At 38.9% G+C, this 284,764-nt stretch overlaps 19 protein-coding genes across 33 annotated transcripts; 10 read left to right on the top strand and 9 right to left on the bottom strand.

Annotated features, from left to right (window-relative positions):
* The first annotated feature begins 557 nt into the window (after positions 1-557).
* On the top strand, positions 558-11,672 carry LOC147327774 (tetraspanin-5). Of its 2 annotated transcripts, XM_086295674.1 has the most exons (10): positions 558-990; positions 3,573-3,623; positions 5,539-5,685; positions 5,782-5,952; positions 6,028-6,153; positions 7,506-7,553; positions 8,191-8,307; positions 8,402-8,463; positions 10,029-10,081; positions 10,168-11,672. In XM_086295674.1, the coding sequence occupies exons 1-9, from the start codon at positions 907-909 to the stop codon at positions 10,039-10,041; spliced, it is 819 nt and encodes a 272-aa protein (XP_086151800.1). In that variant the 5' UTR covers positions 558-906; the 3' UTR covers positions 10,042-10,081; positions 10,168-11,672. The 2 variants fall into 2 exon arrangements, with proteins under 2 accessions (XP_086151800.1, XP_086151801.1); XM_086295675.1 differs by lacking the exons at positions 10,029-10,081; positions 10,168-11,672 and having other exon boundaries at positions 8,402-8,467.
* Positions 11,673-16,893: 5,221 nt separating this feature from the next.
* On the top strand, positions 16,894-44,355 carry mttp (microsomal triglyceride transfer protein). Its single transcript, XM_086295672.1, has 18 exons — positions 16,894-17,222; positions 18,458-18,645; positions 18,816-18,959; positions 34,476-34,583; positions 34,670-34,786; positions 34,884-35,023; positions 35,105-35,255; positions 35,897-36,054; positions 36,381-36,549; positions 36,741-36,848; positions 37,000-37,212; positions 37,296-37,507; positions 37,618-37,715; positions 37,867-37,988; positions 38,073-38,300; positions 39,428-39,552; positions 41,745-41,915; positions 42,000-44,355. Exons 1-18 carry the CDS (start codon positions 17,162-17,164, stop codon positions 42,145-42,147), a joined length of 2,661 nt encoding a protein of 886 aa, XP_086151798.1. The 5' UTR covers positions 16,894-17,161; the 3' UTR covers positions 42,148-44,355.
* A 7,770-nt stretch (positions 44,356-52,125) lies between these two features.
* On the bottom strand, positions 52,126-64,938 carry LOC147327772 (uncharacterized protein C4orf54 homolog). Its single transcript, XM_086295671.1, has 2 exons — positions 60,583-64,938; positions 52,126-56,282 (listed from the first exon to the last, which is right to left on the bottom strand). The coding sequence occupies exon 1, from the start codon at positions 64,894-64,896 to the stop codon at positions 60,610-60,612; it is 4,287 nt and encodes a 1,428-aa protein (XP_086151797.1). The 5' UTR covers positions 64,897-64,938; the 3' UTR covers positions 52,126-56,282; positions 60,583-60,609.
* A 9,574-nt stretch (positions 64,939-74,512) lies between these two features.
* Positions 74,513-82,342, top strand: LOC147327771 (leucine-rich repeat LGI family member 2-like). Its single transcript, XM_086295670.1, has 8 exons — positions 74,513-74,795; positions 74,965-75,036; positions 75,241-75,312; positions 75,521-75,592; positions 75,730-75,801; positions 76,063-76,232; positions 76,746-76,910; positions 77,755-82,342. The coding sequence occupies exons 1-8, from the start codon at positions 74,623-74,625 to the stop codon at positions 78,588-78,590; spliced, it is 1,632 nt and encodes a 543-aa protein (XP_086151796.1). The 5' UTR covers positions 74,513-74,622; the 3' UTR covers positions 78,591-82,342.
* Positions 82,343-83,388: 1,046 nt separating this feature from the next.
* Positions 83,389-93,129, top strand: LOC147327770 (coiled-coil domain-containing protein 149-like). 2 transcript variants are annotated; one of them, XM_086295667.1, is made up of 13 exons: positions 83,389-83,753; positions 84,947-85,108; positions 85,223-85,261; positions 86,391-86,498; positions 86,715-86,831; positions 87,954-88,126; positions 88,724-88,796; positions 88,897-88,981; positions 89,128-89,275; positions 89,742-89,818; positions 89,940-89,975; positions 90,141-90,215; positions 90,311-93,129. In XM_086295667.1, the coding sequence occupies exons 1-13, from the start codon at positions 83,703-83,705 to the stop codon at positions 90,847-90,849; spliced, it is 1,683 nt and encodes a 560-aa protein (XP_086151793.1). In that variant the 5' UTR covers positions 83,389-83,702; the 3' UTR covers positions 90,850-93,129. The 2 variants fall into 2 exon arrangements, with proteins under 2 accessions (XP_086151793.1, XP_086151794.1); XM_086295668.1 differs by lacking the exon at positions 89,940-89,975.
* Positions 92,450-94,601, bottom strand: LOC147327769 (extracellular superoxide dismutase [Cu-Zn]-like). Its single transcript, XM_086295669.1, has 2 exons — positions 94,469-94,601; positions 92,450-93,925 (listed from the first exon to the last, which is right to left on the bottom strand). The coding sequence occupies exons 1-2, from the start codon at positions 94,480-94,482 to the stop codon at positions 93,292-93,294; spliced, it is 648 nt and encodes a 215-aa protein (XP_086151795.1). The 5' UTR covers positions 94,483-94,601; the 3' UTR covers positions 92,450-93,291.
* A 1,795-nt stretch (positions 94,602-96,396) lies between these two features.
* LOC147327768 (ATP-dependent RNA helicase DHX15) lies at positions 96,397-111,955 on the top strand. Its single transcript, XM_086295664.1, has 14 exons — positions 96,397-96,608; positions 98,527-98,869; positions 100,441-100,634; positions 100,735-100,894; positions 101,792-102,010; positions 102,128-102,295; positions 102,860-102,946; positions 103,123-103,272; positions 103,966-104,074; positions 104,169-104,360; positions 109,787-109,909; positions 110,634-110,824; positions 111,195-111,364; positions 111,467-111,955. The coding sequence occupies exons 1-14, from the start codon at positions 96,544-96,546 to the stop codon at positions 111,582-111,584; spliced, it is 2,289 nt and encodes a 762-aa protein (XP_086151790.1). The 5' UTR covers positions 96,397-96,543; the 3' UTR covers positions 111,585-111,955.
* A 240-nt stretch (positions 111,956-112,195) lies between these two features.
* LOC147327767 (solute carrier family 22 member 7-like) lies at positions 112,196-117,609 on the bottom strand. Its single transcript, XM_086295666.1, has 9 exons — positions 117,067-117,609; positions 116,847-116,950; positions 116,618-116,772; positions 114,947-115,115; positions 113,877-114,000; positions 113,558-113,667; positions 113,245-113,459; positions 112,830-112,938; positions 112,196-112,722 (listed from the first exon to the last, which is right to left on the bottom strand). Exons 1-9 carry the CDS (start codon positions 117,445-117,447, stop codon positions 112,512-112,514), a joined length of 1,578 nt encoding a protein of 525 aa, XP_086151792.1. The 5' UTR covers positions 117,448-117,609; the 3' UTR covers positions 112,196-112,511.
* A 2,899-nt stretch (positions 117,610-120,508) lies between these two features.
* On the bottom strand, positions 120,509-128,721 carry LOC147327766 (solute carrier family 22 member 7-like). 2 transcript variants are annotated; one of them, XM_086297581.1, is made up of 10 exons: positions 128,291-128,721; positions 128,096-128,199; positions 124,276-124,430; positions 123,930-124,098; positions 123,695-123,818; positions 123,494-123,603; positions 122,033-122,247; positions 121,387-121,495; positions 121,077-121,298; positions 120,509-120,981 (listed from the first exon to the last, which is right to left on the bottom strand). In XM_086297581.1, the coding sequence occupies exons 1-10, from the start codon at positions 128,669-128,671 to the stop codon at positions 120,906-120,908; spliced, it is 1,665 nt and encodes a 554-aa protein (XP_086153707.1). In that variant the 5' UTR covers positions 128,672-128,721; the 3' UTR covers positions 120,509-120,905. The 2 variants fall into 2 exon arrangements, with proteins under 2 accessions (XP_086153707.1, XP_086153708.1); XM_086297582.1 differs by having other exon boundaries at positions 121,092-121,298.
* A 2,479-nt stretch (positions 128,722-131,200) lies between these two features.
* LOC147327765 (solute carrier family 22 member 7-like) lies at positions 131,201-136,389 on the bottom strand. The gene is made up of 10 exons (XM_086295663.1): positions 135,946-136,389; positions 135,598-135,701; positions 133,627-133,781; positions 133,307-133,475; positions 133,092-133,215; positions 132,863-132,972; positions 132,172-132,386; positions 131,880-131,988; positions 131,587-131,793; positions 131,201-131,373 (listed from the first exon to the last, which is right to left on the bottom strand). The coding sequence occupies exons 1-10, from the start codon at positions 136,324-136,326 to the stop codon at positions 131,343-131,345; spliced, it is 1,605 nt and encodes a 534-aa protein (XP_086151789.1). The 5' UTR covers positions 136,327-136,389; the 3' UTR covers positions 131,201-131,342.
* Positions 136,390-143,025: 6,636 nt separating this feature from the next.
* Positions 143,026-152,612, top strand: synpo2b (synaptopodin 2b). Its single transcript, XM_086295662.1, has 3 exons — positions 143,026-143,695; positions 144,546-146,626; positions 151,310-152,612. Exons 1-3 carry the CDS (start codon positions 143,026-143,028, stop codon positions 151,817-151,819), a joined length of 3,261 nt encoding a protein of 1,086 aa, XP_086151788.1. The 3' UTR covers positions 151,820-152,612.
* Positions 152,613-153,491: 879 nt separating this feature from the next.
* myoz2b (myozenin 2b) lies at positions 153,492-157,689 on the top strand. 2 transcript variants are annotated; one of them, XM_086295660.1, is made up of 6 exons: positions 153,492-153,649; positions 154,620-154,736; positions 155,609-155,775; positions 156,102-156,195; positions 156,872-157,034; positions 157,117-157,689. In XM_086295660.1, the coding sequence occupies exons 2-6, from the start codon at positions 154,655-154,657 to the stop codon at positions 157,340-157,342; spliced, it is 732 nt and encodes a 243-aa protein (XP_086151786.1). In that variant the 5' UTR covers positions 153,492-153,649; positions 154,620-154,654; the 3' UTR covers positions 157,343-157,689. The 2 variants fall into 2 exon arrangements, with proteins under 2 accessions (XP_086151786.1, XP_086151787.1); XM_086295661.1 differs by lacking the exon at positions 154,620-154,736 and having other exon boundaries at positions 153,495-153,649.
* A 3,356-nt stretch (positions 157,690-161,045) lies between these two features.
* On the top strand, positions 161,046-197,246 carry usp53b (ubiquitin specific peptidase 53b). 7 transcript variants are annotated; one of them, XM_086295656.1, is made up of 20 exons: positions 161,046-161,509; positions 162,471-162,660; positions 163,203-163,363; positions 163,472-163,564; positions 163,707-163,841; positions 164,156-164,269; positions 164,497-164,579; positions 167,742-167,847; positions 169,016-169,162; positions 169,463-169,612; positions 169,714-169,882; positions 177,178-177,300; positions 177,441-178,164; positions 180,409-180,470; positions 181,714-181,792; positions 182,562-183,382; positions 183,530-183,616; positions 195,018-195,170; positions 195,542-195,627; positions 196,231-197,246. In XM_086295656.1, exons 2-17 carry the CDS (start codon positions 162,567-162,569, stop codon positions 183,604-183,606), a joined length of 3,138 nt encoding a protein of 1,045 aa, XP_086151782.1. In that variant the 5' UTR covers positions 161,046-161,509; positions 162,471-162,566; the 3' UTR covers positions 183,607-183,616; positions 195,018-195,170; positions 195,542-195,627; positions 196,231-197,246. The 7 variants fall into 7 exon arrangements, with proteins under 7 accessions (XP_086151782.1, XP_086151779.1, XP_086151778.1 ...); XM_086295653.1 differs by having other exon boundaries at positions 182,562-183,403; XM_086295652.1 differs by lacking the exons at positions 195,018-195,170; positions 195,542-195,627; positions 196,231-197,246 and adding exons at positions 184,692-191,825; positions 192,474-194,374 and having other exon boundaries at positions 182,562-183,403.
* On the bottom strand, positions 188,426-189,600 carry fabp2 (fatty acid binding protein 2, intestinal). The gene is made up of 4 exons (XM_086295659.1): positions 189,452-189,600; positions 189,065-189,237; positions 188,732-188,839; positions 188,426-188,605 (listed from the first exon to the last, which is right to left on the bottom strand). The coding sequence occupies exons 1-4, from the start codon at positions 189,516-189,518 to the stop codon at positions 188,555-188,557; spliced, it is 399 nt and encodes a 132-aa protein (XP_086151785.1). The 5' UTR covers positions 189,519-189,600; the 3' UTR covers positions 188,426-188,554.
* Positions 197,247-199,673: 2,427 nt separating the features above from the next.
* Positions 199,674-218,601, bottom strand: gucy1b1 (guanylate cyclase 1 soluble subunit beta 1). Its single transcript, XM_086295650.1, has 13 exons — positions 218,467-218,601; positions 218,066-218,139; positions 215,523-215,623; positions 215,283-215,401; positions 211,764-211,961; positions 210,461-210,691; positions 210,181-210,297; positions 207,924-208,057; positions 206,011-206,208; positions 204,611-204,848; positions 203,811-203,951; positions 201,285-201,439; positions 199,674-201,091 (listed from the first exon to the last, which is right to left on the bottom strand). Exons 1-13 carry the CDS (start codon positions 218,467-218,469, stop codon positions 200,965-200,967), a joined length of 1,836 nt encoding a protein of 611 aa, XP_086151776.1. The 5' UTR covers positions 218,470-218,601; the 3' UTR covers positions 199,674-200,964.
* A 730-nt stretch (positions 218,602-219,331) lies between these two features.
* gucy1a1 (guanylate cyclase 1 soluble subunit alpha 1) lies at positions 219,332-229,731 on the bottom strand. Of its 2 annotated transcripts, XM_086295648.1 has the most exons (8): positions 229,292-229,731; positions 228,944-229,011; positions 228,083-228,171; positions 227,262-227,977; positions 225,488-225,973; positions 223,540-223,683; positions 221,784-221,938; positions 219,332-221,137 (listed from the first exon to the last, which is right to left on the bottom strand). In XM_086295648.1, the coding sequence occupies exons 1-8, from the start codon at positions 229,529-229,531 to the stop codon at positions 220,999-221,001; spliced, it is 2,037 nt and encodes a 678-aa protein (XP_086151774.1). In that variant the 5' UTR covers positions 229,532-229,731; the 3' UTR covers positions 219,332-220,998. The 2 variants fall into 2 exon arrangements, with proteins under 2 accessions (XP_086151774.1, XP_086151775.1); XM_086295649.1 differs by lacking the exons at positions 228,944-229,011; positions 229,292-229,731 and having other exon boundaries at positions 227,262-228,005; positions 228,083-228,908.
* A 10,018-nt stretch (positions 229,732-239,749) lies between these two features.
* Positions 239,750-245,555, top strand: ufsp2 (ufm1-specific peptidase 2). Of its 2 annotated transcripts, XM_086295645.1 has the most exons (12): positions 239,750-239,887; positions 240,087-240,168; positions 241,533-241,716; positions 242,508-242,574; positions 243,005-243,159; positions 243,259-243,451; positions 243,703-243,849; positions 243,945-244,109; positions 244,217-244,341; positions 244,423-244,499; positions 245,110-245,234; positions 245,330-245,555. In XM_086295645.1, the coding sequence occupies exons 1-12, from the start codon at positions 239,885-239,887 to the stop codon at positions 245,414-245,416; spliced, it is 1,410 nt and encodes a 469-aa protein (XP_086151771.1). In that variant the 5' UTR covers positions 239,750-239,884; the 3' UTR covers positions 245,417-245,555. The 2 variants fall into 2 exon arrangements, with proteins under 2 accessions (XP_086151771.1, XP_086151772.1); XM_086295646.1 differs by lacking the exon at positions 245,330-245,555 and having other exon boundaries at positions 244,427-244,499; positions 245,110-245,235.
* Positions 245,556-248,026: 2,471 nt separating this feature from the next.
* Positions 248,027-257,617, top strand: cfap97 (cilia and flagella associated protein 97). Of its 3 annotated transcripts, none has more exons than XM_086295643.1 (5): positions 248,027-248,220; positions 250,238-251,171; positions 252,234-252,514; positions 252,664-252,736; positions 256,218-256,343. In XM_086295643.1, the coding sequence occupies exons 2-4, from the start codon at positions 250,259-250,261 to the stop codon at positions 252,697-252,699; spliced, it is 1,230 nt and encodes a 409-aa protein (XP_086151769.1). In that variant the 5' UTR covers positions 248,027-248,220; positions 250,238-250,258; the 3' UTR covers positions 252,700-252,736; positions 256,218-256,343. The 3 variants fall into 3 exon arrangements, with proteins under 3 accessions (XP_086151769.1, XP_086151768.1, XP_086151767.1); XM_086295642.1 differs by lacking the exon at positions 252,664-252,736 and adding an exon at positions 257,102-257,617 and having other exon boundaries at positions 248,029-248,220; positions 256,218-256,380; XM_086295641.1 differs by lacking the exon at positions 252,664-252,736 and adding an exon at positions 257,099-257,616 and having other exon boundaries at positions 248,030-248,220; positions 256,218-256,380.
* Positions 257,618-257,955: 338 nt separating this feature from the next.
* On the bottom strand, positions 257,956-260,175 carry slc25a4 (solute carrier family 25 member 4). The gene is made up of 4 exons (XM_086295644.1): positions 259,967-260,175; positions 258,815-259,301; positions 258,590-258,730; positions 257,956-258,473 (listed from the first exon to the last, which is right to left on the bottom strand). The coding sequence occupies exons 1-4, from the start codon at positions 260,075-260,077 to the stop codon at positions 258,313-258,315; spliced, it is 900 nt and encodes a 299-aa protein (XP_086151770.1). The 5' UTR covers positions 260,078-260,175; the 3' UTR covers positions 257,956-258,312.
* Positions 260,176-284,764: the final 24,589 nt, after the last annotated feature.

The raw sequence follows: 284,764 nt of genomic DNA, 5'->3' as shown, positions 1-284,764 counted from the left end.
CTAAAGGAAACACATAATTTATATTTTCTGTAACTACACTTGTAATTATACTCTTTATACTTTCTATTTCAATTCTTTCTGATAAAAGCATAAAGTTCGCATTACAAAATGACCTGTAATCAAGTCTGGTGAAGCAACTCAATCCTGTTTCTGTCTCAAAAATATATTAATTTTAATATTTAACATCAACTAAGATGTCCATGTTTATTAGTCTTTAACTTATTGATTGATTTAATACCCAGCAGCCTCAAAAAACTGCATGAATGAATTATTATTTATTCCACTACAACTTGAATTACTATTTCAAGCCTTATACCCTTATTATTGCCTAATAGCCTGATGGCTGTGATGAAGTTTACTTATGTATTCCTGTCGTGTATCATACACGTATTTAGTTAATGGGTAATAAATTCCGCTATAAATGATTAATTACCTCGTAACCAGTACTATCTGCCACTGTAATGGGGCTAGAGACCCTCTCATGGAGGAAGTCCCGCCTTCTCAGATCACTAAAAGAAATCATTGGTTCCTAGACATGGCAATCAAATAACAGCCATGTCTAGATTACGGGTCAGATAGGAGACCGTCGGTTTTAATCTGGTTGACTTTCACTGTGGTTTATTTCAGCGTTACACCTCTGAGGATCTACGCAGGGTAAAAGCTGAGATCTGTAGAGGGACGCCGACGGACTGTGAACGCTCCCCGACGGCTTCATCTGCGACTTTTATCCGCACAAAATCAAGATGGTGTTAATAATTAGACGCTAGAAAGGGCGGCATGTGTTGAGCCCTTAAAAAAAATTATTAAAGGGTGTTTCCAGAGGATCCCGACTGCCAAACACAGAACAGCTGCAAATGTGATTCCTGCTCGTTGCAGAGGCGGCGAAGGAAAACAAAATCCATCCAGATGATGTCAGGAAAGCATTTCAAGGCTCACGAAGTGAGCTGCTGCATCAAGTATTTCATTTTCGGATTCAACATTATATTCTGGGTAAGTCCCCCGTCTGCGACTTCAGGCCTGCCATCGTCAGTTTAACACACTGACACGCTCTTTGTTCCCAATCAGCAGCTGTGAGGTGCATTTATGTGTGCGTATGTGTTTGTTGTTGTGTCTATGTTGTCCTGGGTTTCGATTCGCTTCCACTTTCTCTTTTGCTCCTGTGCACTTGCTCCCTGTCACCCATCAGCCGCTTTGTTTTCGTGTGTCCTCCATCAGAGTGAGAACAGCTCTCTCTCTCGGCATCATCGCGTGTTTACATGACCGTAGCCTTCAGCTGAGGCCTTTTTTTTCTTCTTTTTTCGTGGTGATGTTTAGGTTGAGAAAACAGCCGTCACCTTTTCTATGCATGAGTGAAACCGCAGGGGAAAAAAACAAACATTCCGTCTTTTAAACCCACAGTCACCGTGGGCCGCCACTTCCTGGCTTGAAACAATAACCCGCATGGGTGCTTTTTTCACAGGTTGTTGATGAGGGAAGGTGGGGTAGGCTTTACTAATGGTTAGTTAAGTTATTAACAGAGCGATGCTCTCGTAGAACCGCAGCGATTAATCGATTTAAACAGTGACTGTTTTGATCGATTCATTGTTTTATCTCATTTAAAGCAAAAACGCTGTCAGTGAGTCCAAGTGTTAATTGTTTGATATTGGCTGCCTCTCCAGTACTTGCATTAAAGTAAGTAGAATAATCAGTGGATTTAGAGGATTGGTCGCAGAAAACAATGCCTAACTTATAAGTGATGTATGAAATAGTGTGGCCTGGTTTGAATAAGAGACAGCAGGGACATTATGCTCATCATTGATTGTTCTGTCATATTTTTTTTAATCGTCCGTCAGTCAATAAACAGTTTGGCTGAAATAGCAGAATAAAACTTCACATAATGTAGTGATCCAAGACGCTCAAGAAAACGTTGAGAGTAATAATTTTGTTTTTGAGGGTGTATCGGCAGAGCTATGCAGCATTAACCTTTTTGGATAACAGGAGCTCCTTTGTAAAACATGCACAGGCCACTCAGAAGGGTCATACCTGCGTTTGAAACCAGGATTGTCTGGCCTTGAGGCCATAGTGCTAACCACTGAGCCTGGTGCTGCCTGAGACATTTGTTCATTATCATATTTGGTGCCAACAAATGAACTGCTTGCTCCACAGCATCATATACAGCATGTTCTTTGGATGGATTAAATATGGGCATATCTACTTTTGTCTACATACGAATACAAATACAGATACAGTAAATTGCAGCAGTCCTACTGATAGGCACCGTTGGCCATATAAGGCCTTTTTAACAGCAGGGATTTTGTCTTGTTATTGTGGGGAAAACACAGATGCTGACAACATCTCTGATGATATTAGTAACAGTTCAAGTGTCCTGGTAAGTCATTGCGGTGTGGGAGTGTGGGACTTTCGGCCAAAGCCCCTATCTTTTTTTATTCACTTATTTATATCAGTAATTTTGACTTGTGCTAACTGACATAAAAAAATTAAATAAAACAAAGAAGCTAAAAAATACACTAAATTCAGCACATGCTACTTAAGCCATGAATGGCATTGGTGTGCCCAGTGGTTCTTCACGTATCGGGGACTGATAGAGACAAAGGCCTTTGGGCTGTGGAAAAGCTCTCAGCCAACTGTACAGCAATCGGCCCCTTTGAGCTTTGTGTCATTCAGGTATCAGCTGCTTATGTCACAAACAACTGTTCCCCTGCCTTAACAGCTGTCTCACAAACAAATACTTGAGATGGTCTGTAAAGTTCATTATCTTTAATCTAAAAAAAGTCCTTAGTGCTTCTATCTGGTGAATAAATGTGTCTAATTCAACAAAAGACTTCAGTTAAAATCAGTTATTCAAAACCTATTATTTCTCATCTTTATTTTAGTGCTTGTTAAAGTCCTGGTAAGTTAGTGGGGTTTTAATTTTAATAGTGAAGGTGTTCTTGGATAAAAGCATATCCAACAACAATAATTGTTGTTGAAATCCTCACAAATTAAGTGGATTATAAAGTATACTGTTTTTCTCAAGTTTCTCTTGTCATGGTTTGTCAGTGAAGATGTATCACAGTAGACACTGAAGCATAAATATTTTTTACCGAGTTTGTCTCTATGCTTTTTTTTTTAAGTGCATTGTGGTGAGTAGGATGTAAAAAAGTTATTTCAAATAGAAAACCAAAACTCATTGCAAGTGAATGTGAAAGTAACAAAAGGCATGGAAATGTGACAATTAAATAAGGTGTTTATTAAAAACATATTAAAGTAATTAGCACAAGATTTAAAAAGTCTTGTAAACACAAACTACCATAAAATATTAAATCATAATACTGTCATAGTAATAATATTCCCGATTACTGCTTCTACACTGCGGCGTACAGTTATGTACAGTCAAGCTGTTTAAAGATGCTTTCTAATGTGGAAGCCTCCTGCTGATCCTGCAGACTGGGATGAGAAATATTTAGTAATGGACCACTGCCAGGAAAATCTCTCTGTAGTTTCTGTCAGTGTGCGTCTGTGTGATGACTACATGTAGCAGTCACAGCAAAATAATCCTGTTCTCTTGTTTCTCTCTTTTCTCCCTCTGTCAGTTCCTTGGAGTAGCGTTTCTTGCCATTGGTTTGTGGGCATGGAGTGAAAAGGTTAGTCGTATATTAATGTGTAATAACAAGTTGCAGGACTTATTTCTGTGAAGCTTTTTACTTACAGGTATCTGCAAATATTCCACAAACCGGCATATCGTTGTGGTTTATACTCGACTGCGTGCAAGGAATGGTCACCATGGCTTTACTGAATCAGAAAGGAATGCTGTGCTTTCCTGTGGGACTCATGAACAATGGGCTATGAATTGATCTGATGCATTTCACAGATTTGTTCATTGTGTACTGAGAGTGCAAAAAGCAGACAATCTACTGAGAGCACTTTTTCACCAAAGTACATTTGAAGATCTTGATTGTTATCTCATCCTACATACGTGACTACAACTAATATTATTTAATTATTTGTTAATTGCTAAATTATTATAATGGGTTGATTAACTTTAAGATTAATATAATGTCAAATGTATGGTGTAAAAAGTGTGGGTTAAATTAGACTGTTAGCTTTGGACAAAAACAAACAGCTAGCCAGGCTCTATCTAGAGGTAAGAAAATCTACATACAGCATCATGGGCTTGAATGTGTTCTTTTTCCAGCACAGAATTATTGTACAGTATGTACCTTTAATCTTCAGAAAAAAATAATGGCACAGGTTTAAATTTTATTTTGGATTTTCTCTAATCCACACAGGGTCGAAAGTATAAATGCAGGTTCAAATATATACATATTTATAATATCTGGTCAAATGTCCCTTAGTTGCACCTTGGTAGCCATCAACAAGCTTCTGCCATAATTCTGCCTGAATATTTGACCATTCACCTTGGCAGAATTGGTAAAGTTCCTGGCATGGACCTGGCTTTTAAGCTTAGTCCATAAATACCCAAAAGGGTTGAGGTCAGGCTTTGGGAAGGCCACTCCAGAAGCTTAATGTTAGCCTGCTTTATCTATCCCAAAACCACTTTTGACGTGTATTTGGATCATTGCCCTTTTGACTTGTCAAAAGCTGCAAATTTCAATTGAGCTTGAAAGTGTTGATTTTGGACCAGGGGCTTCTTTCTGTGGTGAAACACTCGCTTGACTGGAGACAGTGACGCTGGTGTTTCAGCAGTTTCCAGTCCATAGCAGGCTTGAACCTTAATTTTTGAACATCCTAACCAACTACCGTTCATCCGAGTGTGACGGCTTGAATCTTCTACCAGACTTTAGCTGGAACTGGTGGATGTGGTGACACATTCAAATAACTTATACTTACATAGAATTGTTTGAACTGATAGTCTTGAAATGTGAAGTTGTTTAGAAATGACTTCAAGAGATCTACCCAATTTGAATTCCTTAGATTTTTACGCTGTTGTATTGAAGAATTCAGTGAGTGCTGTCAAACAAATCATTTGTTGATAAAGTTGTGATCTAGTTGTGGTCAGTCATGATCACTACCAAGTTAATAGGCCTAGACTTTGCTATACAATCATTCTACCCTGGTAAAAGAGCAGTTCAAAGAAAACAATACCAACACTACCATGGCATTCATGCTAATGATAGGTGCATGTCAGCTTCTGACACAACTTTAATAGCATATCTATAGCTCACTGGTTTACATGCTAGAGCTTGTTTGTTTCGTCACTGCAGAAATTGAAAAATCAAATTAGGTTGGTTAGCTTTGTACAGATCCAGGAAGCTAATTGTAGCTAATATATGATAAGCTAAGTCAATTAAAACATATTTACATTTGCTCGCTCTGAGCAAGAGTAAATTAGCTTGTTCCCAAAAATCAAAAACAATTGACAATTTTATTATTAAATTCTTTTAAATAATTGCTTACATTGGTTTGGATTGTACTTTATGAAATTTGGGTGTTAAACATGCTTACAAAATGATTACTTTACCTGGGAAGAATGTTAGCAATGTGATGATATTTCAGTGGTTTTTCAGTTGAGTTTGACCTCACGTGCTTTGCTCCCAGGGTGTTCTGTCCAACATCTCATCCATCACTGACCTGGGGGGCTTTGACCCTGTCTGGCTCTTCCTTGTCGTGGGTGGTGTGATGTTCATTCTCGGGTTTGCTGGTTGCATTGGAGCGCTGCGGGAAAACTCTTTCCTGCTCAAGTTTGTATGTTTGTTAAAGGCTTTCTCAGAAATCTATAATTCTTTATATTTCTTGTTTTCATAACAGTTATTATATTCAGAAAATTCTCATGTCTTTCAGTTCTCCGTGTTCCTGGGCATCATTTTCTTTCTTGAGCTGACTGCTGGAGTCCTGGCCTTTGTCTTCAAAGACTGGATCAAGGACCAGCTCAATTTTTTCATTAATAACAACATTCGGGCCTACAGAGATGACATTGATCTGCAGAACCTGATCGACTTCACCCAGGAATATGTAAGCAACGTTTCTTTATTTGTGCCACCGATTTCTTTCTAGTATTTTTACCTTGTATTTTATATGTTATTGCAGTGGGAGTGTTGTGGAGCTTTTGGGGCTGATGACTGGAATTTGAACATCTACTTCAACTGTACTGATTCAAACCCGAGTCGTGAGAAATGTGGAGTGCCCTTTTCCTGCTGCACCAAAGATCCAGCGGTATGTCTCTCTATCACAAGATAACGTTGTGGCTGTTGGTGTTTTTGTGTCCTTTGTTAGAGTTTAAAATAATTTTTAACATGCTCAAACTACAAGACTTGAGGGGAAGTTTTGAAGGGCTTTCTTGTCACAGACAGCTTGTTATCTATGTTCTCCAGAAGAAGCAGTGACGCTATCAGCGACGATGGCTTGCATCCAACAGGACGCTCAGGACGCTGTGTTTAGTCGTGTCAGGCCCTGACTGCAAGTCAGAGTCTGAAAGCGGATGGGTGGGACTCTGGACCGAGGCATTTTTTGGCAGAAAAATACTCTTAACTGCTGCTTACTGTGCGCAGCAGTGACAGCATTTTTCTTCAGAAAAACAGACTCAGGAAGGGTTTTATTTGACAATCCAAGGACACGCTGTCCCACCAAGGTCATTCTCTATAGGGGAAAAAAAAGGAAACACTTGGATTTTAAAAAGTTGTTTTTCAAAGGCACCGTGTGCTCTTAATGTGTATACCATATCAAAAATTTTCATTTTTTTAATTTTAATTGTTTAGTTGGGTTGTGCAGCAGGTGTCTTTTGTGGTTATATTTCAGGTCAGGTCTTTATCAGCCAGTTTCAAGTCAGTTGAAAGTTGTTGTTTTTTTTGCTGCTAGCTTTCCATCAAAAAGTATTAATTTAAAATAAAAGGTGACATTTAAAATTAGGTTTGTTAGCGACCGTGGCTCAGGGGGTTGGGAATCGCATCTGTAACCAGAAGGTCGCCGGTTCGATCCCTGGGCTCTCTGTCCTGGTCGTTGTGTCCTTGGGCAAGACACTTTACCCTACTTGCCTACTGGTGTTGGCCAGAGGGGCCGATGGCGCAATATGGCAGCCTCGCTTCTGTCAGTCTGCCCCAGGGCAGCTGTAGCTACAACTGTAGCTGCCTCCACCAGTGTATGAATGAATTTTATTTTAATGATCTGCCCACTAAAGTTTTTATTTGTTGTTTTCAGAAGTCTAAGAGAACAAAATTTGACTTCTGGGAGTTAAATGTTACTGTAGCCCAAGTTTCTGCAGCTGTGGTCCCACACAGTCTTATAAAGGTTAACCTGACCAGAAAGGCAGATGCATCCTTGCACACAAAACGTTGGAGTCGTTTAATCTTCACAAGTAGAATATAATAGGCAAGCAAACATAAACAAATCCTTGGTTTATATGCAAAAATCTTCACAGTAACTGTATAACCATGGATTGGTGAGTTTTACTCATGATCATCTAGTTTTACAGTTTTTAATGTGTATGCATGTTTTATTGTTTTTCACTGTAAAGGCCAGTCTAGAATCTCTAGCTAATCTAAAAATGCATGTGTGTCTTCTCTTCGCAGGAGGACGTCATTAACACTCAGTGTGGATACGACATCCGAGCAAAACCGGTGAGCTACAAACGGAAACTTAAATTTATCACCGAGACTGAGACCCTGATGTAAAAAGTAAAAGGAATAGAAAAGAGTAGAAAGCATGAATTGTTCTGGCTTATTTTGCCTCAGGGAGGTTTATATGGCTATATGAGGTCGTCAGTTGCTCCACCCTGGACACAATATTCCTCTTTCAGTATGTTTCTCAACTCCTCACTCGTGAAAATACAGCAGCTGGCTCTCCATCAACACTTTGGGCCTTGTGGCATTACTCATGCAGCAGCAATGCAATGGGAATTGAAATCCCCTCCCCCACCTGTCATTAGCTTTGGCCTTACTGCACGGCCAGCGTAATGTAAGGAAAAAAGGCTCTGTTTGTTTTCTTGACTTTAAATGTGAGCCAGAGTGAAGCAGTTTTAACAAGAGTCAGAGGAAAACAGTGAGCCGAGTGTGTGTTAACGACTACGTAACACTGGATCAGAGGCATTTTGCTGTGGAGGGCTTTAGGGGAAACCGCAAAATGAAAAGGGGAATCATGTGCTATTAAAAATAACTGTGTTGTTAAGTGTCGTGGAGCAAAATAAAACCAAATATATTTCAGATGAACTTGACTATCACGCTGTAGTATTGGTTTGACTTGTAATTGTTTTGACAGGACTCTGACCAGAGGTCATTCATCTATATCAAAGGCTGCGTACCACAGTTTGAGAAGTGGCTTCAAGATAACCTGACAGTGGTGGCAGGCATATTTATTGGGATTGCATTACTGCAGGTGGGGATCAGTTTGTCCTAAACATCTGAGCTTTTGTCATTTTTTTCCATTACCTAACAATTTGTTTTCCTTTTTTTTTTTTTTTTTTTTTTAGATTTTTGGCATCTGTTTAGCGCAAAATCTCGTGAGCGACATCGAGGCTGTGAGAGAGAGTTGGTAGGTAGCAAGGGTCATCAGGGTGACGCGTCAAATTTTGTGTCTGAGTGCATAATTTTTGTAAATCAGTTCACGGCTTGTAGGGGTTTATTTTGTAATTTAACTTAACATAACTACATGAGTTAAATTTAGCGGCTCCATATTTAAGAGAGCATTAAAAACCTCTTCAGGCAGCCATAAAGACCTGATGGGCAGGGCTGCTTGTGTATTATGAAATATCCTTTTGACTATTATTACTTTTGTATGTAAACCTTCATAATAAAAGTCTCACGATTATGGTTGCAACACCCTGACATGGAAGAACATACAAATTATTGGACAGTTGCACAAAAGCTTTAATTATTTGAAAAGCTTTACAACTATTGGTATTTATAAATTTGGACTATATTAACACTTAAAAATTTAAAAAAAGCACAACAGAGTATTTTTCTTTAAACTACACTATAATTCTTTTGTTTAGTATCGTTTCAATTTTTCTTAGTCCTCTTTAAAATGACAGTTACACCTGACTATAATGATCATAGCGTATCTTTGCTTTTATGTGTCATGTTCAACATACGTAACTCAGTGGTGACGAAAATTTGTATCGGCAACGAAATTTTATTTAGTCACAACTAAATATGGAAAGATGAATCGCACAAAGTGCAGCAAGCCTGGCAAAAGCGTTCCGTCTCTGTTTTTACTAGATATTGTAATGCACCGAAAATGTTTTGGAACTAAAAAAAGGTTTAACAGAATAAACTCCTACTGTCATGAATTATTTTAATCTAAAATGATGCATTATGTGTGTCACGTCAATAACTTATAAGCATGATTTCATTGTTAAAAATTAGTTGGCGGCTGTAGAGTTGGCTTTGGGTGTATTATGGTTCAGAATGAAATAAACATGTAATATGATAATAAATGTAACAACGTTTTGAAAATACATTCCAGGTCCACAAATGAAGTCCTGAATTTGAAATTGCCTGAGTTTCCCTGTATTAACACCAGCAGGTTGATATCTTTGCTTCCAAGTGAGATAATTGTGTGAATTGTCACATACTGAGTTGCTTTGTGGTAACTTTGGTTATTCAGGGACTTTCTGCAAAGCACCACCGTCAGGCTAGAAAGGCGCCCTGATGAAAAAATTAAACGTTGTTGCAAACATCTTGAACTTAAAAACAAAAAGAATCACAAACAGCTTCATCGGTATTACATCATTAGTGTTAATGGCAAGTGTAATGTAAGGAAACAAGCTGCCCCAGTTATTCTAAAACTTAAAAAACATCCACCCAATTGGAAACTTGAAAATGTGCTGCAGCACACACAAACCTCTAAATACCACCATCACCCGCTGCTTTGCAAAGTCCTGCTTTGAAGGTTGACTATTTAGTCAGCGTTTTCCTGTCGCCATCTTGGTTATTTATTTCATTCTATATGGGATCATAATTCACAAAATAAGCATGTTGTATTAACTAACCCTCTGCTTCTCAGTGTTGCAAACAAAGCTTATTTTGCTTGTGCTTTTTATTGTCTTGGTTGTTTTATTGTTCCGATTCATAAATCTGCTTCCTGTTTTTGTGCAGTTTGTTTACCTAAGACCTCCAGAGAGTTTTCAAAGGCAAGAAAGATGTACAAGGTAAGCGCTTTGAGATCAATATAGCAGTATAAATTATCGATCTCCTCCGATGTTTTTTATTTTTTATTTTTATTTAATTTTTACAGGACTGCGGCTCGGATGCCAGCGTTGAAGGGAAGTACTTTAGTCACCTAAAATGTGCAGTATGAAGAGTCTCGCTCATATGTAAATAGTAAATTTAGAATTATTTTTAGAGTTACTGTATTTTAAATGAAGCACCCCCCCTCTGAAATATACTACTATACACACAAAAACAATGGAAAATAATATTTCAGTAAAAGCTACAGTTACAGTAAAGGCTGTGTTGAAGAAGCCAGGAAGATAATGTGTTTTGCCCAGATAACAAGCGGAGACGGCGTTTCTCTGAGGTAGTGCTTCATTTAGAATATGGTCTGTGGTTTTATATGTCTCACAGCTGCAGTTTTTTAACAGCTGCATGTAAAGGGTGTGTAAGAAGATAAAAGTGATTCTGGAAATGCACTGCATGCCTTTTGTCTCTTGATAGGACATCGGCTTCTAACTGTGTTAAGTATTTTAAAGTATTTGTAAAATAGTAATTTCGATTGAATCGGCTGGTTAGCACTTTGTTGAATGTTTGATGGAGTCTACTTAAGAGAACGAACTTTAGACGTGGACACTGTTACAGATTGCAGTTTGACTTATGGGGGATGTAGTCACCGTGTAGTTTCACGAAGAGACGTGATGGATGTGTTCAGCTTTGTAAACTTGCTTTTCTTGGAAAGAATGACAAAATAATGTAATACATGTACTGAGAGAAACCCAACGATGTGGCATCTAATCAAAACTCAGCCTTAAGCACTTTAATCTTCACAGAGGACAGAGGATAATGAAGTTCATTTCAGCTGTTCGGCTTTTTGTCATGACAGACTGTTATCTGGTCAAGCAGCAGCCACTGGAGGGGGAACTTTCCATAATATGCTTATGTAACATCCTGGTACTTCATAAGTGTCACCTTGAAAATGGGTTTGGGGACTTTTTTAGTGTAGTCACCTTCTTTGCACACAATCTTTTTGTCCATTAGTGTTCTGTCATACCTTCATTAATTTGCCTTTATTTTTAGTTGTGGCCAGTGTGTTGAAATCGTGAAAACCCTTATTTGTTAGATTTTTACTTTTTTTTTACTGCTTGTTGGCACTTAATTGAACATAGAAGTAAATTATTTAATTTACAAATGCACAGTACTTGAAAGTAGAGCGCGCAAGCTCTGTCATCAGCATTTATTAAAAATTCAGTGATATTAAACACACAAAGTTTTCTCTTAACAGAGTGAAAAAAGCCATTTAATGTAAAGGACATGTGAACCTGTGAACTTTTCCTCTGCAGCTGATGACAATATGATATTAATCAATGTGTTTCTGGTTTCTACCACATGTATAATCTTATACTGAGAAAATGTCAGAATGCCAAAATGGTGTCAGATATCTGTTTACCTGCCACTTAGTGCCATATTTGCGATTTCTACATACTCCCGATTATAACCACACTTTTCTTTCACGTGTACTCCTGATTCTTGTAAATAACTGGATTGTGATAAGATGTAGATACATCTGAATAAATGTTGTTCTTTGTATTATTTTGTCTATTTCTGTGTATACTTTGTCTGGATAATATGTTACACTGATACCGCACTTACCTCAGACTAAAATTAATGGTAGCGCTGCAGAGGAATTGTACTCCAGTGTGACTGGGTGAATGACAACTCACTACCTCCATCTTGTGTTTAAAACAATATATATGTTGGACCTTTTTTTCACTGTAACCCTCCAACTGGGTCCAGCTGTGGGTATCACATATTTTTAGGTTTAATTTGCGTACGGTTTTCATATACTGAAACTAAAGGCGTGGTACACTCAAGCAATAATAATAATATTATTAAAACATATGCTGGGGTCGACAACCCTGGGATTATGACCTCACTGAGGTCAAAATGTTAGCAGAGAAGTGAGCCTGTGATGGGTGGGAAAGAAAAAATAGGAAAAGCACTGCTGTGGCTTGTGTCAAGAAAATGACTCCCCAGTTACTTCATTAGTCAGACTTTGCTCGTACCAGGTTGGACCTTCAGCTCCTTTAATTCTTTGTGGCACAGAATCAGTAAGGTGCTCAGAGGTTTTAGTCCATATTAACATGATAGCATCACACAGTTGATGCAGATTTGTCAGCTGTATACATGATGTAAAGTTCCTGTCCCTCCACCTTCCAAAGGTACTCTTTCGGATTGAGCTCTGTTGACTATGAAGGCCGTTTGAGTACAGTGAACTCATTGTCATGTTCAGCAAACCAGTTTGAGATGACCTGAGCTTTGTGAAAATGTGTGTTATCTTGCTGGAAGAGCCACCAGAAGATGGGAACAATGTGGTCATAAAGAGATGGACATGGTCAGCAACAACACTCAGGTAGGCTGTGGGGTTTAAAATATATTTAGCTGATACTAAAAGGCCAAACGTGTGTCAAGAAATTCTGATCCAAATCTTTCAGTAGAAATCAAAACTGCTTTTTAACTCATCTGTTGTTCAATTTTGGTGAATCTGTGAATTGTAGCCTCAGTTTTCTGATGTTTGCTGACAGGAGTGGCACCTGGTGTGGTCTTCTGCTGCAGTAGCTGCTTCAAGATTTAAAAGGTTATGTGTTCAGAGATGTTCTTCTGCAGACCTTGGTTGCAACAAGGGGTTATTTGAGCTACTGTTACCTTCCTATCAGCTAAAAGCAGTTGGGTCATTCTCCTCCAACAAGGTATCTTCACGCAGAGAACTGCCGCTCATTTTCTTTGTTTCAGACCATTCTCTGTAAACCCCTAGAGATGGTTGTGTGGAGAAATTTCAGTATATCAACAGTTTCTGAAATACTGAGATCAGCCTGTCTGACACCATCAACCATGCCACGTTCAGAATCACTTAAATCACTTTTTTGTCCCCATTCTGATGATGTTGAAGCTTAAAAAATGCATCATAAAGTATTAAAGTGTTGCTGTAGCTTCAGCCTCGTTAGAATATTGATCTTTTTCACACAGCTTTGAAGTAGGTGAAGTCGAGCCAGAAATTTAACTTTTGGTTCCCCATTCTGATGCTCAGTTTGAACTTCGGCAGGTCATCTTGACCAATGTCAACGTGCCTAACGAGAAGCTGAAAAGGGCTGCCTAATAAGGTAGCTGGTGAGTATGACAACACAGCATGGCAAGTTTCAGGCTTTGCTGGAATTAAACAGTTAAGTATTCATCTTTTAAATGACCTTAAAGAAAATTTGAGTTCATGGTAGATGAGATCCTTTCAGTGTTTTAGCTCAGTCAGTTCAACATGTAGTTGATAATCCATTACGTCAACACATGGAGGTAACAACATACCATTTAAAATTCAATTTAAAGTTTGATTTTGGATGATATCTGAAAAATAAAGTTTAACTATGAGATATGGATTTTAAAAATAAAAGTTTTGGATCCTGTAACACTTGTTGGATGTAACTTGATTTAACTTTCATATAAAGTACACATACACTCCAATGTGGCTTAGCTGCTGCCATTGTTGTTCACTAGCCAGCAATCACCAGTACATTATGTGTTCTCAGTTGTGCTACTCAGTAATTATTTATGATTACATTTTAGCTATTACAAATGCTAAAATTAGGTGTGTATTCAGATATGATGTTAGCCTTCAGATGAGTTAGTGAGAGCAATGGTACATGTGTTAATTAGATTAGAGCCACACACACATACACTTATTTTCCTATCAACATATCGCAGATAACCAGCATGCAGTATCTGTTTTCTGAGTTATCAGGAACTGACCTTTGGCATACATTGGGTGTTATCTGCCTCAGTGTGAGTTTTGATCCTTTTCAGGCTGTAAAGAGAAAGAAAAGTTGACACGTGCCCACTAATCAGTTAATAGTAATCAGTTTTCCTCTCAAACGTGTCCACTCCTCTGTACTTTGATTATGAGTGCCAATCTAATGGCATTGTTTGGAATTTGTTTCTTGTTTTTTTAAATCCAGATTTCCAAGAAGCACACTGAGAAAGCAAATCTCCACCAAGGCAGCTCAGACACTGGGCAGTATTTACTTTTACTTGAATGTTGTTTGATATTTTAGCTAAATGTTATGTAGGAGTAGGTGATGGAAAAGAGGTACTGACTTGTAAATAACTGGACGTGAATAACTTATATAAAGATTATAGGGTGTTTATTTTGTGAAAGTTTGACCTTATTTAACCTTGAAGAAAAGGTCAGAGCTCCAGAGTAATGTGACATTTAGAATCCCCATATATCGTTCCTATAAGCCTGGAAATTATCACTATAAACAATGGCAGTAAGGAACGTAGCTTTAAATAACTCTGTATCGTATCATCATTTTGACCTTGAAGTAGAGGTCAGATGTCAAATGACATGACAATTTAAATCTTTATATGGTACTTTCTGTATATTGACAATACACACCACACTTGTAGCAATAATACTTTTTATGTTATAAGACTTTTTTTGTCAGTTTTCGACCAATAAATCGTTAATCTTGGTGGATGGAAACATGCTAAGGCTATAATTCTTCTTCTATGAATAACATAATCGTAACTCCTTTTTGCAGTGTGGGGACACCAGCATCTGCAATTTGTTTGCATGTGAAAGAAGTCACTGAATAATTAAAACTCATGTCTATGTCATAAAAATGCAGCAACTGACAGAAACTATAAACTCCACAACTATAAATGGAATGGCTGTTTGTTATTAACTCATTCACTGCCATTGACGTCTATAGCCGTCAATTGCAGTGAATGAGTCAATGGGTTTAACTCATTCACTGCCAATGGCTGGCAGTGAATGAGTTAATAAAAATATTTTGCATCAATCAGAGTTTGCATGTTCTCATTTTCTCTGTGTGGGTGTCCCTCTGGGTACGCTGCTCCCTACCACAGGGTAAAGACATGCTTGTTAGGTTTACTCGTGATTCCCATACATGTGATGGATGTATTTGAATCCACCAGTTTGCTGGGGCCTTTCTGAGTGGAGTTTATATGTTCTCCCCATCCTAAAACACACACAGGTTAGGTTAACTGGCAAGTCAAAATTCAGAGGTGTGAATATTAGCATGAAGGGTCTGTCAGTAGACTGGTGACCAGTACAAGGTTTTTCCCTTTCTCTTGCCCTGTAACTGCTGGGATAACCATCCCCACAACACTGAACTGGATAAGTTGAAGAAAATAGGTGGATTCTTATGGCAAGACATCATTTTTTTTCACTTGGAAAACAAGCCAATACATTTAAATAATATGTAGGTTTAAATTTTAACAATGAATATGTATGCAATATTAAGATATATTAAGACATTAGTAAAATCTGTGTCTCAAAGAGCCACCTTATTTGGTCTTGTTATTGTAATTTTTCTGCTTTATCTAAGGTACCTGTTCTGTACCTGTGTTTGTACTGTTACTTTTAGTCAGTATGCCACAGGCCATAACACACATCCTTCTCTCTTATCTGCAGATAATCTGTGACAGATGTTGAGTCCACCAGAAAAGCCTAACAGCTTTTTTGGCTGCTGACTATAGTTCACAGTATTTACTTTCCAGTTGTTGGAGTTTGTTATCAGTAAATTATGAAAAAAAGAGGTCGTTTTTAAATCTAATTTTATAGAAATCATACATCATACTGATCATCATCACCATCATCCCCACTGCTACACTGGAACTGCTGCATCCAGCGTTGATGCATCAGGATTCACTTGTTTACTTGAAAATAGCCATGAGATATTTTATTATTACTGGTTAAAAAAATACATTTTTGGGGTCATCTCAGTAAGGCTACTTCCAGCTGCTCCCTTATTCACAAGAGGTCACCACAGCAGGTAGCTCTGCATGATTTGATTTTATTTTTTATGAATAAAATAAATATGGGTCACTGTGCACCCAGCTCCTGCTGATGTGTGTCTCCAGAATTAAACCTGGAATCTTTGACTTGTGAGCAGATGTGTAAACCACTACCAATGGAGCCACGTGGTAAATGTTAAAACAATGGCATGGCTTGTTTCACAGCATGATTTTCTACAAGGACATTTTCCATACTTACATTATCTCTCCACAACCACACATCTGCCTAGCTACAGGGCTAGGACAACAAGGCTGTAAAATTAAAAGAAAAAAAAACCCTTTACAGTCACAAAGTGGCAGATGTGTTTTCATACATGACTAGAAACTATTTTTTTAAAATTCAACCGATATGTTTTTTTTGTGTGTGTTCAGGCTCTGCTAAGAAACAAACAGCCAAATAGACAGTAAATATCTAAACGGATCTCAGTTGAAACACAGTCTGGCCTACAGGAGCCATTCCAATTGGTAGGTCCTTAATCAACAGCGGCTTTCATTAAACAGACTGAGTTTTGCAGGAATTAATGCATCTGCACGAGGGAAACTACACATCTACAGTTTTATATATCGCGGTAATAACCCACACACTAAATATTCGGGCCCACGGTAGAAATTTGCGTTTTTACAGCCCACACTGAGATGCTGTAATCTGAGCTACGGGGCTGGTTTCTCCGACAGACTGCCCATTTCCTCCAAACCAAGACTCGACGACAAAGTCTCGACTGTTCACTGCAGATGAAATAAGGCGAAAGTTGTTTCTCTCTCTTAAACTCATTCATTCTGATATTTTCGCACTTTTATTTTTAAAGTAACTTTACTCTGCTGATCAGTCGAGGGGAATAACCTGGGGAGCTGAAATAAATCAGACGGCTTGTCTCACTTACTTGATGACTTGAGTCAATCAGATAACCCGGTCTCATTGATTAAGCCCTCGCGCAGACTCAGACGCTACACCGCCGCATTAAAAAGGGGACACATGGCTGCATATGTGGATAGCAGATGTTCCTGTCAAACCTGTGCTGCTGAGGTTAATGATTTGCTGGTTATCTCGTACTTAGTACTTGAGCGTGGAGTTTGGAGTCTGCCCTCCGCTCCGATAAAACAAAGCAGAAGAAGCTTGGAGCTGCTTTGCCTTTCCTTTTTTTGGCCCTGTGGTGCCACTTCATCCATTGACTGATTTTTAAATTCATCTGGCCGCAGAGAGAGGACGCACAATGCTGACTTTTGTTGTGTTCTTGATTTGTGCAGCCATATCTGTCTCAGCTTCTGCCAAAGGTGAGTTGATGAGTCTTTCTGAGGGGACTTTGGGGATGTTTAGAGGAAAGCTGTCAGTTATAGCGAAGCCTGATTGAGTTTATTTGGGACTAGAAGATTGATATCTTGATTTGTAGGTATTGGTCAAAACTCTGGCACTTTGCTGTTTTCTTGAGGCGTTTACAGAAAAGAAATGTTTGTTAGTTACTGATGGGCTTGTTGTTCCTTGCTTCTTGCTTCTGAGACACTGAAACTTTCAAAGGCACAAATGAATGAATGCTGGCAGGAAAACAACCATCACATTCAATGTCAGTGGAGTGGCTTCCCATATAGTGCTGTTTGATGAAATCACCAGCTTATAAGAGGTAAAGGAGACCTAACATAAAAGCACGTAATATGTGCCATTTGTAATGATGACTGGCTTCAGATCTCTCTGAAATATCCTTTGAGGTTTCCCAGGGAGCAAAAAGATCCACAAACTGATCAAATAGGCTTCAGGGTGCACAGTGACCCATGATGAAATCAAATACTGACACGTCAGTCTGTCTTCCCCTGTGGAGTAATCTCATAAAGGGTGTCACTAATAGAGCCCGGGAGAGAGTTTTATCTTCTCTCACTTGGAGCACACCCAGTTAAATGACCGCTGATTGAATCACAACAGCTCTACAAACGTACCCACTATGCAGTTTGTCCATTTATATCAGGGAATTTGTTGAAAAATATATGTTTTTAATATGAACAAGTTACTTTGATATAACTGGCAGTGTATGCGGCACCTCAGTTCATCTCAGCATTGCTCTGAAGTTAAATTAAAAGCTCTAAACTTTCAAATCTGCACATCACTTCCTCTAAGTGTTTTAATAATCAGTCTAAAAGCTATTTATTTGATGGCATTTAAAGTTTTCTACTAAGCAGAAACTTTTCAAATGAAATAAATGACCAAATTATGTCTTAGACTTTCTACAAACCTGAGCTGTTGTGTTATTGGTGTGATTTTCTGAGAAACACTATCAGCTTATCAGCAACTATTCCTCAAATGTAAGAATTTGGAGCCTCAATGATTTAACTACACACAACATTATTCTCTTAAAAATGACAAACACTTGCTTTTTGAAGTGGTGGATTACTATTTCACTCTCATGATAATAATAGTAATCATAATCATAATAATGATGCATTGTCTGAGCTAAAAGTCTTTTCATAGATGATTGTAACCCGATGTTTGTTCACAAGCTGTGCTTCCTGTGTTTCTTCAGGTGCTGCTGCTGGACCCCGGCTGAACAACAACCAGCTGTACAAATTCAGCTACACCACTGAGGTTCTGGTAGACAGAGCCAGGGGGTCAAAAGAGGGCAGTGCTGGCTACAAGTTCTCAAGTGATGTGAACGTTAATCTGGTTTGGAGAGATCAGAGCAACAAGGATGACCAGCTGATTCAACTGGCGGTATGTGGACCCGAATCTATGCTGAGAGAGGACATAATGAGATTATATCGTACATTAATTTAATGTTAACTCTAAATTCATTTGAATGAAACGTTTTACTCAAGCTAGCTTGTGATAGAAAAAGAAGAAAACAAGCTTTTTGTTATAATTAATCAATCTCTCTTTAACAGATCTCAAATTTGAGGATAGAGCCTGTGTCGCCCAGATCAGAGAAAAAGAACATCCTACATGGATCCACAACCGAAAGTATTTTGGGAAAAAATAAACTAGCAGCTCTAACAAAGCCTTTCTTGGTGCATCTAAAAAATGGAAAGGTAAGAAAACCACTGTTGTAGCTTCAAAGGAATCTCTGACCTAATGTAATTGTCAGCTTTTTTGGAATGACAGTCATTATTTTCTTCTTCTCTTTTAAATGGAAGGCATGCTGATATAGGTAGTGATAGAAAGTCAGTACTGTCCTTGCAGAACTCACAGCACTGTTGCTGTCATCAGAGAGTTAATGAGTGTACTTTCATTATACTGAAGTGATGATGCTGGCAGCGGAAATACCAGACAGATGTGTGCATGCATGTGCAAAGGTCAGCTGGTTCAAAGGGTCAATAAATGAATGAATGAATGATGGAGTCTGACTAAAAGAGGGACTTTGGGCTTAAAACTTTAATAATTATTTAATAATTATTTAATAATTAAATATAATAATTATTATATGGTCTGTTTCAAAGCTTTATACTTTAGACGAGCATGAAGCGTGATGAGACTGAACTTTCATGTTGGCAGCTTGTTAAAATAAATCTAATAAGACTTTGTAACCAGTTTTCATTCAATAATTGTCACATTTAACAATGTATTAAAAATGTATCCATCCATCCATCCATCCATCCATCCATCCATCTTCATCCGCTTTATCTGGGGCCGGGTCGCGGGGGCAGCAGCCTAAGCAAAGAGGCCCAGACCTCCCTCTCCCCAGCCACCTCCTCCAGCTTATCCGGGGGAATACCAAGGCGTTCCCAGGCCAGCCGAGAGATATAATCTCTCCAGCGTGTCCTGGGTCTGCCCCGGGGCCTCCTCCCGGTGGGACATGCCTGGAACACCTCACCCAGGAGGCGCCCAGGGGGCATCCTTGTCAGATACCCGAACCACCTCAGCTGGCTCCTTTCAATGTGGAGCAGCAGCGGCTCTACTCTGAGCCCCTCCCGGATGGCCGAACTTCTCACCCTATCTCTAAGGGAGAGGCCAGCCACCCTTCGGAGGAAGCTCATTTCTGCCGCTTGTATCCGCGATCTCGTTCTTTCGGTCACTACCCACAGCTCGTGGCCATAGGTGAGGGTAGGGACGTAGATCGACCGGTACATTGAGAGCTTCGCTTTTACACTCAGCTCCCTCTTCACCACGACGGACCGGTGCAGCGTCTGCATTACTGCAGCTGCAGCCCCAATCCGTCTGTCGTTCTCCGGCTCCCTTCTCCCATCACTCGCGAACAAGACCCCGAGATACTTGAACTCCTCCACTTGGGGCAGGAACTCATCCCCGACCCGGAGTGGGCACTCCACCCTTTTCCGGCTGAGAACCATGGCCTCAGATTTGGAAGTGCTGATCCTCATTCCCGCTGCTTCACACTCGGCTGCGAACTGTTCCAGTGCGAGCTGGAGGCCCTCACCCGATGAAGCCAACAGAACCACATCATCCGCGAAAAGCAGAGATGAGATTTTGAGGCCACCAAAGTGAAAGCCCTCCGCCACTTGGCTGCGCCTAGAAATCCTGTCCATAAAAATTATGAACAGAACCGGAGACAAAGGGCAGCCCTGGCGGAGCCCATCACCCACCGGGAACGAGTCCGACTTATTGCCGGCAATGCGAACCAAGCTCTTGCAACGGTTGTATAGGGATCGAATGGCCCGTAGCAATGGGCCAGACACCCCATACTCCCGCAACACCTCCCACAGGACACCCCGAGGGACACGGTCGAATGCCTTCTCCAAGTCCACAAAACACATGTAGACTGGTTGGGCAAACTCCCATGCACCCTCAAGTATCCTTGAGAGGATAAAGAGCTGGTCCAGTGTTCCGCGACCAGGACGAAAACCGCATTGTTCCTCCTGTATCCGAGGTTCGACTAGCGGACGAACTCTCCTTTCCAGCACCCTGGCATAGACTTTCCCAGGGAGGCTGAGGAGTGTGATCCCCCTGTAGTTGGAACACACCCTCCGGTCCCCCTTCTTAAAGATGGGGACCACCACCCCGGTCTGCCAGTCCACAGGTACTGCCCCTGATCTCCACGCAACATTGCAGAGGCGTGTCAACCAAGACAGCCCTACAACGTCCAGAGCCTTCAGGAACTCGGGGCGGACCTCATCAACACCAGGGGCTCTGTCACCAAGGAGTTGTTTAACTGCCTCAGTGACCTCGCCCCCGGAAATTGGTGGGTCATTCCCCTCATCCCCAGACTCTGCTTCCTCCTCGGAAGACGTGTCAGTGGGATTAAGGAGGTCCTCGAAGTATTCCTTCCACCGCCTGACAATTTTCTCAGTCGACGTCAGCAGCGCTCCGCCAGCACTATACACAGTGCAGGTAGAGCACCGCTTTCCCCTCCTGAGACGCCTGACGGTTTGCCAGAATCTCTTTGAGGCAGTCCGAAAGTCTTTTTCCATGGCCTCTCCGAACTCCTCCCACACCCGAGTTTTTGCTTCAGCCACTGCCTGAGCCGCATTCCGCTTGGCCTGTCGATACCTGTCGGCTGCCTCCGGAGTCCCACAGGCTAACCAAGCCCGATAGGACTCCTTCTTCAGCCTGGTGGCTCCCTTCACCTCTGGTGTCCACCATTTGGTTCGGGGATTACCACCACGGCAGGCACCAACCACCTTGCGGCCGCAGCTCAATGCAGCAGCTTCAACAATGGAGACGCTGAACATGGTCCATTCGGACTCAATGTCCCCAGTCTCCCTCGGAATGCTGTTGAAGCTCTGCCGGAGGTGTGCGTTGAAGATCTCGCGGACTGGGGCCTCTGCTAGACGTTCCCAGCACACCCTCACTACGCGTTTAGGTGCACCAGGTCTGTCCAGCGTCCTCCCCCGCCACCTGATCCAACTCACCACCAGGTGGTGATCAGTTGACAGCTCAGCCCCTCAATGTATACATTGTAATGCAATACAGTATAATACAAAGACCTGCAATAACTTGTTTGAAGCAGTGTGTTCTATGAAGAGAGCACAACCTGCAAAAAAAGGGTTGAAAGTTAAATAAATGTCATTGAAATAAATTATAAAAAATATATAAAAACTGCTCATCTAGAAAATCCTGACTAGATAGAAAAGCTAGACGATAATATAATAAAAAAATTATTTTTGTGGTTTTTTTTTTTTCTATTTTTCAAATTTTGATTTGTTTTTAACACATTTTTAATATGTGAAAACTGAGACAATCAAATATATAAGATTAGCAGAGAAAACAAAACAAAAAGGGTTTTTTTTAAATGTAACTATCTGGCATAATTATATTTGCTCTTTTCAATATGTTTTATATCTTTTTTTTAACTTTTACATTTTAAATTTAAAATTTTTAAAATATGTTCATATTTATTTTTTGGGCTTTTTGCTGATAATAATTTTTAACAATTCTTTTAACTTTTCATATATTTTAACACATTTGTAATAATTGTGTGGATGCTTTAAGCATCCACACTATTGAGTTCCTGTTTCTCTTTATTGTGTGGATGCTTTAAGCATCCACACTATTGAGTTCCTGTTTCTCTTTATTCTTTATTATTATTATTCTTCAAGTTGCTTCCGTACACTTTTCGCCGTAGAACTACTTCCACAATTTTCAGCCGATTTTCACCGTTCAAATTTTAAACTATTCTGCTATTTTTGCTCTTTCCGGCTATGACTTTTGCTATTTTTTGCTATTATACTTTTTAAAATATTAAGCTTTTTTCCTTTAATTTGTCCCATTGAAATGAATGGGAAACTTCAGCAATTCTGCTAAAATTTGCTTGTTTTTGAAACTTAACTACTTCCTCATACTTTCACCTAGAACAACCATTCAAATTTTAAAATGTTCACAAATTATTGGGCTATTCAGGTATGATTCAGCTTTTTCAAATCTTTTACTGTTTTACTTTTATGCCTCTTAAAGTTTTGAGTTGCAAAATTGTGATTTTTCACAAAATACATGTGTTGTTATGGTTGCTATGCTCTTGGCTTCCAGTGTGCCACTGAAGGTTTTGCAATTTTCACTTCATGTCCGAACAACTTCCTGCTACTTGCTCAATTTTCACTCAACTTCCACAAATTATACATCAAAACGTAGGTATTTTTGCTGGCTTTCAGAAAATGTCACCATCATTGTTGTGGGATTTATATAATTTTGGCAAATCTCCTCAGACTAACACAAGGTCAGAAAACTCTCCATATAAAGTCAATGGAGAGTTTGTTCAAAATTACCGCTGCATTTCTGTAATGAGAGGCATATTCGAATCGTCATATCTCCTTAACGAAGCAAAGTTAAGACATGAGGCTTGTCCCGGTATATCTTCAGACACTCGTGACGCTCACAATTCAAGAATTATTTTCTCACCTATTACCGTTCTGAAATGAGTTGGACTTGTTTGAGGGTAGGAAATTTGTCCTTCGCTCAGATTTCTTCAGATTTCAAACTGTGGAAATGAACCACTTTTTTCTCTCGTCATAACTTTTTGTTGGATTTCCACAGAGACCTGAAAATTTCCATGATTGTTCACCAAACCCTGCTGTCTCTTACGGTGAAAGAATGATATCAATACTCCAAATAGATTTAGAGTTAGAAAGCGTTGTTTGAGGGCAAGTCAAGGCAGTTTTTGCTTCGCTCTACTCAGTTATGGTGCATTAGAAGTCAAATATCTTTAATAATTCATATTTTAATGATAAATTGTAAACACTGGAAGATTCCCCCATCTCTTCTGAACAAAACGGTGTAAGAATGACCGCTCTAGCCCCTACGGTTAGGAAATTATTTTCATTTGTTTGAGGGGAGTCCTCACTATGAGAAATAGGCTGCAATAATCCTGTGCCTCTCTGTGCTGCGTGTGTAAAAAGAGGCACATGTTTTGGCGGGAAAAAGTACACAGGCTCTCTGATTGGTGGATTCAAATTCAGCAGCTCCCAGGCTGACCTAGAAACTTACTTCTCTCTCCCTGTGCATTTTTTTGCTGATTTTTTCATTTAACAAGTATATTTGAGGGACCCTCAGCATGTTCAGCATTTTTTCAGCTGTCCATTTTGCTTTTCCAATTTTTCTGTTTAACTTATTACTATTGTGCTAAATAATACTATTTCTGCTATTTTATAAGATTTGTGCCTAATATAGTATTTCTGCTAAATTACAATATTTCTGCTTTTCATACTATTTGTGCTAAAACATAGTATTTCTACTAAATGTAGTATTTATGCTTAATCATACTATTTCTGCTTTTTATGGGATTTGTGCCTAATATAGTATTTCTGCTTTTTATAGGATTTTTGCTCAAACATAGTATTTCTACTAAATGTAGTGTTTATGCTTAATCATCCTATTTCTGCTTTTTATAGGATTTGTGCTTAATATAGTATTTCTGCTAAATTATAGTATTTCTGCTTTTTATAGTATTTGTGCTAAAACATAGTATTTCTACTAAATGTAGTATTTATGCTTAATCATAGTATTTCTATATATTTCTGCCAGGTCCCCAGGCAGCCAATCCTCTGTGAGGACTGAGAAATTCAAATTTTCAAATCAGGGCCTGCACGGCTTCCCAGCCAATCATATATGTGTCCTGAGGCATTCAAATTTGCATATTGGGGCCTTCATGGCTTCTAAGCCAGCCAATCATATCTGAGGGCTGAGGAATTCAAATCCACAAATCAGGGCCTGCACAGCTTCCCAGCCAGCCAATCATGTATGTGGGCTCCAGGTATTCAAATTTGCATATTGGGGAATTCGTGGCTTCTAAGTCAACAAGTCATCCATGTCATATATCTCTAAAAATTCATATTTTAATGATAAATTGTCAACACTTGAAGATTCCCCCATCTCTTCTGAACAAAACGGTGTAAGAATGACCGCTCTAGCCCCTATGGTTAGGAAATTATGGTCATTTGTTTGAGGGGAATCCTCACTATGTGAAATAAACTGAAAGAAGCAGGTCTATGTCTCTGTGCTGCGTGTGTAAAAAGATGCACCTGTTTTGGCGGGAAAACGTAAACAGCCTCTCTGATTGCTGGATTCAAATTCAGCAGCTCCCAGGCTGACCTAGAAACTTAGTCCTCTCTCCCTGTGTGTGTGTGTGTGTGTGTGTGTGTGTGTGTGTGTGTGTGTGTGTGTGTGTGTGTGTGTGTTTAGTGGGAGAGAGAGGACCCTGCCCTTATTTGACAGCATGTCATTGTAGGATTTAAATTGAACATAGTTAGACTGGTTGACTGGATTAGAGCCTGTGTTTGTGTGTCCCTCTGTGCATTTGTGTTTCAATAAGTTATTACTATTCTGCTAAATCATAGTATTTCTGGTACTTTTCGGTACTTGTGCTAAATACAGTATTTCTGCTAAATCATACTATTTCTGCTTTTCATAGGATTTATGCCTAATATAGTATTCCTGCTAAATTATAGTATTTCTGCTTTTTATAGGATTTGTGCCTAACATAGTATTTCTGCTAAATTATAGTATTTCTGCTTTTTATACTATTTGTTCTAAATTATAGTATTTCTGCTTTTTATAGGATTTGTGCTTAATATAGTATTTCTGCTAAATTATAGTTTTTCTTCTTTTTATAATATTTGTGCTAAAACATAGTATTTCTACTAAATGTAGTATTTATGCTTAATAATAGTATTTCTATATATTTCTGCCAGGTCCCCAGGCAGCCAATCCTCTGTGAGGACTGAGACATTCAAATTTTCAAATCAGGGCCTGCACAGTTTCCCAGCCAATCAAATAAGTGTCCTGAGGCATTCAAATTTGCATATTGGGGCCTTCGTGGCTTCTAAGCCAGCCAATCATATCTGAGGGCTGAGGAATTCAAATCCACAAATCAGGGCCTGCACGGCTTCCCAGCCAGCCAATCACATATGTGGTCTCAGGCATTCAAATTTGCATATTGGGGAATTCGTGGCTTCTAAGTCAACAAGTCATCCATGTCATATATCTCTAAAAATTCATATTTTAATATTAAATTGTCAACACTTGAAGATTCCCCCATCTCTTCTGAACAAAACGGTGTAAGAATGACCGTTCTAGCCCCTACGGTTAGGAAATTATGGTCATTTGTTTGAGGGGAATCCTCACTATGTGAAATAAACTGAAAGAAGCAGGTCTATGTCTCTGTGCTGCGTGTGTAAAAAGATGCACCTGTTTTGGCGGGAAAACGTAAACAGCCTCTCTGATTGCTGGATTCAAATTCAGCAGCTCCCAGGCTGACCTAGAAACTTAGTCCTCTCTCCCTGTGTGTGTGTGTGTGTGTGTGTGTGTGTGTGTGTGTGTGTGTTTAGTGGGAGAGAGAGGACCCTGCCCTTATTTGACAGCATGTCATTGTAGGATTTAAATTGAACATAGTTAGACTGGTTGACTGGATTAGAGCCTGTGTTTGTGTGTCCCTCTGTGCATTTGTGTTTCAATAAGTTATTACTATTCTGCTAAATCATAGTATTTCTGGTACTTTTCGGTACTTGTGCTAAATACAGTATTTCTGCTAAATCATACTATTTCTGCTTTTCATAGGATTTGTGCTTAATATAGTATTTCTGCTAAATTATAGTTTTTCTTCTTTTTATAATATTTGTGCTAAAACATAGTATTTCTACTAAATGTAGTATTTATGCTTAATAATAGTATTTCTATATATTTCTGCCAGGTCCCCAGGCAGCCAATCCTCTGTGAGGACTGAGACATTCAAATTTTCAAATCAGGGCCTGCACAGTTTCCCAGCCAATCAAATAAGTGTCCTGAGGCATTCAAATTTGCATATTGGGGCCTTCGTGGCTTCTAAGCCAGCCAATCATATCTGAGGGCTGAGGAATTCAAATCCACAAATCAGGGCCTGCACGGCTTCCCAGCCAGCCAATCACATATGTGGTCTCAGGCATTCAAATTTGCATATTGGGGAATTCGTGGCTTCTAAGTCAACAAGTCATCCATGTCATATATCTCTAAAAATTCATATTTTAATATTAAATTGTCAACACTTGAAGATTCCCCCATCTCTTCTGAACAAAACGGTGTAAGAATGACCGTTCTAGCCCCTACGGTTAGGAAATTACGGTCATTTGTTTGAGGGGAGTCGTCACTATGAGAAACAGACTGCAAAAATCCTGTGTCTCTCTGTGCTGCTGCGTGTGTAAACAGATGCACCTCTTTTGGTGGGGAAAAGTGCACAGCCTCTCTGATTGGTGGATTCAAATTCACCAGCTCCCAGGCTGACCTAGAAACTTACTTCTCTCTCCCTGTGTGTGTGTGTGTGTGTGTGTGTGTGTGTGTGTGTGTGTGTGTGTGTGTGTGTGTGTGTGTGTGTGTGTGTGTGTGTGTGTGAGAGAAAGGCTTTTAATGGGATGATCTCATTCTAAGATTTAAATTCAATATATTTAGACTGGTTGACTGAATTGGATCTTGTGTGTGGGTCTCTCTGTGCATGTGTGTTTCCTCATGTGTACATATTTGTGATTGTGTGGCTGTAATAAATGTTTTTGCAGATTTTTGTCATTTAACAAGTATATTTGAGGGACCCTCAGCATGTTCAGCATTTTTTCAGCTGTCCATTTTGCTTTTCCAATTTTTCTGTTTAACTTATTACTATTGTGCTAAATCATACTATTTCTGCTATTTTATAAGATTTGTGCTTAATATACTATTTCTGCTTTTATAGGATTTGTGCTTAATATAGTATTTCTGCTAAATGTAGTATTTATGCTTAATCATACTATTTCTGCTTTTCATAGTATTTGTGCTTAATATAGTATTTCTGCTAAATTTAGTATTTCTGATTAATTATAGTTTTTCTACTAAATCATAGTACAGTATTTCTGCTTTTTATGGGATTTGTGCTAAAACAAAGTATTTCTACTAAATGTAGTATTTGTGCTTAATCATACCATTTCTGCTTTTTATAGGATTTGTGCTTAATATGGTATTTCTGCTAAATTATAGTATTTCTGCCAAATTATAATATTTGTGCTAAAACATAGTCTCAATTTAAAATTACAATATTCATAGTTCATCACAGTGTCTCTGGTAAATCACAATATTTCTGCTCTGTTGTACTATTTTTCTAAATCATAGTGTTTCTGTAATGTTTAAGTATTTTTGGCTAAATATATTCTTTCTGTTATCTTATACTATTTCTCCTAAATTCTTGTATTTTTGAGAAGTTATCATGTTTCTGGTAAGTTACAATATTTCTGCTAAATTCTGCTATGCTATTGTATTTCTGCCAAGTATTATGTTTCCTCTAAGATATTGCAGTTCTGCTAAGTTATTCCATTTTAGCAAACTTCTTTTGCTTCTGCAAAGTTTTTACAATTTCTGCAACTTTTCAGCTTTTTCAGCTACTTTTTGCATACAGCTTCAGCTTTAAGCATCCACACTGCATTTTCGCAGGAAATGCAAATTTTTCTAGTTCTTTATTATTCTTAGGACTTCCGTACACTTTTCGCCGTGGAACTACTTCCACAATTTTCAGCCGATTTTCACCGTTCAAACTTTAAACTATTCAGCTATTTTTGCTAATGCCGGCTATGACTTTTGCTATTTTTAACTATTATACTTTTTAAAATATTCCACTTTTTTCCTTTAATTTGTCCCATTGAAATGAATGGGAAACTTCAGCAATTCTGCTAAAATTTGCTTGTTTTTGAAACTTAACTACTTCCTCATACTTTCACCTAGAACAACCATTCAAATTTTAAAATGTTCACAAATTATTGGGCTATTCAGGTATGATTCAGCTTTTTCAAATCTTCTACTGTTTTACTTTTATGCCTCTTAAAGTTTTGAGTTGCAAAATTGTGATTTTTCACAAAATACATGTGTTGTTATGGTTGCTATGCTCTTGGCTTCCAGTGTGCCACTGAAGGTTTTGCAATTTTCACTTCATGTCCGAACAACTTCCTGCTACTTGCTCAATTTTCACTCAACTTCCACAAATCATACATCAAAACGTAGGTATTTTTGCTGGCTTTCAGAAAATGTCACCATCATTGTTGTGGGATTTATAGAATTTTTGCAAATCTCCTCAGACTAACACAAGGTCAGAAAACTCTCCATATAAAGTGAATGGAGAGCTTGTTCAAAATCACCGCTGGATTTCTGTAATGAGAGGCATATTCGAATCGTCATATCTCCTTAACGAAGCAAAGTTAAGACATGAGGCTTGTCCCCGAATATCTTCAGACACCCCTGACGCTCACAATTCAAGAATTTCTTTCTCACCTATTACCGTTCTGAAATGAGTTGGACTTGTTTGAGGGTAGGAAATTCGTCCTTCGCTCAGATTTCTTCAGATTTCAAACTGTGGAAATGAACCACTTTTTTCTCTCGTCATAACTTTTTGTTGGATTTCCACAGAGACCTGAAAATTTCCATGATTGTTCACCAAAGCCTGCTGTCTCTTACGGTGAAAGAATGATATCGATACTCCAAATAGATTTCGAGTTAGAAAGCGTTGTTTGAGGGCAAGTCAAGGCAGTTTTTGCTTCGCTCTACTCAGTTATGGTGCATTAGAAGTCAAATATCTTTAATAATTCATATTTTAATGATAAATTGTAAACACTGGAAGATTCCCCCATCTCTTCTGAACAAAACGGTGTAAGAATGACCGCTCTAGCCCCTACGGTTTGGAAATTATGGTCATTTGTTTGAGGGGAGTCGTCACTATGAGAAATAGGCTGCAATAATCCTGTGCCTCTCTGTGCTGCGTGTGTAAAAAGAGGCACATGTTTTGGCGGGAAAAAGTACATAGGCTCTCTGATTGGTGGATTCAAATTCAGCAGCTCCCAGGCTGACCTAGAAACTTACTTCTCTCTCCCTGTGCATTTTTTTGCTGATTTTTTCATTTAACAAGTATATTTGAGGGACCCTCAGCATGTTCAGCATTTTTTCAGCTGTCCATTTTGCTTTTCCAATTTTTCTGTTTAACTTATTACTATTGTGCTAAATAATACTATTTCTGCTATTTTATAAGATTTGTGCCTAATATAGTATTTCTGCTAAATTACAATATTTCTGCTTTTTATACTAGTTGTGCTAAAACATAGTATTTCTACTAAATGTAGTATTTATGCTTAATCATACTATTTCTGCTTTTTATGGGATTTGTGCCTAATATAGTATTTCTGCTTTTTATAGGATTTTTGCTCAAACATAGTATTTCTACTAAATGTAGTGTTTATGCTTAATCATCCTATTTCTGCTTTTTATAGGATTTGTGCTTAATATAGTATTTCTGCTAAATTATAGTATTTCTGCTTTTTATAGTATTTGTGCTAAAACATAGTATTTCTACTAAATGTAGTATTTATGCTTAATCATAGTATTTCTATATATTTCTGCCAGGTCCCCAGGCAGCCAATCCTCTGTGAGGACTGAGAAATTCAAATTTTCAAATCAGGGCCTGCACGGCTTCCCAGCTAATCATATATGTGTCCTGAGGCATTCAAATTTGCATATTGGGGACTTCATGGCTTCTAAGCCAGCCAATCATATCTGAGGGCTGAGGAATTCAAATCCACAAATCAGGGCCTGCACAGCTTCCCAGCCAGCCAATCATGTATGTGGGCTCCAGGTATTCAAATTTGCATATTGGGGAATTCGTGGCTTCTAAGTCAACAAGTCATCCATGTCATATATCTCTAAAAATTCATATTTTAATGATAAATTGTCAACACTTGAAGATTCCCCCATCTCTTCTGAACAAAACGGTGTAAGAATGACCGCTCTAGCCCCTATGGTTAGGAAATTATGGTCATTTGTTTGAGGGGAATCCTCACTATGTGAAATAAACTGAAAGAAGCAGGTCTATGTCTCTGTGCTGCGTGTGTAAAAAGATGCACCTGTTTTGGCGGGAAAACGTAAACAGCCTCTCTGATTGGTGGATTCAAATTCAGCAGCTCCCAGGCTGACCTAGAAACTTAGTCCTCTCTCCCTGTGTGTGTGTGTGTGTGTGTGTGTGTGTGTGTGTGTGTGTGTGTGTGTGTGTTTAGTGGGAGAGAGAGGACCCTGCCCTTATTTGACAGCATGTCATTGTAGGATTTAAATTGAACATAGTTAGACTGGTTGACTGGATTAGAGCCTGTGTTTGTGTGTCCCTCTGTGCATTTGTGTTTCAATAAGTTATTACTATTCTGCTAAATCATAGTATTTCTGGTACTTTTCGGTACTTGTGCTAAATACAGTATTTCTGCTAAATCATACTATTTCTGCTTTTCATAGGATTTATGCCTAATATAGTATTTCTGCTAAATTATAGTATTTCTGCTTTTTATAGGATTTGTGCCTAACATAGTATTTCTGCTAAATTATAGTATTTCTGCTTTTTATAGGATTTGTGCCTAACATAGTATTTCTGCTAAATTATAGTATTTCTGCTTTTTATACTATTTGTTCTAAATTATAGTATTTCTGCTTTTTATAGGATTTGTGCTTAATATAGTATTTCTGCTAAATTATAGTTTTTCTGCTTTTTATAATATTTGTGCTAAAACATAGTATTTCTACTAAATGTAGTATTTATGCTTAATAATAGTATTTCTATATATTTCTGCCAGGTCCCCAGGCAGCCAATCCTCTGTGAGGACTGAGACATTCAAATTTTCAAATCAGGGCCTGCACAGTTTCCCAGCCAATCAAATAAGTGTCCTGAGGCATTCAAATTTGCATATTGGGGCCTTCGTGGCTTCTAAGCCAGCCAATCATATCTGAGGGCTGAGGAATTCAAATCCACAAATCAGGGCCTGCACGGCTTCCCAGCCAGCCAATCACATATGTGGTCTCAGGCATTCAAATTTGCATATTGGGGAATTCGTGGCTTCTAAGTCAACAAGTCATCCATGTCATATATCTCTAAAAATTCATATTTTAATATTAAATTGTCAACACTTGAAGATTCCCCCATCTCTTCTGAACAAAACGGTGTAAGAATGACCCTTCTAGCCCCTACGGTTAGGAAATTACGGTCATTTGTTTGAGGGGAGTCGTCACTATGAGAAATAGACTGCAAAAATCCTGTGTCTCTCTGTGCTGCTGCGTGTGTAAACAGATGCACCTGTTTTGGTGGGGAAAAGTACACAGCCTCTCTGATTGGTGGATTCAAATTCACCAGCTCCCAGGCTGACCTAGAAACTTACTTCTCTCTCCCTGTGTGTGTGTGTGTGTGTGTGTGTGTGTGTGTGTGTGTGTGTGTGTGTGTGTGTGTGTGTGTGACAGAGAGAGAGAGAGAGAGAGAGAGAGAGAGAGAGAGAAAGAAAGGCTTTTAATGGGATGATCCCATTCTAAGATTTAAATTCAATATATTTAGACTGGTTGACTGAATTGGATCTTGTGTGTGGGTCTCTCTGTGCATGTGTGTTTCCTCATGTGTACATATTTGTGATTGTGTGGCTGTAATAAATTTTTTTGCAGATTTTTGTCATTTAACAAGTATATTTGAGGGACCCTCAGCATGTTCATCATTTTTTCAGCTGTCCATTTTGCTTTTCCAATTTTTCTGTTTAACTTATTACTATTGTGCTAAATCATACTATTTCTGCTATTTTATAAGATTTGTGCTTAATATACTATTTCTGCTTTTATAGGATTTGTGCTTAATATAGCATTTCTGCTAAATGTAGTATTTATGCTTAATCATACTATTTCTGCTTTTCATAGTATTTGTGCTTAATATAGTATTTCTGCTAAATTTAGTATTTCTGATTAATTATAGTTTTTCTACTAAATCATAGTACAGTATTTCTGCTTTTTATGGGATTTGTGCTAAAACAAAGTATTTCTACTAAATGTAGTATTTGTGCTTAATCATACCATTTCTGCTTTTTATAGTATTTGTGCTTAATATAGTATTTCTGCTAAATTATAGTATTTCTGCCAAATTATAATATTTGTGCTAAAACATAGTCTCAATTTAAAATTACAATATTCATAGTTCATCACAGTGTCTCTGGTAAATCACAATATTTCTGCTCTGTTGTACTATTTTTCTAAATCATAGTGTTTCTGTAATATTTAAGTATTTTTGGCTAAATATATTCTTTCTGTTATCTTATACTATTTCTCCTAAATTCTTGTATTTTTGAGAAGTTATCATGTTTCTGGTAAGTTACAATATTTCTGCTAAATTCTGCTATGCTATTGTATTTCTGCCAAGTATTATGTTTCCTCTAAGATATTGCAGTTCTGCTAAGTTATTCCATTTTAGCAAACTTCTTTTGCTTCTGCAAAGTTTTTACAATTTCTGCAACTTTTCAGCTTTTTCAGCTACTTTTTGCATACAGCTTCAGCTTTAAGCATCCACACTGCATTTTCGCAGGAAATGCAAATTTTTCTAGTTTATTTTTTAAATTCTAGTATTTTTGCTCTTTTCATCTTGAAAAAAATTACACTATTAACACATTAAAACCTTTTTGAAGGAAAAAAGTGATGCAGTTATTTCTCACACCCAGTGTGTGGTGCAGTCAGTGAAGAGTTTTTTGTGTGTTGTTCAGACTTGTTTCAGACATCGCCTTCACTGGTAGATATGGATGCCACACTTCATCCAAACCTATTTAAATTTGTGTCTTGTACTGATCTGTAACTTCTGTAACAGGATTCAAGAAAGTCTCACACATTTTAGCTAAAATATCATCTTAGATCCAGTTTGGAGAAAAGTTTTGAGTGTATGTGAAATACGATAGAGTGTCTCCCTTGGTGTTGTTAGTTTATTTTTACCGATGGCAAGCTGTGGCAGGAAAAATACACAGAGTAGCAGTGGAGTGTCTATTTATGGTGGTCCTATCTGATATTGTGGTTGGGGGGCCACGAATAAATTACATACTGTAAAGGAGACACTGTAGGGTGATGTAACTGGCTGATCCCTAAACTCATGACTGAGAGTCAAAGTCCATTATTGAGCCAAACTGAAGCCTCATTGGAGAAATTTGTGGTGTGATAAATTTAAATATATGGTCAGTCTGATCTGAATCATTTCAAGTCTGTTTACCAAAAAGCCTGAGAGTGATACAGCCGCATGATTCACAATATATCTGAGAGCACCATTTGCCATGTGTTGCATGTGTCTACAACATCAATAATACATTTGAGGTGATTTAAAAACACCCTGGATCTCTCAGTGTGCTCCTCAAAGAACTGACATGTTTCTTTTTCAATTGTTTCAACATACTCAACTCTTAAGTACTTAAGTTAAGTAACTTCCAGACTTCTAGTGTGTTTGTTTGTGTTGAAAGTAGAAGTGTGATGTCTTATATATTTTAAACTAGAATGATTTGAAAATATATTATAACATTGCATTATACTATTTCTCCTTCAGGTCTTTTATTTTATGTGCTAATGCTAAAGTCATTCTAAGTTTTTAACATTTTTTATCTGCACTTCAAAGAACAGCGCTAATGCCTGCACGTAATGCAAATAGTCCCTGATGTCACAACTATGCACACATGTTTCTGTACACGAGTGCGCAAAGGAAAACTGACACCTGTAAAGCCATTGTCAGTTGCAGCATGCACAAAACGGAAGGTTGTTTGCCTCAGTTGCTATTTTAACTGCTGGTGCAGTTTGATATGCATTGTTTGAGAGCATAAAATTCTGCTCTGACATGTTGCTTTCTTTTTACATCTACACTGTAGGCAAAAGCATTTTATTCCTACCGGTCAGAACCTGCAACAGTCAAGAATCTAAAACGAGGCCTGGCCAGCTTGCTGCAAGTGCAGCTCAGTACTGGGAAGGTTGTAGAGGTTAGTGACAAACTAATCATTTCACAATCATTTTTAACATACATCCATGTACGTTACTAATAAAAACAAGCTGTCTGTTTAAACAGAATGATGTGTCTGGGAGGTGTACTGTTGAGTACAAGGCAGTAAAAGGTCAAGTAACAAGAACCAAGAATCTAGAGACATGTAAGACAGAAGAGGCTGGATTTACCACTCACAGTAAGGTCAGTCAACATCCAGAACAACTCCAACTCTAACCATACTAAACACTAACTTTTGCAAGCTGATTTCTGAAGTATTTCTGAATCCCGCCCCCTCCAGGTCCTGGGTGTGAGTAGGAAGTCCAGTTCTGTTACAGTGTTCACACTTGAAAATGGTTTCATCCGCTCAGCTGAGGCTGAAGAAACACACTCCCTGGCTGTTAATGCTCGCAGATCTGTTGCAGCTAAAGTCTCGTCCAGGTAAGTACCCTGACTGGGAATTCATCTGAGATTCCGTGTTTTATAACTGCACACTTCAAATTGTACTTCCTTCTATCCTAGGCAAAGCCTGAAATTGGTTGGTACAGAGGCAGGACCACTGGAGGCTGCCGGGAAAGATGCTGCTGCAGTTGTCAAGTCAATAGATGCCAAACTGGCAGCTGTTGGTATTGCGGCTGAGAAGGTCAAATCTGAGTGCAAAGGCTGCCCATCGGTGAGTAACTGTTTACTTACAAATCTTCACTGTCACACAGCTTTGTTCTCATGGATGCTATGGCTGCTCCTCCCTGACCCTGGTTCTGCCAGAGGTTTCTTCCTGTCAAAAGGCAGTTATTCCTTCCTCTCCCCTTATAAGGGGAGTTGCCTGATTGTTGGGGATCCCTCCCTACTATAGATACTATAGAGATGTGTAGAACGCCTTCAGGCAACTGTTGTTTTGATTTGGTGCAATATACTGTAAATAAAATGTAATTGATCTGAATATTTCACTATCTTTTCTTTTCTTTTGTTATGGTATTATCACCCATGTATAGCTAACATAGCTTATCTGGCTCTGAGAATTAATTCGCTATTATGTATTTCTATTCACATAAATAACACGTCTCTTTAAATTTGTATTAACAGGACAGGGAAAGGTCTTGTACTTGTGTTTCCTCTCCAGGAGCACTTTTCATGCATTTAAACCTTGTTCTGAATAGGAAAAGTGGTTTCAAGTTGAGCTGTTCAAGTCATTAAAACAAAATGACTTGTAATAGTACAGTCTTGGTAAACAGATACAGTTTATTTTTGTACTTTGATTACTAAGTGAAGATGATCTGTGTTCTAATCCCCTCTCCCCTGTGTTCTTCCTCTTAGCTTTTTGAACATTGGCAGGCTGAGAAGAAGCAGCTGGAGCCAGAGAGCCTGTCCAAAACCAGGGCTCCTCGGAGCTTCCTGGCCCTCATCCAGACCATTAGGAAGGCGCCCAAGGACGAGATCCTCAAAGTGCTGAGGAGTGCCAGCAAGACGTCTCTGTAAGTGAGAGCCTTGCTCCATATGTATATGTGTGTGTGTGTGTGTGTGTATATGTATGTATGTATGTATGTATATATATATATATATATATATATATATATATATACATACATACACACACACACACACACACACACACACACACACACACACATATATATATATATATATATATATATATATATATGTATGTATGTATGTATGTATGTATGTATGTGTATATATATGTATGTGTATGTATGTATAAATAATTATAATTTTGTTTTTTGCATCTTATTTCCTCTTTACTGCTCTGCCCTGTTTAACTTCTTTCTGCTGGTATCAGACCTCAGGTTGTTGATGCTGTAACATCCTCCCAGACCTCTGAATCCCTGGATGCCATGCTTGAATTCCTTAACTTCACTGATGCCAAAGGTTTGGTTCTGCAGGAGAGGTTTCTCTATGCATGTGGCTTTGCTTCACATCCCAATGAGAGAATGCTCCAGGCCCTGCTGGTGAGTTAAAGGAAAGTTTAAGAATTTCTCCCACTTAGAAGGTATCGTAAGAAACTGGTGCCCTCTAGGTAATAAGATAATAATGCAGGATTCACTCCCAGTTGGTTGTAAACAAAGAATAATTTTGCTTAAGTTACCTGCCAGCAGTCAGTGTTTTCAGCAAATTGTTATAAGGAACATTTTCCTTTCAGGATATTTCTAAAGGGAAGATCGGCAGTACTGACATCAAAGAATCTGTGGTGATCATTATGGGAGCCCTGGTCCACAAACTGTGTCAGAAAGGAGGCTGCAACTTACCTGTGAGTCATCTAAAGAAGAAGTGACACTGAACAAAGCCCAGCATTTCTTAAGGGCCAGAAAGTGTACCCTACATACTGGAATATACTAGAAATGCAATAAAAATGACCAACAGTTAACTGATGATTTTTCTGCTTCATGTTTGTCTCTCAGATCGTGGAGCAGGTCAAGAAGATGATATTGAACGCTCCCGACAGCACAACTGTTGAGTTGGAGGTCCAGATGTACCTTTTGGCCCTAAAAAACTCTCTCCTGCCCGAGGCCATTCCTATTTTCACCAAATATGCAGAATCAGAAGTGGGAGCCTACAACACCATTGCCCTCACTGCCCTGCAGAGATACGATGTGAATCTCATGACCAGTGAGGTATGTATCGAATATTACTCTGTGGTTAAACAATTACACACAAATACTTTCCTGCCAGCTAATCTTTTTTTTTTTTTTTTTAGGTCAAGCAAACAGTGAACAGGGTTTACCACCAGAATCGCCGCATCTATGAGAAAAATGTGAGAGCCGCCGCTGCTGACGTCATCCTCAGTAGCAACCCCACATACATGGAGGTGAAGAATCTGCTTCTGTCCATCGGAAACTTGCCACATGAAATGAACAAGTACATGCTGTCAAAGATCCAGGACATCCTACGCTTCCAGATGCCTGCCAGGTGTGTTACAGGAAAATAACCTGTCTCTGCATCATAGCTCAGAAGGACTTGACAGTTATATGATGACAATATATTAAAACTGTTAAATAGGTTTCCCATTTTTTTTTCAGCAAAGTGCTAGGGCAAGCTATGAAGGACATGATTTCTTGTAACTATAACCGCTTTGCAAAGGTTGGATCATCATCTGCATTTTCAGGATTCATGGCTCGTAAGTGACAAAAGAATGACATTTTTTTTAATTGTGATGAAATATTAAAAGTAAGTCAGCTTAATTAAAGAAAATATCAATCTTTGACTATATAAGCAAACACAGTTACATGCATACTAACTGAGTACTTCTAATGTCTTGCTCCCTACAGAGTCCCCCGATCTGACCTCCACATACAGTTTGGACATCTTGTATTCAGGCTCTGGGATCCTCAGAAGAAGCAACATGAATATTTTTGGTGCTACTAACGAAGCAATGCTACATGGATTACAGGTGAACTTAAAGAGTTTCATAAAATCACTGAATCCTCAAAAATAGAGCGAATTACTGAAATAAATGGGAACATTTCTCTTCCAGGTGGCGATCGAGGCCCAGGGTCTGGAGACTCTGATTGCTGCCACACCTGATGAGGGGGAGGAAGACCTGGAGTCCTTTGCCGGGATGTCGGCTCTGCTTTTCGACATCCAGCTGCGTCCTGTCACCTTCTTCAAGGGTTACAGTGACCTCATGTCTAAAATGTTCTCCATGACTGGAGACCCCATCAATGTCGTGAAGGGTCTCATCCTGCTCTCGGATCATTCTGAGGTAAGATCCCAATCACAGTTATCAGCTGTTCCCAGAAGCCTTTCCACTCCTTCAAAAACAGTGTCAGATTTGCAGATTGTAGTTCACTCTGTTCAAGGAAAAGCAGCACACACTTAAAAACATACACGTGTACACTCTGTGTGAAGTCAGAAGTGCCGTCATTGTTGCTACATCACGTTGCCACGTGGATGACTAAGAGTGCAATAAGCAGACTTTGACACTGGAGACGGAGGCTGAAGAGGCTTAACGCTGAAGTCAAACTTAGCATAAATGTCAAGAAAGCGTAGAGGAGGCAGGGCAGAAAAAGCTCACATGAGTCATGCTGGGCAACACACGTCTTTTTCACTTGGTCAGATGCAACGACTATGTGTACACAGACACAGAGAGGAACGGGTCACACTTAATAACTCCAGCTGTCGAGGTGAATGACGCAAGTGTGAGTAGGGTCTAAATGTGTGAAGCTGAAACAAGGATGAGGTATTGTGAAACAGGTGCTATTTTAAAAACAGTGCTTTTTTTAAATTTTACTTTCATATGATACTCTATCCCTTTTGTATTGGCTTTTCGGTGGAAATACATGGAATCGGTTCTGACTTCAGTGTATCCATAGAAAAGGGTTACTTCCTGTCTGTGACTGTGACAAGCTCATTATTTCCTACAAAAGCAGATTTCAATCTAGAATCTTTCTGTGTATACAAAAGCCAAGTTGATCATTGTTATTTTCTATTTTGGACTGAATTCAGACATTGATCATTTTATTTTTTGTCAGCTTGTGAGTATTTATGTTGTCGACTTAATAAACTATTGTTAGTTTGGGTAGTCGAAGTGATTCATTCTCATTCATGACTGATATATAATTATGTTTGTCAGAGTGTGATGAAGACTTAGAGTTAATATGGTCTGGTGTGTTTTTTCTCATTTTCTGGCCTAATATACACAAAGAATAAATGTGATATGAAGTTTAAACTAGAAAAGAAGTTTCTTGTTTTCCTAGGGTTAATTTCCACATGCTTACAGCACTTAATATCTAGAAAGACTCACATTTCTTTCTTTTTCTTTTTTTGCAAACTATCTTAATTTCAATTAAGCATCCATTGTGGGATTTCTTCTTATTTGCTGTCTTTCAGGTCATCCAGCTCCAGTCTGGTCTGAAGGCAAGTGCGGAGTTTCAAGGAGGTCTCGCCATTGACATTTCTGGAGGCATGGAGATCAGTCTGTGGTACAGAGAGTCCAAGACCAGTGTTAACAACAGGTACATTGAAATAAACAACTTTTACCATAAAACAGCGTACAACACAGCACAAAAAGCCTTTTGATAGACAGACAGTTCTTAGAAAACACTCTCTGCAACTGAACGTCGATTCTAAACCCCATCACTCCACTGCAAATAGATTTCTGTTGATGTTGGATTTACGTGAACTTTAGACAGTCTATAAGTGTTGTCTGATTCATTTGTTCCATCTGCACTTTGGATTTGCTCCAGTATTGTGCTTCACTCCTGTCTCACTGGTAGGGTTGTGTGGCTATGACATCAGGTCTGTCTGGTTCTCTATTTTAAAAACATTACAGTCAATGCACAACAGTAACTCAATATCAGTTAGCTGTCGGCATCCGGTGATGAAAGAGTAATGCTACAGATTTTTAATATTCATATGTGGTTTGATGGACTGCACATCAGTGCTCATGTCCTGCATCTAGAATGTTTAAACTTGAGTCCCGGAGCTGGTTAATTAATTAAGTGATTAAAGAGAAGCTTCAGAATGATTCACTGTGATGATGATGTTAGAAACAATGCCTTGGTTTGTAGACCATTGTTTGGAGGGGTGTTCGCAACTTGAAGTTGGACTTCAGGACTGTTTGTGTGCAGGGGAATGGCAGAGGCAGGTGAATGGATCAGCATAGCTGTACCTCTTCCACTCTGATAATAGAGTGGCAGACTATCTATAGAAGCAGAACAAACCACATTGGTATCTCACCATGTCTACATGAGCAAAGTTTTGACTATTTAGTGCTCAGGCATTAGGGTAGACATTGGGATTGGGCTTATATATGTACCTTTCCCTCTGTGAGTGTCTTCTTAACTGAAACTTGCTTGACTTCTGTTCACTTTATCCTCATTCATATGATAAACCCCACCAAGAAGTAGGCTTATACTGGCGGTATCACCAGTACGTTGATAGCATATTAGAAGGAGAAGCACATTATAGTCAGTGGTGGTTCTATAGTCTGTTCATAGGGTTCACCTCCAACAAGCATTCATCACCACTGTGTTATAAATAATCTGACATGAAGAAAACAATTCTTACTTGACTGTGACGTGTCATGACCAACAGAGGAGGCAAATTTAACGAGTAGAGAAAAGAAAATATTGAGATGCTAGCGGAAGTTATGTAATAAAAGCACCTCTGCCAAACAGTAAATGATAGACTAGACAGCTTTTAGTTATTTAGCATTATATTTAATTATCAGCTACACTCACCAAGTTTTGCTATTTTTTTTCATTCTCAGAAGGTTAACGGCTTTTTTTTTTTTTTTTACTGAGTGGCTGTCCTCGCTGTCATTAGGTTTGTTTAAACAGAATCATGCACTCCACTTGCAGTGTCAGGGAGTGGAGTCAGGTGGGGGCCCCAGTAAATTAGGTCAGGTCTCTCCTACTGTCACTGCAAACTTTGCACATTGCAACTACTGTGGTTGCTCACTCACCAGACCAAAGCACAGATTTCAAACGGTCTAATGTCCATTCCTTGTGTTTCTTGGCCCAAACAAATCTGTTCTACTTGTTGCTTTTCCTTAGTAGTGGTTTCTTAACAGCTATTTGATCATAAAACCCTGACTCCTCTGAACAGCTGATGTAGAGATGGGGTGCAGTGACTGCGCCTGAGGACACATTCAAAGTTTTGGCAATTTTCTGGACTGACTGACCTTCAGTTCTTAAAGTAATGATGGACTGTCATTTCTCTTTACTTAGCTGATTGGTTCTTGCCATAATATGAATTCTAAAAGTTGTCAAATTGGGACAATCAGTTGTATACCAACCTGACTTCTGCACAACACAACTAATTGTCCCAACCCCATTTAAGAAAGCAAACTCCACAAATGAACGAGGCACACCTGTGAAGTGAAAACATTTCAGGTGACTACATCCTGAAGCTCACTGAGAGAAGGCCAAGGGTTTGCAGTGCTTTCAACAAAGCAGGGGGTGGCTATTTCCAGGACCTAAAATATTAAACACATTTAGTTATATTTTTTTTCCTTTGCTTCATAATTCTATATATCTTGTTTCATATATTTGATGTCTTCAGTATGTATCTACAATGTAGAAAGTAGTAAAAAAAAGTGCATCCAAACTTTTGACTGGTAGTGTATTCCAACTTCAGACCTACAAAGCCAAGAGTCCCAGCATTGTCTGTTGAACACATTGTTTTGATTTGGCTGTGTTTTCAGAGCAGCATTAGTAGTCACTGGCAACGTTACTGTGGACATGGACTTTTTAAGAGCGGGTGTGGAGGTCAGCTTTGATACAGAAGCATCACTGGACTTCATTACCACTGTCCAGTTCTCAGAATACCCCTTCCTGGTGTGCCTGCAGATGGACAAATCTACCTTCCCAGTCAGGTACTAAATAATAAAAAAAATGTTGCCATCTTTGAATAATCTCTTATATTACTTAACTTTTTATTTGTAATGCTCTTCCTTCAGTGAATACCTGACCAAGTATGAGAGCCTGCCATCAGGGAAGAGTGTTGTATCTCGCAAAGGCAGAAAGACACTCATTCCTGGTTCCGAATTCCCTCTTCACCAGGAGAACTCGAACATGTGCAAGAGGGTTTTCGACTCCAACTGGTAGAAAAGAAACCGTCGGTTTTCCACACGCCCAAGTGCTTCACTGCATTCAGGGACAGCAGCCACACCTCTGGTGTGACACAGCAGGTTGTGAAAAAGCAGTAAAAGACCATAAGAAAAGAAAAGTGGTGCATTTTTTTTATTATTAACAACACATGCAATGTTTACATTCCTGTGAGTATTTAAGTAATTGTAATTCAAGCTTTGTTTCCAATCAGGGATCCTTTCTTTGTGTTTTTATGGATTTATTTGAAAATATATTTATGATGGGCACATACAAGATGTATGTTTTATATGATGTGAAATACTCAGCATGAATAGTGCCACTGTAATCTTCTCCAACACAGTTACAGCAAAGAGAAACATGTAAATATCAGACTTCAGAGCGCAGGTTAACTCAGAACACATGTGCTCTTTTCCCGATCCAATTCTTCTTCTTTCTTTCTTTCTTTTTTTTTTTTTTTAATTAAATGTATTTTAAAGAGGAGTAGTTTATTGTTTTACATCACTGTATAACCCTTGACAAGCTTGAAATCACTTCAGGGTAATGTTCTCAATTAATTCAGTCTTTTACAATCTTATTGAAGATTTAAGTTGCTCCTACAAAGTTAACAGATTTGTTAGCTTTGTCATTACTTTATGAATTATCAGATGAAAGCTGAATCAATAAAAGTGAATCCATTACCATAATTTATTTTTATTTTTTTGTATAGGAATATAATTGGTGTTTGTCTGAAAATGTTTGGGCACAACATGAACTTCATTCCATGTTAAGGAAACAGATTGGTTAACAAAAAGTGTACACTAAAAAATAAAGTTTTACATGTCAAAGTCGCTATATTTGTCTATTTACCCCATGAAAGCGATTGAATGTATGCATGTACAGTGCTGCGCAAACATTTTAGAGACAAAAATAAACTCAGGATGCTTCTAAAAACTATTTTATGTTTTAATTTTTGTCCTTATGTTCATGGAAAGTAACACGAATAGAAACAAATTAGGACTGTCTTGTGATGTGATTGCACCAATTACAACACCCGGCAACATGTTGGTGGATTCGGTTAGGATGCTTTGTTTGAATTTGGCTTTCAACTAGATCTTAATCACACACCTGCAAAGTTTTGTGATGGAGTCAAGTTGAAATCACAATCTAAAATAATATTGCAACTTTGACATAAATTAACCTTAGCTTCCTTGAGTATTTGGCAAGTATGTAGTTCCAGGTATCTTGGAGAACAAGCAGCAGTTAGTGAATTTAAATAGTCTTCTGTTTCTTTATGCTATCCAATACTGACTCAGAGTTCAAGACGTTAATCTGTATTCAAAATCCAGTGCTCTTTGGGAGCTGTAACGTCTGCAGCACTCCCAGTTTTCTGTTTCTGCGGTTGCTTCAGAATAAATGTGGGACTGCTTCATTTCCTCTGTTGGTACTGCATGATAAATAAAAATCTAACTTACACAAAATGTGGCTAAATTTGATAAAGACCCTCAAGTAACATCATCTACTTATATTTTCAGAAAGCCTACATGTTAACACCACTGAGCTTGCATAACAAAAACCGAGCTCAGTATTGACTGTTCTCCTCCTCATTACAAACATGAAGACAACACTGGCCCATTGTCATGATCCTGGGTCTGCTGACCCAGCGTTTTGTGTTTAGTTTATGTAGCCTTCAGGTTTCCTAAGTTCATCGTTTTCATGCCTAGGTGTTTCTAGTTATTTTCCCCTCGTGTTTCCACCATGTTAAGTCTCCCCTGCTTTTCATGTATTTCATGTCTGTGGCTTATGTTGTCAAGTTCAGGTTGTCATGTCTATGTCTCACTCTGTTTCCTGTTTTATTGTGAAGAGGTCTGGCGTTTCTGTGTTCATCGTGTTCAGTTTTACTCTCCCACTGTGACGTCATTATGTTCATGTGTGCCAGCTGTTTCCCCAGGTGTTGCCACTTCCCTCATTATCTTCCTGTGTCCATTTAGTCTGTGTGTTCTCAGTCATTCTTTGTCAGGTCGTCCGTTGTACTCACCCGTTGTACTCGTCCGTTGTTTCCTATGTCTCCGCTCCAGGTATCCCTGTCAGTTTGTTATGTTTAGAGTTTTCTATGTTTTGTTTTAGTTCACCCAGTTTAGGTCATTGTTTAGTTTTCATCGATTCCCTATTATTTTGTACCCTCGTTTCTTTCCTTAATAAACGGCTTGTTTTGTTATTCACATCTCATTTCGGTCTGCGCTTGAGTCCTTCCCTGCAACATACGGTCTGCCCTAGCCAGACCGTGACACCCATGGCTTGTCATCAAGTTTGTTGCCACCTGATTAAACACACCTTTAGAGTTATGCTACTTTTTAAAAAAATCTATTTATATATCTGTTTTTTTAAATTAGATAAGCAGAATGAAATTGATTCATAGATGTTAAATGAGGAGGAATGTAGCTATAGTCCTGGGCTAACGACACTAGAATTTAAAACTTGATACTGACACCCAGGAAAATATTTGTAGTTTTAGATACCACAAGGAAATATTTGACTCTAGTAAGAGGCATAATTTTGTTAAAATAAAGATTATAGTAATTCTGGTTCATCTAGATGTATTCAGCCAAAGACCAATTTATTTCCTGTGCTTCTGGTGACTTGGCACCATGTTTTTATTGCTGATTAGATAGAGTTGGTGAGTATGGAAGCCTGTTTCCACCACTAAAGAAAAAAAAAGGATCCATCACTCAAATTTTCCACTTATTTACTCGAAATTTTGAGAAAAGTAACTTGAAATTTCGAGTTAGCGCTGCCAATCAGTAATCTACGTGAATGATGTCATTTCCTTGTTACCCGGAAGCTGAAGCCCTCAGGTATAAATGCTACAGCTAAGCTACCAGTATTACATCCAGTCATGAATGCACAGATTGCTGAGTATTTTCAGCGTGGCTTCAAAAATGATGAAATCCTTGTGTTATTAGCTGAATCACATGCCGTTACTATCAGTAAAGGTACTCACGAAAGCGAGTGTGTTGTACGGTGGCCCCTAGAGACAAAGCACGTACAAACTCCAAAACACTTGCAAACTCCAAAACACATGCAAATTCCAAAACACATGCAAACTCCAAAACACTTGCAAACTAAAAAACACATGCAAACTCCAAAACACGTACAAACTCCAAAACACTTGCAAAATCCAAAACACGTACAAATTCCAAAACACTTGCAAAATCCAAAACACGTACAAATTCCAAAACACGTACAAATTCCAAAACACTTGCAAAATCCAAAACACTTGCAAACTAAAAAACACATGCAAATTCCAAAACACGTACAAATTCCAAAACACTTGCAAAATCCAAAACACTTGCAAACTCAAAAACACATGAAAATTCCAAAACACAACGGAAGTGCTCCAGGACGCTAGGAGCAGTGTTGAGCTTTTGTTACCTAGTAACTACACAAGCCAGGAAGTACCAATGACCGGATTTGGGGTTTGCAGCCTTATAGGGCCCCATTTTAAGGCCGATTACGTCACAGCGACAAGAGAAGGCTTTCCCAATTCAAAGGCTGCTCGAAATGCGGCCCTCAAATGCGTCCATAATTTCCCTTCATGGCCCAACATATCCCAGACTTCATAGTGCGCTGGTGGTGTGGATAATTTTGCCGAAAAAAAAACGGTGGAAGCAGAGCGGAGGAAGAGTAAACTTTCAGAAGTAAGTACTGAATATTATGTCACTTATTTATGCGCAAATATTTTTTTAATGAAGAACATTAAACCATTATTGTTGGCCACATGTCGGGAAAGTTATGTGACATTAGTCATGTCTGTACTTTCAGAATTAACTTGGTTTTAAAGCCTTTACTTTAAAAAAAATATATATAGTCGACCTTAATCTTACAGAGATTGTGATGATTTTGTGGATAATTAAAGTCAGTCATATATCCACAAACACAACAAGCTGAAAGTCAGTGATGCTGCTCGGTTTGCAGTCCTGAATATCACAGCACAAGGAAGATTCACTGCACTGTTAATGTTAGCTATGTTATATTGCTGCCTCTGTTCGGTGGTGTCGAGCCAAACGGACTTTAACGTGTGTTTGAACGAGCTGACGGTTCACTCGTTAAGCTGAAAGAAAGATGCTTTAATCACAGGAGTCACACATGTGTGTCCACTGTACCATCTGGGAACTCCTCTTGTTTCGTAATAACACAAACACTAAATCCTCCTTCTTTTGTGCTGTTTTGTAGCAGTGTATACACCTGAGACTGTCACCTGTCTGTCTGTCCTGCACTCTCTCTCTGTTTCTTTCTCTCTGATTGTGTAATAAAAGTATGAACATGTGTTTATAAGTCACACTTGTGTTTGAATCCTGCAGCTTATCACACATTTGATTTCCATGTGTGACAACTGCAAGTGTCCAGAGTGAGGACAGACTGAGGGACCCACTGCTGCACATCATCTGTGAGGCTTTGCACTAGAGCAGGGCGATATGGCCAAAAATATTTATCACGATATATATTTGAAAATTTGCGATAACGATATAACCGACGATATAATTGATGCGAGACAAAATACAACTCCACAACATTACTAGCGCAAAAAGACAACCTTCCATTTATATTCACTTAAACAAGAAGCTGGTTTTTATGTACATTAAAGCTTTATAAAAATGTAACAGTACAAATGCAAATTGCTTGCTGAAAGTTTAACCAAAAGGCATTTCCACTAGAAATGGGCTGACATGTCCTGAGCATAACCATGTATAATATCCACTGAAGTTAAAAAGAGGTGCTTTGCAACATTAAACTGCAGTGTGCAGTACGCATTTTTCGGACCATAAGGTGCACGGGATTATAAGGCACATTAAGCGAAACAAAGCAGTCAGATAAATCAAACTTTATTAAACTCATTCTTCTTGCTTCCTCCACTTCTGTACCATTGATTCCTTAATGTTGAATTCTCTGGCAGCTGCTCTATTCCCATGTTGTTGCAGTATATTAATGACTAACCTCGTATTGTGGATGGATTATCTCAGTTGTTCTCCTGACTGAAGTTTGGTCCGTTTACAGCATCCTGCCATGCGATTGCATTTGTCTCTACCCATATGGAAAAGATATATATAAATCTTATAAAGTTTGTATCTGTCTTGTGTGAAACTTGTATGAAAAGCATATAAGTGTGAAAACAGATATAAGATCCCTTGAAAAATTATATAATGAAACTTGTATATTTCTGATACTTACTTAAACAATGTATGAAAGTAATGCGAAAGTGGCCACTTTCATGAGTAAATCATGTAAGCCTTATATGATTTACTCATGAAAGTGGCCACTTTCATGAGTAATCACATATAAGTTTTTACTATTTCTTTTCCGTATGGGTAACCATGAAGAACCTTCACGTTAACTTTTATAAGTGGAAAAGTGTTAGTGTTCGTCCTCCAGCTTCACTGTTTATGTTATGCTAACATAGCTGTGTCGCTAGCGATCACGTAGCACATCATTATATACCAGCTAGCCCAACTTCAGTAACCCTACAAACGTCACTGCTGTTTAGTTTCCTGTCTTCATTTATGTTGCAAGTGATAGCAGAGGTGTACGTTTGATTTTTTTCAGAAATCTCTCAGTCAGAACATGCAATATCATGCTTAGGTAACTAGCGAAACTAGCGAGCTAACTTCCGCTAGCTTCCTGCTAACTTCTAACTCCGTTAAATGTAATAACTTTTGTTTTCATGGATGCCTGGAAGTTAAACTTTATAGTTACACCTCGTAAAGCAGCAATGCTGATCGTTTTATTAAAGATGAAAGAATTTAGACAGTTTTTAACTCTAAGTGATGCTGCAGTGTTGTTTGACCTGAAGCATACGGAGTTTAGGACCCAGATTACTCCCAGATTTAAGAGCATCTTAGTCCGACAAATACGACAATAACAACGGCCGCTTGCATGTTCTGCAAAAAAATGTGCTTTGTTGTGTATCTGACGGACAAACACCAAACCAGTTCCACATCACGGAAGTTGCACCATTTTTACAAACCAATTCTGGATCATCTGTTTCACTCAACAATCGGCCATGTGCGTATGAAAACAAAGGCACTGCGCATGCGCGTTTTACTCCCATTCTATCGCGATATTTCATTTTCCTATCGTTGCCTAACATTATACCGGTATTACCGTGAACGGTATAATATGGCCCAGCCCTACTTTGCACCCCTGATGATCCACCAGGACAAACTCAGCAGTGTGTGAGGAAGAGTAGGAGGAAGAGCCAGCAGCAGCTGACAGATGGAGAGAAGAGACAGACTGTTCCCTGTTTGTGAAGGACTGCTAGAAAAGTTTAAAATAACTAATTGTCTGTCCTGAATCAGTCTTATTAGGTAATGTTCAAATAATTTTATCATTCCAGTGTTTTCAGTGTGGGAGAAAGTACTCAGGGCCTTCAAGTTACACACTATGAAAGGCAGCAACAAGTGTAATATTCAGAAACCTAAAGTATGTATCAGCAGCAGAATGGAGCTAAAAATAAATGTTTGTTTCAGTTCTATGAAGCTTTGAGTATTTTGGATCAGTAGCACTGCTGTGTTTGTTGCATCATATTGCTGTAATTGTTTATATGCTTTATATATTCTGAGGTAAGTTGATCTATAGTGTTACATCATATTCTATAAGGATGTTATGTGTTTGTAGACTTTCTGCCCAGTTTGACCCATTTAGCAGAAGCCAGCCTGTTTAAGGCTCTGATATCTATTCTGTATGACTTAAAGCAGTTATGACATGGTCTGATTTTCTCACCCAATAAAGGAATATTTCATATATCAGTCTACTCTTCATTTTATCAGAATCAGAATCAGAAAGGGTTTTATTGCCAAATGTTGAGCAGGTTTACAACATTAGGAAATTGCTGCGGTGCTTCAGTGCAAACATACTGTCATAAAACGGTCCCCACCGTCAGAAACAGTTATCACAGCTTGTACATTTTCTTTTTATAAATATATGTAAGCAATGAGCCAAATTTAGTAATGCCAACATGAAGGAACAACATTTGTCTCTTATATATGATACACCTATATATGCACTGTCAAAGATACTTGTCTTTGAGTGAAGATTTAAGGTGATAAGACATGTAAATAACTGCAACTTGAATCTGTACTGAGGCTCAGTATTTGACACAGAGTTCATGTTCACTGCTGTAATAGCTAATAATGATTAATATAATAACTAGAATATTGGCCATATTATATTTACATTACCAAAGTGATATGACTTTAGTCTCATGAACAACATCAGCTAATTCTTATTTACTAATTAATCTTGAAATGACTGTTCAGTACAGAAATGAAGCCCAAAAATCATGTTTTACTGTCCTGTGGTCTCAGCCTCAGATACTTATCAAATCACACAAAGCTCATGTAGAAACAAACAAACAAATGAACAAAATATGTTCTCCCTCATTTCTGTCAAACCAAGTTGTATGACACGTTTCCAGCGGTTAGTATCACGGTTGCTAGGCAACCTGGGAAGCGCGACGGAGACTAGACCCATACAGACAAACTTGCCGTTTATTTTGCAAATCGAGGTCAACACTGCCCCTAGCGTCCTGGAGCACTTCCGTTGTGTTTTGGAATTTGCATGTGTTTTTGAGTTTGCAAGTGTTTTGGATTTTGCAAGTGTTTTGGAATTTGTACGTGTTTTGGAATTTGCATGTGTTTTTTAGTTTGCAAGTGTTTTGGATTTTGCAAGTGTTTTGGAATTTGCATGTGTTTTTTAGTTTGCAAGTGTTTTGGAGTTTGTACGTGTTTTGGAATTTGCATGTGTTTTGGAATTTGCATGTGTTTTTTAGTTTGCAAGTGTTTTGGATTTTGCAAGTGTTTTTGAGTTTGTACGTGTTTTGGAATTTGTACGTGTTTTGGAATTTGCATGTGTTTTTTAGTTTGCAAGTGTTTTGGGTTTTGCAAGTGTTTTGGAGTTTGTACGTGTTTTGGATTTTGCAAGTGTTTTGGAGTTTGTACGTGTTTTGGAGTTTGCATGTGTTCTTTAGTTTGCAAGTGTTTTGGAGTTTGCATGTGTTTTGGAATTTGCATGTGTTTTGGAGTTTGTACGTGCTTTGTCTCTAGGGGCCACCGTAGCCAACAGCACATAAGGTACAGAATAAAGAACTAAATTCATTCATCAGTTCAAGACAGCATACTCTTCATATAACATTATTTGATCCTTTAGAGGATCAAGGATAAAGGATTGATGTTTATAGGGGTAGCAACCCCTAACAGCCCTTACACACCAAGAGCACTGCAAAAAAGCAACACAAAATTCCAAACTTAATCTGTAAAATATATAAGCACTGAACATGCGGCGTTTTTCTGGAAAATTTGTCCTCAAGAAAATGTGCTGTAAAAAAATGAGTTAGATATTAAGGGATGATGAGCTGGTTCTTATGTTTCTAAACAAGAAAGAGACGAAATGTAAACTCTGGGTTCATTCAGGGAGAATTTCATGGTTTTCATGGATCTGTCTGGGGGGTATCTTTGTTTCTTTTGCTGCTTCCTGGAAAAAGCTTTTACTCTACCGTGATCTTTCATGACTTTGTGTAAGTTGGAGGTACAGCCACAGTACAAACACGGATCGTAGTTTGCAGTGTTTTCATTTACAGCTGTAAAGTACCTCTGCCTTCCCACTCACTGAGCAGATAGTTATTAGCAGCAGTAATTAGCATATGCATATCTGGGTGTTTTGTACTCACACTGTTCATGGGTGCATTATGTAAAGACAGCATGCTAGTCTTAGCTGACAATAGTTGTACAAACAGGGTCCCTTCTGGTTCCCAAACAGCTGAGCAATCAAAAATGATGATGTTAAGGCTTTAAAATGAGGAGTCCAGTCTATGTTCCTGTCTGTGAAGGCTGTACCAGCATTAGCATGGACTTTTGATAGATCATTGTTTTGCAATGATGATATACCTTAGTGGCTTAAGTGCAACTCACACTTGGTGATCCAGGTGAGCTAATAAATCTTGTGTTTTCCCATGGTACAACTGTGCCATCAGAGTACCTGCTGGCATCCGAGGACAACAACTGGTCCTTAATGTAGATTCTTTAGAAACCACTGAGAGCAGCTGGGGCAAACCAGTGTCTGCCAGTCTCCCTGCATCCATGGCAACCAAGTAAACACAGCAGCAAACTGTCAGGTTAAACTTAAGCCTGGCCGGGTGATGTTTCAGTGTCACCCGAAAGCTAACCTCGCACGCTGCTAGATGCCAAATGTGTACTTATGTTAGCATAAATCTGTTTGACTGCCTTTCACCCTCGTTTTTTTCTTTTCTTTTCCTTTCTTTTCTTTTTTTTTTTTTTGCTCAGTTGTGAAACTTTACAGTAATTAGGTCAGTGAAACTGAGTGTACAGCTATGGTAAACGCACAGGGAAGATAAAAGAAAGTAAAACAAAAAGTATATATCTATATCTATATCTATATATATATATATATATATATATATATATATATATATATATATATTGCTCCTGTTTACCTTATTTACTTTTCAATAACAGTCAGAAGGAAAATACAAGTTCCAATCATGATAGCCTTCATTTGATTTATTTATTATTAATCATGTTCAGATCAGTTATTGCCATTGCTATGCTCACTTCTACATGCACTGACTGTCTAACTAGGCACATGGATTTCACACAACATGATATCCTAACAGTGTTTTGGTAGTGGATGAAAGCATTAATGAATTAGTAATTATTCACTAATAAAGCTGCTTCTTGCAAAAAAACATGTATTGGGTTTCACTTTAGAGTATCTTGATGAATAAGCACAGCTTCTGTTTATTCACATCATTTCCTTGTTGATGATACCACCTATCAAAGATTAATTGAATAAACATTAATTTTATTTAGTTAAACAAATGTTTGATATTAGCGCAGCTGTTTTGAAAGTGGCAGTAAATGCATGTCATTCAAACACAAGGAGGCCTTAAAATGATTAAAATGGACACACACATGTTCAGTAGCTTGCATTTAGAATTTATTGCAAACATATGTAGGCTTGTCAGTCTACATAACAGTCACTAATCATGTTCTTATACTTTCCACGTTGTAAGTGCAAACACAGCACTCACTTCTCTTTTCAAGGTATCTCTCAGCTGTCGTACTGACCTCTTCCTGTTCCTGGGCCAGCCTCGCAACACAGTTGACATCATGCATAGAAAAGGCTGTGGGTAATACACAGCTGTATCTCATTAGAGGACATTTCATTGAAACATGTGCCCCTTTCCTTTAACCGTTCATACAGCCTTTGCACTTATCTCGAACCACCGTCACCTCACCGTATCCCTCTTGTTTAATACAAAATCAAGCACTGATGCAATCACTTTCTTACATTAAACCTCAAAATCAGCAGGTGTTGTATTTGTTTGTTATTTGACAAACATTTTCAAGAAAGTTTTCAAAGAAATTACATTATCTCTACGTTACAGTGCAATATTGGGCAAAGTTCACCTGAAAACATGAAAAATGTTATTTTCAAATGAAATCAGATTTTAACAAAATTAAACAAATCTACATTGTGCTGCTACCACCAGTGTTTACAGCCATTCATTGCTGACAATGTTGATGACAGGTGCATTAAGTACATTATTATTATTCACAGATAAAAATCATACATGGTGTTCATAAAATGCATGGGAGAAATTATGCTTTACATTCATAACAACATTAGAATAGCTGGTTTACTGGAGCCTGCAATTTGTAATATATTACTTAATTAAATTTCACAGGGTTTAAAAATGATATGTTAATGTGATAAAAATAAAATCATCTAGACTTAGGAAAATATCACCTTGGACACCTGGGGAAACACATAAAAGTTCAAAACTGGGAGGCAGTGTTATCGTTTTTGTACTTCAAAATAAAAAAATGTGTCATTCATTTATTTAAAATTGTTTTTTTTTTCATCTCTTAGGTCATTTCTGCCATTTTGTACAAATTTTAAATAAATAAATGTTCAGTAGCATCAGTTGCTTTATTTGCACTGCTCTCATTTTACAATGGAGTAAACTGATTTCATTCAATAGCAAACCTACAATTTTAAAGGAAGTGTTATTAGTTACAGTTACATATCTCAGTTACATTTACCTCAAAATGAATTAAATTTGGCAACATTAACATGCTCCAAAGAGCAGCTCGTGCACATGAATCCGTTATAATGAAATCAATTCATAAGAATAAAAGTTGCAAAAATTGCATTTTACATTAAGGTACATAGACTGTCCAGCATGTCCAGATACCTTTAATCCGTGTAACTAGGAAACGTGATAAAAATAGCAAACTACATGTTGCAGTATTACTACATGTATGCTTGTATAACTGAGTAAAATCAAGCACAATGACACATGATGCCCCTGCATATTCAAATGGAAACAGGTAAGAAAAAAGAAAAAAAAGTATTCAAATAAAAATATTTGAATGTATTTGCTCAGTGATTTAGATTTAAACTGGCATTTCTCCGTATGCTATGCAAAATCACTCAAACCAAACACATGACCAGTCTATGCTCACGTCTGCAGCGAAGTAACATAACTCCTCGTTGTACTCACATAATGCTCAAATGCCACACATAACTCACAGGCACAAACACAGACACACATCAGCCCCCATCTCAGTACACAAAAGTGTAAACTGAACCAAAGCAAATAGAGGAAGTCATCCTCTAAATGTCCCAGCTGGCTCTGACGCATTAGGCCCAGCGCTACTTAGTTACCTAAGTAAACTAATAAACCACAGTCCCAGCTTTGTTTCATCTGGCATACACACATAGTGTATTACTTTTCTCCTGAGCATGCTTTAAAAATATAAATGCAATATATTCATACAATATATCAGTTGTGCAGCAGGTTTGAGCATCATTTCGTGAGTCATGACAGGACGGTTATATAGACTTCAGGACAAGCATGGGCATGGACTGCTCAAAAACATGGAAATGCTGCTGCTGTGCATGTGAAAAATATGTTGGTGAGTTGTAACACAGCACATAGTAATGCCAGCCGATTATTCTTTAACATATATTTGGTAGGGAATTCTTTACAATATATTTATTTTAAATCCAACAATAAATGATTTCCTTTTTTGACTGAACTGACTGTAAAAGAATAAAAATATATACAGATAGTGAGGTCTTAATCTGTCGTGTTCATTTTTAATTAAGTGCAGACAAATGGTCCCTGTGCAAAATGTGGATCATATGATGTACAGCAAAAATGTTTTATTTAAAACCAAGACTATGCAACTCCCACTGAACAGCAACCACTGTGGCACAAACATCAAATGGAGGAAAGCAGTACTTGAATGAAAGATACCATTATCATTACACCCATCTGGCTATTTTTCTTGGTTAAATAAGATTACATACCTAAACTTTTAAGTGTGAAAATGAATAATATGTCATACAGAATCGACTTGCTTGGTATCTATGTTATCTTGTTTATTATTTTACTGGAGCCCATACATTCATTTTCTGTGGCTGATCTTGGTGACAGCAGGCTAAACAAAGTTGCCCATATGTCTTTCTCCCTAGCCACATCCTATGTAATCCCTCCAGGGTATTCTGACTCTGTGCTGTGATCTCTTTCCAGTTGGATCTGTCTGGAATACCTCCAGAGAAATCAGATGTCTGAAGAGCAGCGTCTCTTTCAAATGTCTCAGATCACCCTCTCTTTGCATCACCCAGCGAATGAAACTTGTTTCAGATGCTTGCATCTACAACCTCATTCTTCCAATGACTAATGGGTAGGGTTAGAAAGCAGATCCACCGGTAAGTCGAGAAGTTTGATGCCAGGCTCAGCTTTCACTTCAGCGCTTCCACTCCACTCTGCATTACTGCTGATGTGGTACTAATATCTGCTATCAACCTCTCTGTCCATCCTCTCATGGATGAATTCACTTGGAGCATTAATTCACTCAGAATTCCAAAAAAGATCTGTGTACTGTGGTCTTGGGATCTTCTACATGTTACCTGGCTACTAAGGATCCCAGTGTCCACAGGAAGACAGAGCCTTTGCTGTGGCTAGAAGTTGCTCAGTGTCCACTGAGCATGGTTGACCTCTTTAAAATGGCCCTGATCCACTACCAGGAAGGATCTAATGTTAGAAGCTTTAATGCAAAATGATGTAAACTTTATGTAGGAAGTTGAGCAATGTGATACCCCAAAAATAAATAAAAATGGGACCCACCACTTGCTACCTGCACTGTCCCCAACATTCACATGGCATTCAGGATTGCCAGTCAAATAAGCCCTACAATGCCCCGGACCTGAATAAGACATCCTCTGTCCTACCGAGCAACTGATGTGTGCAGATGAAAACAGCAAATGCAAAGCACCTCTTTTGATACCTGCTGATACACCAGAATCTCATATTTGTCTCTAATACCGTACTGCATTTGCCCACTGGGATAAACAAGACCGCAATGCCTAGCTGTTAGCTTAGAATAAGTGTGACCAAGCATCAACCGCAGCAGACAACCAACATGTGCTCTTGTCAGGTACATCTTTACTTTTTGTTTTACTTTTCTGATAAAACCATAGGGACCTGTGACATCCTTACACAGTAGTGTTAATGAATTGCACACACACTCAGTAAGGTCAGGTACAGCGTAATGATCACAAGAGGTTATAGAAAACAAATCTTGGGTATGCGGACTTTAATAAAGTTGAATTTTATTTTGCACATATTAAACCTTTTTTAGGTTAAATATGTTTTTTCAAAAGTTACATAGTCTTGCTTAAAATACTTGGCGACAGTAAAATATCAGTAAACCAGTTGCTTTTGGCCAGTAATGAATAACACTGAGCAGGAAGCGAAGACTTGCCTTTTTTCCTTTTGAATAAGCATGCTGCAGGGCACAAACAGCATTTCAACAGATCTTGACAGCAGCTGAATGGAAAGTATTATAAGCCTATTCACATCAGAACTTCAGCAGGACAGCGTGGCAAAAATGTTGAGTTGACCCTATGTAGCACTGCAATGCGTATACAGTAATGTCTGCTGCAAGTTTAAACAACACAGAACTGGGGGCAGATGATGGTGGTGGAGGTTGTCCTGGGAGTAGATCACGGGGTGGGTGACAGGTGAAAACTGAACTTACAGTGACTGAAGGCAGAATCCTCAGCAGAAACATCTAAAGGTGATAAAGAAGACAAAACATGGGTGTTAAAGTCAGATGGATGCTGTGAAAACAAGTTGAAAACATAAAGGAGAAAAGTTACTGTATGGTGCAGTTTGTGAAAGAGCTACTTTCACCAGCCACTGAAACGCATTCACTCTTCAGATTTCCTCAACCTTAGCCAGCTGATCAGATTCAGCCAAATCACTGCTGAGGGCACGCTACTAGATTTGTTTACATAGAAGGACAGCAGTGCCCTCCACCTCCCTCTCCCCATTTAGGAATAGGCAGAGGGGGAGGGGGCTATAAAAAGTTGACCCCATCAGAGTCCCGCAGAATCGCCTCCAAGCTGGAGCTGCAACAGCATCTGATCTCTCCGAGCAGCTGTCCTCTCCCTGCATCAGCACAACAAATACTTTGCATTGCCTGACCTTTTCCTCCTGCATCACTATCCCAGCAATCCCCCCCCCCCCCCCCCCCCCCAACACACACACACACACACACATGTCCCTCTGCCCCACCGACACGAGTTACACACACACACGTACGCAGACACACATGCACACGCCCTGGTTTCCCTTCACACAACTACTCAACCCTGCGCTAGGCCTCTGCCTGACACGCACCCAGCTGACATGAATCCCTCATGCTCATGGGGATGTATTATTGCTCTGACACATTAGCTGAGAATGGACTGTGGTTAGTTGTAAATGTGTATATGTGTATATCTAAAAGAAAAGAAAGAATATGACACTAAAAAGATTTCTTTTTATAATTTTGCATTTATATTTGGTTTGTTTTGCTGGTGGTTTTTTTTTTATGCCCTTCTTAATTGTTCATTTGCAGAACTGCTGTTGATGTTTGTCAACTCAGATCATTGCCTTGGTAACCTGTCAACCTGTGTTCATATAAACATCTGCTGATAAAACAAGCATAGCACAAACATAACACATTGTGGGCCACACACACCCCAATTTGATGCTGAGAGGACCAATCCAGTAAACAGAAATGTTTAAAATACACAAAAGTGTCATTTTATTTATTTGTTTGTTTGTTTGATGTTTGTGTGGGCCTACTATAAAAGTAAACCAAACAAACAAAAAAGACACCCGATAAAATGTTACAGTATATAGGCATTTCTGTGTTATCGATTGGAATTTGTTTTTAATATATGTAATTTAATGGTTTATCTTTTAGGCTGCTTACCTTTGGTACTGTTGGACAATAACAAGACTGTAAAATAAATGAAAATGAAAAATGAAAAAATGCAGTTAAAAATCCAAACTTTCTGGCCTTCTTCTGCTTTTACTTTTTCCAAAGCCATCCAGTGAGCCAGATTTAACCTTTTGACAAGCTGTTTATACGTTACTGCAAAACCTCTGTTGTAGAGCTCTTTAGGATTTTCTTAAAAAGTGTCAATCAACCAAATTTAAAAAAAAAAAGCTTCCTGGATTTACATCACTTTGATCTTACTTACTATTGTTAACTTTTTCTGACTATATTAAAATGCATGTATTCAATTTTAATTCATAGCTACAAAAGCATCATTAGTAATTAGTAAGTTCCAATGGCTAAAATTTAGATCAGTATTTAGGTCCATGATTCAACTGTACAAAGTCATAGCTGGTGTTACAGGTCAAAATGTATGCAGTTTAAAATGGCCTGAGAAGTAAGGTTGGAATGTAAGTTAGACACAAAACAATGTGAAATATAACTCCTTATTATTCTATTACTGTAAAACTTTTGGAGTGAAAACTTTAAAACCAGTGCAAATAAAACTTGTGCTGCAGTACCATTTACCACCACAAAGATCTCTTGTTTAAATTTTATTTCCACAGTACTGTAAACTCAGGTTTTTGTTTATTATATAAAATTATTTAAAATTATTTCCTGATTTGCGTAAGCTCTACATTTAAACTACACAGTCAATTATTCTGTAAAATTAGTGATCAGATTATTTTAGCCCTCTGAACCCACTGCTTGTATTACTTGGTTAAATTAAATTAACATTATATTGGCTACATTGTGTCCACCTTCACTGCACAATAAACATATTGCACCTAGGAGTTAATTATTTTGCAATCTGTGAACTGATTATTTCTCAAGATATTTGTTGGATTTGTGAAATGTCACAAGCAAGGAACGAACACACTAATAAACTGTAAAGTTATACAAGTAATTAAAACATTTATAACGGATTAAGAATAACTTGATGTGAGGTGTCACTAACTGGAATAGTTTCCTGTGACACTTTCCAACCCTGAGAATAAACCATGTAAACAAAGTCGTCTCACACTATCAAAATAGCCCGACGATGTGTAATGCAGAGAAAAGCTCTGGGCCATGGCTGAAAATCCAATCTCACTGCAAGTCCAGCCGAGCTCAGTGGAGTCGGGTTACCTGTCATGAAGCTGCTGCATGTCTATTAACATGTCACTGTTATAGCATCCAAGCTGGACTGCTGCTTTGACCACATTTATGGCACAAAATAATGAAAAAACACGAGTCGGTGAGGTCATCTGAATGTAACACACGAGCAGCCTCGGAATGTGAATCTCTATAAGTTTTGGTACGGACTTCAGGAGATTCCTTGAAAGTAACAGCATTAAATTCTGTTGAGATTTTATGTACTGAATTTGGCTAGCACATTTGTAAAGAGGCACTTGCAAAACGTACAGCGCTTTAGAAATGTATTATTCACATGCAATAAAAACAACAAAACACAAATATTTTAGCTATCTGTCAAAACCTTGCTTAAGACTAAAGATTACTGAATTCACTGAACTGAATTAATGTTTTTATATCCAGATTCGAGCACACTGGAATTCTCTTTCTTTTGCTGCCTGAATAAAAAAAAAATAGTAATGTGCTTTTTAATGTGTATTTTTTCAGCTTTTCTGTAAAACAGCACCTTTGAAAAGTCGTAATTAAACAACAATATTTAGATTTGAGCATTAAAGTTATCATTTTATATAAAGACCTTAAATATGCTGGCAGATTAACCACTACAGTAACCTAAGAAAGATCTTGGTGATTACCCTAACCCTCTATTTAATGTAGCTGTTGCATAAACCTTATATTATTTGGTGGTGGTGTAATTAGGTTAAGCGCTGCAGATATAGCCAATTATAACCAGAACAAATTGGTTCACAATGATATCTTTATTAGTTTGAAATAAGTGCAGAGGCACCTTATCATATATTAAAACCGAAAAGTTTGTTTTAAATAGTGCTTATTTTGAATATGATGCCAGCAACATGCTTCTGAAATGTTGGTTCAGGGCATATCTCTCACTGTCTTCTATGGTATCTTCTTTTAACAGATGCTTAAAAAGTGCTGAAAGCAATTTCTGCAGTTTTGAAAGCCAAACCTTTCCCCAATCTTGCTTGTTACAAAATTCCATCTCCTCAATTAGTTTCTAAATATGTGCACAGCCTGGTTTACAATTATTAATGAAATGAACAAAGCCTTCCTAAAAAAAAAAAGACTATCCATATGACAGCATATGTTGCTTGAAGATCTGTATGTATCAGTTAGCATTAATTGGGCCTTTATAGGTGCCAAAGCCAACTCCTCACCCAACCTCTGACACCACCAATACCATCAAGAATATCTGTTGTTTAACTGTGTCCTGTCAACACTTTAGATGATTAAAACCCTCTTACTAATTAGGCAATTTAATTTGGAGGTAATTTTATTTTAGCCTTTGTACAACTTTTGCAGTCTTTTACCCCTGCCCAAATCCAAGGTGGGGCTTTGTACATCAAAAAGCGCTATAGATGAGCAATGCATGTATATCAAAAAATATTATAGATCATGATCAGGACAAATCTTAATGAGAATTTGCCTGAAAAGCTAGATTTATGTGCTGAGTGTGCTGAGCAATTATTTTTCCATATGTCAGAAAAAAAATATTGTTCTACAGAAATTTCAAATCCCAGTGTTTTTGCTTTTTATCTCTATTTAAAAAACAAACAAACTAAAATTTCAGATTGGGGAAAAAAATTTGCTTTTTGTTTGTGTGTGTGTGTTTTCTGTTTTTAAATGCTATTTGTTTAAATGCACTATTATTCCTTCCATCCTTTGTGTCTAATCAGAAATTGACTGCAAATATACATCATGACATCACACACAGGAGATTTTGAGCAGTCATATTGATATTAAGATTCTGAGCAAGATTTACAAAAAAATTAATGTCTTTTATCTGCTTCCAACAGAATAGATTCAAAATTTAAGAGCGGTTGGAGTGAGGTGAAATCAGGTAAATACTGAGTCATACAAGTTGCCAGTCTGAATGAGCAGGTGAAAAACTTACATCACTTATGACGAGACGTTCTCTTGGTCACCGATGCTCCACTACGAAGCTCATCGTTGTGCCATCGAAGGAGGGAGGGGCAATGATTCTTGGACCTTGCTGCGTTGTGATGCTGATAACTGGCTTTCTCTCTGAGCTCCTGCCACTTCCCCTGGTGGTCAGAAGTCCCAAACTCACAGGTAACTGCAGCTGCGCCTGGGAAGTTTCTCCTGTTGCGCTGTAATATGTACTCTCTGTGCCTGCTGTCTTACTTTCTGGCTGAGGACTAATATTCTTTTTGATATTTTCTCCACCTGCATCTTCAGAATAACATGGGGACTGTGGCAATACCGTCTGGGCTGCTATAGCGGGTGAGGAGATGAAGCCTGGGTAGATCATGTAGGTGGGGGCATATCCTCCTGGGTTAAGTGCCAGGGGAGACACAGAAAGAGGCACCGGGGTTACAGGTGCCGCAGGTGAATGAGGCATGGGTACATCCACGTACTGACCTGTTTCAGGGTCAAACAGTCTCTTAGAGGTCGCTTTAATGGGAGTGTCCACCAAGTAATAATGTCCAGTTGTGGGGTCCACAAGCATCTTGCGCTGGGTTTGTTGCGCTGGCTCTCCAGTAGAAGGTGTAGGCGACACATTTGGGAGGTAGGGAGAGAAACAGAGCACCTGCTGCTGTTTCTGAGGCCCTGTTGCTGCTGTTGAGTGATGGTAGATGCTCGTGCCTGGGTACTCCATGATTAACGGAGAAGTTTTCTGCTCAGGTGCCTTGAGGTCAGCTGCATTGACTTTACTGTTATTTGAATTGCCCTCCTTCGAATCGTGTTCTGGGTTTGAAAGTTTGATTTCATTTGTGTAGGCCATCCCTGGTATGGTTAAATAGTTCTCAGAGTCCGAGCAGCCCTGTGTAACCGAAGGATTAGTGGGGCTGATTTTGACCTTTCCATTCTCCACCTGGCAATGTCTTGGCTCCTCTATTTTCACAGACAGTGGAGCCGCTGGAGTTGTGGAGCTTTTCACAGTTGGTGGCAGTGGAAATGCAGAGCTGCTGTCTGAGTTAACACTGACGCAAGCCTTGCTGCCAAAATGGAGGACGCTTTTGTTAGTAAATGTTTTGCTTTGTTGTGTTTTAAAAGCATCACTGTCATATGGAACATGAATGACGTTGAGGGCTCTTTTGTCTTCGTGCGGCCTCCCCATTTCTGACTGAGGAGTGCTGTCGGTGCTTGCCGCCTCGGGCACCTCTGCTCCCTGCTCTTCCCTGGCAATAAGCGACAGCACATGGCTGCCTGTGATGGGGCGTGGAGCCTGACTCTTGCGCTTCCACTCATTTTTGTCAAAAAAATAAAGCTGCTCCATCGTTTTGACAGCAGCTTTTATTTTCTCCACTGCATCTTGTTTTGGAGCTGCCGCCTCATTTCTCCTTTCCACCGTCTCACCTGCAAACTTCTCCTGCCTCTGTTTCACCAGTTGAGTCGTTTGAATGTCTGATTGGTCAGGGCACCCCTGCTTGGTTATGACTGGTGGTGCCCTGTTAGCCACAGAAGCAGAAGGTCCACTTTCACTCTGGGGATTTTCAGATGTCACTGCTTGTTTCTGTGCTGCAGTTTTCTCTGACTTGACATTTGTTTTAACAGAGTTGCATTTGATTACAATAGGAGACGGTAATAAATGTTTAACATGCTCTGTTTTTGCCTTTTCCTCAGGTTTATCAGCTGCTGTGGAACATTTACTGCCACTATTATTCAAGGAAACAAAGCGATATGAGCTTTTTACCAACTTGCGTACATCCCTTACGTGATATATTGGTGTTTGAAGCTTGCATTTGGTGTCTCTTATGTCTCTAACAGTGAAATTTGGAACCCTGTCGGCTGCTGACAAAATGGGGACTCTGGTATCATCTGCTGTCCTGAACGTGTTGACATTGTAACTTATTTTAGGGGTTAGGAGATTGGCAATATTCAGCGTGCAGCCTTTATTTTCTTTCACGCTTCTCAGACATATTTTTATCTCGGGTTTCTTCCCTCCCTTCCCATTTTCTTCTTTGTTTCCGTTATTACTCGCTTTCAGCTCCTTTTCACTTTTCTGTGAAGCAGCAGGTGTGACAGAGTCAGGTGTGTGTCTTAGTAAATCTGAAAAGTTCTTCTCCTTTGAGTGTAGCTGGCAACTTGGAACAAAAAGAAGTTTTGACAGCATGCTGCTGGTGTCTAATCCTTCCTTTGCTGCAGTCTGTGTGCCGGTTACAGATGGAGGTTCGACCTGTTTTACAGGTTCTGGATCATCTTCTTTTAATGAATTAGATGAAGTACTTTGACTGTGGATGGTTGAATCCTTTTGGAGTTCATCCTGTCCCTTGTCTGAATCATCTGGTGCTTTGCTGCCTTTTGTTTCCTCTCCATCACCACAGGAACTCTGTTTGCCAACCTCGGGACACTGATCATCAGCAGAATTCACAGTGAATCCTGAGCCCGATTCTGATGTTTGCCTTTGTAGGCCTCGTCCCGGACTCCTTTCTCTCATCACCTCTGGATCTTTTATCTGAAAACAGGGGGATGTGTCACAGATTTCACCCCTCTCCATTTTGCGCTCCTGCTCAAATTGCATCTTTTTGGAAATCACATTTTTCAAAAGACTTGATGCAAAAATTGCCCTTTTGTGAGTATCTCCTAGGTTATCTGTGTGATGATACTGCATCTCATACCCAGACCTGGCCAGCACAGCCCCGGTAGCCCCATTGGGTCGTGCCTTTTTGGGGCATTTTGAATCAGCTGTTTCATGTGATTCAACATTATAGCGGAAATTCAACGTGACACCGCGCTGCACTGGCTGAACGTGATCTTTCACTTGGATCTTTTTGCTGGAAGATGATGCTTGCTGTGAAGTTATTCTTTTATTTAGCGCGCATGTTTTGTTTTGCGGGGTTTTCGTGCCGGTAACAGACTTACCATGCTTCTTACTTTCCACGTTCTTATTCATTTCCAGCGTTGCCCTGGAAGTCTTGTGCGCAATTACGCTGCGCTCTCCGCCTCGCGTTATGTTTCCATAATTCCAGTCTACATAAGCCGACCACTTATTGAGGCCGTATTCCGAGACAGAAGATTCACTAGAGGTGCTAAGATTAATAGCATCGAAGTACGGACATGCCAGGCTCCTAAAAGACTTGGCGGTTAAATTACGCACCTCTTTATCAGCGTCGTCCAGCTCACTGATCGAGCTGGACGCTCCGCTGGAATACTCATTAATATCTTTCCGTCTCAGTTTGGTTGCAAGGTGCTGACGGCCCGGAGCAGGGATGAAATATGGGGCTCTGTCGCACAGGGGCCCCGCGCTGGCGCCAGGGCTCACAAAAGAGAAATTGCTCTTGTCTCCACAGTGTTTCTTGTACTCAGAGAAGTTGTTGTCAAATGCATTAACTGGGTCGTTAACTGCTCTAGAGGAGGTTTTTATCGACAGGTGGATTTTCCCCTCACTAAGGTCTTCACTTGGATTTTTACACACGCTTTCGTCCGAGCTGGCGCATTTGTCCGAATCACAAAGATCGCTCTCCTCCTGCTCAGTGCTGACAACTGTTCCACCGAGATTTGACTGCACTTTCGCCTGGCCCCTGCCCTCTAGTATCAGAGTGCCCTCCTGAGTATCATCGCTTTCAAAAGAGGCGTAATCCACAAAGGAATAGACCAGGTTGTCGTCTTCAAACTCCCAACAGGTCCCGCGGCCTAAATCGTAATCTACGTCGTGGTCGAGCTCGGTTAGCTGGATTTCGTGCGTGGTGATATAGTGGGACTCGTCCTCCACGGTGTCGGAGCCGCAGTGGTCGGACAGCAAGGCGCTGGCGCCGTCATCGGACTCCGTCTTGCTGTTCAGATACATGTCCGTGTACCGGAGCTCATCACTTTCACTGCACACATTGTCGCTGCAGTCACTCGGGTCGAGCTCGACCTGGCGCTGATTCTCATTCTCGGAGTCCTGATCAGTGTTGGGAAGTTTGGTCAGAGTTTCCGACTGGGGCTCATCCGATCCGAGCCCGGGGACGGTGTCCTGCTTGTCCTTGCTCGAAATGATTTTACTCTTTCGTTCCTGCTCCCCCTTATTTGAACTGTCGCATTTGATAACAGACAGCTGGTTCCCTACACCTGTAAAAGTCACTTTAACCGTTTTGGGACAGTCAGGTTTTACGTCCAGATCCACATAATTGGACTCGTCGCTGTTCGTCTCGGTGGCGTGGTCCTTACCGCCGGTCTTGTCCTTATCCTTGTCATCTGTGAGCAGCTTCCTGTGAAGTCCGGTGTCATCTTGGTAAATGAGAGTTTTCTCCGCTGCTTCCATTTAGTCCGGTCTTACCGTCAGGTGGTCCTCGTTTACGATGTTATCCTGACACAGGACGGAAAACTCTGCAGGCTGGAGGGACGGAGGGGGACAGAGAGCCGAGAGAGAGAGAGAGAGAGAGAGAGAGAGAGCGAGAGAGAGAGAGAGAGCGAGAGAGAAGGGGAGTAGGAAAGAGAGAGAGAGGAAAGTCCCACGATGGTTTCTCTAATGGTTACTCTCAGGCTCAAGCAGCTACTTTATTTTTGTAGCAACAGATCGGTCTTCTGAAATCAACATCCAAAAAGTTCATTTTCAGCACCTTTTCTCCAAGAACAGCTCCTCCAGAGTCCATTATTAGTTTCACTTACATAAACAATACAAGCATTGCTCAATATTCTTTACAATTTACTAAATAAAAAAAAGATAGGTGTATTTTTTTAATTTAATTTATTAACAACAACAACAACAACCACAACAACAACAACAACAACAACAACAACAATATTAATTGTACATTTCCATTTTATTTTAATTATTTACTTATCTGTCCTGAAACCATAAAATATTTTTAAAGTGGAAGATTTGGAAAGTAGTATTTTTTTTAATGGGAAAGTGGCACATTTTCAACAAATCATTTTCAACATTAGTATTATTTTCTTTCCAACAACAGTTACACTTTGTTTTCTAATTGTGCATAAATATAAGACCATAGCAAGATATTCAAAGTATGGTCAAACATAAAGAATTGAAGCAAGAAGGCTGCCCCATCAAAAGCTAAAAGAAGATATAAAAACTAAGAAAACGTTTGTCAAACCATAAAAAAACATATCCATGTTCGTGCATGAAAATGTAAGTGCGTTGAAATAAAAAGCAAATAATCTAGAGAAAGGAAAACAAAAGTTGCTGTAGCATGAATACCAGATGTAACGTATTGGCACTTTTAACATTTGTGGACACATGAATGTGCTCAGTGCTTAACCCACTCACCGAAACAGCTGTGAACATGATGGAGAGAAACACTCACCATCAGCTGGTGGAGAATGACATTTTTTTTTACACGTGTTGAGCTCATTCCACATCACACCCTGAGCCATTTGGGGCTTGGCAAAAAGTTTGGGTAAACTGCATGAAGGAATATTTTCATGATGATTATTTGCTAGCAGAGACAATACAGAATCCTCATGTCTTGCATAATAATAATAATAATAATAATAATAATAATAATAATAATAATAATAATAACAATAATAATAATAATAATAATATAGTTATGAGAAGTCTGTCTAAGTGTTGAAGACACAAGTGTTGTTTCTGGACTCGGCCCCAGTTTGGTGGTATGCAGCTAGGAGGGGGTGGGCCGACAGTTGCTGCATATGGAGGGCACACTGAAAGCAATATCAAGGACAGAGGCCACTGGCATAAAGCTTTTGTCACCCTCAAATCCCACTTCTGCTCTCAGTGCCACTAATGTGGTGTAGGGCAGCGGTGAAAACAACTTTAGCATATTTATTTAAGGGGTGTACTAAAATGCATTTTGGGATTCCATGGACTATGCTTTACAGTTTGGGAACACCTGGAGTAAAATATAATTGTATATAAAGTAGTATAGCTTCACCTCAACTGGTGATATTAGTAAAATAACATCAGCGGTCTAGAGTTCAAGTAGCATATAGGTAAACTGAGATCTTCTCCCATTGCTGTTGTTGACGCATTCGCCTGATAGATGAATGGATTAAGGGTCACAATTCATTAGCGCAAAAGAACGAGAAATAAAAAATGAAAATAACCCATAATTTCACTAATGATTACTAAACACCTGTAATGAATGTCATCCAGAGAGACATATCACATATGATTGACCCAACCCCCACCTCTTCCTCGCCCCCCTTCATATAACTCAAATGTGAGCTATTAAGCATTTCATAACACACGCAGGTTGAAGTGAACTCCACAAAGCTGATAAATTTAGGTAGCTATTTAAAATGGGGAAGCTGCTCATGCAAGCAAGTTGAGATCAGTTTCTTACACTGGCCACATTAAAACAGCAGGTGCTAAATCATGAGCACCATTAATCAAAGTCTTGAACGGTCCATGCGAAGACTTTTTTCGAGCCTAATTTTCACCCTCACACCTCAAATGTTGATGTAGAACAGAGGGGATTGAAACCCAATACTTGCACCGCACTGACAAGAACCATTTCACAGGGAAAGGTAAGCTGAACAAACCCTCACTCTACATTAATATAGTAGCATTTTATACTTTACAGATAATACAACACTGTGCTGTGTAGAATATAATATTTGCACTATAATACTGTCAGTGGTTTGACTGTTATTGTTTTAGCAATGTAAACTGTTTGTTGATTTACATCAATATCCAGTATTTAATCATCCAAATGCTACTGTCATAGCAAAAATTTTTCTTTTTGTAATTTCTTACCTAAATTAATGGCTTGAGCTAAACATTTCCATTTCTATGACTGTTTGTGCTCACCAGTGTGGAACTGGAGATAACTAAAGCAATGGCTTTGTCAGGTTTCCAAAATATTTTAACCATACTTTGTGTTTCTTGTGTCATAAATGAAGTTGTGGGACCTGATTTGTCAGTGAGTTATGGTTAAAGTCAAGCAACAGAGTGAGATCCACGATTGCCCTAAGTGGAAATGGGGCAGAAATTATACTATATTACACTGTAAGAGTACACAGTAGTTTGCTGTTAATATGGCATCTGCATTTTTTTTTTTGCAGTTTAGCAGTATTTGCAAAGAACAATGCATCACTTTACCAGTGCATTATTGTCATTTCTAGAGGCTGTTCCACTCTGGTTATAATACAATAAATGACATGAATTAAAATGCAATCTAACAAATCTCCACGCAACTGCACCACAAGTTTTTATGCTCCATAGGAAAACAACTTAATCTAAAATCAACAACTTGAAAATGGTAGGCAAAATACATAAAGTGATGAGGTGAGATGTGCAGCTCTTTTTTTTTTAATAAAACATTACAACATGCTGCTCTTATTTGTACAATCATTTAATAAAATAAATGTGGCACAACCACAACATCACTCTCACACAAAATCCATTTTAAACATGAGAATTTGTGTGATGTATATTGCTCGTATTTAACACAAACTGGTACACAGCATGCTGTCGTGACATGTTTATGTTTTAGGTACCATGCGGCCGTACTGGTGACCTTCTGACACTCACTGCTGAGCCCTCTGCAGCTTCTAAGTGGGAACAGGAGAAGTCAGAGAGCCTGAACACCTGCTGTGAAGCAGTCACCAGCCAGACACCGCACTTTTCTAGGTTAAGTTCCCTATCCTTCAAAGGTTTCATGGTTCAAAGGTTAAAAGGTCACCTTTGGATTTGCAAGTGTTGTATGGAAGTTAGTTTAGAGGATGTTATGGATTAGAGAGTTACCCTAAACCAGTGATATTGACAATTTACTTAAAGAGGAAAAGTGATCACTCTGACAGTGTCATTGCCGGTGAATAGGTTGGATGAGTGTGTTTACCAGTATCTAAATAACTAAATATAACTCCCAGATCTCAGGTGAATGATAGACTTCCCTTCACATATAGATTATAGCAGGTAAAGGTCATACTGGGTTTATTATCAAAATATGGCCTACCTTAATTTAGCAGTTAAGAAAAAACTTGTAAGGGTTTCCTTCCTCATTATAGTGACATCACTTACATGCATCCTCTCTCTTCTACACTTTATTCAAGACTCTGAGTATCACAGTTCTTTATGTAACTCATTGTTCAGTACAAGTCACTAAGTGACTTCTTAATTGGTTTGCTGGCCCTCTTGAAATCTAAAGAAACAACAGCAGTGGTACATCACTTTTATTTACAAAGTCTTACTGGGTAAATTACATTTGCTTCATTTCTCCCATCTTTGTTTTGTATTTTATGTGAATTTGTAATGGTGTACTTTCTTGGCCAGGTCTCCCACAAAAGAGATTTGACTCTCAAAGGAGGAAAAGAAAAGAAAAGAAAAGAAAAGAAAAAATATCACAATTGGGAAAGTGACATATTTATGTAAAAATGAAAAAAAGTTGATCACAAAACATATTTTAAAAAACAAACTTTGCAACATGTATCACCAACTTCCAATTAAAGTGCTTTATTATAAAGGCATAACAACAGAAAACAAGCTATTCGGTTATTTCTACTAATGTTATCAATAAAACTGAGGTTGAAAAATGGTAATTTTTATGTATGAATTTTTTTTATGTATTGTTATGTATATTCAGTAATGTATTGTAATAACATTATTAACATCAAAGGTATTTTTATACTTGTTTTAGTATTTACTAGGTTAAAAAAATGTTGGCAGTAGTTATATACTGACATACTTTTTTTATTAGTAGACATTATGAAGTGGCACTAATTTTCTTTACAAAATGTTTTTGATTGTAAGATTATATGTCAGTAGAGAGAAAACAACACAAAACAAATCCCACTTTAACAGGACTATCTCTGCTGTCTCTCAATACGTGCATTTATTACTTTGTCCCACTTTGTTCTCTTCAGGATCAAAATCTGTTCACTCCCCTGAAGTGGCATTTTTGCCTGATATGAGTGTTGGATATGAGTCAAAAGAGAAAAAGTTATCCATTTCTGTGATCTCTTTGTGTCTGTCAGAAAATGTTTCATCCTTCATCTGACACAACCAGTTACATGCCTGTGAACGAGGATAAAAGAAGACAAAGCTGTTTTTAACATTTCATTTGTTTTTAACAGTGATTCTTTTGGATAAGTCATTACGTGCCAGCACTTTAAGTTACCAAATGGAAAAAAAAGTGCAATTTGTTGTATTCAAGTTGCAGAGATATCCAAAATATGAACAAATAATGATGTTTTTAGTATGCTGGGGTTCCCAAAACTCAGACACCCCTTCATGTTTGTGTAGATTAAAACACACGTAAAAATAAATGAAATATAAAAATGCATCTCTCAACTTGTATTTCCAGTTCTCTAATTCCATCTTAATCATTGTTTAGATTAAATAACTAAGAGATGTTTGCTCTGTATCATCTGGTGGTCCTGAGTGTTTAGGAGTACTCTAGCCTAAAAACAGCAATACAAGAGTCAGAGCTGTCGTGAATTATGCCAGCAATGGCAGACATGTACGGTTGCCCCCTTCTGGCAATGGCTATTCGGTTTCACTCATGCTGCCAGACTGCTGGGCTACCAGCAAAGGTCGGCACCTTGTTAGGACCTGGTGGGACAACTTACAGCCCTATTGTTGTGCTCCTTTTCATGAATAATGACACAAACCTGCATCTGAAAAAACTTTTGAAGAGCAGTGTCTATAATAAAAATCATAATGAATTGTTATAAGTAGCAGCATACGATGGACAATCTTGGTTTATGTCTCTTAATGTAATGATGTGATAACTGTTATTGACTACTTCATTAAATGCAGTGTTGTCAAAATTTGTCACCCTTGCATGTTTCAGATCATCACACATTTAATATCAGACAAAGAATGCAATTTTGAAATTATGATTTCATTTATTAAAGTAAAAAAGCAATATGTGACGAGGCAATTAGCCCCTAAACCTAATAACTGGTATAATAAGCCTACAATCAGTTTAACTGTATGTTAAATGTATTTAACTATACATTTAACAATTAAAGCATTAGAGTATCTTTAATTAGAGGACAGCAGATATATACTCACCAGTCATTTAATTAGGTACACCTTGGATGAAGTCTTCTGGTCATAGATTCAACATGGTGCTTTAAACATTCTGCAGATATTTTGTTCCATATTGACTTGATTGCATCACACTACCACCACATCCAACAGCTGCTTTACTGGATTGAGATCTGGTGACTTTGAACTCATTCTTATGTTTAGCAAACCAAGTTTAGATGATCTGAGCTTTATAACATGACATGTTATCCTGCTGAAAGCAGCCATCAGAAGATGGGTACCTGTGGATGGACATGGTCAGCAACACTATCAAACGAGGTGATTTTTTTTCAGTCTTGTGTTTCCCAGTTTTGGTGATGCAGTGTAACTTGTAGCCTCAGCATGTGGCGTGTTCATCTGCTTCAGGGCTTGAAGTCTTCTGTCTTCAGGAATGCTTTTCTACATACCTTGGTTGTAATGAGTTGTTCAAAGGCTCTCAAATCACCTTTCTTCCCCATTCTGATGTTTGTTTTGAACTTCAGCAGGTCATCTTGACCACGTTTGCATACCTAAATGCATTGAGCTGCTGCTGATTAGATATTTGTGTTAAGGAGCAGAAGAACAGGTGTACCTAATAAAATGTGTATATTTTAAATCAGATGGTTGTAAAGAAAAAATGAGGAGAAGAATATGAAATAGTAAATAAAGATTCAGGGCAATCACAGTTCTCAGAAATTCTCAAAACCTTCTTTTAAAAAACTCATTTTGAAAACTTTGAAGTCATTTTCACTCAAGACAGAAACAAGAATGAATGAACAAACTTTACAAACCTGATACTGTGTTAGTTTTTACTTCACCAACCCAAATAATTAGTGCAGCAAGAGTGCTGACAGGGACTAGAAAGAGAGAGCATATTTCTCCTGTTTTGGCTTCCCTTCATTGGCTTCCTGTTAAATCCAGAATTGAATTCAAAATCCTGCTCCTCACATACAAGGTCTTAAATAATCAGGCCCCATCTTATCTTAATGACCTTGTAGTACCATATCACCCTATTAGAGCACTTCGCTCTCACTCTGCAGGCCTACTTGTTGTTCCTAGAGTATTTAAAAGTAGAATGGGAGGCAGAGCCTTCAGTTTTCAGGCCCCTCTTCTGTGGAACCAGCTTCCAGTTTGGATTCGGGAGACAGACACTATCTCTACTTTCAAGATTAGGCTTAAAACTTTCCTTTTTGCTAAAGCATATAGTTAGGGCTGGACCAGGTGACCCTGAATCCTCCCTTAGTTATGCTGCAATAGACGTAGGCTGCCGGGGATTCCCATGATGCATTGAGTTTTTTCTTTCCAGTCACCTTTCTCACTCACTATGTATTAACAGACCTCTCTGCATTGAATCATATCTGTTATTAATCTCTGTCTCTCTTCCACAGCATGTCTTTTATCCTGTTTTCCTTCTCTCACCCCAACCGGTCGCAGCAGATGGCCCCGCCCCTCCCTGAGCCTGGTTCTGCCGGAGGTTTCTTCCTGATAAAAGGGAGTTTTTCCTTCCCACTGTCGTCAAAGTGCTTCCTCATAGGGGGTCATATGATTGTTGGGTTTTTCTCTGTACCTATGAAGCGCCTTGAGGCGACTTTTGTTGTGATTTGGCGCTATATAAATAAAATTGAATTGAATTGAAAATAAAATTAACACTTTCTATGACATTTTGGATTTTAAAAATATCAAAAATTAAACAGAACAACTATAGCAGCACGACAGATGCTTTCCCCCCATGTTAGCAAAACAGTTGCCACAGTGTGGTTCCTCTTTCTTTATCAGCAGCTGCCCTCTAGTGGTGCACTATCTGAACTGACACACTACACTACTGACTGGTAAACAAAAGTCTGGTTACCCTTAGGCAAATCACACTTTGTTTATTTCTGAAAAAAGAAAACATGAATAAAAAATGTATCTTCTCATGTTAAAGCTTTGTACTGCCTTTTGTCCTATAAACTTAATATTAAAGGTCAGGCATTGTGTGTGTAACATGACAGGGGTCTGTAAGTCTTACTTACCCTATTAGCACTCAAGATATGTGGGAAAAGTCACTGAAACCAAAGAGACTCACCTAAGTAACTTAAAAACAACTAACAAAGTAAATATTAGGATTACATGGGGTCATGAAAATACTCCAAGAAAAAAAAAACAATAAAAGAAGAAAACTTTTAATAAGGCAAATTTTTAAAAAAAGCTCCTATAAACTAACATGATCCAAGTAATATTTCAAATCCACCATGATGTACTTGTAGAAAACAATCACATACAGCAATCTTGAACAGTTAGAAGGCTGAAATTCATAAATTGGTTCATGGCCTGACGTCTCACCATACTTCACTTTTTTTTTTTTGCTTGGTTTTTTTTTCATCCCTTTGCTCTCCAGAGTCAGAACTATATTAGCAAAAATTAGTTATAAAGTCACTTGCCTTTCCTCCCAGGTGGAGTTTAGTTCATTTTAATATGATAAACAAACTTCCATTTGTTACTGTGATTTATTTTAATTTTACCCTGATTTTTGACTTTTAGTATTTCTTTTTTTGTTAACTTATTATTAAAAACAGACTTTTAGTCTCAGACTTTTTAAATAAAGCTTATGAGAATAATAATAATAATAATAATAATAATAATAATAATAATAATAATAATAATAATAATAATTTTAAATCACCAGGAGGGTGCATTTGGTGAACTGATGACTTTTCTGTTTCTTTTTTAATATAGGAAATGAATTGAGCCTCTGAAATGCCTCTGTACCAGTTGGTAACTACAGCTGAGAGGATAATTCATCTACCAGGTTAAAAAGTGCAATTAAATCTCTTCCTGGTATGTGGAGGGACTTTATTAGGCTATTTTCATTGGATTTGGTACTTTCTGCATAGTTATGCAGAATGTATCACGTGATGAAATCCACGACAGACGCGGGCAACTATTATGACAGTATTAATACTCTCCATGGTGCTGAAAAACCGAGGTCTGTTTGTGTTTGCTATTGATTGCCCCACTTTGAATGCGTCTTTAAGTCGAGCACTTATTAAATGCATATATACACAAACGCTGCCTTGAAGTCCATCCATCCATCCATCTTCATCCGCTTATCCGAGGTCGGGTCGCGGGGGTAGCAGCCTAAGCAAAGAGGTCCAGACCTCCCTCTCCCCAGCCACCTCCTCCAGCTTGTCCGGGGGAATACCAAGGCGTTCCCAGGCCAGCCGAGAGATATAATCTCTCCAGCGTGTCCTGGGTCTGCCCCGGGGCCTCCTCCCGGTGGGACATGCCTGGAACACCTCGCCCAGGAGGCGCCCAGGGGGCATCCTTGCCAGATGCCCGAACCACCTCAGCTGGCTCCTTTCGATGTGGAGCAGCAGCTGCTCTACTCTAAGCCCCTCCCGGATGGCCGAACTTCTCACCCTATCTCTAAGGGAGAGGCCAGCCACCCTTCGGAGGAAGCTCATTTCCGCCGCTTGTATCCGCGATCTCGTTCTTTCGGTCACTACCCACAGCTCGTGGCCATAGGTGAGGGTAGGGACGTAGATCGACCGGTAAATTGAGAGCTTCGCTTTTACACTCAGCTCCCTCTTCACCACGACTGACCGGTGCAGCGTCCGCATTACTGCAGCCGCAGCCCCAATCCGTCTGTCGATCTCCAGCTCCCTTCTCCCATCACTCGCGAACAAGACCCCGAGATACTTGAACTCCTCCACTTGGGGCAGGAACTCATCCCCGACCCGGAGTGGGCACTCCACCCTTTTCCGGCTGAGAACCATGGCCTCAGATTTGGAGGTGCTGATCCTCATTCCCGCTGCGTTACACTCGGCTGCGAACCGCTCCAGTGCGAGCTGGAGGCCCTCACCCGATGAAGCCTTGAAGTCTTTCGACACAAATCACCTCTGATCACTGACGTCCGACACCAAAGCAGCAGCCCTCCAGGACGCAGCTGCAGCCGTATCAGCCTGTGTCAGGGCTTTCCACTGTAGTGCTGCATTCTGATGTAGCCCAGCGGATACACAAACGACACGCTCAGACCTCGCGTTCAGTCGCTGTTTTTAATGTCTACGAAGCATCATGACACTTGCTAAGCAGTGGCTGGCCGGATTCGCGCTCCTGTGCATTTATGTTGCAGCTGAATCGAAAAAGAATTTCAAATGCCCTTCAGGATGCTCCTGCACAAAGGAGACCATCATCTGCGTCGGCATTTCACAGATCCCCCACACTATACCGAAAGAGATCAACTCCCTGTAAGTACATTTCTTTGGCTATGAAGAGGGTTATTAAAATCCGTCAGTGAGTCACGAGATAATATTAATACCGCATTCAGAAGAATAATTGACTGCCTGTAGTGGGATTTCGTGCCTGACGTGTCTGGTACAGACTGTTAACATGTCCCTAATGTGTTTCACTCAACAGGAGCATGGTTAATGGATCAATTGCGGAAATTACAGAGGGGATGTTTTCACTTATGCCTTCTCTTCAGCTGCTGTAAGTACCCACTGATTACTTGGTGATTATTGACGTCTTAGAGCAGTCACACCCAAACAAATAAGGCACACGGATTTATTATTGGTTAAGTTGTTTTTGGTTGCTTTATACTGGAAACCAGACAACTAAAAGTTGTTTTTTAAAGGAAAGTTTTAATATTTTAAGCTGTAGAGCTTTTTTTGTTGTTGTTTTTTACCTTTACAGGCTTCTTAATGCAAATTCTTTGACTGCAATCAAAGATGATGCTTTCTCTGGTCTGCCTCATCTAGAATATTTGTGAGTATTATTAAACAAATTCTTTCTTAATCTAAAAAAATCTCAGTCACCAACAACTTTTAAACTTATCCCAATACCCAATGCCCACACCAGTGGAGCAGAAAATCAAAAATAATAAACAGTGCACATGTGCTTTTCAGACATGACAAAATATATTTATCTGTCTCTCGTCATTGATAAATCTGTTCTATTACTATTCATGGAACAGGTTCATTGAAGGGAACAAGATAGAAACCATCACCAAAAATGCCTTTCGTGGTCTACGAGGGTTGACTTATCTGTAAGTTTTGCTGTCATCTTCTCTCCTAATCATGACAGCTGAAACAGCAACATTTCGCAGTTAAAGTGAAAAAAACCCCCCAAAAAACCAGAATTGTGTTTTTTTCCCCCTTCTCATTCTTTGTGTTTCTGGTTTAGCTCCCTTGCAAATAACAAGATAAGGTTTCTGCCGAGGGATCTCTTTTTTGACTTGGATTCCTTGCTGGAAATGTGAGTAAGCAGTTGTTGTGTCAGCAGTGTGTATGTGGGTGTGTTTAAGAGAGAGAGAGAGTGTGTGTGTGTTTTTCTAACTGAAGCTGACTCAGACTGCACTTGGCAGTGTTCAGCATTAAATCCTCCGAGTGGTATGATATCTATCTATCTATCTATCTATCTATCTATCTATCTATCTATCTATCTATCTATCTTCCAGTCATTCTTCTCTCTTGTCTTAATCCTTTGTTTTTGATCATTCCCTCTGTGATGCATCAGAGATCTGCGAGGCAACTCTTTCCAGTGTGGCTGTGAGAACAAGTGGCTGATGACATGGCTGAAAAACACGAATGCCACAGCATCAGATGTCTTCTGCGCAGGCCCCAGTGACATGAAGAGCAAGCGGCTCAATGACCTTCCTATTCCACCGGGCGAATGTATTTCCACAGGTGAAATAACAAGGGCATGATGAAAGGCATTTCTGTCATTCTAAAATCAATAAAAATGTTGAATAATTAATCATTTGCTCTCAAAAAGAAACAGATTCAAGGTTTGCTAACATGTTTCCTCCTGAAAACATATACATATCCACACATGCTGCATAACCTTTGCAAAAAAAACCAACAACACACACACACAAAAAAAAATCACAATACGTTTATATTTGCAGATATAAGAATGAAACTGAGAGCCAAATGCCTGTTCCAAATCTCACAACAATCCATGCAGCAGTTGCTGAAATATTTTGTGCAAAACCTTATGGTCACTGCAAATGACTGTTAAAAAACATACAATCTCAAAAATAAAATATTACTAAGCTGAAAGCCAAATTTAATAGCCCTGAGTACATGAATGAGGCTTCTCAAAGCACTGAAATGTAACTGAAGCTGTGAGTATGTAAATTTTGGTGTTTTCACTTAATCAGCAAACCAGCAGTTTCTGTTTTTGTCCGCATCTCACAGACTTTGTGCGTCATCAGTCCATCCCCATTCAGTCCATATCAGCGGACATCTTCTCCTTCAAAGACGACATCTTTGTAGCGATGGCCGCCCCAAACTCCAACAGCTGCATAGTCATGGAGTGGGATCACATTGAACTGAACTTCAGAAAATTTGATAATATAACAGGTTTGATAACATCCATGAAGCTGGTAATGTTATTTTTTTTTTCAGTGTCAGTAGATTTCATGAAAAGACCAAAATAGATCAATGAATGGTCCTGCATACATTTTAACTGCACATCCGAATCATGGATATTGACTAACTGACATCCTCCAGGTCTGAAAACTGAAGTAACAGTTGATAATCAAATAGCCAACTGAGACTTGATCTGACAATTTGAGACAGTTGCCATATATTTAAAATACCCAACTTTACAGAAGAACATTTAAAGAATATTTTTGTGCAAAATACTTTTTTGGTATATAAAAGTAATAACCCCAGCAGCTGTAGTCTCTGTTACATGTGGGTAATCAGATACAGTTCTTCCACCAACTCTGTGTGAAGCTTTTAACCGTGCACCCCACTGATCCTCACTGAACACTTTATTGCAGTAAGACAGGAAATGTCTGATCAAACATCATCTCCCAGCAACCTCCTGCATAAAAAGAAAGAAGGTAACCAGGGGAGCCACTGCTTAGGTTCATCTTCCAACTCACCTGACAACGACGCCTGCTATATGCTAAAGTTAGCTGATAACTAAACACTAGTTGTATAAAAAAGTGAGGCCAGAATCCCTAAAGTCCATTACATTCATCAACAGCTGAAAGAAACAAAAATCCAACTTTGTCCTTGGTCTTGTCTTGGTCTGAACTTTGGTCTTTTCATGCTTGACCATAATGATTTTAATACTGTCATCATAGAAGTCATAGAATTCACAGATAGAATTCACAGATCCTTCAGAGTACGTTAATTTTCAACTAATACTTTCATTTTCTGTGTTGTATTATTAATGACCAACTTTTCTTCACAGGGAAGTCTGTTGTTGGATGCAAGTCGGTTCTAATTGAAGACCATGTCCTAATAATAGTCACCCAGCTCTTTGGGGGTTCCCACATTTACAAGTTTGATGGTCAACAAAACAAATTCATCAACTTTCAAACTATTGAGGTGTTCAACATCTCGAAGCCAAATGATATTGAAGTCTTTCAGATGGAAGGTCACTGGTACTTTGTGATTGTGGACAGCTCCAAGGCAGGCATGTCTACTCTCTACAAGTGGACTGACCAACCAGAACGCAATGAAACTGGTTTCTACTCCTACCAGTTTCTCCATGAATGGTTTCGTGATACAGATGCTGAGTATGTTGAGGTGGACGGTAAGTCCTACCTGATCTTAGCCAGTCGCTCTCAGTCACCAATCATCTACCTGTGGAACAGGAGTACCTTAAAGTTTATACTTCATAGTGAAATCACAAACGTTGATGATGTAGTGGCTGTCAAAGCTTTCCGGGTGGAGGGTGACTTGTATCTGGCCATGGCTTGCTACATCGGTGACTCCAAAGTCCTCAAGTGGACCAACAAGCAGTTCATTGACGTGCTGCCTCTTCCCTCTCGAGGGGCGATGATCCTCCAGCCGTTCACCTTCGCAGACAGGCACTATCTTGCTCTTGGCAGCGATTACTCTTTCACACAGATCTACCTCTGGGATGCAGAGTCAAAAACATTTCACAAGTTCAAGGACATTTACGTGCAGTCACCCCGGTCATTTACTGTGGTGACCACTGACCGAAGGAGTTTTATTTTCTCCTCCAGCTTCAAAGGGAAATCGATGGTCTTTGAGCATATATTTGTAGATTTAAGCTTATAATAACTACAAAAGCAGTACTGATCAAAATATACAGTGCTTAAAAGAAATTATGAGACCATTGTAAATGCTGGCGGATTAACCTTGCAGAAACATTTAAAAATGACTTGGCAATTACCAGTACTGATAATTTAGGACAGCTGTGGGATGAACCTCATGGTGGTGGTCAAATAAATTTGTTAAGTACTGCATGTTGGTTAGTCGCTTCATAATGAGTGTATGCTGTCAAAGAAGTGTCAAATGCTGTGTATTGTACTTATGCAACTAGATTTATCGTTCTTGGTTTGAAACTAAATTTAATCAAGTTTTCTGCAAATAATGTGATATGGATTCAGAAAATTATGAAGGCTAGGTTAATGTTAGACCAAAGTAACTAAAGGCTGACAGAAATATAATATGACAATGCAACTGCATTAAGAAAATGTTATGGCAATACCAATACATCCTTAAAAAGGCTTGGCTTTTATCATAATTCTGTCAAGCCAACAAGCCAGACACTGTCCACACTAGCCAAAGATATCACAGACTATTACCCTCCTGCCCTACACAGGAAGTTAGTGAGAAGCGTGACCATTTACACCCTACAGCTGATGGTGTAGCTGTGCAAGCAAAACAAACTTTGTATGTCACGTCAAAATGAACACTGGCAGAAGCAAATCATGTTGTATGGTGTTGTATACTCTGTTTAATTTGCCACGTCTGAAGGAAAAAATGACCACCGTTATCGACATTGGTATTGCACAGATGTCACGGTTTTTGTAGTTTCAAAAAATTACAAAAACTGTGACATGTAGCCCTCAAAATTTTGGTATTTGAAAAAAGTGTGCATTTTTGAGGGTTTACGCTTGGAAGTAAAATGCTGAATGTTAGTCAGAAAGTCATGGGGAGTAAAAAAATGGACACTTTCTCTGAGAAGCCATCAAAAATTTTGAAGCCATTTCATTGCAGTAAGTGTTATGACTGCAAAGATAAAAGTGCATGATGCACAGTTTTCTTCCTTACCTGAAAACAGAATATCCATCCATCCATCCATCTTCTTCCGCTTTATCCGGGGCCGAGTCGCGGGGGCAGCAGCCTAAGCAGAGAAGCCCAGACCTTCCTCTCCCCAGCCACCTCCTCCATCTTATCCGGGGGAACACCAAGGTGTTCCCAGGCCAGCCGAGAGATATAATCTCTCCAACGTGTCCTGGGTTTGCCCCGGGGCCTCCTCCCGGTGGGACATGCACGGAACACCAACCCCAGGAGGCGCCCAGGAGGCATCCTTTTCAGATGCCCGAACCACCTCAGCTGGCTCCTTTCGATGTGGAGCAGCAGCGGCTCTACTCTGAGCCCCTCCCGGATGGCCGAACTTCTCACCCTATCTCTAAGGGAGAGGCCAGCCACCCTTTGGAGGAAGCTCATTTCCGCCGCTTGTATCCGCGATCTCATTCTTTCGGTCACTACCCACAGCTCGTGGCCATAGGTGAGGGTAGGGACGTAGATCGACCGGTAAATTGAGAGCTTCGCTTTTACACTCAGCTCCCTCTTCACCACGACGGACCGGTGCAGCGTCCGCATCACTGCAGCCGCCGCACCAATCCGTCTGTCGATCTCCGGCTCCCTTCTCCCATCACTCGCGAACAAGACCCCGAGATACTTGAACTCCTCCACTTGGGGCAGGAACTCATCCCCGACCCGGAGTGGGCACTGCACCCTTTTCCGGCTGAGAACCATGGCCTCAGATTTGGAGGTGCTGATCCTCATTCCCGCTGCTTAACACTCGGCTGCGAACCGTTCCAGGGCGAGCTGGAGGCCCTCACCCGATGAAGCCAACAGAACCACATCATCCGCAAAAAGCAGAGATGAGATTTTGAGGCCACCAAAGTGAAAGCCCTCCGCCACTTGGCTGCGCCTAGAAATCCTGTCCATAAAAATTATGAACACAACCGGAGACAAAGGGCAGCCCTGGCGGAGCCCATCACCCACCGGGAACGAGTCCGACTTATTGCCGGCAATGCAAACCAAGCTCTTGCAACGGTTATATAGGGATCGAATGGCCCGTAGCAATGGGCCAGACACCCCATACTCCCGCAACACCTCCCACAGGACACCCCGAGGGACACGGTCGAATGCCTTCTCCAAGTCCACAAAACACATGTAGACTGGTTGGGCAAACTCCCATGCACCCTCAAGTATCCTTGAGAGGATAAAGAGCTGGTCCAGTGTTCCGCGACCAGGACGAAAACCGCATTGTTCCTCCTGTATCCGAGGTTCGACTAGCGGACGAACTCTCCTTTCCAGCACCCTGGCATAGACTTTCCCAGGGAGGCTGAGGAGTTTGATCCCCTTGTAGTTGGAACACACCCTCCGGTCCCCCTTCTTAAAGATGGGGACCACCACCCCGGTCTGCCAGTCCACAGGTACTGCCCCTGATCTCCACGCAACATTGTAGAGGCGTGTCAACCAGGACAGCCCTACAACGTCCAGAGTTTTCAGGAACTCGGGGCAGACCTCATCAACACCAGGGGCTCTGCCTCAGTGAGCTCGCCCCCGGAAATTGGCGGGTCATCCCCCTCATCCCCAGACTCTGCTTCCTCCTCGGAAGACGTGTTAGTGGGATTAAGGAGTTCCTCGAAGTATTCCTTTCACCGCCTGACAATTTTCTCAGTCGAAGTCAGCAGCGCTCCGCCAGCACTATACACAATGCAGGTAGAGCACCGCTTTCCCCTCCTGAGACGCCTGACGGTTTGCCAGAATCTCTTTGAGGCAGTCCGAAAGTCTTTTTCCATGGCTTCTCCGAACTCCTCCCACACCCGAGTTTATGCTTCAGCCACTGCCTGAGCCGCATTCCGCTTGGCCTGTCGGTACCTGTCAGCTGCCTCTGAAGTCCCACAGGCTAACCAAGCCCGATAGGACTCCTCCTTCAGCCTGGTGGCTCCCTTCACCTCTGGTGTCCACCATTTGGTTTGGGGATTACCACCACGACAGGGACCAACCACCTTGCTGCCACAGCTCAATGCAGCATCTTCGGCAATGGAGATGCTGAACAATGTCCCCAGTCTCCCTCGGAATGCTGTCGGCTTGCTGCCGGTACGTTGGGGTATGTTGAGGGGAGATTAGATCTAATCTACCCTCGGCTTGAAAACAGAATATTACTAGCTTTAACCTAACTCCACTAGATTTATATCAAACTACTTTATGGCCATGCTACTGAGTGCCTATTTAATAGCAACATAACATACATTATTTAGTTTTGATTCCTATGCAAAATGTATGATACTAAGTGTTAATATGGAATAATAACCATAATGTCTATTGTGTGCTACTATGTACCTTTAAAGCCTTTGTAGGAGGCCTTTTCATTCAGTCAAAAAACAAGCGTTCCCTTTTCTTTACAGAACGTTTGATATTTGTCATATATTGTAAAGATTTTTTTTCACACATTAAACAATATTGGAGCCTGATTTTTGAAAATTGACAGTTAGATAAAAATGACAAAATGCCAACTAGTATAATCAATGTGTTTTGATAGCTTTGATAACAAGTTTCTCCTTTAATTATTCCTAATGCACTACCAACAGTGATGTATACATATTTTTTCCCACGTCATTAAAAAGTAATGCTGAAAAATAATCATGTTTTTCAGATCTTGAATCCCATGTAAGAACAGTTTGTGGAAATGGATTAAAGAACATTTAACCACACATGTTGTATTAAATTGTTTTTCCATCATGTTTTGCTGATGTAAACATGAAACCATTAAAGTAAAGATAAAGTGTTGCAGACAGCATGTCTTAAACTGAATGTACTGTCCGTGTTTTTTGATTAGCATAAGGACAAAGACAGAATCTCATGTTTTGTTGATTTTAGGAAACAAGAAGATGGATAAAGTATTGTGATAGTGTGGGACAGTTTTCCCTAGTAGTAGTGATTATGGTTCCTTTTATAACCCTGACTTAAATTGCTCGCCACTTGTCTACAGCATGCCATCAACTGTATAAATGATTATTCACTGACCAATCTTAGGGGTTTGTGCTTTACACAAGAGCGTCATAAATACAACTTCAAGCCAAAAAAAAGGGGAAAACTCACACCAAACAACCATATAACAACAACAGCACTAGTATAAAAAGGTTTAAGGTTTAGTCACATTTGACAAAGAAAAAGAAAAAGTAATTTAAAGGTTTTCCACGGTAAATCACATCAGGCTCAAAAATACTGTTTATTTGACCTGTATGGTAGAATTTTGGGACACAGGAAGCTCAAATGGCTATTGCATATTTATTCAGTTCAACAGTGCAGTTAGTTTTAGTCTTACAGCATCACCATCATCATAATCATTATCATCAACAACAACAACAATAATACTTTAATCTTGACGACATCTGATAAAATGTCATATTTTGAAATAAAATATAGAGATCAGCTGTATGCTGACAGCGTTAATGCCTGCCTTCGTTTTAATAAAGTTAAACCATCTTATTTTCATGATTTGGCACTAGTTAAGCAATAAAAAACAAACAAACAAAACAGAGAAACAAGTATTTTTACCCCAATTCTTATTGACTATTTTACAAATAGAGGGACATTTATTGCCTAATACAGGGGTGGGCAATTCCAGGTCCCGAGGGCCGGTGTCCTGCAGGTTTCAGATCTCACCTTGGGTCAACTCACCTGAATCACATGATTAGTTCGTTTCCAGGCCTCTGGAGAACTTCAGGACATGTTGAGGAGCTAATTTAGCCATTTAAATCAGCTGTGTTGGTTCGAGGACACATCTAAAACCTGCAGGGACACCGGCCCTCGGGGCCTGGAATTGCCCACCCCTGGCCTAATACATCATTTGTCACGCTCTCTTACTTGTTTAGGGGTGATTACTATAATAAACACACACAACAGCTCAGCTGTTAGGCATCTCGTTCCGTTTTGGTTATTTTGTTTTAGTCTCTTTCTGTTTTACGAGGTTCTGTAAATGCGACGTGACGCTTTTCTGACGTCGAGACGGACGGAAGTGATGCAAATCGCGTTTCTCGATCGCTTTAATCGGGTTTGACTCTGATTTCTGCAGATGCAGAGGGGTGATGCTTCTGTGAAACTCACTGTGCTTGGGTAACCTTTGTTCCGCCGCAGGACGCGATGGATCCGTCCAGGAGGAGCGAAAGTGACTGGCAGGGGCTGGTCAGTGAGGTGAGACTGCGAAGACGCAGAAAGGACGAGAATGAGGAAAGAGCGTAAAAAACCTTCACTGACGCACAATAATTGTGGGACAGGTGTCCTGACCGGCTAAAATACTGTGGCGTACATGATCGTTTCACTGTTTTAGTTCTGTCTGCTGTCGCTTGTTCGGATCCACTGAAACACTTGTGTCCAAATTAATCCGAGCTCACGGGATTAAATCTCAGCTGCTGTGGTTTCTCTTACCTGCAAGGACTGCACATGTATGAGGAAGACGATTTGAGTTTCCTTGTGCCTGCTGAGCCCGTTGCCTTGAAAAGTTACTGACTTGCACCACACTGCGAGTTGCAGCTTTAATGAAGAAACACGTTCAGATGGCTGCATATCAACGCGTTTGCTCGAGTATTTCACTTGAGTGCAGTCAGTTGAACTGCTTTGCATTTAAGCTACTGGAGTAGTTTTATCCTAGTCTATGCTTCATGCTACTATTTTTGTCCACAGCTTTGGTTGTGCAATACTTTGCAGACATACACTCATTAGCCACTTTATTAGATACACCCTGCACTGGGTTGAACCCCTTTCCTTTCAGAAGTGCCTTAATTCTTCATGACATTAATTCGACAGAGTACTGGAAACATTTTGGTCCATATTTACATGCTAGCATCACACATCCATGATGTAAAGCTCCTGTCCCACCATCTCTCTCTATTTGACTTAAATCCGGTGAATGTGGAGGCCATTTGAGTACAGTGAACCCCTGCTCAAGAAACTAGTTTTCACAAAGGGTCAGAGGGCATTGTAGCCTCGGTTTCCTGTTCATAGTTAACAGGAGTAGCACCCTGTGTGGTCTTCTGTGGCTGTAGCCCATCTGCTTCAAGATCTCATGTATTGTGCATTCAGAGATGCTCTTCTGCTTTTGAAAATGTTTAACCAATACATCAGATGGACAAGCAGTTAAAATAACAAGGAGCTGCAACGCAAACCGTTGGTATTTTTTTTTACCATCAGAAAACGTTTTTGTGCCACTATAGTAGTGTATATATGTGGGTTGTTTTGTTTGTTTGTTTTTCTTTTACATGTTTCACAGTGCATTTGGTCTTTAATGATGACCAGAGAACTCTTTAGCCCTCAAATAATCAAATAACGTTATATTGACTACATGCCAGAAGCTTTTGTTTTTCCTCAAAACCTTGCTTTCTCTGCAGTTCCTGGTTTGTAAGCGGAAGTTGGAGAGTAAGAAAGAAGCTCTTCTGATTCTGTCTAAAGAGCTGGACACCTGTCAGCAGGAGAGGGATCAGTACGAACTGATGGCCAACCAGCTCCGTGAGCGACACCAGGGACTCAAGAAGAAGTACAGAGAGCTCATTGTAAGCTGATCTGACTCCGTTTTAAAAGCTGCATCAGAGCAGAGGATAAAAACTACTGCTATTAAACTTTGTGGCATCTAATGACAACTTCCTTTGTCTTTGTGTCACTGACAGGATGGAGATCCTTCTCTGCCTCCAGAGAAAAGGAATCAAGTAAGAGATTTAAAAATGCTAATCACTGCACGCAGAACTGTCTTAACTGTACTTTGATACACTGGCATTTCACAGTGATGCTGGAGACTTTCAGCAAAGTCAGTAATGTGGTCACAAGTTGGAGATCTCTTTGGATGGGATGCTTAACACTTTACTACTAATATTTACTCCTAACTATTAACATCTCTACGGCGCTCTTTGTTTGACAATTACAGCAGCTTTATCTTAGAATAATACATCAGATCTTTGCCTGTCTATTTGTCCACAAACTTCTTATCCGTATCTGATGTTAAGATCTCATCATGCTTCTTAGCATGAAGTGCCAACATCCTAAAATGATCCATTTTTATCTGTGTTCCTCTAAAACTTTATAAAGTCATTGTATCGTTTTATTTTTACGATGGTAACGTCTGATTTATATCAACAAAAGTTGAGTTTTGTATTATATATTTATCGCGTTACCTAGAAACCACTTAGCAACAAGCTCAAATCACCCAGTTTTAGTGTTTATGCGCCTACAGTACAGCACCTTCTAATGGGATGGTATCATTTTCATTTCACAGTCAACAGCATGAACGGCCTAAACAGTGCTGTAGCATGGGTGTGTACTACTTATCATAATGTGTCATAGCATGACACACACAATGTTCTCACAAGTTGCTCTCTGATATAAAACTGTTGGTTAATGACACAGTAACAAAGTCACCACTGAATGAATCACAGATTTAAAAAAAAAAAAATGTAATGACGATTTTATTTTTATGATGCATTTGTTTACATTCAAACTCAGTGTGCTTAAGATCAACAATAAAAACTGAAAAAACAAGAAGAACAAGAAAATAAAACCTTAAAAGAATTTAACCTGTTTTCTCTCAAAGATCACACAGAAGAAGAAAAAGATTTGGGAAACATATTTAACCACAATTTCTTTCTTTTCTTTTCTTTTTTTAAAGAATTTTACGTTTGCTTGTTTGAACCTAATGTTTCAAATTGGAATGATAGAAGCTCATTTTTTTCAAGTACATTATCTGTCGGGCGCTGTACCTGGAAGACTTCTATTCTATATATATATTCACAAACCAACTTGACAAATGGGGCTAACATGTCTCTGTATTTACTTCATGATCAGGTGAATTTAGCCCAGCTACTGACAGACTCCAGAGAGCGAAACTCTCATCTGTCCGAGGAGGTGAAGGAGCTGAAACAGCGACTACTGGAAGCTCAGGGTGATAACAAGGTATGTTTCTAATGTATATTTGCTGAATATTTGCCTCTCATTATTCATAAATACATTTCCAACATACCTTTGTACACTTATTTGTCAGTCTAAGTAACGATCAAGTGGATGAGCCTTGTTTATTTTAAGGACAGGTTTCAAATTGTACTGTACAAACACACCAAAGGTGTATAATTGTAGCTTAGTTGAGACTTTTCTTACTTTGTGCTATCACAGCTTCTACGGATGACCATCACCAAACAGAGGCTGGGAGACGAAGAGGTCGGCGCCCGACACTTTCCCGCGCATGAGCGAGAAGATCTGGTCAAACAGTTAGAAAGGGCGAGAGAGCAGGTGAGAGCCCCCTGCTTGATTTAGACTATTCAGCTGATATTCACATAATGGTTCACTTTTTTATGATTTACATTTATTATATACATTATATACTGCCATTTAATAGTTCTAATTGGTTCTTGCATTAGAAAAAGAAAGTTTATATTTATTTATATTTTATTTGTAAGTATTTTTTTTTTAATTTATTTTAAAAGCAACCACATGAACCCTATTTCCATTTCAGCAAACCCAGTGTTTTCACCCTTAGCTGTCACAAGGTCACCATATCAGTATCAGATGAATATGATTTAAAAAGTATGATAGTTTAAAATATCACATGAGAAATAAAAGTGTTGTGCAGGAAAAAAATGGAAGCGATTAGCAGTTTTCTTTAAATGTAGGTGAATATTAAAGCTGCTAACACTGGTGGCAATTAGATTTCTTTAAGCTGTGACACTTATTAGATGCTGTGCAGCGAGGTTGCATATCCCTTTCTGTCAACCAGTAATTATACTTTAGATAGATGTAATTATATGTCAAGCACAACATGTACATTTCATCCAAATTGGATTGAATCTGTCCCTTAGGTCAGATTTCCTGTTGCCAGAAGGTGGAAGGTGGCGCTAGGATTATAACCGAATATTTGCTTGCAGACCTCTTCTCTTAGCAATAACGTAAAGCTTGGGGGAGATCTGATGATGTTCGTCTGAGTTATAGATGAAATGGCTGACAAAATATCAAAATTCACATTATTTAGCATTTTGATTAAACTGACCAAATAAAAAGCCAGTTTGATTCTGAAGGATCGGCATTATTTAGTGTACAACTGTAAATGGGGGGGAAAAGAGAACACAAAAATGCAGGAACGGGGTGCTAGTAAAGCTTTTATGCATAGCCACAAGTGTCATCAACTTTAAGCAATTCTGCTGGTTGTTCAAAGTTTAATTTGTTTTTTGAGTACGTCAAATCCCTCAACAATGGATTAATTTCAGGAAATAATACCGGTAATAAAATTTGGAGTTTCAAGGAGGTCCTCGCATTAGTTAGTTCCACTTTTAATGAGAAGATGATATATATTTGACAAGAAGAGACTTGTATTGCTAGATAAAATTGTCCTACATCTTGAATCTTGTTTGGGTGCAGAACGAGGTGCTGGAGAACAGCGTGAAGTCGCTCACGGATGAGCTGCAGGATGTTCGAGCAGAGCGGGACGTGTTTCAACAGAAGGCTCATCGTCTCAATGTGGAGATGAACCACATTGTAGGGAATGATGATGTCCGCATCTTAGACATCGACGCGCTCTGCATGGAGAACAGGTTTGTTGCTCTTTTAAAAAGATCATTTTAAGTAGTACCTCTGTGATTGGCTGGCATGTTGAAGCAGTGATTTTCAAAAGTCTATTCATGTACACGTGCTGTCTTGCAATATATAGTTACATACACTGATCAGACATAACATTATGACCACTGACAGATCAACTGAACAAGACTAATTATCTCTTCATCGTGGTACCTGTTAGTGAGTGGGACGTATTAGAAAGCAAGTGAACATTTTGTCCACAGAGTTGATGTGTTGGAAGTAGGAAAAATACGCAAGCATAAGGATAGTTCAGGCTCTGGCCTCTTTCACCAGGATGATGCACCCTGACACAAAAGCAAAAATAGTTCAGGAATGGTTTGAGGATCACAACAACAAGTTTAAAGTGTTGACTTGGTCTTCATATTCCCCCAGATCTCAATCCAATCAAGCATCTGTGGGTTGTGCTGGACAAATAATGAGTCTAGGGACAAATGGGGTCATAATGCTGTGCTTGATCTATATATACAGAATTTAGATAAAGATTTACTGAGAAATTCTTCTCTACTGTTGAAACAGGTTAAACTGAACAGCATTTGTGGTTTCTGACATTTCAGGTATTTGCATGAGCGACTTAATCAACTTCAAGAAGAGGTCAACTTGCTCAAGACAAATCTGCTGAAGTACAAGGTAGTTGTAGTTTTTTTTCTGTAATTTCATATATATTTATTGTATGTTATCCTTTTTTAAAACTCTTTCTTTTCTCCAAACTGTTTCCTGCTGATGTCAGAGTGCCCTGGAGTGTAGGAAGACCTCTAAAATCAGTGGAAAGCCCAACAGCAGTGCTCTGACTGGGGTGCTTTCTGCTAAACAAGGTCAGAGGAATCATGCTAGTTCAAACATCTACACTTTCTATTATGCACATATTACCCTTTAAATGTGTGAGTTCAGTTTTATTCAGTGTCTCGTGGGAAATGATGACTGCTGTTTCTTTTAACCGTGGCTCGTGACGTGCTTGCAGTGAAGGAACTGCTGCTGTCTGAAGAAAACGGCTGCAGTTTGCCGGTGACTCCTCAGTCCATCTCAGACCTCAAATCTCTCGCCACAGCCCTGCTGGAAACCATCCACGAGAAAAACATGGTGATTCAGCACCAGCGCCAAATCAACAAGTACTAAAATTCAGACTTCACTCGCACTCTTATTATGTGCTCCATAGATCACGGGTGTCAAACTGCATTATAAATAAATGCTCCTGTAGTAAATGAAAGAAATCTGTTAGCATGAGTTGGTGGACTTAAATTGTAAGAAATAAATGTGTAAAATTACAGAAAAAGCTCTGGTGTGCCGTTGCCCAGACTGTTCTGCAGAACATTTTTGTTAAGTCACAGAAAACTTTTTGTTTTGTTCTTAGTATAAATGGCCTTGGAGTCTTTGCTATTAATAAAGCCTGCAAAATTTATGAAAATGAAGTTAATAGTTCATAATGTATGCCCTCCTTCACATTTTCCAAGACTGCCAGGCTGATTCTGCCCCCTAGGCCTTTTATTTGACACCCCAGCTGTAGATTTTTAGCCACTTCACTTCTTGATGTAATGATGGGTCAACTGCAATATCCTTTTTTTTTCCCCCCATTAGGATTCTTGGAAATCGAGTAGCCGAGCTGGAGAAGAAACTAAAAACACTGGAGATGTCCGGATTATGGAGCCTTCCAGGTTATTATAATTGTCTCAATATACTGAGACATGTGCATATCACTCTAACCTGTGCTAAGAATACTGTTTTTACAATAATTCCTCTTCCTTTTTCTGCCCTTTTGCTTCTTGCAACCTGGAGGCCTGACTTATAATGTGTCTCTGGGAATATGCGGAAGTATGTTTCTCCAAAAACGATGTCATCTACGTCATAAACGCTCAACTTAATCTTCTTCTCATATCTACCAACACTTCTTATCGCTATCTAATCCAACCTTTTTTAAGTAGCTGTTTATGTGAACCACTTTTCTGAAAGCTTACTTTGACTGTTTTGTGATAACAGGGGGAAGAGACGCCATCATCCTGAACACGCAGCTAGTGGATTCGACCGATCCATCTGATTCTCCGGGACAGAACGGTGATTATTCAGTGGAGTTATTCCTCTCTTGGTCAACAGCAGTTAAAATAGGAGCTGCATTTCTTGAATGTTATTTTTCTGATTTGTTCTTAAAGGTGACAAAAGGTCAAACAAACCAGCTGAGCACGAGAGCTCTCCAGAAGACAGTGTAACACCAGCTGCGTCAGATTTTCAAGATGACGCACCAACACCATCATCGTGTGTCGAGGCCTCGAACCAAAACTGCTCACCACAGTTGGACGAGCAAGAGTCCTCAAGGCCTCAAACAGAAATGCCAGCTAGTGAGGAGTGCCAGGAAAGTGGCCAATCACAAAGCACTGCAGTTTTTACCAGGTTTGCAACAGAAGAGGGTCTGAGTGACTCCAGTGCTGATGTGAAATACTTGAACAGACCTGATCCCTCAGACCCCGGCCACTCACAGCAACTCTCAGAGAACTCAGTCCCAACAGCTGGAGGAGAGGAGGAGTCAGATGAATGCACTGTAGGGGGGGAAAGTGTTGAAACAGAGTGTAATGTAATAGAGAGAAATAGTCACGTTACATCATCTACTACTGTGTCTACTGCAGCCTCCGAAGAGCAGCAGGAGGACGTCCTGACTACCGCGGATGTTTGCAGTAGTCAGGAGGAGTTGTGATGTCGCACAGCATTAGGAAAAAACCAAAACTAATTAAAGTATTTACAAAATCCATAAAGCTCTTTAATTATTTTTTAAATAATTCAAAAATCAAAAAAACTGATAAACGAATCTTTGGAAAACAGCATATTAGATTTCAGATGAGTGTGAATGAATCAACAGTGACTCCTACCAAACTGAAGAGTATTAACGATACTCTTCAGATGCTCTATTGTATCTCTGCTTTCACTCGGTGCATTGTCTGAGTTCTGCACCACCTTTTGAACTGATGTCAATGTGACCTAAAGTAACTGGACACCGGTGATTCGTCATCCCCAAACCATACTCGCAGGAGTAACAATATTCGCTCCTGTGAGAGTTTCTCTGAGAGTTTTAAAACGTTCATTCATTCACTCGCACGTTTCATGTAGTCTGCATATCTAATGTGGCAAAACAGTGATTTCTCTTTATTAACACCAGAAAAGATGCATGCATCAGTGCTGTATGTGTTATACTTAAAGGTTTCTTTCTGCTTTTTGAAGGTAACATTTACAGAGTTGTCTGCTTTAGGCGTATGAATTCTTTTCCTTATTAAATCACATAATAAAAAGGAGTTAATGATGATCTTTTAAATGACCTTTGTTAGGTCATGAACCGGCTCCTTACTGTCAAGAATTCAGCCCTGGCATGATTTAATTCAGTCACCACGAGGATAAAAGCAATTTGACAAAGATGACAGGAAGCACTGTGTGCTTGTTCTAAATACGATGTGCCCAACGTGAACCAAGCACAAACAGACCTTCTGCTTTACTTAACATTCGCAGCGTATAATCAGCAAAGCCGCATATGACAACGCTATGAGTTCATGAGACCGTATGATGATGTGATATGTCAACAATGTGTAAAAGCTAACAAATGGTTAACATTCAGAGACTACATGTTCTAGTAGTGCTCATCACATCAAATATTACGAAACGGTCAGATAATGTACAGAACAAGCAATATGTTATCAGAAAGTATAATAAAAAATGTGGTTATGATCTGAGAGGAGAGCTAAAAAAGAAAAAAAAATAGGGTGAACAACAAAGAAGAGCTGGTTCAAATTAACCTGTGCAGTGAATTTGTGGAATAATATGGAGAAGGGTTTTGAAAATGTGCACAAATATAAATCAGTCTTAAGAAATTATACATGGAAAAAAAAAAAAACACTTATAAATCAGTATATGGAAGCAGAGTATTAAATATTAAACTCTGCATGGATATTTGGGTTGAACACTGTGAGGTGATATGATGGTTATACTGTGCATAAAGATATAAAAATATTTTTAGATTGTTGTATAGGTACATTTATTTATAGATACAGGTATATATTATGCTCTCTAACCAAAAACAGACATATGATTTAAACAGGAAGTAGGAATTGGAAAGCATTTGCTTCCTTCTACTCCTTTTCGAACAGGAAATGGTCAGTATTTTATGGGGGATCCGTCTGTGGAGTTTATTTAATATAATGGCTTCTTTATTTCATACCCATTTTTTAATATTTATTAACATTTGTTACTTATATGTTGGAAATAAAGATTTCATTCCTTTTATTCATTCAAATATGAGATGAGAGAGATGATGAGATAGCCTTTATTTGTCAGTTGCAGGTCTTTTGCCCACAACCGAGATGACAGACCTTGCCGACCGTACATACAATACACAAACATCACATTGGGGAGACGGGTCAGGCTAGGTAGCGAGGAAAAAAAACATTGAAATGTGTAACACAAAAGGATAATACAGGAATGCACAGATATCAACACACCATGTGTTAAATGCTATACGACAGCATGCTACTGTGTAAATTAAGACAGTCTCGGTTGTTTCTTTTATCTGACCTAATTTATTGACAGACATTTGATAATTACAAGAGTCATTTCTCGAAGCTCCTCCTGAAATATAACACACTGACATCTTGATCTTATTTATTTTTTTTATTAGAAAATTTGTACAAATTACCTTTTGTTTTTGACTTTAAAAACCATTGTATTTGTATGCATTTTTATGTATTCTGTATTTATTTATTTTTACACAAGACCACAGCTACGACTAACTAACTTCGAGCTACAAAGACAGCACAGCTGAGGCTGATGGTACTGAAATTTATTTCAATAATTTTGGTCACAACTTAAGGACCAGGATAAGCTGAGAGGTGAATCTGATGATGGAGCCAAAGGAAAAGCAGTCCAATCATATATTTGGTTTGTTGATACTCCAACCAACCAACTGTACCATTACTAATATTGAACACCATAATTATGCTAATTTGTAGTAAGAAAACTCTTGAACAATTATTAAAGCATGTTTCTAATACTTCTAAGAAGCTACTATGCATTTTGGCAGGATGTGGGTTTAACCACCTCGTTATTTTTTTTCTTGGTATCAAACTGGAAGTAGAGTATAGCACACTACTGTAGGTTAATTCCTCCTCAGCCGCCTGGAGTACTGCTTAAAGTTCATATTCCAGAGATTGGGGGACGAAACCCCAATAATACAGCATGCGAGCCTTCGGCCTGCGTTTCCATGCAGCAGGCTCCCAGCGTCTCCACCACGCCCTAAGTCGTCTATCTTTTCATGAATCACCACTGCTCTCCCAAACACAGACAGGCTTCCAAACAGTGTTGCATCAGATTCTAGCATTGTATTAATCTTCCCTTGCTGGGGCTCAAAGTTTCCAAAGTCTCCAGGGTGGTTAGGGTGATTTACACCATATGGATTGTAGTGGCCACCGGTGGAGTCACATCCCCGGCTCAGGTCTCCATACTGATGGATGTGCACCGCTCTGGGCTCCGGACTGCCGTCTCTGGGGAAGCCACTAAACCGGAGAAGGACCTTGACTTTCTCCTGAGGATGATCCTGCTTGAACAACACATGGCCGTACACTTTGGGCAGGTCCTCCGGGAGAGAGGTGCTGGGTCTCACCTTGCAGACTGCATACAGGGTGCCGTTGTTCTGCAAGACCTCTGGAGCCAATGTGTCGCTGGATGCTAAGACACATTGTTGACAGCCTGCCAGCAAAACCAACAAAGCAGCTTCCAGTATACCCACTGACCTGTAAGATATTAAAAAAAAAATTAGGACAAGACCCCTCTGGCATGAAGGACAATTAGTGACTATAGACCAATTAAGGCAATATCTAGATTGTTCACCTTGGTAAAAAAAAAAAACGTCCTGCTATTGCATTTCACAATACAGCAGTACATTCAGAAATATTGTTATTGTTAAGAATCCACACTGGGGAAGCTATAATTATGTAATTATTATCGCTAACATGTTATGTAACTGCTAAAACTCAACTCTACACAGGGTTTAAACGAGCCTCTCTTATATCATAGAACAATTTTACATAATTTTTATTTACAATCTCCATCTGCATCTAGGTATAAGGTGTACTTTAATTTACATTAATGTAAAACTTCAGTGTTTCTAAGTCTGAGGACAAAGTGGCACTCAAAAGCTTCTCAGTTAATGTTTTTCTGACGATGTTTTTAGGCGCACACAACATCGCCCAAAAGTACAAGTGGTTAACTACAGACTAAATGTCGCAGGAATGCAAATAAAGTTAAGTACACAGTGCCAAACAAAGTCCACTTACGCGTATCGATGCATGGTCACCTGTAAAAGGCGCAGAAAAGGCTGTAAATTAAACGTAATGGTTTTCACAAGCCGAGCGCTGCAGTCTGCAGGGTGAGGATGCAAAGCGTTTTCAAACAATGTTGTATAAACTCTTGTGAACAAATGGGCGTTGCTGTTTGGCGAGGGTGGAGCAAGGGACTTGACAAGTCTTTTGATGATTTGATGAGTAAATCTCGAAATATTCGACCCCGTTACATTACCGTTCAGTTTGTGGGTAACAACAGAAAATGAAATATTTTATTGTTCTCACGTGGTATCACACGGAGTCATTTTAACAAACCCAGGACGTTTTGCCTGATAAGAGCATAATCACGTCTGTGTAAACTCGATTCATAGAAACCTTAACGCTCAATGTACCACGTTCTCCAACCACGTTTGTCCGTGATTTGGGAGAGGGCGCAAACTGACAGGGTCAGCCTGATGTTGCTTGTGTCGCACTTGTGCCCATTATTATTATTATTATTATTATTATTATTATTATTATTATTATTATTTAAAATGAAAGGGCAGCACAGAGTCCTATGAAAAACTAAGTACATCTATTACTGCTCCCACAGGAATTAAGAGCAGCCAGATGTTCCTAATCAAATACACTTGATAGTCAATCGTCAGAAAGTGTGAGCACCTCCATAAAAGCCAGTTTGTTGGTCTGGAGCATTCAGGTGCCGCAGTCTTCCCAGGAGTGGATATCCCAGCAAATGTATACATAAGTTCATAAATGTATTAAGAATAAATAGCTAAATAAAACAAGAGCAGTTAGCATGTTAAATGTTTACATTCATGGCAATACAAATAGAAAAAGCCTGAACAAGTATGGCTTGTTTGGAAGGGTGTCAAGGACAAAGTGTCTTCTTTCCAGGAAAACCATGACAGCACAACTTAGGTTTACAAAGCTGAACAAATCACAACTCCTGTAGAACAATGTCCTTTGGACAGATTGGAGCAGAGTGGAGATGTTAGGCAATAATGCAAAGTGCCACATTTGGTGAAAACCAAACATAGCATATCAGCACAAACACTTCAGGGGTGATGAGGGGTGATGATTTGCAGTAGTTTGCAGCCACAGGGCCTGGGCACCTTGCAGTCAGTTGACCATAAAGTCCTCTGTATACCAAAGTATTCAGTAGTCAAATGTGAGCCCATCTTAGCCAAAAAACTGATCATGCAACAGGACAATGAATCCAAGGAGACCTGCAAATCTACAGCAGAATGTCTGACAAAGTAAAGAATCGTAGTGTTGCAATGGCCGGTGTGAGAGCTGTGCATGAACGCAAACCTCAATGAAATGAAGCACTCTGCAGAGTCGGCCATAATTCCTCCACAGTGATATATGACACTAGGACTTTATAGAACCCATGGGAAAACCTTTCATATGACTTTAAAGTAGAATAAAAAATATTTTTGATCTATGCTCAATCATCCAGGTAAGTAAATCTGTACTGTTTATAAGGTTTCAGTGGATGAGTGACAAAATGTTTCTCCCACTGAAAACGTTACATCCATATGAACACTAAAAATATATATATATATAATTTTTTTTAACTGTAATAGATTAGGCCTAGAATTTTCCCCCAGTGACACACTATAAGCCCCTACCACCACTTCTAAAACATCTGTTTTCGTAATAATAAATAGATGTGCCTGATTTTCTGTGTGGTACGATTATCAAATTCATTGTTTAAGGACCAGTAGCTCAAACAAATGGGCAAAAAACGTGTTTTTATTTGCTTGTTTTTAATGTGCCAAATTTCTTTGAAATCCAATAGAAAATAAAAAGTATTATATGGTTATATGACTATATATAGAGCATTAATAATAATAAGTGAAAATCCATTTGAAAGAGATTGCCGTGGAAACACCAGTGAAGACTCCACAACAGTAGGTGGCGCTTGCTGAAATTGTGTTACACAAATACGAAAAGAAGAAAACACTTCGGTCGGAGAACTTGCAGCACAGGAATCAGGAAATATAACCTGCCGGGTAGACCTGTGCCCGCGTTAATTGTTTCACAGAAAGCCACATTTTACCTTTAAGATGTCAAAAAGACATCGTTTGGATTTGGGTGATGACTACTCCTCCAGCAAGAAGAGGTCCGACGGGTGAGTGAAGTCCCACAGTTATCGCTCTCAAACTAGTCGGGTACAAGCTAACTGCTAGCTGCCGCTCTCGGTCACCATGGATGGAAGATGGGAGCTGAGAAAATATAACCCTAAGCTGCTCATGCTGCAGCTCTGCTTTATTCGCTGTTTCTTGATAGCACCTGAATGATCGTGCAGCGCGAACAGAAACGTGCTAAGTGCTTGTATTAAAAAAAAAAAAATACCGTAGACGTTGGGCTAACAAACGAAGCATCAACGTTACCTTCATCGTAGCGGGGGCACGTGTGTTTGGCTAACGTTAACATAGCTCCTTATCTAACCCGTGTTGGTTCATCTAGCCAGCCGTGGCTTCGATTTAAAAGACTGTGATTTGGTTCTTAAAATAGCCATCTAATGTTGTACTATACTAGCTGCGAATTAAAATTGTCCTTGGCGCCGATTAAGCTAGCAGAAACTTTAGCGTCTCTTAGCACTCACATGTTTTACGTTGTGCTCGTGTGTGTTTATTTCAGTGAAAACCTCCACAACAGACTTACAGATGCGAAAGAAATCGTGGCAATTCTTTTTAAATTTGCAGGATTTCATTGAGATTGACTGTTCAAACTACCAGTAAAAGTAGGCTAAATATTGACAGTTTGCAAATAAGTAAATTGTGACCCATTTTTATATATATATATAAACTTCAAAGCCCTCAAAGTATTTGATGTGATGTTAGAAACATTTGCTGTAGCTGTGTGTGCTTGTTAAACTGACAGTGTGCACCCACTGCAGATATGTCAGTATCTGTCTAAATGCAAAAGTAAACGTCAGGTAGTTTAGAAGTGGCACTGCTATAAGATCATAATTTAAACAGACTAGTGTCAGGTTCGTATTATAACTTTAAAATATCACAACACAAAATCATAAGTATGAGGACAGCGATGTAGAATGCAAAGGAGTGACAGTTGGGTTCAAGGTGGGCGTGGGATTACACCAGGGATCGGTTCTGAGCTCCTGCCATGGTGATGGACAGACTGACAGATGAGTTCAGGCAGGATTCTCTGTGGACTATGATAACAGAGGATGGATCTGCAGAGAGCAGGTGGAGGAGAGTCTGGATAGAAAAAGAATGAAAGTCAGTAGAACTAAGACAGAATACATGTGTGCGTGAATGAGAGGGAGACAAGTGGAAAGGTGGAGTTACAAGTAGTAGAGATGGTAAAGATGGATGAGTTTAAATAGCTATGAACTGAGGAAAAGAAATGTGAAGAAGAGAGTGCAGGTAGAGTGGTGTGGGTGGAGACCAGTGTCAGGGGTGGTGTGAGACAGAAGGATGGAAGCAAGAGTGAAAGGGGACATTTATGAGACAGTTGTGTAACCTGCTATGACTCTGATTTGGACATGGGTGACACTGACAGAAAGGTAGGTGGCTGAGCTGGTGATGTCAGGTTTTTATTAAGAGTGACCAGAATAGGCAGTGCATTAGAGGGACAGCTCAGGTTAAGCAGTTTGGAGACGAGGCAGAAAGAGGAGGGATAGTAGATATATTGCACAAACGATGTTGAGTATGATGTTTCCAAGCATGAGGGAATCAGGAGGACCCCAGACGAGGTTCATGGATGTAGTGAAGGAGGACTTCATTACATCCATGGGTAGTGTAGTGGGTGCGATAGAGGAGGATGCAAGGGATAGGGTGAGATGGAGGCTCACTATGGCAAATAAATTTGCAATAGGCTGTCATTTAGTGCCTATCAATTAAAGTGGTGAAAAGGTCGGTAGACAGTTTAAACATGTTGAACGCATCAAGCATGCTTGAATATGGGAAACATTGGACAATGTCCCAACTTTACTCTCATTGCCCTGAGATTGCAAACTGTAACCTGATTATTTCTTTTACAATTAGAATGTTGACAATGATGTGCTGTTCTAATGTTGACAGGAGAGACCGGGACCGTGACAGAGACCGTGAGGACCGTTCGAGGGATAGGGACCGAGACAGAGACCGTGATCGGGACAGAGACCGGGACAGAGAACCAAAGCCATCTAGTGCCCCATCTAACAGCACACCCGCTGCTTCAGCCTTACCACCGCTCAAGCAAATGGTCCTACAACAGCAGATCAACCCATTCACCAACCTGCCCCATACTCCCCGCTACTATGAGATCCTGAAGAAGAGGCTACAGCTTCCAGTGTGGGAGTACAAGGAAAGCTTCACCGACATCATCACACGTCACCAAAGCTTTGTGCTTGTTGGAGAGACTGGCTCCGGCAAGACAACACAGGTATGAAGTCAAGTGCATTGGTGCGTCTCTTATGTGTCAGTAATCTTGTGCTACCCTTACTGAAAAAAGCCAACAGTGTGATGTAGAGCTGGGCGATAGAACAATAACGATATGTATCGCGATATAACTTTTACTCGATAGAGAAATTAAGCTATCGCGATAGACCTCGCCGCTCTTGTCCTCAAAAAAAAAAAAAAAAAAAAAAGGTCAGTCAATCCAAATTAAGTAGCGCAGAGCCGAACCAATCACAGCCGCAGCGTCACGTCGCGTGACTTGTTATGTACAGCACAAGTGCCAAGCCGCACGTGTGTTTGTTTGGGAAGCAGCCAGCGGGTAATGGAGCCAGCGCGTAATGGAGGAAATGAGTGTGCCGACTAGAAAAATCAACCGAGCGTGACCGAAGAGAAAACAGATGATGGTTCCAATGCCGGAGAGATTGTCGAACGGAAGAGCCATAGAAGTTCTGTAGTTTGAAGGTATTTCGGCTATTTCAAGTCTGACAAAAAACAGAGTAGCGTGCACTGTAAATTGTGCCGAAAGCAAGTCTGGAAATACAATAAACTGGTGCATGCGTCACACTGTGCGCCACGTTATTGTTTCGGTGAAATGAATTTCTACAATACTGTTACTGTTAATTCTACTCTCTGCAGTGTTTAAATGCTTACATATACACACAGTTACTGTCCCGCCACACATACGACTCGGTTCTGCTTCTATGCCCCAGCTTTGTTTACTTTTTCCCACCGAGGCTTCTAGACTTCTGATTGGCCAACATTTCGGCACGGTTAGGAATCTAGCGCCACCTGCTGCTTTGGCATGTTCATAGCAGCGTTTTCCTTCATTTCTGCCTTTATGTGTGGACGGGATTCTTTTTTAAAACGAAAACGGAAAATCTCCGTTTTCAAAAATACCCGTGTACGTGTGGACGTAGCCTCAGTCTCTGACTGGAAGCGCTAATTCGTCATTCGGCTTTTGTCAGACTAAAGTAACTGTTAAAACTGTTTGAAAAGCTCAGCTATACAACAAGGAGAGATTGAGAATTTCCTTTTAGTTCTCAGTTTATTTGATACTGACAAAAGTTAGTCAGTTTTGTCTGTTCTTCTGTAAAACAAACTAAGATTTATTTTTAGAATTAATATTTTGTTTCTAAGTGGAATTGACAATTTAGTCTGTTTCGTTTGTTCTATTTTGAAACTTAAACGCTTTAGCGGCTGCCTTTTGTGTAGTTTGCAATATTTGCCTTTATTTATCTGAAAAAGTCTCATGTTCCTTAAGTACATCTACCCTGTTGAACTTATTATGGGAAATAAATATTTAAATAAAAACAAGCTGCTGATTATTTCACATTTTACTTGTGAGCAACGGCACATTTAAATCTTACAAATATAGTTATTTGGCTTATATTGTGATAGATATCGTTATCGCCTGAAATGAAAAAAACATATCGTGATATGAAAAAATCTCATATCGCCCAGCTCTAGTGTGATGGCACAGTGTAAATGCATATCTTTTTTTTTTTTAAATTGATTTGGTTTTATTAGATTCTCTGCAACCTTTGATTAAATCTGCAGATCCCACAGTGGTGTGTGGATATGGTTAGAAGCTTGCCTGGTCCTAAGCGGGCAGTAGCCTGTACTCAGCCCAGAAGAGTAGCAGCCATGAGTGTGGCTCAGAGGGTGGCGGACGAAATGGACGTCATGCTTGGACAGGAAGTTGGCTACTCCATCCGATTTGAGGATTGTAGCTCTGCCAAGACTATATTAAAGTAAGTGGTGCTGTGAGTGAATGAGATGGTTTGATTCAGAGAATCTGCTTTTCACTGGCACAGAGCAGCCCAGCCTAACAAAGCATTGTTGTTTCTTCAGGTACATGACAGACGGTATGTTGTTAAGAGAGGCCATGAATGACCCACTGCTGGAACGATATGGTGTGATCATTCTGGATGAGGCTCATGAGAGAACTCTGGCCACAGACATCCTGATGGGAGTACTGAAAGAAGTGGTTCGTCAGAGATCAGATCTGAAGGTATTTTTTTTTTTTCTTCACCCAAGTGGGATGTAATTTTAATGTATCTATGTCTTTACAAACAGGTGCTTCCTAGATTAAAAAAAACCAAAAAAAAAAACCCCAACTAATCTAGCTGATTTAAAAACAAGATTTAATTTCTACTCAGAATATTTAAAACATTTAGTAAGGAAAACAAAAGCAGGTGTGCCAGGTGAATTATGCTTCTTTCTAGTTGCCTCAGAAGTTGGATGTTGGATTTAGGAGTGACACCACTCACAAGTTGAGTATGTTCCAGTAGTAAAGTTAGAAACGCAACGAGCAGCAGGATTTGATTAGCCATTCATGCATCAGTAGGAAATGGACAGCTCAGTAGGAAATATCACTAATGGAGCATGTCAATGGTCATTAGCCATGTTAAATTAAGCAGTGTCTACTGGAGGTGGCCTTTGATGCTTGCCATGGTTGTAATTTGTTATCACTTTAGTTATCCCCAGAAAATGTAATTTTGCACACAAAGCTGGATTGGATGTGGCCACTAAAGACGCTGGTTAGAATTCCAACCAGGGACAAAGACCAGAAGAGACAGGAAGTCAGAAATTGGGACAGTGTGGAGAATCTGGTCAATGTAAAAAAACAAAACAAAAAAGAAACCTGGGGTAGGCTAAAACCTCCACTTTTAGAGGTTTCTGGTGTGATGTGAAGTTGTGTGAATGACAGAAGAAAATGCAGATGGGGTATTTAATGTATAGAGAAGGATGATTGCATACATAGGAATTTTCATAAAAGCTCCATCTTTTGTTACCATGTAATAACATTAAGAGCACTATACAGCTAATATCATACAGAGATGATACCATTGCAGATATTTGTAAGATTTAAGTATTTTATATACCCACATATAAACTTTGTGTGCAGGTGATTGTCATGAGTGCCACACTAGATGCTGGGAAGTTCCAGGTGTACTTTGACAGCTGTCCTCTTCTAACTATTCCTGGACGTACACATCCTGTTGAGATCTTTTACACTCCGGAGCCAGAGCGGGACTACCTTGAGGCAGCAATCCGTACTGTCATCCAGATTCATATGTGTGAGGAAGAGGAAGGTGATTGTCTTCTCTTCCTCACCGGTCAAGAGGTAAAGCTCATAATTCTCAGGTTACAGTTCCAGTAGACTTTAATTTGAAGCAGCACACCCTCCACTGATTCAAAATGCAAGGTTATAATACTTTTTTTTTTTTTTTTTTTCTTTCAGGAAATTGATGAGGCATGCAAACGGATCAAGCGTGAGGTAGATGACCTGGGTCCTGAGGTCGGAGACATCAAAATCATTCCACTGTATTCCACGTTGCCTCCACAGCAGCAACAAAGAATCTTTGAGCCTCCTCCTCCAAGGAAGCCAAATGGTGCAATAGGAAGAAAGGTACAAGTTTGAAATAAAGTCAAGGAGATTAAGGTTTTAAAATGCATTTCCTGTAAATTTGCTGAAGGTATTACATTCGCAGATGGTTTTTAAGGCTAGTGGAGAATAATGATGACCAATAATATTCATTTTGTACATCGGTTTTAAAGTTATTGCAGTTTCACGTCATTTACATAGTTGTCTTTATTATCTCAATAGCCTGCATTGTAAGATGTAGGTTGTTTTTTTTTTTGACTGACACTAGGGGGCACTAAAGTATTCCTGAAGTCTGATTCTGGGATGCAAATGTTACCCTGTGTGTATTACAAATGGAAAGAAAAGAAACTGATTTCTGATAATGCACAGTAGATCAGACCAAGGATAATATATAACAGAATTCTTATGTCTTTAAGAAAAATGCACATTCAGGCCATTTGTGGCAAATAAAAAGTGCCAATACTGTGCTGTGGCCTAAATATAATGGATGAGTTTTGCTTTTGTGTGCAGAAACCCCTTTTAAACAAACAAACAGATTCTCACCTATCAGGTTTCAAATATTTTACATCACTTTGCTTCTTCCCTCAGGTTGTGGTGTCGACAAACATCGCTGAGACTTCTCTAACAATTGATGGCGTGGTGTTTGTCATTGACCCTGGATTTGCCAAACAAAAGGTAGACCAAAAGTGACTCACCTGATTGCTCAGCTTTATGATTAGTTTGGTCTCAAGTGATGTGAAAGTGACTGAAATGTAGATGTTTATGATTTTGTTTTTTGTTTTTTTCATCTCATTGTAGTAATCTATCATGAGAGCTGTTGTACCTAAACATGCTTTGCCACGTGTGTCTAGGTGTACAATCCTCGAATCAGAGTGGAGTCTCTGCTCGTTACAGCCATCAGTAAAGCTTCTGCCCAGCAGAGGGCAGGACGAGCTGGAAGAACACGTCCAGGGAAATGCTTCCGTCTCTACACAGAGAAGGCCTACAAAACAGAGATGCAGGCAAGTGATTTTGTTGTTGTTGTTGTTGAGGTTTGGATAAAGGCATCGTAAACTGTGAAGGACCTTGTATGTCCTTCACAGGGGACACACAGATTTTCAAATGCACCTGAAATTTTGGTTTGGAGGCTTTTGCAAAGAAGCGGCAGTGTGAGTCACAGAAGCCCAAAATGACATCAGCTCATCAAATGAAAGGAAACTTTATACCGAATACTGAGTTATGCTGGACTAACCTGATTCCTGAAACATTGAAATAAAGTTATATTGTAGTAAACTTTCCTAAATTAGAGGCATGCCATCAGACTGCTGCCTTCATATGGATGCAGCAGTGTCAAGAAGTAAGAGTTTACACAGTGTAAATACTGCAGACGTCACTTCACATTCATGATCATTTGTAGATCACGCGGATTGCTTGAATGGTGATCACTCAAGCACAAAGATTTAAACTCTTTGCTGCCTTCGAAGTGAACAATCTGCCATATAAATTCAGCGTTATGTCTTCTCCACAGTTTGCCCTTGTACATAGGTCGCTCATGTTGTGTGACAAAGCCTCTCAGACATTATGCTAAGAGCTCTGCCCTTGTTAGCACCTCATATCCCCTCACTTCACCACATCAGGTTAATCTTTGTGCTGCTCGCTCCTTCTTCAGGATAACAACATTCATTATATTTGACTTTATTATCGTCCCTTTTTAGGATAACACATACCCTGAGATTCTTCGCTCAAACTTGGGATCTGTAGTGCTTCAGCTTAAAAAGCTGGGTATTGATGACCTTGTCCACTTTGACTTCATGGATCCACCTGGTAAGTCAGCCTGCAGTCTTATTGTGAACTGTAAGTAGTCCTTTTATGCTAGTTAGCCATGGCTAGCTGACCTCACAGTCTCTCCTCCATGCAGCTCCTGAGACGTTGATGAGGGCCCTTGAGCTGCTTAACTACCTGGCAGCTCTCAACGATGACGGTGACCTGACGGAGCTGGGCTCCATGATGGCAGAATTTCCTCTGGACCCCCAACTGGCAAAGATGGTCATTGCGAGCTGCGAGTTTAACTGCTCCAACGAGATCCTTTCCATTACTGCCATGCTGTCAGGTAATGCCCAGGACTGGGCTGACATCTTACTTGCCTGTTGTAGGCCAAGTCCCTTTGGGTTAACACTTCTGATTACAGGTAGTGTTAAAAATAATCCCAATGTACGTCCAGTTTGTGCACATTTTCTACTCCTCTAAACCAGCCATTCCCAAAGTCAAGAGTGCTGCGGCCCATTTAAAACACAGAATATCCCACGGGGCCCACCAAGTCTTATCTATCTCTTGCATAATAAATTTACTGAATAATGATGAGATGTATAGAAAGCTTATTAAAGAGGTGCTATTATCCTTTTCTTTATTCTGTCTCATGTATAAAAGGTACTGTCAAACTGAGGGATGCTCATAGAGCTGGGCGATATGAGATTTTTTCATATCACGATATGTTTTTTTCATTTCAGGCGATAACGATATCTATCACGATATAAGCCAAATAACTATATTTGTAAGATTTAAATGTGCCGTTGCTCACAAGTAAAATGTGAAATAATCAGCAGCTTGTTTTTATTTAAATATTTATTTCCCGATCTGAACCCGAGCGGTGCTTTGTTATTGGACTTCTGTGCTAATCACAGTTTGGCCATAACGAACACCCTGTTCGAACATAAGAGTGTCCATAAGTGCACGTGGCACCAGGATGCTCTAGGCCGTAGGTCGATGATCGATTTTGTAATCGTATCACCAGACCTGCGACCATATGTTCTGGACACTCGGGTAAAGAGAGGGGCTGAGCTGTCAACTGATCACCACCTGGTGGTGAGTTGGATCAGGTGGCGGGGGAGGACGCTGGACAGACCTGGTGCACCTAAACGCGTAGTGAGGGTGTGCTGGGAACGTCTAGCAGAGGCCCCAGTCCGCGAGATCTTCAACGCACACCTCCGGCAGAGCTTCAACAGCATTCCGAGGGAGACTGGGGACATTGAGTCCGAATGGACCATGTTCAGCGTCTCCATTGCCGAAGCTGCTGCATTGAGCTGCGGCCGCAAGGTGGTTGGTGCCTGCCGTGGTGGTAATCCCCGAACCAAATGGTGGACACCAGAGGTGAAGGGAGCCACCAGGCTGAAGAAGGAGGCCTATCGGGCTTGGTTAGCCTGTGGGACTCCGGAGGCAGCCGACAGGTATCGACAGGCCAAGCGGAATGCGGCTCGGGCAGTGGCTGAAGCAAAAACTCGGGTGTGGGAGGAGTTCGGAGAGGCCATGGAAAAAGACTTTCGGACTGCCTCGAAGAGATTCTGGCAAACCGTCAGGCGTCTCAGGAGGGGAAAGCGGTGCTCTACCTGCACTGTGTATAGTGCTGGCGGAGCGCTGTTGACGTCGACTGAGAAAATTGTCGGGCGGTGGAAGGAATACTTCGAGGACCTCCTTAATCCCACTGACACGTCTTCCGGGGAGGAAGCAGAGTCTGGGGATGAGGGGTGTGACCCACCGATTTCCGGGGGCGAGGTCACTGAGGCAGTTAAACAACTCCTTGGTGGCAGAGCCCCTGGTGTCGATGAGGTCCGCCCCGAGTTCCTGAAGGCTCTGGACGTTGTAGGGCTGTCTTGGTTGACACGTCTCTGCAATGTTGCGTGGAGATCAGGGGCAGTACCTGTGGACTGGCAGACCGGGGTGGTGGTCCCCATCTTCAAGAAGGGGGACCGGAGGGTGTGTTCCAACTACAGGGGGATCACACTCCTCAGCCTCCCCGGGAAAGTCTATGCCAGGGTGCTGGAGAGGAGGGTTCGTCCGCTAGTCGAACCTCGGATACAGGAGGAACAATGCGGTTTTCGTCCTGGTCGCGGAACACTGGACCAGCTCTTTGTCCTCTCGAGGATACTTGAGGGTGCATGGGAGTTTGCCCAACCAGTCTACATGTGTTTTGTGGACCTGGAGAAGGCATTCGACCGTGTCCCTCGGGGCGTCCTGTGGGAGGTGTTGCGCGAGTATGGGGTGTCTGGCCCATTGCTACGGGCCATTCAATCCCTATACAACCGTTGCAAGAGCTTGGTTCGCATTGCCGGCAATAAGTCGGACTCGTTCCCGGTGGGTGATGGGCTCCGCCAAGGCTGCCCTTTGTCTCCGGTTCTGTTCATAATTTTTATGGACAGGATTTCTAGGCGCAGCCAAGTGGCGGAGGGCTTTCGCTTTGGTGGCCTCAGAATCTCATCTCTGATTTTTGCGGATGATGTGGTTCTGTTGGCTTCATCGGGTGAGGGCCTCCAGCTCGCTCTGGAGCGGTTCGCAGCCGAGTGTAACGCAGCGGGAATGAGGATCAGCACCTCCAAATCTGAGGCCATGGTTCTCAGCCGGAAAAGGGTGGAGTGCCCACTCCGGGTCGGGGATGAGTTCCTGCCCCAAGTGGAGGAGTTCAAGTATCTCGGGGTCTTGTTCGCGAGTGATGGGAGAAGGGAGCTGGAGATCGACAGACGGATTGGGGCTGCGGCTGCAGTAATGCGGACGCTGCACCGGTCAGTCGTGGTGAAGAGGGAGCTGAGTGTAAAAGCGAAGCTCTCAATTTACCGGTCGATCTACGTCCCTACCCTCACCTATGGCCACGAGCTGTGGGTAGTGACCGAAAGAACGAGATCGCGGATACAAGCGGCGGAAATGAGCTTCCTCCGAAGGGTGGCTGGCCTCTCCCTTAGAGATAGGGTGAGAAGTTCGGCCATCCGGGAGGGGCTTAGAGTAGAGCAGCTGCTGCTCCACATCGAAAGGAGCCAGCTGAGGTGGTTCGGGCATCTGGCAAGGATGCCCCCTGGGCGCCTCCTGGGCGAGGTGTTCCAGGCATGTCCCACCGGGAGGAGGCCCCGGGGCAGACCCAGGACACGCTGGAGAGATTATATCTCTCGGCTGGCCTGGGAACGCCTTGGTATTCCCCCGGACAAGCTGGAGGAGGTGGCTGGGGAGAGGGAGGTCTGGACCTCTTTGCTTAGGCTGCTACCCCCGCGACCCGACCTCGGATAAGCGGATGAAGATGGATGGATGGATGGATGGATATTTATTTCCCATAATAAGTTCAACAGGGTAGATATACTTAAGGAACATGAGACTTTTTCAGATAAATAAAGGCAAATATTGCAAACTACACAAAAGGCAGCCACTAAAGCGTTTAAGTTTCAAAATAGGACAAACAAAACAGACTAAATTGTCAATTCCACTTAGAAACAAAATATTAATTCTAAAAATAAATCTTAGTTTGTTTTACAGAAGAACAGACAAAACTGACTAACTTTTGTCAATATCAAATAAACTGAGAACTAAAAGGAAATTCTCAATCTCTCCTTGTTGTATAGCTGAGCTTTTCAAACAGTTTTAACCGTTACTTTAGTCTGACAAAAGCCGAATGACGAATTAGCGCTTCCAGTCAGAGACTGAGGCTACGTCCACACGTACACGGGTATTTTTGAAAACTGAGATTTTCCGTTTTCGTTTTAAAAAATAATCCCGTCCACACATAAAGGCAGAAATGAAGGAAAACGCTGCTATGAACATGCCAAAGCAGCAGGTGGCGCTAGATTCCTAACCGTGCCGAAATGTTGGCCAATCAGAAGTCTAGAAGCCTCGGTGGGAAAAAGTAAACAAAGCTGGGGCATAGAAGCAGAACCGAGTCGTATGTGTGGAGGGACAGTAACTGTGTGTATATGTAAGCATTTAAACACTGCAGAGAGTAGAATTAACAGTAACAGTATTGTAGAAATTCATTTCACCGAAACAATAACGTGGCGCACAGTGTGACGCATGCACCAGTTTATTGTATTTCCAGACTTGCTTTCGGCACAATTTACAGTGCACGCTACTCTGTTTTTTGTCAGACTTGAAATAGCCGAAATACCTTCAAACTACAGAACTTCTATGGCTCTTCCGTTTGACAATCTCTCCGGCATTGGAACCATCATCTGTTTTCTCTTCGGTCACGCTCGGTTGATTTTTCTAGTCGGCACACTCATTTCCTCCATTACGCGCTGGCTCCATTACCCGCTGGCTGCTTCCCAAACAAACACACGTGCGGCTTGGCACTTGTGCTGTACGTAACAAGTCACGCGACGTGACGCTGCGGCTGTGATTGGTTCGGCTCTGCGCTACTTAATTTGGATTGGCTGACCTTTTCTTTTTTTTTTCTTTTTTTTTGAGGACAAGAGCGGCGAGGTCTATCGCGATAGCTTAATTTCTCTATCGAGTAAAAGTTATATCGCGATACATATCGTTATCGTTCTATCGCCCAGCTCTAGATGCTCATATTGAATAGGCTAAAGTTTTAAAAGCAAAGATCCACATTTGTGTGAACAAACCTTGTGAGACACAATCTTGAACTTCAGACTGCTCTAAATGATTTCCTCTTGATTTCTGAGGTTTTTCCCCTACTCCTGGCTTTGTTTGATTTCAATGAGAGCAGATAACGTTAATATGATTATCTAAGCCACGTAGCTCTGGCTGTGAGGACATCAGCCCCCATCAGAATTGAGGGGTAACAAATGAATAATAAACTGACTCATGCAAAGCTGCTCTTGTAGAGACCAAAAAAAGAGATCTGGGGGTCACTTATGCCCCTTTTAAGATTTAACAACTAAGCGCTGACTTAATGTTTACGGAAGTACTCAGAAAACAAGTGCAGATCGTTTGTAGTGCCTTGTCCAGGATTATGACAACTGAACAGGCTGATATTTCAGATGCTTGTCAATACATATATGACACATTTCATGCCAGTATTAGTCACAACTGATGTTATTTATATTGAATCATATATTCATCAGGGTGGTTTGTTGGAGAGTTTATTTTTGATTTTAGTACAAATAAGGAAATAATGAATCAGTTGGAAAAAGACAATAAAATACTCATATTTCTGTTTTGTTTTTTTGCCACAGGCATGTAGGTCAATACGACTTCATATATTAAGTCTTAACTTTAAATCTCAGGTTTTTGTTTGGGTTTTTTCTTTCTTGCATTTTTGTTAATAGAAAGCAAGTTTTTCACGAGTGCTTCATCATTAAAGAAAGTGGATAGGGCAGGCACCACTTGGACGTTTTTCATATTTATTGAATTTTCTTTTTTGAAGTAACACTTTAAAAATTAATGTTGCACTGTAGAGTAACATGTAGCTCAGATGTGTTTCAGTCTTCCACTTACTAAAAGGCCTAACACTCATGTAGCTAAAGTAAGATCTGTGAGTTTTGGAAAGGTTCAACTTTGTTGGTGTCCCTAACACTCTGCAGCTGTGTGAAAACTCTTGTTTTACAGATGTGGTTAAATGACCCCTCTCTACGAGCTAGTAACCATTACAGTTGGGAATGACCATGAGAACAGACTGCAGCTCCCTCTTATAGAGCTTGTGGTCCTGCCCTGTCCCAAGCAGTGTCGAGTGCCCTAGCATCATAGGCTTTGCTGCATTTTTCTGTGAATGTTTGACTCATCCCTATGGGCGGCTTTGTTGGGGCCCATACCAACCTTGTTTAGTCCCACAGTGTTTTGTCCGTCCTACGGAGGCTAAGAAGGCAGCAGACGAGTCCAAGATGAGGTTTGCTCACATTGATGGAGACCACTTGACGCTGCTCAACGTCTATCACGCCTTCAAACAAAGTGAGCATCAGTCCACGTTTTATTTGGATTTCTGCATGATGAAGTTAAACCTGCATTAATTTGTTTTTTTTGTTGTTGTTTTTTTTACACACACTTTATGGTCAGCAGAATAAGATGAAAGTGCAACATATGAGCTTTTAAAGCTAAAGAAAACGTGCTGAAGAAAGATGTGTTTATAATGGAGCAGTAGAGTGGTTGAATGTTATATGATATGTGAGCATTCGTACAGAAAAATACAGTAGATGAATACAATGAGAGTTGTTAAAACAGTCACAGGTGGCTTCTGGATAACCAGCCTGAGCAGAGATTTCAAAGACAGCACTGACTCTGCTGACCAGATTTCCTCAGGCAGTTTATTCCAACGCTTCAGGGATCTGACTGTGAATGTTCCTGGAAACAGCTGAACCTCTCTGTTACATACAGGCTAGTATGCAACAGAGAGGTTTGAGGTGTTGTGTGACAAGACTCAAATGTATAATCTATTGAGAGCTACTGAGGTGACAGGAATATGCGTTTTTGTGTCCTCATGCATCATTTTGGTTTAAAATGACTAATTCAGTACATGATTTGTAGACATTTATGCTTGAAAACATGTTTCATCTGACATATTTTAAAGATAAAGAGTCATGATCTATTTTTTATTAACAACTCATTTGGGGATTAGTTCAATTTTGATGATCTAGTTAGCACCTTAGACTTGAATGTGTCTCATGCCTTTTTCCAGACCATGAGTCTAACCAGTGGTGCTATGACAACTTTGTCAACTACCGCTCGCTGATGTCTGCCGACAATGTGCGGCAGCAGCTGTCCAGGATCATGGACCGCTTCAACTTGCCTCGTCGGAGCACGGAGTTCACAAGCAGAGATTACTACATCAACATCCGACGGGCGCTCTGCACCGGCTTCTTCATGCAGGTGAGCAGACATAATAGATTTGGAGGAGGAAGAAGAAGGAGCTTTGGGATGCTTTGAGGACGGTCTGTTGTTCAGTTTGGAATCAAACGCACATGAGTTTTGTTAAAACCTTTGCAGCCATAAACCGAGACACAGTACAGCGAAAAACGTGTATATTAGGAAAGCTGCTTTTGATTTTGAATGGATCTAAATTATTCTGTTACCCCAATTTTCTAATGATTGATTTATCTTTTCAGCCCAGGTAAAAAATGTGGTCAGTGTTCCTCTCTGGCAGTAAACTGAAGTCTGCTATCAGCCTGTTAGTGGGCTTAGTGTTGAAAAGGATTTTATTGTTATCCTTTTTAAATTATTCTTTTGGACCTCCCTGCAGGTGGCTCATTTGGAGCGCACAGGCCATTACCTCACAGTGAAAGACAACCAAGTGGTCCAGCTGCACCCATCTACAGTCCTGGACCACAAACCAGAGTGGGTGCTCTACAACGAGTTTGTCCTCACCACCAAGAACTACATCCGCACATGCACAGACATCAAGCCAGAGTGGTACGTGTACAGACAATAAGATCTCACTAAAAGCTGTTATTTTAACATGTGTTGCGTTAGCTGAATGACGGGGTCATCCATGTTCTCCTGTCTCTGTTACAGGCTGGTGAAGATTGCACCTCAGTACTACGAAATGAGTAACTTCCCACAATGTGAAGCTAAGCGACAGCTGGAGCGAATCATTGCCAAACTAGAGAGCAAAGAGTATTCCCAGTACTGAACAACAGCCAACAAGTGTCCTGGAAAAACAACTGCTTACTTTAGTTTTAGATCTTTCTCTCATTGTATCTTAATGTTTCAAATTTGACTTTTTGATTATTTTTTAAAAATATTTTCTTTGCCCCCCCCCCCCCCCCCCCATCAATGTTAATTCTGTAACTACGTGTACCGTCAGATAAAATGTCAACAACAGTGGTTAGACCCGGTCGTAATTACTGAAACGGAATAACAAATGTGTTATTTAGATGTGGTTGAATTTTGTTTAGGAAACTGCTGAGTCATAAACGTTTGTGCTTGCTTTGTTTCTTTAAAACAATGAGCTTTGACTTCATTTCTCTGTATAAATTAATTAGTAAAGTCAGTTATCCGAAAGACAGTTTGATCCGTGGTTTTTGTGCTTTTGTCTAGGTGCTTTTGGTTGACTAAATATGGAAATGAAGGTTGGGTAAAGTGAATCAGTACTTGAACACCTGCTGTTTAAAAAAGAATGATCTACTTCAGTGCAGCGTTATGTTTATGCATAACATGACTTTAGAAATTCTGGGAAAATCCAATAAACGGTTTGGACTTCGACTCAGCCACAATATATTTTTTTAGGAACAAAAGGAAAGTAAAATGTAACAGATTTAATGAAACTCAGTTTATTGGAAATATAACACTAACAATAATTTCTCACCTGGAAATGGTTCTCAAAGTAGACATTAGTAGGACTAAAACAGAAAAATGTAAAAGTTGTGCGCATTTTAATGAAACTGCTGCTTTATGCAATCATAGTAGTAGTGGTAGTGTAATTATTTGATTTGGTTATTTGAAATCCTTTAAAGTTATGCAGTTTCTAGAGTAAACTGCACTTGAGTTCACAGAATAGACTGCACTTTGGCTGTAGAATATCTGACGGGCCGAACGAGTTCATGTCAGAGATTCTTTACTACTGCTTCTGTTCAATGTCTTCTATGGTCTCTGGCAGGCACCTGTTGCGGGTCTCTGAAAGGGTCCTTGCTACTATTCCCCCGAGTACAGCCACAAAGCAAAAGATGACCTGTGGCAGCTCCGTCCAGACCTCATCCAGTAAGAGGATCATAGGAGCCACAGCTACGCCAAACCGAGCCATGAACGAGTTGTAACCCATACCATTCTGCCTGAAAACATAAACATATTAGTTTTAATCAGAGGATCTTGCAGAAAAAGCGATGTCCTGAAGAGTTTATTCAAAAGCAGAAGATTGGAATTAGGCGTGTAGAGTTACCTTACTACAGTCGGGTACAGCTCAGAGCTGTATAGCACTAGAGTGGCAAAGGATGCTGAAGAAAACCCTTTTCCAATGATGGCTACCACAGTCGTGGCGACCGACATTTCTACAAAGAGCATCAGAATCACGATTACCGCCAAATTTGAACACAAACGAAGATGGTGTGTTAGTGTAACAGTACAAAAAGGAAAAAAAAGATTTAAAATACTGTGCAACAATATTGAGTGATCCCTCATTTCTTTTTGATTTTCCATTTTCTTTTGATTTATCACATGTAGTTTATTTCAAAGCTGTAAAACATACAACATTACCACCATTCCCTACGTTGGTAGTGACAGCAGTGTCTTCTTGAAAAATATTTTTTTAAAACAACCCAAATCTTAGATCAAGCCTGTGATCAAGAAGTGCCTACCTTTTGGTATCACAATATTGATTCCAAGACAAATGGCAGCCATCAGCAAAGTTCCCACCATAGTGTGTCGCCTGCCTATCTTTTCCAGTAAGTAGAGGACTGCCAGCTTGGCAGGAAGTTCAATTAATGCATAGGTAAACTGAGTGAGATAGATGTTGAGCCCGAAACCTGTGATCTTGAAGCTGATGCCGTAAAATGTAGTTGCAACGCAAAACCTAGGGACGGAGAAGGAAGCGGCTCGTTAGTGAACAATCTGTTGGTTTACAATTTATACACAAGATTCAATACACTGTAAAGCCCTGGGAATGCAGACCATAATATACCAGTACGCAGGGCCAGTTTCCTCATCTCAGGTGTCCGAATCAGGTCGAGGTAAGAGTAGGTTCGATCTCGTTTCTCCGTCGTAACAATGGTGGATAGTGTCTGAAAGAATTCAAAGCCATTTGAGGGCAAGCTTCCATTTGCAACAATGCTGTGAAGATCAGAACAAAACCTACGATTACATTTAGATAAGAATACACTGTATTCTTTAGTGCCTTTGTTCACCTTCTTTGTGTGTAATTAGTGCCTATAATAACACCATAATGGACTCTACTTGGCTCCCTTGACTTAACCATCTGGAGCTTACAAACCTCTATTTCCAGTGTGTGGATCGACTCTTCTGTCCGATTCATGTTGGCACAGTTTTTCAGATACATCTGAGCTTGCTCCAGCTTTCCATTGGCAATCAGCCACCTAGCTGACTCTGGCATCCACCTAATGTTAGGGGGGAATTATTATTATTATCATTTTTAACCCATATGTAGGCCTATTGCAATGCAGCATTTAAAATAAAAACAAATCTCAAATATCTGTTCAGATTGAGAGACATAGTGAAGACTTGATAGAAGATTTTGAGCTAATAGTTGACCAATGAAGCTGGTTTTAATAAAACAGATTGCAGAAGCCATGACAACAGACAATGGTTCAAACATGGATGATAATAAGAAGAAACCATACATTCAGAATCTAAATGTCACAGACTATAAAGAATTATGGTTCAGCTAAAATTTATCAGTTCACTGTCCCTGTGGTCATCACACTGCTTCATTTTAAATTTTTGTCAAGTTTTGTCAGTTTTCAGGAGTTCAAAACTTCACTTGTGAGGTTTCAGGGAGCTTGACCTTTGACCACCAAGATCTATTCAGTTTATCCTTGAGTCCCAAGTTTTGTAAAGCATCAGATACGTAGTCTTTGTATTCAGTTAATTATTCTTCCTTCAAGAGTCAAGTGTCTACACTTACCCAAAATCACTTCCCTTGAAGGCCACAATCCCAGAGTTTTGTTAAAATTTCATAACTAATTTCATAACTAATCTATCAGGACAAGGACAAGCAAGGATATGCATGCCATTTTTTGTTTCATATATGCAGTGGCAAGCAAGTGTTTAGTTACGGAGGAATCATCAAATTATTTCAATGCTTAAATTTTCTAAATTAAGCTTTGTTGTAAAAGGCAGAAATTGGGGTGCTTAAAATTTTACTATTACAACATTAGTATTATGTTATTAAATCGGTGCGCAAAATATTTTTAATCTGTGTTTGTCCTTCAACTCATGCATGACTAGATCGATGCTGGATGTTAACCAGTTACAGACTTCCAGGTGAAAGCGATTAAAGTGTACTGAAATGAGCCTCTGTTTGATAACATGCCTTAGTCATACCTCCAAGTGAAGATGGCCAAGATTAAAGGTAATGTAACACTGATTATCAGCCTCCTCCAATCATTCACAAAATAGGCAATAAGTGAAAACACTGTATTTCCAAACGTCCAGGATAAACTGTCGATCACTCCCACAATCTTCCTGTGTTCAATGTCCACCCACTCCACACCTGAAATAAACAAGCAGTCGATTCATTTCTTAAGTAGCTTAATTAAAGAAAGCTTTTAGTATGATGCTTATCAGCAGCCTTAGAGGGGACACAATTCAAAGAACTTTTACATGAGCTGAAAAAATGTTGTTGCGCGCACACAAGCCAAAAGAGAGTGGGTGCCTCTATCCTCTATAATGCAATATAATACTGTAATTTGGGAACGAGTTTCTGTCTTTTATGCAAAAATTTGCAATACAGTGTGCTCTCTCTGCGTCCCCCCCCCCCCACAGAGTTGAAGCTGAACAGGCGTCTGCAGCAGCTCATTTTGATCTTTTTTTTTTCCTCATTTTTAAATTACATTACTAAGCATACGGCACTACTCGTACTGCAAGTCAAAAGTTCACAGGACTACTGACCAATGTTCCCTCTAAGCTGCACGCGTGCGCAATTGCGCACTGCTGGCACGGTGTCTGCGCACAGTAAATCTGCGTTGCGCACGGAAAAAAAATCTGACCTGAATTGAAATTAAAATTAATACTTTAACAATTCTGTTTTGCAGTGTTAGTCAGTGAGTGACTGGCTGCTCCCGTATGGGATTAGAACGATGCTACCTTATCCCATAGTCCAGCCAATAATGCGATTCACATTCATATATACGCAGCTAATCAACGTTATTGACAGGCTATGACAGCGTCCTTATGTGCCGACACCGGTGTTTTAGCTAACAAAGCGGCGTGGCTGATGTGAAGTGAAGCCACGTTAAATGACAACGTGGACAACCATTGGAGATGTGAGCAGGACAGACAGAACAATTGACGGAAAAAGTGTGGACTTTATACCAGTTTTTAAATCGTGTTGATAGGCCACGTAAAACCAGAATTGTGATTAAAAAAAATGCAATGTTTGGTTTTCTTCCTGAATACTATCGTTGTTTATACTTACTGCGGGAAGAAACGGTAAAAACAGCGTTTTATAAGGAAAACGAAAAAACCCCACCCTTTCCCATTGGTGGAAAAATGTACCATGTCGACCAATCAAAAAATGATATGGCAACAGTTGTTTAAATAATTTCATTGTAAGTGGGCTAAAGCAGTTAATTAAAAATAGTCTAACATAAATGCTGTAATTTGATTATTTTAATAAACCATGTAACTTGGATGGATTAGATGCTGGCGTGACCACAGTGCACACGTCTGATGTCGCTCACAGTGGTCCAAGGGACCGCTCAGGGAGTTTGTGCGTTTGCTTAGACACATGAAAAATTAGAGGGAACATTGCTACTGACTAAACACTGCCTGCTATCATGACCTGTTACGTGTAATCAATGTGTGCAAAGCTCCTCTGTTCTAGAAAAAAAAAATAGATTTAAGATTTTTTTTGCGATTACATTTAAAGCTTGCTCACAGCAGTCAACATGGCATTGAAATAGTATTATATATTTTCTCCTCTGTGGCTTCTGAAGTGAAGCTGATATAAGAACGGATACAGTGTATGTTTAGATGATGAAATGAAATAATCACTGAGGACTGCTGAAACGATGACGATGCCTGTGATGCAGAAGCCAGTAAGGAACCTCAGGACCATGAACATCACGTAGGAAGTAGAAAAGGCGCTTGCAACAGCAAACACCATCCCAGACACGTATGATACCAGCAGCATGATCCTTCTGCCATACCTATGGAAAAATCAGAAAGTCTCAATCTTTGTTTTGTTTTTTTCAGTAGCTGGAACACTGGAAATCGCTGATACCTGTCGCTCAGGCTGCCAAAGGCCATCGCTCCAAACATGACTCCAACAAAGAAGATGGTAGCAGTTGCTTTGTTTTTCCCTCTTCTATCACACACCAAGTCCCACTTGTACAAAGAAAAAAAAGATGCTATTCTACATTTGGTTGTGGGATTATTTAATAATTAGGAACAAATACATTTTAATTTATTTCACAATAGAAAAAAAAGTACAAAAGAATCACCTCTGAGGTCAGAGTAGACTTGAAAGTAGTGTTATCGTACACCCATCCATTCTGGCACGGCCCTTTACGCGCATCAGTGATGTGGGAAGTGTTAAATAGCAGATGATATTGAGGCTCCTGGAACATCTGACAGGAGCTTGGAGTCCCATCCTGCTGAACTGGAATAGTAACAAGAAGCCTCTCTGTCTGGGATAAATTCATAAAAATACCCACATCATCCAGAGAGCTGATGTCACAGTGATGAGAGGGAACAGCTGCAATGAAATTGTTGAGCATGAAGTGGCAAGGCAGAGTGAAGCGGCCGATGAAACTGATCACAATGATCATTATCTGAAATCTTCCAAATCCGTTAATATGAGCAAGAACATTCTCAAACTTCATTGTAGCCTCCTGCTGTAAACGAAATGTCTTCCTTTAAGGTTAAAAAGAAAAGGAAAGTCCTCAGTTGCTTGTAGCCTATATCCAAAACTAGCAAATCTTTGTTTGATTTGCTTCTGGACTATCTGTAATAAGTCAGTGTTTTACCTGTCTTAACAAGTTAACTAATGTTTATCTATGTGACTGTAAATAGAAGCTCGCTCTAGTCTACTGCAGGCTCTCCATTGTTGACACAGCGGAATGACTCATCAATAATAAAGAAACTGCGATTCAGTGGAAATTTATGGGCAAACATGGGAAAAAGACAATTTGCATTTAGTGGTTTTTGACCACTTTTTATTTATTTCCTTTAAATAATATAACAAAATAGCAAAAGTAGCAATGAAAAAAAAGGCTATTGCTGTTACAAAAATGTGAGACAGGGTTCAAAGTCCTGTTACAGCAGGACATGAGCAAAAACAATAGGAATAAATGAAAAAAGCTGATGGAAAGCATTTTAAAGACATCAAGCTCTATTACATCATTTTATCTTTTTTTTAATAGCATCTCTGTTTCTTATTTTGTAAGGGACCAGCAGCAGTTAGGACTGATCAGTGCGCTAAGACTAAAGTTCTATGAGGTAATACTGTGATCTGTTGAAGGCACGCCAAATAATAGCATATATACCGGTATATTTTTAAACCAAAATGTCACCTAATAAATTACACCGTATGGTATGACCGGCTCTTGCTGGCAACATCTGAAACTTTTAAGGTGATTTGAAGTAAATTCAAACTGTAGCAAAATGTGGCAAATGTGGGCCACATACAGGAGCTGCTGCAGTTTTTGTGCTGATGATAATGCCAGTGGAGGTTTGGAGCTCTGCAGCTGCTGAGTCAACCACAGAGTGCAGGTGATTTTTATGCCAACTTGGTGACCCTGCTCTGTACCTTTACATGGTCTGCCACTTTATGGCTGTGAGTTGCTGCAGTTCGTAAACGCTTCCACTTTACAATAATGCCGCTTACAGCTGATCATGGAAAATCTAGGAGGAAAGACCAAGGTCATCTTTTTAAAAACAGGCCACATGGCTAGGTTCTTGATTTTACACACCTGTGGCAACTGGTGAAAACATCTGAATTCAAAGATTAGGAGTTGTGGCAAAAGACACACTTTTGTCCATATATTGAGGAATGAGGAAATTTTAAATCTTGTGTGTTTTTATTATTTAGTGCTGTAGGACTGATGTGTTTGTCTTATATGCAGATCTTTAAGGTCAAAGGGCAGTTTGTCAGAGGAATAGAAATGTGGTTATTCCTATTGTATTTTAAACCACAGGATTCATGGCAGCTATCATGTACAGGGAGTGCAGAATTATTAGGCAAATGAGTATTTTGTCCACATCATCCTCTTCATGCATGTTGTCTTACTCCAAGCTTTATAGGCTCGAAAGCCTACTACCAATTAAGCATATTAGGTGATGTGCATCTCTGTAATGAGAAGGGGTGTGGTCTAATGACATCAACACCCTATATCAGGTGTGCATAATTATTAGGCAACGTCCTTTCCTTTGGCAAAATGGGTCAAAAGAAGGACTTGACAGGCTCAGAAAAGTCAAAAATAGTGAGATATCTTGCAGAGGGATGCAGCAGTCTCAAAATTGCAAAGCTTCTGAAGCGTGATCATCGAACAATCAAGCGTTTCATTCAAAATAGTCAACAGGGTCGCAAGAAGCGTGTGGAAAAACCAAGGCGCAAAATAACTGCCCATGAACTGAGAAAAGTCAAGCGTGCAGCTGCCAAGATGCCACTTGCCACCAGTTTGGCCACATTTCAGAGCTGCAACATCACTGGAGTGCCCAAAAGCACAAGGTGTGCAATACTCAGAGACATGGCCAAGGTAAGAAAGGCTGAAAGATGACCACCACTGAACAAGACACAAGCTGAAACGTCAAGACTGGGCCAAGAAATATCTCAAGACTGATTATTTTAAGGTTTTATGGACTGATGAAATGAGAGTGAGTCTTGATGGGCCAGATGGATGGGCCCGTGGCTGGATTGGTAAAGGGCAGAGAGCTCCAGTCCGACTCAGACACCAGCAAGGTGGAGGTGGAGTACTGGTTTGGGCTGGTATCATCAAAGATGAGCTTGTGGGGCCTTTTCGGGTTGAGGATGGAGTCAAGCTCAACTCCCAGTCCTACTGCCAGTTTCTGGAAGACACCTTCTTCAAGCAGTGATACAGGAAGAAGTCTGCATCCTTCAAGAAAAACATGATTTTCATGCAGGACAATGCTCCATCACACGCGTCCAAGTACTCCACAGCGTGGCTGGCAAGAAAGGGTATAAAAGAAGAAAAACTAATGACATGGCCACCTTGTTCACCTGATCTGAACCCCATTGAGAACCTGTGGTCCATCATCAAATGTGAGATTTACAAGGAGGGAAAACAGTACACCTCTCTGAACAGTGTCTGGGAGGCTGTGGTTGCTGCTGCACGCAATGTTGATGGTGAACAGATCAAAACACTGACAGAATCCATGGATGGCAGGCTTTTGAGTGTCCTTGCAAAGAAAGGTGGCTATATTGGTCGCTGATTTGTTTTTCTTTTGTTTTTGAATGTCAGAAATGTATATTTGTGAATGTGGAGATGTTATATTGGCTTCACTGGTAAAAATAAATAATTGAAATGGGTATATATTTGTTTTTTGTTAAGTTGCCTAATAATTATGCACAGTAATGGTCACCTGCACACACAGATATCCCCCTAAAATAGCTAAAACTAAAAACAAACTAAAAACTACTTCCAAAACCATTCAGCTTAGATATTAATGAGTTTTTTGGGTTCATTGAGAACATGGTTGTTGTTCAATAATAAAATTATTCCTCAAAAATACAACTTGCCTAATAATTCTGCACTCCCTGTATCAGTTTGTCTCTGTTTACAGCAAGTTACCGCACTCGCTCTTGCACTTATAGATAGAATTTAATTTATAATAACTGTGGATCTCCTCATTTATCGAGCATAAAATCAACACCTCAAACACAAATATGTCATACAGTATTTGAAATTGGGTTTCAAGATTTATTTAGATTTATTTTTACTAAAGAACACAGACGTATGACTCACAAGACAATCAGATTTAGAGCAAAAAATATATAACTGAATCTAACAAACCGTGCTTCTTCATTAGCTCAAGTTTCCTAACATACTCAATCTAATGAAAGGACTGAGGTATTTGTGTTTTTTATAAATTTATAGCTACACAGCGGTATGTACTTAGATCACACATGTGAAAGGCACTGCATTTGTACCCTCTGCAACAACAAATAAGAATTCTACTACAGCTAAATTTGGATATTTCCCCCACGAGGAGGTAAAATGACTTCATATTCAACATGGATTGAACATGTGTAAAAGACACTGTTTTACATATGTTTAAACTGTTTGCTCCCATCAAGTTGCTGTGGTGATTTAGTGTAGTCCTATGGGGATTTTGATTGCACTGACAAAAACGCACAGGCAGGAGATTTCTCATCAGAGGCGGAGACTGATCGTCTTCTGAAATACAAAAGACATTTTCATTTTAAAATGTACATAATTTTATATACATTTTACAATGTTTATAATGTCTCATGTTTGGATGATTTTTCTACATTAAAGCGCAGTACGTTGTCTGTTCCACGTCCTCAATAGTCTCTGGCAAACGCACATTGTACGTCTCAGGGAGCAAAGAAGCTGACAGTCCGGAGCCTAAAGCCACCAGGGAAAAAACAAAACTTGGCAGATTCACCCACACGTCTTCAAGGAGCATGATCAAGGGGGATACAGCCACACCTACACGGGCCATAAAGGAACAGTATCCCAATCCATTTTGCCTGAATTACAAAAAGAAGAAAAAATAAAACAAATGTTGTGCTCTGATTATCAGGCAGCAAAATAAAAGACAATGTGCATTTTACTGACCTCATTACTGTGGGATAAAGCTCCGTTGTGTACAGAAAAACGATTGTAAAAGAGCCCTCTGAAAACATCTTGCCCAAAGCTCCCACAGCTGTCCGAAGATCCCCCCTATCTGAAAAGAAAACACTATAATTCACCTTGTGTTCTAGTTAAGACTTTTCACTGAATTTATTAGAAGATTAAATACTACAAACGCATAAGGACATTTAATTTAGTTCATACAGATAATGGGGTCATCCCATATTCAACTAATTATAATGAGCTAAAAGTTCAACCTTCAGACTAAACACTGAACATCTTAGATGTTTTGTTTCTAATTTATTATGTCAGATATGGGGGTAATTACTAATTCAACAATCTACTGTTTAAAGAAAACCGTTTCACGGGAAGAACTACATTGAAGAGGAGCTAACATGGTTTACTTCAGACACTGGATGAACTGGGCTGCGCCAAGACTAGAACAATGAATTTTTATGAACTAGCAGCTTGAATCATGCAAAACTACTCCAGAACAAGAGTGAATTATGTGTAGTCTTTGTCAGTCTGGTCAAAGAATCATGGCTTGGTGCATGTGACAAATAATATAATACTAGAAAGTAAGCTAATAAACTAAAATGAATACATCTACACATTTGAATGGATCATATACCTGCATGGATAAACACACTGCTGAATATAAGCAGCCCAGTCAAAATGAGCATCCCGGCTTGATTCCACCTTCGACCTATTTTGTCTACGGTGAAAAAGACGAATCCTTTGGCTGGAATCTCTATGACACCATAGATGAACTGTGTGAGATAAATGTTCACACCAAATCCGCTGATATTCAAGCTGATCCCGTAATAAGCGAAGGCCACTCCAAACCTGCGAGCAAGACCAGACTTTTGTCATTTTAAAGTTAAACAGTTGCCCCAAAGAACAGTAGTTTCTCATTAGCTACCTGGTATCTGACATGGATAATAGTAAAACCATTGTTATCGAAACAGTGTTAGAGTTCAGCAAACATGATGTTGAATAACCTGTTCTTGGCAGTTTAATCTAGTCTAGTCTAGTTAAAAATTTGTTTAGACATGAGATTTGGGCCAATGTTTTCGACGCAATTTTGCTGTTGACCTTTTGAAGGTTGCCTGGATGTCCTTGTTAGACTTTCCAGCAAAAGGTGGAGTAGGTAAGGAGGGGTGGGGGCACAGTGCTTCTGCCACTGAGCTAACCAACTAGGCTGAGGTTTAATAACTTCAAGAGCTGAATTGCTCAAAAACGAAGACTCCAGAAATAATTTAGATGTAGTGTTGTCTTTGGAATATATGTTCTCAATGTAGCTGTAAATTTCCTTAATACAAAATTATGGTGGTGATATTTTTTACTTTTTCTAAATGCACCTCAGAGAAGAAGAAAACAACATCAACATCTGGCTTTCTACAGTTCCGTTTTTGCCATCATAACGGCCAGTGGTTTTAACCTGGGGGATAATGCCACCATTTCAGCCAAGTTTACTGGTTGTAGCTAAGAGACACTGGTAAATATTTGTATAGCGCTTTACACTATACACGGTCATCCACCCATTCACACACACATTCACACACTGGTGATGGCAAGCTACAGTGTAGCCACAGCCACCCTGGGGCGCACTGACAGAGACGAGGCTGCCGGACACTGGCGCCACCGGGCCCGCTGACCACCACCAGAAGGCAACGGGTGAAGTGGCTTGCCCAAGGACACAGCGACCGAGACTGTCGGAGCCGGGGGCTCGAACCGGCAACCTTCCGATTACAAGACGAATGCCCAACTCTTGAGCCACGATCGCCCACATCGTGGGCAAGTGGGCCTTAACAATGCAAGGCCCTAACTGGGCATTGTTTTAATTTTTGGACTGAATAAACATACTGGTGCATCCCTATCATGGATATAGACAGCTGTCTCCAAATTTTAAAGGTGGATCTTCTAAGGTTGAAGATCAAATATGCATTTCTCGGTTATTAATAATTATTCAATGAACCTCCCAATCACGGACATGGACACCTTTGTCCACAGTTTTAACCATTAAATATGTACTAATGAGCAAATAGTTTATATACTTATGTATAATGTTTTAAATGTTCAAGATAAATACCACACAATGCCACTAAGTAGAGCGCGCCTTCTCATTTTGGGTGTCTTCACGAGGTCCAAATAGGAATACTTTCTGTTTTCATCTTCTACAAGTATTACTGTAGACAGAACCTGTAGAGTAAAAAGGAAACTTTATTCAGAGAAAGGAGCTGTGAAGTGTACAGTTCTGTCTTGAAGTTAGCTGATAATGAAAATGTTGTACCTCAGGTTTTAAGTCAGCCATGACATCCTCTCTGCCGTTAACTGTTGCACATCTACTCAGGTAAAAATGAGCGTCATCCGTTTTTCCATTACTCATCAGCCACCTGGCAGACTCAGGGAGCCACCTATGAGAAAGAGCAATGAGAAGGTTTAGAAGGTCTTTTAAATACTTTTAGAAAGACAGGAACTAGTTTTCCCTGCATGAAAACTGAATAATGATATTAATTTGTCTTTACCACCAACAGAGCATAGCTGGAAACAGTGGGGAGATTACAGCAGCAGTCAGGAATCTCCAATCATTGATCAAATAGGCCACTCCAGGTAGAATAACACAACCAACACTCCAGTCCAAGCTCATTAAAACAGCCACTGTAGTCCGATGCCTGATTTCCACCCATTCAAGACCTATGTGGAGGAATTTTATGTATTTTTTTTATTAATAATGACACTGATTGAGGTTACTGATAAAAATAAGGATTTTGAGCAAACCACACCTGTATGGGCATCATCTCAAAAAAATTTAATTGTGTCAGTGTGATGTTTCATTTATTTTTTGTTCGATGTGAATGACAGGCAACTCACAGAGGACGAAGGAGCTTATACTAATTCCAGAGAGTCCGAGTCCAGTACAAAATCTCATTGTGGCAAACATTAGGAAATTATAGGACAAAGCGGTCGCAATCCCAAAAATGAAACTTGCCATGTAAGACAACAGAAGTGTTTTTTTCCGGCCAAACCTGTAAAACAAATTTTTAAAAAATTACAGTCAAATAATCTACGGAACACTTAAATGAAAAAAAGCCTAGATTACAACTGTTAAGAACAATTTATTTTCTCCTAATTTTTGAAGTTGAATGTTTTTTTTAGCTCACTAAAATCAAAATAAATGTTAGACTTTTGAAAAAAAATGGAAAAACAAAAAAAAAATCCTTTGCACTTGGAAAAATAACTAAAATAAAATAAAGGAGGGAAGTAAGGAAATAATATTTGTTTCAGTATTTCTTAATTTGGCAAAACCTTTATTACATACCAATGAGGTATTGATGGACATTTTTTATTAAGACTCTGGATGTCTACAAGACTGTGAGTCAACTGCTTTCAAAAAATTGTGTAATTTTAATTGTACTACCTGCAATGGCTATCCTAAATCTTGCCTTTGGCTTATACCAACCATGTAGTAATAATTAAAAAGACTAAAACTAAACATTTTCCAACAAGACAAACTAAACTGAAACAAAAAAAAATCCTCTGTAGAAACTAACTGAAAATACATTGAATTAAAAACTAAATGTCAAAATGAAATAAAATAAAAATTAATGAGAAAATAAAAAAACGTTAAAATAATTCTGGTCCCATTGTCACAGATGTTAAAAAAAGGCAGACCTAGCCATGCGGTCTGCCTTTTCAAACATTTGTGAATGAAGGGGGCATTCAGAAGACCTCTTTGATTTTGAGTGTGATGTAATGGGATGCCACTGTTGCAACAAGTCAGCCGTGAAGTGACCACACACCACACAAGGTTCCAGAGCACCAAGTGCCGAGGGCCATAGCACATGAAAAAAAGGGACACTATTGATAGAAGAACTGCAGAGATCCAAACTTTCTCCAGCATCAACCTGGAGCTGGAACTTTACGGCTTTGCCTTTTGGGCAGTTCCTGTATGGGTAATGTTTGGGTGGGCTTAATGCCTTGTCAGTATAGTGTACTTTTACATAATTGAAATATTTCTTATAAAGAAAAAAGTGAAATCCCTCTGACCTGAAGTATTTCAAAAAAGGTTGTTTTAAATATAAACAGTACTCTAGATAAAGGACCTTAGTGATGTTCTCCACTGTTCTGTCTTTGAGGCCTCTATGGAAGCATCCAAACTCACCTACTCACTGTTTCCACTGCACAGACTGGGATGTATTCAAGGTGCAGGACACTGACAATCGTGTCGCATTGGACAGTTACACCTCCACTGTCTTGGACTACATCTGTTTCTGTGTGGACAATGTAACAACTTGGAAACGATTCCGTGTGTTCCCTAATAATCCACCCTGGATGACACACGGAGTTCAACAACTTATTCGAACAAGGAACAACGCTTTCAAATCCGGGGACCAGGAGGCATACAGTGCTGCCAGGGCCAACCTGAGAAGAGGCATCAAGACTGCCAAGCAGCAGCACAGGAGGCGTATCGAGGCCAGGTTTGAGAACAACACAAACCCAAGGCAGGTCTGGGAGGGCATCAGGGCTATCACGGACTACAAAAGAAGAACACCATCACCCTCAGCCGACAGTTCTACTCTGGCTGAGGATCTAAATCTCTTTTATGCCCGTTTTGACAGGGAGAACACCGACCCTGTCCTGTCCCCTCTCCCCTCAACCGACCCTGCTCCGGTCCTGAGCACTCATGAGCTGAGGCGTGTGTTCCGGAGCATTAACACCAGGAAGGCGGCCGGGCCGGATGGAGTGCTGGGCCGGGTGCTAAAAGACTGTGCTGCGGACCTGGCGGACGTCTTCACCTCTATATATAACACCTCGTTGTCCTGTTCACTGGTACCATCCTGTTTCAAAGCAGCAACCATCGTTCCCATCCCAAAACAGTCAAATGTCACATGTCTGAACGATTTCAGACCTGTGGCACTCACCCCCATTCCCGCCAAATGCCTGGAGAGACTGGTCATTAAACACATCAGAGCTGCTTTTCCACCATCCCTGGACTCGCACCAGTTTGCATACAGGGAGAACCGGTCAACCGAGGATGCGATCGCCACAGTGCTGCACACATTACTGAAGCACTTGGAACACAGGAACACCTATGCACGGCTCCTCTTTGTAGACTACAGCTCGGCTTTTAATACCATCCGGCCATACAAACTCCGTCCCAAACTCCACCAACTGGGACTTAACTCCTCTCTGTGCAACTGGATTGTGGACTTCCTCACTAACCGTAGACAGAGTGTCAGAGTGGGTAAGAACACCTCTTCCACCCTTGTGGTCAACACCGGTGCCCCTCAGGGGTGTGTTCTGAGCCCTCTGCTATACACTCTCTTCACCCATGACTGTATTTCCTCCTGCGCGTCCAATCTCATTGTTAAGTTTGCAGATGACACTACAGTGCTCGGACTTATATCCAACAATGATGAGACAAACTATAGGACAGAGGTGCAACAACTAGAGTCATGGTGCCACGACAATAACTTGGTCTTAAACACCAAAAAGACCAAGGAGATCATTGTAGATTTCCGGAAGAGGGGTCATAACAACCATCTGCCTCTCTTCATTGGCAGTGAGGCGGTGGAGAGGGTGAGCAGTTTTAAATTCTTGGGGGTAACTGTGACCGAGGACCTGTCCTGGGGCAACCATATCACCTCAGTTGTACGGAAGGCCCAATAGCGCCTCTACTACCTGAGGAGACTGCGGAGCGCACACATTCCCAGATCTCTGATGTTGAACTTCTACAACTGTGCCATCAGCAGCATTCTGACGTATGGATTTCTAGTGTGGTTCCCCAGCTGCACCAAGGCCGATCAGCAAGCACTCCAGCGGGTGGTGAAGGAAGCTGGCAGAATTATTGGAACAAGTCTGCCAGAGATCAGTAATATCTTCCCCACTCGCTGTCTGAGGAGGGTGCACAGTATCCTGCGGGACCAACATCACCCTGCGCGCCACCTTTTCCATCTGCTGCCCTCAGGGAGAAGGTACAGGTCTATACAGGCCAGAACATCCAGACTGGCCAACAGCCTGTATCCACAGGCTGTGAGGCTCCTGAACTCTCTGCCCCCCTCTCACGGACAATAACCATATCCAACTTCTTAATAGCAATGAACTGGTCTGCATTGGTGCATCATATCTTTATTCTCTTCCCCCTCCTGCCCCCCCCCCCCCCCCTCTTTCTTAAATAGATAACTATCATATCTGATATCATATCTCACAGTACAATAATATTGAATGGGTTGCATTGTTGTATTTTGTCATGTTTCTCAGGTCTTTGTCTGAATTTCTACGAACATTATTGCTAAGGATTGTCTTATTGCATTGGAGTCACACTGGGTTAAATATGTACACTTGGGTTTTAAGGGGTATTTATTATTTTCTTCTTCTTTTTTGGGTTGTATGGAAGCCCCAAACGCAATTTCATTGTTCTTGACAATGACAATAAATAAATAAATACTAAAAATACTAAAATACCTAATAGAGGGGCTTACTCCACCCTACTTGCAAAGTACCTGTGAATGATTACTTTTGGCAATACAATTTTGTTCTTTGCTATCTAGGGCTCATCATAATATTTGGCAATGCACACCCAGATCAATACAGACTTGTCACCATAGTTGTACAAAAAAATGTTAAGCATAGTTGATTTTATTATTCAGTGTGTTTGTGCTCGATTTTAAAGGTGATGACATGGACTCACCTGTCACTAAGGAAGCCAAATATTCCTGATCCTAACATGACCCCCACAAAGAATATGGTGGCCGTGGCTCTGTTCATTTTTTTCTTGTCACAAACCAGATCCCACTATAAAGGGAACAGAGACAAAAGGAAAACATAGGCTAATTCACAACTGGTATTAATTTCCTGCTTGTTAAATGGAAATATTGATCCTCACCTCTGTAGCCAGAGTAGATCTGAAGATGGTGGTGTCATATATCCAACCATTCTGGCATGGCATTGTGGGTATGTAGGTTAAGTTGGAAGAGTTTGACAGCAGTTGGTACTGAGGCTCTGCAAACATCTGACAGGAGCTCAAACTCCCATCCTGCTCAAAAGGGATATTAACATTGAGCCTCTCTTCCAAAGATAAATTCCTGAAAACACCTCCATTATTCTGAGACCTGATATCACAGTGGTGAGAGGGAATAAATGTAATAAAATTATTCAGCAGGAAGTTAAATGGTAAAGTCAGCCGTGGAATTATTAACAAGAGGAATGTTCTTAGTTGGAATCTTCCAAAGCCATTGATCTCTGCCAGCACATTGTCAAACCTCATCTTGGAAAACAAAAGAGACACAAACTAGAGAATAACCTGAAGCAAATACCTTCAGGAGCACAAAATAGATTTTCATAGTGAGCCACAAGCCGCTTTTATTCCATTAAGCGTTCTTGGTTAACGGTCAGCTGATGTTCAATGTGTTAATTTGTTGTTAGGCAGTATGAACAAAATAAACTGAACTCAGTGAACCGTAGAAGTAAATAAATAATTTTCCAAGAAAGCTGTAACTTTAGTGATAAAGTAACAAGGTCCAAAGTTTAAACAAATGTGTATTGGCTGAGTTTAATACAAGAAATTTCCAGTGGGGAAAAAGTCATTCTTTTTTTCCCTTTTTGTCAATACCTGTAACATCTTTATGTCTGTTGATCTAGCTTTTAAGAACATTTCTATTTTTTAACCAGAATTTAAAGTTAAGAAGTGAATTTGTTTGGGTCAAGGAGAAAAAATGATGTGGAGCACATTCTTTGCACAATAGCTCTAAAATTAGAAACATGCTGTCTCAGAGTGACCCTGAAAAACTAGTTCATACATTTGTTACTTCTAGACGGGACTACTGTAATTTGTTATTATCAGGATGTCCTGATAAACACTTCAGTTGATCCAAACTGAAGGAAGAGTACTGACAGGGGCTAGAAAGAGAAAGCATATTTTTGCTATATTGATATTGAATCATTGGCTCCCTGTTAAATCCAGAATTGAATTTAAAATCCTCCTCCTCACATACAAGGTCTTGAAGAATCTTGCCCCATCACATCTTAATGACCTTATGGTACTGTTTCACCCCATTAGACTGCAGGCTTACTTGTGGTTCCTACAGTATTTAAAAGTAGAGTGGGAGGCAGAGCCTTCAGTTTTCAGGCCCCTCTTCTATGGAACCAGCTTCCAGTTTGGATTCGGGAGACAGACACTATCTCCACTTTTAAAATTAGGCTTAAAACTTTCCTTTTTGCTAAAACATTTAGTCGGGGCTGGATCAGATGACCCTGGATCCTCCCTTAGTTTCGGTAGAATAGGTCTAGGCTGCTGGGAGATTCCCATGATGAAGTGTTTCTTCTTCACTCACCTTTTTTACTGTGTTATATGCCACTCTGCATTTAATCATGAATTATTATTAATCTCTGCCTTCCTCCCACAGCATGCCTTATTTCCTGTCTTAATTGACTCAAGAGTTTTTCCTTCCTACTGTTACCAAATCGCTTGTTCATCAACAGGGGGTCATATGATTATTGGGGTTTTTCTCTCTTTTCTTTGTATTATTGTAGGGTCTTTACTTTACAGTATAAGGTGCCTTGAGGCAACTGTTGTTGTGATTTGGCGTGATATAAATAAATCTATATTGAACTGAATTAACAGAGAATGAAACAAAATGGGTCTGCAGACCAGAGGGTCTGCAGATGGAAATTAGCCCAAGGCTATAATCTGGCATATTTACATTTGTTAAAATGTTCATTAATATGTATTGCCCCTCTTTCTAAAAAATAAATAAATAAAATAAATGAAGCCAACATCCAAGGAAAAGCCTTGAAATGTCCTTCAAGAAGCCTGGAGAACTATTCCTGAAGATTATTGAAAAATATTACAAGAGAAGATGCCTAAGAGACCTCTTAATTTAATGTGAACAGAGATATATGAAACAAAAGCTCATTAATGTTACATAATTTTATCTCTATTCTTTGTTAGTTTGTTCACATCAACTTATATACTGTTTGTGTATTGAGCTGGATATTGCGATAGCTGCACGACTTCCAAAACACACATGACCTGAAAAATGGCCTAATATTAGAATATATTTAGACAACCAGTAAAGCTAAACAGAAGCAAAAACAAAACAAAAATATAATAATAACAACAACAACAACAACAACAACAACAACAACAATAATAATAATAATAATAATAGAAAACTAAAAATAATAGTTCTTAATTTCATCAAAGGTGCTTGAAAGGATCATATAACTAGATGGATAAACATGCTGCAGAACATGAACATCCCAGTCACCAGGAACAACCTGCCTCGAGTCCATCTTCAACCTATTTTGTCAGTAAGATGGTCAAAAACTGCTGCTCCAACCATGACCCCAATGAAGACAATGGTAGCTGTGTTTTTCTGTTAGTTTTTGTCTTATCACAAACCAGATCCCACTATGAAGGGAGGATGGCCGAAAGAAGAACTTTAGCTGATTTAGGACTGGTATTCATTTCCTGCTTTTTAAATGGAAATATTGAATCTCACCTCTGTAGCCAGAGTAGATTTGAAGGTGGTGGAAAACAATAACTTGTGTGCACCTAACAGGCCAAACATTTACTTTATACTGAGGATGGTAGGATGGAAATTTCCTAATTTTAAAAAAAAAGCATGCATGGAAAGTGGAAGTCAATAAAGCATGGAAGTAAATAAACTCAATAAAGTAAAGTAAGCATCACCATCGATTCACTATCAATACCAGCCTATCTTTTCATTTGCTAATGAAATGTGTTGTATACAGTGAAACATGACAAGACTAGTGAATGACAAGTGAATAATAGTGGTGTTAACATTACGTTTATTGACACTTGTTGAGCATTTCAACAATGATGATCTTTGAAGTTGTAACATGGTAACTTTACTATTTAAAAATCAGTTAAGATCCAATCATTATAAGTCTTATTATTGATGACTGTGTTTTTCTTATTGAATCTCCTTCCTTGGTGACTGTCTCCTGCAATATAAATAAGACTTCAGTTAGTCATTTGACCTTACATGCAGACATCAGGACATAGAATGTAATGTGTATTTTGGACTTTGATAAACAGTAAACTGCAGTTTACTGGATTATTGTTTCGTGGGGAGTTTCTGTGAATGGTTAATCTTTTAGCTTTAGTTTGGATACTGAATTGCATGCTGTGATGCTTTAACACTCTCTTCTCTTTACCTTGGTTTCTCAATATCTTCGATGAACTCTGGCAGTCGGGTGTTTAATGTTTCGGGCAGAAGTGAAGCAACTAAACCAGTTCCAACTGCCACTGCACAGTAAGTGGCTGCAGGGAGGAGATGCCACAGATCTTCCAATAGTACAATGAGTGGAGAAATGGACACGCCAAGTCGTGCAAGAAATGAGGTGTAGCCTAAGCCATTTTGTCTAAAAAGATCAAACCACTGAGGTTAATATAAACCTTTCATATGAATAATCAAAGCAAGGCTGAAGAACGTTTTTTGTGGACTAACCGTACGACCGTAGGGTAAAGCTCAGTTGTGTAAAGATACATGATAGTGAACGAGGCCTCTGACATAGATTTTCCAAGAACTGCCACAACAGTACGAACAGTCCATTTATCTAAGGAGAACAGGAGAGAGAAATTTTTCAGGTGAGAGAACACATCCACCCAAGACCAATGCTCTATCTTTTAATTTCTAAAGATTGATCCTGCTTACCACCGGAAATGAACGCATACATTCATATCAACTCTCGGTGGCAGAAATAAACCGCTAAATGTACGAGAAATGAAAGAGAAATGACCTTTTGGAACAAAGATGTTGATGAAGAGACAGAGACCAGTTAATAGCATGGAACCCATCTGGCCATGCTTTCTCCCAACTTTCTCCAGGAAGTAATAGACGCCAATCTTCATGGGCATTTCAATGGATGCAAATATGAACTGTGTTAGGTATGGGTTCAGTCCAAATCCTGTGATATTCAGAGTTATTCCATAGTATGTAAATGCAACGCCAAACCTAGAAAAGAGGGAGAAGAAACACTTAAACTTAGGCTGATAAATAAAGGGGTAAATACAAATTTCCTCAAAGAAACCCCAAACATGATTGCAACTCTCATTTAAATATTTTTTTAAAATATTTTTTACACTGTATGCTAGAACAAAATCAAAAGCTGTGTAAATTTCCCAGTGTCAAAAATGATAGCTATAAAAATAACAATTGCTTTATTTCCGTAAGATAGCTCAAAGGCTTTAACATCTTTGTCCCAAGTACAATTTGCCCCATTTGTCTATTTAATAATCCACCCATAACTGTCACTTAAGATAGCAAAAATACACACACAAACACACACACAGAGAAAAGTCAGTTAACTCTTTTTAAAGTGCGTTTGGTAGAAAATGCACACATATGATGAATATCTGGAAGAAATCAATTTGCCTTTTCCCAAAAAGCTGAACTATCTCCTAACTCCAAACCATTATACCGAAACTTACCATAGCATTCCTGAGTATATAGCAAGTTTTCTAATATTTGGGGTTCTGAAAAGATCTACAAAAGTGTACTTCTTAGCGCCATGTTCAGTTTCTGCACATTCCAGTAATGTCTGTGAGAAAGTCAGGGAAACATAATGTGAATGTTCATTTACAAAGCCCCCTTTTTGTCTTATTTTACAGTAAGACTGTCGGCTAATAAAAAAAACCCCAAAAACATTTTGAGATGTACCGCTGGTGTGATGGTGGCCATGCACTTGGATCTGTTGTTCATCTTGGCACATTTCATTATGTAATGATGAGCAGCATCTGTCTTTCCTTTGGCTACAAGCCACCTAGCAGACTCTGGAAGCCACCTAAATCAACAAACATGGTGAGTTTAGCATCTGATCAAAATCCAATGAGATTAAGGATACTTTGCAAAGTCGGCAAATAAAACTTAAATACCTCCAAGCAATGATAGACAGAATCAGGGGGGAGGTAACTGCTAGAATCAGCTTCCTCCACTCGTTTACAAAATATGCAGTGCCAACCAGGATCCAGTTCCCAATTGTCCAATCCAGGCTTATGATCACACCAGAAAAAGTCCTGTGTTCAATGCTAAACCATTCAACATCTGCAGAAACATTAGCACAAGTATATAAAAAAAAATTTATAAAACAAATTGTGCAAATTCTTGAAAGAGAAACAGAATATGCCTGTAAACATGAACCAGGCTATAATGTCTCAGTCATAGGTTAGCACAGCTTTAACAATATCCTGCTTACTCAAAACAATGGCCATGATGCTTATTCCTGCGAGTGACATGCCCGTAAAAAATCTCAAGATGACAAACATTACATACGAGGTGGAGAATGCACTCAGCACTGCAAATATCAAGGATGCCAGATAAGACACGAGCAGAAGAGGACGTCGCCCAAACCTGGTCATGGACAGAAAAAGCATGAAGTAATGACTGTGCTCACAGCTGTAGGGTAAACCTCTCACATGTATATATTTTAGTGCTGTCAGTGTTAATCTCGTTAAAATGATGTTAGCGCCATAACCGCATTAACGCAGCAAATCTCCTTTAGCGAGTTAGCACGGATCGCCCCGTGCGTGGGGCAGCACGGCGCCGTTAACGCTGACAGCACTAATATATTTATAATTCGCAAGACGGTTTAATTTTGCAACACTTCAACATCTCTCTTATTGATCTTATTGTTATTTTTTTTTCAGTTATATACATATATGTCTGTATCCAAGTTGGCATTGGTAATGGTACTGGTAGAGATTGAAACAAGTCAGACCTGGAAAATAAAAATAAAATAATACATTTCTGGTCATTTTGTCGAATATACTAGTACATTAAAAAAACTGGAATATTATGGAATATAATTTCATTTAAAGCAGTAAAATTTTTGAATTAAATCAACCATGTTCTATATCCATTACAGGCGATGTGAAATATTTCAAGTCTTCCTCTTTTCTTTATTTTTTTTGTTATGTGTGATATTATCAGTGTTGGGAAGGTTACTTTAAAAATGTATTCCACTACAGATTACAGAATACATGCCCCAAAATGTATTTTGTAAGGTATTCCGTTACGTTATTCAATGAGAGTAATGTATTCTGAATACTTTGGATTACTTAATATATTATCATGCTTTTTACAACTACACTAATGTACTATTGCTGTGTGATTTATTGCTTTTACTGAAGGTTATTCGTCATAGCAATGCCAACTAGATTTTTAAATCTTAATATAAAATGAGTAACAGGATTGATATTAGGTAAGGCTGCACTTTTTTCAGTGATCCCATATAGAAAACTATCCGGCGCGTATATAAAACAGGTCTGCAGTGTTGGGGAGTAACGGAATACATTTACCGCAGTTACATATTTAAAATACAAAATACGAGTAACTGTATTCCGTTACAGTTACCGTTTAAAAAGGTGGTATTCAGAATACAGTTACTTTGTTGAAATAAAGGGATTACACGGCGGTACTTTCCTGTTTCATATGTTAGGCTATGCTCTCTCTATTTTTGGTAATTCCACGCCGGTGTAAACCCAAACAAAACACGCATTAAGAGGCTCAAATGCCTGTGTCTCAATCTCACATCTCATAATGACGTGAAGAAATATTTTTTAAAATGATTTAATATGAAGGCAATAGGCAGAGTCTTACAGGCATCGCCCTAAAGAATGTAGCCTCCTGGGCAGCTAGTCCGTGCTGCAGGGAGAATGGACTGCCGTACCCGTTATGTGTCTGTGAGCAAGGGAAGGAGAAAAAGGAGAGTGGAAAAGTACGAGTTGTCATCGAGCAGAAACGGGAGATGGAAGCATGTAAATATAATAAGATAAGATAAGATAACCTTTATTAGTCCCACACGTGGGAAATTTGTTAATAATAACCCCTGCAGCCAAGAAGAGTGCCTGACGAGCCCAGTTGTAAGTACGCTATTAAGACGACTGTACACCGTGTTCGTGTTTTCCTCTGAAACAACAAGTTCCGCTGGAGCCTTTCAACGCCTCTCTCTGTCTCTGCTAGCAAAGTTGACCCAGACAACGAAGTAAAGCTAGTTTTTGGCTACGAGCCCGACACGGAACCGGATGTATTAGCCAGAGGTCCCTTTACGGTTTTACACCTCTACGGTGCCTTAATCATCAAAATTATCGCAAAAAATGATTTAAAATATTTCACAATGTAGCGTGTATATGAGAAGAACTAGTATTTTTGACCATTTAACCCTTACCTGTCACTGAGAAACCCAAAAACTGGGGCTCCAACCATAACACCAATAAAGAAAATGGTTGCAGTTGCCTTGTTCATACCTTTTCTGCTGCACACGAGATCCCACTGCAAATAATCGTTAAAATATTACAATATGTGATTTTACAGTTGCGTCTTCTGGAAAATAAACAATAATTAAATGAATGATGCCTGGGGAAATTACATTTAGCTAGTTGGATTATTTTCTGTAGATAATAAAATGGATAGAAAATTATATCCTTAATGTTAGCAAAATAAAATTTGTTCTTTAAAAAAAAATCCAAATGACTGTGTAAAATGTCTCTGTTCAACATAACTAATTCTCACTTACCTCTGTTGCCAAAGTAGACTTGAAAGTGCTTTTGTCATATACCCATCCATTTTGACACTGAACAGTAAATGAGCCTTTGCTGCTGTTTGAACCTAACAGATATTCATATTGGGGCTCTGAAAACATCTGACAGGAGCTTGGAGTCCCATCCCGCTCTGCTGGAATACCAACGGCTAATTTCTGATCTAAAGTTAAATTTCCAAAGACAGCTCCAGTATCCAAAGCATCGATGTTGCAGTGATGCGAAGGAACAGCTGCCATGAAATTATTCAGCAGAAAGTGACATGGCAAAGTAATTCGAGACAGGATCTGAATCAAGACTAGAGCAATTTGGAATTTTCCAAATCCATTAATTTCTGCAAGAATGCTGTCAAATTTCATTTTGCTGTGCTTCCTGTATCTCCGGGAGGACAAATGCTCTAAAAGTCAAGTGAAGTAGAGTATCACTCACTATAAAAGACACATTCACCAGCACAATGTTAATAATTAAAATGAATACCAAGTCAAAAGTCAAAGTCAAAGTCAACTTTATTTGTCGATTCTGCCACATGTACAGGACATACGGAGAATAGAAATTGCGTTACTCTTCACTCCCTAGATAAATAGCAAATGAACATTTAAATATATTTAAATATAAAAGTGATTAAAAAATGCAAGTAAAATAATTAAAAAGTAAAAATTTAAATAAATACAATTTTACATATAACAAGAAAGCTATATAATATACAATATAATGGGTAAGTGACATTGAGTGTAAACCAGGCAGAGTAGTGCAAATAGGCAAATAGTGCAAATGGAGATTTGGTAATGTACGGTAAGAGAAAGTGTAACAACAAAGTCTTATGAGGTAACCAAAAACATGTATTAATAATGTAACTTAACTGTACCCAGTACGATACAGTTACTCAGTCAAACACTGGCTTTGCTTTGATCAGTTGTAAGGCTGATATGTTTATTCAAATGCTATAATAGTCAGGATTTATAATTGAAAATTAGCACTCACAGTAGAGAAAGCAAGAATGTGATCTAAAATTGATCTCAGTTCTCAAGAAAGCACTCTTATCCCACAATGCAGCTGCAGTGCAATATGCAAAGGAATCAGATGGTTTTGTAATGTTTTATTTTACAATGGTAGTAAGTTCTAAGATATCAGCTCTGGCAGGGCTTAAATTTTATAACAAACACATCACACCCACAGGCAACTTAATATTTTAGCACCATATTATGTACACAGCCCAAAGAAATATACAGTCACACAGGATTTCTTCATGTAGCAACTGCACCAAGATAAAACCAGCCACAAAAATGAGATCAACTATAGGAAGATTAAACCGATCTGCTACAATCTGCACAATAAAAACTTGGATGAGAACATAACAAATAAAAACATCTCTGAAAATTTGGCAGCCAAAAGCAAGAGCTCCCTTTACAGCAGAACCAACCTAATTACAACATTTTTCAATACAACAGCTGAAGACCATTGCCACACACCTGCTGCTGATCAGCCTCGTCGGGGGAGCTATTTAAGGAAGACACGGCATGGGAGTCAGGGGAACGCATGGGGATTGTTTGTGTGAATATTTACTGCACTGTAAATAAATGCACTGTTCACCACATGGAGTCCAGCATTTAGGTCCTCCTTTCCCCACATCCCCACGGTCTGCCAGCGCTAACCGTGACACCAAGTGACACATAAGACTTCAGTGTTTGTGTTTTAATGGAGACAAGAAACAAAGAGTATGCTGAGTAGCACAAAAATGAACCATAAGTGAGTGTGACGCATTTCTAGGAAAACATTTTTTTTTCCTCTACATACCACCGAAGTGGATTTTAAAAGAGGGTTCAATAAAATTATTGTATTAACTGCTTAGAAATTACTGACAGTTTTATATTCTGTAAAGAATTTTCAGTATCCAAGTAATTTATATTACAGTAGTTTGTCCAATTTGTTTGATCCTCCCAAAATGGGGACTACATATAAAAATGTCGGTAACCCCTTTTCCTGCTGCCCCATATTTTTTTAATTATTATTATTTTTTTTTTTAGAAAGAAGAGGCTTTCTCCTGGCAACCCTTCAAAAACATTTAACATGATAACTTCACAGGGCTGCATAGCTTTGTGTTAAAACTCTTTTTTCCCCACCTGACAGTATAAATGGGCAGGGATAGCTCAGTAGGTAAAGTGGTCGCCCCATGATCGGAAGGTCGGCGGTTCGAATCCACTTAACGGCTACCCTGAGGTACCCCTGAGCAAGGTACCGTCCCTACACACTGCTCCCCGGGTGCCTGCTTAGTGGGCTGCCCACTGCTTCACTGAGTGAATGGGTCAAATGCAGAGAAAAACAAGTAATTTCCCCATGGGGATCAATAAAGTATCTATTATTATTATTAAATGGAGAAACTGTCACATGACTGTATAAATAAACAAAAAATAAGCACAAAAAAGATACTGTGATACCTGACTTGCTTTCCAACAGAGTTTAAGATCTTAATATGTTTTTTTACTTCTAATAATAAACACTGTTTTCTTAAAGATTAACCGAATGATGCGTTATCCCTTTTTACTTTACTTCAGCAAACCACACTTTCAAAACTAGATTGAATTCCATTTACGGTCATCCCCTCAAAGAGAACAGCAGTCTTACATAACCGGTTTACCATTCTGCTGAGATTATTATTATATTAACCCTAATTAAAGGTACATTATGATGAGCAAATCACCATAAATGTATAGGTATTTTAAAACACTATGTAGTATATATCTGCTCGAATCTGAATATAAGAGTCTGTTACTATTATTGCAGTTAGTTTCTTTCAAGTGGTGAATTATTTTAATTATATAATTAATCAAAACCAAACACAGATACTAAATTCAAAGCTTGTTTCAAATGAATCTAAAAATATTTTGAAGCTTCTCAATTGACATGTTCATTATGTCACCTCACTGCCCCTGCATCAACTGAACTGTGTAGGTGGCACATGGGGATGGGTTAGGAACACCTCTTCTTCTCCCTCTTTAAATACAGCTGCATACATGAATGACCAAGGCTACATATGAGCAGTTAGTGGGATAACACTCAGGATCTTTTTTTTTTAACAGACAGGATGTGAAGATGCCTGTGCTGGATATCAAGTGCAAAGATGTATAATGTAAGTACCTGATGTTTGGAAAATTATTTTCTTTTAGGGTCTCTTACAGATGTTTAACTCTTTCTGATTTGATTTCATTAATTTCATTTTTAGCTTTGACTTTAATGAACATCTCTATTGATAACAATACAAAAAGTGTAATTTATTATCATGTCATGAAGTGTTTTACCCTTTGCTTGAATTTCTGTGCTTTTCTGCACCAGAAACTGCTCGAGAAACCTGGTTTCCTAAATTCAGTGGCATGAGTTTAAAATATATATGTGACTTAATAAATATATATTTTCACGTTGATTTTGATTTTTGTGGGTTCTGTGGGTTTGTTCTGCCATGAGGCCACTGAAATGCGCAATAAAACTTTGTGTGCAGAGACTGCTGAAAATGTGTCCACATGTTTCTTATGGTTGAGCTTAAACTGTCTAATTATGTAAGAACATGGAAACATCTAATCCGCTAGAGCTCAGTTCTCATTTGGGTTGCCCTTCAGAACAAGAGTTCACTCCTTTGTCAAGGATGCTGACTCTCTGTTTCCATGGCAATAAGTCAACAGACTGAGGTTACTGCCATACTTGGAAAAAGAAACCCCTGCTGCAGCACAGTCAGATTTGCTGGTGGTAGAGTGGAACCAAGGGTGAAGATAAGCCGGTGGCATGCGACAGTGTTTGTACAAAACGTGGCTAGTGTGCAAGAGGTCTTTCAGTTTTAGTAATCCCACAGCTGCATATGTGGTCAGAGGATTACATCCACTCATTATGAGCATGAATGTTGTAATAATTTGGGGCTTTTAATGATTTCTTTGAATTGTTCTAGCTCGATATTTGACCAGTCGTATTTGCAGAGCCAGCTTTCAATCATGGACAAGAAAGGGAGTTTAAAGTGGGAAAGCCATTGCAGACCCTAATGTTATAGCTTTATCATTCCAAGGCTCCAGTTTTCATGTAAGTTGATTTAAGGTGAAGTTGAAGAAATTGCAAGTATTTATTCTTCATTGTTTCATCCACTTTATGCAATGCACCATTACCACAGGCAGCAAAACAGTCCCAGAGCTTGATGATACCACCACCATGCCTGAAAGCTCGTACAGTGTTCTTAGGTTTGAAAGCCTCACCTTTACTCCTCCAATTATTCCTCCTGTCAGTGTGAACAAATAGCTCAATCTTTGTCTCATTGGATCATAAAGCTTTTATCCAGAAGGCCTCTGGCTCATCCAGGTGGGCTGCTAAAATAAATCTCAGTTGAGATTGAAGGTGTTGATTTTGGGACAGGTTGTGTTTCTTGGTTGGCACACTCTCAGTCCATGGCGATGTAAAACATGTGAACAGTGACACTGGTGTTCCAGCAGTTTCCAGTTCATGGCACACTTGAGTCTTGATTGTTGCTAGGTTTTTCCTGAACATCCGAATCAATTCCCTCTCATCTGATGGTGACAGTTAGGGTCCTCTTAGAGAAGCTGGCAAAGTGTAGACACATCTGAATAATTGGTACTAATGTACAACTGTTTGAAGTAGCTAAAATCCCTTCTTAGACCTTCACTGAATTCCTGCTTGCAGCTTTTATGCTGGCAAAGAGAAACTACAAGTTGTCATCAATCTTGATGACTGCTGAGAATTTAGGAGGCCATGGTCATGTCAAGGTTAAAAGCAGATTTAAATGAGTATATGTTTATATTTGAGCCTGTATGAATTGGAGAAAAAACAAAATAAATTCAAGCTTGTGCACCCAATTTTGTGTTTTTTAAATAATTGCTTTAAACTTACAAAGTAAGTAAGTTTAAAGTTTAAGTAAGTTTAAAGCAATGATTAGTGTATGTGTACTGTATCTGAGAACTAAACTAAACTCTGATAGAACCAATTGTGGATGGATGGATGGTGCAGGTCCATCCATCTGTCTGTCCATTTTCTGCTGAGTCATGGAGGCGGCTGTTTAAACAGAGATACCCAGACCTCCCTTCTCCAGAGTCACCTCCCTTAGCTCATCGAGTCGGTCACAGAGGTGTTCCCAAGCCATTTGAGAAACATAATTTCCAACATGTTTTGGGGCCTCCTCCAGAATTTCCATTTGTACTTACTAGCAACCACAAGCAATAAAATGTTATAGTAAACAGAAGAAACGATAAAGGTCCCCCCTAACACGTACAAATGCCCAAGAAAAAGTAATAATTAATGACAGTAGTGAATCATCAATTTTCAGCTTGTATTGTCTTTATAGCAGAGGGTGTACCTAAAATATGTCTAAAGCAATTCAAAGCTAATCAACTGAAAAATCAAGAGATATGATCTTTGTCACATCACTGTAAAAATGAGCTAAAGTTTAAACACTGTATACAAACACAATTCAAACACAGCTGCGGGTTAATGTCATTGTCATTATCATATCAGGTAATAGACTTACCTGGCCTCTTAGCCAGCTCCAAAAGACTTTGAGTCGGACATTTAATATCTTTTGATACTGATGTTTTTTTTTAGTTATGACTTGATCATTTCTACACAGCTGCTATCAAACCAAAATATACATTTATTTAAAATCAAAAGTGTAGAGTAGTATTTGAAAAACAAACAAGCAAAGAACCCACAAAACCAAAAAAGATGAAAGAGTTAATTCTTTTTGGAGACTATATAATTTTTTCTCTGGTGTCATCCTCGGGTCATTATGGTAATATTAACTGACTGATGTAAGATTTACTGACCTTATCCTCCTGGGAGAACCTTCTCTTGTACTAAGCAAGACATTTATCTCCTCTAACACCATATTTTAATAGAGGCAAAAACTCTGGTTTTCCCAGTCCACTTAAATGTACATAAACAAAGTGGTACTCTATAGAAAGAGCGTGTTTCCAAGACCTATTAGGAGGTGTATGTGTTTGGTTGCTTTTTAGAAAATATGGCTTCAACAAAACATGTCTTTGGTTTTCATATAAACTCTTCCTGTGTATAAGAGAAAGTTGGGTTCCTTATAGTGACATATATGGTAACGAGATTATTATAGATGAACCTGGGTGTTTTTTGTTTGTTTGTTTGTTTTAGATGAACACTCCACTTACTGTATGCATAGTGTACAGCGTGGGACTACACAGTGTGAAGTTTCTACAGCTCGTACTGACTTTAATTTGGATGTTGAGTCACAGTGTTAGAGTGCCACCTCTTGGTGAATGTCAGGAAATGTTTTAATTTACAATAAAAGATTTATATTGTCAGTAAAAAACTATTTTTAGTGCTCCCTCCTGCTCTACAAACAGCTCTCCCCCTGTCTGAGCCCTGCTCTGACTGTCTTTTACAGCTGTTTTGAAAAGGACAGATTTTTCTTCATAGTCATTTTCTCAGTTGTGATATAACAACTGATTACCAAAAAACAAGCTAAGAAACAAACAAAAAAAGCATGTGACAAAATAAACAATGTCTTTGAAGGAAGGGAAGGAGGACTGGTGTCTTGGATTTAGTTCTTACATGGAGAGGCTGACAGAGATTTCGGTTGTTGTGACAGATGACGGCAGCGGAGGGAAAAGAAATCTCTGTATAAACACAAGTTCGGAAAACAGCCACCAATTGTTTTGCTTATGCTCTTGGATGTGAATGCTGTTTCCCTCATGATAATACATACCATTCCATTTACAGCAATGGCAGCCCTGTTGAAACTGCCAAAGCAGAGCTGCACTTCCTATTGGGGATAGGAATAATTTAGGAAATAACATGGTAACCACTAATGTCACAAAGGTCACTGAATGCTAAAAATCTCTTGAGCTGAACAGAAAACATGAATTGTAGCCAAGGGTGGACCTTCAGGGGCATGCTATATAGTTATATGTGTGCTGAAATAGTTTGTTATATTGAGATATATATACCTAAAGGGAAAAGATTAATTAGCCTTAAGTTGTTTGTCCTTGTCTTAATGAAGGTATTGCTGGTGAAACCCGGGATATTGTGAAACACTACTTGAGATGGAACCAGAAACGGAAGACCAAGAGCAGAGTGGTAACTTGGCCCCCTGGTCAGGTTCAGATGGGTCCCAGGAGATTTATGTGTCTGGGTCTGTGGTAGAGTCCCACAATGAAGATGAAGTCAGCGAAGCAGAGTACCTGTTAGAGCCAGAAAGTACTTATATCGCCAAGTATGACCCTGACTCCCCAGAACACCTTCAAGAATGGGAATCTGCAGGTGAGCAACAGTCCCCGCCTGAACTTAGTGGAAGTGAAGAAGAAGTATCATATCAGGAAGAGGATGACATCTACCTTAGTGAGTCGAGAGAGTCTCCTCACATCCAAACCTCACAAACATCCCTGCATCCAGAGTGCACAGACTCAGAGGATCATGCTGGCAAGATATCACGGCCACATTCCCAGTCTTCTTTCTCCTCTCTTGGCTGTGCTGCTGATATGACCATGGCCTTGACCCTGACCACAGGACAGCCCACGGGAGCCAGTAATAGAAAAGGCCCAGAGACTGGAAACAGCAAGCTTGAATCTTCAGAGGAAGGAGGGAGCAGTGAAGCACCTCCTGCTTCTGTCTCCTTTGGAATTTCAGATGAGGGTGCTGAGCAGGCAGAGAAGTGGAACTCGGAGTCTGACACAGATCTGTGCAGACCAGACAGGCAGAGGGCAAAGTACACACGTAAGTATCGATCTTCTACCCTCCTTTTATGTGTCAGTCAAGGTAGTACTGCAAACTGCACAGCAGCAGAAAGGTTGTTTTTTTTCTAAGATTTAAAATGATTTAATAAGATTTGTGAACAGTTAAGATATTATTTAGTTACTTTAAATTCAGCCAGCTGAGGCACACATTACAGTCAGTGAATAAAGTTTTTAAAAAGTTACCTTTGGCTGTATTTACTGTAGCTGGTATGTGAATCAAAAGACCTAACTTAATTGATAAATAACTTTGACAAAGCACAATGGGTGCTGCTGTTTTTTCATGCTGTAACACAGGGTCTATTTGAAGTGGACTTACTGGGAGAATACCCATGGCTTTATTAGTCAGAGCAGGATAAGAATAAAATATGACCATATGATGAGGCTGGCAGAAACAAATTTGACAGACACCAGCATGTGTCACCCTGGCCTGTCACCCGATCCCTTTTCCGATCGTAAGCCTTGACTGCAGTGGAAAATGAGCTCCTCACTTTTCTTGCCTTATGGATGCCCCCTAAGTTAGCTGTAAGTAAATATGATGCTTTTATTAGTGTGCTTGCTTCAGCAGGGGGATCTGAAATTGTGTCTTACCTGTCATGCTTCCATTAGTTGCTTATACTAATGGCATTATCAGTCCCATAGCTTTTTTTTAAAAAACTTTACTGAAAATTGACCAATTGAGTACAGTGTAAACAAAAAACATTACAATCCACATTTTCCTATGTTTTATGGTTCAGCTTCTTCTTGTTTTAATCTCTCTCCTTCCTCCTCCTCCTTCTCCTCTCACCCTCGTTCTCTTTCTGTCCCTCCCTTCATTTTTTTCTTTGTCTCAGGGCTCAGTTGCAGCGAGAGCCAGTCAGAAAGGCATGTCAAGGAGACCAAGTCTAAATGCAAGAGAATTGCTCGGCTTCTAACCGATGCGCCAAACCCCCAAAATAAGGGAGCCCTGCTGTTCAAAAAACGCCGGCAGAGAGTCAAGAAGTTTACGCTTGTGAGTTACGGAACTGGTGACAACAAGGTTGACAGTGAAGACCAAATAGAGGAGGGGGCTGAAGAAGTTAGATCAGCCGGGTATAACTTTGTGGCCACCAGTGATTCAGAGTTAGAGGAGCAGTATTCTCTTTATCAGCAGCAGCACAATTTGAGTCTGAATTGGGGAAGTGTTCAAGAAATGGATGCTCTACCAGAGACAAAAGGGAAGGGAGTTTTGATGTTTGCTCAGCGGCGCAAACGAATAGATGAAATTGTTACCGAGCATGAAAAACTGAGGAGTGAAGGATTACCTGTGGAAGTATTAACAGAACCTGCCTGTGAACAAGCACAGCAAATTTACGACACTGAGGAAATGTACGCGCATGCTGATCAGGCAGATCAGAGTTATATGAATGCAAATCTCAAGCAGCATGGAGAATACCAAGAAGATTTCCAGGACATGAACCATCTGTCCAATGTACCAAAACCCTTGGTACCAAACAGAACTGCAAGGCCTTTTCTAGGATTTCAAGATAGCCCAAGTTCTACCCCCATACCTGGGAGTGTTGTTCCAGTTACAAAGAAACACGAAACAAGATTTAAAGTACCTGTGCCTATTAACACTAACCCACAGGTTTGGTCTCCAACTGGAGACATAATAGCCTCAAGAGATGAGCGAATATCTGTGCCAGCCATCAAAACTGGCATCCTACCAGAATCAAAACAGAAAGCCACTAATAAACAGTCATCTGTGCGGGCACAATATTCAGATCTTCACACTCAAAACAAAGGGGAAAGGAGGTCTTATATTGATTCGGAGGAGGACTGTTTTAGTCTAGGTGCTGAAGCTTGTAATTTCATGCAACCCAGAACAATAAAACTCAAGAATCCCCCTCCAGTAGCCCCAAAACCCACCCTCAACCCAAACTGTCCACCATGGATGAGAAGGAGCCCCTCCAGCGAGCCCAATATTCCGCCAAGAAGTCCGGTTTCACAACCTTCGCACAGTCCCGTGGGTCCTCATAGTCAGAATTACTTACAGCAACAAGACTGGGCTCAGCTTCAACAGATGGCCAACCGCTGGGCACCAGATCAAACTCAGGCAACACTTCAAACACCTACTAATGCCTGGGCTCCGGACAGCTCTTCTCAGCTTCATCTGCAGCCAACCACAAATAGCTGGAGTCAACAGCAGCAACGATCCCCTGTGAGTATGCAGGCCCACAGTCCTACTTACAGACCACAGTATCCAACTTCACGCTCAAAGAACAAGGCAGACAGCACTTCACACTCAATTGCCTCTTGCCCACCACAAGCAGGGAAGTCATATATCCACTTGTCAAAAGCACCACAGTTTTCTCCAAAGGGTCGGATCTCAGACAGAGGTACCAGTTGGGCTGGTGATGGCCCAGCTATGACTGGAAAAGGTGCAGAATTGTTTGCCAAAAGACAGTCCCGTATGGAGAAGTTCATTGTTGATGCTGAAACAGTGCAAGCAAACAAAATCAGATCCCCCTCCCTGACCTCATCCCTCCCGAACTCTTGGAGGTATTCATCGAATATTCGAGCCCCACCTCCATTATCCTACAATCCCCTTCTTTCTCCTTTCTATGCTGCAGCCAAACAACCCCCTTCCACAAGCCCAAAAGTCAATGTCAAGACCAAAGAGAAATCTAAATCAGCCCCCAAGCAACTCAACTCTTTAGATATAATGAAACATCAGCCTTATCAGTTGAACTCATCACTGTTCAAATATAATGTGGTGCCTGGAACCAAAAGCCCCACCCCCAGCCCCACCCCCAGTCCCAAACCAGCCCCAGTGTCAAAGTTCGAGGTTACCAAAAACCTTAAACTTAGAGTTGCCTCTGCCACTTCTCCTTATAATGCCTCTGAGCTTGCTGTTGAAAGCAAGGCAGAAGTCCCAACTAAGTCACCTGGATCGGTAAGTTCCCAAAGTTCTTCTGCCCAAAACACAAGATTGGCTGAGCCTCTTGCAATTGACAAGCACGTGGATAAAAAGCACACTGCAGCACCTGCAGCCCATCGCTTAACCAAAAAGCCAGCACACAGCGCCAGACCTGCAAGCACATCTTCCCAGCAGCCATCTGCTGCTGACAGCATAGCTTCAGCTTTCTCTCCTGCATCTCTTATTGCTAGAGGCGCACGTCAATTGGCTCCTTGGCCAAAGTTTTCTGCTAAGAAGCCAGTGGTGACAAGCAAACACTGGAAACCTGTAGCCATGCTACATTAATTCTTGTACTGTATATGGTCTTGTTTTGGTATAGTCAACACTGAGACAGTAATTACATAGTTATCTGCAACTTGGCAGCCTCTAATGTGTCTTAACAGGTGGAAATATAGAGTCCTTTGCACTAAACGTAGGCCTCAACTGGAATAATTTGCAGCTATAGAGATCTGTTTAGCTGGCAATGTAAGGAAACAACTTAAGGTACAGTTAAGCTCTTTTAAATCTGTGACAGATAAATTCAACATAAAGTACAACAAATAAACACATTAGCACATAACATAATGTCCCTGACAATTGGAGAAAAAGGGAAAAGCAAAACAAAATAATGTAGATTCTTGTGATGTGCAATAATGTGTGCAGAGAGTCCTGTTCTGCTACAATATCTTATTTTGGTTTTTTTTGGTTTTTTTAAGAAAATAGATCACCTGCAAATTTGCATGCTGAGATAGGAACCCATGAAACCCCAGACAATACAAAACAAACACATAATGTTTATTATCTCTCTCTCTCTCTCTCTCTCTCTCTCTCTCTCTCGCGCTATATATATATATATATATATATATATATATATATATATATATATATAGATATAGATATATATATATATATATATATATATATATATATATATATATATATATATATATATATATATAGATAGATAGATAGATATTTACCCCTATCAAATTAGATTGTTTAATCTTTTATTCAAGTTAATGATAACTGATTTTTACAACTTATACTTATAATACTCATGTGTGTTTGGGGAAACAATTTGCATTTGCTTCAGCCTCATTCCAGACTTTGATGGCATTAGAGCAGCAAAAAGCATTCATTTTGGTTGTGACCTGATGACTAAAATATTCTAAAAATGTCTTTTATGTGGGTATTTTTCAACATGGCCAGTTATTCAACTGTCAGAAATTTCATCAGAAATTCTATATCCTCATCCTTGATGGAAAAAATGAGCAAAATATCATAGAAATTTGAATGTTCTGCTACGGTTTCACGAAAACATCTACTGCAAATCTTTATCCCCTCATCTTTCTGACATGTCAGTGTTTGCACTTCTTGTACTCGGCACTATCATGCTATTAAATTTCTCTTTCCTCCTACTTGTGTACTTCATATGTGTGTTGTGAACAATTTCCCTATTTCCTTTCTCCTTTGTCTTTCTCACTGCCTCACACTTTTGCACATAAGTGGCTCAATCTTGTTGCACTTTTAGCAATTACGACCTAATCTTTCAAACTTAACTGTAACGTAACTGTGTGTTACAGCTTTTCGATCTTAATCTCTGAATGTTGAAAGTCTGGAACTATAATCTCAGCCCCCCCAAAAGCAGAATTTGATTTTGCTATTCTAAACATTCATGGACAGCAAGTCATTAGCTTCCGTCATGATAAATAATATATTATCTGTATACAGCAAAGAGGCATTTTTTTCAAATGTATAACTAGAGACAGAGTAGAATTAACTAAAGCTTTGAGCATTTTCAGTGGTTTCATATACCCTTAACTTATTATCGCTGATTAAAGATACAGCAATCACAAAACATCTCCTTACCTTTTTAGTGTTCCTGTTTTCTATTGAGAAACTATACACATTAATAAACTTTTTTGCTTATTTCATGTAGAAATAGCATTTGATTGACATCAATCTCTCTCTCTCTCTCAGTCTAGTTACAGCCATAATTATGCAACAAACACCTTTATTATAGTTACCAGTTCAATTAAATTAAATTCAGTTTAGTTTATTCAGAAGTCAGCTTAAAATACAAGTAAAAAAATGTTAACATGCAAAATAGTTATTTATGAAATTGGACTAAATAGTGGCCCAGGCATCAGATGATATGCATGAAAAATATAATAATAATAATAATAATAATAATAATAATAATAATAATAATAATAATAATAATAATAATAATGGATTGCAATAATAATGAATAGCGCTTTTCTAGGCACCCAAAGCGCTTTACAATTCCACTATTCATTCAATTATATACATTTGTCCTCTTGGCCAAGTCTCACTTGGAAAAGAGATTTTAATCTCAATGAGACTTTTACCTGGATAAATAAAAGATCATGAAAAACAAACACAACCTTCTAACATACAATGTCTTATTAATTCAAATATCGTCATATTAATAACACTAATCTAACACACGTAGGCAGTGATAATAGTGTTAGCACATGATAATAGTATTAAAGTATATAAAGTAAGTAGTTTATTAAAGTATGAACTTAAAATATAGTGCTATTGCAGATTTTGAAAGATCTTTGCTATACAGGGTTCAAAATCAAACATATTTTAGTAGCAGCTGTTGTATATAAGTTCTTTTAAATACTGAAAAATATTGATGTTTTAAAGTGCTTCCAAGCTCATCCCAATTCTGTGGACCTCTACAGGTCACATGTAAAATTGCACATTTAAGTTTACATTTCTTTCTCTTAAGAATTGTCTTTTTCCTTGTCCTGTGTGTGTGAGAGGGAAAGTGTATTTGGATAAGCTCACAAACTTGCTAAATACTATAGTATGCAGATTACAGGCAATATGAAAAATGCTACATTCAGTTGACTTCAGGAGTTTGTGACAATGAAAAAGAGAGTTAGAGAGTTATCCAGTCACACAGTTTACAGCATGACTCTGTCTACCTTTAATCTGATGAGAGCTATATAGAAGCTTGTTTCTGCCACTGAAAAAAGCAAAAACAAAATAGTTTTACTTTTTTTTTTCAAAAAAACATTTATAGTCCCAATTACAGGTTATCATCTCAAAATTTTGATTTTATAACTTAAAATTTCAAGTTATTTTCTCAGTTTCAAGTTGTTGGTTTTTTTCCAGAAAAGTTATATAATTAAAATTTTGACATACTTACGTGTAGCTAAATGTTTTGTTTGTTTTTATTGCATTAAAAACCCTATTAGAGTGCCTTTAGAAATAGACCCATAACATAAATACTTGTTCAAACTAAAAAAAATAATAAAAAAAATAAAATAAGTAATTTAAAAAAATTGTAATTCTTATGCAAATTCTAGAGGCAGAGGAAATAGTTCCAGTAGTTCCAAGTTTTTTCCCCTGTCTTTTCAATGGCATTAACACTGTACTTGTTTCAAGGTGCTTGAACCAGCAGCAGGTAAGTTCGGAAATCTTCTTCATTTAGTCTGAATAATTCCTAAAATTCAGATATATATGACTTTTACACAAGTGAAATTGTCCATTTGCTACTAATATTGATATTAACCATGTCCATTTGTTTTCACTAAAACATTTTAACAGGATTCATAGAAAAAACAAATAAAACCTCAAAATATTCTACAAATCTGAAATTGCTTTGTAATGTGGAATCTGCACTTTTTAAAAGACAATGTAAGGCATATTTAATCAATCAAAAAAAGACGGAAAAACGGGGGGGACCTCAAAACATTAACACTACTTCTGCCCTTGCTCTGTGGAAGTGTAAAAAGGAAAATGTAATAAAATGACCAAAAAATGACATAAAAAAACTATCAAAGAACAGACAGTCAAGATGGATTTGGTAAAGTAATAAAGTATCTTTACGTTAATTTATTTCACAGAGCTAAAGACATAAACATGAACAAGATTTCAAATGCATCAATGTATTCCTTCTTCTGTGTGCAGAGACACAAGTATACCAGCAGAGCAATTATAGCTACACTTACCACAGGTGTGCAACATCAAATACATGCATTGGTTTCTTTAGCTTCTGCAGGCAATATTGAGTAAACCATTTCTGTTGAGGCATCACCCACGAAGTACAAAGTGCTCTCGTGGGCTGTTAAAACACTTTTCTAAGCAAGGACAGATGCAAGAAATAAAAAGTTTAAAAAGACTCAGAACAGAACAGCTAGAGTGAAGCCACAACAATATCAAATATACAACAATGCTTGACAAGAAAGACAGCATTATAGGTCAACTCAAGTCAATCACAAAAACAGGGTTCCTAATTTCGAGCAAAGGTAATGACTTAAGAAATATCAGAGGTCTAAGTCCTTATTTAGACTTTTATACCAGGGTAACTGGTGCAACTCAATCCTACATGCTGTTCTTTATTTGAGGCATTTGATAGTATTCCCACCCCTAGCATCGAAACTAATAGTTTCAATACCTGACACTCTTAGGGCTCAAACATTCACATAATGGTAATGTTTTGTCATAGGACAATTCAAGGATAATCTTTATTCAGTAAGTCTTTTTTTATTTTAGAGAAGAGTAACACACATTTTATTACACTTAAAATATGAATACACTTCAAAAGCATTAGCTCTCCAGGTTTCAGAGAAGCCAGATGGTGGCAGCAGAGTCTGCAATGCTGCTGTCACTCCAGCCAACAAGTTTGTGCTTTTCTTTTAGGGATTTGGTAGAAGTCGTTCGCTGAGCCTGCCTCAGAGACTGAGTTCAATGCCTTCTCCTGGACATCTGTCACCAGTGAGCACACCCGGGGTACTGCCAATACAGAGGCAAACATCATTCCAAGAAAAAGTCCACAAACCACTTACACCATGGGAGGCAGCATCAAGAAGCCCTATTGGCTCTGTGGATGAAGCCTTTTTGTTTCTCCCCTCATCTGCAGCTACTAATGCCAAAGCTGCAAAGCACCGGGGATCTCTGCCAGAGCCTCCAGAAGAATGGAAACGCAGGGTATCTCTTGATCCTGCACCTGTCAGTAAGAGTCATTATCATCATGAGGCCCCAGCTTTTCACATTCTTACCAAGAGCAGGACATTCTCACCTGAGAAACCAGCCTTCTATGGGCCTCCCTTCAGACCTGCCCAGCCTCTTAGGGCCAGTATTGGGCAAATGGCACAAGGCTTCAGTCCAACAAAGTGCTCTCCTGTGTACAGTGCATTTCAGCGAAGTTAATAGATGAAGTCAGATATCAGAGAAAGAGAAATAATAAATGATATTAACATTGTAAGGCACAGATTTTCCTTCAGAGTATAGAAAACATGAAATGCAGAGAATTGTTATTTGTCACTAGGAGATGGAGTACTGTATGTCGAAAAATGAGGGTAAGGCTTTGGCACAGTTTAAGCCATTTGTTATGTTGGTTTTGCATTTATGACGGGATGGATAATTATGTTGATTGCATGAAAAAATCATTTGGTTTAAAGCAAGAACATACTGTGACGATTGTGTGAGATATGAGCTCAGCTTTCATGGGAAATGTTGCTATTGTGCCACCAGAGTGTCATCCAAACAGTATTATATCACTCATCCTATAATAATCAGATTTTTTCTCAGTAGTAATGCAGTGGCGATTACACAAGTAACCATTTCCAATAATCTCATTCACTTTATTGACTTTTGTGTTTTTCAGACATCATATGGTTCCTATTTTATCTTTTGCAATGCATTGCCAGAAAAGTTGTAAGCTTACAATCAGTGTGTGTGCCTTAAGGAAAGTGTTATTTAAAGTGACAAACTGTGTGTTGGCTTATTTGCTTTTATTTTGTTGATCTTTTAATAGGAATGAATCCTGCATGAATAAATGCAAAGTTTCCCACCTTTGATCAGACACTGTGTGGTGTTTAAGTGTTAACAGAAGCAGATGCTGTCCTTGAGTGCCAGAGTTTCCACGTGACGCGTGCAAATTTAAAGTTGGGCTCTTACCGTGTACAATATCACTGTTTTCACTTTTGAAACACAAGAAATAAAACAGATTAAAACACACTTTTAGTGTTGTTATTTGAATTTAATTTGTTTCTCAGAAGTTCCTGATATCAATCTTTTATTGTAAAATTTGACTCTTGAAGAGTAGATATAGTCTTTTTCATTTCTCTGTTTTGCCTTTTTAAATTCAGATTATAGGATAATATCACATGCAGCTGATGCCGGTTTTCCCCCTGAAAAAATGGTATAAATTGCAGGATACATTTTTAAGCTTTTTTTTTTAATGGCGGATGTAGCAAATATGATGCAAATTTATATATAGAAAATAAAATGTAATTAATTTTTTTAACAATTTTGTCAGATGGTTCAATAAACGCTCCATTTTTAGATTAGAATTTTCTGGCAATTATTTCATGGTTCAGGCTTTAAAGGGTTAAAATACTGAGTTGACAGGGTTTCAGCCTTATTCCTATTTTAAACTTCACAGACTTTGAAAAAGATTTAACGGTCAGAATATCTTCAGCACTGCAACAGCTTCAACTGCGAGGATAATGACTTTGATATAAAACCCTTCTTGGCAATACTCCATCACCCCTTTAACACCCCTCTCTTATCTGTTTATCATTATCCAGAGTCAGTAATTACACATAACAATAGTAACACAACTCAGTTTGGAGACAGAAGTGCGCACGCAACATTAACAGCTTCCCTAACATGAAGGCATGGTACCTCAGAGGTTATGTCAGCCCACAGAGACATGTCGAATATAAGGCGTCGAGAGACAGGAGAGGCACCAAACAAAATCTCACTGAGTGGGTGTGTGTGCTGTCCATCCTCCCCCCTCTCTCTATGATAGCGATCCTTGCCCCATGGTGTTTGAGATTGGTTTTGAGTGTTTGGCAGGTTAAATTTAGCCTATTGATGTAAGCTGCATTCCAGTCACAACAGACCCAGAGACACACTCACAGTTTGGCTTTAGTGTCCAGGAGTGTGAAGATCAGGGAAGATCAAACTACCTACTGTAGGTTGACCCCTGAGCCTCCGTGTCTCCTCTTCAAGGATACAGGACGACCATCACAGGTATGGACAAGCCTTATCAAGCTTATTTTGTGAATATGTGATGTATTTTTAATTATGCTCTAATAACGTTAACACAGCACTTCTTTTAAAATTTAAAAACAATTAAATTCGACACCATCTAACATTTATGTTTTCTAAATGGCTGCATGTGTGTTTAGGAGTTTATCAGAGCATTGGATATATTTTTGCATTGAGAATCCCATTGATCGTCTTTCTTTTTACTTTTAACATTTTTTTTAATACAGTTCTTCCAAAGTCAACGGCATAGGGCACAGCAGAGTTATTCAACATTTCAGAGTTTCAAAAAAGCATTTTTAGAGCTGTACCATCTTTGATCTCATTCTGAATTTAGCAACAAAGTAAACCTAAAAATAAACAAAACACCAGCTACAGAGAAAAATATTTTTGGTCTCATGCTTGAGCAGTTTTATTTGGCTCTGCAGGACAATGATTGTGTCCAGCTACGCATGCAAACTTAGGACACATATTCATCCTTGACCTTTACGCAGCATTAAAAGCGATGCCACTAATGTTAGCTCACATACTGAAAAACTGGTGCAGTGACCACCAGAGATTTAAGAATTGCGTGTATGGCACTAATGCATGTACAATGGAGCTTTATAGGTTATGCAATATGCTGCAATCTTTAAATGTGGCACCTTCAGAGTTTATTATAAAATGACATGAGCAGTATACTGTTCAAATCATCGATATGCAAACAGCAAATGGGACACAGACGTTAGAGACTCAAAAACTATACATGTCTCATGTCTGTGAATTTTATTATGTACCAAAACAGGAACAGAACGAACACTGAATGAATATATTTTGAGTTTTATTTAGAGATCTTTAAATACTCTCCATTTCATACATGGCCTTATATTTATAAACTCATCAACCTATGAGCAGAAAATAAAACTTTATGATTCTGGCAGAACAACTACATCCTGTGTCCTGTATGTGTTTCCAGTCCTCCTGAGTTCTTCTCATCTCGCCAAAGCCACAATGTCACAATTCTGTACAATGCCTGCTGGAGAGAGGAAGAAGTGTGCCACAGCTATATGCCGAGAGGTCCAGGGTACCAGCGGTATGATATTAGAGCTGAGGCTCGGCAGACAAAAACACAAGAGAAAATTCGTTGTTATCAGAGTTCAAAATGTCAAGGCTGCTCTCCAGCGACTACCATAAATCAGCTAATGGGATGATTTATACCTATGGTGGCTATGTTTTTGTCATTTCCAAAGGTCTATTTTTGGGTGGGTGTCAGGGAGGGAGGTTGTGAGGGCCAACTGCTGCTTGGGAAACGTGAAGGTCTGTGACAGCTGGGGTACATTCTGTCTGTACACGTGGATAACGGAGCATCACGTACAGCCAAAACGATTGTACAAGTACAAGTACAATGGGGACAATTTGTTTTCCATGGCAGAGCTCACAGAATTGAAATTATACATTTTGTGACTCATATAATGCTATCTTATGAGCTTGCCTAAACCTAGCCAGGCCGATAAACTGACATTACGTTGTGTATATTTATACTTTCTGTCCCACATTTTCACCTTTAAAACCAGTGCTGCAATGATCTCCTGGACGGGTTTATGGGAAAACAAGCCAGTGGCCACTGTTAATCCCATCCATTCCTACTTTAGTACACAAATGTCTGCAGGAATATGCATCTAACATAGATACAAACTAATATTGTTATTTATGTACTCATGAATGTAGTTTTTATTGTGGCATTGACATAAACCAGGAACCTTTGCCTGCACTCTCTCATTTATAGCAAAACATCAGTTATCAGTGAAAATTAAAATTCAAAGTTAAAACTTAAAGTACATACAGTAAAATACTGGAATATCAAAAAAAATATTGCCTCATCACTATTATGCAAAATGTAATGAATACATTAAACTACATAACAGACTGCTTTTTCCCCATCTTTTCAACTTTGTTGTTGGGCAGGTTACGTTATGGACCTTGGAAAGAAGCTCAGCACTCCTAAAGACATCATGTTGGAGGAGTTATCTCTGCTTTCCAACAGAGGTTCTCGGCTTTTCAAAATGCGCCAGAGAAGATCTGACAAATACACGTTTGAAAGTATTCAAAACGAAGCAAATGCGCTGCTCAGTGTAAGTCGACTTGTTTGTTTTACTTACTTTTTATTCATTATCTCTCTCTGAAGTTCCAGGATTTGGTTTAAAGAAAATCTGTAAAGGTGCCTGCACACATTTATCAGGATATTTGCTCTTAACAAAGAGTGTGGTAAGACATGGATGATAACAGAGACATGTGCCTCGTGCCTTTTACATCCTGCGGGCAAGTCTTCTGAGAGGCTGCTCAGGCACTTTGCTGTTAATGTGCGTGACACAAAAAGCAGCAATAGATGTTAGCAGTTCAACATGTAGCTACACAACTGATATTTTAACCCAATGATGCACTTTATTCTGTTTTGCAGAATGATATTTTGAACATGAATACACACTCTGTGGAAATAAAAGTGGAGCCGCCAGCCAATGGAAACATTGCTAATGCTGAAAAAAAAGATTCAGGTAATTATGCAGCTTAGTAAGTCAGGCTGTTCTTGTTTTATCCAACAGTGAATTAAATGAGGATCTAAATATGGTAATGCAAAAATAAATAAATAAATAAAACAATCATAATCAAAGATGTAGTTTTAAGATGGATTACTCTGTTTTACATTTGCTCCTCTGTACATGAGTCTGAAATTCAGCCGATAAGACTGCACAGTCAAATAAAAGCTACTGATTATGTAATGATGTCATAATAATAACAACTGCTATCATAGATTCATAACAGCTGGTCTTATCTTATGGCAACCGATTTCCAGAACAGGACAACAGCTTTATGGGCAGCTTTAAAAGCGTTATTTAATTGTATTATTTTGACAGCAGAGTCCTGTGCCTCCTCTAAAAACCCTTGAGCACAATATCATCTCATGTCGACACATTACATGATGAGCACACGCTTCAACTATGTGCTATTTTTAAGGCCTCAGATCATATTGATGGACAACTCAGTGTGCCTGTGTTAAGTGTTGTCTAAGCGCAGTATCTATTCATAAGCCTGTCCACTCTAAAACATAATGGCTCAAGAAAACAGCTCAGAGTTAACACGTAAAAGCAAAGCAGGCTGACGGATCATTCTGTTCAAACAATAACCCAGATTATGATCGCCCTTGACTGATTCTTCTTTCCTCCTTCACAGTAACGACTACTGAGAAGTTAAATCCCACAGCTACACACAAGTCATATCACTCCCCATGGGAGGAGGCCCTGCTCCGTGACCCTGACCTCGCTGAAACTCTCAAACTAAAAATGCCAGCAGCAGACCCACGGTCAGAGCTTCCTGAATACAAATGCTTCAACCGGTGAGAAAACTACGAGTCTGTTTTAATGAATTAGAGCTGAGCACAACAAAGACTGACAGTCATAAACTGATCTTAATTACAGGGTTGCCACTCCATTTGGTGGATTTGAGAAAGTTTCCAGAGGAATCACATTTAAACTACCTGAAGTGGACCTGAACCCCCCCAGATACCCAGAGCTCCAGGATGCGGGGTTGAAGAGACCCACCTTCAACAGGACAGCCCAAGGATGGATATCTGAGGGCACCCATCTGATTTTACCCACTATTACCCTGGAGCCCATCTCAGTGCCAGAGTCTGATGACCTGTAGATGATTTTATGCAAAATGATGCCAGCTTGGTGCTGCCTGTGACAAGAAAACAGCCAATTAGTAACATTTTTTAAGAGATTTTAATGGACAGAGAGGGTTTCATGTGTTTGACACCCTTTAAACTAGAATGTTTACTGCCTTTGAAGACATGTGTCAAAGAAAACAATGTAAATAGTAAATGGAATGTACCCCTATGTGTTCTGGAGTCTCTAGAGATACTGAAGTATATCTGCAAATTACAAAGATTGTGAAAAATGAATGAAGTGATGAATATAAATTGTAAATAAAAAAATATATATATTTATTGGTGGTGCAAGAAAAAAATGGCCATGCAACAAGTTATTTAGGTAATATTCATAATTCTTCTTGTTAGGTACACCTGTTCATTTGTTTTTTAACACAAATATCTAAATAGCCAATCACATGGCAGCGACTCTGCACACATGAGCATATAGACATGGTGAAGACGACCTGGTGAAGTTCAAACTGAGCAACAGAACGGGGAAGAGAGGTGACTTTGAACGTGACATGGTTATTGGTGCCATATGAGCTGGTCTGAGTATTTCAGAAACTGCCGATCTACTGAGATTTTCCCACACAACCATCTCTAGAGTTCACAGCGAACTGTCCAGAAATGAGAAGATATCCATCAGTTCTCTGGGAAAAATAACTTGTTGATGCCAGAGGTCAAGGGAGAATGGGCAGACTGCTTCAAGATGATAGGAAGCAACGATAACTCAAATAGTCACAAGTTGTCTGCTTCCACATGTGAATGGTAGGGTCAGAATTTGGTGTGAACACTATGAGGACCAGGGTTAGGATCAGGATGGTAATGGTGGGGGATTTGTTGTCATACTTTGGGTTCCTTAGTATCAGTTGAGCATTGTTTAAAGGCCAGAGTGAGTGTAAATTTAGATTTGTAAAAAAAAGAAAAAAAATCCACTAGGGAAACAATTATAAATCAACATTTATAAATAAACTGAGGTCTAAACTAAATTCATCCAAAAATTTCATCCAAAAAAAAGTACTGAGTGTATGTATAAAAATATTTAAGCTGTTCCCATATTTTTTCTGTGAATGTAACTATTGTATAAAAGTTACACTGTTCTTCTCTCTTACACACACACACACACACACACACACACACACACACACACACACACACACACACACACACACAGTTATTTCTACCGTGCCTGAAGGGAAAAAACCAAAACCACTAAAGGAAAAAATGTAATTGTTGTGTTTTATTGTTTCTCATCATAGAAAGTAGAGACAGAAGTTGTAACAGCATCGTTACATATACTGTACAAATACATATAGTAATACAATGAATCACTGTACAGGTGTTTGATACTGAGCTGAAGAATCAGACATGTACCATTATTCCTTATATTATATAATACTTATATAATTATATAATACTTAATTATAAAATATTCCTTATATTATATAATATCATTGTGTGCTATTAATTAATTTCAAAGTGGAAAAGAAACAGAAACAGACAGCTGCAAAATATATGGAAGAGAGCGAGGTGAGAAAACAAGAAGAAACGTCACACAAGAACTCCAGAGAAGGTCGAATAGTGTCTGCAGAATGATGTGCGAGCAGTTCATCACATCAGAAGCTTTTACTTACAGTGCTTAACAAATTTATTAGACCACTTCTTATAAAAAACAAGAAAATACAAATATTTTAGAAATCTATCAAAAACTTGTTTACAACTAAAAAATTGTGATTTCACATTTTCATGTCACTGGATTTTCATGAGAGCTCACACATTAATCAAAGATAACATTCAACCACTAAAATGTTTCTGTCCAGAAATGCAAGCAAATAACTGTGATTTGGCATCTTAATAACATAAGAAAAAAAGGGCTTTATATTATTATTTTTTCTTTTCTTTTGTAAAACAATTACATTGAAAATTAATGGATAACAACAGTAATTATTAAGAGACATAAAAATGTTTTTGGTAATTAGATTGGATGGTGGTCTAATGAATGTGTTAAAGCAAGTTTTGAAGTCTTGTTTCATTCCTGAAATGACACACGCTGTGCATGTTTTGTGTTTTAAATAAAAGTGATGTTTTGTTTTCATGGTTGAGCATGTATGTACATGTACAAACAAAACAAAAAGTGTTACACACGTGTAAGCATGCGTGACATTGATTATAAATTATAAATCTGGTCCAGCTGACCGGCCTTTATGTTTCTCAAAACCTGACTGTCACGGGAAAAAACTACAAGTATTGCAAAAACGCAACTCCCTCTAATAACCACTCATTGTGGTGGCAATGCTCCAGAGTTAAGAGCTGCAGGAAGGCTGGGTTATAACACCACATGCAGAAAACAGGAAAAGAAAGGAAAATAGGTTCATCCAACTCCAAAAATAACCTTAAGAACATTTAAGATGTGTTTGACAGCACATCTGAGCCGAAATCAGCAAACTAACATTCAGCAGGATAAATTTGAAGCCTATGTTGTTGGTTTTTTTTTTTTTTCAGATGTATTTATAAATAACACCTTTTCATGTCTCCCACGGGAGGTTTCAGTGCTAATGCTGGAAAAGACTAACAGCAGAATTTATTTCACTGGAAGAATACACATAATATCTTAAAGGTATTCTCAGATAAGATTGCACAACTCTATCTATATATCTGTTTAGGAGTATGGAGCTAAATATATTCAGGATCACATGTAAATAGTAGTAATGCCTGATTTGCGTCACAGCATCCAGGGTCAAACTTGAAGGTGTCGATTCTTACAGTGAGTGTTACAGTGAGTCACTGGGATAGTTCTGCGTGTGACTGCCAGCCACAGGACAAAGTGCCTGTTTAATATTCCTGAACAGATTTCATTCTTGGACTCAGGATCAACAAGGACTCCTCAGTGTAACAGCTCATAAACAGTGATTTACTTGTTTTTTCACAGGCTGGCACCACATGCTGTGGATACACAAGCGCACACACACAAACATGTATACACTCACATACACAAATGTAAATATTCAAAGTAGGAAAACAGCATGAGCACTTGGCAAGATTTTAAGTCAGTTTTTTTCTCCTTTAGTTTGCTTTATGGTTAAGCGCCAAAACTTTCTCCTGTGCAGGAAAGATGCACTGTAACCTATGTGGGAAAGACACAACCAATTAGTGGCACTTTTGCTGACTCCAGCTTACATGCACCATCAGTCTCTTTGAGTCTTCCTGTGTACACTTATAACCTGCTCAGCTGGGCAGTTTTTCCCCTGCTAGGCCCTCCATCTGCCCGGATTTTTTTTAGCGACTGCATGTGCTGTTTACTGCAGCATTACACTCACACAGATAGAGACTGTGGGTTTAAAATTTCTCCAAAGCCTCTTGACAAAATGTTCAATATTGGGCGCAGTTTTCTCCCCTAGCTTATATTTTATAAGAACGGGCACGGAGCCCTTTATCTGGCGTTGCTTGAAAAGACACTTGTGGAATATTTACGCATTTGGGATTTCACTTGGACTCCAAACAAAGACATAAAACGCAGCAAAGACATGCTACTCTTTTTTTTTAAAATTTATTTGAATGAGAGCCTGTGCTGCACAGCGCAGGCAGGGGTTAGTCCCCACAGTGCTGCATGATTATGAAACCAGTGCAGTCATGTGATGTCTTCTCTCATCATCATCATGACAAGTTGGAAGTCTGACCTTCCGCCAGCACACAGTTTGCCATGCAGGGATTGAAGATTGCAATACAGCAGCAGTGCACTTGAGGCTACACTAGGGGCGGAGTTTGACCTCTCAAGTCTCAAAACATCACTAATCCGCGTCGGACATTCTGGTACAGGCCATCATCGGCCCCGTTTTACAAAAAAAAAAAAAAAGGCGGGGGGACTAATTCCAGTGAAATAACACTGTCCTGCGTTGAGTGCGCTATCAAGCAGGGAAGCAGGGGCTCGGGCTGCCGCTCGTGTGCGTGTCGGAGGGGTTGGGAATGCTGCACAGAGAGTGCGTTACGTGGACCTATCTGCAGTAATTTCTGGGCAGTTTTATTTGCAGGATTCACCGACCAATCGTGGATTGTTTTTTTTTTTTTTTTTTTTTTTTTTTTTTTTTGCGTTGACAGCTGGACCGCTCTGCGCCTTCAGCGGAGAGGAGAGACAACTATCCGATATCCGACTCCTCTTTAAGGTGAGTGTAGAAGAGCGCTTGTTTTCCCACTGCATGAATGCAAGTTGCGGCATATTTATAATACAGTGGCAGACCGGGAGCTGCTCCCATATACAGTAAAATCTACAGCGTAAGGCTGTGTAACACTGGCAACGTGTCTCCTACTGTGGGAACGTCGAAGCTTTATTTATTTATTTATTTATTGGGGTGGTGGGTGTAGGGTCGGTAGGTTGTTATCGCAGGGAAACACAGGACCAAGGATCAGGTCAACAAATCCCGTTCAATAAAGGAGGATGTATGCCCTCTTCATGAACCCGACAGCAAAGATGGGCGCTTATGTACACGTATAGGCCTATACAGGCATCACATGGTGTCAGAGAGGGTTGCAATAAACACATGTGGCCACTGAAACGTTAGAATATATGATGACACTGTTGATGTTACCAACATTGACTTCAGGATGAAATTAATGTCCTGAAATCAACGTTGTTTCAGCATGTATTTCATATTGGCTATGTCACTTTTACAATAGCATTTACCAATAATATACTATTTAAAATAATAACTTATTCGCCTGTGTATAGACATGCAAATGAGGGATCTTGCACAAGTCACGATTCATTTATTTGTGTTTTGATTTTTTTTATGCATGTATGGATGTAGCTTTAAAATTAAATGTTATGTCTTTTTAAAATGTACAACCACGGAGTTATTTACTACTTTCCTTCTGTAGCCATTCATTGTAATTTCATACTATATTCATAAGAAATTAAGCTATTCCAGAGACATGAAAGGAGTAAAGTCGGATCATATAAGTAAGATACAAGAAAGTGTCTTTGGATTGTTGTTTATTTTATCTTATATCTGTATTTTATTTCGTGTTTAAGATTAAAAACAATCATAGTTTTTGAGAATTCCATAATAAAATATTTTCTCAGTATTTAAAATATTACACCTTTTTCCCCCCCTCCTCGGTCCTCAGACTTTGTCCAGTAGCATTCAATGTTGGGCAGCACATGGCTGAGGCTGCCTTGTGGCTGACAATGCTTTCCACAAACCGCTCAGGAGGTGCGTGGGGATGAAATGGTTGGAGCCCATGGCCAGACCAACTCACTATCTCCCTCATCCCAACATGTCCAACTGCAGCAAGTCTCCCCCCAACTCTGGAGAAGGTAGTTCACAGGATTCATCTGGCGTCTGACCAAATCAGTCATTTGCATTAGTGATGTAATGAACACTGTATCCAAGATCAACAGAATTTTCAAGCAGGGCCTCCATTACAGTATGCAATAAATATTATTGCTATAGGTATACTGGAGTTTAGCTGCAACTGCATTTAAATGGACAGAAATCTGGGTGGTGGTGTGTTTTGAGTTGACACTAGTTGTTTCTTTTTCAAAGTTTCATTTATAACACCACCACCAAAAAATACAATAAAATAAAATATCTATTATAATATACTATATTTAAACCTACTGAGCACCAACTGTAAGTACATGGGACAAAGGCAGATGAACAAAGTATAAGGAGATAAGAATGTGTATGGTGCTAAATTGATCTAGTATTTTGTTAATTACTGATTACCTATTAAAAAGTATGGCTTAGAGTTGCATCATTACTTGGTAATAAGAACAAAAAGTAAGTCAAAAGTTGATTTGTGTAGAGAGAATAACTTTGGGAAGTTCTAATTTAAAAAGTTATTCTTTTCCTTTAGCTGCAGGCAATAATTCCATGGCATGGGTGAAGATGTTCAAAAAACCTGGAGGAGGCCTGAAGAAATCCTACCAGCCTGGGAGCATGCTGTCCCTCGCACTCACCAAAGGCCTGCTGAATGAGCCCGGCCAGAATAGCTGCTTCTTAAACAGCGCTGTTCAGGTGTGCACCATGTTTTAAATAGGTTTAGATTTCTGGGTAACTCTAACACTCTTTTTTAGATTATGTCCTTGTGTGAACACATGTGTGTGGTTGATTGGACCCCCACAGGTGCTTTGGCAGCTGGACATTTTCAGGAGAAGTCTGAGGCAGCTCTCAGGTCACTTTTGTCTCGGTGATGCCTGCATTTTTTGCGCTTTAAAGGTACATTTAGTGTTAATTCATTAAGTCATTCTTCTTTTTTTAAAATTAGTTTTGTCCAGGATTAAATTCTTGTCTGATCATACATGCAATATCTGCATCGCAAACTAATAATTAATTATGCAACTAATTATGTCTTTTTCAGAGTATATTCAGCCAGTTTCAGCAGAGCAGAGAGCGGGTGCTTCCCTCCGACAGCTTGCGTAACGCCCTTGCTGAAACTTTTAAGGATGAGCAACGCTTCCAGCTTGGGCTGATGGATGATGCTGCTGAGTGCTTTGTATGTTGACACCGTGCCTTTTGCTTTACAATCAAAAATAATCTTCAGCTCGCCTTTCCACACTAACTGAGTGTTACAGAGTATTACTGTGTTACTGAAGAAAAGAAAGAAGAAATAGGAACATTAAAAGACTGCACAAATGTTGGTAAATGATCACCATAGTTACGTTTTTGAGGAGTATTAAATACACGCTTACGTGAAGTGTTACTCAGTGGTTCTCATTTACTGCGTCAACTTTTGTGTTTACAATTACGCACCTGTGCTGTGTTCTTTGTTTTGATCGTTGCCTCTGTATCTCCTCTCACACATAATAGGAGAACATCTTGGAGCGAATTCATTTACACATAGTTTCAGACACGGCGACTGATTCATGCTCATCCAAATCCTGCATCACCCATCAGAAGTTTGCAATGATGCTTTATGAACAAGTGAGTAATCTTGTAAAAAACCACTATGTGTTATTAAAAAAAAAAACTACACAATAGCGTTGTCTTGTGCAAAAGAAGGGCATAATTTTAAGTTGGTCAGTTTTTTCAATTAATAAATTGAAATAATAAAAAGAGTCATATAGCTGGTTGCTTGTTAGAAATATGCATCTAACACGCTAGACTGTAAACTTGAAACAGTAGAATAATGCACAGACTTTGTTTTGCAGTTCGTGTGTCGCTGTTGTGGTGCATCTTCAGACCCACACCCATTCACAGAATTAGTACATTATGTCTCCACTACTGCTTTATGGTAAGTACTCGATTGATAAAAAATATTGATATTGGTTGATTAAAAATTAAAAAAATCAGGCCAAAGCAGTAAACCCAATTTAAATGTCAAAATACTACCAATGCTAAAATAACTATGGTGGTTACTAGTTTTAATCAAGTCATCACATTACAAATCCAAGGCTGGTTATTATCAGCAGGTCTATTGTGGTTTATTGTAGTCACAATTTTTAGTTCAAATATGTGCAAGATTGTTTCTGACTTTTTTCACCTGCACCTGACAAAAAAGAAATTCCAGCGTATTATTATCCTTCAGTGGGCTGGTTTCAGTCATTATGCAAATGTACTGGTTATAAGATTGTGGAAACCTGCAGTCAGCTGAGACTGAAGAAGTCACTTGGATGAGTGACAAAACGTTTCTCCCACAAAACGCTATGTCCAGATGAACAGAATCAACTTTTGGAGATCCAGCGTATTATCTCTAAATTGAAACGTATTTTTTTTCATATGTTTTCAATATTTTGAATTAGTGAGTCTCAGACCTAACCATAATTTCAAATTATTAAGTTGAAATTTAAAGACAATAACCAAAAAGTTTGACTTTGACAGCCAAAAAGAAGCATTTCAGTGGCAGAAACAAACTTCCATCAATTTTTCACACAATCTTAATGATGTGAGAAATCAATAATAGTGTCTTTGCTAGAGTTGGATGTCTCAAAACTGGTCTTGAGACCGGTCTCGAGACCACTTTAACGTGGTCTTGGACTGGTCTTGTCTTGGTCTTGACGTACTTTGGTCTCGGTCTTGTGTTGGTCTCTCGGGAGATTTGGAGTCAACAGTATCCATGACACACAACGTAACGTTTGATAACGTGTCACGCGCAAAAGTATCAGCTCTAAGAGCCGTGCTTAGAGAGTGCTTTGTAGTGAATCAGAAGAGTCGACTCCCATTGAGCAAGAGCCGGCTCCTCACTTAATTTCCTTTCGCTGCTCAGCTCTCACACAGTGGCTCAGCTATGCTCCAAGACTAGACTAGACTAGACTTGGCTGTAGCTCAGGTGGCAGAGCAGGTCAGCCACTAATCAGAAGGTCGGTGGTTCGATCCCAGGCTGCCTCCTGGCTGCATGCCAAATATCCTTGGGCAAGATACTAACCACATGTTTGCCTACTGGTGGTGGTCAGAGGGCCCGATGGCGCCAGTGTCCGGCAACCTCGCCTCTGTCAGTGCGCCCCAGGGCAGCTGTGGCTACAATGTAGCTTGCCATTGCCTGTGTGTGAATGGGTGAATGACTGAATGTAGTGTAAAGCGCTTTGGGGTCCTTAGGGACTGAGTAAAGCGCTATACAAATGCAGGCCATTTACCATTTGGATTCATTTATTTCCAAGCTAGCGTTATTAAATTGAAATTAATAGATTATAAATGTTTTTGTGCTTTTAAATCATTATGGAACAAAACGTGATGGATAGAAGACATATAGCAATAAAGGTTGAACAGCTTTGCTCACTCATATTGCCACATTAATTTTAAAAGATAGTGAGGTGAAAAGCTGAACGGCTTAAAATTGTTATTTATTAAAGTAATAGTTGTTTAGAAAATGAATTTGCTTCTTTTCCACCAATGGGGGAATAAGTGCATAAAAACGTATAGATATCGACATCTGCATTAACTTGATATTAGCTAAATTTCAAACATTGCCCAAGAATTTTTACAATCAGTTTATCCCTGTTTGAAATTTTCTGTGTTAATCTTTTTGTTTCTTAAGAACCCCAAAATGGATGCTAAATAACACCCTGCTAATTATATACACCTAGTGAATGAATATATACACCTAGTGGCCACAACTCTAATGCTGGCCACTACAAACTGTTGTACCATAAAGATAAAAAATGTTTAGTAGTGACTGATCTTGTCTAAAATCAGTACTAATATACTAATGATAACAAAACTGAATATGTCTTGATCCATATTTGCTTTACTCACTTTCAGAGGTTGGTGAAGCTCCCATTTCAACAACATTAAATATTAAACAGTTATCATAACTGTTAACTTAACCAACGTACACATTAATGTTAGCTGTTTAACTATTAGCAATCCCCCAATAACCACTAAGGCAGCAGCTAGCGGCTGTGGTTAAAGATAAAACAGCAATATTCATGTGGGAGCGAGGAAGCGAACCTTATCAGTCCTGCCTATGTTTATTATTAATAGGCAACCTTAATTATCAGGATAACACTAAAAACGAATTTGACAAAAAATCACAATTTGAAACTGAGAGAAGTCTACATCAGTTACATAGAAACATTGGCAGCCTACCTTACAAAGCCCCCCTGATCAGCAGTATATAGTGCCGTCACCTGAAGCACAGCACTACTTCAGACAATTTAAAAATATGTTTTTTCCTTTTTTGCACTACCAACGAAAGTCTTAAAATATCTGTAATTTTTATCCTCATATATTTTTGTCCTGTTTCAGACAACCTAAGAATAGTGTTGTCATTGATTAATTTTGTATTTCTTTTTAATGGTAAAAAAGTGGTATCCAGTATTTTGCTGGCTATTGCTATGAAGTTTGAAATTCCAATATCGTAACGACCTCAACATTTTCCAGTCCAGTCCAGTGTCACCTACTATGGTTGCTATTGTGATTTCCTTTGTATATTTAACCTTCACTTTGTGTGTTAAAAAACAAAACACCTTCATAAACAGTTTAATGGAAAGATATTTTTACATTCTCTTTCTACTCTATGTAAGTATGAGATGTGTGTACATTCATGCAGGATTTGTGAATTTTTGAATTGTTTGCAGAGTCAATTACTCTTTCAGAGATGTATTAGATGCTTTGTTACCTGCTAAATAATTGCACAGTTTGCACAGTTTTTTAATGGAAAAGTGTTTTTATATTTCTTTAAAGGTGTCCAGCGGGGATTTTTAGCTGTAGTCTGTTATTATTATTGGATTTTATCAGTAGGTGTTTCCTGGGCTTTGCACACTCTACCTTACAAAGACAAAAAATAATAAAAATGCACAACCTCAATAATAAATAGCATAAATTATTATTATTATCTGCTTAAATTTATATCAGATTTATTGTTTGGATCATATTTTCTGATTCACACTTTTTTTTAATGTTACACATCGAATGGGAACAAAATATTAGTTGATGCATTTTCTGTTTTTGCACCCAGCCAACAGGTTGATCGCATGTTGGGGAAGAGCGAGCGGCTAAGGTCAGACATGTTTGGAGAGTTGCTGCAGGCAGCAAACAACACAGGTGACCTCCGAAGCTGCCCGGTATGTTCCATATTTGCTGTCACTTTTCCTTTTCCTCTGGTAATATTTCTTAGAAAATCGGTGGCTCACTACCTTTTCCCTGTTTTGCTATTTAGTAAGAACATCTGTCTGAATTTAACCTTTAGCAAATGCTGATTTGTTTGACGCAGCTATAAATGAATAATTTAGGCATTCAGTTTAACAGTTAGTATGATACTTTAAAATGGACACAAAAATGACTGTTGCAACTGTGCAGAGTACACTCTGTGCTTTCTGCTGCGACACTGCACTTGAAGCGACCGGAAGGAGACGATGCCAGACTAGTGTTAGGATATAAATAGCGGTAAGGGCTTATCCACTGTTTTTCTCTCATCTGTATTTGCTACCGCTGTCTTCTTTTCAGTGTGCATCAGTTAAGGCACAGTGCTGTGTTCCCTTAAACCCGTACTCTTCCCATGCTCTCTGGCTGCTTTATGCCTTTGCAATATTCTGATGATGATATTTAAGTCACTTTAATTTCCTTTCAGTTTATTTCATCTTTTTGTTTATACCTCAAAAAGACACAACCTATGACTCTGACATTTGGGGAAATTTGCTTAAAAGAAGTTAGTAAGAAAAGTTCACGTTTGCTTTTTTTTAATCTGTGTTTCCAACAGTGAGATTGGTTCAGTGAGAGTTATATAAGCAGAACAGCTAGCCTCAATCAAATTGTAAAACAATTCAAAACTTTCAACCACATTGTAAGTGTTTTATTTACACACGGTCATTTCATTGTTTTATTGTGCGTCTTGTTTATTCATTGTTGTCTTGTTTATTTAATGCCTTTATTACTTTGAGTGAAGAACTTTGCCATTTTCCTTACCAGTGTCTGCTTCTTTGTTTTTATTGGTTGTTGTTTTAAAGTATTTTGCAAATTCGGTAAAGTGTTTTATAAACAACTTTATCACTAAAAAACTAATTACAAAACATCCAACAGAGTGGGTTTTTCTCAGAGTTAGAAAAGACAGCATATTTGCCTAAACTAGTAGCCCATTAGAAAGGCACATTTCCCATTACTGCATAACTTAAAGGCAAACATAATTTTTTTTTTCAAATAGAAAGATTATATAGTTTTACTGGACTTTACTGGACAATTAAAAATTGCTATGCCCAGTTGTTTTTATCCTTAAATGCATTATTTGTTATGCAGAGTAACTGTGGTCAGAGCATCAAGATCCGTCGCGTCCTAATGAACTGTCCAGAGATTGTGACGATTGGATTTGTATGGGACGCCGAGCAGTCTGATCTTACAGATGATGTTATTAAGTCCCTTAGCCCCCGTTTGAACCTGTGTGGGGTAAGACCAAGTGAAAGGCTGAATTGAGTCACCAGTAACCTGATAACAAATGGAATTCCATTAGATTATTATAGATAAAAAACATTGTACTTTTTGCACTTTTGTCCAGTGTGTTAAAAGACTTGTTACAAATGTACATATCGAAAGATATTTGTCAATTTTATCATTTAATATCATATATATGAAGGTCAGCATGCTGTAATCTTTAAACTGGCCACGGAAGTCACACAAATAACTGATATTTTCATAGGATTTAGAATCTGGCACAAAACCATCAAACTTCAATTTGATCTCTTTCAGCTTTTCAACCGAGTCACTGATGAAAATGCTAAACGGAGTGAGCTACATCTGGTGGGGATGATCTGTTTTGCGAGTAAACATTACTCAGCTTTTGCCTATCACACCAAATCTTCAAAGTGGATGTTTTTCGACGATGCTACTGTGAAAGAGGTTAGGATGTCTGCCATTAATCCGCCTTACCCCTTTTCAAAAGTGTATTACCTACTACTGTGTTACATGCTCTAACTCAGTTATTTTCACCTTTTTTTCAGATTGGGTCCAAATGGAAAGATGTTGCTTCTAAATGTATTAGAGGACATTTCCAGCCGCTTCTTTTATTTTACACCAACCCCGAGGGCAGTCCTGTATCTAATGAAGATGCACCAAGGCAGACCACCATGTGTCCCCGCTACAAAGCCCAAGTAAACGGTGACATGAACGGTAAGACAGCCTTCCACTTATTATAACTTCTCAAAAAACAAAACAAAACACCCAGCTCACTCCTGCAGGCGGTTTATGCTTCAAGCTCGGGTCCTCTACCAGAGGCCTGGGAGCTTGAGGGTCCTGCGCAGTATCTTAGCTGTTCCCAGGACTGTGCTCTTCTGGACAGAGATCTCCGATGTTGTTCCCGGGATCTGCTGGAGCCACTCGCCTAGCTTGGGAGTCACCGCACCTAGTGCTCCGATTACCACGGGGATCACCGTTACCTTCACCCTCCACATCTTCTCGAGCTCTTCTCTGAGCCCTTGGTATTTCTCCAGCTTCTCGTGTTCCTTCTTCCTGATATTGCTGTCATTCGGAACCGCTACATCGATCACTACGGCCGTCTTCTTCTGTTTGTCTACCACCACTATGTCCGGTTGGTTAGCCACCACCATTTTGTCCGTCTGTATCTGGAAGTCCCACAAGATCTTAGCTCGGTCATTCTCCACCACCCTTGGGGGCATCTCCCATTTTGACCTCGGGACTTCCAGGCCATACTCGGCACAGATGTTCCTGTACACTATGCCGGTCACTTGGTTATGGCGTTCCATGTATGCCTTGCCTGCTAGCATCTTGCACCCTGATGTTATATGGTGGATTGTCTCTGGGGCATCTTTACACAGCCTGCACCTGGGGTCTTGCTTGGTGTGATAGACTCCAGCCTCAATGGATCTTGTACTCAGAGCTTGTTCTTGTGCTGCCATGATTAGTGCCTCTGTGCTGTCTTTCAGTCCAGCTTTGTCCAGCCACTGGTAGGATTTCTGGATATCAGCCACCTTCTCTATCTGCCGGTGGTACATACCGTGCAGGGGCCTGTCCTTCCATGATGGTTCCTCGTCTCCCTCCTCTTTCTTGGGTTTTTGCTGCCTGAGGTATTCACTGAGCACTCAGTCAGTTGGGGCCATCATAAGCTGATCTACAATACGGCAGCAGTGATCAGTGAGATGCTTGTCTATAAGTTGAACAGCCACAAGGAGCAGTACCCTCCATGGAGAAGGAGGCTAGAGGGCAAGATCAAAGTAGTACGGAGGGAGGTTAGCCAACTAACTGAGTTGGAGAAAGGTGCGACAAAGAAGGTGCATAAAAAATACAGCAAGCTGTCCATACCTGAGGCCTTGGAAACTGCCAAGCAAAGACTCACAGCCTTGGCCAGCCGCTTGAGGAGGTACACCAGAGAGATAGAAGGCAGGAGAATAAACCAGCTTTTCTCCACAGAACCAGCAAAGGTGTACTCTCAGTGGCAAGGGAACAATAAGAGAACAGCACCACCAAGGCTGGAGACGGAGCAATACTGGAAGAGCATATGGGAGAAGGACGCAACCCATAACGGCAATGCTCAGTGGCTAGTGGATCTGAGGGCAGACCATAGCAACCTCCCTGAACAGGGTCCAGTAACCATCACAGTGGCAGACATCCAAGCAAGGGTCTCTAGTATGAAGAGTTGGACCAGGCCACAACATGGTTCACGCCTACTGGCTGAAGAAGCTGACTGCACTCCACGAGCGTCTGGCAGCACAAATGAACCAGCTGCTAGTTGACGAGAGAGAATGGCTAACCGAAGGTCGGACGGTCCTGATCCCCAAGGACCCCAAGAAGGGACCGGTCCCCTCCAACTACCGACCAATAACCTGCCTCAGTACTACATGGAAGCTCCTGTCAGGCATCATATCGGCTAAGATGAACAGGCACATGGGTCAATACATGAGCGGGACACAGAAAGGAATTGGCAAGAATACCAGAGGCGCAAAACAGTTACAAGTACCTGGGGATCCCGCAGGCGAATGGGAACCATGAAGAGGCAGCTAGGAAAGCTGCAACCACCAAGTACCTGCAGAGGGTCAGGCAAGTCCTGTGGAGTCAGCTGAACTGTAAGAACAAGATCCGGGCTATCAACACGTACGCCCTCCCCGTTATCAGGTACCCAGCTGGTATAATAAGTTGGCCAAAGGAGGAGATAGAAGCCACTGACATAAAGACAAGAAAGCTCCTTACCATGTATGGAGGGTTTCACCCCAAGTCCAGCACCCTGAGGCTGTACACTAAGCGGAAGGAAGGGGGCCGGGGACTGGTGAGTGTCAGCACCACAGTCCAGGATGAGACAAAAGATAACTTCTCATATATATATATATATATATACGTATATTTAATATATACACACATATATATAAAGGCGATAATCCACAATATATATCAGGTGTGATGTCTTTTTACTGTGAACTATATTTTCCCACTCTAAACATGTTCAACTCTGCCTCAGAAATGCTTGTATTTATGGTTTGAATAGTATAGACCTACTTTCTGTTCATTCCTTCATTTTTCTACATCAAGATCGTTTGGTTATACATTAATGCCAAAAATCAGTTATCCTGCATTTACTAACTTGAGAAAGTAAATAATGTATTAATGATTATTGGATTGTTGGCAAATACTGTCAATAAATCCATGAGATTAAATAATGGCCTACCCCGAGTCAGATTAGGGATAATCTACAGTTAAGTCCTGATTACTACCTGTAATTATTCAAAGCATTAAATGTTTATGTTTTACTTCCTCAAGTGCAAAACTGCTGTTTACATAAAAAGACAAATAAAAGAAAATTCACAGTGAGCAGCACTTCTGTGGGACAAATTGCCCTGTTGATATCAGAGGTCAGAGGACTGTTTCAAGCTAACAGGAAGACATTAGTCGATGAAATAATCACAAATTTCATCCAAGGCAGAAAAGTATCTAAAAATCTAAGAACAGGAGCTCAAGGGTTCAGTTTGCGCAGGCTCACCAAAATTGGACATTTTGCCTGATCTAACGAGTCTTGATTTTGGCTGCAACATTCAGATGGTAGGCTCAGAATTTGATGTAAATGACATGAAAGCAGTGAACCATCATTGTGGTGGTGTAATAGTGTAGGGGATATTATGTGGCACACTTTTTGGACCCCTTAGCACCAAATGTACCCATCACTGTACCCATCCTCTTATGGCTACCTCCGCTACATTCCATGTCCCAAAGCTCAAATCACTGAAAACTGGCTTCTTGAACAGTAAATTAAGTTCACTATACTCAAATGGCCTCCACAGTCACCAGATCTCAATCTAGTAAAGCACAGGAGATTCATGATAAATGACCATAAAACTTTTTGTGACTTCAGATTGGACATACAAACTTTCCAAAAAGGAATGGTGGTTTTACTGAAACACTAGTGTGAAAAGAATGAGGTAATATTAGGCAGCTAATATCTGGATGAGTCTTAACTTATTCTTCACACTATAAAATGGGGTATGTGAAATTTCACACATGTGCGCACACATTCACAAACTCAAATGTTCTCTCATATAGCATAGAGTGAAGTTAATTCCCACTCACACAGGAGACAACAATTCATGGCTCTGACTTCTGATTGTGTAAAGATGCCTCCATATCAACTCTATCTGATTAATGTAATAAGTGCCTAATACATGCTGTGGAGTGGGATGCACAGTTTTTTTTGTATAAACAAGAGGAGAAAGAATAGAAAAATTGTGGGATCCTGACACTTGATGTGATCTGTGTATATTTTAGCATCTTGTATTTTATCAGTGATATTCAAATGCCAGTGTGAGGCTATTTTTTTAAAGTAAGGTAACACATATGTAACTCTATAATAGTGGACCCTGGATTATTTAAAAAAAAAAAACAATGATTCATGTTATTACATTTACAAATGCCTTAACTACGGTAACTGCAGTAGCTTGCTAACAGACAGCTAACATTAGCGTTCTAAAAGCTACCTGGACATACAGCAAGGAGTAAAATAATCCTCTGACATAGTAATACATAATAATTTTAGCCAGCTAAAGGAATTTTGTTTCTTTGAATTTTGCTTTAGTTACATAATGTTGGGCTCAGTGTTCTTTTCAGAGTAAGATGCAGTGTGCTCTCTCTGTTAGCTTAGATTAAAAAAGTACTGTGTGTTTTTTACTGTGTGCGTATGATTTATCTAAGCAAACCTTACACTTACACAATGAGTTTTGTGCAACAATAGGGTTTAGTGTCCACCAGGCTGCAATCACAGAGATTATCCTTGGCTTGTCCGGGAACTTAAAGTGAAATGAAGCTGCGACATAAGAGAGCATGATAGGGATCAGAATGCTGATCCATTCCAATTTGTCTAGTAATTTCTTTTCCAAAAAGCCCAGTCTGTTTCAGCATTTGAATTGTCTTTCTGAAAGTATCATCAGGTAAAATTTAACAGTATGACAATAGTATGACAGTGGTGATTTCAGTCAATCACAAATTACAGTTATGGTTTCCGTCAGGGTGATGCCGTTAAACCTCAGGCGGAAAGATTGTCCTCTATGTGCTGGCTTGAACTTGACATGAGGATGATGCCTCTGTTGCACGCAGATTACCACCCACGCCTTGCTCCCTAATCCCCGCTCCTGTGGCCAAACGCACTCATGCCCCTGCTCCACAGTTCTCACTCCTCCCCTGGACATTTCTGACATTTGCCTCCATTAATTTCTAAGCTTGGGGTTTTGGCAATGGCACCTTTCCTGTTTAGATGGATTGTTTTGCATTAATGTGGAGCCCAGATACTTTGGCATGGGACAGGATTTTTGTTTTTATGACATTCAAAGTAAGTCGTTGATGCATTTGCTTCACACTCAGATGGCTCAGTTTTTTATTTATTATCCTTTCATTGAATGTAATCATATTTTGCCTGTTGTCCTGTTAATTTGATGTGCAGTTTTTAGGAGTGAGTTTTCAGTCCTGTACAGTACTTTATGCTCATTCAAACTAAAGCAGCAAACCAAGAAATGTTTTGTGGTTTAATGCTTTCGTTACAAATTTGCTCTATCATTTCAAGACACAAGATAAAATTTGCTTTATTAAATTAAACAGCACTTTGCTGCATATACTGTTTAGTATGCTTGGAACAGTCGATGTCCTTCAATGCCAACATTGGGCTGCATGAACAGTATATGACAGTTTACTCACTGCTCTTACTCACCACTTTTGTAACATCCAGCTTTGCATACACACAGCATTATGCAATATTTCACCTCATGTTTCAGATAATCCTCACAATATTTCCTTCACTGCCATATAAATATTTGTAGTGTAATAATTGTATTATGTTTTAATGTAGATCTTATAATAAAAGGCAAGGCAAGGCAAGTTTATTTGTATAGCACTATTCAACAACAAGGTGGTTCAAAGTGCTTTACAGAGACATTAGAAACAAAAACAAATAAAAAGCATGATTTAAAATTGATTAAAACAAGCAAGCAAACAAACAAACAAACTAAATAACAAACAAACAAACAAACAAAACAGTATGTAAAATCAAAACAGATAAAATCAGAGCAATAGATAAAATCAGTAGTTAAAATGTAAGTTTTGAAGTTTAAGCTTAAAAGTGTGGATTTGGTGCTTTATTCAAATGCAGCTGAGAATAGGTGAGTCTTCAACCTGGATTTAAATAAACTGAGTGTTTCAGCTGATCTGAGGCTTTCTGGGAGTTTGTTCCAGATATAAGGAGCATAAAAGCTGAATGCAGCTTCTCCGTTTTTACTTTTTAAAAAGTAAAAATGAAACCTCTGCTTAAAGCGCAGTACACATACAAAGAAAGAGACAGTGCTGCAAAAAGCAAAGTAACTAAGAGAAGAGCTGAGTTACAAAAGTAAAAGACAGTGGAAGGTGATCATGCTCATTAAAAAGCCAGATGTTCACAGTTCACATCAGCACTGTTTCTCACAGTGACCCGTTTGCTACAAAAGGCAAAGAAACACCACAGGGTGGGCAGCCATGGCAGCAATTGTGTATTTTACCAAAGTTAATGATGCAGCATATGTTCCTTGTTTTGTCTCTTTCCCCGTTGGCAAGAAGCAACGGCAGAATGGTGCATCTACTGTGTACTTTATATGGACTATGATTTAATAATGAAAGTAGCCCTTCTAACATTTTCTCATGCAATACCGTTTACTTGATTCATAACTAATTCTTATAAGTATATGGCACAGGAAAAAATGCAAAAGGAGTCACTCTAAGAGTAAATCATAGCCCATGGATGAATTTACAGCCACTAATTTTGCAAACAGATTAACACTGCTGTCTTATCATGAGATTCAGGGTGTAACAAGACCACAAGGCAACCAGTTTTTGCTTAACCAGACAAAGTTTCCAATTGCTGTTGAATAAGTGTTTGCACAGGATTTCACATCTTATGGATCAAAAAATGATATTGAGGTTTTGTGAGATTCATGACTGCTAACTACGTCATGTTGACTTGTCTGCCCACTTTGGACATGTGACAGTCATGATGACGATCATAGATTAAGTGAATAGCCCAGAGGGCTAAATCATGCAGGCCTAAAAACTGGTCCTAGCAGCCATGTGTATTTCCTGAGTAATTGGCAAAAACCTCTTTAAGATTGCTTTGGTTACCCATAGTTTGCATTGAGCACACTGACACACCGGCAGATGTTCCCCGGCTACTCTTCGAGCTGTATTGAAACATTTGCTTTCAAAATCAATGTTGCATCTTCTGGAACATGTAGACTGCAGTAGATTAGTAGATTGTGAGTGCTTGCAGACAATGCAGACATTTTCCACAGGCGACTGTAGCCATTTGGTAACAATCAAACCACTGACAAGCAGCACTCTCTTGCGACCAGTTTCACCTAGTAATAGCCGACAAAATCCAGAAACCACTTGCTAACCAGTTCCGGGATTTACACTTTTCTCCCGCTGTCGGTGGTTGTTTTACAACCAATATGGACGTTCGATCAATGTGACCATGATGTCAAATGAGAAACATCTGTAGTCACTGGCCACTGGCTACATCCCCAGCGTCCTGGCAGAAATAAAAAGATAGAGTACATTACTCAAAGTTAGAATGCACATTTGAGTGTGTGCTCTTATTGTCTCTTTGCCAAAATATTTGTGATGCTGGAGAGTTGTGGTTACGTCATACATAATGTTGGTCAAAAGCACAATAATGTCTTTTGTATAGACTGTAGTCTTGAGTTAAAATATATACAAATCTTTAGAGTTTTTCATTTTACTTGTTATTTCTTTCTTTCTTTCTTTTCTTAAATTTGGGCCATGGGAACTAACCCTGCTAAAGGTAGTTTATGGCTCAAAGTAAATATTTAGCACTCATTTAGTTGTTCGAGAGCCAGAAATATTCCAAATGCTTTGTCAAAAACAGTATAATTTCTGTGTTGTAGAGAAACCACAGTCCTGTCATTTGATTAATTTATTTTCCCCAACAGTAAAACATCCTCTTGGCAGTCCTAACAAATTTCAGGAAACTTTCATGGAGAATTTGCAGAGGCCAGGTGAAACATCAAAAAAAGACAGAGGTCATCGAAGAACTGAACCATCACAAAACAAAGGTAGAGGGCTGTGTGCATATAGCACATGTTCTCTAGTTATAAGGGTAGCAGTGTAAATCTGGGAGGAGAAAGACAAATTTGCAGACTGCATGGGCTCTACATGCGATATTCTGCAAATAATCTGTGTTCACTGTTCTTAGATATGACGCATGCAAGACCTTCATCTCCACCAGAGAATGGTCCAGGGCCTCCTGTGGAAAAATCAAAAAGCTATCCACGTAATGAGAAGCCGTCAAACCATTCAAGCAGAGGATCTCAGGAGCCACATGGACAGTCCTTTAGTGCACAGAGTGGTGGACATAGTCGGAAAACTAATAATTTCCCAGGTCACAATGACCAGGATGGCACCCATGACCAATGGGAAAAAGGTGGGAGTGGAGGAAGTCGCAATAAGTCTAAGTGTACTTGGAGACCTATTCGGGAGGTGTTAAATGTGGACACGGTATTGAATGAACTAGAGCAGCGGCATCAGCAGCAACATGACAGCCCGCGGTGTAGTAAGCCTCCATCACACGAGAGGGTGCACCCAGAACAAAACCGAGATCGCGAGCGGGAATATGTCCGAACCAGAGAGGATCGGAAACAGAAATGTTTAATGACAATTTATGAGGACGAGCAGCGGCTTGAGACTGAGAGCCACAGCTCTGTAGAGTCAGAAAGCCGAGCAAATTACCAGAGGGGCAGCAAACTAAAGGGGGGCCCAAAGACTCTTCTACGTAGTGATACCTGGACCATTCAAAGGACAGAGTCTGGCTATGAGAGCAGTGATAGACTCAGCAGTGGCTCCACCAATCCTGATTCTCCTGGGGTCGATGGCTTTGCTGTTAAAGACCAGAGATCAACAGCGGAGGTACCGCTGCAAAGGTAAGACTCAGCTGATGACTATGACAGATACTGTCATTTTAATTTTACCTGCGGCAAATCGCCAGCATGCTGTGTTCATAAATAGTTTATTTAATAGGCAACATCATAAGATCTCTAGAAATAGAGTAAGATTTAAGTGAATCTTTTGTTATGAATTTTCTCATTAAAATAGTACATGTGACAAAAGGACATTTTGATGACCCAGAACACTTTGGCCCAGAAATCACATTTTCAGATATCTTTTTCTAAAAGCACCAATAAGCCTGTGTTAACAATGACAAAAAATAGTTTTGTATATGTTCAAAATGTATTTTAAGGCCTATCTTTTCCTGGAAAACCAAAAGAGGTTTATGACTCATCCTGCACTGTGAAATGTGTACTATGTGTGAATCTAAGAAGACAATTTCTTCTTGATTCAGCTCGTTACCATGGCATTAATACACTATGGATAAAAACCTTCATTAATAAACATGTTGAGAATATGTCAAGTTCTTGTCAATGACAATAACTAGCATTTCTATTTGCGTTACAATGTAAACAGAAAAAAACAAACAAACTTGTGTTGTCCATCTTTTTAGCTTATGTGTTTTAAAAATGCTGCTCTGCACATTTTAGTTTCATAGTCACGCGCACTCTTGTTTTCCTTTTGCGACTATGGTTATTTTAAGAGAGCTGGATATATTCTGCCACTTGCTAATTTTTTCCACTTATCCACTGGTCACGTTTTGTGTTGTGGACAAAACACCTTAAAAACCTTTGATAGGACACAGGATATTTTTCCATTATTTTTTTGTTCTCTGACATTTTATATTTATAAAAGTTTCCCAGAAGCTAAAAAAGGGAGGTTTATTTTAATACTCTATTCCCATGTACACTTTAAAGGGTGAGTGTGTGGAGGACGCCAGCAGCAGACACAGAAATGCACATATATCTACAATACATAAGCAGACCTGGAAGCTATAAAACAGTTTTGGCTGTATATTTAACAAGGAATTATTAATCACTGAAAGCCATATTTGAGTGGTTTTCAGTCTAAATCTTGTTCAGATGGCACTTTTCATTACTCAGTATGTTTTGATTGGTTGTTTTGTGTGTGTGTGGAGAAGCAGTCACACTGTGAGAATTTGGTCCTAAATTTGTTTGTGTTCACCAAGGCTCCAAATCACCCATCAGTTAATGACTTTATTTGACATGAATATTGATTGTTTAAAGGTCACATTCAACCCAAAATTGAATGGTTAAAAAGGACTTTAAAGTTTAAAAAGAAATGCATGTGTAAATGCTCTCTAAATTTGCAGTCTGTACACGGAGATATTAAAATATGAACGTGCCTCATGCAAGTAAAAGCAAACTATTAAAATACTTGTATTTAAGTATGTAATTATATTGAGTAAAAGGTATTTAAGGTAGGAAATCATCTGTTTTTTGTAAATTAATATTATGAAAAATTTAATAAAATTTCTCCATAATTGTTCAATTTGCAGTTTGTAAGTCTTTGTCAGTGAGTATGGTTTATAAACAGAGAGTACCGATACACACAGGTACATTTTAGGGAGGATTCATAATATAATAAGCACCTTTAGGAATAATAATTATTTAATAAAAACTGCATTTTTTTACAGCCTATTGAGTACTGCATTTAGTCACTATCATATTACAAAGGTATCCTTGAAATATCATGAATGTTATTGATGATGGTACTCATCAAAGCATTATTTTTGTAATGGTCTGAAGGAATGTAGCAATTAATAATCAGTTTTAACTTGGTAATAACGATAGATATTTTCAGTGGTTGGTTATTTATCTTAGATGTCTTTTGAAAATAAAAATACTTTAAATGAAAGAGTACCATGGACTACTACTGTTTTCAGCCTTTTTATGCACATTTTTGTCATTTTGTTGAACAATATATGGTATAGCTAGAGAACTACATGAAAGTTTGAATGTAATGTAAGAATTAAAAGCAATCATACGTTTTTACAGGCTCGACAATATATTGGGTCAACTAGACAAGATTCAAAACAACTGTTATACAGTCAATTCCATCTAAAGTCAATTCTAGTCATTAGAGTCTCAGTAGACCTTGAATATGTCTTTGGTGCTGCCATACTACTGGTATTATCTGGATTGATGTGCAGTATTTATTGCCAGAAAAAGAGTAAAAGTTTGATGCTTCAGGGTTTTTTTTATGCTGGCTCTGTATTAAACTTGGAAACACACTCAGTTGCTGTCTTTTATTTTCAGCCAGCAGCATCAAAAAGGAGGCGATGCAAAATCTAGTATAATGTCCTCACCTCCACACAATGGTAAGTTCCACGATTTTATAGGCTTCCTGAGGTTTTTGTGGCACAGTAAAATAATTAGCTGGTAATAAATGTAGTGTGTGAAGTAACCACAGCGCAGTGCGTAATTGTAACCTGCTATTAGTAATTTTCAGTTTTTGGTAAAATGTTAACATGCATGTACTTGTATGTAACAGCCTTATTCTATGTAACAAGTCCACTTTATATAACAGGTATGCATGGAAACATACGTTGTGGGTGGATGTAATGATCCCTCCACAAACAAAGTCATATCTGCTTTAAAAACACGATGTGGATGTTTTAAATGTAGATTTTGCCATAAAAGAAGCAAAAAAAGGATAACATGTAAAAAAAAAAAAAATTAAAGTAATATAATGTGACGTTTGAAACAGGACTTTGGTCTCAGTTATATGTTTTAAAATATTTGCAATACTTACATGAAAAGATTTACAAGGAAAAAAGAAACTTAGATTAGATCTTTCAAAAGTTCATCTTTTTTTCTTTCTTTCTTTCTTTAACCGAATTTCCCAGAGGAACCCACCCGAGGGATTAATAAAGTTCTATCTTCTTCAACCTGTCTTGTATAGGCTATGTTGAGTTTGGACTGGCTTATTTAACCTCTTCACCCAGTCAGTCCTGCACAGGCATTAATCTGATGATAATCCCACAAAGCTTGTTCAGATAGCACAGCTGGACGTGGCTGCCGGCATTGTCATAAATATCTTTCTGTTGCATGCTGTACTTAGGAGTGTGCTGCACTCAATACTTAATCAAGGCTATGTGCATTCAGAGCCAGTGTTTCCAACCAACAGCTAGAGCTTTTATCCTTGCATGGACCTCTCCAGGGCAACAGCGAAGAAAAAAATAACACATCTATTTTTAAAGGGAAGGAATTCAGCACCACACTGCCTCTTGCTGCGCTGGTGCATGGAGGGAGCTTGCTGACTGATTCATCCAGCTGTGTGAAAGTCTTGTGAGATTAACTTGCTGCTGCTGCCACCTTGTGTCCTGAGAGGGCAACAGCCTTGATGTCAGACAGATGATTTTCTCCCAGCTGCCTTCTTAGTTTAGACTTTTGATTAGCCTGTGATTTTCCATGTCTTACTATTTGTTTTGCTCTTCTTGTGTAATAATAGTAATAATAAACCTTATAAAAAGATGGATTTATCTTTTTTGGATGTTTCCTGTTTTATTCAGTTTACTGCTTTGTTTTGATCCTGTTTTTTTGTTTTGTTTTGTTTTATAGGCAAACATCAACCCAAACCTCAGGGAAAGAACCATGATCAAGTTTCACATTCACATCAAAAGAGCAGTCCATGTTCGAGGTTGTTTCTTGTTGTTTCTCTTGAATTACATAAAAATGGCTTTAGTTTTTAAAAAATAGTTCAAGTTGATGGACTTAATCCACCTGTATATATAGGGATGACTTGCACTGTGGTTATAGTGTGTAATGGGTCATATTGGATAAATTAACAAATCGCATAATTAGTATAAACTGAGAACACAGACAGAGAGCTAAATGAAATGGAAGAGGAGACCTAAAGGATGGAGCCAGAAAGTCAACACTGTGATTCTAAAACTCAGTTTACCTCTGGAAACTTGTTATGTTCCTACAATCAATGCCCTCCACATCAAAAATAGATGTGTGCATAACTACTAGAAGAGATTTTTGTGGCACTGCTGTCATGGAAACTTTAGTTTCTCCTCCCCAAACTTCAGCTGACAAAAAAAGCAAACCAGACCAGATGCTGAGCTTCCTTCCTGAACATTTCTGGACATTTCATTCATTGAAAATCAGTGATACCTGAGAAAAAGTACAGTTGTATAATATATCTTTAAAAAAATACATGTGACATGTCAGAGTAGTTTGGATTACGGTGATTAGGCCAGCCAGCAAGTTGTAGATCTTGGATGTTTGAAAAGTTGTCGGAAACTTGCGCTGCTTCAGTTTGCACCCCAAAATGTGTTGTTTTGCATAAATCCAAGTTATTACACTGAAATGTAATATAGCAATAATATATAGCAAAATGCTTTAAGACAATATACATGAATTTTAAGTTTTTACATCTTAATTAATTTCCTCTTTTTCTGTAGACGGAAATCAAAGTACACGTCTAGTACCTCCAGAAAAGCAGGGTCTTCTGAGAGGATCTCGTCTGGCTCGGACAGCAGGCAGAGTGAGCAGCAGGAGATGACAAACTGTAGAGGGCACACTGGAGAAAGTACAAACCTGAGGCACATTACAAAAACCAGCAGCTCAGAATGGAACAGCTCTGATGATCTTGCTCTCTCTGAGCCAGAGGATAGAGAAAGCACTTACCTCTCCAGTAACAGCGAGGCCACAGCCTCTGATTCTCAGTGTCCCCATATAAGCCTGCCATACCACCCTCCCAGCAATGTGACGGCAGAACCTCTTCAACTGAACAGCCAGCGTCAGCTTGGTACAACAGGGTTGCCTCACCTTCGACCCAGCCAACGGACTCCTCACCAAGGGGAAACAGGCCACCCAGTGTTTCGTCCCAGGATGCTCCAAGAACCTTTTCCATCAAGTCCTCGTCTTTCGTCTACATCTTACGTCAGTCCTCACAGAAAGCCCGACATGTCGGGCCTCCGAACCTTCTCAGATGCAAGCTCCAAGTCAGGGTCTGACCCAGAAAGGAGTACCCCATCATCGTGTGAAAGCGAGGAAAGAGCAGCTGGATGCAGGATGGAACAGGCAGTGCCTGCTCAAGAGGTTTCTCTGACAACATACTTCAATGTGGATAACTGCATGACGGAAACATACCGTCTCAAGTACCACAACCAGAGGCCTCTTGTCCTCTCTGCCACGGTGCCACGGACAACGGTTGCAAGTGAGCGGAGAGATAACAGTGATACACATTCACAAGATGTGCCAAAAGCCAGACCGGAAACAAGTAAGCCTCCAAACAAAACCAGTAAGTTACTGGAAAGGACAAAATGACAATATCGTATTGTTTTCTTTGTTGCTGTGTCAGTGACACGTGACTGTTGTAAAAACAAGGTTTTTTTTTAAAGGAAACTCTTTTTTTTTTCCTTCACAGGCCATAATAGCAATAAACCCACTGCAAAATGGAACCCAGTGACAGCCAAAGGACTGGATGAACGTGGTTTTTTATGAGTGTAACTTGGTAAGTTTTGTTTACATGGATGGGCAGTATTAACTGGATGCCAAAGAGTTTACAGAATGGAAATATGTCAGGAAGCCACGGCACCTCCAAACCGAGACGAACTTATTTATGCAAGCCTGTCACATAAATAAAACCTATTTCTAAATGCTGTTGTGTATGACTTGACGGATTATCAACGTTCACGTGTATCTTCATTTGTTTTGTAGCGTTGCTGCACGAAGATTTCGTTTCAACAAAACCCTGTTTTCAGTTTGCACTAAGAAGTTTTTTTAGGGTTAGATCGTTCTTTTTTATCACCGTATGTCTGTTTTAAAATATTTGTATTTTAGTGCACATATTTTATTTGTGCACTAGTGCTGCAGAAATTAAACTATACAAATATATTTAGGGTAAGGCAAAAGAGATTAAGGTGAATCACAGATGATGTGCTGTGGTCTGTATGGTAAAAGAATTGAGTGTGATCACAAATAAGAGCATGCTATCATGAAAAGATATGCTAAAGATACATTATCTGATTATGATGTCATTCTACACAACATAATAACATCAAAGGTTGGCCTCATCGATAGCAGGTTAAAGGCAGTTAATCTAATTACCCCTGTCAAAGGAGTAAGATCGGAAAAGTATTCATGATTTCTGAGCACCTTACGAGTTTTATGCACATTTTGGAGGCTTTAGGTCACCAGAGGACAGACACCGTAACAGTGACTCTTATTTATTTACTGAGGTGTTCTAAGTGTTATCAGTTATCAGTTATTTTACAACATTATTCTGTTAATGAATGACTGTGGGCTGCCCCATACCAGTCAGTCTTTTGATGTAAAAAAAAGAAAAAAAGTGTACTGGAAAAGATGATCGATTGTTCATTTACTTGAGAAAACCACCCCCAGTAAAGGTCAATTTTATGTCATCCTTGAGAAAAAAAAGTATAACTTGTTTTATTGGTTGGTTTTATTGGCAATGTCACAGGGCAGCCTTCAGGCTATTTAGTAACCGCCATACACAGTCGTGCAACCTTTTTGTGTTTTCTTGTCTTCAGTGCTGATTCTTGTAACCTTTTTTTTGTAATTCCCAGTGATGTCAAAACCATTTTTCCCCAGTCTTCCTCTTAAAGTAGGCAGATTTAAATGCAGGTCTGTATTTCCAGGTATTTTCATAATAATGCCAATGTAATTGATATAACTGACATAACTATTAACTAGGGGTGCAACGATACACAAAATTCACGGTTCGGTTTGGTTCGATACTTTGGTGTCACGGTTCGATATTTTTTCGATACAAAAAAAATGTTCATGCCTTTTTAATTTGTCATTTATTAAAATTATAAATTTATATTTTAACTCAAAAGTACAGTTTTTAAATTTAACCCTAACCCTTGTGCGTGTTTTTTATTTTGACAGCGAATGCGCACCTGCGGACCACTTATGTGCAGCCCTGGTTATATAGTTCGTCATATTGCAGCCACAGAAATTATTTTGTCCATGAAACCATAAAGCTGCACTTTCTTTTTGCCTTATAGTCTGATTTGTCATAACTTCTCCGTTTTGTGGTAAGCTTTTCTTTGGCTGTCACTTCTTCACCCTGACCTGTCTTATTTGGCTCAGAAGAAATGAAATATATATCCTCCTGCTTTTACACATGCACTCACATAAGCTCAGCGATTCTCTGCGCAATCAACCTCTCACATGTTTAAGCTTGCTGTGGGAGATTTCACTTGTCATGTTTGCATAGTAAGCTAACGATTAATAAGACGATGTCAGAGGAATTGGTGCGCAAATTATCATCACTCACAGATCAGTGCTGTCGCTCTCTATACACAGTTCGCACGATTGCAAAGTGAAAGCAAAAAAACAAGCGCAAATTCAAACGCGATTTCAATATGTCACATATTGACAGTGGCTCACAGATGCCAATGACATAATTACCCAGCTACATTTCTGAAAGAATGCAAAAGCATTGACATATATTTTTCCTTCCTACAATAGCCCGACGGGCAGGGCAGAGATAGATTTTGGTAGCCCGACTGAAAAAAATCGCTAGCTCCAGGACGTCGGGCTAGCGATATTGCGAGCCCTGTATCTGATTGAGGAATCACTCATCTTTGGAAAAGAGAGTTTATTACAGAGAAATGTCTCTTTCCAAAATAAAAGCTATACTATCCGCTTCTTCTGGGCTATATTCTCAGCAGCATAAGGAGAATCATGTGCTAACAGCTGTCTAAATGACTCGGCTAAAGTTAGTAGCATGCTTGTTGTTTTGGTCTTTGCACTAGGATGATGTCGGTGTAAATGTGCAGTCATATTCGTTGTGTTCCCACTAGTGCTTTCAGGTTAATCTCGTTGAAATGACCTTAACGCCACAACACGGCAAATCTCCGTTAACGAGCTACCGCCGATCACCCCGTGTGTGGGGCTAGACAGCCAACACGTTAACGAGCTAACTGCGCTAACACACTAGCTCCCACCCATGTAATTGAGCATTGCATGGCACATCCAACATACTGTTTTACTTTAGTCCATGACTCGCTTACCTTCAGGGTCATACGTCACATGAAAACCAAAATAATTCCAAACGCCAGATCTGAATGAGGGTGGGGGAGGTCCATGTGTCTTGCTAGCTTGCCCTGCGCTCTTCCTTCTGACTATGCTGTCTGTGTTGAGCGCTCAGTGGATCTGCGCTCGACAGTGCAGCCTAGGCGGAGTAGTCGAACGCAGATTCACTGAGCGCTCAACACAGACAGCATCGTCGGAAGGAAAGTTGATAAAATAAATTACAAATGTTGTATTGTTCGATACATATGCGTACCGAACCGAAAGCACTGTATCGAACGGTTCAATATCGATACGAATATCGTTGCACCCCTACTATTAACCATACTACTTAACATAACACACAAGTATCCTTGTTCATAGTAAGACTAATATTCTGAAACCTGCATGTGGCCTTTACAGAGTCATACTAGCTGTTTGTACAGCCTGAGCATGAGCATGATAATCCTGGACTGACTCCAGCAAACATAACATTCTGTTTGATTTTATTCAATTGTAATAAAACAAAGTCATCAAATAGCAATTTGTAACCTTTTAAACACTTGAATGTTCTCTTGCTCACACTAGAATACATAATATTATGTTATGCTTACATTTTTGAATCTAAATGTATAATGCAAACAATGTGTTGGAAAACAAACTGTCAGAGGCATACTATGCATTCACTTTAAAAAATAATTACTTTAAGAGCAGGTTTTGGTGTTTTTAGATCCTTTTTTTTTTATATGCACATTTTTCAAATCTCAATATATATATATTTTTTTCAACTCACTAGATTGCCAAGTCTCTTTATAACCATCATGCCATATACACATATTTTTTTTCACCTTACATTTTTATCACATCAACCTTTGTCCAGGTATTTACTCCTACTGAACACATTTAGCTGTGTATGTATGCCGTGTTTGACCCGACAGACATTTGAAATTTGTGTTGGTCATTTCGTTTTTTTGGGTGTTTCTACTTGTATTTGTCATGGTTTACTTACACTGTTTAAATATAAGAAAAACAAGACTTGGACTTCACAGGCAGTCCAGTCTATCGCTCACTGATACAGTACACGATGATATACACTAGACTGCCTTTAAACAACTTGATTGTGCTGTAGTAATTATAAATCCCTGCTATTTTTAAGACTTCCTATATATTTAATGGAAAAAGTAACTAAATAACTAAATTACCGATAAACTGAAGCTCAGTCCACGAATAATAACCAGATTACCTTAACGTTGATTCACATGTGAAGTGTTTTTTCTTCATAATGATTGTGGGTTTGTTTTTTTTTCCTTCATCTTAAAAAACTCTTCTCTTTTCCTCACAAGTTTAATTTTACATTCTGAACATTGTGTCTTCAGTTGTATCAACAGTGCCTTGACACTTTCAGTGAATTCATTTTTTGTTGTTGTTTTGTTCTTTGTTGGTGAACCACATTTAGAGAATAAAAATGATGAATGAAGGGAAATAGACGATGTTGCGATTAAATTTGGAGCAGGCAATGCTACCGGTGACGTATTTGACACTCCTGTATGTGAAAATGTTATTTATAGGTTGGATTGGGGTTCTTAGTGGCTCCTTCAGGCTTCGATGTAACAATCACAGCTGCAGGCAGCAAACTCAGCAGTTCAAAAACTATTCCCTCTGTTAAACTAACAGTACTTAATCCAATTGTGCAAATACGATTATGTCTTGCATTCACAGTTTGTAGTCTTCAGTTAAAGTTTGAATTTGCTCTCGAGGCCTGCTTGATGAGACTGGTTTTCTCCTGTGTCACTTAAAGTCACAGTTGGCATTGCATCGATCTGTTTCTTTTATTTCGGGCTACCCGTACAGTGGAGCAACCTAATTACGCTGTAAAACCACAAAACAAAAGAAAGCTTTCTGCATGATCTTATCATGTCACTGATCTTATCAGTTATAAAAAGTTATAAGATGACGATGCCTGATAAGTAGCCTCGGGATGCCTCCCTGAATCCTGCCGTCTGCTTGGTTTTGGTCCTGTGCATTTGGTCTGCTGAGTTGATTTATTGACATTACAGTAAATGCTTCATGTCAGTTTAAAGAAACATGTGAAACCTGTCTACACTTTATATTTTTGTAGATAATATATATTTATTTTTATTCATTGTTGAATAAAGTTTCAATTATTGTATCACTACTAAATTAGCCACTTGACCGTGTGTTTGTGTGTGTGTGTGTTTAACTTTGCATGAGCTTCCACAGAATATTATTTGATGAAAAGCAGAGGAAACAAGCACACAAATTAATAGGCAGTTGTGACTTTATTAATACAGCTATTAAAATATGATGAGTTACATGTTGTTGATGACTTGGCACAAAACTGTATGTAACCCTGAAAATATTTCAATTCGGTTCTTTAGATGGATTTGGTCTAACTCCTCTTGAAAATCCTCTTTGCATCCACACCTTCGTAGGTGTAGCTCTGTTGAAGAAAGATTAATCAAATACAGTTGTTATTTAACTTCACATTTTTTTATGCCGGGATGAAAATTTATATTTCTGAATGTATAATCTCTATTTTTATACGTTTGTAGGAACTCTGCCTTGCCTGTATGAGTTCATCTCCTTGAACAATTCTGGTTGTCGTCAGGTCTTTTCCGTTGTCCTTTCTCTTGAAAATTCCCTTCAACACGTCTCCCTCCAAGGTCCACGCACCCTGAGAGTTGAAACCAACGATGAGGAAATTAATGAAATAGAGAACAGGCAAGGAGGGGATATTGTGCAGAAGTCCAAAGGCTGACTAGGCTGTTTGACACTTTTATAGTTGCGGTATTGAACAGAGGGCAAAGTCAAGGCTTGATGTATGGATTGTTGACTTAGTAACAGGGACTCAAAAGTTGAAAGTCTAAAGTGAGTGAAACTAGGAGCCACTTTAACTTACTGATAGTTCTGTTCCATCTGCAAGGGCGTACTCAAAGGTGACTCCGAGGGTAAATTCAATTTCGATGTTGCGGAAAGTGCTGCTCTCCTTGACGTTAAACTTGTCTCCCTCCTGTGTGATGGTAATCTTGAGGTTGTCGTGAGCAGCCAGCTTCCTCTTCACCATGTTAACTCCTGTGGATAGACACAATAAGGTCACAATAGATTGAGCAATGTCAGGAAGTTTTACCCGTCTAAAGGCTAATCACTTATAATGCAGTCACAAAAAAATGTGCATGACTATCAGTTTGGTGCAAAGATTATATTTAGACATTAATACATCAGTATTCTTTATTTAAGAAAAAATGAAGATTCAGAAGCAGCTTATCAAGACAGCTCTAGCACTCACCCATTTTTTCCATGAATTTGTCATAGTTCTCATTTTGAGTAACTTTCCAGGTGCCGTTGAAAGTCATGGTGGCGGTGAGGGTGAGCTGGAGGACTCTGCAACAAGGAGTGCCCTTTTCAAACTCTGCCGCTCCTTTTAAATCACACACCCTCTTATCTCATCATCTATCTGATTGCTGATGTGGCTGTTTAAAGCTCATGTTTTTTTTTCCAAGGTAATATCCTAACTGTGTGACAATGAATAGTTAAATGGTAAATGGACTCAAGCTTATAGAGTGCTTCTCTACTCTACTAGAGCACTCAAAGTGCTCTATTGAATGTTTAATGGCCACTTCATCCTGAATCTGTTTGCCAAAAGTCTTGGTCACAGCTTAACCACTAACCATATTCAGTGCAGAACTGCAGCATTTAAGTCTGCACTATTTGATACAAGAGGAATATATTTGAAATTTCTTTTACTTTAAAACTGTTCCTGCCATTTACTATTATTACAGATCCATTGCACATGTGCACTCCTCCAAATCTGTATGTAGCTAATGCAGGTTTAATCTTATCATTCATCCAAGATACTGCATCGGTGTAGTAGTTGTAATTTCTCTCTTCCACTATACTTGATTATATGTGATACCTTTGTCCTTTATTGCCCATTGCTAATAAACAAGACCTTTGACATCTAAAGTTAATGTTATACAAAACAAAAGAAAAAAAGATTTTTATTTGAGTCATTAAACCATCCTTAAACCATTTTGGTATCGCTACATCTATCACTACAGCTGTCTTTTTCTGCTTGTCTACCACTACTATGTCTACCACCATCTAGTAATTTTATATAATTAATTTACCACGGAAAGTTAATTTAATTTAATTTAATCTAAAGGGCATCAAAAACATTGTGAAACTATTAACTAACCCACAACTAACTGCACTATTAAAATTGAAATATTTAAGTTTAACAGAAAGAAAATGGGATGAATGGGACGAATAAAACATGTAGAGCATGTCTTCTCTTTCATCACAGTTTCTTGTCATTCTATGTGTCAAAGAGACCTTTGCCTGACCTTCAGTTCCACCTCAGTAATACTGCATCTTATCAGACAAAAGACCTTTCTACCAAGACCGCAGTGATGAAATTCACAGGTGAGTTGGAGCCATAGTTGATCAAGTCTGGTGGAAACTCTTTGTAACATAATTATATCCTTTGAGGTTTGTCCAGTTTGTAGTATAAGTCATAAAAGCACGTGACAAATGAGACCATAGACTGAAAGGGTTGAATTAGTGATTCAGTGAACTCCATTTTAGTAAATACTAAACAAATGCTGATAACAAATTTCCGTCTTTTTCAAATCCATTCAAGTACAGTCCGGTGCGTAGGTTTTTGGACAGTGACACATTTTTTGTCATTTTGTCTGCGTACTTTACCACAGTGACTTTTAAATCAGGCAATAAATATGTAATATAATTGGATAATTGATTGCCAAGAAGTTTTTATTTTAGTTATTGTTGCACTGGCAGAATTGATATGAGGTTCAAAGAAATGTAGGTGAAGAAGGCCATCACTAGGCTTAAAACCTAAATAAATATATCAGAAATATATATTTTTTTAAAAATAGGAGAAATGCACTTGCAACAAGCTCAAATGGCCTGGAAGACCATGGAGGAGGACTAAAGTGAAATTTACAATATCTAACCCAGAAAAACCTCTAGGAAATTCGCATGCATTTGTCAAAGTCAACAATCATAAGACGGTTTCATTAATGTAAGTAAGTACCGAGGATTTACAATAGGGTGTAACTGAATGGGGCTGCAGTAAATGCATGGCAGAGCATCTCAAGACGGTAAGCATAGCATTTGGTGATGTCCATATGGTCCGGACTTCAGGCAGTCATTGACTGTAAAGGATTTTAATCCAAATATGAAAAACAATCTTGAACTTTAAATCTTGATGTTTGTTTGTTCAATTAACTTTGAGCTTTTAAAAATTAGTTATGTGTTCCTAAACAATTCATGCTAAACCCTTGGAATTAAAACTGAGGGTCTTGTTTGATTTAAAATCCACTGTTTTGGTGTACGAAGGCAAAATTCTCAACATTGGGTCATTACTCGAAAACTTTATGGACCTAACTGCTTAACATTTGTTGTGCTACCAGAAGTTTACAAGCAAGCTCATGATAATTCCATGCTGGACCTTGATCTAGCAAGATAAATTTGGGAACGGAAGATAAGAGCACTTGTCCCTCACTCTTTAATAACAGTGAAAGAGACTTGAGCAAGACTCTTAACAGCTTATTAATTCTCCAGAGTGGCTCACTGACCAGACTGTTGTCAAGGCCAGACCCCTCACTGAAAAAAAGGGACTGGCCATCTCTTGGATTTATGTAAGCATCTTGCATGTATTTCATCATCATCATCATCAACTTTATTTATAAAGCACTTTAAAACAACCACAGCTGACACAAAGTGCTGTACATTGGAACTGTAAAATAAAATTACATGAGATATAAATAAAAAACAAATAAAAGAAGAGTGAAATCATTAATTAAATAACTACTGCATTAAAAAAGAAACTAAGTCTCACTGAGGTTAAAAGCCAAGGAATAAAAGTGGGTTTTAAGACGTGATTTAAAAGTGGACAGTGAAGGGGCCTCTCTAACATGCATGGGCAAATTATTCCATAATTTTGGAGCCACAATAGAGAAGGCCCTGTCCCCTCTGAGCTTCCTCCTGGATCTCGGTACCTCCAGGAGCAGCTGGTCAGCTGACCTGAGAGACCGACAGGGTATGTGGGGATGAAGAAGCTCAGAGAGGTAAGGCGGGGCAAGACTGTGTAGACATTTAAAAACAAACATAAGAATTTTAAAATTAACTCTAAAAGACACAGGCAGCCAGTGCAGAGAGGCCAGCACGGGGGTTATATGCTCTCTTTAACACAATTGCCTCATGTTTTAAAGTTAAATGTAACTATATAGTGTAAAAACTACATGATATGCAGAAAGGGTGTATTAAATTGTTCATATCATGTTCAGGTGAAGTAAGTCAATAAGATAGCAACGTTAAATCTCGTGAAACCACGCGTGATTTCATCTCGCGGGCTTTGGATCGTGGTTTAAAAAAGGCATCCATCTCAGTCAAGTCGAGCAGCCAACTCTACGTTTTTGGTATGTCTTGATTTTTTGAATTAATATTTACCATATTTCAGCCAAATGTAGTTAAACGTCTAGAGTGTCGCCATGTAACATGCTAAAAAAGAGCCGTTAGCTTATTTGCTGTTTTATCTGTTGTCAAAGAATTGGCGCTTTTTCATTTGAATTTGTCTTTGGCACAAGAGCCGTAATATCACATTAAACCTAATTACGAGGCACTCATAACATAATTTGGTTTTCTGTGTGAATAGATTTGCCAACTGACTCTTCAGTTACATTGTGTATTTACTGCACCGTGGTGTTAGTGAGATTTTGGACATTGAACAGCTTTAGCTAATATCATCAGCGGCATTATGCTAGCTTACATCCCTACCCCTCATGCCCTCACCTGCTGTCCTTTTGTTTTTGTTTTTGTTTTTTTTGCTGCACATTGAGAGACGACCTCTATTCTGCATTTCACCAGGGGCCTGTTCTTCGTACCGCGCTAAGTGAGTTAGCTGGATGAGATTGTTGACGATTTCGCGTGATCCTGGATCGTTCGGTTCCCCGAAGCCCATCCGGGACTTGCTGTCATAGCAACAGAGCCGTAAGCGTAAACCTGCTGGGGAGCAGGTTTACTTTATGTAAACAGGATTAGATCGCGGCCATGCAGGTATGTCCGCGTCATTCATACGAAAGCAACAGCGATATTCCACCACTGTTTCACCATAAATAAATAACATCAATGTAACTAAAGATAATGCAGCACTTGATCCTTTTATTGATTTCACACAGATACATACAGGTCATTCCCTAAAAAAGGGAAATGTACTATTAACATTCTATTACATGTATGTGATTATTACAGATGTAATTCATATTTCAGAGTAGTAATTGTAAATTACTTCGTGTAATCAAGATGAGAGACCACGGCTATAAAAGCGAAGGTGGATTTGGGAAGTCTGTCGCAGTCATATCCTGTCCGTTTACGCGAGCAACCCATTGCGGAAGGTGCAAGATTGATAAGGAGAGTTTTCAGAATTCAGCGTATATTGCGGGACAGACAGGATCCTTTAGCTCAGCGCGACAGTGTGCTCATAGAGAGATATCGATTTTCCCGTGAGGGTATTATTCACTTAACCAACTTGTTGACGAGGGGGTGCAGGACCACCACCTGTCTTTTTTTTTGCTCTGCCCTTTTCTTGGTTGCTGTTATGAACAAACAAACAGAGTATTCCAGGGTCTCTTTCCAAGAGACGACAAGCAATATAAGTGATAAATATTACCATTCTGTAGAATATTCTTATATTTCACTTTTACTTGTTCCCATGTTCTAGTGGGTCCTGTTGTGGCTCTAATGTGAAAGGGGATATAATATAACATATTATAATATAATATAATGTAATATAATATTGGATAATATGGTGTGATATGATAAATCTACCCTACCGCCTACTGGTGTTGGCCAGAGGGGCCGATGGCGCAATATGGCAGCCTGGCTTCTGTCAGTCTGCCCCAGGGCAGCTGTGGCTACAACCGTAGCTGCCTCCACCAGTGTGTGAATGTGAGAGTGAATGAATAGTGGCATTGTAAAGTGCTTTGGGTGCCTTGAAAAGCGCTATATAAATCCACTCCATTATTATTGTTATTATTGAATTACTTACGAGTTTGATTTGTCAGCAACTTTCTGCCAGCCCTCTCTCCTTGCTTTTGCAGCCTTTGCAGTGTTCCCTTGCGTTTTAATTAAACTCTGAAACTCCTGAAATCCCTCACTCAAGAGTTCTTGCTCTGCTGCCGAAAAATACCGAGCGCGCTCCTTCGACATTTTCGCCGACCAATCAAAGGGTTGCCGATCAATGTTTCTACTATCGATGCGTAGCCCCTGTTGGGCCACCCAGTGATCTCACATTACTTCATCCAGCTATACTAATCGTCAACAACAGGTGTGTTCGGGGAACCGGAATAGCGAGCTCAGAGTTAGCGCGATGATTTGGTCTTGGATGTTTCATTTGATCTTGGATGTAGTAAGCGACGTACGAAGCACAGGGCCCAGGAGTCAGCTGATGGATTGTGGGTTCAAGGTGTTATGGTAAGAAAGTATATTCTATTTTCGTTTCTGTAACTTAATTATAATAGGTTTTTTATAATTATTAGGTGCATGCATACTCACCCTATTAATACAACTGAGAAATCCAAAATCTGCCATAGGTTTAACTTATACCTGTATGTATTGCCAGAAAGGTGATTACTGGACTCGCATTAATGCACACTTGAACTGAAATGAGGTTGTAACTTGTGGGTTGTTGGGTTGCAAATCAGAAACAAACATCTTTGGATTTTTTTTTAATCCCATAAGATCTGGAAACACAGTTTTTATTCAACAAAACATTACTGATTAACCAAGCACAGTGCCTGCTGTTATTTCAAAATAATTTTATGTCATTTCAGATAAAATGCAGCATTCCAGTGCATCCCAACCATGCCTTTACAGTCAAGGTTTCTGACGGAGCTGAGTTTCTCTCTGACAGTCTGCTGAAAGTGTTTGCAAAGTGATCGGGGGAACAGGGCACAAAGCTAAAGGATGTAGCTGCCATTATGACAGTAAGAACTTTAAAATTCTTTAACTACAAAGTGTATATGTATTGCATTAGGTCAGTAAAAGATTTTTATGCTACATCCATTGAAACAGTCAACTATTACCTGTGAGTAATGATTCCACTAAAAGGATGCCATAATTTTCGTCATGCATTTACTGGCCCACTGAGAAAAATTTATATTTTAAAAAAAATAAATGTTCTGGAAACGATATATCCATAAAGTTGATGTCAAACAGGAACTTTTGATATTGCTTTGTAGATGCTGGTGTTGCATGTTGACTGGTTTAAAAAGTCAAGAGTTTTTGTCTGGGATCATTTTCTTCTGTGCTACTGAAAAGTTCACAAATCTCTGTTTTCTTTGTTATAATAGTCAAGGATGACATTAATGCTCGGAGTCCCTCATCAAAGTGCTCCGCATCTGTGTGAAAGACAATTGCAACATCTTGGTGCAGGAGTTCATGGTGAGTGTTTTATGAGTAGATTGTGGATTTGCAACATTTAAAAATGCATTTAGTTATCCACTTGATCCTCATTGGACTGGTTAGGACCAGTAGTGCTCTTTAATAATTTGAAGTTCACATGAGGCCTGGTAGTGAACTCGGCCACCGGCCCTTGAGGCCCCACCCCCACCCCTGTATTAGGGGTCACATCAGTGTGAAAAAACTTTAAATTTGTCATTCTAATGAACGGAAAATCCCACCAGTATTTACATTAGCTTTTGTTTGAAAAAAAAAAAAAAAAAAAGACCAACTGACCAACAGCTAACCAAATTGTGGGGCTGAAAGTCTAAATTCTAACATCTTCTGAGTGACATAACCTGGATTTCTGATGGGCCGGTGTCTTTCTAACAAAAACTAATGTAAAGCATTTGAAATTATTATGTTTTTCACCCTCTCTTAGAAACTCTGTTAGACCATGAATGGCAGCATGGCAGGCCACTCTTTGGCTATAGCTATTTACTATGTTGCTTGCATTGGTTTAAATTACTCTAACATTAGAACTGGTAGATTCAAAAGAGATGAGTTTAAAAAGGAATCTTAAAGAAATGTTTTGTGTTTAACCAGGACTTGACTGAGGCCACTGCACAGATTGAGAAAACCACAATGAACATCTGTCTCCAGAGATGCGCCAGGCAATGACTTTTCTGATGTTGTTCTTCAAGATCTGGATAACGTGACCTTTGCAGTAGCCATGCTGTTTGGACCTTTTTTATTCCTTCAACATGAGTTACCCATCACAACTCTGCTACACTTTTGAGGTGATTCAAAGGGTGGTAATGGAGTTGGATGCAACTCAGCTCTCAAGAAAAGCTCACAACTAAGACAAAACTGCTCCTGCAATGAAGCTCACTGTTATGCATGTGAGGTGACCAGCTCTAGGTGAGAGGACATTTAAATCTCACACTTGTTCTGCTGCATTTTTGAAGCTCAATTCCAGGAACGGATCGCAGGGTTCATTCTTATATACTCTGCAACTGCCATGAGGACGAGCCGTTTTTTGTTGTTGTTTGTTTTTCCTTTTGCTCTGTACAAGTTCTGTTTGTCTGTTTGGCAGCATTTTTAAATTTCTCTTTGTATTTTTTCTTTCTTTTACTAGTGAAGAGATGTAGCGTGAACAGTTATACAGTCTAAATATCCCATATGGGTCGTGTGAAATGGTATTTTCAGTTTCATTCAGTTGAAGTAAAGAACGTTGAATATTTCTAAGTGTGCTGTTTTGAACCAACATGTCACAGTATGATCAGTGCTGTAATTTTTGACAGTCACTGTATCAATGTTATTTTTGCGTCTCTTGAATAAAGGTTTTGACCTGCAAGTGCTAATTTCTTTAGTTATTGGGGTAAAATGGGTAGTGTTAATAGGAAGGTGTTTGCCAATTCAGTAACCTAATTTAATGTTAATGGAAACTAACATTACCTCAAATTGTTTAGTTATAATTGTTGTTTAACTGAATCTTGATGTCAGAGGCCTTAAATAGAATGTTTTGTATTGTTCTTTCCCAACATTTTTCAAAAGAAACAGTCTAATTTCTTTGCTGTGATTGATTCCAGAGAACACGGAAGAACTGACATTATTTAACTGTTGATTTATATAGATTCAGTAGAGGAGTAATGTCAGTTTCATTCTTTACCTACTGCAGTGAAATTAGACATGTTGTTTTGAAAGGTTACTGGTGGATGCCAGCAACCATCTTGGAAGAGGACAATACAATCTGTTATAAGGCCTCCATTTGAAAATTGTGTATTTGATACTAGAATATAATAGCAAAATGTAATTTGAAGATAACATGTAGTATTTAAGTGACCAAGTAGTATTGGGTAAAAGTTATTGAATGGTGTTGGGATAATGTGAGAAAATTGTGAAGGATTAAAATATTCCAAGAGCTCAAATTACTTCATCAAAACATGTTTAAGTCACATTTTATCAACACAAATTGCACAGGTTTATTGAACATGAATAAATTGTGTTAATTTAACTCAATTGTTTAAGTTGCTGCCAAAGCAAAACATCTGTGTGCAACAAATGTCCACCATTGAATTAAGTAAATCCAACAACATATTTTTTTCAGTGCTTAACGCTGATCACAATCTGATACGGATGATACCTCTGTTTAAGTTCCTTAGTGCTCCATTTGATGAAGGAGTTGTTATAACTATTTACTACATCTGTGGTCACTGGGTGAAACATTTAAATGCTATATTACCTCAGGAAAGTGAAATGAAAATCCAGTTTACCTTTTTCCAATATCTGGTATCTAATTAAACACAACTGGCTCTTTAGCTACAGAGCTGAAGAAGAGCTACTAAAGAAACCTCTTGGATGAGAGGTAAAACATCTTGAAAATAAAAATTAAACAAGTTCAGCTGCCACATTTTCAGTCTCCTTAGACTGGAATGGCCTGGAAGACTGAGAACCTACACAGACTTTTTTGCTACAGGTTTACTCCCTCCCTGACTTTACCATTAGCTGCTAGTATTAGCTTCTGTTGCATTGCTTGAAAACAACCATAGAAGCAACATGGTAAATGTGTCTTTGAGTAGTTATTTTGTTTTTCACAGTCTCTAAAATTTTCTAGGAGAACAAGGTGCCACATTCTAAATTAGATTTAAGGACAATACCTGTAATTTGAAAGATACTTGCCTTGGCCAGTGGTACAGCTCATCCATTTGTCCATCCATTCTCTTCCACTTATCCTTATCAGGGTTGCAGGGGAGGGATGGAGTCTATCCCAGCTACCTTAGGATGAGAGGTTGGGTGCACCTTAGACAGGATGCCTACTGATACCTATGGTATCAATTTCAAAATCCTACATTATGTCAAGTTATTGCATTTACAAGATTTCCAGAAAACTTAACCTCCGACTTTGAAGTTGATTGAGATTTGAATTCATCTGAAATTTTTAGTGGATACATGTGGTATCAATTTGAAACACCTACATTGCTTCATTTTCGAGTTATCACAATCACAAACTTGGGTGTCCACATTCTCTGCCTGCCCGTCCAAGACCCCATCAGCCTCTTACATATGAAGGTAAGAATCTAATTTTAAGCAAAATTCACATTTGGTTATTTAAAGAAAATTGGCTTGACCAATTTTTTTTATTATCGTACTGCAATAGAAAGTTTATTCTGAATGGATAAGCAGGACAAGAGACACATAAAACAATTTACCTGATTTTGAAGGTAGAGTAATGTGTAAATGTCTTGAGCCATTCCTTTATAGTATAGGAAAATGGGAAACAGTGATTGCAGTGACTTATTGAAACATGAAAACATACATGGAAATGCAGTATATAAGGCAAAAACTGAGTTTGTACACTTCTAACGTGAATGAAAGTCAACTTTATTTTGTTCTTTGTCGAGATGATCCCTCACTGCTTCAGTAATGTTGAGATCCAGACTATGGAGAGGCTAATCCGTGACTAATAATGTCCTATTGTGCGTTTTTCTATCCATGTATGCTTTTACTACAATGGCAGTGTGTTACCACACTGGCTGTAAAAGGCTGCTTGTAATAAAATCCCTAAAGTTGCAATTTAAAATTAATTCTTTGCTAAGATGTCTGTTATGAGTGAACACTACAGTGGTTCGTCGCTTGAGTTAGGTGCCTTTTTTATGCTTGAATGATTCATAGCTCAGCGTTGACAAATCCAAAAAAAAGTATTCCTCTGAAAATGTTCAGGTACAAGGACTGGACTGAAAATGAGTGAAAAGCAGCCATCTAAAAAGTTGAAAGACCTTCAAAAAGCAAAATATTTTAAAGAAAAGCGGTGGCTCAAGACTTTTGCACAGTACTGTATGTGGCCATTACCACAGAAAAGGGCTGCAATCTTCTGAAACACCACTAGAGGGAGTGCATCTCAAAAAAACATACGTGTGTGTGCCATACTTCAGCCTTTGGTCAAAAATAAAGACCATAAAATACTTAAACAGCTACATGATTCAGTCTGAATTTCCTGACGGATTATAAAAAAATAAATATATGCAGTACAAAATAAAATATCGATATCAAGTAATCCACACTTGTCCACATTATTTATTAGTTACCTCCAAAATAAACACCAGATAAAACAAGATGTCCTACAAGCACAGAAATGCACTCTTATAACACAAGAGGCACCTGTGTGTTGTCACACATTAAACCTCGGAGGACACTGTGTTTAGTTTATTAATAGTGAATTTGGAAAATATGTTGAAAAATCGTACAGTACATATACTCAAGTGAGATTAATCCAACATGTGATGGAGGCACAAAGTAGTGTCATACATAGCAAAATTTACCATACGTTTTCTTTTTTCATTTCTAAAAGTAATAACAGTTCTTTTCTCAAAAAAGGAATAAATACAAAGTAACATGACACAATAAATATGTAGCTTTATCTCAGTAACATACAGTAGAACTGAAAATAGCATTCAATATCATTTAAGCAGACATGAGGTGATTGTGCAATGTGTACAGAGGTAACATAAATATATAAAATAGTGTTAAGTGCTTTTAATACTAAGGGTATTTTAATAATTAAGTAATGGGTACATGTGAAGAACTAATGGCTCAAATGCTTTATGATTTGTGGCTTTTAAAAATACAAGTAAGTCTGTGTAATGTAAAACTGTATATGAATGTAGTTGGCACAGTAGTTTTTATGACACAGATTTGACATCAGTATTATATATATAATAATATCTAGTCTAAATCTAAATTCTCATTTGTTATAATAATCTTGAAGCCAGTGTAATATATTCAGTGTAAAACTATAAATTCTCACATTTGGTGAACAAGGACAATAATGTAAGCTCTACAGTCATTTTCATTAAACTAATTAGTCCAATTTTTACTTACATTTAATATATTCTGTACCTGTAAAATTTAATATGATGATGATAAAATAAAGTATACTCTGAAATTACTTAATTTGGCTATAAATTGTCTTTTTTTTGGGCACGCTTCACACTACACAAACACGGCAGACAAAAATGGAAACTAAAATAAAAATAATCAATAAATGGAAATTGTTTTGTTTATTAAAACCTTTAGTGTGTAGTCTAATACACCACTTTGTATGTATCAAACGTATCAAACTTGACTGCACCAAATACTGTATCACGGACCTCTCGATGAAACGCTACACAGCTATAAAATGTAATGGCAGACCATGGGTACGTAGAGAGGCGGGTGTTCGGATAGACAAATGTGTTTCATCATAATAAAAATATCTGCATATGTGTCACCTGATCCAACCCATCCCTGTGTCAAAATGTGACAGGACATGACCGCATTAATGCAATCCTTCGATGAGCCTTAAGCGTCTGTGGGCTTCCTGGAAAGAAACCACACCTTCATTGGCTCCTTCTTTCCTTTCATGGTGACCGGGCCCCGATACTCCAGATGAAACTGAGGGTCGGCATTCTCGGCAGACTGCAAACACCTGCAATACAACGCTACATATCACACAAGCTGCACACTTGCCGTGCTCACGTCCACAGTAACTAGGTTTGTTTTTCCTTATATATGCTTCATGTTTTATGTCTATTAATGGATATTTTATTAAAAGTTAAAAGAATAAAAAAAATTCTAGCAGTACAACTGATCCTGAAAAATAAGGAGACGCTGCTGCTCACCGGTACGTATATTCAGACACGTTTATTTTTCCTTTTTCACCCGTCGTCTCTGTACGGCTTGTGAGGTTGACCGTATTTCCAAAAAGGCAATATCTGGGCATCCTCTGCCCAATGACTCCGGTCACCACCTCTCCTGTGTGGATCCCAATAGTAATCTGAAAAGAAAAGAGAAGAAAACGTGATCGAAGCGCATGTTTACACTTTAACCAAAGCAAAATAAATGCTGCAGTTACCTAAAGACATCCCTGTTTCTTTTCAAATTTGCAAACTTAACTTTAAATACATCTCTGCAGCACAGATCATTAGTTATCTGCTGTACATTTATTTGTAAAACAGCACACAACAAACCTTATTTATTTACTTAATAACTATGGTAACAAAATTTCCTACTTTAAATCCCGTGTACATTATAACTCAAGGACTTGAATAAATTATTTATGCTTTATAGAAATAAATTGCAAGTTTTGTGTTGGCACAAATTCTTAAAGCCATCGACTGACATGTGGTTGGTAAATATAAGGTTGACTTTGCCTGAGGTGTCTCCATGCACAAAATTAAAATTTCCTTGTAGTTTCAAATTTGCAGTAAACAGTTCCAAAAGAAATCCCCGGCAATCAAGAGACTAATATTTACACTTAATCTTATAGGCACTTCAGCGCTTGCTGCCATCAGAGCATGAACATGCCAGGAGTGTTTGGGACAAATGAGAATCTATTTTAAGCCACAGGATCGTGAAATGATTTGAGTCTGTTTCTGCTACTAAGCCAGGCCCCTCTTTAGCCAGTGCCATGTCTGAAAATAAACAGTCTTTTGTTAACCAGACACGATTTTCCAAAGTTAAGTCTCAACAGTCATTGATATAATAACAATCTCCAGCACTCACTTCAACAACTTCTCATTGCTCATTACTTCAGCACAAAAATACATTCCCAGATGCGCAGGTATAATTATTCTAAAATAAAAATGTGTATATATTAAGTGTAATAGAGTAAATGCCTGACACATTAATATGGTGCACTAATATGAGAATTTTCAAACTAATATTAGAAAGCCGACAGCGCTCCAAAAAAATCATCTGTGCCAAAATAACAGATGGAGTGCTTAGAAGCTGAAAAATAATTAAATGTGAAGGAGAACAGTTAGACAGTCAGCGCATCACCACACAGAGATAATCCAACAGCTATATAACAGACATGTTAGAGAGACAAGATGAAATACATGCAATGACATTATTTTCCAGTTAGTCCTTTTTTTGGTCTATTTAATTTGTTTTAAAAAATCCTCTGTGCACTAAAGTCTACACTGTTACGTTCTTAACTGTTACAGCCTGTATGTAAAAATGGAATTATAGTTTTGCATTTTCTAATTAATTTCTCTATTTCATTTCATTTCTACCTTTTTTTTAAATTAAGTTTAGTTTTAGTTAGTTTCCAGAGTGTTTTTTTTTTCAGTTTATAATAATATATTTTAGTCTTTTTACTAAATTAATTCATGTATGGAAGACATGTGTCGGAGGCAAGATCTAAGAAAATCAGTTACAATAAAAACACATCATTTTTTAAAAGGACTTGACTTACAGTCTCATAGTCATCCAAAGTCTCAATAAACACATCCATCAAAGATATAATAAGATTTTTTCCAAACTATCAAACTAAGCATGTTTGCTTTATATTCTCTTTTTAGTTTAGTTTTCAAAGTTCATTTCAGTTAGCTTTTTTTTTCTTTTCTTAAAAAGTCTATTTTTTATTTGAAGTTTTTTTCCACATCTAGTGTTAGTTTTTAATTTAGCTTTTGTTTACTATAAAAGTCTTGGAGCTGACAGGTCCACAGTAAACTGTCCACAGTGAGTGACTGAGTGTGTTGATTCTCTGCCACCACAATTAAATTTGAACAACATCTGAACTGGCTTTAGACTAGACAGACATATACTACTGCCACACTGAGCTTCAGCAGGTGGAGGTAATGTTTCCTACACCTTCACATTTTCCTTTGCTACCCAATCAAACCAGGACTAATACAGGAAATCTTTCCTCTCACATGCATTAACTTCCCAATTTGGGAGAAATTATTCTTATTAAAACCAATTGTTTTAAAATCAAATCATAAACACACTTTGATTCACTTGTGATGATTCATCGTTGATAATCGCAATCAGCGAGCGAGACCTAAAGATTACACTCGCCACTACTGCCTTAAGGCACAACAAAAGTGACGGCTTTGCTGCGCTCTGGTGTGGTTCAGGCCAGTTACACACCTCACAATTTTTGTAACATGGTGGGCAAGAGTGTTCGAGGAGATCTCTACAGGCACGCCTATAATCTATCAGTGTTGGAAGCAGCTAAAACTATAGAAAAATAAATATATCCTGCTAATTTTCTCAGCAGCAACAGGTATTATTTAAGGTCAAGCAAAAGTACTGTATAAAAAGTTGCTCAGCTCACATTTAGTTGCAATACAATTCCACACAGATAATGAAGTATAATATGCAGAAATGTTTTATTCTGAAACCTGAGATTCATCTCACACCTGCACTGGTTCATCATCCACTTTCACTTGTCCAGCAATCTCCATCATGTCGAGAGCAAGGTGGCAGATCGACTTTGCGTGGTGCGTGCACGGCTCGGGCAGGCCACTAACCGTCATGTACTTATCACCGACTGTTTCCACCTGTATAAAGAAAATAAACCAAAACATTTTCTTATTCTCCACATGAGTGATGTCATGACTTCTTTTTTCTTTTCTGCTTCTATTTACTTTTGCTTCATGTAGAATGATTTGTTCCCACTGCGCAACGGGGGGGTGGGGGGTGTTCCAATGTGCTGTGCAGCCAGAAATAAACTGAAACACCCCGAGATAAACACTTAAACACTTACATCAGCTTTAAGACATTCAGGGACTCTTTAAGCCCTGTTAAAACCCCTGGACCACCTAGCCCTTCAGCTTGTAGAGTAAATATTACTTTTTTTGGTGACCCAGTGCCTGAAGCCAATCTCATGGAAGAGGTCTGTTTGACTTCTGAAAGTGCATTCTTGTCTGAAAGCCTGGAGAGTAAATCTGTTGCACGAGGCCTATAAAATGGTGCAGTGCCATTGTAAAACTACACCCTGTTTAGATGTTGGTACTACCCTAAGTTAACTGATATAAATACTCTGCAACTGAGTTGCATATGCATAATTGCATAATATTATTCAGCAGCTTAGTGCATTACAGCTGCAGAACCAGACCTCCAGAGTAGAAGCAAAACTTCCTCCTTTCAGGCCTTTTTATTGACCACAAATTTACACCAGTATGCAATATTACGTGATGGCAAAGTTCCTGCTTCTGACCTTGTATACATAAGGGTTCTTCCGAGAGTCTGTCAAAATGTCAAAGCGTGTGTAAACATCGTTGAGCAGGTTGACGATCTTGATGGCTCCTTCAGCTGAGGCGTGCTTGCTGCAGAAAGCATTGAACCCGACAATGCCACTAAAGAGGATGGTCACGTTGTCATAGCGCTTTGCCGGCACCGGGCGTTTGTGTCGCAGCTCATTGGCAACAGATGGTGGCAGGACAGAATAGAGCAATCTGAGAAGGAGAAGAGAAATGAACATTCTGAGCGAGAGCACGGTGGTGCTGGGGACGCCGGGCTGAAGTCCGTCCTTTGGATCAACATTTTGTTTGCACAGACACCACCTTTTGGTCATTTTGCTGTGGAAGCTGCTTTCAGAAAGGAGGGTGGTGTTTCTATGGTAACTGGTTAGATCATGGCTGCCTCTTAAAAGCAAAATACCTTCCTTGATGCATCATAATCTTAGGATGAATGATGCATACAGATGGCAAACTCTAAAATGTATTCATAAAAAAATAGTATATATATACAGCGCTTGAATACATATATTTAAATCTAAAATAGTTAATATTTTATGCACAGCCTTGTACCTCTAAGTTAAAAAGAAGCAAAAACAAAGAGTGATGTAGCATCTAAAAAGGCAACAACAGTGCAGCAGCAGTTCTCTTAAAATTTAGAGAAGCCATGAATTCAAATCAAGGTCTGGAGCCCGAGGCAATCTGAGTCCAGAGAATGGTCAGAATAATAACGTGGGAATCCAGTGGGAGAGTGAAAGTCTTTTCCTAAGAGAAGATAAACTGCTACAGCGCTCTTAATAAAGATCACACTCCACCCTTCTCCGTCTCCAGCTGTCACCCACTGCTGTGACAAAATACAATGGCAGGCCTTTTTCTGACAGGGACTGAAGAGAAGCTTAAATATCAGCCCCTGCTTGCCCTGCTGTCATACATCCTTAATGCAACTTTATTGTACTGAGACCTGTGTCTTTCTGTATTGTCGGTGGTTTGCCCTTAAAAGGGAAAACTGGTTAAGGCTTCTCTTTATCTCCCTACTCAAGACTTATAATAAACAATCTTTTTTTTATCATTTTTTCCTAGCAAATGAATCATGACAGTGCTATTAGAGATTTATAGTAGTGAATTTGGATACTACACACAACCTACAGATAATGACATAACTAGAAAATGTAAATGACATCATTTAATACTTTCTTTTGTTTAAATAAAGTGAAAAAATGAAGGGAGACAGGCAACATGGGTTAAAGCTGCATATACTAGCTACATTATAATGTCAAAAAACTGACTGAGAATTGGTGGGTATAATACCTGTAATTAATGAATATCTGACCCCACACTGTACTTAAAGACTACTTTAATGAAAATATAAAAACAGTCAAACCTATCTGTCTTTTTCTTTTCGTCCTCCAGGGCTCGGAGTGTGTGCTGGAGGCGATCCGTCAAGATTTCCAGCTCTTGGGTCAGTTTGTACTCCTCACGAAACTGCTCGCCCAGCAGCACCAGGTCGCGCGTGGCGTCATGCAGCGGGATGTCACTTAGGTAGAGTCCCCGCCGTGTAAGATCGTCCAAGTTCATAACACTAACCAGAAAAGTAGGAACAGGTCAACAAAGAGAGGGCAAAAAAAGTGAGAGTCATAAATTATAAGAGATTTTTGCAGAGTGAAGCTGCTGGAAACATTTGATTTGTGTCTTGCTGTTCTTGTTCATATCAAGAGGTGTTATAAATTATACAGGACATAAAAAATGAGACATGAGCAGTGAAATCATCATCCTCTTGTGAGGGCTGAGAGCACTGTAATGTTTCCAGATAAATGCTGCTTTTTGTCTGGTGAGGTCAGACGCTGTGCTGTTCGGATCTTTTCTGGTCAGGTTGCATCTCGTTTTCATTCAGTAGCAGTTAAAGTCCTCCAAGGCAGCAACCTTTAGTGAAAACACTCATCCTACGAGCTGCAAACTGCCTTCAATGTAAGGGGACAAGACCCTTTTAACCCTGCCATCTCCTGGATCGAACAGTTTACTAAAAAATTCTGAATGATTACGTAAGAGCTACAGAGGATAACGTAGGTCACGCTCTGGCGATCTACCAGCCCATTGTCATTTCCAAAAGGCCAAGAGGAAAACACTTCTGAGTATTCTGGGTAATTGCTTGATTAACAGAGTGTGTAACTACATGGAAAAAATAACCTCATTTTCATTAGTGAGATTATAACAGATCTAAATTACAAGTAAATCAAAAACAGATCTTCTGTTGATGTCTCTTCTACTTTTCATCAATCATTTTCTTGCTCTAATTAACTTCACTTAGACGTTTTACACAGAATACTGTACACTATACACTGTTAAAGGATAAGCCTTGTAGTCATCTAGACCAGGGATGTCAAACCACCATATACAGCAATGTTAAACTTCATGAGACCTTACAGCACAGTGAAAACACATAATTGTCTCCTTGGTTTTTGCTAACTGATGTTTTTGATGACTCTGGTGAGCTTCTTTTTTCCCCTGAAGTTAGATCTATTTTTATTGTCGACACTTTGAGTGTGATTTTTGCAATCTTTAATGTTTGCATATGACCAGTATGTCCATTATTCTCAGATTCTGAAGTTAACCTTGTCGTTTAAACACTCTGGCTGTTTGAGGGGACCTAATTAGTCTCCGTGCATCTAGCATCAGCATCGCCAGCTGGACATAAGAAATGCAAAATGCACAACGAAAAACATTATTACAGATGTCCAACAGTATATCATCAGTGAATATCTGGAGGACTTAGACAGAGTACCACCATTAACTCTGTAATAGACTCCTTCTGACAGCAGCTCTGATTCAAAGTAGCATCCACTTCACCTGTGTTACGTTAGCTGTCTTAGATTATGGTTAGACTATATATGCTGAATGTTAAGGTTTGTCTCAGCTCACTGTAATTTGCAGAAATTTTTAGTTTTTTCCAACACTATCATGTAGCATTGCAGCTCTAAAAGTGGAAATTAGTTTCTTATATTTTGGTTGGAAACAAAAACCACAGAAAGAAAAGCACATCGTTAGTAACCTTCATGCATACGAGCAATTAACAGTGAACAAAACTCTTCCTTTAAAAAAATCAGCTTTATTTCAAATATTGGTTTGTCATATTTCTGCATTTACAGAGATAGATTATACTTTGCTGTAAGTCAAAACCTTGAACCTTTAGATTTCAAGATGTCTTCACCTGAAATCTGAGCATTCTCATTCTGTGGGTAAAAGTAACATTTTTCTGGTGTGCATATTCAGTCAAGGCTTCTGCAACTGATGGCTTACCTGGGTGAGCAAAGAAAAAGGATGTTCTCAGCCTCTGGCAAATAAATCATCTGTCCTTTCAGTCTCAGACAGCTGATCTCCACCCCCGTCAGCTCGTCCTCATTCTCTACAGTCTCCACATTCAGCAGGCCCTCCTGTCAGGATTACATCCCTCTTGTGAATATTTCATGATGCAGTGCGTTCATCTCTAAATGTGCTTCCAAACTGGGTGCCAGTTTAGCTCGCACTTTATTTTTAAATCTGGCTTTTCATTTTAAATGTTAAATTTTTCAGCGCTCATTACATTAAATTAATTTTGATTTTATTGTGTAAAGAAAAAAAAAAGTAAACTCCTCTTTTTTGTCAGGGCTTACGTAGCCATGTAGCTTATGCCCCAAGAGTGGCAGTGCTTCAAGGATCAGTCTTGTCACAATTAATCTGAGTATAGCGGTATTATTTTGTCACTTAAGGATTAACCATTCCATGAGAAACCAAACCACACAAATTTTAAATTTGAAACTATTTTCTATTCTTGCTCTATTTTTACCTTGTGACTTTTCATTTGACTTCACACTGACCTCTGTGCTCATAAAATTAGCTTTTCAGATTAGTCTTTTCTCTGTTTCTCCCACAACTTTTTGTCTATTCTGAAAATCAACAAAGGTATATTCTAACTGTGCTGCATGACCCTCTTTGCTCTATGCATAAACATAAGCATTGTAAAACTGTATAGTAACTGTATAGCTTCTATAAATTGTAAGGTTTTACATTTTGTCATCATTGATTTAACAAAAACTGAGATAAAACAATGAGTGAAAAATGCATACACTCAATGACGTTGTAGATTTAGATTCATTTATGGACAGCTCTCTTAAGGTCCAATAATAGCATTTCAGTCAGATTGGGGTCTAGACATCTTCATTCTTTTCTTTTTCAGCCATTCTGATGTAGATTTGCTGTGGTGTGGATCATCATTTGAGGTTGAGTTTGAGCCAAGCTTGAGCTGTTGGGCAGGTTGACTCACATTTGATTCTAGAATACTTTGGATTACAGAGGAGTTCATGGTCGACCCAATGGTGCCTCAAAGGTGCCAAGATCGTGTGGCTACAAAACAAGCCCCAATCATCACCACCATGTGTGACAGTTGGTGAATTAGGTGTTTTGTTGGTTTTCACCTAACTTGGAGATGGGCATTGTTCCAGAGGTCTTGTGGTTTGTTCAGATACAACTTTGCAAATTTAAGCTTTAAGTCATTTCTCTTTAGAGAGAAGAGGCTTTCTCTTGGCAACCCTTCCAGACAACTCATACTTATTCAGTCGCTTTCTAACTGTACTGTCATGAACTTTAACATTAGACATGCAAACTGAAGCCTGTAGAGTTTGAGATGTAGCTCTTGGTTTTTTCTGCAGTTTCTCTGAGCATTCCATGGTCTGACCTTAGGGTGAATAAGCTGGGAAGTCCACTCCTGGGAAGAACTGTCTTGAATGTTTTCCACTTGTGAATAACCTTTCTCACTGCTAAATGATGGATTTTAGAGTGTTTGGAAATGACCAGAAAACCCTTCCCAGAGTTATGAGCAACAGCATTTGCTTCTCTGAGATCATTTCTGATGTCTTTCCTGCTGGGCACTATGTTTACACTCACCTGAATGCTCCATAACAGCAAAGAGCCAGAACTTCTACTTTTATAGAGATGCTCTCATTTGCTGTCAAACAATTGATCGAGTGAATTTGATCATCAGCACCTGACTGCTACTTACCCTCTTAATTACTATGAAGCAGCACAGGTACACTTACTTTATCACACAATTTCTGCATTCTGGTTTAGTTTTTTGTTAAATAAGTAATGTATGTAAAAGGTCAGGTGATGTTATTTATCTGAGGTTGTATTTACCCAACTCTAAAACTGGCTAGGGACCATATTATCTTAATTATGTTTTGATACCTAAAACCTTAGAATATAGACATGGTATACTCACTCTTTACTCTTGAATTTACATATTATTTCTATTTGTTTATATGCTCATTGCTCCCTGCATGGCAACAATTTCCTTCTCCTTTATTTTTTTTCACTGAGCTCCACAGCATCAAATTTTACGGCGCTTCTAAAAATATCAGTGACCTTATGAATATTAACACACTGTTAACACATTCTTTCAAACCGCATTTTAATTAATTAGACTTTGGTGTATTTTATTGATCTATTTCCTCTGCTAAACTAATACATGAAAAGTGATTAGCCAAACGGACTCGTGCAAACATACATATTTCATACATACCTTGCTACGAAGAACGAAGACAGTGTTGATGTGGGAAAGGATGCCGTGAAAGCTGAAGTCAATGTGAGGACGTACCAAAGAAAAAACTGAAGGAAGGATACAGGTACCCGGCTGGAGCTATATGATAAAAATATCCATATGTTAGTAACGTTGAATTTATTCTTTATATTAAACTATAGCATTATTATTGATAATAAAAGACAAAGCAAATATTTAAAACATAATTATTTGCTAATTTCTTGAAATTCTGAGTTTGGGAGAACTGAATGTGAATGCAGACCTGTGGCAGGACTCGGTATATGGCGTTCCCACACTGTGTGAGCATCAGGTCCTTGTCAAACATGAGGTGGAATGGAAAGGCCTTGCAAAATGTGTACGGGCTGATTCGAGTCTCCTGCGTGCCGTTCTCTTCAAAGCCATCGAGATCTTCGTAGAACGCCTCTTCCTCTGACTCCTTCTCCTCAATCAGAAATTTGATGTGGTCACACTCCTCATTTTTGGGTTGGATCATCTGCAGCACGTGAAGTTAATCAGTTGATAACATATTGACGACACTGATGCAAGACTAACTTTGTTGCACATCATTAGAGCACTATGACGGCCTTAAAGAGAAATCTGAACCTTAACGTTGCAATTTTCATTTCATAAACATAATACCAATAATACAAATGTTAATTTCGCATTTATTATATAGAATTAGGCGGGTAATAATGACAGAGTCCTGTGGTTTTATGGGCATAAGGCATGCTGACGTCAACCTGGTGTCTCTGCACCCTGTTGCCACAGCAACACTGGCTAATATTTCCAGAAATTGTGTGTCACATTTGGAGCGTCTGTCATTTTCTGTGCTTTCATTATAGAATTGCTGAAAGATATTATCCTGTCTGTATAACATGATTAAGTTTGGGAGAAAATGTCACCGACTGAATGAAGAGGAAAAGCTCAATCTAAACACAGTAGACGTCTGAGGGGAATAACGTGCTGCAGGGAATGGTACAGATTAAGGCTGAGGCTTTGGGTGGCCTACAATTAAAAAAAACAAGCTTAACAGTTTTTAATGCTGGTTTGTTAGAAAATTTTAATTTAGTGCTACTGAGATTAGCCTGGTTAAGTTAACATTTTAAATGTGGCTTGTTCTTCTATTCCCTCAGTCATTTTTGGTTCAGCCGCAGTGAGAGAAAAGTTTAAAAAAAATGAGGAGCAAGAATAAAACTCCTTGGAAGATTCCCACCGTCTCTATGCTAGAGACTCTATATCTTAGATCTAAAAATATCCTGTGACTCACAGACATTATCCAAAAATTCACTACTCAACTGCAGCTGTCAAAGTGTTCCCATTTGGGTATTTGAGACGTTTCTGTTGTTTAATCTTCACGTTACAGCCTCGCCACTTATATTGTGTGACAGAGACTTACACATTCTGACACAATGCAATGCAGGAACACAAGAGTGCCTTTGAATATTGTACCATAAATTAAAGGGGAGCGAGAAGAAGTCATATCCGTTCATTAGCAGTGACAGAGTGAGCCAAAGAGTCGAAGGTTTCACGATGCACAAAAAGGTAACAAAAGCAACAAAGGAGACCTTCATCTCTATCTCTGTTCCGTGGATTTGCTGAGCGACGGTTTTAATGATGCCAATCACTATGTCTTGCAGGCCTTCTCTCTCCGAGTAATAGTGAAGAATTAGATTGTTTCCTTTCTCTGCATCAGTGCAGCGAAACGAGGGAGCCCTCATCCCGGGATAAATGGTGCCCAGGTGATCGTGGAGAGCATCCAGATTCTGAAAATTCAAATCAAAGAAAAGAATATGTAACAGCCGATTGTAACACCAACCTCTATGTTGTGCAAATAGAAGAAGTTTAAAAGGTGAATAAAAAAATTAAAAGCTCAGCTGGGTGTTCATCATAAAACCTCATTAGACCACATATGACAACAGTAAGTTATCTTTAACTATTATCGCATCATGTGATCACTACTAAAAAGAAAACACATATACACCTGCACAAAGAAGCTGCACTCCCCCACATCACGATTTGCTTCTGCCCTTTGAAGTGCTGCTCCTCCTCTACTTGTTTTTTGTGAAAATGCAGACTGCGGGCCTCATGCAAGAACCAGCTGTACAAACAGATGTCTTACAAACTATGAAGGGATAGGCTCGTTTCTATGCAGGGTGAAAATAGGCTTCTTTCACAGAGTGCGACTTAATCTGAATGAATATGATTAAAAAATCCTAACAAACTTAATGCAAAATGAAGGGCACTACATCATAATCATCCTAGCACACCAATTTACTGAGAAGTACTATTATCAGCATATTTTGTCACAGCTGATTATACATTTTAGTAATTACTGAACACGGGATGGAAAGCTCGTGGATGATGTCTTCTATCATGCTGTTGTACACAGCACTGTTACCCTTCGTACTGTAATAAACGGAAATCTAATAACCCAGCGACTGTTTTTGCTTTGACCTTGCTTTCTTTTTAGTACCTGACATCACACAGCCTAAACTATAATTAGAGCATCACTGTGTTGCACTGAAATATCTACTCTTTCTAGAGGTTTTGAAGTCTTTTAAAAGAATACTGGCATTTCTTAAGTTTGCTGATTTCTGACAACAGAATGCGGCGGCACAGTGAGAAATTGTTCCTTTTATTAAAGAACAGTGTTGTGCAAAAGACTCGAGCCAACCCTCATTTCTTTATATTTTGCTTCCAGGCAGCCAGACATTCTTGTAATCGTTAAAGTGGTCTTGACTGATAGTTCTTCAGGCTTTCTGAAGTTCTTTCAAATAGGACTGCAACTAAAGATAATTTTGGTAGTCGACTAATCTGCCAATTTTTCTTCGATTAGTCGATAAGTCTTATCTCCGTTTCCTGGGCAAACCTCCTGTTCTAAGCTCACCTGCTCTAGTCTGCACACCTGTGAATGTCACCCTGTGATCTCGTCCCACAGCAAATTAAAATAATATAAATTTGAAAATAATCAAATGTATTTTTAACATTACTCAATAGGACTGTCAGAATAAAAATAAAATAAATAAAAATATGAAATAATACAAATTAAAGTGCTACTAGTATTTAAACAAAAGCAAGCATCATCCTGAGAAGTTTCCAATAGGTAAGCTAACATAAGCATCACAGTACAAACATTCACATAAACATGGTATCAACACGATGCACTAACTTAACTTTGGGTGTTTTTTGTGTCTAATATCTTTACCTATATTAGTAAATAGACTGTAGTGAACAGGCCACTTCAAGTAAGTTTATAGAACTGTGATGTTATATATCTAACAATTTCAGCTGTCCTCTTGGCTAGATCTCGCTTGAAAACCACGTTTTTAATGTCAATGACACTTTTTACCAGGATAAATAACAGATATATAAAAGTCACTTAGCCAAAAACTGATTGCAGCATCTACTTCGTATTAGAGATGTTATTTCTGGCTCTAAATTACTTGATATTCTTCATGAGAGATATGATTGACCTATTTTTAACAGTTTTTGGTCAGCAAGTCATTTCTAACAGCTTAAATTCCCACAATCATTTTTGATATGCACTGCAGTAGTGCTATAGTGGAAGGAAAGCTCTGTTTTGCACAGTCTGCATTTAACTTTGTTTGTTTTATGTGAAATGTGTTCACTTTTTTTTTTAAATCTTTGCTTCCATTTTCTTTTATCCTACTGTTTAGTGGTCGCGCTACGTTATTCTTCGTTAGTACTGAGTGCAGTCTTGGCAGACAATATAGACAATACTGCCCCCATGGCTTCCTGTAGTGTATTGCAGTTACAAAAACACATTTAGGTGGTATTAGGATATGACGTGAAAATACAATTCCGCATTGACACATTTTTATAGTCGACTTGATTGATTACACTGATGGATCGTTGCAGCCCTACTTTTAAAGTTGCTTTTTGAACAAAAAACCAAAAACCACAGAAATAAAAAAAACAGCCATAAAATAGTATTTTTGCACCATCAAGGGGGTTCCCAAAGAGCTAGAAAGCTAAGCTGAAAAATGGGTTATCTCAAAAAACTGGACAAGTCGAGGACAAAAGAAGAAATGGCAGACCTAAAAATTATCTACAGCAGTTGAACTTTATCTGAAAGCCATGTCTCAGAAATAGGAAACAATTTAGTAAAGACCTGACACAGGGCCTGAGAGATGTCAATCTACTGTTTGCTGAAGTGTCACTGGAAGGGTGGCTGTTAAGAAGTTATTGTTAAGAAATGAAAACAGGGAGAAAGAACTGAAAATCAGTGGCAACAGGGCTACACAGTGACTGTCTACAGTGATCTGTGATGGATCCAACTTCCAACTTTCAAAGAAGAGTTTTGAATGTCCTTCAAAAAGCCTAAATAACTATTACTGAAGACTACTTTTTTAAGAAAGGTTGTCTCAGAGAGTTCAGGCTGTGTTAAAGAATAAACCTGGTCACAGCATTACAAACTTTCAAGTTGTATTTATACAGTATTTCCATTTATGTTTGCACATCTTTCAATAAATTGCTACACCTGTTTCCTATTTTACTATTAAAATATACAGAACTGAGGGATAGCCCAAGACTTTTGCAGAGTACTGTGCTATAAGTGTTTACTTAACTTGAGGCCTTTATGTTTGCTGATTTCTAGCAGCAGAATCCAGCTGCACAGTGTGAAATTCTTCTTTGTTTTACAGTATAACATTATTTTTTTAAATTTACTGCAAAAGTGGAATCTTACAAATACTCCCCGAACAAACGGTATTTATCAACATGAAACGACCGATTTACAACAATCCAGTGTTTTCACGTGACACCCAAAGCTGATTTATGCGATGTAACATATCCAGCTGACCTTTAAGCTAAAAAAAAAAAAAAGATATAATACAACATAACATTTTTTGTGCTCAGTAAATTCTCGTGTCTTTCAAACTTTACAGCCACAGTGCGTTAAGTCTGGCTTTCTGTTAAAAAGCCTCAAATCTCCAGCCTAAGAACTCTCCAAAACTCAGCAGAAAATATCATCCGAATGTTTTCACAGGCTAAAAACTCAGTGTGATGAATAAAACCTCCTCTCATCTTCAGTTCGCTCGTAAAGGCAAAGAGGAAGACTCTACCTGCAGGAATTCACGAACGTTTGAGCCCAGCACGCGTAAGATGGTGTCATATCCTGACTCCTGGCAAAATTCAAAAAACATCTTGCCAAACATCTGCAAGATCTCTCCCGCATCAACTTCTGCAAAACAAAACAAAAAGCTTAATAAAATCGGGCAAATGTCTGCTAAAGCTTCATTTGTATCCTACATCAAATTACATTTATTTCATTTCCAGGGATTTAAAATCGTGCTGTTACTTACTGAGAACTTTGCTTGCAGCTGCAACAAGATCATATGTTTTGCCATCCTCATATATGATTCTAACGAGGAACTGGCCCTCAATATCAAGCTGAGCCTCCCTCCTGAAAACAAAGGGAAGCTGTTACTCACAAGCTACAGCGAATGTCACAGCAGAAGTAAACAGTCTCGTAGGCAACTTGTTCAGGAAACCACTACCTTTGGCTTTTTTGCAATTGCTTTTCTGTTTACACCAACAACTCGACACCAATGGTTGGGTCTTCTTTCATGATATATATTCAGCTGGAAACATTAAAAAAAAGCTTTTGATATTGCTTTGAAGTCCTTGTGTGAATTGCACTGCTGAACAAGCAGAGATAGCTAATCAGGTTTAGATCTACTGCAGGTCCTTTGATACAATGCACTCCAAGCTCCTGAGTACATTTTGCTATTTATATCTTAGAAAATCCAATTTTCACAAAATTGTCAGAAAGCTTAATGAGCTTCTGATTGCAAATATTTAACTGAGTAAACAGGAATGATTTACAGGCCTGACCAGCAACCACAATTTTATCATAATGTGTCACAGCTGGAAAAACATACCGAGCTTTGAAAAAGTAAGAATTCTGATATAAATAACTCAGTTCATGAAAACCTTTAAAAAAGCACATGACGGAACCTGGTAAACTGAGCACTGAGTAACAGTGAGTTACATTTGGAGATGTAACATATAACCCTGAGCTGTAGCATGCTGCGCTGAAGCATGTTTTTTTGTGGTGGCTGGAAAATGACCACTCTGAAAACATTTACAAAAGGCAGCTGCTGCTCACAGGGTCATGCATAGGGCATAGAAGACTACAGATGAAAAATAAACTTCACTTTAAGCCAAATATTTCAACAGCTGAAGAAAATGGCCATTATTCTGGGGAAAGGACTCATTAAGACTAAACCTAAAGTTGACTAAACTTAAAGCTCTTAAAGTGTAAAATTTTTTATTTATGGGATTTTGGCAATTGGAGCACATTTGAATTATACTTTACTGTATATGAATAAACAAAGGATTCGTTAGTTTTGCTGCTGTATCCTTGTCAATCTTTAGTGTCCATATTAAACATATTAAGAGGCAACTGCCTCGAATGCCACCTCAGTCTAAAATGAGATAATAATAAGCTTACTTGATATTGCTCTCAGTATCAGCTCGAATGCTTTAGTTTCAAATCCCACTAAATCAGACACTGCGTCTCTTTCCTAAACAAGGTTTCACTGGCAGAAACCTGCAAACAGCACTTTCATTTGTCATCTAAAGCCACTATGTTCACAGCAGCAGATTGTCATATTAGAGGTCCCACTTATCAGTTTGTTCACAGTGTTATCACAATGTTGTTTGTCAACTCCATGAACTACTTTGCATCTTCACTTTCTAGACATGACAAAAGTACACTCTTTTATAGTTATAGTTCATAGTTATTTTTATACTGGTTTTATTTTTTATCTTTATTTATTTTGTTGTTATTGTTGTTGTTATTTCAGAGTGTGCAATAAAGATTCCTGTCTTTTGATGTGACACTGTGCAGTTGTACTGTCTGGTTAATGCTGATCTTTAGCAATGTTTCAAGTTGCATCTTTAGTGATTCTCCTACTGTTAAGTCATCATGTTTTGTCCAAAGGGGTGTACTTGCAGTTTTTCTTTGAAAAAATGTAAAAAGATCACAAAAAGATATTGCCAGCTTTTTCTGCAAAAAATAAAAATAAAAATAACACATTTACTTAAGTTACATTCTGGTGAAAAAGGCATTTTATTCAGTGACTAATAACATTTTGATTACAATTAAAGCAAACCTACTAGGCCTAAATATAAGAACCTGATAAGAAATGCTTATTTAAAGCAAGAAATGGCAGATGGATTTAGAGAAGAGAGTTTTTTTCTTTTTTTAAATGTTAAACTCCACTAATAAAGTGGATAATCTAAACAGTAAACAGCAATTATGATTATAGTTCCAGAGATCAACCAGTTCTATGAAAAAGTAAGATTACATTTATACTTTAAATATTTCCACTTATAGGTTGCAAATATATTCAAATATAGACAAATATGACAATAATTAGTACTTGAATGTACTTGATATTGGTGATTATTTATGCAGATTTTTACATAAGCAAGATTTTGAAAGCAGAATGATAGGTTTTTGCATTTCTTAGTAGGTTACTTCATCAAACAAGTTTTTTCAGGTCTGTACTGCATAGTTATTGCATGTATTTACTTGTTACAATTACAAACAAAATGGGAAATAATAATAATATTAATAATAATAATAATAATAATAATAATAATAATAATAATAATAATAATAATAATGGCATTTTGTCACTTCACCAACTAACTTTTGGTGTGAACCTACATAATCGGGTTAATCTGTTCCTGCTGGTAACACTGTGGCAGTGTATGCTGCTGGGCTGGCTGTACAGTATACATTAGGCCTGGCCTGTGTCCTTGTTGTGATCTGAGCTGCTACAGTGTAACCTTTGATACCAACATGGCTGAATAGTAAACACATCCTGAAACTCACTTGATGTCTTCCCACACTTCCGGACCGTAATTCCTCAAAACGAGGAGCTCCAGGGCGTGATTCACAAAACCATACTGTAAAATTTCAAAAACACGAGCAACGTGAGTTATATTTCATGGAACGAACGCAATTTTCTTAAAAGAATATATATGTATAAATTTAAATATGCTCATTACATTAACTATTCTTAAACATTTTATGACCTTTTGTGTTCATGTACGTTCTGTCCAGCCGTTAATATATTTTAATATGAGGATAATCATGGATATTATTGTAAAAACCGCTACATAGCGGTATTCCAACAGGAAACGACAACCGCAAATACACCGTTTCGGGGGGAAAATGCTACTTATTTAATTAGTATTCAAACACAATCGGAAATATTAATGTTAAATACTTACCATGATGTCCGCTGTTTCTCGTTTTCTTTATTTTTGAGCAAAATTATTAGAATCCAGCAAAATCTTCATCGTTTGGTACAGATGCTGACTGTCTCTGGGTCCAGCTCCCGTTTTTCAGTCAGCTTCTTACTGACAGCCAGGCTGTCCAATAACAGATCGGCAATGGCGTTACGTAAGCAGACTTTGACCAATGGCAAAGAAGCTGCTGTTGCCCAAGTGATGCTGGTCAACCTGCACTCTCCGTACATAGTTTCTGCTAAGAGCGTTCAGCTGTAATGCCCTGATAATATATTCTGATAAACATGTTGACAGTTTTTCATTTAAACTTACCTAAAATCATCATTTTGAAAAAGTATGCGGGGTAACAGGCTTTATTATTGATATTAAGGGTAGAAGTACCCAGGTGATACACCTGGAACCACAACTATATATAAATATATTTAAAACAGACCTACTTTTCTTTTTCAAAATAAAGGTCATGCATTTATGTTTCTACTAAACAAAGGCTATAAGTAACGAAATATTAACATAATTAATATTAAGATTAAGAATAGTAAGTGTTGCCTATAGCAAAATACTTCCTAATAACTCTGTATTTTATAAAGGTGTTAGTATTTTAACCTGTCTAGCACACATCAGGGTTGTGTTCATTCTTTCTGCAGCTACACACAGATCCAGATTCATTTCTTTCATGGTCTTATTTTTAAAATGATCCTCACTTTACATGTGCACCTAACATTTTTGTTACTCTCCATACAGCATTTTAATGCTGTAGCTGGTCACATGAAGTTTAAAAATGTTATATGCTATTGGTCTGATAAAGTCATTATATTTCATTAAGGTGTGATTCAGCGATTTATCAACCCAACACTGGAACTAGCAGGACACCAATGGCATTGGTTGGATTTCTTTTTTATTTATCAATGCAGCGCCTACATGCAGTTTGGTCAGTAATAGAACAAAATGTATTCTCTTTCAAGACAGTATGATAATACACTGAAATACTTTAATAGTTATTTATTATAATAATTTCTTTGTTTACACAACAGGGATTAATAGCAACATAAAAAATAAACAAAAATCAGCGGTATAAGTATCAGCTATCAGACAACGTACAAAACATACATATTAGCCAACAATTTCACAATTCCAATATTTAAATGAGCATGAATCTGAATTGTAAGAAATAGTTTTTGTAATCCCAAATTTAGGAAGCTCATATGTGTTTCTGCCTTGGAATTAATTTTTGTGAAGTTATCATATAAATGTACTGGAGTAAAAAGGGAATTATTCTACTCTGAAATTTAAACTAAAAACACTCAAGTAAAATAAAAGTGCCTGAAATGATACAGAAAAGAAGTAATTGAGTAAATGCCTCTAGTTACTTTTCAATGCATGTACTGCATCATATATATGTCAATAACTTAAGATGACAATTATTCATACAATGCAATGTGCTACAGAGTCATTCATTTAAAACTGTTTGTCAATATTTATTGCACTTTGATTACATTACAATAATGGTTAAAGCACATCATTATGAGTGACATTCATTGTACTCTGGCCGTGTCATATTCCCTCTGTAGCAAAGGAGTGCGATGAAACTCATGTAATAAATATAGTATAAATGTGAGGTGTGGAAAAAGACTAAAAGTATGCACAAGTATGTTAAGATACTGAGAGTTAGGAATGCTTTATGTTACACAACACACCTAAAAAACAGTGTATATGTTTTTTGTCTGACTCAGAAAGAAATTATTGGTTGTGTTTTATTAAAAAATAAACATAAATAAATAAAAGCATTTGTTTGTAAACCAACATATGATCCTGCCTGTAGAGCTTGCATAAGGCACCTTGATCTGCTCGGCATTGCTTCATTGGTTCAAAGGTTTAATCCTAAACTCTTAATATAGTTTAATTGTTTGTGTTATATGTTATTAAAGAATGTATTTTTATTTATTTATTTATTTTATTATTTGTATGTAATTCTAGGACACATTGCTTTACCAGGTACCTAGTCTGGGCAGTCAGACATTTACAGGTCATCATATCAAAAATGTATTTTTGTAACATAGCCACATTTTACAAGATTAAAAACTTTAATGACTCTTTTTAAAAATTTGTATGCTTTTTGGTGCATTTACTATACATTTTATACTATTTTTTACAGACAACAGTCTTAGAACAACAGTCCCAAAGTCCTCTCTTGACAGCACTTCTATATCTCTGGCAGGAGCTAGAAATGAAAGCTACTTTTATATCATATCAGTTTGCGCAGATGACTCATTCTGGAAGAAAGATGAAGTAAGTTTCTACAACAACTGTACAAATGGATAATTGTACAGAGACAAGACTCATGTTTGACAGTAAACTGACATCTCTGTAATTAAGCAACTGCAAGAGTTTGACTCGAAGACACTATCATCGACATCAACTCAACCAAAACCAAGATATACAAGGTTGTTGCACTGTGTTCACTAGATAGGTTTATATTACTCCATAGCTAACGTTTTTGGGATCTGTCACATGACTTCATTTCATATTCAGTTTTGAAGTTTTGACAGACGCCTCCAAAAAGTAACAAACTCCAGGGATGTCGTCTGGAAAGTTGGCCGGAAGCTCCTGTCTGCTCCTGGGAACAAACATGAACTCTGGGCGACCCTTCAGCAATCTGGGACAAAGAGCGCACAGATAAAAGATGGATCTCAAAACAACGTGGCGAATTATTTGACACAAGAGGAAACACAGTGCTCATCCAAATGTTAAGTTTCCTGTCAAGAGCACTTTGGGTTTTTTGTTATCTGCAACAACCACTTGTGGAAACAAATTATACTGTGCAGAAAGAGAGGTATGCAATTTTATTTGGGGGGTTCTGCCTGAATAGGTTTACTTTGAACAGTTATTGTTCTGTTCTGAAAGGCTTTTCTTTAGTTCCAGTAATAGCTAGTCTGCTCTGATTGGTCAGTCTGTCTCATAAAAATGAGGCAGTGGTCACCTTTCATAAGTCTATAAGTAGCAGCGTGGCCCCGTAAGAGCTGCCAGCTAGGTAGCAAGTCAGTCTTTTTATTTGTGGGTCTGTCTGTAGGGGGTAATTGTCATTGTGTTACCTGACAATGTAGATAAGTCACAGCAGAACTGTCTGGATGATAAACAGGACACTTCAAGCAGTTAAAGGGTAGCATTTTCAATGGGAGATTATATCTCCTTTTGGGATGGACTAACTTGAACCTGCAAAGCTTTTCAGATTATATGTTTTGAGACAGTGACATGTGACTATGAGCTACTTTTCTTGTTCCCAAGTTGCAGAGTTATATCACCTGTGGGTTGTGGGGCTGATGTTGATTTTTCTAGGTTGGCTGCATGATTCAAACTTGTTGGCCAATGTGACATTGTTCCCAAAAAGGCAGTAGCGAGGCATCTTAACCCCAACTACACCAGCAAGTACTGAACCGGTGTGGAGGCCGATACGCATCTAGGAAGAAAATGAGATGTTTTAGTTCAAGTTTCAGCTTGTCTTGCCTTACACATGCACGCAGTCGTGTGCACGATGACACCCATTCCTGCCTTCATTCTCATGCTGCTATACTCATCACCTATGGTGAAAGTAACATCTGAATACAGTAACAAATGCAGAGACCTGCCAAGAAACCGATGTAATTTTAATTTTGGGAAAAGTGAGATTTACAAATATTGGTGTGTGTATATTTATATATATATATATATATAATTTTTTTATTTATTTTTTAATTTTTTAATTTTTTTTTATATTTTCATATATTAGAAACAAAATCTAATTCCTCAGCATAACATTTTCTCAATATTGTATGGGTATAATTTTGCTACAGAATAACGTTTTGGTGTTTTCAGAGGGATGAAAACCTTCCCAAGTAACCACTGAGGAAACATCCAGAATGGCATTTCTGGCATTCGTGGAAGTTAATGACATGACTTTGCACATATTTGGTTTGGCTGATTCTGACAGCTGTTAGGCCAATTAGGACTTTTTAAGGCAAAAACACCACATAGTTTTATCATCATCAGACATGCATGATTACATATCAGAGTATTTAGTCAAATATCTAAGACAGTTCACTTTTATGAATACAATTCTTTCTGTGTAATAAATTCTGTGCTGTAATGTGCTGCGCAGTTTGTAACATCTTATGAAGAGTACAAATTAAGTAATGTTTAACTTATTTTATTTCTGACATTTAATACATAAATTAATGCAGAATGAATCTTGAATCAATGCCATTCGATCAAGATATGTATCTATTTAGGTTTTTAGTTCAAGGTCAATAGAGCTAATCAGTTAAGGATGAATAATTCACAGTTAATTCTTTCATAATTTAATATGCAACCAAATAGCTGAAATGTGAGGCTATTAAATTAATAATGCATTTACACACTATATAGAAATACATTACTCTGAATACACTTCTCTGTTATAGAAATCAAGCTAGCTTCATACATAAACTTCTTCTGTAGAGTGCGTGAATCAGCATTTCTTAACAGAAGATAAGTTTTGTGTGAACTGCTACTAAGAGCAACCAGCAGTCAAGAGAGACACAGAGACACACAATTAAATCATCCTGAGTCAGATGTTGGTGAAACATTATGATTTGTACTCTGATTAGATAGTGTCACCTAATTATTAAAGATGTTACACTCTGCTTTTGTGATTCACATTCTTGTTTTGATAGGTTAGACTCATGTTGAAAAAACCCCAAAATTGTCTGACTCACTGATACAGTGACAGTAGTGGCTGTCAACGTCATCGTTCGTTAATTGTGCCAAGTTCTCTGCAGATAAGGACAATAACTGGAAAGCCACCAATAATAGTGACAACAGTTTAAAGTGCAGGAAGCCATTAAAGCGTTACTTATTGTGTGAAATCATTATCTGCTTTATATTCAAATTATAATAAACAACATTTTGTAACAACAACAATGTAGTGATAGTTCTCTTTTTCTTGTTCTTAAAACTCTCCAAATAAAAACACTCGGACACTGTTGGAAGTTACATAATCTGACTGAATAAAGAATTGTACAGTAATTAGTGCTTGGCCCTCACCTGTATTGGTTCTCCCGTTGGCGTCATAACTCCATTTGAAAGCTCCATCATCTTTAAAGCCATGAGTGCAATTTGAACAGCATGAGTGTCACTCTCCCTGTGCAAGCCACCAGCTACACAGTATGCATCACCAATGGTCTCCACCTGAATAAAGCGGAAGATTGTTAAAATTATTTCTACAAAGACAAATATAAAACGGCATACATTGTTTCAGGAGCTTTTTATGTCTTCTCCTACTCAATGTCAAGGGCTTTATTGCTGCATTTAAAGTGGCACACCACGTTTAAGCTATGAGCCGCGACATTGGTGCATATTAATATTGTAGCAGTAGCAGTGTGTGTGTGTGTGTGTGTGTGTGCACGCGCGCGTGTGTGCGTGTGTGTTTATCTATGTGTAAGCAGGCACGTTTTGTTAAAGCAATAGTTATGTGATAGCTGTGAATGTGTTTAGGTGTGTAGTTTTAAACTTTAAAGATGTGTGTGGTCTGACGCATGAACAATGGGTTAGACGTAGCAGAAGTAGCCCACCCTTACTTTACTCATCAGTCCTTTATTTTCATTTCCAAAGCATTAGTAAGTCTTCCAATATGAGCTATCTTCATCTGATATATAAATGTGATATTCTTGAAGCTTGGTCAATGATGTTGTGGCTGGTGTGATCACATGAAAATATGGACCCTATGTGTTTTTTTAATCTGAGACTATGATATTTAACTGTTAAGAATACATTTGACATGAAGGGAACGAACCTTAGACAGAGTGATAAATGTAAAGTGGATATTCACCAAACAGTCTGCAACAATTTGCCTCCATCGTGCAGCAGAAGACAAGTAAGTGTAATAAAACTTAAACTGTAATACTGTAGTACTTTATTAAAAAGTCCATCTTTTTTCCCCTTTCTTCTTCTATTCTGTGCAAATCTGAACTGGAGAGCACTCAGCTGCTATGTGGCTGGAACAAAGTAAAACTATTTTTAGGCTCACACATGTGGAGTGGAAACAGGGTCCTCAAGGAACCTCTGACTTCCTAGCGTTTTACGAGATATTTGTCAAACGCGCTCCTCTCTCTGTTATGCTTCCACGACAGTTTGATTACATTATCCAGCCTCCCTGCAGATTAGCAGCCTATGCAAGACACTTGGCTAGCTGGTTGAGTTACAGTCCTTTGTACACAAAATGGTATTACTTTGTTCAAAATGTTGTGAAAGCATTTAATGCATTTGTAACCTCCTATTCATATATATATACACATATATTTATATATAAATGTATGTATATTATACTTGTCCTGGTGGCCCGGGATGTTGCAGAAAGAGCTTCAGCAGGCTCTTCTTCTACCAAATGGGTTACAGGGGCAGTTCTTTGTCCATGAGTTTTGTGTGTATAGTATGTGTATATTATTTTAGTGTATAATTATATCTAAGTTATTCAAGCTGCAGGCACGGCTGTGTGGTCATGCGGGACACACAGGTAATGTCCACCTTAATTTACGTGGGAGTTAAGAAAAGGATTTTAATGATTTACAAAAGACAGAAACGGAGTACTTACAACTGACTTGCACACTTACATTCCTAGCAAGATCGAGTGTACTTACATAAAAATTAATGAACCAACAAATGTATTAATAAAATAACGATTGTTGTTGTGGCTATTCATAAAGAAAGAAGTCACCTATCTATAAGTCTGAAATTTTTGCCAGCAAAATGACTTTCTAATAAACTGCAAAAATCCTAGGATGTTCAATCTTGATGTTGAGTCTTGCTTAATGTTGTACCATGTCACTTACTGTTCCATAACAAATTTGAAAGCTTGACAATGATCCAGCATTGTTAACACCTGAGTGGTTTCCCAACATTTGTGCAGTGTAGACATGAAAGCATGTGTGAATGTTCACTGTAAAAAATAAAAAAAATAAAAAAAAGCTCAGCTCAGCAATATATATTAACCTACCTTATACACATCAAGCTCTCCACATTGGTGGTCAAACCTGGTGTATAGCTCATTGAGCATGGTGATCACTTGCATGGGCGTACAGATTGAGCAAACAGCCGTGAAGCCCACAATATCAGAGAAGAGCATCGTAACATGGTCAAACTTCTTGGCTTGGACGGTTTCACCCTGCCACAGCTGCTGTGCCACAGTGCCGGGAAAGATCGAGAAGAGGAGATCCACTGTTTTCTTCTTTTCCTCCTCCAGAGCTTGATGTGCATGCTCCAAGGCTGCCTTGGCCTTCCCCAACCGCTTCTTCAAACCATCCTGTGCTTTGGCCTGCTCGCCAACCAGGACTACATCACGGAGAGCGTTATGAATAGGGATGTCTGACAGATAGAGGCCGCGACCTGTCAGCTCCTCCAGCTTGTCCACGCATGGCGATCCCAAGAACAAGATGGCGTTTGACTCTGAAACGTAAATCATCTGACCTTTAAGGTCCATGTGCTAAAAGGAAAAGGAAAATGATGAGAAACATTTAGAAATTTTTAACAAAATTGTTATTAAAAGCTATGAGATCCTTACAGCTCAAATATTCTGTGCATTTGTACTGTAGGATGCCTTTTTTTCTTTTTAAAAAAAAGTACATATATATATATATATATATATATATATATATATATATATATATATATATATATATATATATGCTGTGGGGGGTGTTTTTATCCATGGAAGCAGTTTTTTCAAATGTATACACAATTAATTCCCTCAAGAGATGTAAATATTCCAGTAAAATAAAATGACAGCTGCATACAGCTGCAATCAGCCACAGTTTTAAACAAAGCTGAAAGATTTATTTATGTAGGGAATGTAAGCCGGTCAATTGGTCAATCTGTCTCACAGTCAAGACTTCAAGAGATAAAAATGTGGGTTGTTTAAATAAAAACCGTTGCAAGCCTTTGGTTTGTGTGTTTTTGTTTGTTTGCCTTTGAAGAGATCTGACATCGTCTTCTCAACAATTTTCCGATTTCATTCATTTTGTCTGAAAATAGCTAAAATTTTTGACAGCTTATTCTTTATTTTTCATAGACAGACAGCTTTCGCAACAATGACACTGAATGCTTTTGATTTCTCATGTTTATATTCTCTCTACTATAAATTATTAAATATTTTTTAGAATAAATGAACATGAAAATTTGATTTGTGGAGCCATAGGAGTGGGCCGTTTTTCCTTTTTTTAACGTATCAGATAATTCAAGTTATGTTAATGTGCTATCTCTGCTGACTGGAATATAAGTATCAAATTGCTGACCCAAGATGCAAGAGACTGTGAAACTTGCTGGCTCGCCCATTTGCTGATTTCTACCTGTTTTAATTGGACCCTGTTCACTAGCTGTAAATCTACCACTGGAGGACAAGTGCCACATGGTATTAAGTGGAAGCATCTTTGAATAAGTTTCATTATAGCATGCAACATTTACTCGCCAGTACCTCTCATTGCAACTGATGGCTGTGCACCCTTACAAAAATAGCATGAGCATGGCTGTGGCTTTGATGGATAAAATGGTTTGACATTTCCTTCTGATCTCCACTGGGGGTATAATGTTGATCTCTACCTCAGGCCGAGTGCACCCAAGTACACCACTAATAAGCTACGATGCTTATAAGCAGCCCATTTTCCCCCTCTTCTACCCAAGTTCCTTAAACATGTAGGTGATGATGGGAAAATGTTTTCAGCCTCTCTAGTCTCTCTAGTCACTTTTCAAGGAATTTCACAGATGTATCAACATACCTTTCCTGTGTTATCTGTGGTGGCAACTCCATGCTTTATCCGAATGATAAACTGTGCATTTAGCATAGTGAGGATACCCTGAAAGGTACATTTGATCTGGGGGGACACAATAGAGAAGTGGTCTTGGAAGGTACTAAACCGTCTGAGTCCATCCTTCCTGATCAGTCTTTTCCTGAGCCCGTGTCCTACTTGCACCAGAACCAGATCCTGGTCAAGTATCAGATGGAAAGGGAAGATAGTGGAAAAGAGAGAGGTAGGAAGGGTCCCAGCTGAGGTAGCCCGCAACGGACTGGGGCTCAGATTTTTTGTATCTTTAACTACAACTGTGTACAGGAGGCTGGGCTGTGGACTGGATTGCAAGATGGTGTCTCTGCCATGTTGGAGGTCCATCACCACATCCACAGTGGTGTTGTACAACAGGCGGGCAGCAGCTTTGATGACTCCTGGGAAAAAGAGCTCAGTGGTGGTGCAAGGGTTGAAGAAATAGACAGTAAGCAGGCCCGGATCTTTGTCTAAGCAGAGTACCGAAGGTTCGTTTACACAATCTCGTCTATCCGGGTTGGGCAGCATGCTGCTCTGTTTCAACAAGACATTGAAGCTGTTGAGGAAGTCGTGGAGCGCTCCCCCCACCACCGTCAAAATGTGGCTGTCCTCTTCGTAACACATATTAAAAATCTCCTCACCAAGAGCAATTTTCAAAGCTTCTATCGGGATTCCTGTTAGATACATGAAGAGGATAGGGATCTAATTCACAATCAGTGCTTAAAACCCCCCTAAAACATTAGCATGTTTTGGCCAATAAGATTCCGATTTGTCTTTACCTGTTTTGACAGAATGAATGTTCATCATCTCTAATAAATGCTCTGGTTCACTGCTACAGCTCTGGTGATGTGAACAGGAAATTGCTAGACTGGAAAGTCAACAAATATCAAAGTCAGACACACATTAAAAACACACTTTCAGTAGACAGTCACTGAGATACAGCAGACATTGGCTGGAATTGTCCACAAGATCATTTTAACCATTGATTTTCCTTTTCATCTGTCTGTAACATCCCAGACAAAATGGAAAATGTCTGCTATAACTTCCTAGGTGGCATTTTTCTATGTGCTTTTTTGTCTGAACAAACAGCCAAAGATTTTTTTTCCATATTTATATTTCTATATCCACATATATGACATGTGACCACAAAGACTGCAAAACCTTGCATTTGAGAGGCTGCGGCAAGGTAACAATCGGTACACATGCATCAAAAATGAGGGAAAACATCACCAAAAATAGTTCCAAATTAATTTTCAGCTAATTGGTTAATACACTAATCGTTTTAGCTCCTCATCAGACCATGACCCTACTGTGAAAACTACGCATTAATGTCACTGCGCATGTGATATTTTCCATAGCAGTCTAATGTGCCCTTCATTTGGGAGGGTTTTCTCTTTTTCTCCAGGTATCCATAGCAGCCGGAGTCTGTGTCACAACTCCTTGTATCAGTCTAGTAGTGAGAGTGCCAGAAGATATTTTGTAACAAATCACACATCTCACCCTCACTATTTTTATCATGAGGAATACACGCTGTGGTGAAAGTTGTGGGCTAGACCTATAATTCACAGACTGCAGCTGATAGGATGAGCAGTGTTTTTATTGATGTGTTGGTGGCAGCTGAAATTAAAAACACCAGTTACCTTTCAGAGTCCCTGCTGTGATCTGATAGTGTCATCATTCGTTGGAGGGCAGTGTGCAGCCTTTGAAACTGTATCACAGAGTGCCCAAAGCAAGTTAAAGGTCAGCGTCTGGGAATACTTAAACGTCAATTACAGAGGCTCTAATATTTATAGCATAAGATTTATCTGTTTCATTGTCTCAAGCGGACACAGGGGCATGGTGTCTGTGCTTTAAGGCAAAAATAAATAAATAAATAAATAAATAAAAATAGATGCGATAAATGCAGTAATAGTTGTGTTTTTTCACAGGTCTAAGTAAAACACTGCAGAAGATACATGAGGTGAATAAGAAATGCATTTATAACTCACCTCGGGACATGCCAGTTTTCGGATGCTATCCCCAAGTGTATGCAGGTTAACTTTGGCTCTGCTTGTCTTCTTTCGAGGTACACCCTCACCTGTTTTCCCGTGCACGTCCTTGGAAACAGGCAATAAATCCGCCGTCTCAGTTGAGCGCTCCTCAAAGTCTCCGAGCTCATTATTTTTGGCGCTGGCAGAGAACGGACACTCTCCGGATATCTTCAGCTCTTTCAGCTTGGCGCAGAACATCTTCCCGGCTGTAACCTCCTGGCGCTTCTCTCTTATCTAATTTCGGAGGGAGACAGTTGTGGACGAGCAGTTGTGGTCTCTGGGGGAAATTCCATCATCTGATGTGCTCATCGGGATACCTTCCTCCTCTCAACCCGACGATTCACATGATCAGCACCAAAGCCAGAGACCACATACAATATTTATTGAAAACAGCATGGGCAAATGATGGCAGGGAACTATCATTACCAAAAGCCAATGAGGAACTAGAGGGGGGCAAGAGCACTAAGCCAATCCATGCGCAAGTGGGGATGGTGTAGCCAAGCAACCTATCAGCAATGAGAAATTATTTCCAGACGACTCGTCGCATGCAAAAAATTTTTTTTCACTTTAGCCCGACAGGGAACCATCAAATAAAACTAGTAACGTATAAGGTTAACCACACTTCTGTTATATCCCCGCTCTGCGCTGAAAGGTGTTCATTTTACATTTATTATCTTATTTGGCATTACAAATCTCGCATGGCTTACTCTAATAATGTATTTGTCACTCATGTTATCTGCACATGTTTAATTCATTCCAGAATCTCACCAGTATTTCCTGTACGAACGATCAGCTGTACTGTAATTATGAGAAAGATCAGGCCAATGCAGCCAATTGTCCTGTCTTTTCAAACCAACGACTTAAGCCTTCCTAAGCGTTTTGTAATTTACAGCTGTTGGACAAATTAATTGTTTGAATAACTTTCTATCCAACATAAAATTATAAATAAATAAGTCATGATCAGGATCAGCGCATTAAAGCTTTCCTCACCGAGAACACTTTCCAAAGCTTTCTTGTCAGATACATGAAGGGAATTGAAGTTTGATTCACGAACAGTGCTTTAAAAACATTTCTACATTTTGGGCAGTAAATTTCCGATTGATCTGTTTTGACAGAGTGAATGTCACTACTGCAACTCTTACAGGGTCTTAAGTCTTAAACAATTTGTGGTGCCGCAACTTGCAATCGTTACACAAACTATTGAACCAAAAGTTCATTTAAGCGGAAGACTGTATGAAAAGCAGTATTTCTACATGCTTTATGAGCAGCACAATGATTTAAAGATGGTCCCCAACTTGTTTAACTCACACCCATGCCTATACACGTTTTATAAAGCTGTACAGATAACTTAACTGATGCCATTGCATCCAGTTTGGCTGAAAGGGACTAATGTTAAAAACAAGTGAGTCCTCCTCATCTCTGCTCGAGGCTACATCAACCACAGATAACTCAAGGGTTTCATGAAGCAGCTGTCTAACAGTGGCACATTTACAAAAACACAAATGTGCTTCAGTCTTGTAAATATATGAAGTCTGAGCAACATGAGATCACATTTCCACAGAAGATGTTACCCTGTGTGAGTTGAATTAGGTCTGTTCTACTGAAGGTCGGGGAAAGGCGCAGAAAGGATTGGACATGTTAGATGATCATTTATAAAAAAAATTGTGGAAAAAAATAGATTTTGTTGGCTATGACAAGGCTAAACTCGTGCTTGTTGGCCATGTTTGGTCTGAAAAGCAAGCAATTTCACTACAACACCATAAATCAATTTCGAGAGTTTAAATAATGAATAGTATTGTCACATGGGACTTTTCTTGTTTCTCACAGGGACTCTCTCTTATATAACCCTGAGCTTCTTTTAAGGTCAAGACCAAAGATGTTGCTACCATATAAAACAAAAGGTTTATAGGTTAGAGATTAAAGGAGGAACCCTTTCATCAGGCCCCAGGGTGGGCGCCCCACTAGAGTAATTAATTTAACAGTTCAACCTAAGGGGGGGGGGGGGGGGGGGGGGGGGATTTAAAAAAAAAAAGCTACTCATTTAAAATGTGCAAGTTATGTTACATGTGACAGTTTCATGGTACTTTAACTGAAATGACAAGAGCATGGATGCTCTGAAGGAAGGCTAAAGTTAGTGATACAGGCAGATAGTGGCTTATTAGCTACATCTGGCCATGCAGTAAAATAAATAAATAAAATAAATAAAAATAAAAATAAATTCAGTGAAAGTCAATGAATTTTAAGATGATTTTAACTAACCTGAAAGCAGCTTCAGTGCAAATCAGTGCCATTAATACCACTGGACAATCACTTTTACTGATGTTTTAGGCTTTACTGCCACTGAAGTTGACAGATTTGAGTATGTTCCTCTTTATCTATTGCATATTTGGTATACTTAATGCACTTTGTGGATTTTTGCTATGTGTATAGGTGTCTCTTAATCTCAAGAATCGCAGTATCATGCTTGTGTAAAGGTTAAATAATATTAATACCAAATAAAGTCAATCTGTTTAACGTTGTAGCATCTACTACCAGTCAATACAGAAAGGTGCTAATGAATAGAAATATCATTATTTGCCTTTTTAAAATAAATCAATTGACTTTAGTTATTTTACACAAACAAAATCACAATATGAAATGCAGAAAAATAGAATAAATATTTATTAACCCTCTGATGCATAGTGGTCACTGGAGTGGACAGCTACTAAAACGTACATATCTCTTTAATGCATTGGTTTCTATGGTGGAACTGCATATTAGCCTCTAGAGTGCTCTCCTCTGCCATGCTCCATTGAGGTCAATTCAGTGTTCAGTTAGTGCAACTGCAAGTAAATTTCCTCTGAATCAAAGATGGCAGACAAACTGTCACCCCTGCCGACCACTGCTGGCATATCCTGTCAATCCTTCTATGCTAAAAGAGCCCAACAGGTAAAAAAAATATGATGATATGCAGTAACATCTAGGGAAGGATATTATCTGTTTGGAATAAGAAATTGTTATGTCTAATATGTAGAAAACTACAATTAACCATGTGTCCACTGTAGTGGACATCATGCATTACCCACTATATTTTTTTAACATAAGTCATAAATTGTCTCACTGTTTTTTGGGACTGTTTTGGTTATAATTAAGCATATAATTGTTACATTTATAAGCTACTCATTTAAAATATATATTTCTGTGCAGATCAGCTGTAGTTTGAGTTACTATAATAATTATTTTATCATATTTTGTAGACTTGAAATGCAGCAAAGAATAAGGCAGCGTACAGAATAGTCCAGGAAATTCCATCCAGCTCCAGTGATGATGATTTCATTGATGAGTGCAGTGATGAGGAGTTCAGTGATAAGTCCAGTGATGATGAGAGTGGCTGCCAGAGCAGAACAGAGACATAGGAACTACGGATGATGAAGACACAGACAGTCAGGATGCAGAAAGTGAGAACGATGAGGGGCAGGATGAAGAGGAAGGTCAGTATGATCAGGGAGCTGTGGGAGATGGGTACATGGCACCTGACCATACTCAAGCCCGCAAAAATATTTGGAAAGTCCAAGACAATGACTTGGTTGGAGACTTGCCTCCTTTTCTAAGAGAGTGGAAATTGAATGTGGAGGGGAAGGATCCCATAGATTTCTTCAGACATCTGTTTCCAGCAGATCTAATTGATAATATAACATACAACACCAACTTGTATGGGAAAGAACTGTCAGTAACAAGAGAAGAGATTCTCCCTCCAGCAATGCAAAAGAGGAAGACCCAGTGGGACCCCACAACCCATGAAGTGGAGAGCAGTCACCAAAGTAGCCTGTGAGGTCAGGTTTGCCACAGGATATAAACTGGCCCCAACTGACCGAGGTGAAAAATGCAAACAGGTGCCATGATGTTGTGTGCACACGGAAGACCAAATACATCTGCATGCAATGCTGTGTGCCATTGTGCCCTGGATGCGTTGCAAACTTTCGCACAGCCTAGGTGTGATGAACATAGAACTGTTTGGAGATGCAGAGACTAAGATGTCAGTTTGTGTTTTCTTCCAGCATGCTACTAAGGGCTTGGTAATACTGTCCTGCATCGTTATAGAACTGTGTAGACTCAAAAATGTTTCTCTTGTTGGAGATAGTTTGCCATATTCAGGTGTAGGATTCATAGCTAGGACTGTTGATTGGTTTTGTTATTTACGTCTAAACATTGGGGCCTTATGAGTTGAAAGTTCCAAAAAAATTGCTGAGATGTTTTTCAAAGGATACAAGCAAACAAGTGTTTGTATATTTACAATAGAACACAAGGTAATTAATTTTTACAGTAAATTCACAGTATTTCATGCTAAGTGCTCAGGCGCATGTAGTCCACTGGAGTGGACAAGTTTATAACTTTATAAAAAAACATATTTTTGAAAAAAAAAGAGTTAAACATTTTTTTTCATGTCCTGAGAAGAATAAAAGCACTTAAGAAAAAAATCTTGACCAAGGCTTTCATAATTCATGCATCAGAGGGTTAAAAAAAATAATTAAAATATATTAAATCAATACTCCGAAGTTAATTAAAGTTATGTTCTTCATATAAAAGAAAATGGAAAGTGGAATAATCCAGGTTTCAGTCTGTAATCATGATTAGTCATGGGGAGGAGCCATCGAGTTTGACGGCCACAGGTGGGAATGATTTCTTTTACTGAACGTGCTCCTGTAGTCGTAAAAAAAAATCACCCAATCTTGGTCATGAATACAACAAAACCTGTCATTTAACACAGACCCAAACATTGATCGTGAATTTATTCACGAATGAGATAAAACATTTTGAAACCACACAGTCCTAACTGTGCAGACTATCTTTAAAACTACTGTAGGCGTTGGTCTCTTGGTGCTGTAATGTACACTTCTTAAGAATGATGGCTTTCTGACCCTTTCGACCCCTATAGATATGATTTAAGAAAGAGAACCAAATCTTTTAATTACATTTGGAGTTTCTAAAGACTTTCAATGACTTTTAACTTAAAATTATTGCACCCAGTTGTGGGGTTCTGATGAATAAGCCTCCTGAGCCACAAGACTCAGGATGTGGCTCATTTCCTAATTTTGTTTTGGTTTGTTTTATCCCAAGCTCCTCCATCTTCATGATGAAGATATTTTGGGAAAGACAATTAACTTTTTGTTAAAGTTGCTGTTGTTAAAGCTTGTTGTGTAAAACTGCTTTGAGGTGAGTAAAACCACTCCATTCAAAGGCCGGCTCACAAAAGTTAGCTAACATTTCAAACACTCCCCCCCCCCCCCCCCCCCCCCCCCCCCCCTACAAGCAAATTTACTTAAAAGCAGCTCTAATGGAGACCAATTGAATAATATTTTTAACATGTAGCAGCGTTTGTGTGATTTTTTTTTCAGACATTTTTAGCTTGAAACAAGATCATGCTTTACAACAAGTCCAGAGCAACGACTTCTAATTCACTTTAAGTTAATAATATAGCCTCTATCACAGCTATCCAGCCAGTGACTTGCTCGTTTGCATTTGCCTCTCGGAGCACTGATATGGGGTTGGAGGGCAACATCTTGAAGCAGATCTTTTTCCCCAGGTCTTAGTGACCCATCTGCTACTTCAGAGGTAACAGCTGCTGCTGCCTCTCACCAGGACCCAGTGGAGAGAGCACCAGCTGCGCTGGCATGAACAAACATCTTTGTCATGACTGGCTGAAAAGTTTCAGTGTTAATCTCGGCTTTGTTTTACTCTGTGTCTTATCAGTGTGTTCTTTCAGAGGAGCCATGTTTGCACTGAGGGAGTAACCACCAGGTTTCAACACATCTTTCAGATAAAATGAGAAGTGCTGACTGACACAGCAGGCAGGTCTGTTTCTCGCTCTGTTTGTTCTCAAGTAACACCTTGGCGACAGGGGAAAGTGGAAAATGGTTCTCCGTCTAAGTGCAGTTGTTATGATTAAGGATCCAAATTCAGAGAAAGAAGAGGTGCTAATAAGAGATGACATGATATCTTCAACATCTCATTCATCCTCTCAATGATCACAGGACTGAACCGAGATTGATCTCACAGCTACTTCTGGTTGTCTGTGCTAGAAATTTGAGGAAGGTGGAGAGAGAGCTCATGCAGAGCTCTATGATGTCATTAGGATATCAGTTAATAGAATAAAATAAAATACCTAGAAGAGGTTGGAAAAAGAGGGAAGAAAGTCCAGCTCCTCCATTCTGTGGAATCTGGTTTCCGTGCATGAAATCCTCCAATATTTCCATCTATGGCTACACCGTTAAAGCCTGAAGTCATAGAAGTGGAAATAAGAAACATTTTATCAGCAAACTGTAATAGCAGTAAATGTGAAAGCCATTAGGCAGCATAATTACATTTCAGCCTTACTGCATATTGAAGCCCAGCTGATTATTGGTAAGCCAGTATTTACACCAGATATTAGCTATTTGCTCATGTATCAGTATAATTTATAACAGGGAATAAATGAAAAATTCTAAAGAGTAAAGAAGAGATGGGAGAAACACCCTTCAACCATATTATAAGAGTTGATGCTACACAGTTTGTCCACAAGAGGGCACTCTGCAGCATCCTTTTTGGGAACAGCCATGTTTGGAGACATAAACATAACATCCAGCTGATCCAAGTACATTCAGGCAAAGCATAAATATAGAGAAATCTGTAAAGGGAAATCCATTTATGTGACTGAATGAATAAGCTAATATACTGGAATATTCTACTGATAAATTGTGTTTTATTTTATTATTGGCCTCATTATGTTGACAAGTTAAACAAATATCATAATTTCTGGGACACAGCATGAAGTGGAAATCCATAAATATAATATTTGTGATTAAATTATTTATATATATGTACTTTTTTTTTAATGCAGCATAAGGAACAGAAAAGTATGCTTTCCTTTTCCTCGTCTGTTGCCTGCCTCTATTCGTCCCTCAGATGGTGCCCTGTGGTGAGCCTCTTAGTGTTGAGGAATGACTAGGACCAGTGTGCAGACCTCATGCCTCAATAGGAGACCAATCAAGTGAAGCTAAGCTCATTTGATATCCTGCAGCAAAAGGAGGTTTTCATGCAATGCTCTCTTCTACTTGTTGTTTTTAATTACCCCTGGCATTCCCTAACATTTGTAGGAAAGCCAATAAGATATAATATTCTTTATAACTGTTTGGACTTTAGTTCCATGCAGGTGACAAATGTTTGAGAGCAGAGTGAAACTGCAATGCTCAAATTATTTCTGACATTATCTGATGGCATTTGGGAAAGAAACTCAAATAGTGGCTTTAATGGCTGGATAATCTAAAGGCAGGCAGGAAAATGTAATTATAGTTACATAAAGTATTTACTGTATACTGCTTACATTGCCTGATATAGACAAATTAGAAGATTTTCATGAACTAGATTAATCTTTCAGCTCTGAGAGAGCACACAGATGCCAAAAGCTACTTCTTTCATCTGTGAGACCTCTGAGCATAACATGATCCAGATGTTTCTCTTCTTGACATTACTTGAAAAAAAGTATCTTGTGAGGCTTTAAGATTACTTAAAGGATTTTTTTTAAAGTGGGCCTTAAAATAACTACCAAGTTCTCATAGAAGCACTGAAACATGAGATTCTTGCGGTAATCATTCCTCTTGTTCAAAGTGGTCATTAAAACCTCCCTAATCTACGTTCAGTGGCTATTTGGTACAAGTGATTCCAACATTAATCTGAAGCTAGTGGATGTTTTACAATTGTTTTGTTTTGTTTTTTTATCATATAACATCAATTTTCCACTCTGTCGTTGCTCACATAGGTGTGCAAGACAGATTTGCGCTTCTATTTTGTAAAAATGTAGCTTTGAACCTTCATGGCTTGTCTACAATCACCAGCCACTCGGCAAAAGGAGCAAGAAAATAATCACACTGCTGATACTGAAATGCTTTTATATAACTCTCATTAGAAAGCCAAAATGGGCTACCCTGAAAATAGTTATATGTTTCATCACAGCTGCACAAAAATTCTTTATATATATTGAAGTTGGGGTTTTTTGTTTTGTTTTTTACATCCCAGCACATCTGCCACTTTTCACATAAATAAAAGGCTCCAAAGATAAACTCTGCCTATGGACATATGATGAATGTGCATTTGTAATGTGAGTTCTTGCCATATAATCATTCCTCGCTCACACTCTAATATTTATAGCATATAACTGAAAAGATCTTAATGCTCTGTTTATGATACAAAGGGAGATAGTTAATCTCATCACAAATCTTCCTCAGCACACTAAGTCCACGGGAACTCAAGAGTCATGACTTCACACTGTTACAATGCATGCTGCTGCTGCCGGACTCAGTTTGATAAGAGGGAACATCCTGGAGCAGATTGCCACATTTAGGCACAAAGAATTGTTTAATAATGTAGATACTTGGAGTACAATACTGTGGTAATGTTGTGTTCCAGCACTTTAGTGTATATATTGAAGAAATATTGAATATTCTATAAATGTTTTAGATAAAAGAAATCTTAATATTAGACAAAGATAACATTTACAAAATGCAAAATGCTTTGTTCATTTAGAGAAAAAAGTTATCCAAACCTACCTGGCTCTGTGTGGAAAAAAGTCATTACTTTCTCTCTTCTTTGCAGAATTGTTTTATTTTGACCACACTGGAAGGTTTTCAAGCATAAATGGCCTGTTTAAGGTCCAGCACCATGTTTGACTGTCGGTGTGATGTTCGTTTTATGAAATGCTATTAATTTTATGCACATGTAACTCAAACCTTCCAAAAAGTTCAGCCTCTGTCTCGTCAGTGCACAGACTGTTTTCCAAAATGTCTTGGGGATCCTGAAAATATTGTTTTTTGGCAAATGTGAGTCGAGCCTTTGTGTTTCTTTTGGTCAGCAGAGTTTTCAGCTCTCACCATAAGTTCACTGGAATCCCAAAGAGTTACAATGGCTTTGAAAGTCTTCCCAGACCAATAGATGTGACTGATTTTGCTTCTCAGCTGTTTCTGTCATGATGTGCTGCCTTTAGAGATCTATTAGTCGACTTCACTCCGTCAGACAGGCTCTAACTAAGTAATTTCTTTAGTCAACAGTAACCAAAGTAACGTGAGTGTTGCTAGTGAAATTGAAATAAGTTAGGGGGCAAATACCTTTTCCCTACACTGCACCTGTTAGGTGTGTTTATTTTATTTTATCTGACACTCTGTTAGATTTAGACAACTGACTTTGCATGCGTGTACAAGAGGAACCATTTCATCTCTGTTTTCCAGTAATCCTAACAAACTTGATTTTATCCAGAGGGATTGTTAGGACAAAACATCAGTGACCTGAAACTGTCCTCATTTTCAACCCCACTTCCTGGCATGTGGTATTTGTGCTATTTGACTTTGACATAGCAGCTAAGAATAGCTAATACAATTTAAAATGGGGTGGAAAAGGTCTGTAATGGGAATATTTTTTCAGTAGATCCTCCTTTTTACAGATATTCTTGTAATTTATAATTCTTAGGCTGAAGAGTTGTCCTTTATATTTTATAAATCAGAGGGTGTAAATCTGATTTATCTGCAAGCCGAGCCTTGATGCTGATTTAATTTATTTGCCTTTGACTAGAAGAGCTTTGGCAGTGATGTTTGGAACAATTTATGACTTAAGCCTGCATAACAGCAACTTAAAATATCAAAAGCCTTGTCTACACTTACACTTCTGGCTTAACTCACATAGCTCTTATGAATATCCTGAGATAAACTGGCAATGCACCAAGAAACACATTTTAACCTTTTTTTGTGTGTGTCTGACTGTGAGCACTTACAGTGTTACAAAACACTTATTGTTGTTTTTAATACCCTCCTCCCCTGCACACACACACACACACACACACAGTCACACACACCCATACAAAATAAATATCTCAACAAAATTAATAAGAAGAAGAATATTGACACATTGTGTCAAATGTTGCATAAGAAGGGGAACATGGGCAGTGAAGCAAGACTAATTAGATGGAGTAAAGTGTGCATTAGAGACTAAGCACAAGATTTAGCGTTCTCTAAGGGAGGACTGAGGAGGATTATAAGTGCCTTTATTTACTTATTGGCTAATTTTACCCCAGATGTAGATAGACTAATGTTGGGTGTTGGTTTTTTAATTATTATTTTTTTGTAAACTATTGAGTATATGATTGCTTATCTGATGAACTACAAAAATCCATGCAGTAAATGTGAATCTCAGGGGATTCACATTTCACAACAAAAGTTCAACTAGAAGATGCACTTTTCCTCGGTTCTCGGGAGGATATAGGTGGTAATATACAATACATTTATAGGCGTTTTAAATTTAAAAGGGAAAAAAACTGATAAAAGAAAACGAAATATTGTGAAGACGTGTATGACAAACTATCTAGAAAACGTTCCCGAACTTACGAGTTACTATAAATGCACCATAAATGGGCGGAGCCAGTGTGGCCCAATAGAAAGCCCCAACCAGAGACACGTTGAACTTTTGCTTTAGTAGACATGTCAGCCCCCAGTGCTTAGAAACAACTGACAGTAAACAGTGTAGTTCCTTTGCTAGGCTGAGAACTCCAAAATGGTAAGGTTGCTGAAATTAAGTTATCGAAACGAGGTCGTGTCTGTGTTCCTCTGTGTTCAGACCCACGAGTAAGTCTATCTTGTGGGTTCTTCAGTTCGTGGCTTAGCAGTTAGCCAGTAACGCTAAAAGAGTAATTACAATCGTTGTCAGATGATTTCCCCAACCAGCCGCTGACTTCTGTCGTTTTGTGTGCTATCAGGTCGTTGTTGACTCCGAGACTGCGACCGTTCTTCGTGTCAAAGGTCTGCTGGAGTTCAGATGTCAGCTGGACAGCACAGATGGTGTGTTCAGAAACGATTTTTAACAATATGTCTAAATGTACACACACGTAAAGTTAAAACATCCACAGTCGTGGTAAGTGGTTTGCATCCATTCAGCTCGCGCATGAATGTCATGATATTTTGGGGCTTTTAATGATTTCTTGGAAGTGCTGTCTTCCGAGCACAGCACACATTTTTAAGACTTAAAAATAATAATAATTGTGTGTGTGCGCATATTTATTTGGGGTTTTTTTTCTACTAAACACAGAGTCAAACCCTGTGTGAAGTTCAAATAAATAAATACACTCATTTCATTTTTTTTTTTTTTAAATAAATGGAGATTAAGGTTCTAAAATGTATTTTAACTTGACGGGGCTAAAACCTGTTACCTTCTCATTTGAGATCATGATTGATTAATAAATTGTAGTTTCTTTTTGTAGTTGTGAAAGTCAAAGGAGCTCCATGAAAATCTAAGAATGAGAATTACAGATTTACACAAGCTGAGAAGGTCTCATGGAGCCACTTCTAAACAACTGCAGATTCCATAATCATCACTTCAAACAACTGTACATAATTACATGTTATTTACATATGTCGCCACTTTGTCATGGTCTGGTAGAAGACTCAAACTATCACCCTTAGATTAGAGGAAATTGGTTAGGATGCTCAGGAACGACCAAAGCTCAAACTTCCTATGAACTAGAAACTGCTGGAACACTAGCGTCACTGTCCACAATGAAGAGAGTTTTACATCAGCTTAGACTGAGAAAGAAGCCCTTGCTCCAAAATCGGTACCTTCAAGCTCAACTGAAGGACTATTGAAAATTTGTGGATTATGCTTTAAATCTGCGTCCGTGCCAGGAAACCAACCAGTTTAAATGAACTCTACCAATTCTGCCAAGAAGAGTGGTCAAATATCTAGACAGAATTATGCCAGAATTTTGTTGTTGGGTACCACGATGAAACTCACTAAGTGACACTTAACCAAATATTAGTGGGGGTCTATCTATATATTTGATCCCGTGTGGATTATAGAAAATGCAGTTTTTCTATTCATTTTTCCTGCTATAATTGAGTCAGACTAAATGCTATTTCAAACTTTACCCACATTACCAGGAATATAATTTCAATATACATGCTTGATGTAATGATGGCCTTCTAAGACAAAACCCCCAAACATTACTTTGGATGTCCTCATTTAGAAGATATTTAGTTAACTAAAGTAAAATGTATACATGTGTAGCCGTTTAGTGTACTAGAAACAGTAAATTCTATAACAGAGTGGCAGTAACTGGTCAAATGCAAATTCCAGAACTCAAGCCATACAAATCTATTACCCTAACGCTGTAGGAATGTTAAAGAGAAACGCTATTTTCTTCTTACAGAGCAGCTGGTGCGAAATGTCATCTCGAGAACGTTTGAGACTCTTCGCTCCCAGGTGAAATCTGAATCCTGTGTTCTGGCAGTGAGCGACAGTCCTGTTATTATATGGCCAAACAAAGATGCTTATGCCACACCTGAAGAAATAACTCCAAGTACACTATGTGAAGATATGCATCAATGGATACAGTAAGTACAGACATTATTACAGTGCATTATTTCTCTCTTGAATAGATTCTTCATCAGATTTTGTAAGAAGAAGAAGGCTGACTGACATGCAAGAATTGAGACAATATCTTTGATTGTGGCTCATGAACAGTGGTCCCTTGTTGCACAGTGAGAGATGTTCAGAGTTGTGGACCACAGATAATTTGGGATGTAATTATAAAAAAAATGTCTGAAATTTTAGGACGACTACCACACACTAAAACTGTTGCTACCAACTAACCAACAGGAACACAGTCTTTAGTGACATATTGATCTGCATCTTTTAGTGGCACGATGAAAAAAAAATCTAAAGCAGAATAGATGAAGGTAAAAAAAATAAAAAATGCGAAGCTAAAGTAGAACATTTAGTATTAGTATCTTGCCCGAGGATACTTTGGCATGCAGACTGAAGCAGCCAGGTTTCAAACTACCAGATACCTTCAGAGTAGACTCTATCCCTGAGCTGCAGCCACCCACAGCAAATTTCAGATATTATGTAAAATTTCAGACATCTGTGGTCATGTAATACATTTTATGCACTCCATACTACGAACTTTATAGGAATAAATGCATTCATGTGTTTGACACTTTGATTTGCGCTCATCTGTTTTAGTCTCTGTTTTGGTTTATAGTTTTAAATGTGTGTTTGTGTGTTTCCCTATATTGTTCTGGACCTCTTTTATTGTCATTGCTGTTTCTTTGTATTTTATTGGGCTATATTGAAAAGTGTGTGTGTGTGTGTGGTGGGGGGGTTGTTTTGTTTTTTATTTCAGGGCAGACGAACAAGAAAGTTCTGGGAAAAAATCATCAAAAAAGAAAAGCAAAAAAAGTTCGGTGGCGGTACGTATCGAATAATCAGCAATATTTTGTGTTCTGTGAATAATATGGAGCCATATTAAAGACTATAATCAGTTTGACAGTGATTTTTTTTAATTATCTGACCAATTTTTGTTTATAAAAGAAAGAAAGGAGAAAATAGCACTGTTTCCTGAGCCCAGTGTGATGCATTGATCCAGTCTAGTCACAATAGTCCATATCACAGTGACAATACATGATAAAAGTGCTGACACAGTAGAGCAGGCTCAGTCCTGCTGCCACAGGCCAGGCATGCTCTGTCTTTGTCAACCTGCTGTTCACTGCAGATGCGACTTGAACCTATGCCACTGGCTGATTGTTTCAGCTCTCATCATAACGGTTTTTTTTATGTCTAGTTGTCTTTATGGCGTTTGCGTTTACCTGTGAATATAAATTCACTCTTATTCCCTTTCAGAGTGTCATAAACCTTCGTCTGATGACGGAGGTGACAAAGCCAGGCCCCCTCTCAGCCCCCATCCTCACCAAAACAGTTCTGAAATCCCACTTTGTGAGTGTGACTCTTCCACTAGACTGTGTTGTCTGCACCGGCCGCAGCGATACAATCAAGGAGTATGTCTTTTATACAAAACATCTGGTTTCATACCACTAACCAAAGCTCGTCTCTTACAGTAATATTACTTTTTGGTTTTTTTTATTCTGGTATTGCAGTGCCTGCGAGCAGCTAATTGAGGCACTAACTCATCAGTTGTGTGAGATGGAGAAAGTGACTCTTCAGAACATGAAGGGAATGACATTACTTGTTCCTGAACCGGTCCACTTCCTCCTTCCAGAACCAAAAGGACTGGTGACTGTGGTTTATCCAGTAGGAGTGCCTGACAGCCAGCTAGTAGCACAACGTAAGGTTAGTGTCTTAACATGTGCTCAATCATCCAGGTAAGGAAATCCCAAGAAGTTGATTCACTTCATCTGGATGTAGAGCTCCGTCCAGATGAACAGAATCAACTTTTTGGGAAAGTAAAGTAAGAACCGCAGACTGAACTTCTATCATCATAGACATATTAATCCCAATGAGTTCAACTTGTGCTTTCTTGTTTAAAGAAAGGACAAAAAGAATGAATGACCTTTCCTTGAAACTTTATTTTGTCTGAATAGGAGCTGCATCAGCAGTTTGAGCTACCAGATGACAGGCCTTACTTCAGAAGAGCCAACGCTTACCACTTTCCCAATGAGCCCTACAAAGACGGTTATCTCCGAAACCCTCATCTGGCTCTCACGCACCCTACCCTAGATAATGGAAAGGTATATCTAATTACTTATTTTAAATCCTTAACAGTATTCTGCTCATTTGCAGAAATAGATGAACACAGCAAGATTTTTTTTTTTCTTTTCTCAAGGTGTATTTGGTCCAGGGGATCTACAGCTATCACCACTACATGCAGGACCGTGTAGATGACAATGGCTGGGGCTGTGCTTATCGCTCCCTGCAGACTATCTGCTCTTGGTTCCAGCAGCAGGGTTACGTAGAGCTGCCTGTGCCCACTCACAAGGAGATCCAGCAGGTAGTTGCCCTATAAAATATGATCAGAGTACAAGATATGCCCACATTTCCTCTTTTTTTTACAATGTTATCAGACATGTCCAAGCTGTCTGGTTCTCTGCTTTCCAGGCTTTAGTGGATGTTGGAGACAAGCAGGCATCCTTCGTCGGGTCACGTCAGTGGATTGGATCCATTGAGGTTCAGGCTGTTCTGAGTCATTTGCTTGGGCTCACTTCCAAGATCCTGTTTGTGAGGTGGGATTGCATTTCTTGTGAATGATTATGTGTTTGTGGATGATTTTAATATATCTGACAACTAATCTGCCTTCTCTGTAGTCAGGGAGCTGAGCTGGCGTCCAAAGGCCGAGAACTGGCCAACCACTTCCTCACTGAAGGAACTCCAGTCATGATTGGTGAGCTCACTTTCAAACTGTTACAGTTACATTAATTTTATGACCTCACAGAAACTTTGTTTTCTTGATATTTTTTATGATAAGCCTTATTTTTATAATTCATTATCCAAATATAGAAAAGTTACCTCACCGCAAAAACCCGAAGAGAAGCAGAAGCCCACTATCATTCCCAGGATTTTTTTGTTTGTTTTGTTTTAATTGGCAGCTTATTGATTTTGGATTTGGTAAAGAAGGGAGTTCATTATAATCAATAAACTTCATTTCCATTACAAAGTAGTGGAAATTTGTCATGAATTTTGCTGTCAGTGCATGACAACATAAAACTCACTATAAACACCACATATAAACATTAAAACATTTTTTTTTAAAGTCACATCACCACAAAAACTCAAAGAAAACCAGAGCCTGCTATCATTTCCAGGATTTGTGCGTACAGTCATCTTAAGAATTTTACTAATTGGCCCAAAAATATGAATTGTATTCTATTGTATTCTATTGATTATGGATTTGGAAAAGGAGGGAGCTGACTATTTTCAGAAGCCTGTACTGTTGATAGCTAACATAGACAAAGCTTGTTCAAACTTACATTGCTGTTTGCTCTGTGTTGCAGGAGGAGGCGTTTTAGCTCACACTATCCTGGGTGTGGCTTGGAGTGAGACCACAGGGCAGATCCGCTACCTCATCCTAGATCCTCATTACACTGGAGCAGAGGACTTGCAGGTTATCACAGACAAGGTAACGGAAAAGCATTCACACCGCCAGCAATTCTCAGTCTGAAAAGCAGGTTCCCACACACTGTGCTGATCTTGGTGTGGCTGTTATATTTCCAGGGCTGGTGTGGCTGGAAAGGACCTGACTTTTGGGATCAAACTGCGTATTATAATCTTTGTCTGCCTCAGAGGCCGAAGGTCATCTGAGCTCCCTCAGCCTGCCAGATGGATCTCATTTCAGTGAATCATGTTCAGAAATATGGAGGAGCACTCTAACTCGCCTTCTTTATGAACACGTGTCAACTTTTGCAAACTGAAGTAAAATGTGTTATTACTGTATGTAAAAGGCTTTGGTTTTGGTTGAGTCCTGCATAAATGATTAACTTGCAGCTACAGTTGGAAGTAATGTTTGTACTGAAATAAGAAAATAGTTGTTTACTGTGCTTTCATTGTTTGACATGGTTTAATATAACAAAGGCTCATCAATTATATCAATTATGCTCAGTTATATACGTTGATCTTACTTCATTTCAAACAGTTAAACAGTTTTCTCATTGCCTTTTGTTCCTGGTGGACATATGAACCTACCATGAAAGATGGAGTCCTTGCTAAAATGCCATAACGGGCAAACCACTCATTGGTCACTTTATTAGGTATACCTGTTTAACCACTTGTTAATACAAATATCTAATCAGCAAGTTGCATAGCAACAACTCAATGTATTTTGGCAAGTAGACATGGACAGGACGACCTGTTTAAGTTCAAACTGAGCATCAGCATGGGGAGGAAAGGGGATTAAAGTGATTTTATGCCATGATTGTTAGTGCCAGACAAGTACAGAGAACGGTCTGAAAAAGAGAAATTATCCAGTCAGTGGCAGTTCTCAGAGTGAAAGTATGTTGCTGATGCCAGAAGAGAATGATCAAACTGCTTTAAGTTGACAACCAAGATATGCAGAAGAGCATCTTTTATGTGTTGAACTTTGAAACAGGTGGATTGCAGCAGCAGAAGACCACACTGGGTGCCACTTTTGTCAATTAAGAACAGGAAACTACAATTCATGCAGGCTCACCAAAATTGGAAAAAAGAAGTTTGAAGAGTTTGATGTCTGCTGCAACATCTGGATGGTAGGGTCAGAATTTGGTGTAAATAGCATGAAATCATGGCTCCATCCTGCCTTATGTCAATAGTTCAGGCTGATGGTGGTGTAATGGTGTGGGGAGCATTGCTGCTGACCATGTCCATCCTTTTATGACCTCAGTGTAATCTTCTGATCAATACTTCCAGGATATGAACCAAAATCTCTCAGGAATGTTGCCAGCACCTTGTTGAATCTGTGCTACAATATTACTATTTATATGATAAATAATTAGTTGGTGTAGTCCTACATAAGACGACTAAAGAACAAACCTTACATCACATTGTACAAATATGTATTCTGTATTCATTTGGAAACAAGTTACAGTTGAAACAGAAAGAAATTAACTCTGTTTTTAATGAATAAAATACATTTCACTGAAACTAACCCTCAGTTTGTAGGATATGCAGGTATTCGTGTTTTTAAAAAAATGGTTAATGAAAAAGTTATTTGTGGAAAATGGTCCTCCTTCGTAACTGAAGTTCCAATATTAGCCAGGTGTCACAGTCAAATGGATGGTTTTCTTTCAAAGAAAACAGAGATTTATTAACTTTTTTCATCTTTTTCATACTAAATTTGCAGTTACTTATGCCTTCATTGTCTGAGTATGGGACAAATAAAGAAACCCCCCCTATTCAATCCTCATTTCTACCCATCCTGCATTGGCATGTAAATTATATGACAGTGACCAGTCACAGGTTTATACAACAGATCCCCCCGAGTGCTATTGTCCCAGGACATCGGCATTTCATTAGTGTGTGTCACTTCTTGGTCTAATTATGTTATTAAGAGTAAAACCATGACAAATTGTGATTTCAGGGGACGCGCCTCCAGATAATCCTCTTCTTGGTAATGGAGATGCACTAGGGGGAGCAGTTACTGTCGTATAATGGATCCCCAGGAGAAACTTAATGACCTCCCATCTGTTTGTCTCCAGTATCTGTCTCTTGACATGTTTCTTAAGTAGGTTAGAAATTTGTGCACAAAGATAAAAACACACAACACAGGGCAACTCTCTTTTTGTTTGTTTTCTGCATAAAACAGACAGTAAGTTGAGTGGCCAGATTGCAGGAAGTAAAGTAATTTTTATTGTCTATAAAGAACAAAACTTATAACCTCAAGAAAAAAAGGTGAAAAATATAAAACATGAAGAGACATCATTGTATTAAGTCATATTTTAGTAAGTAGACACGCATAAACAAATACAAGGGGCAGGAAGAGTAACAAACGATAAATAAAGGATAGAAATCGGAATAAAGGTGATTCAAATTCAAGTATATTATATGTCATATACTCTGTTGTCCCAGTGTATCAGTTGCATCAGTTTTGTCTTGTTAATGCGCATGTTTTCTATCACTCAAAATCATGAGAAAGAAATAATACAATATAAATTAAGTTTACCTAATATTACTCAATAAGAAACCATTTTGTAAACTGTATGTTAACTGAATTTTATCCCAAATACCTTCAAATATAACACAAATAGTTATTGTTAGATTCAGTACCAAAAAATAAATTTACTTTTGATCAGTTTAACTTACTTTGACTGAAATAATCGGATTTAGCAAATCAGCGGCTGAATTTTCGCTGTTATTGTTTTTATGAAATAATCAAACTCTGATAACCCTCATAGCGATAAAATGCTGGAGTCGACTGCTTCTCTTAACTACTGCAGAGATCTCCTAGGGCGACCGTTGCCAGGAAGTGACGTTGCGTAGTTACCAGGCACCGTGTTACTCCAGCTTTAGCCTGCTAACGCTAAATTTGTTTTTATTGCAGGTTTGCTCTGTATTTATTCAGATTCCTGACATTCTTTCTTAAGAAGAAACTTAATTCTAACGTGAAAACGGTGTGTCGTGCCTTCTTTCGTTGGGTAAGAGAACTAAGATATTCTTGGAGCTTAAGTTAGCTAAACTAAACTAATTGGATAAGTTAGCTATGTTACTATTAACGTTAGTTAACTGCCAGGCTTAACGTGTGTTGTTTATGGGTTAAAACACACGTGAAAGCATTATACCCACCGCATTTTATATTATTGTAGTAATGGAGATTGAAAGTGTAGGTAAACAGATAACCAATAGTGTTAGTGTTTTGGAGCTTGCTACACACTGATGGATAGATTACACAACAGTTTGCTGTTATGCCACTTTAAGCTAAATGAAACCCAGTCTTTGCACTGAGGAAAAGTGTTGAAGAGGCCACTCTAGGGGGACCAACAAGCGAAATGTGGGGCAAAGATTTTATTTATATGTGACAAAGCTTGCTAAAGCTACACGATAGTATAACATGTATTATCTAACCTCAACAAAAACACACACACGCGCACAAACTATGCAGATGTCTTTTATTGACTGACCGTTACTGTATCTGACACAAAGGATTACATACACATCATTGGCCTGAATATCTTGGTAATTTGGGGCTTTTAATTAATTTTTGTGGACTGTTCTTTTTCCAGGGTAGAATGATTGTACAGCTACATCTTTAATTACTTTAGTATTGGGTCCATAAGTTTGAATTTAATTTGGATTCTCTAATCCACACATCGTCAAAAGTATACATGTAGTCTCAAGTGTATACATGCACCCCTACTAATATTTGGTTAATTGTCCCTTAGCAAGTTGCGCCTGGAGCACACATCTTTGGTAGTCATCAGCAACTTTCTGGCATAATTCTGGGTGTGTATTTGACCACTCTTCTTGGCAGAGTTAGTAGAGTTCATTCAAACCGGTTGGTTTCCTTTATCAGACCACAGCTTTTAAGCATGGTCCACAAATTTTGAATTGGAAGGCCATTCATGAAGCTTAGTGTTAGCCTGCTTCATCCAAGCCAGTGTGTGCTCAGCTTGCTGGAACAAGATGGTTCAAGTTTGAACCCTCTAGCTGCTGATTTGAGGTGAAGTTGAAGAATTTGGAGGTAGTCCTCTGTCTTTAGTATTCCATCCACTTTGTGTAGTGTGGCAGTACTACTGGCAGCACAACAGCCTCGGAGCATCATGCTAACACCACAGTACTTGACAGATACTACAGTTTGAAAGCCTCACCTTCATGCTACCAAACATTCCTCTTGTCATTGTAGCCAGCTAGCTCAGTGTTGGTCTCATCTGACCATAAAATTCTTCTCCAGAAGGCATTTATTTTATTCCTGTGGGCAGCTGCAAATAATAGTTGAACTTGAAGGTTTCGATGTTGTAAAAGGGGCGTCTCTTTTCATTGGTGCCCTCTAATAATCCTTTAATTGTCCCAAAAGGGGAAATTTGGTACATGGTCATGTAAAACTCTCTTCACTGTAGACAGTGGCACTGGTGATCGAACAGTTTCCAGTTCATGGCAGGCTCGAGCCTTGCTGTTTCCTGGGTTGATAATGAACATCCTCACACAATTTCCTTTCACTTGATGATCATACAGCAGTTTGAAGTGATGATCTTCAGTTCTTTAGAAATGCATTCAAGTTCTGTAACTTGTGCATATCAACATTTCTCCATCGTGTGTTTTCACTGAGTTCACTGGACTGTCCTATTGTTCTTGTTCTTGTTTTCATGGATTTATGCAGTGTTACCTGTTTTATATTGCAAAAAACCTTTAAAATTCTTAACCTTTATTTTGTATTTCAGTATGGATCCTTGTTTGCACATGTCTGTTTAAACCACGTTTCTTGTGAGGATGTTTGTAAGCTAGAACCACATAAAATGTGGAACATTGTCTCAATATGTGGGACAGTGGACAAAGGATAAAAATGCTGTGCAACCCAACATAAAAAGGGACACCTGGCCAATCATTTCAGTCTTTGAAAGCAGTCACTCTAGCAGGTTTTGCTAAGTTGTTAGCTGTTATGTTAAATAAATGGGTTAAAAAATTACTATTTAGGTATCTCACATTACATCCTTACAGGTGTGCAGAGGGGAAATTGCCATGTTCAACCCCAGTGAACTGGAAGGTGAAGTGGATCACTCGTTTTTCGACAGCGATTGTGCTGAAAGCAGCACAGATGCAGAACATAAGGTGGAGAAAGGTTTGAAGGCTGAGAAGAAGATCTCAAAAGCACATGATAAGTTACATGCAAAACACAGAGAGAATTATCGTGGCGATCTGTCATCAAGGAGTGATCAGACAAGAAAACATCTAAAGCAAGCGGAGACCTATAATAGGAGCAGTAGATCATCCGTTTCCACTACATCGGATAAAATCAGCAATGAAAGCAGTGATAGTGAAGATTGCGCCAATTTAGAACCTAAAAGGTCCAGTAGAACATTCATGGCTTTACTGGCTGAAGCCAAAGAGGTAGATAATACAGATGTTTACATTCAGAGTCCAAAAGAGACCAAAGGAGAAGCATTACCATTCAGTGCCAGCTCTAAAAGGAGAAATAAACAATCTCCTAAAAAAGTAATAAGAAATTTGCACAACCAAAGTCCTTCAGCTCCTCCAAGCAGGTCTGAGAGTCCTTCTCTTTCATCGACTGAGACCAGCACAGATGCAGACTCTGAGGGCTCCTATAGCAGTAGCAGTCACCAGAGCAGCTTAGAGTCCCCTGCCCTCCCGAAAACAAGTGCAACTTCTTCTTCATGTCCAGGAATAAGAAGGACCAGAGTAGGCTCAGCAAGGCCTCGTGATTTTCCTGTTCTCCATACGGCAGACTCAGATGATTCAGTGACAGATGTGACCCCACTCTCCTCACCTGACACCAGTCCTCTTCAGTCACTGGACTTGAATGTCACAGAGGTCGAAGAAGAAAGTCATAAAGAGGAGCAGCCGCGGCAGAGTGTGCCCTCCAGTGGTCTTAGAAACATACAAGATGATGACTCAGATCAGGATGTGGATGAGTGTGAGTATGGTTGAGCTTTACGTTATAATAGTTGTATTTCTAAGCCCACATGGAGTTATGCCCTAGGCCTCTTTTCACAGCAGTCATTTTGACATGTCGTAGAAGTGTAAATAGATGTTTAATTGGTTAAAGGTATTATGGGAACATTTCCTTTATTACGCCACACTCATTCCAGTGAGACAGCATGCATTACTAGGGACAAGGCCATAATTAACCTACAAACACATTTCAGAATAGCGGCTATGAAAAAGGTCCATTGATGTGGTGAAAATGACATAAAAAATTTGTTACACTTAAAATTGCAGTCTAAGTATAAAAAAAACACTTCAGTCCCAAACCTGAAAAATAGGAACTGTTGCATCAACATGCATTTCATTAAAGATTTTAGCTGGTAAGTGTAGTGTAAGCTTTATATGAGCTTCTCTCTCTCTCTAAAACAGAAGTTTATTTCTCCTCCGTGAGTTCAGTAAATCAGCTTTTTCCCCAAAGTAATTGTAACATGTATGAAAACAGTTGTCCACACAAAGATTTGTGAGTTTTAGTTGAATTCTGCTTCACATAAAAATCTTTTTCAAGGTTTTCTCTTTTAGTTTCAACATACTGCTGTTTTTCAAAATGTAGCTCAGAAGGGGTTTGCACAGAGTGTGGTTAACATTGCAGAGCAAGCTCTTTTGAACACTGGTGAAGAAATAAAGTGCACAAAAAGATTCCACTTCACTTATTTGTGACTTTTCAAAATGTACATGATGGAGGTTGCAGAAATGTAGCTCAAGAATATGGCTCTTCAAAAATTCAGTTTTTCATATCAAAGAACCCAAACTTATATAAGCAGCAGAAGTAAGTACAATTTTATTTATACAGAGAAATTCACAACAAAAATGCTAAAACCTAAAAAACAAAGACTCAAAAACAAGTTGGAAAAAGATGCGTTTTTAGCTGTTTGCAGAGGATGTTCTGATGTACTGATGTTTGACCTGAGCATCAGTACAACAGAACATTTTCCACCACTAGCACAAAATGTGAAACTCAAATTATGATACAACTGTTTGTTTTTCCTTTCAGGCTCTCTCAATTTAGAAAGTCAGCTTGGAAGAAAACTGGTCTTCCACTATCCTGGAGGGAGAAACAGGAAAAACTACTCCTTCAGCAATGAGGAGGTTCGGCGCATTGATTTAGAGAATCAGCGACTACTTCGCGAGCTGTCTCGCCTCTCTCCGGGTCCCAGATCGGGAAGCGCACCAGTGAAGAAAAGCCACGGGGCAAGTAACTCTCCTCGAATTCGCCTCACTCACAGTGCAGTGAACAGGCAACGAGAACAGCAACGGATTGAGCGGGAGAACCTGGTAAGTTTCACTTCTTGGGTCAAAACTCAATCCTTGATTTGCTTAATTGTTTTGATAATAGGCGGTCTTAATAGCAAGAGAAACATTTGTGATAAACTGAGTAAGAAATTAATTTGCTTTTGTGTTTCTTTGTCTTTTGCAAACAACAGAAGAGTTTCACCAGGCGACAACTCTTCACCCACTAATGTATTGAATTGGATGATTCCCCCCCAACTAATTCTAGTATGTAATGTTGGGGAAAAAATTACTCCTGTGTCCTTGCAGTATACTTATAATCTGTAGAAAGAAATTCCAGTTTTCAATCATATAAATATATTTATCCATCCATCCATTCTCTTCCGCTTATCCTTTTCGGGGTCGCGGGGGCACTGGGGCCTATCCCAGCTGTCATAGGGCAAGAGGCGGGGTACATCTAACTGTTCTTCCCTCTCAATCAACTTTTGCTAGTGTAACATATTTTTGAATTGACTTTCAATTGCACAGCAGCATTAGCTGCTATAATAGCATTGTTATATTGCTTTCATGTTTGTTTTTCTTCAACAAATGTTTAGAAAAGATAAGAAAATGTATTTTCTTATCTAGTTTTTCAAATATCTCAAAATGCTTATGGTTGAAAGCAACTTTCTTCAATATGGTTTTGAGGAGAAATACTGTAAAGAACAACACCCCTAACAGAAGTTCTCAAAACTAAGAAAGATAATTATTAACATGAGTGGATATCAAAAAGAGCAGAGAGATTTAATGTTGCTGTGAACAGGCTTGTCACTCTGCGAGAGATCGTGTAGGTTAATAATATGTAAATCACTCAAAAGTTAAGATGTAAGTCAGAAAAGTCCCAAACAGAAACCTTAGGACTGGTTTTGAGGTTTCATAATTCAAATGTAATAATTATATTTCTTTTCTTGTTGGATCTAAACGTCTATAGGTGTGAAATTAATAGAATAAAAATGACTTTTAGTTTGCTAGATAGGGTCAGAGTGGCATTATTTTTTGTTAGGGGACGTCTAAATAAGTCTTTTTGGGTTCCTGTTCTAAAAACAATCTTTTCTTACTGTATTTTAAATTCTTAAAGAGACTGTAAATACAACATGTAACTATAGAAGTTGACTTTTCCCACTAGACTTGTTACTCAAGTTGGTAACTTCCTTGAAAACCAGTCTACATGTTACTGTATTGCATCCTACTTTTTAATTATTTACTCTTTTTTTTTTTATGTTTTTTACGTTGCCTTTAGTAAACTATTGAAGAAACATAAAGAAAACATTTTATGAAAAAAAAAAGAAGTTTCCTCATAAATACTTTAAGTAGAGAACAGAATAGAGAGAATAAAGAATAGAGATGTTTTGATTTGAGTTTAGCGTCAGTCCAAGAGTGCCACCTCTGCAAACGTACATGGAAAGACTTGGACAGATGGCAGCAGGTGGCAGCCAGCAGCAGTGCCGCAGACTGACATTTGACAGAGTTCACTCTCTGCAGCTTTAGTCTCTCATCCCATATATTGACTTATCTTGGCAACATTTTTTATGTCTACATGCAGCACAGTTTCAAAAGAGGAGATGGGGAAGTAAAGACATATTAATTATTGGTAGCCAGCCAAGGCACTGGTGTTACTAAGTGAAAACCTGACTTCTTTTCTACTCATGTGTTCCTGTAATAATGATTATATATTTTTTAAATTGATCCCTAATGTTGCTGCTATAAGCCAGAATGTTTCTATGGTTTTAAGAACAGACTGTCCTCTCTCTTGAGCCCATCTCTCTGCGTCAGGAGTGGTTTTCGCCTTCTCTATTCTTAGAGATTAGTAATTGAATCTGCCCGTGTGATCAGTGTATACACCCCACACATCACACATGTAAGACACCTCTGGCAACCACAAGTAGTACCACTTCTGTGTATTTCAAGTGCTAGTTTACCCTCCACACATAGTATTCTTTCAAAGAAATTATATACACTAATAATAACAATAATAATAATAATGATAATACAATGGGTACATTTTCATTGAAGATGTCTCCTGTAATGCAAACATTAAAAATATAGTAGGTGGTAATTCTGGCTGTATTTAGAAGCCTGCAGTGCCTTTCCATGCCCTCTGGAAGACTTTTGATCTTCAGCACGAAGGTCTGGTGATGCTTGAGCTTTTTCCTCATCACACTGCTTCATATGGAGCTTTTGTTCACTGAGAGATTACAGCAGACCCTGCGTGTGGGAGTGCATGCGTGACATTTAGCCACTTGTCTACACTGATTTGCTTCATGCTGTTTTGTTGGGGTTGCTGTGTACCTTTCGCAAAGTCCTGGTGCACAGCAGTTGGTAAATTGTTGACTGGTAAATTTGACTTATTTAATAAAATAGTGACTTATTTTTAAGAGGTAGATTGTTTTAAAATACATCTTAGTGTATGTGCTGTTTTTTTATGTATTCATTCAAGCCAAGAGCAAGAATGAATATAATCTAACCAGTCAAATCAAATAATAAAAAAGTAATATTTAAAAAAATATTTAAAAAAATAAACTCTTACCATATATTTCTTTTGCACGGTGTTCATTTCAGGTTGTTTTATCTATATTTACTGTAACTGTGCTGCGTAGTTTAAACTACGGAAAAGAAATAGTAAAAACTTATATGTGATTACTCATGAAAGTGGCCACTTTCATGAGTAAATCATATAAGGCTTACATGATTTACTCATGAAAGTGGCCACTTTCGCATTACTTTCATACATTGTTTTAGTAAGTATCCAAAACATACAAGTTTCATTATATAATTTTTCAAGGGATCTTATATCTGTTTTCACACTTATATGCTTTTCATACAAGTTTCACACAAGACAGATACAAACTTTGTAAGATTTATATATATCTTTTCCATATGGGTTAGCTCAAGAGTGTCACCCCGGTTTCATCTAAAGTGGACATACAGCACTTAAACTGTTTGACCACCTAAAAACAAAGAACACAAATATTTTAGAAATCTGTCGAAAACCTGTTTAAAACTTAAAATTGCTCAATTCACTGAATTAATGTTTAATACAGAAACAGCAGACTAGACTTCTCAAAGAAGTCTGAAATGAATCAAGCCTAATATTCAACTTTTTCTGCTGAGTATTGCAAAAAAACCCAAACAAATGGTAATTTAGCTTGTTAATGAAAAAATAATCATGTACTTTACTATTTGTTTCAGCTTTTTTTGTAAAATGGTAAATTTAAAAGTTCATGAAAAATAATTATTATATTTTAGACTTAAAAATGTTATTTTAATTAAAGAGCTTGCACACCAGCTTGATGTTGATCTAACCATTACCTAAACATAAAAAAAGTATTTTGCCAATACAGTAGTTAATTTCAGGCAGCTTTGGCATAACCCTAACATTGGGTGGTGGTCTAATACTTTTGTTAAGCACTTCAAAGAAACAATCTCACTGACTTAATGTTTAAAAAAACAACAACAAAAAACAAACAAAAACCTTCACAAGTTGATTACACTAAACATCAGTGGGCCTGATGGGACGTATATTTGGCATCATTGGTCTATATCACATACAATATTACAAACTGTGTGTATTTTTTTCTGTCAGTACCTTAGGTCCAGTACCAAAATTTGAGTTTGAAATGTAGTTACCTCCCACAGTGGTGGGGGAACAGTTTACTTTTACAGTATTTTTGGAGTATTAATGAGGTAAGAATCTTTCTATTCCTCTCAGGCTTTCCTGAAGAGGCTGGAGTCTGTGAAGCCCACACCTGGCCTGAGGCGCTCAGAGCAACTGGCAGACTATCAGCGCCAAGCCGGATACCTGGGAGGTTCTTCATTTCCCATCTGCAGGTCCACCACAAAGAAAGATCGATCTAGCAGCAGGACTACCTCCGGTTGGTGTCTTACATCTTTGGTTGTTTTCCAACAATTTTAATTTTAAGTACTTTGGTTTAGATAACAGATATGTACCTTCTAGTACATGCTATATGCTCCTCCAGTTACAGTTTGTCATACTGCAATTAAAGCACAGCTACAGAATATTAATAATAAATAAAAAACCTTTGCATGCAGACCTCAGTGTTTTTGTTCAACGAGCACACCACCTGCAGGAGTGTGTGTGGGGAGACATTTGGAGAAGCCTGCTGTTATTTGCTTGTGTTGCATTAATTAAGGTAGAAAAAGGCATTAGCATGTGGTACGCACTCATGTCAAACTGACGGCTGCAAATTTATCTCCAGATGGTTGCAAAGACTGGATTAAAGAGAACGAGAAGACTGTAAAAAGCAGCTCTTAACACTGCTATGAAATGAATTTCATGGCTCAGTAACTGACAAACTGTTTCTCCTCTTAACACCTTTTTGTCTTTTTAATGTTTGTGTTTCATTGTTGCTTCCTGGTGTTAAAATAACATTTGAAATAATTAACCAATAACAGATTCCAACTGTCATAAAACACGTGTGTGTGTGTTTGCCTGATTGTTTTTAAATACAATTTCAAATATGTACATATTTTCTTAGCAGTGTAATAATGGTTTTTAAAGTTGTGCTATTTTATGATTAAACTGTAATGATAAGCCTGTAATCAGAGAGCATGTTTCTGTTATCCACTCAGCAGGTCCCAGGTCAGTCAACTCCAGGGCATCACTCCCCTCCACTGACTCCAGCAGCAGACCTTCACCCAGGTCAAAAAAACCAGGTGCAGCGCGGGCAGCATGGTGCTGAGAGCGCTGTTTAACATTTAATCTGCTAAAATCTGGTTTCTGTTATCCATATTCAGTTGATATCTTTGCATCGCAAAATATTAAAAAAGGAACAAAGCTCAAAGGTTCTTGTCACGTAAATGTGTTCAGCATACTTTCATCTGGCTTAATCAACTCTTCAGTGATTTTCGTGTAACCATGCTTATCCATTATAAACATTTTCTTTGAATCTGAAATATGGTATGTGTGGCTTCCACAGCAGTGTCGCAGTACCGAAGTTAGCTGCACAAGCAGAAGATATTGTTTTGTTGAAGGTATAAATGTACAAATTATTGTTTATTATGACTGAATTTCAGTTCCTATAAATGTAACCTTTTTTTTTTTACATTGCTTGATTAAATGGGATACACAAAAAATTGTGTTTTTAAGTTATTTAAAGGTTTACTTGTTTATATTTATTCTGTTTCCTGTTAACTAAAGCTGTTTTCCCACCAATTAACAGTGTACTGTTTTGCATCTTTAAAGATGCAAGGTTTGTTCAAATCATTCTTGCTGGAAGATGCATTTATTAGCTTTTATCATGGAAGACAATCGATGGGACAGCAGAAAAAAATGGGTGTAAATAATACATTGAAAAGTCGCACTTTGCTGCTTCACTTCTGAAGCATTGTGTATGTTGGCTTGGTGTCCATGTGGGGAGTTAAACAGAAAATCTAATATGAAAACCAACAAGACTGTGACAACAGTGCATTCATCAAAAAGACTGGACTGTTAGAATAATACGTTTTTATTCTTAATAAAATAATTTATGAGGATCAGAGTGGTCACAGCATAACACATGGGTCTCCTCAACTTGCTTCACAAACTTACTAACATGGGAAGCATGACCTGAAGTGACATCATCATGTGCGTCATCACAAAATCTCCACCTGCTTGACTTTTACTGAACGACTGCCTGTTGGCATGTCCTAGATGGGATATATACACTTTTGGTTCACCCACCCTCCTTACCTGGGCTGTCATACTGTAGACGCCCACACTGTAAATTCACCAAGCTGTTATCACTGTATCACCAGAAATAAGACTTAAACAAAGTAAAGGGTTTCCTTGGGGATTGGTTGAAAGTTTAGTATGCAAACTTCTTGAACTCATCGTAAAGCACCAGCACAAAGGCACCACCCATGCCTCTGATCACGTTAGACCAGGCACCTTTGAAGAAGGCTTTTGGTCCCTCATCCTTGATGATTTTCTTCCAGCAGTCGATTGTGCCCTTGTACATGATGTCAGCTTTGGAAATAAAAAGAGAAGAAGACAACGGACATGAATAATGTTGCATAATGCCCTCACATGAATGCTTAATAACTGTGCAATAACTGGGCCAAACGAATCGAACATGGTTTCACCTCCTTTGCGTCCAGACTGCATCATCATACGACGTCTGACTGTATCGAAGGGGTATGAGATGAGACCAGCTACAGCAGTGACGGTTTGGGCGATCATCCAGCTGACGATGATGTGCGTGTTCTTGGGATCTGGCAGCATACCTATAAGAAGCACAAGTTAAGTCACCCACGTGTAAAATGCACATGTACACTGTTAATACATTCTAGTGTAACAGCTGTGCGCACCTTTAGCCGTGTCGAAGCATCCAAAGTAGGCCGCTCTGTAGATAATAATACCCTGCACTGACACGTTGAATCCGAGGTAAAGACCCTTGAGCCCATCGGTTTTGAAGATCTTGGCAATACAGTTTCCAAGACCAGTGAACTCTCTCTCTGCTGTGCCCTTGCCGATGTCTGCAGCCAGCCTCGTTCTGGCGAAGTCGAGAGGATACACGAAACAGAGCGAAGTCGCACCAGCGGCACCACCAGATGCCAGGTTGCCAGCGAAGTAACGCCAGAATTGTTTTTTTTGATCCACGCCACCGAGGAAGATCTTCTTGTACTTGTCTTTGAAGGCGAAGTTGAGGGCTTGGGTTGGGAAGTAACGGATGACATTGGCCAGGTTGCCTCTCCAGAAAGAAATGAAGCCCTGTTCCTTGGGGATTCTAACCACACAGTCAATGATTCCCTTGTACTGTGTTTCTGCTGTGATCTGCTTGCTGGCATGCTGGACCTGCAAACAAAGCATAAAAGTTCTGTATTGGACACACGTGTGCCATAGTTCCATGTAAATGTAAACCTTGACACGACAGGGACCATTTTTTCTAAATAGTATGCAATATTTGAGCAAAATTTTAATTTTAAATACATCATTTTGGTATTTACATAATCTTAGACTACTATGTTTAATATTCTCCGGACAGACATCATGTAGTTGTAGGCCCAGCAGAGGCACACTCCTGTCACTTGAGACCTCACTGTGTATTAGATTACACACTTCAAGTTAAATTTAGCAGTCCACTTTCACTGACTATTGCAGCGGTCATCTGTAATAATAAAGGATTAATTAACTTAATAAAAGCACAAACAGCATGATGAACTAGCTACTTATGGTCGTTTTTCTGCAACGCTTATTAGGAGGGCTTGCCACCCTTACTGTCACCAGAAGAATTCTGCGTAACTTGGCGCGTAAAACTATTTCCACATCAATCCATGACCTCTCACGTGCCCACTGGCATTACGCACGAGACCAAATGAGTCCAAAGGGCCATTTCTTTCTTGAAAAACAATTCTTGTGTTGCATTTTGTGTTTGAGTTATCGCAGAAGCCCCACAATTACGCACGCTTTACGCAGACATGCGACCGTGCCAGAGGCAGCAGTTGGTTCAGTCATTTTACCTGCAGCAACAGCTTGACTCTCTCAATGGGAGCGACAGCTGTTTTGGAGATGGCAGCGGCGATGCCACCGGCCAAAAAGTCTTTCATAAAACTAGTCACCGCGTCCGACATGATTGGTTGTTTCTTGTGGAGATCCGAGACTTCTGACTTTTCCAAAAGTGGCCAAGATCCTCAAGGAAACCCTACGCTTCTCCAAGTGGACGAGGCAACCCCCATGTGTCTTAATATATGCGGGGCAATTATCGCGAGAATCTTGAGTGATGGATTTACAGTTGGTCGAACAGATAAACGAGGCCGAATAAATTTCCGAGGTTAAAGTTCAACTCGTGCGCCATGTTTCTGAAGTCAAGAGTCGGCCTACCCGGGGACGTTTAAAGGACACAATGTGTGTAATTTGATAATTATTAAAAGTCAGATGTCACTAATCCTTATGATGGAGAAGTCCTTTATCTAAAGTCCGACTGGAGAACAGCTTTTGCATTCTGTCTACACACACTTGTGGGGTTTATTGAGTTTCCAGAAAACTGAAAAAAAATCTGTCTTTATTAGAATAATATTAAGGTAACAATTAAATTTCATAGCGTATTAAATGTGTATCATGACTTCAACCCCAGTATGACATTTACAGAGAGCTGTGTACTCTGTAAATCTGTAAATCTCATGGTGTAATTTTTATCCAATGACTCCAGTTGCTAAGGCCTCGGGAAACCTAAGAGATTTTTTATCTATCTATCTATCTATCTATCTATCTATCTATCTATCTAAATACAATCTGTTCTAAGACAGGGCAAGTGGATGGAACACATATTTACTGAAAAAAAGAAGAAGATTAGAATGATTTTTGTATCATCACACTGGCAGTTTTGTCGCATATTCATTTATGATAAATACAGGGAGTGCAGAATTATTAGGCAAATGAGTATTTTGTCCACATCATCCTCTTCATGCATGTTGTCTTACTCCAAGCTGTATAGGCTTGAAAGCCTACTACCAATTAAGCATATTAGGTGATGTGCATCTCTGTAATGAGAAGGGGTGTGGTCTAATGACATCAACACCCTATATCAGGTGTGCATAATTATTAGGCAACGTCCTTTCCTTTGGCAAAATGGGTCAAAAGAAGGACTTGACAGGCTCAGAAAAGTCAAAAATAGTGAGATATCTTGCAGAGGGATGCAGCAGTCTCAAAATTGCAAAGCTTCTGAAGCGTGATCATCGAACAATCAAGCGTTTCATTCAAAATAGTCAACAGGGTCGCAAGAAGCGTGTGGAAAAACCAAGGCGCAAAATAACTGCCCATGAACTGAGAAAAGTCAAGCGTGCAGCTGCCAAGATGCCACTTGCCACCAGTTTGGCCATATTTCAGAGCTGCAACATCACTGGAGTGCCCAAAAGCACAAGGTGTGCAATACTCAGAGACATGGCCAAGGTAAGAAAGGCTGAAAGACAACCACCACTGAACAAGCTGAAACGTCAAGACTGGGCCAAGAAATATCTCAAGACTGATTTTTCTAAGGTTTTATGGACTGATGAAATGAGAGTGAGTCTTGATGGGCCAGATGGATGGGCCCGTGGCTGGATTGGTAAAGGGCAGAGAGCTCCAGTCCGACTCAGACGCCAGCAAGGTGGAGGTGGAGTACTGGTTTGGGCTGGTATCATCAAAGATGAGCTTGTGGGGCCTTTTCGGCTTGAGGATGGAGTCAAGCTCAACTCCCAGTCCTACTGCCAGTTTCTGGAAGACACCTTCTTCAAGCAGTGGTACAGGAAGAAGTCTGCATCCTTCAAGAAAAACATGATTTTCATGCAGGACAATGCTCCATCACACGCGTCCAAGTACTCCACAGCGTGGCTGGCAAGAAAGGGTATAAAAGAAGAAAAACTAATGACATGGCCACCTTGTTCACCTGATCTGAACCCCATTGAGAACCTGTGGTCCATCATCAAATGTGAGATTTACAAGGAGGGAAAACAGTGCACCTCTCTGAACAGTGTCTGGGAGGCTGTGGTTGCTGCTGCACGCAATGTTGATGGTGAACAGATCAAAACACTGACAGAATCCATGGATGGCAGGCTTTTGAGTGTCCTTGCAAAGAAAGGTGGCTATATTGGTCGCTGATTTGTTTTTGTTTTGTTTTTGAATGTCAGAAATGTATATTTGTGAATGTGGAGATGTTATATTGGTTTCACTGGTAAAAATAAATAATTGAAATGGGTATATATTTGTTTTTAGTTGAGTTGCCTAATAATTATGCACAGTAATAGTCACCTGCACACACATATACCCCCCTAAAATAGCTAAAACTAAAAACAAACTAAAAACTACTTCCAAAAACATTCAGCTTTGATATTAATGAGTTTTTTGGGTTCATTGAGAACATGGTTGTTGTTCAATAATGAAATTATTCCTCAAAAATACAACTTGCCTAATAATTCTGCACTCCCTGTAGTCATTTCAAAATGTCACTTGTCCAGCTTTGTTAGTAGGGAGGAGAGGTTATTCACTGCAGAGCCACTGATGTAATCTTGCTCCACCTCTATGGCCCCACCTAACCCTAACTCTCTGTGGTTAGGGTAACTCTCTAAGTAATGCATACCACTTGTCAAAAAGCAAAAATATAGTTTTAGGTCATTTTTTCTTGTTGCATAAGAGATGATATGAACTTACCTGAAAACAGGTAAACTGGCCAACCTGGATTTGTTCCACTGAGGGGTTGCCGAGCAAATGTTAACCAACCAGAGTATCATGTTCTCTATAGTGTTCCAAAATTACCCCATTCACATATTTTCCCCAAAGACTTACTTTCTGTTCAATAAGCCAGGGCAATACCAGATTCACTGCACAGAAGTTCAATAACATTAATTTAAAAATTTACAAACTACACTAGGCCTTTATGACAAGTTCAAGCAAGAAGGACATACAAATTCCGCACAGTGTTCAAACCCAGGACCTTCTTGTTGCGAGGTAACAGTCCTAAACCACTGCACCGACATATATACACCACTGATTGCTGAAGCAACTTGTGCACTATTATAATACTTCAGTAGGTTTGTAACTTTTACTGAAGTTAAAAGCATAAATAAGGTTGTTTTTTTTCCACTTTGCAAAGCAACTATCTAACACAAAATTATATTTAAAGTCTTATGCAGCTCCACTTTTCACATAATAAATTTGGAATAGGATTCTGAAAATCGTGCCCAAAGTTAGCGTTTCTGCACAGATTTTATTTCTGATAAATGTTTGAGTTGCCGTCCCCCCGTCCTGAAATGCTTTGTTCTTGTTAACACTCTAAGAATATGCCTATAACTAACTACCACCTTGTGGCCACTTGGTGGCGCTTATTGACTGTTTAGATTCACAGCCAACTTGACGCTACAAGGCGTCTCCTGTCAGGATAGCATCAGTAACCCCGTTGTAAGACTACAAAACTCATTATTCCTACATTTACACTCAGTCTGTATGTATATGTGTGTATGTTAGACGTAGAAACAGATTCTTCATGGTAGTATATCTAACACCATGGAGACAATATTATTATTATTTATCTATTTAGTTCATTATCAAAAACCATATTTGCTGAAGCTCTTATTTATAGAATGGGGGAAACAATGTTTTTCATCTTTAACTTTTTAACTGTGTTAAATGTTTATCTGGAGGGTCCCCTGGTTGTGGTCCTTCCCCTTTTCCCTGCTGCTGACTTTTGAATTAAAAGAAGTCACTGGGTGGCACCAGAGAGCTGAATTGCACACCAGAGCATCACTAACGCCTCCAGAGTGCAACTTGTGCGCTCAGTAAAACAGGTGCTTTTCCTTATTTACTTACCACACAACAATGAAAATAATGCACCACTTTATTTGCCCCCCCTCCCACCACCCAGGTCAGAGGTCAGGCTCAGCTGCAGGCCTGTGACCTTATTTCTAGTTAGGGATTCAGCATCTTGTTCACTTGAGCACTTCGGTAAGGCAGATGCTGGCTGGCACCGGGACTTGCACCTGCTTTTGAGTGAGCAAATGTTGGAGTTTTTGCAATTACAAGTGCACAGACTCAAACCTGGCTTTTTTAGTTTACATCATTGTCTTCTAAGGCATCTTTATCCTGAGTTACAGCAGACAGCCTCATTTAATGGGATTATTAAAGGCTACTTTTGGAAAGTATTCTTGAAATGAAACTATATCTTGATCCACTGCATCAGTCATCTTCTGTTAATTGAAGATGATGTGCACTGAGGGAGTTTTGGATGACCTAATATAACCTAATATTCAAAGAGAGATTTTTTGTTTCTAAAAATGTTCTTATGACTCGTCATCTTCAAGGATTTTCAAAGTCTACAGGTCTTCATATGAGCTGTGAATATTATCTGAAGTGATCTCATTATAATTCTAGAGAAGCAGTTTAACGTTGCCTTTACTGCTGTCAAACCTCTTTTTGTGCTATTATTTAAATCTAATCTAGGTTTGCAAAAGTCGTTGCTCAGTAACCTTGGATTTTAGATTGAGGGAGGGGTCACCCAGGGTGGGGGTTGAGTTTGGATTTGCATTTTGAGTATGAAGAGCTGCAGGTGTCAGACAGTTAACCCCCTCCCACCGCTCCGAGAACACGCATACACAGAGCCGTTACACACCACTCTTACACTAATACAGTCACTGATTTTATCTGTTAAGAAGCAGGCATGTTTTTCTTTTCTTTTTTTTAATTCCCCTGAGCCCCTATTGTCTATTTGAGGCACGATGAGAATGGAGATTATGAATGTCAGACAGGGTTAAAACCACTCATATGAAGGTCAGAACTCAGCAGCGTAGGTTTCTTCTGTCTGGAGGATTTAATTTAATTTTGCCACAATGCAACAAAAACTGCTGCAAACCTCCTGCGCTGCCTTGACAGTATTAGTGTTTCGTCCAAAACATTGTAAACATTAATGTTTGTGTTATTTTGATTTACAGTATTCACCAACCACAGTCGCTTAGTTTTCCAAGATACTTTGACCTCTCATGTACACAGGTTAAAAAAGAAAAACCTTTCATATAAACCGAACCGAACCAAACCGAGTTTCTGTGCATCTCTTAACACTTTCTGACTTCTCTACACTGTCTGTAGCACTAAGCTCCAACTGGTCCTAAGGCAGCATGGGGATACGACACAAAAACCAATAATTATACAGACATTTGGAGGATGTTTCATAATTCTTTGTCCCATCTCCTACATATGAATCAGCAAACACCCGGCTCCCTCTTAAGAGAAAACCATATTGTTTATTTTCTTCCTCACAATACTCAGTCCCGTGAGCTTTGTGAGTTTAAAGGCACAATCTTAACACAATCCCATGGCCTCAGATCCAGCATGAGTTCTCCCTGGCAGACAGAGAGACTGTGCTCTTTGGGGCTCAGGAGATTATTTAAGTGCTTTCTGTCTTCTCTTTGGTGCATTATTGGCTGTTGGCCCCTCTTCATAAACGTTAAAGGGGCTGACTGGGGACTAAACATGTCAAAAGCACGTATGCATGTGTGTGTCTGTGTGTCTGTGGATATAAAAAAAGATGCAGACATGGTGAGAGGGAGAGCGCATCATGCAGCTGCCATTTAACACCCGCAGTCAGGGCAGTGCCCATGGCAGAGCATGCAAGGTGGATGAACACACACACACACACACAGCTGCGAAGGAGTAAAAATCTCCATGACCAATCAGAAGGACCTGGAGACATGCAGTCAGTGGGGGACTAAAGGATGGACCGGGCAGGAGTGGGGGCTTCAGATTGACAGACACTTGAGTGACAGGAAAAAACATGAGAAAAGGAAGTGGGGGAGAGTGACAATATGAGAGCAGACGTGTTGCTGAGGAAAGAAGAAGAAAAGATGAGAGTTAAGAGCGAAGTCTGATGATTGCAGCTGTCAAATAAACCTGAGCACTCAAGTTCATTGTGTGTTGGTGTTTTGTTATGACAATGTCTGCACAACAATTACGTTATTAAAAATATGTTATTAAAAATATCTATGAAGATGATTCACTGCTGGGTGGTCATGGCACAGCTACAATATTTTTTGACATTAAAGGATACTTAAGGATAAAAATTCAGACACATGACCTGGAGCTGTGGGAATTTTTCATGGCTATTTTCATCATTGTCTGACCTTGAAGAGAAAAATGGTAATTGCTTAGTCAAGTAAATAATCTACAGATAAATATATAATGTACAATATTGAAAATGACAATGATCAACATATGTTAATATAACAGGGACATATTGTAAACAGAGCACAGGGAAGAAATATCCAGTAAAGCATTTTATCAGCTGCACTTAAAACCAGGTCAAAGTGCTCCTATGAGAACTACTAATACAAAATATCTGCAATAAGAAGAAGTGCTAAGTGAGGTAGTAAAAGATGCTCCTCTGGTCCCAGAGGAGGACTGCAAGCAATCCTCCTGAGAAAACTGCTGAATTTATGTATTTATACTACTTGTCTTGTCCTAATAATGTGGTAAAGCAGTTTTAGTAACTGTTCATTTATTGATTCATTGCATTTTACTTTTACTATTAGGGCCAAAACCTTTGTACAGTCCCAGTTAATTTTCCAAACTTGTTATACTTTTCCAGCCAGATTCGTATTCCGGGTTGTTTGAGGTGTCGTATTTTCACCCATCACCTCAAAACAAATATAAATTACTATAACAATAAGAAGCATTGCATTTGGCGCTAATAATGACTCACATACAAAATTAGAGACTTAAGAACCTTCTGCGCTGGTCTTTAATGATAAAATTTCAGGGATTCATAGATTAAGTTTCCTAAATTGGATAAATTTGCCATTTGTAAACTGGCAAATTTTCAGGATTTGGTGTGGCTGTGGTGCAGAATGAGCAGTAACAGGATCACCCAGCTTGTGTCTCTGTGTGAGAGAGTGTTTTATAAGAGGTTTACTGCATTCATTCATGTCTTCTTCTCCTTTTAGATCTTTTTTACTTACTAAGAATGATCAAGTGCACTTTTACATTCTTTGTTCTGGTTTTCATGCATCAGAATATCTAATATGCATAAACCTAGTGGAGGTTCATGCACACTGGCGTTCACATTCATCGGCTAATTGATGTCATTCTTGTGTAATCCAGGTACACATCTGGCCGAGGAAATGTGTGCAAACCTCGTCAGCATAAAGCAAAGTAATGAACAAAATCTCTCTTCTTTTCTTTGACGTTAAAGTCTCTTTTACCTTCCACTGCCATGGTTTCTTTGCACCACAGCGTTGGAAATTTTAAATAGTTGCACTCATCTCTTCCCATAATAGGAGTATTTCACTTGGACTGGTGGTCAGTGAAGACAACCTAATCAGTTCGGAGTAGTCACATACTTGTAAAACCCTCGAGATGATGGTCCCTCTCATAGAAGCACATGCACGGCATTCATTCATTTGTCTTGCTGCTCGGAAAGACAACAACCTCTTCAAACTTTAGGGTCGTTTAAGACGGATTCTGAACCTTCTCAAGAGCTCTTACTTTCAAATTAGTGCTGCCATTATAGCTGTGAAATTATCTCTGCCTGGGTCAGAGTGTGCAATGAGGAAGGCTTTGTTGCACAGCTTGTTGAGTTTACATTTTAGAGGCTCTATTGTGTAGATGTACTTAAAAGTACAGGTTTTGTCTTGGAAATTTGTTGTACAAAGGCTCGGCCACTTTCTTGCACAGAGGGCATCTTTCTGCATTTGCAGATAGAAAACAAGAAGACCAGAAGAGATGACTTCAAAGGCTGTGAGAAAATATATTTGAGAAAATGCATATATATTTGTCTTTATTTGAGTGTAATAATGTTTAATTATAAATTAAAATCAAATCTCAAATAAGTCAAGTAAAAAATGCAATGCTGTACAAATAAATTTGATGCTTCGTTAAACAAATGATAGTCTCATGTACTGTATGTTGAAACAAATATGCTTTCATTATGGTGTAGATTAACCTTATTGTTCTTTTTTTTTGTACTTCTTTAAAATTAACAAGTTTTTTTTAAAAAGTGGATAAAAGTGATCTTCACAATTTTTATTTTTTTTATTTATTTATTGGATTTTAATATCAAATCATGTTCTTAGGTAAGAATATTTTAACTCTTTCTTAAAGACAACTATGTGAAATGTAATTATATTCTTATCTTGAGCAGGTTAAATATTTTTGTTAAATCTTTATTGTTCTGTGTATTTGTTTTCATATTTATTCCATTATCTTTATTTAGGGTTTTGTGTGCATGTGTGTGTGTAAACTTTATTAAAAATAACATCGACCTTGCGTGCTCACACCCCCAGAAAGGTGCTACTCTACAGATGTTCAGAGATTAGAATCTGACAGACACAAAAATAAACTTTTGAAACTGAAATGTGATTTTGTTTTTCAGATATTTTTGCTCCACCCCAGGAGAGCGAAGATGTTGTCATACATTGTTTGCTTCCGTCTGCTTTCTGATACTCACCTATAACACTAGTGTATCATTTTCATGCAAAGCACCCAGTCACACATCTTTGGTCCGGGATAATGTCTTCATGTTGTCTTTGTCTCAGGTTTTAGAGTATTTCAAAATCTTAAAGGTAGATTAGTTCAAAAGCAACTCAAAGCCTTTGGTAAATCAATTTGTTTTCACGTGTGTTCCTCTGTCAGTGTGTGCGTGTGCCTGACAATGCATGGCTAATTCATTGATTGGGGGATAAGTCTCTGCTTGTGCATCCATCTTGATTTGATGGCCGAAGAGAGAGCAGATTGACCCTGTGACCCTTGTGTGTGGGGTGGCGCTCTTCTCTTCGCTGTCCGGAGCTCCTGTCAGTGGGTTAATGAGCGACGGCTGCTCGGGGCATGCTGGGCCCTGGCTAAGTGACCAGACCGGATGACCACCCTCTGCCCCGACTCTTGCATCTCTCTATGGCCTTCAGTTAAATACCCTCTGCTCTTCCTCCCTCTCTGCGAGAGAAACTGGGACTCAGGATTTAAGCTCGGGTTTGTGCAGCTGCTGCTCAAGCTTTCACTGCTCAGCAGCGGAAATGATCACTGAACCTGTGGCAGCTGTGCAGCAACTCTATCAACACAGGAGCATTATTATTAAAAAAAAAAAAAAAACCCTGAAAGCTGAAACTGACTTTTAAGCATAAATTTCATTAGAATAAATGTTATCCTGATGCACTATTAAAACATGTTTTAATAGGTTTATTCATGTAACTCATTGCTTTATGCTTTTAGAATTTTTACATATGTAGAAACTTATTTCACTCACACTGAAAGATGTTACAGCCTATTTATAAGACTAGTACATGCCTATATCCTGTTCTGCTATGTAAATGTAGTTTTACTCATTATCAGCCGGTTATCAACACAATACATTATAATATGTAAGCTTTGCGGACATGAATAATGACATAATCCTTTTATAAGTGTTATCAGAATCAGAATCAGAATCAGAATACTTTATTGATCCCTGGGGGAAATTATTTTTTGTTACAGTGCTCCATTATAAACCAACATTAAGACAAGACAGACAATACACTAACTAAGAATAGTACAATATATACATATAAGTACACAAACGCTAAAAAATAGTTCATTTTAGTCCTCTGGTAGTAATTGTTTCAATTATCCATCCATCCACCCATCTTCTGTGGTGTAGGAGTATTGGCATCCTTTGCTGTAACAGTAACAATCTACTAAAAATGAAACAGCTTTTGAAACACCTGTCTCGAATTTCATAATAATTGACTACAACACTGTCACAGATTACTGCACGTGACCCACTGATCTAGGTAAAGTGCCTCAGACCTTATTAAATACATGCTCTAACAGTGAAGGTGAGTGTTTTGCCACATTTACCCTGACTGACACTGAGCTGTAGTGATGTATACAGATTTACCGAACTCAAACATCCCACTGGAAAGATGAAATTGTGATTTTCTTTATTGTTTTATTATTTATTTATTTATTTTTTCTTGATTTCTTATTTGCTGATGTAACCTCAGAAATCCTTATTAGTTGAATCATGAACTAAAAAAGTCAATAAAACATCAAACAAATAGATTACAGTGATTTAATCAGGTAATGTATTTAATTGCGTAAACCCTGTTGAGACATGAATAGATTTTATACATTGTTAAAACAAAATTATTAACTACTATCTGTCTTTCTTTTTTTATTGGATTAGGATGGTTGGGATGTGAGGACAATAACTTTTAAATTGTCTTGCTAAATGTTTCTTTGCCTTTTTCTTTAACTCCTCTTAATTTGTCCTATGTGTCCAACAGATTTGACCCACGGAGCAGCAGACTTGTTTCTCCGACCCTAACCACAGCACGCCAAAGTACAGCTGAAAGCAGCCCATCCCAGAGCGGACGTTTGTTAAAGTGAACAGGGTAATGAATTTTAAACTGCTCTAGTAACAGCTCTCAGACATGTGGTTTTAGTGTGTGAGCATGGGTGAGTGGGTGGGCGTGTGTGTGTGTGCGGTTAGGATTTGCAGTTGTGGCTGTGTCTATGTATCTGTATAAATGTAGGGGGATATGTGCATTAATGGTGGGGGTGTTAGGTGGGGGTAGGGAGTTAGCCTCTGTGTACGTGTGAGTGTATGTGCTGGGGATAAAGACCTAGCAAATTAGCCTGGCTTAGCTGACAGGTGACAAGGGTTGTTTTGAATGGGGATTTTGTAATACCAACAGTGAGCAAAAAGCCGGGGTACCAAGGGACTTTTGAAAAGAGAGAAAGAAGACTTTTCTTCTAGCAGTGAAGGAAGAGAAAAAGGGCCCTGAAGGCTTCGGGGGACTTAGGGATCTCACTAATCAAACCTCCACCGTCTAGCACACTCATTTTTATTCAAAACGTAGAAATGCTAAATCATTCCAATCGGATTGATCCCTGTGTCAGTGCCTGTGTGGTATTCTCATTCTCTTCTTTCCGCCATGTCCTCAACTTTGACATATCAGTCAAGCAAGGACACTCTGCCACAAAGAGCACTGATCCGAAGGCAGACTGATGGCTAAGAAGTGGCATTTTAAATGTTATTTGTAAATTTGCATGTATTTATTAGGTCCTCTTGAAACAAACTGTTTAAAACACCTTTGTCTTTAGAACTCCAACAAAGCAACATTAGACATGCTCCCCGAAAGTTGTTCTGTTCATCTGTCCAGTCATGTGGACGTTACTCATCCAAGTGACTTCTTCAGTCTCTGCTGATCTCTGAGGTTTGAGGTTTGACTGAAACTAGCACCACTGATGGGCTGTGAGATCAATTTCCTCATCATTAAACAGACATGCTGTTAAGTTGTGCATGACATTATTAAGTTCAGATTGTGTATAAGAATGTGTAATAAGACACAATCAAGAAGGCCTTGATTTTGTTGCATGCGTTAATTACACACAGAATACATGCATTTTAATAATAAGGGTGTTTATAAATTGTTAAGCTCAAACACACACGTGGAGGCCATTACATAGGAGGGTAGTACATTAACTGGAGATTTATTTTTAATATAATGCTACTTGCCTCAAACTTCCTGTAGCTTAACCTTAAAACACAAAATCCCTCTAACATTTTGTGATTTACATCATGCTTAGACACCCTTGTCATGTTGACCAACTTAACAATGCAAAACGAGCAATAAATGAATTGGAATAAATATTTAGAAATGTTATTTTCTAAAAGAATAATTGAATTGATGAAATAAATAATAATAAGTTTGTCTCTCTGCAAAACAGTTCATGCACTTTAGATTCAAACACTGCATTTTTATGTATTAAAGCTATGAGACTGGATCAGTATCTAATATTTTTTGTTTTTTGCCATAAATGCATCTATACATTGAATCATAGTTCATTTGGTCAGCCAGCCTTAATGAGACAGAAATGCCATTATTTTTTTAAACATGTTTTTTTTATTTAAAAAAGATCTGAGAACAAGAAGCTTTCACAAAGGAAGCAATCGACAAACAAAAGCAACAGAACAATGCAACAAACGAGACATAAAAAAACAGCAGAAAGACGTCCAGAAAATCAAAAACAACTTTTAAAACCTCCAAACAGAAAATATGTGTCTAGTTTTCAGTATGAAATCTGCATATCATCATAATACTGTCTCTTTTCTGTCTTTAGAATATAAAATATCTACATAGAACTCATATTTTTTGGATTAAACTAAATGTTTGCTACTGAATATCTTCACAATGAAACTGTCAGAGATTTCAAAGTATGTCTTCACTTTACAGTCGAAACTTTTCCGCTCAGTCTTTGGTTCAGAAGATGTGATTGAGGAGACGTTCTGAGCTACACCTCAGCTTGTGGCACTGGAGGTTTGTCTAGTCTCGTTGGGGACATATAAAAAAAGGAGGAGCAATATAACTGAAAAATACTATTGCTACCTAACAGCGAATGTATAAACATGTATTTTTTCGATGTCGCCTCTCAAGAGATACAGATTACAGATACTTTTAACTTATATTTACTCTGTGTCTTGTAATACTTTAGGCAACTTGAACTCCCATCTTTGCACGTGCTTTTAATGAACAAGTTCCTGTAAATTTCCTCACCCAAAAACAAAAAAACCCTTCAGCAATCACATATATCACCTTCTCCAAAATAAGATAAGATGAGATAACCATTGTTAGTTCCACATGTGGGAAATGTGTTTATTATAATTATTATAAGACAAGATGCCGAGTAGAAAATTATTTAATCAAACTTTGCACCTAGATAGAGTTAAAATGAGAAGTTTAATTTAAAAAAAAGAAGCTCATTTTGTTTTTAGTTGAGACAGTAGCATGTTTTTCACTTTGTTGCATCACATCGTTTTTTAAAAGCACTCTAAGCATTTTGGAAGCTGAGAAAACCAAGAAGTAACATCTTTCTTTTTTAATATACCAGTTGGGCTGCTCTATGTTTCAGGCCCACCTCTGAAATATTTTTCAGTTTGTAATGCATTGATTATATTCAGTGGGTGGCAGGTCTGCACTTCAGGAGTAGTTTAGTACTTGGTCTGTGACTCTGGAGCTGTGCTGCTTTGTTAATGTGTTGCTGAAATAAACCTGGCAGTAAAATGTGACTCTAAAACCTGTAGATGTGATTTAGCTTTATTCGTGCTTTGGTACAATTCCATATTTGGTTGTTCAGATCATAGTATAGTTTCCCACTACACCTTTGGACAATTACTGGTTAATCTAACCCTACTAAATGTATGTCATTGGACTTTGTGAGGAAGCCAGAGTAGCAGGAGAGAACTGACACATATACGAATGTGCAAATCCCCCACAGAAAGGCTCCAGCTGGATTCAAACCCACAACCTTCTTGATGTGAGGCAACATTGTTAACCACTGAACCACTGTTCTGGAGTGTCGCCCAATAATCATTTATTCACTTTCCTTTAGCTTTGATGACAGCATCCTTTCACAACTTTTGGTGCACATAATATTGCTGAATGTAAACCCCCATTTTTATTGACAGGCTGAAAGTAGCAGCAATGTTCATGAGCGGTCCTGAGGCCACACACTGACTTTCTCTCTGGATTCTCTGGATCTTTGTGCTGTGAATTATGTATTTTATATCAGTGTTGAAATCACCACATTCTTGCAGTTTTATGTTAGCCGGTTATCCCGATTAGTTCTGACATCTTCTTCCTCCTAGTTGCTTTACACAAATGATCCAGTCTTTTGTTGCCACCCTTGTCCCAGCCTTTCTGGAATTTGACAAGACATTTCAGAATGAGCTCTTTTTTTAACGAAACACTCCATGCTGTATTTTTTTTCACGTTTAGTACATTGTAAAACCCGTTTGGGAAATTAGAGCACAAATAACAAATGAACATCCTTTGTTTTTCACTATGCTAGGTATTGAAAACAGAAATAATGCAGCAGTTTTACGGCAAACTTTTGAAACATGCAATCATTGTAATGTCTTTCTATTATTATAGCATCTCTACCTTACAATAAAAAGTGCCTTTAGGTGACTGCTGTTGTTATTTAGTGCTATATAAATAAAAGTGACTTGAATTAAATCTCATAAAAAGCTAATGAAGTGAACAAATGAACAATCAGGACGGTAATAAGCAAATATGCTAATTTGGACCCCTTCTTTCCATCCATCTTGTTGATTTACGCGCCCCAAGCTCTCCTGAATGTTTTCACCTTAGAACATGGATGAACCTCAGAGTGGATTAGTGGTGGGAGTTAACAGAGGACTCAGTAATTGGTAAAAGAAACAAATTTTTAGGGTTAAACATGCCTGCTGTGACCCAGTCTGTCCTGCAGAGAACATTTACCCAGGCAAACAGTGGCCTCTCCCTAGCCCCCACCTTAGCCCCAACACACCCACCACAGTAGCACCCTAGGAATGAAAAGAGGAGCACTGATTCAACTCTCATCCTCTCCAGCATCCTCTCTGAGATTAAATCATGAAATCATTTAGTGTTTGTGTGGTCTTCTCTGGGACGTGGGGAGAAAGGATGGACCGGGCAGAGAAAGAGAGGAGCTTCAGTCAGTGTGTGGGAACCACATAGGAAGAAATCCCTGGCTGATCCTGGCCAAGACACTTTGTTTTTCTCCCCTCCTCTCCCACCCCTTCCCTCCCTCTCTTTCTGTCCATCCATTTTTTGGGGTTTTCATTTTTATTCATAGGGTGGTCGGGGTGGAGGGAAGGGTGTCAAGAAAGCAGGGGGCAGTTTGTGTCTGTGTGTGTGTGTGTAGGAGGAAGGGATTGTTCGTCGGCCGATGCCAGTGGAAATAGGTGCAGGCCTCAGACCAGGCCTGGCAACAATAGCCACAGTGTTGTTTGGGTAGTTGCGTCCAGGACTCTTGGACATTCTTCCCATGTCAGTATAATCACTACTGGGAGGTAGCTCCATTACGGATTACCATATCATTAATAGTATCCATGACTTTTGTTCAAAGGCTACTTGTGTAATGTTGCCTTGTGGATGACGGCTAATCCGCTGAGCTGCAGCTGTAGGAAAGAAGAGGGGTAGATCCCACCATCAGTCTCTCTCTCTCTGCCTCACACACACACATATAGACACACACACATGCAAACACATATAGAGGCATCTCCCTGTCTTGGCCCACGGGGATCAGGCTGCTGAAAGACAGATACAAACAACAGTCAAATACAAAGTTCCCCCCATAGCGAAAAAGAAACATCCATTCTACACTTCCCAACTGATCCCCTCCTTAAAGCCAAAGACCAGGCCCCTGCCTCCACCAGCACCATCATCTCCCCCTCCTCCCCTCATCTCCCCTGTAACTGAGTTGGCTGTCATCCTCCCATTAAAGCCCTGCGCTCTTTAGCGCAGCCTTCCTCTCAGATGGTGGGCCAGATTAGGAGGGGAACAATAACAGTTTTCAATGTAAAATGTGCATCTTGTTAGTCTTTTTTCTCTCCTCGCCTATCTTAAAGAGCGAAGCGTAAGCAGCCATTCAGAAAGTTATCTGTGGGTGTTTTCTCTCCTCACACACCGAGGCTTGTTCTGTCGTTATTTTAATCCCCCTGTTTTTCATTCGACCGCTGGATTTTCTGTTTTCTCAGCTCAGATATCTCAACTCAGCACTCATTTGAACTTTAGCGAGATTTGAAGTTTCACACTGATATGTCTTTATGTGTTAGCACCGCCTACAGAGATGCTGTGGGAGTCTCTTCACATGTTTTAAAGCTTCAAATTCAAATTTTCTGTTTCTTTCTGGCAATTTTAAAAAGTGGTTGGAAAACAAAAGTAACATATATTTACAATAAATCCTTAACGTTGCTATGATTATTTTTGATATCTTTAAGATGTATTACTATTAAACCAAGCGGCTTGGTTGTCACTCTGAATAAATCCCAGCTCGTCTTGAGAAAGCAGAGTGTTCACCAGTGTTGGCAGGAAGAGCTGCCAAGTCTAAGTGCAGTAGATACCCCTCAAGCCCTTGTTGTTTTCCTAATGGGTATTAATTCTGCGCAATAAAAATAATCTTTTTTGTAACAGAGTCCTGCAGTGACAGTGGGTGTTCAGAGCGCTGACATTAAGCTGAACTCACAGAAGTCGCATGTGGACATCAAGCTTTAACATCAGTGGCTTGTAATAAACTGGAAATTCAATCTTTATGCAAAACAAAAAGCTCTACTGTTAAAAATGTGGGAATAACAGCATATATTATACGGACACCAGAGCAGTCTTCTACTGCCTCCCTGAAGCAGTGAAAGGTTTATGCATAGCTGCTGATACACATCCCAACAGAGATAAAGTACATGTGATTGAAATTATAGGTTGGCTAACTTTGATTCATTCAACGCCAGTATAGGTACAAGCAAAATGTCACTGTCTTATTTTTAAAGTCAAAAAATATTGTGTGAGGTTAAAATTAAAAAGACATCTGTGTCATGTGTTGTTTATGTCACTGAAAAAAGGTATTGCAGAATTTCAGCGTACTAACTGAGAAAATATTTTGACATTTTATATTATATTTTGAGATAATCCTGTGAAAAATTCGCTTACGGAAGGAAAACATTTCTTTTCTTTTTTCCAGTGGAAATAGTGTCGTCGTCACAGTCGTCACAGTGTCCTCAAAGCTCCCGTTCTCGGTCTTAATGTGGTTCTTTATTGCATGTCACCCGCTCATACTCTATATATCTATATTATAATAATTATTGTTATTGTGTCTTTCTCGTTCTGCAGGGTGTTCGTGTTGTGCTGCATCATGTTCCCAGTGTTGGACACGGGTGTCCTGCTGTGAAGGTCAGGGTGAGGTCATTGGGGCTGTGACTGTTTCACCCAGCCGCCACGATGACCACTGATTTTTAACCAGTGAGATGTTGAGATGTTAAATTCTGATTATTTTCATTCACAATATTGTTTATTATTTAAAACATTTACAAACACTTATCTTGTTAATATGTTAAAGTCTGTCCCTGCGATGTGTATTCAGAAGCAAGCTCTCCACCCCCCAAAAAAAACCTTTCACTCTGTCCCTACTATAACTTTCACACGAGAACATTCATTTGCTCATTCACTTTGAACACATGCACTCACTTGAGATCAAGTTTTCCACCCTCTCTGGCTGCCAATCTCATTTCTGCTTTTTTTTTTTCTCTTTCTCGATTGGTTACTCAGATCGTGACCTCAGAGCCTGACCCGAGCCCTGGGGTCCCCTCTTGCTGGCCCTGTGCTTGCCCCCAGGAGCAGCTAAATACAGAGGAGCAGCCGTCATCTTACCGGACAAAAGGGCAAACATACCATGCTCACCCCTCATGAGTCCAGCCAAGCGCACAGGGAGCACATTAGGACCTCTGGGTTTAATTTACCCTTTTTTTTTGCTCCTGCAAAGAGTCGACTGAGGCGTCAAGTTTGTCAGGTGCCTCAGCTGTGACCGTCTGACCACATCACACTCTCACACAGCCCTTCAGATTCCCAAAGAGCCTCATGCTGCACTCTCCTGATTCACACTGTCAGGTTTCATGCTTCATGCTACTGAAGCGTTATGTTTGAGAAAGATTTCTGGGGCAAATGAACTGGTTACAACTTGCCGGCTTTCCCGAAGAAACCCTAGGCGTGAATACGGTCTCACGACTGTGGTGTGATTGAAGCTGAAAGGACGGATCTCCCCTTTCAAACACAAGAAGGGGATTCCAGTGGTGCTGGAGATCTTGAGCTCTACTTTCAGAATAGAGACAGCACGATAGCTTAGCAAGGAAATAAAAAGTACAAGTTTATTACTTAAATTACAGACAATCTCTGATTTTAAGTACAAAAAAAATCACTGCTAGTTTTGCTCTATTTAAACACACAAAACTTAAAAATATTTAAGTGGTTATGTTCAGATTGTTATTTGAATCTTTGTGTTGTTATTATTGTTTCCAGCACATTCACATGTAGTTTGTAAACATGTTTATTTGTTTGTTTTTATTGTATTTTATTTATATGGCATTGATTCAACAAGGTGCTGAAAAGATTCCTCAGAGATTTTGGTCCATATTGACATGATAGCCATGATGTTAATCTTCTGTTTCATCATATCCCAAAAGTGCTTGGGCTGGATTATTGGTTTGAGATGTGGTGACTGTGGAGGTCGCTGTCATATTCAAGAATCCAGTTGATGATTTGAGCTTTGTGACATGCTGTGTTATCCTGCTGGAAGCAGCTACCAAAAGATAGGTACACTGGTCATAAAGGGATGGACATGGTCAGCATCCAAGTCTGACCCGACCATTCAAATGTCACAGCAGAAATCGAGACTCATCAGACGAGGCAACATTATTCAAATGTTCTTTTGTGCAGTTTTGGTGAGCCTGAGTGAATAGTAGCCTCAGTTTTCTGTTCTTAACTTGCAGGAGTGACATCCAGGTGGTCTTCAGCTGCTCTAGCTGCTACTTCATGGTTTGTGCATTCAGAGATGCTCTTCTGCATACCCTGTAACAATTGTAACAAGTGGTTATTTGAGTTGCTGTTGCCTTTCTATCTCTAGTGTTTACAGAGAATGGTCTGAAAAAGAAACAAGATCCAGTGATGACAATTCTGTGGGTAAAGATGCCTTGAGTATGCCAGAGGTCAGAAGATAATGTCCAGACTGGTGGGAGCTGATGCTTTTATGGGGAAATCCCAGTATATCTGCAGACTCCAACCAGTCCCTATGCCACCAACAACCATAACATGTTTAAGAGTCTATCATATATAATTTGCACTGACTTTAATTTCAACTGATATGCGACTGTTTATTTTCTTTATTTCCAATATTTTTCAATGCCAGTCTCAAATATCAAGTTTAAGTAAAGAAATAAAGGAGTCAGGAGAAAACTGTGTGTTATAATATTATAAATACTTGTGGCCTTAAATATTTAGGTTAAGATTTCTTTAACATATTTTTCCAATATGAATAATTTATGGATGTTGTTATTGTTGTTAACTTAATGCCTTTAATCTTTAACAAAAAGGCCTTAAATTTTAAATTATGCCACTCCATTGGACGCCTTGTGAAATTACTCCCACAGTGTTACATTTGCCAGGAACCAGAATGACTGGTGCTCATTGTCCAACTACCATGCAAAATTACCTGATTTATCTTGAGCACTTTCCAATGTCACACTGTCTGTGCTCATGACAAAAGTGCCCCTTGTTGTGGCACACCAGATAACTAAACCCTCCCTTGTGAAACACTCAGCACCGATCCAAAACGCACTTTCTCAACCTTTTGTCCTCCAAAAACAAAGAACTGCACTTTCTCTTGGCAAATGATGCCTTAATTGTGCAACTTAACAAGCTTGCTCCTTTTCTCCCATGAATAACAAAGAGTTTGATTCAAGTTTGTTTCTTTTTCTTTCTTTCTTTCTTTCTTTCTTTCTTTCTTTCTTTCTTTCTTTTTGCTTGTTGTGTTGTTTCTATTGCAGTGTACTGCTGCATGCAGGTTGGGGTATTCCCATGCAGCCATGTGGCCGGATATGTTTCAGACTGCAGCAACTGCGCTGTGCTGTAAACTAGAAAAACATTACCAAACAACAGAATGACACAAAGCAGCAAGAAAAGCAAGGGTGTGACTAAAACTGTGGTGCACAGTGGGATATTTTGTACAGTCTTCATTATGTTTTCATTTATATCGGAGATGTCTTTGACCCTTCGTTGCTCCCTCTCCTTTAAAACACTGCCTCCTTTATCACTCTATTCATTTTTGGCTCAAATATCTTTGCTCTAAATGGTGGTAGTGTTGAATAGAGTATCTCCATGGATTTGCATAATCTGATGGCATTGCTGGTGTGCACATAGAGGGTTGTGCCAAGTGCAAAAAGGTGAAGCCCTCATCCCTTGGCAGGGGGCAGAAACAGCTATGAAAACCCTCCTCCGACAGGATGATAGCAAGTTTTATTTGTTCTGCTTGCACTCATTTTTTTGCCCATCTTGTGCAAAACATACGCTTTGCATAGAGAAGTATGACACTTATTTAATATGTGTACACACACCCTCAAAACCCACATGATCAAATCAAATCCTATCACTTTTCACACTGGCTAAAAGCTCAGCAAGGTCCTCTCGCCAGAATCACTCCCAGACAATCTAAAGCAATTGATAAGTGCCCCCCCCCCCCCCCCCCCAAAAAAAAAAAAAACAGACTCCATTCATGTCTGCAGTCGTCTTACAGTGGCTGTCATTCTTTAGACATCACTGGTGCCAAGGCAGTGGGATGGCTGCCTCTCTCTGATGGGAAACTGTTGCTCATGTGCTGTGTTGGCTGCCAAGTTTTGGCATTATTGGTGAGGAAGGGGTGGGGAGGGAGAGGGTAGGGAGTGGGGGGAGTACAGAAAGGGGGCCCTTTAAACCCTGTGAGATAGTGCTATCTGTTGTGGGAATGATCTTCATCCCTTTCCCCCCTTTTCTGAGACTTAGGGCTCTTGCTCTCTCCCTCTCTATCTCTTGCTGTTTCTGTTTCTCGCACTCACTCTCTTCTTCTGTCTCCCCATTTCACCCCCCTCCTGAACCCCTCCCCCTCTCCCTCCCCAGTCTGTCTTTTCATGCTGTAGATCAGACAACCATCCTGAGGTGAGCTGGCAAAGATCCGATGCCACTGGAGCACTTTGATTATCAACCAGCACTGACTGTTGGATTTCTCACAGCTTGGGTACTTCTTTGGCTTCACTCCCAAAGTATGACTGTAACCCTCCTTCAAGCACACACACACTCACACACACACACACACACACACACATACAAAGACGCAATGCAAATGCAGTACAACAGGAGATGTTGTGCCCTGAGAAGCTTAGCTAAGCTTGACTTTAGTGCAAAGATCAAACAGGAGCTTTGAGACACATATTGAGCGAATCAGCATTTAGAATTTCCAACCTTACCAGTTTATGGCCTCTTAAATGAAAAGTTATGTAAATGCACATTTTCTGTGTCTGTAAAATAAATACAAGTGGCTTATTTTAGCCTGATATTACGATGGGAAAGAGGGTTAAACAGTGCCTGTTTCTTTCTGAAAGTATCATGCTGTCCATGATCTCTTTGATCTGAAACTGAACTATAAAAACAAAGAAAGAAGAAAATCACAGGTTCATGCTATTTACATTGGGAGAAGATTTATTTGCTGAGAGCAGTAAATTACTCCCCCACTTGTTTCTGCTTCCAGCCTGGAAAAAGAAAACATTATGCAAGGCTCTATTGCCATTGTGCAAGTGTAATGAAATTAAGGCAATACTCCCTCACATGGTGCAAAAAACCCACCATAAACACCACAAATATAATGACAAAATACAATATTTAAATGGAATTTACAGACATATATGGACCCATACATGACAAGTAAAAAGGTTTAATATGTGCATAGATTCATATACACAGACACATGTATTTGTGTGCATTCACACATAGACACGCAGCAAAGCAGTAGCTATTCTTCGCACTGTGACACTGCAACAGCTCAGCACAGAGACAAAGAACATCTTAACAAAACAATAATTGAAACACGCACACCAACAAAACAAGGTCCTTCCAGCACAAACTGTGCCCAGTGAGCAGTCAATTGTTAAAGCGCACACATTATAGCAGAATTCATTTGATCATTTTTACCTGGGATCAGAAATCCTTTGAAAAATTTATTTTTTTTATCTTCATCCATTTCTACCAGCTGAGGCGTTTATGCATTCTCACCGTGTTTGTTCTGTAGTAACAACCAAACACAGTGTGTGCTGCTCTGTTTCAGCCATCCATTGTAGACTATACTGCTGGGAAATAATAGAAAAGGCACAATACCAAAGCCCACTGTTTTCATTTCTGAACTTTAGAGGTGGTCAAGGGCTTTTTTAACATTTGCATGTAATACTTTTCCTCTGTTAATCTAAAACAATTGCAAGGCTCAAATAAGCAGGCTGTTTGCATCTTTTCATCTGGTTCTTCTTACGGATGTGAATAAAGACATTTTCCAAAATTTTCCAAAATTTTTCCCTTAAGATGAACTGATCTCTAATCATGAGTCATGAAATTTCATTTTCATTTTCTTTCTCAGACTTTAATTGAATGAATATTTCTATTATTTAAGAAGAGAAGAGGCAGAATATAAAAAAAAGAAAAGAAAAGAAAACTGCAGAAAATTTAAAGAATTTCTTATTAGTTTAGATGATGTTTGGCTATTCAGATAAAGATGAATTCTTCCACCACTGCTCCTTAGTACAGTCATTATACACAATTTTAACTTTTACATTTAAAACCTTGAAAACATGATTTTACAGAAGCAAAACTAATTTTGCAATAAATTTTATCTTCAAAATAAATTTAAGATAAAAATGAATGAAGTCTTTTAATTAAGCATTAATAGACGTTAGGCATTAAAGCATCACAATGACAGGAGTAGCTGCCCAGATGCTTAGCTTAAGGAGAACTTGAGACCTGCTTTTTCAAATGATGCAGGAAAAACTGCTACACATAACAGTACACAACCAGCAGAATTATAGTGACTGTAACATGTATTCAGACAAAAAAAAGTCATATCACTCTTGATGAAGAGAAGCTGGCTGGTGTGCAAAGAGTCTTGTCAGTATAAAAAAACTGCAAATGTAGTCTTGGTATCTTTTACAAGCAAAATCGGAGCGAGTGACGAATTGTGTCTCATGTGTCTTGCATGTAATGCAAATCCATTTCTCAGAAAGTGCACAAAAAGGAGTTGCAGTTAAAAAGTGTGTAAACGGATGAATACGCAGATCTTTTTAAGGTTTATCTTACTTTATCTTTATAAAATACTTTTGTCTTTGTCCCGTAGGATGATAAAACTCCTTTTTTCTCCCTTATGAAGTTGCCTGACTTCATTCTCCTCAAAGTTCAACTCTAAGATTTAGCTCTGACGGTGAGGTGCTTTGATATTCCCATGATGAATAATTTTATGAAAGAGCCGATTGTTAATGTTCAGCCTGTGATATTAATGCTAAAATAAAGATTCTCTAACTGAAGCTTTACCACCGCGGCTCATTTTTACATGACAATGAATGGTGAATGGTCTGGAGTCTGTTTTTTATTCCTGCTCAATTTATTATTATTCATGTGAGGTGCTGTGGCTAAATCTTTCTCATCTGGTTGAACATGAGTCTTTCTTCCTGCTAGAGTCAGGATTTAAACCAATATTGAGGCTGCAGGGATCCAAGTATTCCTTGAAAAGCTTTTCCTCTTTCATCGTATTGTTACTTTTCCATCTGCGTGGCCACTGTCTTCCATTTCTTTCATTTGCTCGCTTGTTGCTTGTCTTTTTGGTCAGAGGCTGGTTAATGTGGGTTTATCCAGCCATCCAGGCGATTAATATGGGCTTATCCAGCCGTCCTCCACCTATCCACTGAGTAATGATTCGCACACCTATCCAGCAATTTTAACATGAAAACATGCACATGAAGACACCTACCCACCTCCTTTTTTCTCTGTCAGTACCACATCGGAGGGCAGATGCCTAAAGTGGCAAAGGGGGTAAGCTACGTGTAATAATTTCAGCTTTGCCTATGAATTAAAACAGAGAGAAAGGGTTTACTTGCTCTCCTCTCAGAGAGAAACTTTGATTTCATGGTGTTGATTATTTTTCTTCGCAGTCACTCAAGGATGAAGCACAAGGATTCATCAATTGTTCCCCTTCCAGATGCACCACAAAGGAGCTTCTTGGTTTGAAAAAAACAACAACATGTGGTTTCCCCCACTCTTTCTTTCTTACCTTCTTTTTCAGAAAGTAAGAAAGAAAGGGGCCTGAAAGCACTTTGTTCCACTTATTGAGATGTGGCAGTCACATACAGCAGACGCAAGCTTGCCAAAAACAAGTTCTTACTCTGTTGAAGGCAAAGAAACCTACTGACTGTAAAAATTGATCAGCGCAATAAAATTGTTGGTTCTATGTTGCTCTGAAGAGGCAACAAATGTCAAATGTAAATAAACAGAAACTTTCTAACTGTGGCAGGTTTTCTTTTTCCTGCATAGCATCCTTCTTTAATCCTGATGAATAAAGATCCTCATTTCCCTAAATATATGGAAACAGGAAAACTTGGCTAAAGTTCTGACAGGATAACTTTTGTTCTCTTACAGACCCCTGTGATCAATAAAATGCAACTTTTGATTTAAAAGTATTCACACACGCACATTATCTAATCTTTTTAATCAGATGTCTAGGCTTGTGTTACTCATATTTGAACTAGAACATTTGTTCTATAGAGAACTGTTCATCATGGCCAGCTTCCAGTAGACGTGGCATCCCTCAAGGATCCATTTTGGGTCCTCTTCTGTTTTCAGTTTACCAGTACCCCTCAGCTCTGTCTTTTAGAAACATAATATTTAATAGCACTGTTATACAGAAAATATTCTATCTGATTGTAAGTGACAGTGACTATTCTGTGAAGAACCTCTTGAAATGTTGTAATGATTTCAAATAGTCTCAGGTAAATTTATTTTGCCCCAACCCAGCCTCAAAATCACTGCCATCAAGGCCCTTAGTCTTAACTGTAGATGAAAATCATTATGCTTTGTTGTTGACTTTGAACAGTCAAATCAATAGTGTTGTGAAGAACAACTGCGACTCATACTAAATTAAAGCCAGTTTTGCCTCTAGCTAGCTTAGAAAAAATTATCCAGGCCTTTATCACCTCTTGGCTGGACTATTGTAACTCCCGGATTTTATTATTCCACTCATTTTCAATTGCACGTGGGTCAAAACTTCTTCCATTTTACCTCATTTACACTGAGTAGCTGCATGGGTCCAAGGACACTGAGGTCATCCTCCCAACAGCTTCTCTTAGTGTCACCTACTCACCTAAACAACTAAAGGAGAGCATGATTTCTCTAATATTTCCATCTGACATGAGGACCTGTCCAACAGCTGGATTTGAATCA

This window comes from Aulonocara sp. 'chitande type north' Nkhata Bay, linkage group LG6, assembly GCF_057382095.1.
Source record: "Aulonocara sp. 'chitande type north' Nkhata Bay isolate Kocher_YH1m ecotype deep benthic linkage group LG6, A_spYH_male_GT1.1, whole genome shotgun sequence".
NCBI lineage: Eukaryota > Metazoa > Chordata > Actinopteri > Cichliformes > Cichlidae > Aulonocara > Aulonocara sp. 'chitande type north' Nkhata Bay.
Note: the sequence above shows the minus strand (reverse complement) of the source record. Positions and strands in the feature narration are given on the sequence as shown.

What these genes read in the sequence shown, in the direction of transcription:
- LOC147327774 (XM_086295674.1), top strand. Translation starts at nt 907, where the DNA reads ATGATGTCAGGAAAGCATTTCAAGGCTCACGAAGTGAGCTGCTGCATC. An exon ending in GATTCAACATTATATTCTGG is followed by an intron (nt 991 to 3,572) that starts GTAAGTCCCCCG and finishes TCCCTCTGTCAG; the next exon opens with TTCCTTGGAGTAGCGTTTCT. An exon ending in GCTGCACCAAAGATCCAGCG is followed by an intron (nt 6,154 to 7,505) that starts GTATGTCTCTCT and finishes TTCTCTTCGCAG; the next exon opens with GAGGACGTCATTAACACTCA.
- mttp (XM_086295672.1), top strand. Translation starts at nt 17,162, where the DNA reads ATGCTGACTTTTGTTGTGTTCTTGATTTGTGCAGCCATATCTGTCTCA. An exon ending in GTACTGGGAAGGTTGTAGAG is followed by an intron (nt 34,584 to 34,669) that starts GTTAGTGACAAA and finishes CTGTTTAAACAG; the next exon opens with AATGATGTGTCTGGGAGGTG. An exon ending in CAATGCTACATGGATTACAG is followed by an intron (nt 37,989 to 38,072) that starts GTGAACTTAAAG and finishes TTTCTCTTCCAG; the next exon opens with GTGGCGATCGAGGCCCAGGG.
- LOC147327772 (XM_086295671.1), bottom strand. Translation starts at nt 64,896, where the DNA reads ATGGAAGCAGCGGAGAAAACTCTCATTTACCAAGATGACACCGGACTT.
- LOC147327771 (XM_086295670.1), top strand. Translation starts at nt 74,623, where the DNA reads ATGACACTTGCTAAGCAGTGGCTGGCCGGATTCGCGCTCCTGTGCATT. An exon ending in TTGGATTCCTTGCTGGAAAT is followed by an intron (nt 75,802 to 76,062) that starts GTGAGTAAGCAG and finishes GTGATGCATCAG; the next exon opens with AGATCTGCGAGGCAACTCTT. An exon ending in GGGCGAATGTATTTCCACAG is followed by an intron (nt 76,233 to 76,745) that starts GTGAAATAACAA and finishes CGCATCTCACAG; the next exon opens with ACTTTGTGCGTCATCAGTCC.
- LOC147327770 (XM_086295667.1), top strand. Translation starts at nt 83,703, where the DNA reads ATGGATCCGTCCAGGAGGAGCGAAAGTGACTGGCAGGGGCTGGTCAGT. An exon ending in TAGAAAGGGCGAGAGAGCAG is followed by an intron (nt 86,832 to 87,953) that starts GTGAGAGCCCCC and finishes GTTTGGGTGCAG; the next exon opens with AACGAGGTGCTGGAGAACAG. An exon ending in CACCAGCGCCAAATCAACAA is followed by an intron (nt 89,276 to 89,741) that starts GTACTAAAATTC and finishes TCCCCCCATTAG; the next exon opens with GATTCTTGGAAATCGAGTAG.
- LOC147327768 (XM_086295664.1), top strand. Translation starts at nt 96,544, where the DNA reads ATGTCAAAAAGACATCGTTTGGATTTGGGTGATGACTACTCCTCCAGC. An exon ending in AGCAAGAAGAGGTCCGACGG is followed by an intron (nt 96,609 to 98,526) that starts GTGAGTGAAGTC and finishes TAATGTTGACAG; the next exon opens with GAGAGACCGGGACCGTGACA. An exon ending in GCACCGGCTTCTTCATGCAG is followed by an intron (nt 110,825 to 111,194) that starts GTGAGCAGACAT and finishes ACCTCCCTGCAG; the next exon opens with GTGGCTCATTTGGAGCGCAC.
- LOC147327767 (XM_086295666.1), bottom strand. Translation starts at nt 117,447, where the DNA reads ATGAAGTTTGAGAATGTTCTTGCTCATATTAACGGATTTGGAAGATTT. An exon ending in AGTCTACTCTGACCTCAGAG is followed by an intron (nt 116,951 to 117,066) that starts GTGATTCTTTTG and finishes TCTTTGTACAAG; the next exon opens with TGGGACTTGGTGTGTGATAG. An exon ending in CATCGTTTCAGCAGTCCTCA is followed by an intron (nt 115,116 to 116,617) that starts GTGATTATTTCA and finishes TGTTTATTTCAG; the next exon opens with GTGTGGAGTGGGTGGACATT.
- LOC147327766 (XM_086297581.1), bottom strand. Translation starts at nt 128,671, where the DNA reads ATGAGGTTTGACAATGTGCTGGCAGAGATCAATGGCTTTGGAAGATTC. An exon ending in TGGCTGACTTAAAACCTGAG is followed by an intron (nt 123,604 to 123,694) that starts GTACAACATTTT and finishes TTTACTCTACAG; the next exon opens with GTTCTGTCTACAGTAATACT. An exon ending in CTACTTAGTGGCATTGTGTG is followed by an intron (nt 122,248 to 123,493) that starts GTATTTATCTTG and finishes TCTTGCTCGCAG; the next exon opens with GTTTGGAGTGGCCTTCGCTT.
- LOC147327765 (XM_086295663.1), bottom strand. Translation starts at nt 136,326, where the DNA reads ATGAAATTTGACAGCATTCTTGCAGAAATTAATGGATTTGGAAAATTC. An exon ending in TGGCCACCATCACACCAGCG is followed by an intron (nt 132,973 to 133,091) that starts GTACATCTCAAA and finishes ACTTTCTCACAG; the next exon opens with ACATTACTGGAATGTGCAGA. An exon ending in CTTTACCCTACGGTCGTACG is followed by an intron (nt 131,794 to 131,879) that starts GTTAGTCCACAA and finishes TGATCTTTTTAG; the next exon opens with ACAAAATGGCTTAGGCTACA.
- synpo2b (XM_086295662.1), top strand. Translation starts at nt 143,026, where the DNA reads ATGGAACCAGAAACGGAAGACCAAGAGCAGAGTGGTAACTTGGCCCCC. An exon ending in GCAGAGGGCAAAGTACACAC is followed by an intron (nt 143,696 to 144,545) that starts GTAAGTATCGAT and finishes TCTTTGTCTCAG; the next exon opens with GGCTCAGTTGCAGCGAGAGC. An exon ending in CAACTAAGTCACCTGGATCG is followed by an intron (nt 146,627 to 151,309) that starts GTAAGTTCCCAA and finishes CTTTTCTTTTAG; the next exon opens with GGATTTGGTAGAAGTCGTTC.
- myoz2b (XM_086295660.1), top strand. Translation starts at nt 154,655, where the DNA reads ATGTCACAATTCTGTACAATGCCTGCTGGAGAGAGGAAGAAGTGTGCC. An exon ending in AAGCAAATGCGCTGCTCAGT is followed by an intron (nt 155,776 to 156,101) that starts GTAAGTCGACTT and finishes TCTGTTTTGCAG; the next exon opens with AATGATATTTTGAACATGAA. An exon ending in GAATACAAATGCTTCAACCG is followed by an intron (nt 157,035 to 157,116) that starts GTGAGAAAACTA and finishes TCTTAATTACAG; the next exon opens with GGTTGCCACTCCATTTGGTG.
- usp53b (XM_086295653.1), top strand. Translation starts at nt 162,567, where the DNA reads ATGAAATGGTTGGAGCCCATGGCCAGACCAACTCACTATCTCCCTCAT. An exon ending in TCCCCCCAACTCTGGAGAAG is followed by an intron (nt 162,661 to 163,202) that starts GTAGTTCACAGG and finishes CTTTTCCTTTAG; the next exon opens with CTGCAGGCAATAATTCCATG. An exon ending in TGAACCATCACAAAACAAAG is followed by an intron (nt 177,301 to 177,440) that starts GTAGAGGGCTGT and finishes CACTGTTCTTAG; the next exon opens with ATATGACGCATGCAAGACCT.
- fabp2 (XM_086295659.1), bottom strand. Translation starts at nt 189,518, where the DNA reads ATGACTTTCAACGGCACCTGGAAAGTTACTCAAAATGAGAACTATGAC. An exon ending in CAAATTCATGGAAAAAATGG is followed by an intron (nt 189,238 to 189,451) that starts GTGAGTGCTAGA and finishes GTCTATCCACAG; the next exon opens with GAGTTAACATGGTGAAGAGG. An exon ending in AAGGAGATGAACTCATACAG is followed by an intron (nt 188,606 to 188,731) that starts GCAAGGCAGAGT and finishes TTTCTTCAACAG; the next exon opens with AGCTACACCTACGAAGGTGT.
- gucy1b1 (XM_086295650.1), bottom strand. An exon ending in AGCTGCAAGCAAAGTTCTCA is followed by an intron (nt 215,402 to 215,522) that starts GTAAGTAACAGC and finishes TTTGTTTTGCAG; the next exon opens with AAGTTGATGCGGGAGAGATC. An exon ending in CTTTTTCTTTGCTCACCCAG is followed by an intron (nt 206,209 to 207,923) that starts GTAAGCCATCAG and finishes TTTTCTGGTTAG; the next exon opens with TGTTATGAACTTGGACGATC.
- gucy1a1 (XM_086295648.1), bottom strand. Translation starts at nt 229,531, where the DNA reads ATGTTCTGCGCCAAGCTGAAAGAGCTGAAGATATCCGGAGAGTGTCCG. An exon ending in CATTCATTCTGTCAAAACAG is followed by an intron (nt 227,978 to 228,082) that starts GTAAAGACAAAT and finishes TGTATCTAACAG; the next exon opens with GAATCCCGATAGAAGCTTTG. An exon ending in GAGAGCTTGATGTGTATAAG is followed by an intron (nt 223,684 to 225,487) that starts GTAGGTTAATAT and finishes CGCTTTATTCAG; the next exon opens with GTGGAGACCATTGGTGATGC.
- ufsp2 (XM_086295645.1), top strand. An exon ending in TCCAAGATCCTGTTTGTGAG is followed by an intron (nt 244,342 to 244,422) that starts GTGGGATTGCAT and finishes CCTTCTCTGTAG; the next exon opens with TCAGGGAGCTGAGCTGGCGT. An exon ending in AGGAACTCCAGTCATGATTG is followed by an intron (nt 244,500 to 245,109) that starts GTGAGCTCACTT and finishes TCTGTGTTGCAG; the next exon opens with GAGGAGGCGTTTTAGCTCAC.
- cfap97 (XM_086295641.1), top strand. Translation starts at nt 250,259, where the DNA reads ATGTTCAACCCCAGTGAACTGGAAGGTGAAGTGGATCACTCGTTTTTC. An exon ending in AGATCAGGATGTGGATGAGT is followed by an intron (nt 251,172 to 252,233) that starts GTGAGTATGGTT and finishes TTTTCCTTTCAG; the next exon opens with GCTCTCTCAATTTAGAAAGT. An exon ending in GGATTGAGCGGGAGAACCTG is followed by an intron (nt 252,515 to 256,217) that starts GTAAGTTTCACT and finishes TATTCCTCTCAG; the next exon opens with GCTTTCCTGAAGAGGCTGGA.
- slc25a4 (XM_086295644.1), bottom strand. Translation starts at nt 260,077, where the DNA reads ATGTCGGACGCGGTGACTAGTTTTATGAAAGACTTTTTGGCCGGTGGC. An exon ending in GAGTCAAGCTGTTGCTGCAG is followed by an intron (nt 259,302 to 259,966) that starts GTAAAATGACTG and finishes CTTTGTTTGCAG; the next exon opens with GTCCAGCATGCCAGCAAGCA. An exon ending in ATGCTTCGACACGGCTAAAG is followed by an intron (nt 258,731 to 258,814) that starts GTGCGCACAGCT and finishes TGCTTCTTATAG; the next exon opens with GTATGCTGCCAGATCCCAAG.